This window comes from Pelecanus crispus, chromosome 8 (genome assembly GCF_030463565.1).
Source record: "Pelecanus crispus isolate bPelCri1 chromosome 8, bPelCri1.pri, whole genome shotgun sequence".
NCBI classification, from domain to species: domain Eukaryota; kingdom Metazoa; phylum Chordata; class Aves; order Pelecaniformes; family Pelecanidae; genus Pelecanus; species Pelecanus crispus.
Genome location: NC_134650.1, coordinates 48,498,836 through 48,787,193, shown reverse-complemented (window position 1 = coordinate 48,787,193; position 288,358 = coordinate 48,498,836). Strand labels below are relative to the sequence as shown.

The following is a 288,358-nucleotide window of genomic DNA, read 5'->3' as shown; positions in this document are numbered from 1 at the left end:
TGCTCCTGCCAGCTCTCAGCCACCCCCACACCACCCACTACTGTGATTTTTGTGGAGCCAGAAATACTCTTTAGCTTCATCCGCTGCTGTAAAGTCAGAGCTGTAAAGTCAGATCTTTCCCTCCTTTAAATGTGACTAGCTATTTACTCCCTAACAATTCTGCTTCAGAGCTGATTTAGCATTTTTATTGGAATGTGAAGGCTCTTAAAAGAAGAAAAAAATCTAATCAGGCAGAAGAGATAGAAAACTTGCTGAATTTTTTCTCCCCCCTTTGCACCCCTTCAATCCTATCAAAAGCACATCTTCCATTCATTGCTTCCCGATGTCATTATGACAAGCGGCTACAAATCAATAGCAGAAGCAAAGGCAGGCCTAGCCCGCACTCACCAAGTGATAAAGATTCACTCTCAACCCCGATTTGCTAATAGCACATAATAGCAGCCATTGGCGCCCCGCATTAAATCATACATTTCACTCTGCGTTTATTATGGGATTTTTAAAACTCCTCACCAAATTGGATTTTCTCGACGGTCTCTAATTTCCACATTTATCATTTAAAATTAAACTCCTCTGTGGGGAGGGGGTTGGGAAAAGGGGAAGGAAGAGAGAAGCCATGCAATTCTGTATTTTCCTCTTTCTTTTTTATGAAAACCCATAAATAATCCCAGGTATCATTGCCATCAGCCCTGAAGTTTTATATATATAAAATACCAGAACTTAGGATAGAATAGCTTTGGGACTCAGCTTACCTTCATGCAGCCCTGCTAAAGAAGACGAAATTAAAGAGAAAGCCATAAGGAAACAGATTTTAAATAAGAAATCCAATAAACAAAATAGTCAACAAAGTAAAGTGGTATGAAAAGCATTATGGAAAATTACTGTGGATTTCCTTGGCTGGAAGAGCTAAGTAGAAAGGAAAAGATGGACAAAAAAAATTCTAAAAAACCCAACAAAACACACACAAATAAAACCTTATTATCTCTTTTCAGTTCACAGAAAATTCATTTGACAAATGAAGTGAAAACTTAACAGCAAACTCATCTTTGAAAGCAGGTTTTTCTCAGAACTATTTTCCTTGTGATCAGGACCAATGAAGAAAGGCGACGTACCCGAAACCATTGCTCTTTCTTTGAAATTTATCATTTCATCCCATTCATCCTACAGGTGCCACCATGTGTAAGGCTAACTTAAATGATGTTTAACAGCATCTACAGGAGCATACACAAGTTTTTAAGCCATCTGGCACCTGATGACAAGCAGGCGGAAGCATGGACGGCAAGCGGTCTCTGAGGAGTCCTCAGGAGGAGGCGAAGATGACTCGGATTTTGGTAGTCTGTGGCCATGCAGACAGGGCAGTCTAGGCGCCCCAGTTACGAGGCTAGTTGCACGGCTCCAAGAGACTATTTGGAAATGGTCTCTTGCCCACTGGTACTGATAAACTGGGATTTTTATAGTCCAGGTCAGCACAATCCTATGGTATTTCCTAGGAGTGCAGATCCTAGCGATGTCCCAGATGCAGATGCAGACTGGCCACTGCTTTGATCACTGTGAGCAGACAATTGTGCCGAGTGTTGCGTTTTCTTTAGCTGATGCCCCAACTGAAAGGAACCCCTTGTTCAGAGGACCTTTGCCTAGGCAGCAGAACAGGAGAGCGATTTTGCAGGTGTACAGAAAGAGAATGCAACAGGCTGGTTCTGAGACCAGGAAACATAGAGATCATCAGTGAACTGGTGCTTTGGTTCCAAAGTATAAAGCCAGTTTTCAACTGCACATGCAAGTAAGCCCATGTGCTGAACTCCAGAAAAGAAAATATACAATTACCTACATCCGTCTACTGCAGAGGAGCCAAAGGAAAACAGTATGAGAGAGACGGAGGACCACCCTGCTCCAGAGGGAGAGTGGAAGGATGCAGATGTGCCTGCAACCCGAGCGGATGCCGCTGCTTACGGCTGCAGAGCAACGGGCGCAAGCAGCACACACAGCGTCGGAACCCTTGGCAGGCAGACCCTCACAGAACTCCCTGCTTTATGGGTGGATATGAATGATACATCCTGTGATCTGAGTGACCAGAGGGCCGTATCAGGAGAGAAGTGACCCAGGAACACTCTCTACCTCCTCCCTGGTCCACTGCCAGTGCGAGACACTCGTTCAGAGAACACGCGTGACAGTTTCTGCTCTTACACCAAGCAGAGCTCTGCTCAGCTTGCGAGCATCCAGGTCCAGACCCCTCCATCTGTCTCGGCCTTGAAAGATCCCAGATCCCAGGCTATTCGAAGCACTCTACGTTAAGACATGGATTTAAGTCTAATGCGAACAAAGGCCAGTGACTTCTGAAACAGAAGGTGATGTGGAAACAGCGTGTTGAATTAAGCTTTCACTGCTCGTGATTTCCAACCATGAGATGTGAACTCAATCAGCTGTCTAACATCCAATTAGTACAATCACCTCAATTCACAAACTACTAAGCAGTTTAACTAGGACTCTGCTTAAAAGGACTTGAAGATTTTTATTCTGGTAAGTTTTGGTTTCACTAAAGAGCTCTTAGAGATTAAAATTCCTCATGAGGTCTCGCCAGTTTAGCTGCTACGCATCAACCATATCACAGGCAACACTCGAACAGCTTGTGGCCTTTTTGCAACTGCATCGATGCCATTCTGAATCCCAGCTGAATGCAAGGGCAGCTTCTGTTTTACTCTAAAATTATCTTAAAACTTATGGCTAAAGTCACAAAATTCCGGAGCCTCTCCTTTGAACTGTTATCTGTTACCCTAAGCATCCACAGTGTTAGCAAAGGCTGGGAAGTGTAAATGCTCCTGCGAACTAGTCACCTCTCACAAAGCAAAAGAACACCCTAGCATGGTTTTTCCCTCCTTGAGCGTGCAGGTAACTTTCAAGAAATACAATGGTTACAGGTATTGAACCTGAGTATTGGCCACCGCTCGATTTAATGAGTCACAAATTGGATCTCTAGTGTCTTCACAGGAAGCGATGTATGCTCCTCCATCTACAGCCAGAGCATGCATCTGGCCAATGCAAAACTGAATCACCACTTTCTTTCACTAGAGACATCTGTTTAAAGTTAGAACATCAGTAAGAGTTAATCTAGGAACAGAGCAGAGGGAAAGAATGTAATATTTTAGGTTAAGAGCCTTTTTTACTTCAGTCATCCCATACAGTAAAGGGCAAAGCCCCAGCAGAGACAGACATCTCACTTCACAGTAAGTAATTTTAAGGATGTGCTGGGGTCCCATTTCTTTTTCTTCCCCCATGCACTTTTCTGTGGCCTTGCCAATGCAGTCTGAGGCTTTCTGCTACCATTTCTTTACTTTTCAGTTTCATACCTACGTTCAGGCACACGAACAGTCTGCAGGTGCTGGTCTCTTTGGGAGACAGCTGTGAATACTAACCCTGCCAACGCCTCCCACGTATGGTCGCACTGCTTCTTGCTGCTCCAGAATCCGAAACATCCTGTGGTTTATTGATTCACCTAACCACGCTTTGCCACTGATCTTTATCTTTAGCATTCTTCCTGACTAGTGCATCAAAACGGGAAGTGCGTGACACATTACTCTCCAACTGACCTGCAAGGTTTTCATACCACATAGTCAAAACTCCCTGACAGCCACTGTCTCTCCTTCAGCTGCAACTGATGGAAAAGTATCCTGAACTCAGTATCACGAATTATCAGAGTCATTCTGCAGCACTTGAATAGACCAAGCATGGTGATGATGAGGGTGGCGAGACACTGGAAGAGGTTGCCCAGAGAAGTGGTGCATGCCTCATCATTGGAAGTGTTCAAAGTCATGTTGGACGAGGCTTTGAGCAACCTGATCGAGTGAAAGATGTCCCTGCCCATGGCAGAGGGGCTGGACTAAATGATCTCTAAATGTCCCTTCCAACCCAAACCATTCTGTGATTCTACGACTTTAGAAAGTGTTCTTGAAATGGACAGGAGGTCTACGGGATACCCTGGAATAAAAATGATTCAGAAAATGTTTCTTAAGAGAAACACGATTTCAACAGTTCTGATGGTTAGGAAATCACATCCTGGGTTAGCACTTTTGTGGTAAGAATATGACAATAAGAAAGGGATCTCATTTCTGTTATAATTGTCAAAATCTGGACATTCATTTACAGAAAGCAAATCTATCTCTGCATGTGTAAAGAAAAGCACGGATGTGCTCCTCTTTCAGCTTGAAGGGGACTGCTGGTTAACCAGGTCTACACTCTACCTGACCCAGCTTTGCACAGATTTCCACAGCTCCTGCTGGAGTAAGCTTTGATCACGAAGGCCTTTTCTCTGCAGGAATTATTTTCCCCAAGAAACTTCCAAACTACAGTCCGTACAATATGTTGTTTTAAACTCATTTGTTCAGGCATGTCACATTTAAAAATGATAATACGTACTATAGTATTTCATGCATGCTTTGGGGTAATAAAACAGAACAGATCAAGCTTTTAAATGATCTACCTGTGTAAACAAGTAATAATAATAAAAAAAAAGCCCAAAGGTTATGGCATTAATTGCTACTGCAGACAATCCTGCATTATCAAGCCAGTCACAGCTACCATGGGACAGCAAAAGATCTATGTCCAAGCCCTGTACTGCCGTGTTCGTACATCCCCGATGAGCACTCCAAACATCAGGCTGCACAGGGATGTCTTGCACTCTTTCCTGTTGGCGCTACGGCACTTCATAAAAGAAACTGAATAATCACTGGGCTGATGTTATAGCCCAAGGGTCAAAGTAGTACCTGGAACATAAAGCAGTCAAGTTCAAGCCATTACTCCAATGAGCACTGAATGACTTACAGAAATGACACGGCTGCAACGGAGCAGACTGCAAGAGGCCCATTCCCGGAGAGCCAGGACCCCGACAGCCGCAGCACGCGCTCAGGGCGTGACACCAGCCCGGCGGTGAATCGGGCAGGCACAGGCACTGGCATCCCACAGGGGAGGCAGGCCAAGGCAGCACCTCCATTCTTTCACATCTTCTTTGCGTTATGGTTTCCGCCAGCTGCTGCCTCTTTCTCCATGCCCCCCTCCCAAAAGCAGCTCAGCCCCTCTGCTCCTCAGGCGTACACTGAGGCACTCCCTAAGGCTCCTTCAAAGCCTGTGCGGGCCGAGTTTCACGGGCACAACCAGCCAGCAGCCCAGGATCAGCGGAGCTTTTCTTCAGGCTCTGGGTCCTGAAACACACTGGAAACGCAAGACTGTTGTGTAGACACATGGATTGACTTGTAGGTTTACAGCAGAAAACAATAAACTATCCTGCAACTAAAAATATCAGAATCGTATCAGAATCCCACCAGTACCTGCTGGGATCTAAACCAGGCACGTCAGGCCAGCAAAGGGAGACTGACGGCTGGAAACCTCATGGCACGCAGCACTGAGTTTCCTTTTCACACAGTGGCTTGCACCATGATACTCAGTAGCTTCTAATCTCTTTCTGTGAATGATCTCCAGTATTGAAGTTTAACGTATAAATAATCAGCCACCCAGAGGCTGCAAGGATGCTGAGATTCTGCGTCCTCTTCCGTGGAACTAGGACAGCGAGACACTCGAGCTAACACACCTTGGCTCTAGCTAAGCCAAGAATTAGACACAGGGCATTTTCAGCATCATGTCCTCAGCGTTATAATTTGTTTCTTTCATTCTGTCAGTGCTCAAACTTGTTGACCTTCCAATCATACTTGCCCTTTCTATCCTCATCTTCGCTTTCAGGGAGGATAGCAGTTTTATTACAGGGCAATTGGGAGTGTTCTTAGTATAGTCATTTGTCCGAGGCAGTTACTGCATTACTGTTACTGATCAAACAGTAACAGGGAGCCAGGACTCGGGTTAAGTGGCATTCCTACTTTTGGAATGCTGAAGGCCAAACAGCGGCGCATTAGCAGAGCTATGAACAAACGTCTGCAAATTGAAGGCAACTCTGCGCACCGACTGCCTACAGGTTCTGGCTGGGGCGAGCCTCAATGTCAAAGACATTTATACGAAAATGTAAAGAAGCTAAAGCAATGTTTATGCTTTCTGAGAAAGACGAGAAGGCAAACAATGTAAGGAACAGGAGTATCTGCCAACGTGATAGCTTCTGCAGCACATGAGTTTAAATTGATTCACTGCCATCTCCCTAATATAAAGGAGGGGTATTTAGCAGGACAGTCTGTCATAGCTGCTGAAGTTTCGGCACTGGAGGGCAGCTGTTCAATACTCCAAATCAAAGCTGTAAATGCCCTCAAACAGCCTAAAGGCAGGTCTACTTTAAAAACATGCATTTAAATGAGCCAGACCCACTTTTGACCAGTAGAAAACTCAAGATTCTAGCTAGAACGGGTTTTGGGGGTTTTGGTTTTTTGTTTTTAAACATTGTGTGAAAAGGTGCCAGGCAGTAAAGATCACCTGCATTTCCACATTATACATTACAAGCAAAAAGGTATGAAAGGTCTCATCCAAAAGCGTGTCACCATGTTGATGCTATGCCCCAACTAAGAAGCCCTGCCGAGCAGCCGTGTGTCAGCACAGGTTGTGCACTCCTCTCACACCGCTGTGCGGCTTCCGTCACCCCAAAGAGCACGCAGTGTTTGCTCGTGTCCTCCTGCAACACACCAGCTAGACAGGAGTATGCAGGAGCTGGTCTCACAGTGTAATAATGTGAAGATAGAAATGAAGACCTGTACCTTTAAAGTTCTTAAGCATTAAATCACTGATGCAGAGCTGCAATTATATCAAGTTATTCTGCCAACAAGAATCCTGGAGATACATATCCAAACCAGCAAAGCTGATTAGTAGTGTGGGAGCTCCCTACACGCTCCTTCAAAACACAATTAAAAAGTTTTATTCAGAGTAACACAGGGGTTATAGGGTCAGAAGAGTTTCCATTTCAAAAGGCAGCAGGATACAAGCTAGCAGGAAGGGGAAAGTAAATTGCCCAGATTTTGTGCTTGACATATCATGGGTATTTAAGCAGCTGCGTTTCAATTTCTTACCAAAATTTTATCCTACCATTTCTAAGGAAAATAGAAAAATCAGTGCAAGGACACTGTGATCGTGTGGTCTGTGGATGGTGAATAACTATCGTTCCACCTACAGCAAGTACAGATTCTGCCATCTTGCTTCAAACTTTGGGCTTCCCCATCGATTCTTATGTAGAACAGATAACAACCCTTTCGACTTTCCAAATTTTAAAACGTATTATGATTAAAACAGAAAAAAAATGGTTTAAGAAGTGTAGAGGAAGCTCCAGCAAATAGTCTTCTTGCCTAGTATTGCTTTAAGAAGTCAAGAATGCAGTCTTTTAAGACAACAAAAAAAAGAAGTATTTTCCAGTGTTTGGCAGTCAGCAATTCATTACCTTGCCCCACAGTTTTTTTTGTGGTCCAGTCTGGTTGTAGTCAGCTACCTTCCTGTAGGCTTCACAGAAGACAACTGCTTTTACTAGATCATATAAATGTATTTTAAACTGAAGCAATGTGCAGTTTCTGTGAAACGTGGTTCTGCACAGATGACAAAAACTTTGAAGATTTACTTGGATATAGCTTAGAGGAGAAGAGCTGTTGGATCTAACAGAAGCCAGCTAATACCAAATAAAAAAAAATATGCCTAAATGTCAGTCAAAGCAGCATGGAAGTTGACTTCATCTAAACCTGAATGATGGATAGATCTTGCATTGTCAACCTTATTTGAGATTTCCAGAAGCTACTTGGCTTTCCTCAGACCACTGCAACTTTGTCTCCAGCTATCTGAAGATGTCGGAAGGGTAAGATCTTTCCTCAATCGCTGTCAAAACAACAGGCTTCTCCTTTATTTCCTAGCTTTAGTGCTAATACAAATGTAGAAGCAGAGAAAGACTTTTCTCCATAGTTTCTCTCGTATATTTATAGAAATAAACCAATCCTTTTCTGAACAGACCTGTTTCCAAAAGCTGAAAGTCTATCGAAATTAATTTGTTATTGCAGAAGCCCAAAGAAACATTATTGTTAAAAAAAAAAAAGAAATTCCAAGATGAAGCAGATCCCGGGTTTTTAGGAAAAAAGACAAATGAGGCTGGTATCGTACACGCAAGCTTTTGTATTCATCCCCTCTCCCTACACCCACACACCACGTACAAGCTTTATGAGTACAACATGAAGGATGGGGAGCAGGCAGGAAACAAATTCATCTCAACTATTCACTCTTCGTATTTTGGAAGAAAGTAAGTTTTGCAATAGTTTTGAAGCCAAGATGTAAAAATCAGCTCCTACCATACACAGAAGTTTATCTTCATTTACTTACCTCCTCCCCCCATCAAGACAACTAAGTATGTTAGAATCTCACGGAGCACACAATTTCCACATATTTTCAAATACCTTTTCTTTACTATTTCAGATAGCTCCTATTTATGATTGGTTAAGCTACCTGTGCTCATGCGCTTTAATAGTAAATAAAAATGGTTTTATAAATAATCAAGCCTTTTCTACTTCATCAAAAGCCTTTTTTTCCCTTTTATAACTCATAAGAAAAATATAGGCTAGCTAAATATTTGTTTTAGTAATCAGACTTGTCTGTTAAAAAAAGAAGGGGGAAATTATTAAAACCACTACAGAAAATACTGTATGCCTCCATATTAGAAACAATGAGATAGTTTAGCATTATGCGCTTCTGACATTAAGTTTTCTAACAAGATAAAGCCTTTACCAGTAGTTAAATCATTGCTAATTCCTTTGGTTAGTAGCAGGAAGATGAAACCTGAGATTTGTTTCCTCAGAAAAGAGAGGGGTTTTTTTCTTTTTATTACAACCTTAAGTGTATTGTCTTTGTTCCTAAATTACTTAATCTATGTACGCATTCATAAACTATGAATGATTAATTATATATACTTACATATGCAATATTATACATTATATATTCTGTTGCATAACCTTATAGGTGAGTCATTTTTATATTGCAGCATTATCTGACACAATGTTGTCTAGGATTAGCACTGCAAATATTTTAAAAATAAAGCTGAAGTTATGCTAGTGATAGTAAAATGTCCTTACACTTGGCTTATAAACATTTAAACTTAACATATCAATGTAACAGTAATTGCTCATCTTACTCTCTGACTAGAAATCGTATGCCTTTTTACTTTAAGCTAGGATGCTATATACTTAGTTGACTCTGACGTCTAAGGTCTAAATGGTCTCCTGTTTTTTAAAGAAAACAACAGAATTTTAATTGGGCCTCAGAACTCTGACTGTTTTTTGTTTGTATGCCCGATTAGACACTAGCGATAATGAGACTCCAAGCACCTTATTATTAATGCTTCCATAGGACTGGAAACATTCTGAACCTGGAGAGACAAGAAAATATATGAAGTGAAGTCACAGGACTCATGCCCAACTCTCTAAGAATAGCTTCCCCCTGAGCTGCATGCAACTGTTCCCATGCCTGAGCAGCTTCAGCTCTCAGTGTTTTGTTTCTGGTGCTCTGCAGAAGAACCACACGCTTCTTAAGCCAGCTTGCAGCAATTTTTGCAATATGCCACAGACCAGTTTTTACTGCTCTATGAAATCCTAGTTCAAGGAACATTCTACATTCAGAGTAACTTGGTGGATGCTAACTAAGAGAAAACCAGTAATATTGGGCAGGAAGTAATCCTGCAGTGAAAATGCTACTTGGCTTTTATATATACTAATTATTTCATAGCATGCAGAATACGTAAATCTATGTACTAGCTTTTAAAGACCTAGCTTCCTAAAGCAAGGTTTCATTTCAGTAACATTGATAAGCCTGAATTCAAACCACAAAAAGCATGACATTCTCAGAGAGGGCTGCAAACCCCCATCCCTGTGTCTGTCTTCGCAGCCTTGCCGTGTCAGCGTACCAAAACCACACATTCAGATGCTCTACTGCTTCCTGGTGCCTGCATGAGACCTGGCCAAGCTGCGATACAACAGAACAGCTGAGCTTAAGTGACAGCCTTTGTTTGTAATTTCTTGGAATTTGTCAGCCACAGTGAGACAAACCGGGTTTTGTACTTAATTTCACAGACACCCCCCCCCCCCGCCTCCTGTTCTGCAGCCTACAACTATTGCTTTTCCCACGCTAACTTCCTGAGCTCTGGCCCTTGGGAAAGAGAACAAGAGGCAAAATGTTTACAAGATACAGACTTGTCACAAACCGCGCCCTGCCAAAGGTATGGTAGCAATGTTCCTGCTCTCAGTCTAACCAGCATCGAAGATCAGCAGAAGTTTTCATTTTTAATCACACCGAATGAGCTTATTTCTCAGACCAGCTAATCGAGACACCCACATCCAGTGGATGTCAGTAGGGCAACATATTGTTTTTCACCCAGAGAGCAGAGCCCATTATAAATAACACTAAAACCTTTGTGAAGATGACTGTCCTCTCTACAGCTTACAGCCTAGAGGCTTCATTATTGCATTGACCATAATTCAATTCATCCCTTCCTAAAAGGTCTATTTCTGCAACCAACCCCCACCCTTGAAAATACGTTCAACTAATAATTTCCGATTAATGCAGTCAATTACTAACTCTCCCCCAGCCCCTTACTATCACCTGATTGGGCCAGAATGGAAAGGAAGCAGCAACTAACCAGGGAGGAATAGAAGTAGGGGTGAAATAGCAATAAAAAGTAATTACATAAAAATGCTAAACATATTACATCTGTTAGTTTGCTTAGCCCAGTGGGCTTGACAATTCCAGGTTTTTGCCATTGTCCACGCTCAGACAGACAAGAATAAGAGAAACAGGGAAAGGATCTTTCAATAAGATTATTAAATCAGTGCATGAAAAATAAGTTGTCATTACATTGCAAAAGGGAGAGAGAAACTCGCTGAAATTTCTTTCTGCAGATTTGCCTTTGTGATCTGCAAGGTGCTGTTCTCCTGCTTACACTCTGTTGCCCTGGCAACGTACTCCTGTAAAATAAAGATTATTAAAGCGCATATGATTATTTGGCCGCACAGTGAATGAGGCAGCCGCTTCTGAAATTCCTTATCAGAGAAATTCAATTTTAGGCCAAATTGTGTTTTCACTGCCTCTCAGCTTCTCCCTCCCCCCTGCAATACCAATAAAACCATCATCTCCCCAGCTGTACATGATATTTTGTCACTAACTCTTTCATGCCTTTCCTTTCCCATTCCAGGTTTTATTTTTATTCTGTCAAAGCCGAATGCTTTTCCCAATTTGTAGGCGGTTTTCTTCCTCACAGGTTTTTTCCGGCAGCTTCAGCCTTTTCTTCCCTGCGCGTGCAGCTCGCATCAGACAGCGGCCTCCCGGCGCGCCGTGGCAGCGGCGGCGAGGAAGGACGTTCGCTCTCCGGCCCACGCCAGCGGCAGCGCCAGGGCCCTGGCTGGGGGAGCCTGGAGGATGAGGCTGAGCGCGGAGGCTTGCTCGAGATGCCCCAAACACACAACCGCCCTTCACGCCGCCTGCTCCCTCGCGCAGCCCCAGCTGCTTTAGAGGTCTCGTTTGCCTCTGCTTTTGTGGCTCGTATCAAAAGCATCTCTGGGAGCCGGTGGCCAGCCCGCGGGAACTCTGGACTGCGGCCTCTGACGCGCCAGTCGTCAGCATCGCCGCGGCGTGCGGCTGCGGGCCCGGGCCCGGCCCAGGCCCAGGCCCAGGCCCAGGCCCCAGCCCAGGCCCCAGCCCAGGCCCCAGCCCAGGCCCCGGCCCAGGCCCCGGCCGGCTCCGCAGGGAGCGCGCCAGCAGGGCCGCGCAGGCCAGGGAGTCTCCGGCCCCTCAGGGCGGGAGGCATCAAGGTCACGCACCCAAGCATGGAGGCCGCCCTGCCCAGCCACCGCTCGGCCGCTCCGGGCACAGCCGTAGCTCCCCTTCCTGCCCGGCGCCTGCGCTGGCTTTTAACGCAAGCACAACCGGGAACGGCTGAGGTTGCCAGGGCCCCCCGAGCTCGCCAGCCCGCCCGGCACCCCGTGCCCCCACCCCCACCCCCCCCGGCCGCCACCACCGGCCCAGCGCTGCCCCCCCCCCCCCCCCACCTCGCGCCCGGAGCGCCGCGTGCGGGACCGCCCCGGCGCGCGCAACCCCCGCCGCAGCGGCAGGCCCCGGCCGGCTCCGCCTGCGAAGAGCGGGGACGAGCGGCCCGTCCCGAGCGCCGCGGCACCGACGGCCGGGCCCCCGCTCCTCCCCCCCCCCGCTCCCGCCGGCCGCCCCCTCCCCGCGGCCTGCAGCGCCCCGGGACCCCGCGCGTTCGGCTGCCCCGGGGCCGGGCCCGGCCGGCGGGAGCGGGGACCGCGCGGGGGGGGGGGGGGGCCGGCCGCGCGGGGCCGCGGCGGCGCAGCAGGGGGCGCTGCCGTCCCGCCGCCGGCGCGCGCCGCAGGGCGGGCCGCGGAGCAGGGAGCGGGCCCGGGCCCCGGCGGGGCGGGGGCGGCTGCGGGAGCCCCGGGGGGCTGCGGGTGTGGGTGTGGGAGTCCCGGGGGCGGCAGGCGCTGCCCTGCGCTCCGGCGAGGAGCGGCCCGAGCCGTCCCGTCCCGTCCCAGGCCGGCGGGGCGGGAGGCGGCAGCGCTCCGGGAGGGCAGGGGAGGGGAGCGGCCGGAGGCGAGCAGGTGTGCAGCCTTCCGCGCGGGGAGCCGCGCAAACCCACCCCGAGTTACCGGGAGAGGCGGGAGCGGGCCCGGCTGCGGTCTGGGCTGTGCTCCGCGCCGGCCCCCGAGGCGACCCCCCCGCAGCGCCTGCAGCCCCCAGGAGCTCTCCTCCTGTCCCTCCTGCTCCCTCCAGGAGCTCTCCTGTCCCTCCCGCTCCCTCCAGGAGCTCTCCTGTCCCTCCCGCAGCCCCCAGGAGCTCTCCTGTCCCTCCTGCAGCCCCCAGGAGCTCTCCTGTCCCTCCTGCTCCCTCCAGGAGCTCTCCTGTCCCTCCCGCTCCCTCCAGGAGCTCTCCTGTCCCTCCCGCAGCCCCCAGGAGCTCTCCTGTCCCTCCCGCTCCCTCCAGGAGCTCTCCTGTCCCTCCCGCAGCCCCCAGGAGCTCTCCTGTCCCTCCCGCTCCCTCCAGGAGCTCTCCTGTCCCTCCCGCAGCCCCCAGGAGCTCTCCTGTCCCTCCCGCTCCCTCCAGGAGCTCTCCTGTCCCTCCTGCAGCCCCCAGGAGCTCTCCTGTCCCTCCCGCTCCCTCCAGGAGCTCTCCTGTCCCTCCCGCAGCCCCCAGGAGCTCTCCTGTCCCTCCCGCAGCCCCCAGGAGCTCTCCTGTCCCTCCTGCTCCCTCCAGGAGCTCTCCTGTCCCTCCTGCTCCCTCCAGGAGCTCTCCTGTCCCTCCTGCTCCCTCCAGGAGCTCTCCTGTCCCTCCTGCAGCCCCCAGGAGCTCTCCTGTCCCTCCCGCAGCCCCCAGGAGCTCTCCTGTCCCTCCTGCAGTTCAGCAACGCGGGAACCCCTCGGGCAGGCGACCCAAGGGGACGTTGGGGGCGTCAGCCGGCCGAAGCCAGGACCCCCGCGCCCCCCGTGCCTGGGGCTTAAGGGAGACTCGGGGCAGAGGCGCCCGAGTCGCTACGCACAAGGGCTTCGGCTTCTTCAGGTAGTATTAAAAAAATTACATCGGCTCCGGAAAGCAAATGAAATTGCTTCTTTTAATATTAAACTTGTAATTGTTCCTGTTTCTCCCCGATGTTTCGTAACGGTGAGCCTGAGCAACCAACAGCCTTTGTGCAACTGTTAGTGGGCAACTGCAGTGCAGCCAGGATGACTGAAAATTCCTGAAGGCAGTACAGTAAAGATGAAAGTGATTCTTAGAACTAACATACGTGCTGTATTTTTTAAAGATGGAACAGAGAGGAGGCACAATTACCCCAGATTTAGAAGATCTGAGTTCAAGCCCTGACCTACTGAAGCTTCCCATAGCTCAGCTTCTCCTCCCCCTGTCTTAAAATGAGGGGAATAGCTGTTGCCTACCTTGCGGATAATTGCAAGGATAAATACCTCAGAGGTCGAGAGTTGGTTGATACAACAGAAAAAATGCCTAATATTGTCAACACAATGTACCCCAAATCAGGCCTTCGGTTTTCTTATACTCAGCAGAAGATAACTATGATTAATAATAAGAACAGGGTAGGAAAGGAGACCAGAAGGGGATGAGTGGATTTCAACAGAAATAGGATTGGTTCACCAAGGCAACACCTGTAAGGATTTCCTTTTTTTTTGGGGGGTGGGTTGTCATCCAGCATCCCCTTAATAAACACAAACAGATTGCAGGAAAAAACCAAAAAGCAATGGTTATGTCCTACAAGCAGTACTAGACAGTTTTAGAAAATGCTCAGAGAAAGCAGCATTCCCTGTACAAAACAATGCAGCTTTCTGGGTTCGTTAAAGAAGAGCAAGTGGTTCCTGAACTGCGTCCTCCAGTTTGGCCACTCCGCCTCTGTTATCTCTTAAGACTGTTGCCTCAGCTGAAATACCGTTTTGGTCACTTAGATCACTATGGAGGGCTGCAGAAGCCTCTGTTTCCTCTACAAAAATGAATAGGGTCAGTTAAAAAAAAAAAATTATAGCAGTTTCTGAAGGCCCCAAACAAGGCAAGTTGTTCTCATTTTTGAATGTAAAATACACAAAGATCCCAGTTCTAAAAAGCTAATGATTTAAAGTAGTTAATACAAGAGGGCAAAAAAACCGTAAGAGCAGTTGCACAGATCAGAGCAAAGGTCCACGCAGCCCAGCATCTGGGGTCTGGCAGTGGCCAGAAGCAGCAGCCCAGCAGAGTGCAGCGGGACAGCAGACGCGACGCTGCTCATGGGTGCTTTAAGGGCTCCCTCTGCGCTGCTGAGAATTTCCCAAACCTAGCCTGGTATCTCCACACTTAAGGATGGAGAAGGAAAAAACAGTGGTAAACATTAGAAAAGGTGGAGCAATTATACATCATCTGTGTTTAAAAAAAAATGTGAGTGAAAACAGCTGTTCTTCTCCAATACCCACGCAAGAAGCGGGCAGGCCCTCAGCACGAGGTTCAGCGGACGCGCTGGGCAGGCGCCACAAGCAAGGGCTGCAGAGAGCCCTTCTAGGAGCACGCGGTGCTAGCACTGCTGGCGCTCTCAGAAGGAGAAGGCAGTCTTCCAGGCTGAGAGCACTGGACATACAAGGTTGCCGAGTTACACTTCTGGCTTCTTCAAGCTGTTTTCCTCTCTCAGTGACACCTAACACTATTCCTTGGCTAACGTTCTTTCAAAGAGCCAGTAAAAATACCACTTCTCTGTCACAGGCTTTCCAAAAAACTGGAGTTCCAGAATGAGTGATGGAATTAAACAGCTTGCAGTCAAGAAGGAAAGGCACTTTTAACAGGATATTCAGGAAATAAACTTTATCCCTTGTCTTTCTCAGATAAAATAAATTCAAATTACAATTAAAGCTACAATGGGACAAAAATTCTGATAAGGATTACATTTTTTTGGTGGTAGATTACCTGTCTTGGAGCACTTCTGGCTCACCTGGAAATGTGATGTTAGCGGTCATAGTTTAGGAGCTAGGAATACAAAAAGTCTTCTACAGACTGGGGAAACCATGCCACGAAAATAAGAGAACCTAAAGGATTTAGGGAAAATGGACACACAGTTGACTGTAAATTCCCCGAGTGCCTTTGTTTCTGGTGTCCGCATTTTTAAAAGGACACAGGAAAATTGGAGACAGTGCAGAGTCATAAAAATTATTTGAGAACTGGAATAACTGCCTCAGAACGAGAGACTTAAGGAGCTCAATCTGTTTAGTTTATTAAAAAGATCAAGAGATGGCTTGATTACGATGTATAAGTACCTTCAAAGGGAGAAAATACCAGGTCCTAAAGGGCTCTTTAATCTAGCTGAGAAAGGCATAACAAGAACCAATTGCTGGAAGCTGAAGCCAGACCAGTTTAAATTAGAAATAAGGCACAGTTTTATAGTGAGAATGATTAGACATTAAAAAACCCTACCCTATCAAAGGAAGGATGATTCTTCATCTTTTAATATCTTCAAATCAAGACAGGATGCCTCTCAGTAAAGTAAGCTTGAGTTTAAAAAAAAGGCTCAATACAAGGGTACTTGAGTGATATTTAATGACTTACCACAGGTAAGGAAAGCTCTAACATCTTCATTTGGAATGAAGGCTTGAAATCTGGCGGCACAGAGCCTTGGCAACAGGTACACGCCATTTGCACTGTGCAAGAAAAACTGCCTAGATCTGGCTATGCTGTTAGCCTCAGAGAAATGTCAGATTGCAGATGGCAATCAGAGACGCAATAGTTTAAAAACTGATACCACTTCTCCTTACTGAGTACATTCCAGCTGCTGAGAAGGCCTCGTGCTGAGCAGGCCCATGGCAATGGCACTATGAACGAGCCTGCTGAAGCTCAGGGCCGCGAGCATGAAGCCACACTGTTACATACGGTGAATTAATGTTCACAATGATCGGACTGCGGCTGTAGTTACCAGCTGCAGCTGAAGACACGACGCCAGCCCTTGGATGGAACCTGCTGCATCTTATCCCCTTTGCTGGGGATGGATGTTGCAGGACTTACAGCTGCCCGACCGTTCACACTAGGCCTAGATACTCCATGCAAAACCAGGTACATAGAGGAAATTAGGCTGCCAGCAAGCGTAGCAGCACATCCATTGCGAGGAACCGGCAGAGACACAGGAAACCAGGAAGACCAGGCAGGATTTGTTGTATTATTTAACTGCATAGCAGTTGCAGATTTAGGTAAGGTTAAAATACACCCTAAGTGTACACAAGGAAGAGTTCTTGCACTTACATGATGACACAGGGAGTACAGAACTTCTCAGCAGCATTGCCTAGTTTTTTTTTCATTACTTTATATCTTTACACCCCATTCCCTCTTAAAAGGTTAATATCAGTCTTTAGAATGCTCTCTGTGGAAGAACTTCTTTGTGCCATGGCCATCAACCTCATCTTTCTCTGAACATCTAGATCAGCAGTCTCCAAACTTTTTGATCGTGCACCCCATCAGTAAAAAACTTTTGAGCATACACCCCAATAGTTGTATATTTATTTATAAATTATATACATGTACTACTGTATTATATACTTTATAAAATACACAAAAATAGAAATTAAAAAAGGATAAGGATGAAATAAACACTATTTTAAATTTTAAAAATTTATTTATTAACTGTACAAAAAATATTTTCTTCCTGTACCCCAGTGGATTGTCTTGCACACCCCACCTTGGAGACCACTGATCTAGATCCACAAGGGACCTTTCAAGGACAACCATTCTTCTATATTCTTCTAAAAAGTTATGCGCGGTTGTCTCAGATTCCCTGAAGGGAAAGTGGCAAATTACTCAAGGTTGAGCATACAGCCTCGGTAACGTGATAAAGTGAACTGACAGCATTGCTTCATAAAGAGCTACAATGGCACAAAACCCGACTAATCACTACCATACAGAAGGTTTCCAGGAGTTCAACAGTGCAGCCATGTTCTCAGGTGAGAATCTAAATAAAACCTGCTGTTATGACAATAGTACTGACCCAGGAGCCTGTGATGAAGCCAATTGTGGAGGGAGGCTCAATAAATACTCAGAAGTTCTTTTGTGCTGAGCATGATATAAGATGTGGAGGAGTGCCAAAGAAACACTTGGTGCTAGATGCCAAACCATCAGTCTGCTTCAGCTCTGGCAGCAACTGACTCCTGAAAGCAAGTTGCTGAAGGTGAAAGAGAATGGGACCACTTCCAAGTCTACCACTTAGGCTTATCACCAGACAACCAGAGCCAGAGTTTTCTGAAGCAGTGCCAGGCAACCAGACTCAACACTCTTGAGCTCCTGAAGTGAGCCTTAGAGTCTGGGAGGCCTCCATGCAAGCATCTGGGAGTGAGATCAAGATCTTCTGTACCCAGTTTCTCTGCAGATTGGTTCTAGGGGAACTCACTGGGTGAAGGAGCGTATGACCATAGTATTATTTATGAAGACTCATTGCTACAAGATTCAGATGGAACTTCAGTTGAGAGAGAAGCCCATGCTTAGCATGACCAAGGCACGCTCGCTCGGTGGCTGTACACCTGAATTCTTACACCAAGACAGAACCTGTGCATCAGTGAAGTCAAGGGAAAACTTTGAAATACATCTTAGTTGTGCCATGGTTTTACTCTAGTCTGAAATGTTTGTTGGACATACGACAATTTCCTCTTCAGGGCTGAACTGTTCTACATCTTCTAATCCAATTTCAGTTGACTCAGTCAATGGACTTTCCATTATTTCCTTCATACTTCTATCATGATGGGTCTCATAAATCTTGCTAATGGAGGACATTACCTGATATCTGAGATACATTTTCCTTCTTGTATTATGATCACAATACATTTCATTTGCATTCCTTAGGCCCTGTCCAAAGCGATTCTTCTCTTTGGTTTCCGTTTATGTTCTTCATATGTTTGTGGACAAGTACGACACTCTTCATTTATTTTGCCAAGTTAAACATATCTAATTCTTTTCATATTTCTTCATAAATCATTACTTCCAGCCCTTAAATGCAGCTTTACTCAGAAAAATTATTTTAGAAACGGTGTTGCCAGGGATCCACATTTACTAATCTCACAGCAACTGTTCCATCATTTTTCTAACTGCCAGTGCTTTGCACTAATTCCACAGTTTATTTTTTTGTCTGTGCACTCTACATAGCAACATGGGGAAAATATTAGGTTTGTAGTGTCAACCTTACACATTTTCATTCTTCACATTGTTCAGCTGCTTCTAAATTTACTTTTGCTATCTTGCATGCAAAAATTAATACAAAAAAATCATTGAGAAATTTACATACAATTTCAAAGAACTCTGTGACACTGTCACTATTTCTGTCTGATCTGTGCATGTCAAACAACATAATCCTTGATTAGAAGCTATTGGTAAGAACCTTTTATTTATTTTTAGTGTGGCAACTACTATATATCAGGTGTTTAAAAAAATTTTTCCTGTAAGTACAAAACTCATGTTCTTTAATGTAATGCAAGTAACCTGATCGTTTCAGTAGGTTTTACATTATTGTGACTGAGTAGACTTTAATTCTATTGGAGATGCACTAACAGAATAAATCCAACCCGCTTGATCCAAACTTACTGGAACAACAGACCTTAAACAAGAAGCTATTTTACTTCTTTAAGTACCTAAAGTCATCACCATTTACTAAAAAGTACAAACACCCAGGCAGTTCCATCTCAGAAGAGAAGGTATTTCAGTAGAGTTGCACAGATGACAGACACAAGTCAAGGTGTATCCGCTTTCTCCTTTGAGGAGCCCATAATTTTGTGGTGTTCCCAGGTCATCTGTGGAACGCGATTCATTGCGAGGTGTTCTCCAGGAGGCAGCGCAGCGTTCGCAGCCTTTGAGGCACAAAGTGGCTTGGTACCATATGCCCGCCCCCGCCCCCGCGTTGGTTTCTGCACCAGTGGAGTCCCCTGCCTTTGTCAGCGACGCACCTGATGCTGACCTAGGGCGGTGGGTGCTAAGGGACGGGTCCCGGCTAGACACGACGTCCTGCAGTCCTTTCAGCGCTCCTGCCTCCGGCGCTGGCGGAAAAGAGAGTCAGCCTTTGGAAAAGCCTATCTGTGCTCATCTCCTCGCTCCTCTAGTGCTAAAAATATCTTAGAAGATTTGGAGGTTTGAGTTTGGGGTTCTTTTTAGTGAACATGCCTCACAGATAATGAGACAAAATAATTCTCTGACAATATTTTACTACATACTGAGTAATACTAACTCGAATCCCTTTTCTGAGGGGAGGAAAAGGAAATAGAGTAGTGGCTGGCATGGATTCTGCAATCCCTTGCTATATCAGCAGTTTATTATCCTCCAAATTAATTCTCAATGTTTTGCAAAAAACTATAATTAATTTCTTTAACATAAAGGACACATATTATACATAGAACTGGTTTTCTATTTATAGTCTTTTCCAAGTATTCTATTACCATCCCACATTTTGAAATGTCTTCATTACTTATGAATAGGCTATCTGCTGCTGTGTTTTTTTTCCCCTTTGTAAAGGCCCATTTATGAAATCAGTTCAGTAGCTCATCCATTTTAGATTACTGGTTGACTCTCCTTTCAGTAATGATTTCTTTACTCCACCCCCCCTGCACCCCCAATATACACTGTAAGCCATTTCTTATTGCTTTTTAGTTCTCTGCAGAATTTACTCAGCCTTTTTTATTATTGTCCCTCTCTCTACATTGTAAATAATCCTGAATATTCTGATTTTTGCCCTGTTTCCTTTCATCGTTTCAAGTAAAGGCACCTTTGTACCACTGAATCTTTGAGCTACATCAATCACTTCTTGTGTCTTGTATCTTCCTTTATCAGATGAATTAGTTGTGATGTGCTTATGATATATTTAAATCCTTGCCTGTTTTTCTCTCTACTTGTGTTTGTTTTCTTTTTAAATATTTCTTGCACCTACTTTTATTTCACTAGTTGCTTAGTTCCTTGAAATTTATCAGAATTTTTAATAGTCTGATACTTCCTGTTATGTGCAACTTCCCCACATATGCTCAGTATAGTGAATTCAAGAATCCATCGTGTTCAAAGCTAATACACAGCTGCTTTTCCTGTGGTCAGACTCCACACGGCTCAGACACAGAGCCGCAGATCTGACATGCAAATTTTCTCTCTTTTCACTCCCCCTTCGCAAATATCCCAGCAAAGAAGATTAGCGCTAATGTTCTACTTCCATTTTATTATTCTGAGTAATTACTCGAAAGATCCTACTGATAGAGATTTGGAAGAGCAAGAAAACCAAGAAATTCACTTTAATTACCAAGGACAAAATTAATACCAACACTTTACCTAAAACTTAGGATAAAAGTTATTTTATCATTTTCCACCTCAAAGTCCTCATCAGACATTTAGTTTTTCACTAAATTCTAAGGAAATCAGGGCTGAGAAGGGTCTGCCCTGCTTAAGATCATCTTAAACATGGTTTGTCTGTTTCCATGCAGTGAAATGTGTGCAGTGTGCTTTCAGGGATTCTTCAAGAATGTGCTATCATGTTTTATCAACACAGAGTACTTATCAAGTGTTGATGCAAAAAGCCCAAAGGAACCATGTGTAAACTGACTTCTTCAGAAGAAATCACAAGGAAGACCTGAGGGAGTTTAATATAGACACCAGGAGTAAAATTTGGTTATTAGAAACACTCTTCCAATGCTGAACGCATCCAACTGACTAACAAAAACCCCACATGCACTTGGAAAGGAGCAAAAGAACAAAAAAGAAATGCAAGACAGACTATGAAGACAACTATCAGAAGATTCAGCAAGTCAGATAATGAAGTGTCAGATGAATGGGATATCTTCATTTCAGTTTTGTCAGAAATACGGGTACCTCGGTAGGTTGGGATGTAAGAGCAGGTGAGAGAAGAAAATTTTTAAGATAAATGTATTTGACTGAAGTGCCACGCTGCCTCATACTCATGAGCTTATGGTGGCATTTTTATTAACAGATGAATCGGATCTTTTCAGTCACAGACAGGCCTACAGCGTTTATTAACTCATTAAAAGCAAACAAAAAAAGTCTGCAAATTTAAATAAATTACAAAACTTAAAAGAAAAAAAAGTTGAGGTAATTTAAGATGCAAAGTAACCTGCTACCATTCTACTTGCTGCTGCGTACTGTCTAGTGATGGTTTGTAGGCTTCCACAGGCTTCTAACTGGTAATGCTAAAGTACGTGAAAACACAAAAAGCTAGTTAAGGGTTCCAGAGGAATACAGTTTGACTAAGTTTTTCTAAGATTCAAAGAAAAAAAAAAGAAGAAAAAAAAAAATACCAGCTGAAGCTATGATGTATGTGAGAAAAGAGAATAGAATCCTCCAAGAAGTGGGCTATATTATTTCCCACAGTAAAATTTGTGCATTGAAAGCAATGCTATAATGAAAAAGCATCAAAGTTGCAGTTTATTATGCCTCAATGATCTCCAGAGTAAATCTGCTTAGCCTGCAAACCAAAGGAGGATTTTCCCACCTTCTAGCTATGAAAATCTGAAACTAATTCTGTGTTCTCTGGCCGCTCATAATACAGACTCTACAATCAAAACATAATTAACAACATTGCTGCTGCTGCTAATGAATAAGCTACGAAAGAATCTACCTCACTCTTATCTAACATTAATTTACCAAGGAGAAAGGGAGAAAGGCAAGAATGACAAAGTAATATTTTGAGGTCAAAGCAAGCAATTGCAACACCATTCAATAAGGCATTCACTTTCCAAGTATGATTAGCAATGATTAGAAAAAGAACCTCACCACAAAAAAAAAAAAAATAAAGGTCCCTCCACCTTTCAAACTTTCCTGGTTTTAAACTTGACAAATAGATAGCCATTCTCGCTTATTATTATCTCAATCTTATTCCTTAAGCCAAATGTTACGCTCGTGGCAATGAGTTCAGCTTCGACAGCAGTAGTGGCAGAGAATATATTTCAAAACCAGGGTCAAGGCAAAGGGAACTGATGATGCTGTTACCCACATCTGCAAGCTGGCTACAGACCCCTTCACAGCTGGTTCTGTGAACGGATCGGCACAGGCAGACCAACAAGTAGAAACAGCTTAGAAAATATTTCCTATTCATGCTCAGACTTTTTTTTTTTTAAAGTAATAGTGGTTACAGGAAATTATAGAGCCTTCCCCCATTTTTTCCCTGACTACTTCATCAGTTTTGTCTATGAATTCAACCTCTTCTGTCCCCCCAAAATCCAAAAAACAAAGCACAAAAAACCAAAAGCAAAATACATTCCCCTCCTCCTCTCCTTCAGAACAGCACAAGCTATTCTCAACATCAGGTCAATAACAACAAAACTAGGAGAAAGCTTTTCAATATTAATTTTTTAAGTTAGTCCAATTAAAGATAACACCTTCAATCTCCCTTATGCTGCATTTTCCAAACATTTTAAAACATTGGATACAAAATGCTGATCATGAAAGAAGCTGAAAGCTAGCTGCTAAGCTCTGCCAGGAGTAAAAACTTTATCCCTAGGGAACTGGCTAGCAATTGGCCACGTGATTCAGTAAGTTACACCAACCTTTGTCCTATTCCAAGGGCTTCCTTTAATCCAATTGTTTAGATACAGCTTGACATTATTATCCCCGATCTCATTACCACATTGCAGAAGAACAGACCGTAAGTCCTGAATCAAGAATAAAGAACACACTGAAAAATATAGTCAATTCTAATATTGGCTAAACTAAAAAATCCCTGCTAACAAAAATGCATCTTTACTTGGAGCGAAGGGTGGACAAAAGAGTGATGGCAAAAATAATGCCAATATACTATCAAGCAACTACCAAGAAAAGAAAGTCCAAAGCTCCTCTCCTCCTCCAAACTTTTTAGGTGTAGTTTGCACGTTCATGTGAAAGACAGGGCTGGTGTCAAAACCCTCTTCAGAGATCTACCTACTTCTATTGCAGCTGCAGACAATAATGTGTCATGAAACAACTCACTGACAGGTCCTCCCCTTTCAATGCTCTCTCTCAAGCAATTATTCGTTGTCCGCACGGTATTAAATTTACATTTCTAACTGTTAAAGCATTATCTAGATCTATCTTCCATCTCTTGAGTTTGAGGGAGCTCAGTATTTTCTCTTCCTGAATAATTTGAGTTGTAATCAAATTGGTCAGGACAGCAGAAGATAAGATAAAAATCTCAGTGCATTAGTAACTGCGAATACTATTCCTTAGAATTACCATTACATACCATGATTTCTCTTCATCTATCTCACAGGCCACAGAAGGTGTTGCACAAAAACGCATTAATGTTTTTGGCCTTTACCGTGAATTCTATAAATTTTACTACGTGTTGTTAGAAGGTATTTCTTTTTCTTTTTGTCAACCAATTGTTGTCTGTTAGTTCCTGCATTAGAATAAACAGAAACAATTGTTACCCATTCACGTTCATCATATGCCACGATCGAGCACTCGGTAAACCGTGCTCTCACTGCACCACTAAAGCATGCCCGTGCACAGGCACTTCTCCCTGTCCTCAGTGAAAGATTTTATTGAATGGAGTGTATCAAACAACTTTCAGTTCCACTCAGCCAAAAAAACTCTGATAAAAAACTTGGAACTCTGAAGATGAGGAGGAGAAAAGAAGATAAATATACACATGCACAATATAATCTGAAAGCAACCTTCCCCTTACAGCTTTTGCGTGTCTGTACGTTACTCCAGAAATGACTCCAAACAGTATCTTGCTACACACTTTACTTAACAGGAGACGGGTCACGAAGCCTTTAAGAGAGGCAGCAACGACGGGCTCGCTCTGCAAAGCCCGAGCGCTTCTGCACGGGCAGAGTGCTGAGCAAGTGCAGCAGGGGCACCAGGAGCAGAGGCACCCGTTCAGGCAGAGTTCTGAGCAAGTGCAGCAGAGGCACCCTTTCAGGAGGCTGCTGGAGCGGCTCGGGTACGGGCGAGCGCTCTTTCCCCTTGGGGCAGTTCTGCCTTGACAGCCTCGTGAGCATGACGCACAGCCTGTTATCCAGTTTGCATGTTCCTAGGTGAAGCCTTCAATCATTTGGCTATCCAAATAAATAGTGGGTGTAATTATTTGCAAGGCTGCTACTGCTTCTAACTATCTTGATTTTTGAGGGCTACTATTATGATAAACCTTGGTTATAGTCCTCTGGAAAGTGACAGTAGACTCTCATGACATCCAACATGGAAACTGATGTCTCAGCCCTAAAAGTAGAAGTATTGATAAAAAAAGCACACAGATACGTTAATCTTCTGGTGTAGATGAAATTCAAATAAAATGAAGTGAAATGAAAAAAAAAAAAAAGCAAAGGCTTAAGTTGGACCCCAAGACTGCAAAACTTGGTAGAATGTGGAAAGAAGGGAAAGAAGTAGTTAAAAAAAAAAGCAATCTGACTAGTAATTCAGACTAGACTTGGCTATGAAAGGGCGTTTTTCATGGAGACCTAACAGTGAGACGGAAATCATGCTTTTACTAAAAATCTGTTCAGTGAATATGTTTCATGATAACAATGTATAACTTGTTGCATAAAACACTTAAACACTTACTGTAAATAGTAAGAAAGCTATTAAATCTAGAAAAAAAATATACCAAAGGCATGCAGCAGAAGTAAAAGTTCAGTGAAGCTCTTAGAGAGAACTTTCGGATGTTGCATTTGCACCTCAGTGACACAGTGGATGTAAGAGAGGTCTGAAGTTACCCCAGTATAGCAGAGAGACCCCCTGTTACTAAAATTCTCTTTCCTTTAAGTGGAAGTACCAAGACTAGCTCAAGAGAGGAGATGCAGCATAGGCAATTCCATTCCGAACCAAGACAAAACACAGATTCAGCGTGCTCCCAAGGGCTAGCAGCTTGCAGGGAGTCCCGGGTCCTCAAGCTTGCAGACAAAGCAACAGCTAAACTCTCTCACTGCAACTTTGTTCTCCATTTTGTGAAAGAGAACTAAATCAAGGTAGGATATAATCATTTAGTTTGCTAAAATAAACTTGTGGCTTTCCATTTTAAAAGGCATCTAGCATTTAAAGCAAGCCCAGTGACTGACCTGTCTAAAAGTGCTCTCAGCCCTTGATAATGAACCAAAGTAAAGCTACGCTGCAGATGAGCTCTCTGCGTGTCCGCAACCCCACAGAAGTTTAGAAATCTCAGGAACTGGAGTGAACTTATCACTGAGCTTCAAGTTTGGAAGCTGATACCATCAAGTGCCAGGGCAAGTCTCCTGGCAGTCATTAGCCAGCAGCCCTCTGTCTACAGGTAGGAAGCAGAAAGGCAACCTAGAACGTCAGGTGATCCAGTGTCATCACAGCGAGAGACATCATACCAAGGAGGAATACTTTCTTCAAGCCATTGGCCAACAAAGCTTAAGACATAGGAAAAATGTTGGCTATCAAAAAGGATTCTTGAAGGAGATGCTCAGTTGAGTAGGAGATTAAAAGCTCAACCAACCATCCCCTAAAGGCTGCAAGACAGGAAGCAAGTATTCTTCTGAATACCTTTCCAGACTCCAGGTCATGCACCCTGAATCAGAGGGATTTTCTTTTTTTTATTAGTCTTCAATGAATTATTTCTCTATCAGTTTTAGTCACTGTTGAACCCGTGTAAACTTGTAGCATCCACAGCTCTAAGAGTCCTGCAGCTTAATCATACAGCATGAAAGACCACCTCCTTACGTCTGTCACGAACCTGACACCTTCTTTTATTTGACATTCCCTAGGTCTTGTATTAGTGTTCAGTGTGTGTGATCATTTCCTACTCGTCTTCCCCATGCAACTAATGGATTTATGCTTTGCTAGCACACCCTTTTCTACACCCATAGTCACCCATAAAATGTTCTAGTCCCTAAAACGACAAGTCCTCAAATTCAAGGGACCAAATCTGACACAACAGCTCTGAAGCTATGAGTTTGGGGCATAATTACTGATACATATTGATCTCAACGGGAGTGGCATTGATACCAGACTGCAGGGTAGTTCAAGGGTTAAGTACATTCTGCTAATGAATATGTATGATCTAACCCCAAACCAGCATAGAAGTTGCTAGCAAGAGACTGATGAGTCTTAGACTGTTTGCCAACTGAGATTGAAGCAATGTCAAAAAATATGCCTGCTTATCCAATATATCTAAAACAGTTAAGGTCTGGGTTTTTGTTTTGGTTTTTTTTCTTCTTTTTTCTCAAGAAGATGTTCTGGAGTTGTTTCCCTTCCTTGGGGACTGCAGCAAAATTTAAAAGATGCAAAGAATAAGCACAGGAATGTGGAGCTCCTCAGCAGTACCTTAAAAAAAAAAAAAAGAAATCAAAAACCAAAAAACCCCCTAAACTACTTAAAAAAAATTCCCTCGCTAGTGGGATTACAAACTGTAAATGTTTACCAGAAAGGGTGGGATAGCTCCATAATCATGATGTTCATGGAAATGCGCCCTTGGCTGATGAAGGGTGATGATCTTATGAAAGAATTTCTGTAAGGGAGTGTGCAGGAACTACACAATTCTTCCCAGTTGTTCCAAGAAAGACTCAAGTTACCAAACAGCCAGGAACAACTCTGGGAGGAAAGAGAGTGCTGCTGGTTATGAATGTTCCAGGAGCACAAATGATGTGTTTGGAAAGTGACCTAGGAGACATTCCAGTACGACACTTTCAGGGCTGAGGAGATCTGTGGGGCTTGGAAGCCAAGGAGCAGTGTCCATACAGTCAATGATCCCGATGCTCTTAAAGGCTGTGAGCTGATAGCCAGAATAAATAGGGCAATATATAGAATAGCAGCATGATTTTTTTGTGGATGATAAGCAGCAGATTCATTGCATAACTTCAGTTGCTGTACCTGAGAAGAAGCCTGGGTAGAAGTTTTTAATAGCATTCTGTACCAAGAAGTCTCCCCAGCAGGACAGAGCAGGAAAGCAGACTCACTCCAACAGCAAAACTTCATAAGGTTGAAGGTAAGTCAACACAGTGAATCACAAAATAGTTGACACTGGAAGGGATGTCACAAGATCGGTTAGCCTAACACCCTTCCTCAAGCAGGGTCAGCTAGGGCAGGCTGTCCAGAAGCATGCCCAGCTGGGATTTGAATATATGTGTGGATGGAGACTCCACAATGTCTCTGGGCAACCTGTTCCAGTGTTTGACCACCCTTTCAGTAAAAAAACGGTTTTCTTATGTTTAGATGGAATTTCCTGTGTTTCCGTTTGTGCCCATTGCCCTTGGTCCTGTCACTAGGCTCCACTGAAAAGGGTCTGGCTCTGTCTTCTTTACACCGTCCTATCAGACATTTATATACGTTGATAAGATCACCCCAAGCCTTCTCTTCACAAAGCTAAAAAAATCCCACCTCTCTCAGCCTCTCCTGTTAGGAGAGATGCTCCAGTCCCTTAATCATCCTGAGGAGCCCAGAACTGGTGTTCTCTCACCCCTCACCAGAGCCAGTAGAGGGGTAGGATCACCTCCCTGGGCCTCCTGGCAATGCTCCTCCTAATGCAGCCCACGTTGCTGCTGGCCTTTACTGCAAGGGCACATTGCTGGCTCGTGGTCAGCTTGTTGCTCACCAGGATGCCCAGATCCTTCTCCACAAAGCTGCTTTCCAGCTAGTCAGCCCCCCGTGTGTAATGCCTGGGGTTGCTCCTCCCAGGACTTGGCTTTTCACTGTGTTGAACTTCATGGGGTTCCCCTCTGCCCAGTTCTCCAGCCCGCTGGGCTCCCAGTGAACGGCAGCACAACCACGTGGTGACAGAAAACTGCACGGAGTGGTTGGTACGTGTGTGAACTTGCTGACAGGACACTGTCCCATCATCCAGATCATTAATGAAGATGTTAAACGGTACTGGCGCCAACATGGCCCCCTGGGGAACACAGCTAAGGTTTGGGGTGCCTCCAGCTGGACTTGGTGCCACTGATCACAACCCTCGGAGCCTGGCAGTACAGCCAGTTTTCAGTCCACCTCACTGTCCCAGAAAATCAAATTAATAAGAAATCAAGACAGAAGATTTGTGTCCAAGTTATCTTTAGCACCCTTCTCTGAGCTGCCCTAATTTCACAAAAATCATTAGATATTAAGAAAACAATATGCCAGGCTTAGGCATATTATTTAATTAGGTTAATTGATTGTAGGTTAAAAAAATAAAATAAGGGCTCACTAGCTCGATTATTTCAAAAGTTGCATTTAGTAATTTGAATGCTTGGCATCTAAGCAGCTCCAACAATCCAGACTGGTGGCCAGTATTCCTCCATAGCTGAAACAATGATTTAGCTCCCAGTACCATATACTCGGTCAGTTATTTCCTCTAATACATTAAATTTCTTTGTATTTGTTTAAATTCTAGGCAGCAAGAATAAAAAAAATCTTGTCATCTTTCTTCCTGAAAAGCCTTGGATACTTTGCACCACTAAATATTTGGCAAGATAAGTGACAGAGCTGCTCTAAAACAGTAATGCAATTTAGAAAAAAAAAGTTATGTCTTGTCTCTTTGTGAACATGAAAGGCGAGCTAAGTAAAACATGAAGTGGCAAAAAAATACTGAGGAATGAGACAGAAGACATGTCCATGTCACAATTTAGTTGTAAGGTTATCCTATTTCCTCTCATTTCTGAGGATCTGACATGCTTATTTTTTCAGAAAGATACACAGGAGACCAGAGTAAAGGTTTTTGGATCTTGCTGGCCTGAAATAAAGGAAAAAAAAATACCTAACTGTTAACTTTCCACACAGGTATTGTTCAGTTTTCACTATGTTGGTGACTCAGAAGTGACCTGGAAAGGCTCAGACACCTGTCAGTGGCCATCAAAAAAGTTAACCTTTGCAAGCAAATTTATGCAAGTGTGCTACAACACCATTAGCCGTTTGGCCAGTTAAGAGACCATGACTTTCAAATCGCGCCCTTATTTGGGACCGTGCTCCAATAGTGCAGCATAGGTTTCCACAGATGCTCAGAAAAGTGATGCATCAGGAGTGCCAGAACCTGGAACTTTCCACGCCAGCAGTGTCATGCAAGGCTAGGTGAAGACTTTATTCATAAAGATCAAATGGGGATGCCTCCCTCATGGCTGAAATTGTGCTGTGGACCAGATTATCCCATTAGCCCTCCCATGTGGGTAAAAAAAAAAAAGTACTTTTTTCTTCAATAAAAGAACAAAGACCATTGATTTTTCTGTTTATAGAGAGAAGGAAAAAACAACTCAGGCAAAGTCCTAATTCTCTAGTACTTGTTTTAAATATGGTATGTGGGGTTTTTTTTTTTGTTTGGGTTTTTTTTAAATTTCTGAAACAACTGCATCTCAAACTATGAAGCTTGAGTATTCTCTGACTCACACCTGTGTCAGTGCAGGGACTTCAGCAGAGATTTCTCCGAGCTATAGAAACTTCTTTTCTGGAAGAGGAGGAGGATGTCTGGCATCTGACACAACTGGCCTTCTAACCGAAAGGAAGAGAGACTGCAAAGCTTTAATACATTATCTGATTTACACTATTATTCACAGCTACCAAAATATTTAAAGTACAAAACCCCAATGTATTATTTCAGCTCTTCCTTGGAGGCACACAGAGCCATTGTAGCACACTGACTGACAGCAATTACATTTTACCACCCTTGAAGTAACGACTCAGAGCAAATTTTAGGTAAGAAATTGCTGAACAGTTCTCTCAGTTGCTGCACAAGAGACCCGATAAAGCAGCAGATGATTTTGTAAAATGCAGGGTCTCTATCTAAACCTACTAAGTACAACTCCAGCTGAGTAACTTTCCTTCTAGCAGCGCACTCGCTGTTACAAGATTAATTGTCAAAAATCCTTGTGATGGTAGTACATTAGAGACTGGAGGACTGGTCTCTGGAAGCGGACAACAGCAAGCGTACCATGTACCATTGCTGCTCTCCCCTTAATTGGTTTAGAGGTGGACTTGGTACTGTCAGGTTAATGGTTGGACTGGATGATCTTAAAGGTCTTTTCCAACCTAAAAGATTCTGTGATTCTATTCTATGTAGTAGCATTCTGTATTTCTGTAGAAAAAATTCACTGACATTTGCCAATAGTTGCTTTGAGATGAGGACCATATTGCAAAACATTCTGCTACTGAAACAGTTGCGTAGCTCAGTCCATTTCAGGATTACTTATGCTGAAGTTGAATTTAGATTAATTTAATTCCTCATTAATTTGAGGAACTTGATCCCTTTGCAAAGGGTGGCACAGACACTTCATAAATGTTTACTCCAGGATTAAAATATTTTTGGTTTAGTCTGCATATGACTCGCTAGCAGCCTCCTAGATTTATCTGGATTATTTGTTAAATTGATTGAAAAGTACACATACTAAATTAATTTAAAAAAAGAAATCATCATAGAAGACTACTGTTTAGTAAATAGGAATGCCAATATCCTTAATGCTAACAGCCCCAACTGAAGCAGTTTACTTAAACAGGAGGAATTAACTTCAAGGCAGTCAGTCTCCTGAATGTCAATAGAAAGTAGAACCGAAGACTTTTTTTTTTTTCTTTGTGCTGTTGGTTTGGGAAAAGTAATCTCTGAAAGTAGAAGACAGCAAAGAATAAAACCAAACACACTAGTCATTAACAGATGAATTCTAATACCAATTATTAAAGATAATTCTAATATTTGTCTCCCAGAATAAGGACTTTTCACAGAACAGGAAACATACACCAGCTAACAGGTAAGTCTTGACTTTGGTTTGGTTTGTTTTTGTTTTGTTTTTAAATCATCAGCAGAGGAAAGGCAGACAGAGCAACTCCCGATGCCCGGTTACCTACCTCCTATAAAAATAACAAAACCATCCTCATCCCTCCCCATCCCGCGCAGAAGACCCCACATGCACAAATCCAAGAGGCCTCTCCTATCAGTTGAGCTGGGAGAAAGTCGCTTATAAGCCTGAAGAGTATCTTATGGATTAGAGAAACCAGGCAGGAAGAGTACACAGCAAACTTTTCATTGTCAACATACCATCCACCTGGACATTAAAGACTCCAAACCCTCGCAAAAGGTAGTTCTACCCCGCTTTTGCCACCACAAAGTAAAGCAAATACTTTGTGTTAAGTCAGCCTAGTGCCCTGAAATCATAAGCCTACTCCATTTTGAATTTGGAGTATAATGTTAACATTGTATTTTCTACCTTTGTCTCAGTACCAAGGGAAAATTAGAAGATCTCAAGCCAATTGGAACTTTTCAGCCTTTTAGACCTTCCTGGATATTTTCAAATTCAATCTGACATGTCTCAGCACTGTGACAGTAAAAGGGACAAGGACTAGCCCAACAAGCAAGGATGTCTTCAGTCTGCAAGGAAGACCTAGACAGCTCCATCTTTAAAAAAAAAAAAAAACCAAAGCCACACCAGAATAATTTATTTGGCAAGTGATTTTTCTTCTGGGTACCTAAAGTACAGGATGAGCAGCTGTCCCACCATTCTTTCGCAACTGCAGAAGTAAGCTTGAGGTGACACTTGTCCTTGTCCTTTAGGTGTTTGTTTCACCTAGAGAGTTTTATTTAGCCAAAGACAAGTGTTGCTCTACATTGCAACACATTAAAGAGAGATGTTACCTCAATAAATAACACTTACTGAAATTCAAAAACAATTTAAGTTCAAGCAAAACCTGAATGCAGACCAAAAGCTGGGGGGGAAGTCAGAGCACGTAAAAAACCACCTGCTTTCCTGCATGAGATACAGGAGAATAATTTGTGGCTGTTCCACAAACCTCTTAGTGTTGAGATCTCAAGAAATAAGCACAGTTTTGGATAAGTTTAAGAAATTTACTGCCTCTTTCACTGTCCAATAAATTAGGAAACAAACTTGAAGACACACTGCCAAGTAAGTTTGTGTGTAGCTACATCAGCAGTTTAAATAGGAGATCTGAGAAACTTTCAGATATTCAAGACAGTGGGCATTGCCCATGCAGCATGAATAAATACTTCTCCCTGGAGTCATCAGTCAAACCTCTACTATAAAAAGTTCCATTATGCAAATAAGTTAAAAACCAAACAAAACCTAAATAAAAAAAACCCACTGCAGATCAAACATCCTATCACACGCTTGGTGCAATTAATGTGACAAGGGTGTAGTCTTTGGACTGGTCAAGTCTGAACTGATACGGTTTTTCTGTCAACATATCATCCAATGGGAGCACATAAATAGGGGAAGGTATGGGGATGTGGGCACAGGCATTTCCCCCCCTTCAAATTATCTCAGGAATTTCATTTTGCATACATATCAGTGATGAAAATGTTTAGCCTCCAGATTAGGCACTCTGAGTTACAGAAACATTAATGTGATTATGGCCGTCGCATCTGATACTTGCAGTATGCTATCTGTAACAGCCATAAGCACATGAAAAATCTTTGTCAAATGAGAGGCCTAGGGAAAAGGGTTCTTGGTTTCACTGACAACCTTAAGAGGAGGTAGCACAGTATTCCAGTGTACATGGACAAAATAATTATAAACATGAAAGTCCACAGAGTAAAAATATTCTAAACTACTTGGGCTAAATAAGTGAGAGTAAGTGTAACATTTAAAATGCTATACTAAGTTAGAGCTATTGCATGTAGTACTCTGCAGTTTAATGTGTAAATCACTTAAAATTAATATTAATTTCCCATTGAGCTTTAAATCAAATTATGGAACACCACTCCTTTCCCATTAGTATTTTGGTGAAGAATTTTGGAACACGCAACTGCACTATTTAGTTCCATCTGTTGATGCTTCTTTCCTTACCACTTCATCTGATCAAGCTCGCCAGTATTTCTCCCCTGCCAGCACACATTGTTAAGTCAGTCAGCAAACGTCATTGCCATCCCATGTCTGTCCACACTGAAGAAGTGAAGAAACAGGGTCGTGTTTATCTAGGCAGACACACACACGTGGAAACAGCCTTTAAATATTTAGAAGGTTGCAACAAATAATGAAACCTTTCTCCATGTTCATGGAACACAAAAAAAAAGTAGTAGGTATGAATTGTAGTAATGGAGATTTAGATTAAATAAAGGAAAAAAAAAACCCTCTCAAATCGTAAAGATAATTAAGCACCGGAATACATTTCCCATAAGGGTATCAATCATCTCCATTGATGGAGGAACCTTTCATGGTCTTTTCCAGCCCTACATCCAATGACAAATCCTTGATATCCCTTTCAGCCTTTTATCTCCTTGCACAGTTTCACAGACAGTTCTTCACCATTATCTCACTAGATAACCAAGTTTGATTTTTTCATTTAACAAATGGTGTAGGGTTACTAAATCTTTTGGTATAAGAAATTGCTTGTCTGAAAGACACCAGTGATCCATAAAGTCTGACAGCCTGTCTGCAAGAGCTGCCAGCATCAGTTTTGGGAGAAGAAACTTTACCTAAGGGACTTGAAGAGTAATCTCTCTCCTTGTGTCCTCCTGGTCTCCAGCCACTAGAGTCAGTAGAAACTGCATACTTCACAAAACTGTTTTAAAAGTAAATCATCAGAACTTAAGATTTTTTTACTATAGTTCTGAATCTTACCATATTCTTCATCTGCATAAAATAATCCTAAAGGCTAATTTTAAATTAGGTGGGAAAAAGACTTCCATTTATTAGTTTTGGTCTTCAGTTTTGAATTGTATCAGGTGCTCTTCTACTTTTGGATATAACAAAGACTGAATAGGCGTCTCTTTCATATATTGTGTTTTTGTGCACTAACAATCTTTCAAGAAAGCTCCAATTGTTTTGGCAGATTACACACGCTATTTATCTACGCAGAGTATTCTCCCATTAAATGGAACATATATAGGTTCTACTGTAAATTCCTTTAGAGGAATTGCAGAATAAGCATTCATGCCATACTCACAATGGGAGATAAGTATCTGATCTGAAATTTCAGCACTGTGGTGGTTAAAACAGTGAGAGAAAAACAACATTGTTTTGCACTTAGAAACCTGTTTCTAATCAGCTGAGCTGCTCCTATGGGGTCAAATAAAAATGATTAGCTTATTAAAAGCATAGCTTTGCTATTTAATAAGCAAAAATGATTGAAAATTCTGTTCCAGATCCTGATAATTTTAGTGTTTCTAGTTAAGCCTGCAAAATTGCGTTCATTATTAGTGTCTAGATTCATTAACAATTCAATTTATAGATATTAATGCTTATAATGCATGCTTCGCTTGCCAAAACTTGAAGAGAAATTGTTTCAATTAGCTTTCATGGATCATGAATCCTACCGGCTGGGTATTTTTAGACAAAAGATACAAACACATCCCCAAGCAATGCTAATGCACAGCTGGGATTCGTATGTAAGGTCAGCTAACAGTTTAAAAGGAAAAACAGTAAATGAGTTTTACACAGAACAGTTAGACAGGAACAGAACCAATCAAATATTTGCAAGTCACACTATTCCCCTTAAAAAAGCCAGGATTCCCTGGTTTTTGTCCTGTATTTTTAAAAAGCCAAACCGGGAAGATATAAACTAGCGACTAGGTTAAAGTGTATTTTTCAGCATGTGACTAAGCATACTAGGTATATGTACAGGCCCAAGGCAAATCGTTCCGTTCTCATTTTCATTCAAACTGTATAATTAAAATCAGTAAAGATGCACAGATGATGTAACCAAGGACATAATTTTGCTCAACATTTTCTCTTGTTTCCTTAGGTCAGATACAGTCAGAGAGAAGCAGAGAAGCAGCCAAAATCTACACAAACATTTTTGCACTACACATGCAAAATAAAAGAACCGCAAGATCACAGAATAAAGTACTCTGTTGAGCTGACCAGGTGGTAGGTTCAAGCACGTGACGACCAGTGCTAATCAGCACGTGAACAGAAGGCCCGGGAGTGGCAAAACCTTCATCCAGTCTCACAGCGATGCCGCACCAGAAGGAGCCGAACTCCGCCAAACTCCGAGCTCTTACGCGATTGCATGCGCTGTGCACGAACCAAGGAAAGTATGCAGCCTCAGGATAGAGATTAGCGATTTTATCTGAGCACTTAAAGGAAAAGTAACCAGAATTGCTTAGGTCCACAGGCTGGACTTCATTAATATAAAAAAGTTACTGTAAAAAATTGGCTTTTATCATTGCCAGTAATCCATTACCCTTCCTTCTCCTCTTCTGAGCACTGCAAACACCAGTTGGAAAACAGTGAGATTTTAGTGCAGCTACTACACAGAAGGTATCACAAGGTACATCAGATGTCTCTGAAGTCAGTGCAAGTCCCCACAAAGAGCTGACCTGCTCTTCCTGCTCCCTGAATACAGGGTTACGTGGCACGAGGGCTTCAGTCAAGCCAAAGCCTGCGGTCCGTAACTGCTACACAGCACCACCGCTTCTCTCCCATCTGGCACATCTGCCTCAGATTAGAGCGTCTTCCAGTCCTTACAGGTATTAACCCCTCCGTGATTCCACAGAACTTAGAACCTCAATGCAATGAAAAGATGCTAGCTTTGCTTTGATTTTCCTTTTTGGTGGTTTGTTGCTGTTTCTGTGGGCAACATCACTTTAAAAACAGCGGGAGGATTTCCAGTTCAGCCTTTTAACAGTGGAGGGGGGGCGGGGGGGGAAGAAGAAAGGTCTTCAACACATGAACAGTGTAGCTAAGGAACAGTCTGCTTTCAACTCATGTCCATGTTATTTGTCTAGGAGGCAGTTACTATATTCTCTCTGAAACGGACCTAAGGAAGGTGTTTTCAGGAACAGGAAAGATTCAAAGAAAATTAGTGTTTCTGCAAACAGATAACTTTAGTTTGTGGCTCTCCTCTCTGAGGACAAGGTAAACTAAATTCCAAGAATATTGAAGATACCCATACCCAGTATTTTATCCAAGCAGCCTAACCAACCATTCCTCCATAAAGCTGGTCTTTGTTTCAAAAGTGTCTAGACTATACAGATCAATCAAGTTATTTCTTTTGAGTTGGCTTGTTTTTGGAGAGCAGAACTCTGGAGAATACCACCCTAATGGCTGACCACAGAGGTGTTTCACACAGTCATTTCGCTGCTAGGCTTGAGCATATCTATCTCATGTTTATTTGTAGGGCTGAGAGTCAGGCCCACACTAAATTCTTCGCCAGTGACGTGAGAACATGTGCTCAGCTGGAATTTCTCTGCAGAGAAAAGCAATTAAGAAAAAGATTTAGAGGACTAACATCAGCACTGAAGTTAGCTGGAACCCAGTCTAGAGACCAGCAGTGTTAGCAGTTGACCCACTGCCACTCAAGACAGCTTCAGGGACAGCTATCTCAGAAGTAGGTCTTTAACTAAAAATTTTTGTGGAGTTAGGACTTGAGTCAGAGTAACCTTGTTATATCTCAAGAGAAGGCAAACCCAAATGATCCACCTTCCACAGTTTAACTTCACCCTAAATTTGCCAGTGCATTAGTAGACAGTAGACCACATTTCACTTCTAGTTTGAACCACATTACTACTTAAGCACTGCAAGGCCCAAAAAGCTGCTGGGTGTGGGTGGGGTAGAAATAAAGATCTCCTCACAGATTCTCAAAAATCTTCAAATGGCTCAAAATTTTCCAACCCTCATTCCTTAACTCAGATATTCACTCTGTCAGATTCAGATTAGGGCCAAACAACTGGACACAGTGGTGCCAGAGAACAGGTCGCTGCTCCGTTCAGGCTTATATTTTGGCAAAGCAGACAGTATGAAGAAGCACCTAGGCTACTTGCATTTACACCCAGTCTATTTCAGGCCTCAGAATTAATACAGAAAAGTCATCTAAACAACTGTTTTAATGATCTGATGTGTGTCCTCACCAGCACCAAGCAAAAAGGAACATAAGCTCACAGACCTTATCCTGCACTATCCACATTCCCAAATTCATTAATTCAAGATTATAGTTTGAACAGTACATAACAACAGTCAAATAATTTAATAAGCAAAATGACTCAAAAATGTATCAGAAATGAAATGACAATGCTAGCCTTACTGCCAACAGCTGTGGTCAGCAATGAAATCATTAGCAATACTGCATTACTATTCGAGACCATAATTCATTTGGTTTAGAAAGTCCACAGAGGCCTGACTTGCTTTGCCGCGAAAAAGAGAGAGCAAACAGATTCCAATTACGAGAAGATCCTGTTCTTTACCTCCCCCACTTCCTACAAACATGCTTTCATACATCTTCTACCAGCCTCTAAACAGTCTGATTATTCCTTTGACTATGTAGAATCATAGAACAGCCCAGGCTGTAAGGGACCTCAAAAGATCATTTGGTCCAACCTTTCATGGGAAAAGGAGCCTAGATGAGATTATCTGGCACCCTGTTCAGTTGCATTTTGAAAACCTCCAGTGATGGGGACTTCACCACATGCCTGGGGAGGTTGTTCCAGTCATCACTGTAAAAAATTTCTTTCTTATATGAAGATGAAACCTCTCCCAGTACAACTTGTATCTGTTGCCCCTTGTCCTCTCCTTGTGAGGAGAGAGCCTCTCTCCTCTTTGTAGCTGCTTTTTAAGTCCTGGAAAACTATGATGATGTCCCCACTGAGCCTTCTCTTCTCCAGGGAAAAAAACCCGAACTCCCTCCTTTGGTCTTTCCTCATAGGGCAGGTTCTTCAGCCCTTTGATCATCTTTGTGGGCCTCCTTTGGACCCTCTCCAGTCTGCCCACATGTTGAATTGTGGGGACCAGAACTGGACACAGTACTCCAGGTGGGGCCTGACAAGCACCGAGTAGAATGGGATGGTCATATCTCTGTCTCCGCTAGTAATGCCCCTGCAGATGCAGCCCAGGATCCAGCTTGCCTTTGTTGCTGCAGCAGCACATTGCCAACTCACATACAGCTTGCTGTCCACCAGGACCCCCAGGTCCCTTTCAGCAAGGCTGCTCCCCAGCCACACAGATCGCAGCCTGTACTGGGCTCTTTGGTTGTGTCATCCCAGGTGCAGGACTTTGCACTTGTCTTTGGTAAACTGCGTACAGTTCTTGCTAGGTCACTCTTCCAGCCTCTCCAGGTCTCTCTGTAAGATGACTCTCCCTTCTGACACATCCATCTCACCACCCACTTCAGTGTCATCAACAAACTTGGTGAGGGTATTTTTCAGTCCCATCATCCAGATCATTTATGAAGATGTTGAACAGCATGGGACCCAGTATTGATCCCTGGGGGTCCCCACTTGTGACATGCTGCCAGCCTGAATAAAAATCATTGATCACCACCCTCTGAGTGTGGCCTTTGAGCCAGTTTCCCACCCATCTCACAGACCACCCATCCAGTCTGTATTTTGCCAGGAGGAAACTGTGGGAAACAGTGTTGAACACTTCGCTGAAGACCAGGTGAACAATATCCACTGCTCTCCTCAAGGCAACAGAAGGTGTTACCTTGTTGTAGAAGGTGACCAGGTCAGTCTGGCATGATTTGCCTTTGGTAAATCTGTGTTGGCTTTTCCCAATTGCCTGCTTCATTTGGCTTGCAATAGTCTTTAAGACTCTTTCCCTTACTTTTCCCAGGGACTGAAGTAAGACTAACGGGCCTGTAGTTTCCTAGATGCTCTTTTTGGGCCGTTTGTGTTGATGGGTGTGACATTTGCCCTCTTCCAGTCATCAGGGATATCTCCTGATCTCCATCACTCTTCAAAGATTATGGACAGTAGCCTTGCACCAATGTCAGCCACTTCCCTTAATACCCTGGGGTGGATTTCATCCAGGTCCATAGATTGATGTGGGTTGAGCCCTTGCATGAGGCCACAGACCAGCCCTTCCTCCACTAGCAGTGGGTCAACACAAGTACTTCTCTCCTGTGCTCATCCTAAAGTTGCAATCTCCTTTTAAATGCTGTCAGGTTGATAAAGAAGATGGTACAGTTAAATGGATTTGCAGGCTACATTGCTTCTAAATAATTAGGTTGTATTCCGCTGTGGCACAGAGTGGTAGCAAAGGACACCAATCTGCCCAACCTCAGAACATCCTACAGGGTATTAGTCTCACCTAAAAGGCCAATTCTATAAAAAAGAGTCAGCATGCCTAGTTGGCAACAAGACGCAAGCCACTGCTGGAAAACAAAAGCCACTGTTAGAAAGCAGAAGCTTGCAAGGAAACGGCACTCGGGTCTGAATTGGTCCTAAATCAAAAGATGAAGTACCTGTCCCCTATATAGCATTAAGCTACAGTGAATAAAGCAATTAATCTCTTGAGGTCAGTTAGCCAATCTACAGCAAGCATCCACATCTTTAGCGAGATTAAGAATTTTTTAGAGCTGACCTTTGGACCTTCATATGTTGCATATACTGCATGAGCCACTCTGACAGTGTCATCTAGGAACATCTAGTCAAAGCAGAACATCAAGAACGACCCAACTATGTCACAGCTGTGGCCTTTCTGTTCATTCTTCTACAGCATCCAGGACATGAAAACAGCTCTGTAATTGTCCACTGCTGTCCTCTTTGAATCACCCTACAGTGTCAAGAAGTTTTAAAAACATCCTCAGGTTACATATATACATGTAAACAAATATATAAAAAGAAACAGAAGGCATTAGAGCATTTCAGTGTCAGCAGATTATCAACCTGTGATCTCTGGATGATTACTAAAAGGAGGCAGAAAAGTCAGAAAAGCAAGAGTATTAGCAGACTTAACTGGAATAAATAGGGTTTTGCAGATCTCTTTTGTTCCAAAATTTGTAAGGATGCACAATCAGAAAGAGACAGGGTGAAGAGACACTGTTCTCCCTTTTTCAATTAATGCAGATACAATTTTTTTCCCTGCCTTTAGTACTGTATACTTCATAACTTAAAGTTTGGGTTTTGGTGGGGTGGTTTTGGGTTTGTTTGGTTTTTTTTAAAAAAAAAAAAAAAAACAAACACCAAAACAAAAACCCCAACTTTATTTCATAGTTTAAAGAGGATTTCTCCTAAAAAAGAATTAAAAAAAAGATAAATCAGAGCTCTCTCACTCTTTAAATGCAATTTGATTGAAGGGACACACTGCACTGCTCACCGAACATCATTAGATGTTGGGTTATCATCTTCACTCCTCTCATCCTAAAAACCACTATTTGGTCACTACATTACAAGCTTATGCAGACCTTAAGAAAACCAGCAGAACTTGTAGTTCTTGTACTACTCAAAAAACCAAGAAATTGTCACAGTAGATTTGATTAGAAGTGTTTAGAGATTTGTTTAGTTTATCAGTTCATATTCGCTTTTCTCCCCCTCTTACAAGGAAGTTTAATATACAAATGTACATGACACACTACATCCGCAGCCCAAAATTATTTAGAGACATTGAACTCATTGCAGACTGCGACCACCGGTCTCCATGTCTACCTCTTGACAGACTGTAGTATAGATGGACCCTGTGGTCCCATTTTCACAGCTCTAGCCCTAAACTTGGTGATATATCCTACATACATACTAAACCCATCTACACTACAGACTTGCTAGTGCTAACCACACTTCTCTTCTTCACCTGTGCAGGGAGATACCAGGGGCAACAGTACTGCCCACTTTTAGTCTTGATTTTCCTAAACGCAATCAGTTCTGAATTTTTATTTTAAACAAAATGTTAATATATTAAGAACATTTGTTAATATATTAAGAACATTTTAAACTGTATTCTTAAAGATTAGTAGTAACAAAGATGGGACAACACGGTACACCTGCAAGAGGCACTTTGGAAAGATATCTAGAATAGAATCATAGAATTGTTTCGGTTGGAAAAAAGCCTTTAAGATCATCAAGTCCAACCGTTAACCCAGCACTGCCAAGTCCACCACTAAACCATGTCCCTGAAGCCACATCTACATGTCTTTTAAATACCTCCAGGGATGGGGACTCAACCACTTCCCTGGGCAGCCTGTTCCAATGCTTGACAATGCTTTTGGTGAAGAACTTTTTCCTAATATCCAACCTAAACCTCCTCTGACACAACTTGAGGCTGTTTCCTCTCGTCCTATCGCTGGTTAGTTGGGAGAAGAGCCCGACCCCCCTCCCTGCCCCCTCCTGTCAGGAGCTGCAGAGCGATCAGGTCTCCCCTCAGCCTCCTCTTCTCCAGGCTGAACACCCCCAGCTCCCTCAGCCGCTCCCCACCAGCCCTGTGCTCCAGACCCTGCCCCAGCTCCGCTGCCCTTCTCTGAACACGCTCCAGCACCCCAATGTCCTTCTTGTGCTGAGGGGCCCAAAACTGGACACAGTATTCCAGGTGCGGCCTCACCAGCGCCGAGCACAGGGGGCCGATCCCTGCCCTGCTCCTGCTGGCCACACTATTCCTGACACAAGCCAGGATGCTGCTGGCCTTCTTGGCCACCTGGGCACACTGCTGGTAAGTAGCTCCTTTTTTCAGAGGTTTATGCAGAAAAAGTGCAAAGAACAACAACAAACTGCTTTTCATTGGCAAAGACTGAATCTATCAATGATTGAAACTTTCCCAAGTGGTAGTCTGGTTAGTTGGAAGATCCTGTATTATCAGCAAAGTGTTTTCATTTTTAATTTCTTGGAGAGCAATTCAGGGAAAGCATTTGTCATTTTGTTGGGGTTTTTTTTGTTGTTGTTGGGTTTGTTTTTAATTACATCCCTGACACATTGTTACTACATTTCCTACCAAAGGAAACAAACTGAGTCAGTTTCCTAACAAAGGAAGCAAACGGACAAGTTCTCCAATACTCCTCCCTTAACTCTTGTACCAGTTTAGCCATAATTAAGGATCTAAAGTAACCCCATATAGCAACATTTGCATTGCAGGGCCACATCTCACTGGTTTTCCACCCTTACAAAAAGGGAATGATTAGCTGTATTTCCTATCCCTACTCCTAAGCACACCCACATCTGAATTATAATGATGGGCAGATAAAGACCAAAACCCGCCATCTTATGACATATCCCCTATATTTATCATTTTGTATATCAATGACATCATGCTGCAGCCCACCTGGAAGCTAAGTAAATTGATAAATACACTCAGAAAAAGGACTCTGTACTGTTGGATTATGTTTAGGTTCAGCATTTTAACAGTTTTCTAGGTCTTATAAACATACAGTCAGATCAATGCTGAAAACACAGAAAGAGTAGCATAGACAAGGGAGCCAGCTTTTTTTTATTAAAAAAAAAATCAACCCTTTCCCTGAATAAGCCTAGACAAGATTGCTAGAGACAAAGGTGTGTACAAATACTCCCACAAACACTAACGAAGTGTATGGAGCCTTCCCTGGAGTCCTGCATGAAGAAAACCAGGGTGTGTCAAATTCAACTCTTGAATAATTGGGCCATCATGTTCTGAATTCGCTTCAGTTTCCAGATGTTCTTCAGATGGCCTCAAGATGTTGGTTAATCTACAGCTCATTTGAAATGTCTCGTCCTGAAGTGAGCAACTGAACTGTGGTCCACATATGAAAGTAACTATACAATTCCATTTGTCTCATTTTGAGCAGATGGGAAACCAGCACACATGCCATAGCTGTTAAGTACCCAGAAGCAGAACAAAAACTAACAAAAAATAAATTAAGAGCTTATGTTACAAGCAGCTTGTCCCACTCCCTTTGAGATCCTGGTATAAGCTTCTTCCGATCTACCAGCATTATCCCAGGCTTGTCTAGTTCTCATACAATCTCATACTGTCACCAAGTAACACTGCCATTTCACCAGCCAGCTCACAACAGTGAGGCAAAGCTGAATACTATTACTGTGTAAAACACACTGTAAGAGATGCAGTCATGAAAAGGAGCAATACTGCGTGAAATACTGCGCCCCAAACTATTCTGTTTAATGGGTAAGTCATGGAGGGACAACTCCATCTGCTGCAAGTACTGTAGACGCAACAAAACTATCCATCTGCCTGCAGAAGACCTCTGAAATTGCACGCACATTCTTTGATCTATCTTCCCCCATCACTGGGAGGTGATCAGCTAGCACTAACTGCATCCATTCTACATGTCTGAAATTGCCAGGTTTTGCCTGTGAAAACAAACACAAGTCATCACCACTGCCTAGAGGATATAGAACTAGCTTGCAAGCTGCAGCCTAGAAGTCTTCCAGTACCTGCAAAACATCAACAAACTAAAATGTTGTGACACCTGAAGGGAGCGGCCAGAGCTGGAAGGTGTTGCTGTGATGCCTACCCCATACAGAAAGGGTGCCGCAGTCTTGCGCATAGTGGCATCGGGTTTTGGACTGATTGCTGCAGCTTGACACAAGACACTTCGCAAGCCACAAGTCCCCTTTATCTCAGGATGCAAGTTTCTCCTTGGGGTGTCTACAGGTTTATTTGTATTTATTGTCTCCAAAAAGGATACAAGTATCCCAAATTTGTCACTGCTATCTGTACTCATCTCCAACACAAGGTAGCTTAATGGTTAAAAATAAAACACAGATTTATAGAGTCAGGAAGGTCAGATTTCCAATTATAGAGCTAGACACAAGATTAAAAGTAATTAAGAATTGCATATATTATGTTTAAAACAAAAAAATTCTCTCTTCAGTATACCTAGTCTAGAATGCCTCTGTGTTTTGCTAGCCACAACAGTTGTGGACGGAGTCCACAGATTCACCCCGCTTTCCATGTGACCAGATCAGACCACAAGCGTTCAAAGCTGGCTGGGAGAGTGCCAAACCCTGCCCTGTCCATCCCAGACCGCTCCAGACATCTTATCTGCCTTCAACAAATTCTACTTTCTCATGCACTCCCTCATTTTAAATTTAGTTTCCCCACTTGCTTTCTTAATCCAGTAAGAATGTAACTTCCATGATTTACCCTTCCTTATGCCAAGTTTTTTTAAATTATTTTTTATTTTCAACTAATATGAATAGTAAGTATTACACTGAAGACACAGGTGTAATGACCTACCTTCAGTATTCAGAACATTCCTTGGTATTGACTTTCTCCTCCCAGCTCACAATTTAAGGCAGACAGTCTGTTGTATTGCAGCCTTAATCATCTCTTTCTTCCACAGACACCCAGGACATGGTTTAAAAATACTGCTTAGACTTGCAATATTTCAGATTAATTTAATATTTTTCTTATTTTCCTTTCTTATGGAAGGCAGGCATAGGTTTTAGATGTACCATAGCATAGATGACACAGTTGGTACCAAGAAGTTTATGCTTATAACTTTTCCATTATCAACACCACATTTGTCAATTTTAGGTGCGTCTGGCATCAAAACATCATGTTCCAGCTGGGGTAGAAAACAGCAGACTTCCCGCTGACTGATAGTCATTGTTTGGTGCATCTCAAACAGCCTTTACGTCATACACTGGCACACCTCAAATATCCTTCAGGTCTTTCACAAGCACTTCAGCAAGTGCTATTTAGGCAAAATTAGCTATAGCCTGTATCAGAAGCCAGATAGAAATGCAGCAAGCAGAAGACTTACTTAACTATGCACATCTGTAGACTCTTCACCAGATCCATGCGCTTCACCATCCTATCTTGCAGTTGCTAGGCCACACTACTTTGTTCACCACAGAGAAAACAAATGAGTCAATTCCAGACATTCTCCAGTTTTATAACAATGGCCATTTAAAATAGAAGAGTCTTTCACATTCACTTCTTCATCTTTATCTCACTGTGGCTGCTCTGCAGAGAGGATGAACTGTACATTTTTACATTTAGTTGTACCTACGAGCTCAGTCAGAAAAGGCCTGTGTTAAATTCTATTCATGACCCTTAATGGGCTAAACACAGCTGGAGTAGGGGGAGAATGACAAAACCTTAAATTTCTGATTTTCACTTGAAAAATGAGCAGCAACCCACATTAAGAGGTCAATAAGGTTGCAAAGTCAAACATTTAAAGTTCAGAAACACTTCAAGGTTCCCTATCCTACGCCAATTCATTTTCTTTGGTCATATACATGGCATTGTTGTGCAAGACTTCTATTAATTCAGCTTACAGCACTAAGATGAAAGGTTTTTCTAATACATAAAGCATTGGGCTAGAAACATCAAAAAACCATGTTTCATCTCTGCTGTCACAAACCCCTTGTAAAAAAAAAACTAGCTGAAGCCATACTATAATATCTATAAAGGAATAAATTAAGACATTACCAATAAACTCAATATTGTGCTAAGAAATTATCCATTGTTTGAGTAAAACTGCATATTAGGTTTAAAATTTCAGCTCAGGACACCAAAAAAAATGAACACTGAAAAAACCAAACCTAAACCAACTGCTTTTTGACAATTGAAATAAGCTTTGATTGTTAAATAATTGTTTATACAGAAATGCTTCAAAACAAAGTCAAATTCTTTTTTCAAAAACAGAGCTTGGGCATTGATTTCTATAAGTTCTTATTTTTCTGAATTTTTTGACCTCCCAACACATGAATGATTCAATAAAATGAAATTGTTTTTGGCAAAGAACACTTTTCACTGCGAATTATTTACATGCTTTGGTTGAAGTTTCCTTTTGTCTTTTCTAAATTCAGTGATTGGTTTTGCAGCCTTCAAACTTTTGCAGGTCTAATTCTATGGCTACATATTCCCACCCCGTCCCCACTTAAACGCTACCCATTTAACAGTACTAAATACAGCTGACTTCATTAATTTTTGCATTGTATTTTGTGCAGGAGTAGACAGGCCAGTGGTTAGAGTAAGAAGGTTTACATGGCGAGAGGATGATGCAAAAGAAACGGCAGAGATAGGCACAGAGAGAATTTAGTAGGACATAGGCTGGACTGGCAGAAGGAAATGTTAATAGCAAAGATACACACCCTCCCCCTGATTTTCACTTCCACCACCACCAGAGACGTTTGCCTATTTCTTCCCTAGATCCTTTTAGCTTTCATTGTGCTACCCTTCGTGCCAAAGCTTCCTCAAACTGATCTTTACACTATGTCACTTTCTCTTTTCAAGGATCTTCAAGGCGCACTGCTACAATGATGATGACAGGAATCAGCTGAGGGGCAACTAGGAAAAATTGCCGTTTGGTACATTTTCACAAAAGAGCAGCAGCAACGCACAGAAAAGTTAGCAAATACATTAATTCAAGATGTCAGATATTTGGCAAAATGCTCAGCCTCAAGTTTACGGAAAAGGCAGTGGGACTGCAGGCGCCCAAGATCACTCAGGAGTCCCAGACTTACAGCCTGTGAAGCACGCGCTGCCCAAAGGACCATCTTTTGGCACCCCAAACCAGGCACCAGCTGGTAAGCTGGACCAGCCTCACCATAGGGGTGAGCTGCAAATGGCCCAAACATGGCACTCCAAGCCACCGGGAGATGACAAAGTGCCTTCCTCTGCTTATTAACAAAGGCTCAACTGCCTCTCTCCACACCTCCCAACCAAAACCAACCAAAAAAAAAGCTCACAGCAGTTGGTAGCAGTGTGAACAGTCTATAAAGAAAGCGAGTTCATCCCTTCTTGGGCTAATGGAAAACAAGGCTCCAGAACACGAAACAAAACATAGATGATGGAAATAAATGGGAAAAGGAGGAGAAGGATTCTGAAAAAGGTCGAGAGAGTATCAGATAAGCTGTCATCAGAAGGAAGAGTTATTATACTCATGAGCTACTCATAACTTCATATCTAAGCCTCAGGTTTTTTTCCTTCCCTCAAGAGGGAATTCCTGCAGTAAGCTCCGCAGGTCCCGTCCCCATACAGTTATTTTGTGCATTTTGGAAAAAACAGAGCTGGGTGCTCCAAATATCCCCACAGGAAAGGGTCAATTTCAGAATTCCTGAGCAGCCAAATATTACCCCTATGTTTCAATGCGTTGGTTAAAAAAAATTAAAGAAAAAAAATTGGTTTGAAAGATTTCCATCTCAGAAAAGATTTGATTCTGACATGATCAAAAATCCCAAGTTTTACCTTGTTGCAAAGACTGGAAATTTACAGCTTGCAGTTTAAAAAAAAAAAAGTTATTTGTGTGCAGGAATGACTGCCTAGTTTTTTAAAAAAAAAAAACCACCAAACAAAAAACCACCACCCTCTGCCCTTCTACTCTCACACACCCATGTTCAAGAGGCAGGCTCCTTGCTGGTATTTGAACTTAGTAAAAGGAAGCCACTTCCTCATTAAGACATACCCAACTATGGTAATAACATGGAGAGCCAAAAGTAGTAACAGATTTATTATTACCACTGTGTGGAAATAAAATGTTTTTTTTTTTCCTCTGTTACTCAATCCAGTTAATTATCCATGCAAAGTAAAGTTATTCCTGGCAGCCACAGAGGCAAAACTAACTTCAATAATGCTGGGGGTGGAATGGTTGTTATGCAGGAGAAGAAACTAAATAGTTCAGTAAATGAGCCCAAATAGATACACACTGGGATTGGCATCTAGAGATTCAAAATACCAAATTCGATGCTTTTAGGCTTATCATACTTTTATTTAATAGAGAAGTGTCTGATTTGAGACTGCATCATATCCCAAAGAGTCTACAAAGAGGTAATTTTTTCAGAGAGTGCCCTGAGGGTAACAGGAAAAAATTACAGAAAGCTTCAAACCATTCAGCTCCCACAAGTATCCCTGCGTTCTGGACTTTCACTTAAGCAGCAAAGCACAGCCAGCAAGGAATTTGTGGTGGTTACTGAATACTTGGATGGGTATTACAAAGCACAACACTAAATGCTTCAATAGCCCAACAGTTTCCTGGAAAAGCATGGTCCGATTTCAGCGAGGGGAGCACCAGGCTAATACTGCAGCGCCTTCTCGATGTTCCTGGCCTCAGCACAATTCAGCCTGACACACCACGCGCCCCCAGCTCCTGGGGCATTCCAGGGGCACCGTGCGTTTGCTCTTGAAGCTTTTTTGTCCTAGAAAATGTCCCCACAGTCAGGTTCTACCTCGGCAGGGGCAAGGGGAAGACAGGTCACACGACAACAACAAAACCACGACAACCAACACACGCACACAAAACACGTAGCTATGACAATTGGAGGATGGAGAAATCAAGCCATAGAGGAAAAACCCCAAACCTACAGAAAGCACACACAAAGCAAGAGCTGAAAGTGAAGAAAACCACAGAATTTATTCAAAGTATTTATTTCAACTGTCCACAGGCACAGTGATTGTATAAACAATGAACGACGGGAACACAAAATGAACACTATGGGAAAAGAAACCCCTCACATTTTTTTTCACTGCAGTAAAGTACAGACCACCAAGAACAGTTTGACTCAAATACCCAGCACCAGTTCCCACACGAGAGCTGTTATTGTTGGCTTCAACACCCAAGTCCAACAAGAACAGTAAGAACATGCATTCTGCTAATGTTTGAATAACCCTTGCCAACAAATTGATCCCACAGCAGCAAGGCTGTAGGAGATGGGTTCAAATAAATGAGAAAGTAAATAAAGGGAAAAAGACATACAGCACTCCTCCTTTAGCATAAGTGTTCAGTGGGAGCTCTTTTTAGTTCCCTTATTTAAAATGGATTGTTTCTCCCCCGCTTAGGAAAAAAAACAACCCAAAAGGGCATTGGTGAGCATCTGTAATTTACATGCAAGGGAGACACAACTGCCAGAGAAATACAGATTCCACAGATGTTAACCCAGAGGACAGCCCAAATTAAGCAAATCTCTAAATAAGGTCTGGGAGGCACTTTCTGAAGAAAAGCAGCATTTTCCAAAGTCGGCAATTACAGCTGTCAGCTTAACCTCAGTCCAGCAGACAACCTTCCACATTTACCTGGTTACCCTACAATAAATCCATCACTTCCATAAGTAAAGAGGATGAACAGATCATTAAGATAGGGAACAATCCCTAGTGTCTTCTGCATTTGACTTCTGTTCTCTCTACCAGAGATAGTATTTTGAAATATCAAAATGGACTTGACTAGTAAACCTGGAAACCAAGCCCCTATTAATCCACAAAACAGATTCATTGTGGTGGTGAGTGACCAAGGCTCCGACGCACAGGCTAACGGCCCTGCCCAAAGCAGAGTGGAGCTGTACTGTTCCGAGGGCTTGAGCTCGTATTGCTGCGCAGCATCATACTGCACAACTGCTATCCCAGAACCAGCGTAGCTATCTCCTGCACAGTGGAATTGCAGTCTATACCTCCAAACCAGTTTCATCATCACCTCTCAAACTGCCAAGGGAGCAAATCTGCAGAAGACATGAACGGAATTGTAATTCTATTCTTACGTGAACATTTCTTCTCTAGGAAATATAGCTTCCTTCTCCAGAAAAAGGTCATTAGCATCAAGGACAACACTGGCTTTTGACCATTCTTTTCAGGTACCTTCATTCTTTTCCTGCTCCAACATGTTCACTGGTTTGGTACATTAGCTCATCAGAGCATGTATGTACACCGTGCCACAAATGCAAAGAAAACAGAACAGAGTGAATAATTAAAAATACAGTAAATCTATAAATGTTTTAAACTGCCATCCCCCAGTATAGCCTATTTCCTGAAGAGATTTCAGCCTTTCAATCTTTTCAGTCCTTTACAGACTCTTAATATTAAATGGGACTCTGTATCTTTAATTGTGATTTTTCCATCTTGCACAAGTAAACCTTTTCCATAGTACCATTTCTTTTTAAGTTATAAATAAAACACCCAACTATTTTCTTTTTCCCACAGATGAGAACATTAAAACATTGACATTTTAATCTGTTCTGTACAAGAGTGAGTTGTGTCAGCACACTGCTTCCAGCTACAACAACAGAAAAAACCCAAGTTTAATTAAAGACAGAGTAGAGAAGCTGCATTGTGGCATCTGAACCACAAAGATGCGTGGCATAGTCTCTTGCTCGCTCACCATTTTGGGCTCAGTTCCTCTTTGGATAACTGCTTGGCAGATAAAAGATGATTGAAAAGAAGGGGGAGGGAGGACAAGAAACAAATGTATTTTCTCAGACAGGAAATGCGAAAGGTGAGACCATATACCTGAGAGTTATATGCATTAAAAATTTCACCCCGAAAATAGTAAAGCCATAGCACAAACAACCCTGTCACAAACACACAGCAGAAGCCACTCACATCCACATCAGCCTTGCCACTTCAGTGCTAGGGCTTGCACCGATCCCAGCTTTAATGCCGTGAACCAATACCCATCTCCACTGACAAATTCTTTTCCCCAGTAAGTTCCAGTGATGTTCTGTTTTTAACAGTGAAACCACAACATTCTGGGTTTCCGCTTCCAGGTAGGCAAGAAACACAATGCCTGCCAGGCAGCACCTAACGCTTCTAGTCGGAATCTTCCAGCAATTCATCAGCCCAGGCCCCTTCAAAGCACAGGACTGCTGCCGCAGGGCACAGAGGGTGCCCCATCCTGCGAGGAGAGCAGCTGCAGGCAACAGAAGGCCATTCCACACCAGCAGCTCCCTTCATGCACTCCTGCCCATGAGCTAGAAGACAGAGGTTTGCAGATCTCGGGTTATTCCCACCAGCACTTCCTCAGCCGCACAAGCTGCAATGCTTCCAACGCCCTCCTGCCGCCCGTGCTCGCTGCTGCAAAGGAAGGCGATGTGTAAGGAGAGGCCGAGGGAGCGGGGTCTGTTCAGCTTGAAGGAGATGAGGCTAAGGGGCAATCTAATTGCTGTCTGCAGCTGCCTAATGGGCACTTAGAGACGTGTGAGCCAGTCGTCTTAGAGCTGCTCAGAGAAAGGACAAGAGGAAACAGAAGAAAGTTATAGCCAAGGAAATTTCAGCTACAGACAATAAAAAAAAATTTCAGCGAGTGTGGTCAGAGTGGAACAAGTTGCCTAGGGAGGCTGTACAATCTTCAGCTGTGGCGTTACTTCAGAACCATGGGGGTGAAGGTCCTGAGCTGCCTGACATCATCACGTCACAGCTCTGCGTTGAGCAGGGGGTTGCATCATGTGTCCTCCCAAAGGACCTTTCCACCAAAATTACTCTACGATCTATGACAGATCTGCTTCTCACACCCCTGCTACTACACGGAAAATGGGAGCAGGTAGACAACAAAAAAGCAATCTCCAATAACAAATTACATATGACATTACAGACTGAAAAAAGACACACCTTAAATACACACAGGTATATGAGTCTTAAAACTGCACGTTAATAGTTCCCAAATAAACAGTTACGGTAGCATCAGAATTCTTCATGAGAATGACTTCTCACAGATGATAGCCTTAGGCAGCCCTTGGGCACTAATATTTCCAAGTCAGGAACCTAGCTTTTATATTTAAGTCTTAGAAGTAGTATAAAAATTAATGGAGATTTGCTCTGCAGCTGGCACCTTCCAGTAGCCATCAGCTGGATAAGAATTTCTCCTTCCAAACTGCAAATGCGGTCACCCTGCAGTTTTTCCTTGCTCAATAGGAAAGCCACAAACACTGAGCCATTTACTTTGGTTTCATTACACTACCCAAACAGTGGTGCTGTGTGGTATTATTTGTTTAATAATGCACATGTCAAAAACAAACAGGAATGTCAAGGGAGTAAGATAAACCATTTTCTGCACTGTAAGAGAGACTCTTCATTTCTAATGAGGTCATTTTGTTAGCATTTCGCATCCAAATTTCTTCTCCAAGTACCTAGAAGTCTTTTAGTAATTTTTGTTTGGGTTTTTTTTTTTTTTTTTTTAACATGTCAGTTCTTAACATTGTCACTTACTGGCTGAAGAAGAATATTGCTAGTGTTTGATCCTGCTCTCTTACGACTTCACTTCAGTTCCAAAAGTAAAAGGACAACAGTTTAGGCTAGCTGATATCCCTGAAGTAGGAGATAAGTTACAGTGAATTACAAGAGTTGTGTAAATAGCAACAAAAGGGAAAGCTGATATGAAACTGAAAAATAAGCAAAAAAGAGGAGAAAAAAATATAATCAAGAACAGTGTTACTATAAGGATCAGCATCTACTAGTGTTTGCAAAACTCCACACCAGTCTAGTTCCAGTTAAATGAAGCTATGATTATCTAGTCCAAAAATAAAGCTGGAGTGTAATATGCTTAACTCAAACTGTACTATAAGTCACAGGCAAGTTACAATCTATCTTCCAGAATTTGGAAGAAAAGCTTTTCAGCTGGCAGGCAGAATAAACAATGGTATAGATGAGGATGCAAGGGGGGGATATATTTCTATTCTCCTCAAACTTTTACGGGTAGATATGTAAAATTGTTTCCTGCCCTATCTTCCGCACAGAATAGGAACAATATTTATATCAAGAAAAGTATATTTACATTCTTGACCAGTTTCTCAAAAAAAGCCCCAAGACCACAAACCACCCAACAACAAGAACACCCCACACCACCACCAACCCAGCTCTCATTAAGACACGTAAAGAATAGCCAGATTTTCAGACTAACTCAGGATACTGGATGCATGTTGATTGACAAGCTGCTTTGAAAATCCGGCCCAATTCCAGATCCAGAGCCTTTGAAGATGCAGCCATGGGCACTGCATTCCTCTTGGACAGTACCACCTCTTCTGTTTGTACATGTACCAACAACCACAAAAGGTACCTGTAGTATTGTACCTGATAAAAGGAAGTATCTGTTCATGGGGAATCTTTGTGGAGAGCGTGGAAGTTGATTTATACACCTGCTTTCCTCAGCAGATGGGCATGTTTCACTGTATTGCCATTTTCAAGCATGTCTCTAATGTGTGTCAACTTTGCAGCTTTTCCTGTGCAAAAGCACCATGTTCCAAACCTGACATTTGTGAATGTAAATTATGAAGGAATTTCCAAGAGTCCTTTCTCCATCTACTTCTCAAAGAGAAAAAAAATCCTAAGAAAGTCAGTGAATCCAAGCAGAGACTTCAGAAGTCCTTTCAGACAATCAAAAGCAGGATTTTCCAACCAGGCAGCTGTAGTTCATTAGATCCGCCATGGACCGTGAAAGCCACTTGCCAATAGTGTCGAAAGACTATTACTCATTTCAACCTCTCTGAAGAGGACAGCTCTCTGACAAAGCATTAGTGAAAAACACAGAGTTTGGGGCTCTGACTGGAACAGCTAAGCACGCAGACGGAAGTTCAATACTGAACGCGAAGCTGAGTTGCTAAGGCAGATTGATGTCCCAGCTTTTCACCTTCAGAGATCAGAGCTTCTGTCTAGATTATAAAGGCAAAAAATGTTTTGGAAATAAAAATAAGCTGGTCATGTGGATGATAATCATACCATACAACCTGGCAGAAGCTTATTTCTGAATAGTAAGTTTTCTGCAATCCTTTGAGTCTTGCTAAGCTGCAATTGACAGCAAAAAAAAAAAAAAATATCTGGGACTAGTCAAATCAGCTAAGAATCTCTCACAATCCAGCAGTCAAGTTAATCAGAAATACTAAAATGGCTCCCCGAAATAAATACAAGATTAAGGCAGACATAAGGAGGGAGTCTGGAGAATATTAATTTTCTTCCTTTCACAAACTAAACTTCTGCATAAATAACAACAACAATAAGGTCTTTCAGCCATAACACATAACTGGATGGGCTTGGCGCACATAAGCATTTGGTTGGCAGATGTTACAGTTGTGGGTGTCAGAACTCAAACACAATGCCTCCCCCTTTAGTTGGCTGCAATAATCTAAGCCATTCTAATAACTGTTCTCTTCTGCGTTAACTTCCCTCGTCACTTTTAATGCCTACAGCAGCACTCTGGGCACTGTAATAGCAGCCCCCCCAGTTGCAGGCAGTATTATGCTGTGGTCAGACATCACGCAGCAAGTTACACATCTCTCACCGAAGATAAATGTGAGGTACACTGCCGCGTACCGTAACCTGTGAACGCTCCAGTTGCCATCCCCAGGTTCCTCAGCTCTGGTATCCTGCATGCAACAGCAGCTAGGAAGAGCTGTCAGAAATCCAGCAGATGAACTAGAGATAAGGCGATTTCTCCATCAGTGTCTGCTAATCAAACAGACCCCACCACCCCCAAGCCTCCAGATATTAGTATAAAATCTAAAGCAATGAGAAGGACTTAACAGAAAGCATTCTCTCTTTATCCCTGAGAATCAATAATCCACTTTGTACAGTTCACTTGGATTCTATTTTTAAAACTGTGTTTTTACAGATTACCAATCAGAGAGGGACCAAGTAGTTTTCATTCCTAACATACACCTTAGAGAAGACTGTTTGCAGAAGGTTGTAAAAAAGCATGACAAATATACAGCAAATAGCATAAACTAATCAAATTATATACCTAAATATTTTCTTAGTATTCCAGAAGAATAGCAGATTATATTTTACAGAAGAGATGTACTGCAACATAAGCAATATTGTGCTCACAAAAGAGTTGACTTTTCTGTGCTGTTTTGCTCTAATTGAAATATATTCTATGAAAAGGGCTGGCGGCATAGCCACAGAGCCAGTATTCTCACGGCCTAGGTAAGTGTCAATGTCCTCCTTGCATGGAAAAGTATTTTAGGAAAAACCTTTAAGAGTCTGATGTCATGTAAGCCACATTAAATGATCCTATATACACTTTATTAAAAAGCCAAACTCTACAGTACAGAAACACGTAGCAAACAGAATGATTGCTCTTATTGTACAACTGCATATCAAAGAGAATCCTGTCCAAGAGGGTAACAGAAAAAAGACATTCAATAGTAAATTTTATGAGAGAAGGATAAAAAAACCCAGGTAGTTCAACAGATTCCTGAAATCCCAGTAGCGGTCAATAAATCGACTTCTGCTTCACATTATATGAAGAGGCTGTACTTAGCAAATCACTGTGTAAGCTGCCTCAATAACAGCACTCCTGCTATCAAGTTTACTTGCAATGATTCCAACAAAGAAATTAATTTCTTAGATGACAAGAAAAGGTTATCTAGAATGGGAAAAACACAGGAGACAAAAATTTCCACTAATAAAACAAATATCAGGCTCTCAACTGAATTTGAAGCTATCTTTTTCCTCCAAAAGATTTGAAATCCCTATAGCCCAAACACTAGAGCTACAAAGAAAACATCCTACAAACTGCATTTCTAAAAATACAAGGAAAGCATCATGAACTAGATCTTTTTTTCGATACGTGATTCACTAAAACATCCCCATGCACGCTATTCCTCAGGCAAGGCCCATAACAAGAAAATACACTTATACTTCAATCAAAATTCTAGACTTAAAAGCAAACCTTACTTTGAGCTATTGGTTGATTTACTCCTTCTCAAAAACTTTAGTATAGTATAAGAAAGACTCAGCAAGAGCGCTTTCCAGATTTCAGAATATGCCCTTTTCACAAGTATAAAGGTGTTTCTCAACTTCTGCAAGTAATAACATGCATACCACCTTCCTAGTCTCATCTTAATGATTTTATTGATCTGTTTATTCCCTAGAGACATTCAACAGTTATCAATCACCCATCTTATTTTCCAGTTATCAATTTTTTTTTATAAATATTTCCATAAAGGGACACCATTTTACTCTGACACCCTTTATTCCTCTTACTACAATACACAGCCTTCAGTTATTGTTCTCCTTTTATTCTCCTCATACTTGTCTTATGCATATGAAGGGAGCAAAATTACATGTTTTATATACATGCCAACAGCCAGTCAGCCATAAACATAAGACAACACAAGTTGATTTTGAAAGTCATTATACAAAAAAGTGGATTACCTTGCTCTATTGCCCAAAGATCTACTCCCACCAGTTCTCTTAAAGCAATTCAATCAATCTGACATCTAAGAACTACATGATCTAGATATTGGCATCAAACAATTAGCCTCTATGCTAGATGGATTGATTACAATACTTTACTTGCGTGATCAATTTCTATAGATTTGGTTTTAGCTGTAAAAGTTCATTGCAGCTGTGCAATATAGAAATTCAAAGATTAACATCAAAATATTAATCAATTATAAACCAAAGCAATGTAGTTCAACTAAAATAATGACCCAATGAGATTTAGACCTTCAGCTTCTATCCTACCTTCATGTAGCCACAGATGCCAAAAAGAGTGAGAAGGCCTTGAAGGTCAACATCAACCATTTAATGCTGTCGATCTGGCCTATTAAGCAGGGGACCTCTAGGAAACATCGTACTGATAAAGGATTAATGTGAGCTGAAGTCCCACAGGAAGTCATATGACTCTGCTAGGACATTTATAAATTAAGTGAGTAGCTTGAACTAGGTCAAACGGGAAAGAGTTAAGATCTAGGTTTCAATTTCCATGATGATTAGAAGAAAAGAGCTTGTCTTAGGAGCTGTTTGGACCATTAATGCTCATTTTTAGTATCCTTTGGAAAACATGGGATATTTGAGAGGGCAGAGAGAAACAATAACAGTATATTTCTCTTTTTTTCCCCCAAATCTGGTCACTTGAGTAACTATGATCCTGCCTGTCTGACACTGATCTCAAAGCAACAAAATGGCCAATACAGGACTCTAGCTAGAAAGAAATGGAGAAGGTAATATAATATTAGTGACATGAATTTTCAGAAAATATATTATTGGACTAGCTTGATTTTTAATTATTAGTTTATTGCTAATTAATAACACAGATATAGCAGATTTTTGTAAGGCAGTTGACTTGATGCAAAATGACATTTAATTAAGAAACTTAAAATCAACATGACACATCAAGTGGGCTAGAGACTGATAGGCCTCAAACTGTAATTGCAGATGAGGCCAAACACTGGATAAATGTTTCCAGCTTATATCAATTAAATATCAACACAAAAGAGAACGGTTTCTTTTATCCCACTTTCAAGAGCTTGACCCTATGTTATTCAGCAGTTTTGTCTATGCCCTGAAAAAAAGCACAAGATGATTACTGAACAAATTTACAGATTAGAGTGATAAAAACAAGGATCAGTGATAGAAAGCCATTTAGTTTGTCTGGTAAAGAAGAGTCAAGCAAAGATCATAGTTTTTAATATAGCTAAATGTAAGAAAATATGTCTAAGCCACACTTACAGGTTGGAAGCCTATCCTGAAAGCAGGTATTCTAAAAGGTCATTGTAGAAAAACATTTGTAGGGAGCTTCAGCGAGATACTGTGGGTAAATAGGACTACAGAGATAATTTTACTTTCAAATTTTCTCCAAAGCTGAAATTACACAAGTGCGGCTTAGTCGGAAGACAGCAGACAACAGCTGGTGGCAGAGGGCCACATGCTGTACAGAAGGCGAGAGAGGACCTGGGAGGCTGGCACGGGCAATAATCGAGAGCATGAGACTGATGGGCTCCCTGCCTTCTCTCCCTCTTCATCTGAGGACAAGCAAGTATACGGGGGAATGCTTACTCTGAGAGGTCCCAATTTCTTCTACTTTTCCCCATAGCACCCGGATGCAAATTGAAATCTCAGGAGAAAAACCAAAACAAAACACACCATAGGAAACACATAGTTAAAGAATATACTATTCTGTGTGGGCTGGGGGCTGACCTAAACCGTAAAGAGAAAGAATACGGAATGACTGACCTAAAGGCATGAATGCATAGCTTCTCCCAAAGAAGGTGGCAGGACTTCAGAAATAAGCAAATAATCATCTAAGAAGCTACTGCCAGTAGCATATGCAGCATATTTTCCTTTTTAAACACAAAGACTACTAAAGTGCCAATTGCTTCAATCTTGGCCCAAGATGGGAAAATAAGCTGGAACCATTGGTGGGAAATGATATGTTGCAGGATACAATAAACAAAAGGAAAACCCTTGTGTCCTTTCATTTTCAAGCTACTGTTAGCACCTCAGAGTAAATTTCTCAAGTCACCAGGCACCTACCATGTTCAAATTCTCTGCCACGTGTCAGCCTTTGCTCTTGCTTGTATTAACCTTCTTCCCACACCATTATAACAAAACTCGGAGTGGGTAAGACTACTTTGAAATTGCTTGACATCAACTTTAGCAAGTCACAGTTGAACTTCAATATAAACTCACACATTTAAAAACAAACAAAAAAAACCCACCAAAAAACAAAGCCCTCCCCTAGAAAGCTACCAAAAGTTTAATTGAAACAGAGGTAAGGAAGTATTTGGGCTTCTCATGCCTTCTTTGAAGGTTAAATTGGACAAAACTTGACCATCTGAAAGACAATTAGGAAGCAGTTATGATGGTATGCATCTTAACTCTAATCCCAGTTCTCCAAGTAACATCCTCATATGCTAATAACCTATATTCAAGCTCTCCTGCTTCTTTTTGTACCTTGCCTTTGCAGATAATGCAGAGCATTAATATTTCCTTTCCCTGAAGGAAATCTCGTGTCTTGAAAAGCTGTCCTTAAGAGGAGCTACTTACATATGGTACAACTAAACATTTTGCTTTCTTCAGCAATGAAATTCCACCACTAAGTTTCACAGCTTTTTTAGCTGATGTATAGAAATACCACTTAATGCTATGATCTTACTCATGTGTTACAAAATCTACTTAGCAAGCACTCTTACATCCCACCCAGCTGCTGACAATCCCCTGACAGGACACGAAGCATACCAAATACATCCAGAACATCCACTTCTTTGTTTTGATCATAAATATATAGAAAGGAGAGGAAGAAAAACCCTCAGAAAACTTTGCCTAGGATCTCTTTATACCAAAAACCATCCCACCATGCTCTTTCAGCTAATCCCTCCATCTTTATAGAAAGGTATATTTAGTACATTGCAAACAACCGAAGACCTGAAACACAAAAGCCTCAAGGAACACACGAAATGCAAGAGGACATGTAAAGAGCATGCCAAAGCTGAGGAATTACACCCCTGCCTCCTGATTCCCTAACCAGGGCTTTAACACTTGCATTTAAAGCAGTGAGATGTGATGAAGGCTGGGGACAGACGCAGCCTCCCTTGGTGCGCAGGCCCTCCGCCAGGATTCCTCAGGTTCCCCCCTGCCAGCAGCGGTCAGCAGCAGTCGCAGCTGAACCCTGTCGAGCAGTTTAGCTGTAATCCTAGCCACGATCAAGGCAGGAACCATGTTACTCCAGCAGTTGCGATTAAACAATAGCTGCGATGCAAGATCTTTCAGTAGCAGCAAGGTGAGATTCCTGCCACAAGGAGCATTGCCACAACAGAGCACCTAGAGCCCTCCAGAACGCCTTTCTCCCAACGCAGCCCGCCTGCCCCGAGCCAGGATCCAGCTACAAGGAAGACACTTGTGGTTTTCCTACCTGCCACCCGCCTCCCTGCAACATCAGTGCACAGCTCCAGAGTCCAAAGGGACACTCAAACAAAGCTGGAGGGACAGAGAGGAATCAACGGCAAAACAAACCCAAATAGCTTTCAAAGGATTTTGGACTCTTTAAAAATGGGGAGTTCTTATTTTTAGACTGCATACAAGTAGCTCAAGGTGCTTTTTCTTTCGTCCCCATGACAGTAGTTAAGTGAATACACCTGCCTCGCCTCACTCCCTTCTGATGGTAAACAGAAGGTCTTGCATTTAAGTTACAACATGGAATACTTCAGAGCAGCCTGTGCCAAAATAGCACATTTCTGAGGGATGCAAAGGTATTCAATAAAAAGCTTTTAAAGGCATATTTTTAAACTTGCAGCAGGAAAGCTTTTCTGTGTCAAGACAGTAATTCTTTTAACAGCATTGATCAAAATGTCATTCTTTTATGAGTGTACAATACCTTTTAATGGCATACAACAAGCCATTAGGGTTATACACCTCCGTACAGCAGACAGCTTACTGGAAAATCGGGAACACTGGCCAAGACACAGTCACTAGTTTTTATGCTTCTAATAAGGCAGAGTTTCTTCCATTTTTCCCAGCTCTGCTTCACCCTAATACCCACAAGTGTAGTGATCCAAAAATTAAGCCGAACTTCTCATCACTTCCACCAGAGTTATTTTCACTGTAACCCACATATATTCCCCAAGAAATACCTCTTATAAATACAATGAATATTCTGGCTTTCTAAAGTGGGACTCTATAACCAAGGTCAGATCTGCTGCTTTGTTTTCCTCACCAGTGATCATACTTATCCCCAAATCAGCACTGACTGAGGAATCAAAGCTGGTTGCACATAATGGTTTTGATTTTCAGAAGTGGGAAAAAACCCCACCTGCCCTTTCCTAACACTCTGACGCCTGGGACAGAATCTGTCTACAAATCATCCAATTCTTTTCAAGTACTCCAACCCTTCAAAAAGGGTAAGAGCACTGGTGATTGCATTTGCTCTGCTTGAATGGAAGGCAAGCATGGACCCTGGATGCATTCAGCAGCGCTTTGTAGCCTTATTTTAGTTACAAATATCAACAGGAAAGGGAATGATTTCTGTCAACCCACCTTCAAGGGTTTTCACATTAGGGGTACGAGAATATTTATGGGATTTAATCAATGTTAAATGAGCAGTGGCAGCAGTAAAAGAACTTTATTTCACTCTCTGAAATACGTATGGATAATATCCAGATCTTCTGAGCTACTTTTGAAAGGGTATCAAAGCCATCGGTATAAACAAATGAAAAAGCAATTCCCAGTTAAAACACAAGGCAAAAATGTAAATCAAAGAAGGGAAAACTGACTAGAAGGAGGGGACAGAAAAAATCTGAGGCTCTAAAATCAAAAGCTGGAGTGAAATTACTTACGATTAAGGAAAGTTTAAGGGGCTACTTGTCTCTTACCTATTCAGTTCTGTAACACAAAAGCAGCCGTTGTCCATAGGAATTCCAGTTGATATAGTTGCTATAAGTCTTCTCTGTCATAGCAGTCACATCTAGAATTTAAAAATCAAAGTTAATATCTTTTCTTTTACACAATTTTTAAACATTAACTCAATCAAAACAATTTACGCTATAGAAGATGCCATTACCTCAGACAGAATACCACAAAGCCAACTGTGTTTATATCTGCCCTGCATTCATTATTAAACATACAGCCAGATACAAAGAGGTCTCCCCAGAGATTTACCAGGTCACCCACAGAGAGCATGACGTTGCTAGAAGGTTCAACTGGTAAGTCAGACCAAAATCTAGTCAGAATGAGACACAACCCCCACATCCCCCAATCACGAACTTAAGTATGCTGTGTTCAAATAACAAACACATCACATGCTGGCGAATGGTGTTTTAAGAGCCAAGGTGCAAAATCTCAGGTAGCATCTGAAGATGAGGACGGCCCAGGACTGCAGATCTGCAACACAGGGGCTCCGACACTCCAGTGATGGCCACGTAAGAAGGGTAGCAGCGCGGCAGCACGCGTGTGCCGGTAACGGAGCCTCTGCCCGCTCCGCAGGCTTGGGCTCCTCTCAGCGCACTCACCAAGCCTGTCTAATCCGTCACTTTGGGATCTCCTACCTAGTTTTAAGCCACATAACTTATAAAAGCAAGATAAAGACTGGAATATTTTCTGGAAGGCAATAGAACAGGAATATAAATGCTCTCTGAAAGCAAGCTACACAAATTTCATAGTTAATAGGGATTGATTTCTCACTATTACATACCAGAAAGTTGAGAGTTGCTCTTTCATGGTTGTTGTAGTGAAGAGAGTAAATACCTATTCAAGTACATGTTTGGGGGTTTTTTAACAGATGATTTACTAGGTTGTCTGACATATAACAGCTAACAAAAAGAAAAAAAAAAAAAAAAGGCATTTTGCAATGGCAACTGATTTCCTGACCTACACTAAATTCTGTGTAATAAACATTGCGGCAGGATAGGAGAGCTGTTGTTCCTGTCCCCAGGGTGCAAGGAATCAGACCCTGAAGTCGCTCCCCCTGCACCTGGGACCAGGAGCTGCGTTCTGACCTGGCACACAGAGTCCAGGATGGAACGAGCTTTTCATACTTGAACACAAGCATTTCTAAAACACAATTGCATTGTTTCCATTTAGAAACAAAGCCAGTTTATGTTCAACAGCATCCTGATCTACCCAGCGCTAAAGACATACATCTTCCTTCTCATCTCAGTTAAACAGAGCCAGTGCGGCTAGGAGCACTTCCCGGGTACGAGGAATGCGGCTGAAAGTTAGTGAATTGTGCATTTAGTTTCCCGAGTAACAAGTGTAATTTTTTTTCCCCTAGAGCTTGATTCAGTAAAAGCAACTCCCTACTTCTGCATTTCTTCAGTGATGTAAAAATAAACTAAGGTCTTGAATTAAGGAGGTCAAGTATGGCCAACATAAACAGGAACCCATCTCATTTAGCACTTCAGCTTTTAACAGCTTGGTGTTTCAGTTTAAATCTCCATCCCTGAAGGCTTTTAATCACAGGTTTGGCGTACATTTCTTCGAAACTGCAGATACATTTGACCCCACTTTTCGGCAAGGAAGAGACCAGCTCGTGCTTCCTGACATCTCTGCAGCGCAGCCTGCCCCGAGAGCGCTTCGCGCCCCGGCGCCCCGCCCATCCCCGCCGCGCCCCGCCCATCCCCGCCGCGCCCCGCCCATCCCCGCCGCGCCCCGCCCATCCCCGCCGCGCCCCGCCCATCCCCGCCGCGCCCCGCCCCCCCGGCGCTGCGCCCGGGCCCAGCGCTCTGCCCCAGACAGCCCGGGCGCGTCTTGGCTGGACGGAATCCTCCAGCCATGAGCCCGTTACGCAATCTGGCAAGCGCTAGACTTTCCCAGGTCCCTGGCAATGCCAAGGAACCGTGCAATGGCGTAGCCGCCGTCGCGCTTCCCAGAACGGCGACGGGCAAGCCTGAAGGAACAGCACGGCCTGCCCGGGCCGGGAGAGCGGAACCCGGGAACGGAACCCGGGCTCCCTCCAGCCTCCCCGGAGGAGGAAGGCAAGAGGACAGCGTTCCACAGAGCGGCGACCCTGCCCGGCAGCCCTTACCTGGACCGCCCGAGCGGGGCGGGCCCGGCCGCCACACAGCCTCTCCAAGCCGCCCGGAGGGCCGTGCCGGGCCCGCAGCGCGGCTGGAGGAGCCGCCGCCGGTAGGGGTGGGGTGGGGTAGGGTAGGGGTGAGGTGGGGTAGGGGTGGCCCCGGCCCCGGCCCCTCGCGCTCACCGCCGTTCGAACGAGAGCGCCAAGCCTTCCTCCCGCCCCGCCTCTTATTGACAAGGCTCCCGCCCAATCCTGAGGAGGGAGAGGCGAAACCCCGCCTCGAGGCGCCAGCTAGCCAATCAACACTCGCCAAGGGCGGGGACGGTGCGACCCGTGTGAACACCTCCCCGCCTTCCCGCGCGGAAGGGCTCGGGAGCCCGCTGGGCCCCGGGGGCGTTGATTAACGTAAGCGTTGCCCAACAGGAGCTCACCCTTCCGCCCGTGCTTGTTGACGATTGGACAGTAGCGGAAAGGGGCGGGGCTTCCAACAAGCCCGGTGGACGCGGGCGAGCGTCGCGTTGCCATGGGGACGGGCGGGCGGCGAGGCTCCGGCCGCGGGGCCCCGGGGGGGGCCGGGCCGCCCTGCCCAGCCCCGGCCCCGGCCCCGGCCCCCGCCCTGCCCAGCCCCGGCCCCGGCCCCGGCCCCGGCCCCCGCCCTGCCCGGCCCCGGCCCCCGCCCCGCCCCCCGCCCAGCCCCGGCCCCGGCCCCCGCCCCGCCCCGCCCCGGCCCCCGCCCGCTGTGCGTGCAGCACCTGCGAGCGCCGCTCCCCGCCGGCTCCCCTGAAGCCGAGCGGGGCTGCTGCGAGCTCCTGCCCGCTTCTCGGTGGGGCGGGATGCGGCCAGCCGGACCGCTGCCCCGCTTCGGAAACGGCCTTCAGTTTTGGGACGCGTTCTAAATGGCGTGCTGTTGTTTTGAGGGAGAGAGGTAAAAGCTGCCTGCGGCCCCATGCGATGGGTGAAGAAAGTAACTCTTCAAGTCACCGCTCACCTTGGAGCCCGGAGGGAGAGGCAGGGCCAAAGCTGTCCCAAGCTCTGCATCACCGCGATCAAGAAGGGGTGCGATTCTCCCTAAAGAGAGCCACAGGCCCCGCCAGCCTGCTGCAGGCAACTGCTCTGCCTGCCTCCAGTCTTGCCCTGATGAAGAAAAAGCAGGCTCCCCACCGCCCCTCCCCACCCCGTGCTCCTGGGAGCTCACCTCGGCCAGGCACTGAAGCAAGAGGACTGAAGATCTAGGCAGCATGCAAAAGAAACACGCAGCTGAGTATCTGCAACCTGAGAGCCGTCTGGAGAGCAGCACGGCTTGTGTCCTCCTCTGTCACGCAGGGGAGCCACAGAGAGAAAAGACACAATGATCTCGGTGTCTCGGGTCCCAGCAGTGACAGTCCTTCGCTGTCCCACGGCCGTGGCTTTCCTCAGCGTAGCTGCTGAAAGCAGCCCTCCTAGGGCCTGCATCAAATCGCCTCACAAGCATTCATGTCACAAGGTATAAAACAAGCCAGAGCTATCGAGGCAGGCACCTGATTTATGTCTATTACAAGCAGTTGAAGGAGTTACTGCTGCCTCTAAGCCATACACAGATCTAATTCTAGATAGGGGAAAGCATCCAAATCCAGGAGATGCTGAAGTTGGCTTGCTCTCCCTTGTAAGAAAAGCAGCCAGTTTCAGAAACAGAAAGGTGGATGAAAAAGATGGCATTAGCACAGGTGAAGTATAAGCCAAGCTTTGGAGCTGGGAAACCTGCGCGATTCAGACATTTGTTCATGAGACCACATAGAAAACCCAATTGCTTCAGGGGAAAAAAAAAAAATTAAAAAAATTTACAGACAAATGCTAAATCGTAGGAGGCAAGGAACTGCAAGGTTGTCCCAAGAGTCTTGATAGAGAAGCAGGGAATGAATCAAGCTTACTGAAATCCTAAAGGCAGAAATAATGACAACGGAGCTGCAGTTCCTTCCAGCCACAGCTCCTTGTTAGCAGGATGAAGCTTTGCTTGTCCGGGGGATGGCTCACAATGATGGAACTGGGAAACTAAGTCAGACAAAAGCACTGGGCTGTGATCTTAGTACCAAAAAATAGCAATGGAAATTCACTTCCTTTTCCTTCTGTGGAACTGATGTGTGACCGCAAAGCAAGAGAATGCTTGGAACTTTGTCTTCTGTTTGAAGAGGAATGAAGAAAAACAAATATTTTTGTAATAAAAATTTAATATCCTTTTTTTGGACTTTGTAATCAAAGCAGCTTTATAAGCTATGCACGCATGCATAGTAATCCTTCACTAATCCTACTAGCCTCAGGCATACATGATGCTTATGAAATAACAGGGCAATTCCTACTACAGAAGAAACTTCTAATATTTTTCTTTTGTCTAGCTCATCATAAGGCCAAGCAAAAGAACCAAATTCAATGGACCATCACATGAAAAATATAAAGGAGCTCAAATGTAAAATATTCCTGTACCCAAGTATATTGATCAAATACAAGATGGCATGAATGGGGTAACGTTGTGGTATGGTATTGGGAACAGAAGTCCAGTTCCCAGTTCTTTTTCTAGAATAGGATATCATTTTAATGTGTGAAATCCAGTTAGACAGCAAGAAAGCAAGAGTACTGTGGGATTAGAGCACAATTATGGCCACTGCTGGGCACTGGTCATTACAATCACATTTCATAATAATTTCCACTACAACTCTTTTCCCCATCACTCTTAACTTTCTAACAATTTTCTAACCAGAAACTTTCCTATCTTGGAAAATATATTTAGAGCTTTTTTTCTCTTAATATTCCTTCCGCTGAAATGTAGAAGGGTCAAAAATTTGAAATTAGGCACAGCAGTGATCCACACTGAAAAGTAAAACATGCCTTTATGTAATTTGGCTTTGATTTGCCATTCATGAGTGTATGAAATTCAGACTGTTTTTACTAAGCTGATTAAGATAGTCAGGGACATCTGCTGCTAGTTGATGTAGCTAATGCCTCCATCAGGGAAGATGCTTTCCTTTTTTTTCCTTCAAGGGCACAGTAATTCAACCAAGTCTGCAGAAATGCACCATGGGTGTGCCCTGTTCTGTTGTGCCTGATGTCAAACCAGTGCCTGATGTCAAACCTTCGGTGTCCAAGCCAGGGTGTAAGGAAGCCTGCCAGAGGCCAACTCCTAGCTTATTTTATTGCGACTAATAGACTAAGACCCATCATAGTTTGGAATCAAGCCAAGGCCTGAAACTGAAATTGCTTCCTAGTAAGTGATTTTCTCCAGTCAGTGAATCGAGAGAAGACTTCCATTCTCACCCTCCCAGACCTACAGTCTTGGCAATGTTAATAAAATAGACCCTGACCAAGGAGAAGTGGCAGGATGCCAGGACAATGCATCAAAACTATCTTTCCTGGAGAGAGTCATCCAACAGGTTGTCAACAGGAGCTGTGCCTCTACCAGCCTGCCAGCCACTCGTCTGGAAGAGTCCTGCAATAGCTGCAGCAAACTGCCAGATGAATTTGTGAGCTAGCAGTGCAAATCCATGTGCCGGCAATAATCAGATGATACACAATGCTGGCTATTTGCCATGAAGCGCATGACTCCACTGCCACAATGTCCCCTCACTGAGGCATAACGAGCTTGCCGGTGTGGAGACCAGCTGGTCTGACCTCAAGCAGGGCAGAGGTGGTGCTGACAGGCTACGAAAAGCACACCAAGCCGTGTCCATCGCCACTGTCTCCCCAGGCTGGAGGCAGAACCCTCTTTGGACAGTCCCAGGGCTGTACCTGAGGCGCGTGCTGGGAATGCTTGCTAAGCCTGAGCTCTCCAACAGCAGCTCCAGCAGCAAAGCTCCCCCGCTGCTCCTAGTGCCAAAGGAGCCTCACCTACTACGATGCGAGTGAGCCCAACTGCAAGGCTTAGAAGCCATAGCGGCACCTGCGGCCAGGACAGCAGGGAGGTGAGGACAGGGAGCTTCCCGCGAGTGCTGGAGGGAAAACCCTGGCAGTGGCTAGGCTGCCTGCCCGGCTTGTTTCTCCCTTGCGCATACCCTGTGTGCGTCCTCTCCACACTAAAGGGTGCTGGATGTGCACACTCACAGCCGCAAGAAGGTGCCTGGATGTGCTGGTGCTGAGCACAGTCCCTTAAGAGATTACTGGTGGAGCCTGTCTGTGGCATGCGTGCTCACAGCTGTGACACTTTCACCCAGGGACCATATCAGGGTGGGTCCACAGCAGGGACCGTGCAGCCCTGCAAGGTGTGTGGGGGAGCTTGCCTTGCATGGTGGCCAGAAGAGCTGTGAATCTGCAGGCTGGCAGCATGCACACAGGCGGGGGCTAGTGAGCTCTTGACTCATTTATGCAGGACAGGCAGGTTAGGCAGACCTTAAGCCAGCTCAGGAAGGACCATAGAATTGTAGAATGGTTTGGGTTGGAAGGGACCTTTAAAGGCCATCAAACCCCTGCCCCTGCAATGAGCAGGGCATCTTCAACTAGATCAGGTTGCTCAGAGCCCCGTCCAACCTGACCTTGAATGTTTCTAGGGATGGGATATCTACCACCTCTCTGGGCAACCTGTTCCAGTGTTTCATCACTCTCACTGTAAAAAATGTCTTCTTTATATCTAGTCTAAATCTACCCTCTTTTAGTTTAAAACCATTACCCTTTGTCCTATTACAACAGGCCCTGCTAAAAAGTCTGTCCCCATCTTATAAGCCCCCTTCAGGTACTGGAAGGTTGCTATAAGGTCTCCCCAGACCCTTCTCTTCTCCAGGCTAAAGAACCCCAACTCTCTCAGCCTGTCCTCATAGGAGAGGTGCTCCAGCCCTTGGATCATTTTTGTGGCCTCCTCTGGACCCACTCCAACAGGTCCATGCCCTTCTTATATTGGTGACCCCAGTACTGCACGGGGGGTGTCACCAGAGCGGAGTAGAGGGGGAGAATCCCCTCCCTCGACCTGCTGGCCACGCTGCTTTTGATGCAGCCCAGGATATGGTTGGCCTTCTGGGCTGTGAGCGCACATTGTCAGCTCATGTGCAGCTTTTTATCCACCAGTACCCCCAAGTCCTTCTCTGCAAGGCTGGTCTCAATCCCTTTGTCCCCATGCTTTGAGCACTTCTCCCCCTGCCCCACCTGTAGTGCTCCAGCATCTTAATATTTTTCATTTTGAACAAAATCCCCTGAAACCCCATTAGAAAATACTCCATTACAAAAATACCAGGGTCGCACAGTTAAACACTCAAGATGAGAAATGCTATGAAGTCAAGACTGTACACGCAGCCCTTAACTCTGCTCCTTGCATGTCTGCATCGTTACAACATGAGCTATTCCTCCACTCACACAAGAGTTTGTAGTCTTTTCAGTCTTTTCTATAACCTTGTTCATATGACAACTTATAGCACTCTCTACCATTCAATGTAGCCCAGACAGAGTCCATTAAAGTAATTTATGTGAAAAATATGCAGTAAATCACAATTAGACAATATACAACTGGTGAAGTAAAAGAACAGAGTAATAGTGAGGATAGGCTACCACATTCAGGAGTTTAGAATTAGTCTACCACATTAACCACTTCAATGCGAACACCACCACTAGCCCCTATGTTTCAGTGGTACCACCCTCTGAAAGTAAAAGAAAAAAGGAAAAAAAAAGGTAAACCAAACAAAAAACCCCTTAGTAACATTAAATGCTTTGTTTCTGACAATGTACTAGTACTTTATATGTATGCACGGAGATTTTTTTTTTTTTCCCCAGGTGTGACTGTGGCTTGCATTCTGGTGGCACGCAGGGCCCCTGTCACGGGTCAGGCCTCCATTGCATTACATGGGGTGCCAGCATGCGGAGGGTGCTGCCCAGGGCAGTGAGCCCTCATGCTGCGAGCCAGGTGGGATGCCAGGTGTGAAACATGGCTAAAGCAAAGGAAACTCAGAGAGATAGCCACCAAGGTTGCAAGACCCCACGAAGATGGTGTGAATTCAGAGCATGTATTTAAAAGACTCAGATGTTTTCTTAAAAATACATTGATTGCACAGCTAAAGTGATACTTTGACTTGATTAGGCAGTGTAATCAATTTCCCATCACTGGAGTGGTTGCTCCGTGTCAACTGAGCCGGGGTAACCACATGCACACCCTGGCAAGACAAGGCGTTTCTGCTGAGCCCCCAGCAAAGATGCCCACGGCCCATTTCCCTGTGAGCATCTATACAGAGGGTTATCATGGGTTAGTTAACAAGGAGTATTTCAGCACAATAATCCCCGCTGAATCGATATGCCCTCACAAGCCATGGCTCTGAGATGCCTCAGCCCTCTGGCGAGCCCGTCAGCGTCTTCCCTGGAGTAAACACCCCAGCCAGACCCTGTGCTCCAGCTGAGATTTGTCTAGCTTGGACTGGAGGGAAAAAATTAGTCTGAGGACACCAAGAAGTTACAAAGACACCAGCCCTAGAGAGGAAAGTCCTCCCCAGTGAATGTCTCTGGGGTAAGCCCTTTGGCAGTGCCGATGGGCGAGGGCTGCTGGAGCTCCCCTGTTGTGGTGGCCCAGGTCAATGGGGAGCGGTGAGACACCACGTTTGCACGTGTTTGTCCTTCCCAGGGGAAGGGGCTGGATCTGCAAATAGCCCCACAGATAAAGCCTGTTTAAAAACTGGAGGGCTCATGCCAATACTGTGCTTTTATTGCCACTGGGACGCTGTAGAGCTGGATGTGCCGGGTGCACGGGACAGGCAGCCCTGCCCACACACTGCCCTGCAGGGGCAAAGTCCCAGACCTCTGCCAGACCCACGGGAGTTTGATTATGCTACAGGGCCAAAGCACGGCATTTTCATCGTTCTCTCTGACGTAACCCCAAATCCCAAAATGTGTGTCTCTGGAGCTCGGCTCACTCGGCTTTGGCCCGCAGCAATCACAACTCTGGAGCGCAGGTTTAGTGGCTGCTTCTCTCTCAGCCAAGCAGAGACCCTGTCGTATCGCTCCAAGGTACCCGGAGCACCAGTGCAGACGGGGAAGCGCTGGCTGCGGCCAGACACACGCTGAGCCGTCCCTCCCCATGAGAGAGCCCCAGCAAAGGATGGGTCTGCAGGGCCCTCGTGCAGGCACTGGGAGGGCAGCTCTGGTAACTTCCAGACTCTGTGAATCATACGTGAGACCGCTGCTCCAGCCCACCGCTTTCTCACAGGTCCACTTGAACCACGCTGCCTCCAGTGAACCAGCTCATTTTTATTTTGAGGGACTCCACACCATTTTCTTCTTCTAGCCACTTACCTGTTTGTCCTCAGCTGAACTTTCAGCTTTCCTGACCACCCAAAAAAACCCTGGAACATCGCAAGCACCTTCATAAGGGATAGAGAAATGCCACTGCCTTCCCCAGCTGGCTCATACAGCAGCACTGCAGCTCTCCCACCAAGATCCAGCCCGACAGCCCAAACCCACCACCCAGGGTCAGCTGTGATATCAGGTCAGGCCATGATCACAGGTGGGTGCTTGGGGTCAGCTCTCAGCTGATGTAAATCAGAGCAACTCCATCCCCTTCAGTGCTCCTGCATTTGGGGTGAGATTAAAAGTTGTAATGTCAACTATTAAAATATTAAAATGATCTTTTCATTTTCCTTCTGCTTCCTGGGGAGCACTGGCATGTAGAAGAAAGTTAGCTGTGATTCCAATGAGGTGCGAGACAGTAACTAATTACTAGAGAAAATGAGATATAGCCCTGTGATTCCCTGGAATATCTGCTAAACCTCATGACAGTTTGTATATGTTTGAGCTCCTCCTCTACATAGAAAAGATAAACAGAATGAAAGACAGCAATGAAGCAAGCAGCAGCTCTGAATAGCAACTGGTCTCAGAGTTAATCCAGAACCTGGTAAATAAAGCTGCAGACAGTTAATAAATTAGATGAATAAAGCCTAGAAATAATATTTTACAGTAGGATTAGTTCATCTACAGGGTACCTGGTGAACTCGTAGGAAGTACGGGGAGAGAGGTAAAGAAGACACTAAATTACCTTCAGCTCTTTAAATTACTTCTGCAGATCCTATTACAGGAGAGAAAGGAGAAATGGCTGCAGAACAAATCATATGAATTCCTGTATCCAGCGGTCCGACAGTCCCTTTAAAAAAAAAGAGAGAGAAAAAGGCGTATGTGTGGTGGAAGCAATAAAAGATGCATTTGTCCCCCATTCATCACCATGTCATCTTTGGATGCATGCAGATATTGCTTAGCAGGGCTGGGGGTAGGTGAGAATTAACACAGCCCCTGACTCCGGAGCATTTCCCCCGGTGCTCCCCTGCCAGCTCTTTCTCGGGGGAATCGTCAGCCCGGCCGCTTCCCCAGGCCTTGTGGGTGCACAGGACGGTGCCTGGCAGGCGCAGCACAGGGGAACAGGCACAAACCAAGAACGCTCTTGCGTGGTGTCTCTGTTCCTGAGTCCAGGCACCACCACTACCCTGTCTGGGCACAAAAAATTGCAAGTCCCAAGCTACAGCACCCCCTGATTGTCCCATGTGAATGAGCAGACATCGCAGAGGGCAGCTCAGCTACGCACGCTGGCACCAGAAGTGCCGTATGCAAACCAACACAGGTAACAAGGAAGAGGGGGCAGTAAAGGTTTCACGTAAGATCCCCAGAACTAATTGCTTCAGCAAATGCAGGAGAGTTTGGAGACCGTCTTCCTGCTTCTTGTCACTGACATTTCGACTGGCAAGGCTTAGCACCGCTCTGCCTGCCTGGGCCCACGACGGCGTGGCGGGCGTGGATGGACATAACATGCGGTGGATTGCGTGCTGCTCTGGGCTGAGGGTGTTTGAGACCTGAACGCGTTCTCGGGAGTCAGGAGGTTGTTACCTGGGCTTAGGCACAGGAACGAGCACTCCTTGACCTACAGCCGGCCTGATTCAACCGCTCCGAGCACTGAGACTGGCCGATAATTACCGCCAGTGTGGTAGCCCCAGACTGTGAACAATGGCAGTGCACGTGCCTAAACCGTTAGCTAGTACGCTGCTACTCCGACACAGAAGCATGCAATTACTGCATTTTAATCCTGAAATATCAGACACAAAGACTCAGCCACTGCGGATTCAAAGCTGCCTGTGTTGGCTACCAGCCCCTCTGGCTGCCCGCAGGACACTGCTGTCCCATGGAAAGCTGTGGCCGTGGGCACGGGGGGGTGCAAAGCGATCGCCGTAACTTTCAGAAAAAGGAACAGCTGTTGCACCATTTCTTCAAGTCCCCGCCTTTCCAGTCAAGAACTGTGCATATTTCCAGATGCTGCCAGGGCCTCATGGTAAATTTTTTTATAAGAGTAATTTACAGCACCTGGGAATTTTATTATTTCTCAATGTCATGTCCTGCTTCACAGGACATTGATGCTGCTGCATCGTTCCTGCCGTGATCTCTTAGGTCTGCAGCAGTTTAACTGTATGTCCAGTGCAATAGACAAAGTGATCCACCTTCACCTGCATCTCTCACACACACTCACATGCTCACACTCGCCTTTGGAAAATAATTACAGCACGGAAGGCGATCCTGTTAGATTAAGACAAATTAAAAATCTAATATATAGGTTTGCTGTCAGGTTCTCAGGGTCAGGGGTCGATACAGTATATTGCAATGAGGCTATAGGTTACCCCTGCCCCAATATTTTATCATAATAAACCAAATGGGGACGAAACACCCAGCAGTAGCCCATAAATCTATTAGCAGTGAACTGTCAATGTCCCATATACCAGGGTAATTTGTTAATTCAGAGCTGGGTCTCTTTTTTCACTAGACCTTGTAAACTCCTTTCTGAAACATCAATAAACCATCTGCTTTGACTTGTTAATCAAACGACTTTATTCAGTCCAAAGCAATTTTTTCCTAATAAAAACAGAGTATTTATCTCCATGGCTATAAAAGAGGATTGTTTTCAACTGTTCACTTATAGTTAAGAAGCACATTTAGTTTGGATTGATTTCCAATGCTTTGGTCATATCTTGTCACTTCCCATTTCTTACACACAGCATCTCAGTTTAGCTCCTTAGCAGGGAAAGCACAACCTGACCCAGCGCTGGGAGTGGCACTGGGGGAGCGGTAGCCAGCAGCAAAAAAGGTCACGGAAGTCAAACTTTAAAGAGCTGAACACATCCCCTCTGGCTCTCAGGCTGCTCCCAGCTTTCTCCCAGACTCTAAGCAGACTGCCCTGCAGCTGCACCCCTCTGGCTGTCGCTGGGCAGTGACCTTCCCACCTCCTCCCCAGCCAGCCCAGGATTTCACTTGGGACAGCCTCCCCAGGCCGCCTGCGTTCCCTGCAGGTCTTGCCGATGGTCTCCCAGCGAAACAGGCATGAGCCGCTCCGGCCACATCCGTCCGCAGCAGCTGATGGAGAGCGGAGCTGCGCGAGGGCGGGACGCCGGGGGCTGTGGTGGGCTCTTGGTGCCCACCGCCCCGGCAGCAGCCCCGGGCTGCCCTGCACGGCCCGAGGCAGCTGGCATGGTGGCATGCACCCTTCCTTCCCGCTCGCAGAAGCACAGGGGTGGGGGTAGGGGAAATCCATTAGGACAGTATTACTGAAGCATGCAATTCCCTGGTGCAGCGCAGAGGGGGAGATGACGGGCAGAGGACCTGGGGGATGCATTAGAGAAGGAAAGCATGTTTTCAGTCTGGCCGGTTGTTTTCTTTTCTCCAGCAGTATGTCACATCTGCAGCAGGAGCTGATGAGTTCAAGCAGCCCTCCAGCACCCTACAGCACAGCCAGAGCAGCGCATGCAGCAAGATAGGGCCCAGCGCCGGCCCAGCCCCAAGCCCTTCCCCTGCAGCGGGGCAGTGCGGGCTCCCCAGCCCTCCCGGACACCAGCACGACACAGGCCAGCCTCTGCTGTGCCACAGGACTCAGGGAGCCATTTGCAGCAACCCCTTGGGTCCCCCTTGGCTCACGTGGAAGGTGTGTCACAGGCTGGTGTCCATGACACGCAGGCTGTGGCCGGGAACCTCCCAGGGCATCCCTGGGCTCACACTTCAGGGGCGACAGGCAGGAAGGGCAGCCTCGTGCCCTCTCGTGCCCCTGCGGCGTTGCGGGCCGTGGACAGCCGGGAGCTGTGCTGGGGACACGGGTGTTTCTTGGAGATGCCCATCACTCAGGCACATCGCGGAGGGTTGTCCACGGACCACCAAAGCGCTTCAGGCTGGGACACAGCGCCCACCCGTGCAGAGACACCGTGTCCGTGGAGAGCCGCGTGCAGCCCTCACGGCACTGCTGCCGCAAACCCAGCTCTTCTCTGTGGCAGCTTCGAGGAACCAGCGGGAAACCCATTCCCCGACCCAGTCTGATCCTAACCAGATCCCACCCTTGTCAAGTACCTTCCGCTACAGACTGAGGAATCGCAGATCTTCCGCCCGAAGCCTCCCTAACGAATGCCTTTTACTAAACACAAAAGGTGGTTTCTGTGAGCGCGAGATCAGAGCAGCAGCTCCCCGGCTGGGTGCAAACCCTCCCGCCCGCCAGGCGCAGCCTCGCCTCCTCCTGCCGCCGCTCCGCGCTGGGCAGCGCAGCGCCCGGCACCCCCAGCTCGGTGGCCTGCACGCACGGCGCTGCGCTGCGCGGGTGCCCGTGGGACCGTCGAGGCAATCTTGTCTGGCATTTCCCAGGTGTCCTTGCACGGTGCTAGTGCTGCACCGACACGTGGCCGAGGGAGCTGCGGTGGGTCAGCTGTGGCTCTGACCTGCCGAGAGACATCTGCCCAGCGTCACTGGAGTGCCCTTGCCAGGCAGTGCTGCAGCCCAGGGGCCATGGAGGCCACAGTCCCTGCAGCACTGTGTGGTCCTGAGTGTGCCCAGGGCCAGCAGCCGGCACCGGCACCCAGGGCCCCGCCAGCGGCCAGCACCAGCACCCAGGGACCTGCCAGCAGCCAGCACCCAGAGACCCGCCAGCTCCGGCACCCAGGGACCCGCCAGCGGCCAGCACCGGCACCCAGGGATCTGCCAGCAACCAGCATCGGCACCCAGGGACCCGCCAGCACCGGCACCCAGGGACCCACCAGCACCGGCACCCAGGGACCCACCAGCACCAGCACCCAGGGCCCCGCCAGCGGCCAGCACCCAGGCCCCGCCAGCAGCATGGCAGCAGCGCGGGAGGGGCAGCAGGGCGAGGCACGCGGCCCTGCCTCTCTTTGTTCCCCATTGCCGCAGGCGCCCGAGGAAAGGGATGGCAGAGCCTGGGCCCCGCGTGCCTGCGAGGGCTGGGGCTGCCGAAGGGTCTCTGCGGGCCGTGCCCCAGCGCCTGCCCAGCCCCGGCTGCCTCGGCGTCGCAGGACCCGGGCTGGGCCAGGCTGGGCCCCCGGCCCCGGCAGCGCCGGCCGCGTGTGCCGGGCGAGCGGGGCTCCCGGCAGCCGTGCTGTGCCACGACGGCGGCTTTGCACCAGCCGCACGCTCTCCCCGGGATGTGCAAATCAGGAGCCCCCCAGCCTCGTCCAGAGCACCCCGTGGGGGGGAAGGGGCAGAGAAACAAAGTCATTTATATAATGTGTCTCCCTGCTGAGCCCCTAATGGCTGGCGCTTTTGTTCTGCAGTGGCTGGCTGTCTGTGATGGGCAGGAAGCCGCAGTCTCCCTTTGTTCCATGGCCTTATTCAGCAATTTAGATCCATCATAAAAATCAAATATGCATGTTGCAATCGCCTTGCGTACAACAGCTTCAATTTTCGCCTTTCTTTAATTTGAACTCCATGGGAGAAAGAGGCAGGGCCAGGGAGCAAGGGGCAGCAGGAGAAGCGCTTTGTGTTTTTGTTCAGCGGGCTGTGAAAATAGGGAGTAATGAAAATACAGAATTTTTATCTTTGCCTCATTATTAAAAAAAAAAAAGGGACAGAAATCTTTAATAAAGCCTCCTTAGTAGAAGGATAGCCTGTGCAGAGAGCAGCCTTCGTGTCCCCCCATCCTGGGGACGGCGGGCTCAGGGGGCTGGGGGACGAGGGGTGGCCCCGAGGGCTGTGGCGCGGTGGCAGGGGCTGGTGACAAAGCTGGCAGCTGCCTGCTGCCACGACGCACGCAACTGAGTTGACACACCATGGCTTTCTGCTCGCAGACATGTTTTATCCTTCCAGAACACCAAGGTGCTCTTCTGTAGCTCAAAGCAAAAGTATATCCTTAAAAATTTTGCCAGCACCTGCCTGCACTGCTTCCCCGGGGGCTAATGAGTGCAGCTCCGTGGTGCTGGCAGCGGTGGCCGAGTGCCGAGCTGCTCTCCCGGCCCATCCCGGAGAGGTGCAGAGGTATCGCCGCAGCGGCTGAGCCAGGGCTGCTTTGCCTGCGCTTACCCTGCACCCTCCCCGTGGCCTCGTGGGGCGAGGGGGCGACTGCGGAGGGACAGAGCCACCGACACCGAGCGTACGGGGCCACATCCCGGGCTTTGGAGTGCACTGGCGGGTGGCATGTGGACACGGGAGATTTCCGCCTTGCGTCCACCTTTCTGTGAGAAGGGAACACGCTTTCTTGGGAGCAGAGCACCGAGAGCTGCTTTGACTTGCACGGTGCAGCCAGGATGGCTGCTGATGGGATCCAGGGTTTGTGCCAGAGACCTTTCCGTGCCACTGAGACAGAGTTAAAACTCGCAGCACAATGTGGGGCAGACCCAATGTGGGACCCTGTTCTCAGGGCCATTGGAAAGCTGGAAGGGCCCGAAGAAGCCGAGTGAGCCGGGGAGGCGGGCAGCACAGCGGAGGGACGTGCGGGTCCCCAGCAAGGCTGGGCTATGATGTTTCTGCCATCCAGCCTCGTGCACAGCTGTGCTTCCACACGGCAGGGCCAGCGCGCCCCGGTCCAGCACGGCAGGTCCCGAACCAGCTGCGACGGAGCCGTGCTCCTGGGAGCACCGCAGCAGGATGCAGGAGGCAGGGCTCGCCAGCACGGCGAGAGGGGACAAGCTGCGCACAGCTGTGACCTTGACTGCTAGCACCGAAGGTGCAGAGCGAACGCTCACCCCCAGTTCTGGAGCTGTGCTCGGGGCCTGTGCTGCCGTGCATGGTGCTGTCGAGGGCGGCGGGTCCGTGGTGCATCTCCTGGCTGCTCAGCCAGGGCTCCCGTTTGCTGTGCCAGGGTCCCAGGCGTGGCCAGGGCTGGACCGTGAGTCCCTGCAGCGTCAGTGAGCCCTGCTTGCCACCCTGGCCCCGAGCACAGCATCCACATGCATGGCCACCTGCCCTGGCACAGCCCCCCCACTCCACCCCGGCATGGCAAACCTGCCTTGACACGGGGACCTTTGCCGGGCTCCTTCCAGAAGCTGCCTGCAAGCCCAGAAGCTGAATGCCAGTCCCACAAGGCCCTGCAAGGGTGGGGCAAGGCCCCTGATGCACGGCGTCACTCCTGTCTGGGGCACCACTGACCCCCTGCCAGCGCCAGCGTCCCGCCCAACGCGGCGCGGCGCGGGTGCCCGTTGCTGTGAGGTTTGCGACTGTGCTGGGGGCCAGGGGTGCCCCTGGGGAAGGGACCCGTCCCCTGGGCCCTCCCTTGCCACAGGCAGGACCCTTCCAGCTGCCGCTCGCTGGGGCACAGCGGGGCCAAGGGACGCGCGGTGAGGCTGGTCACATCTCCCCTGCCGCGTGCGCTGGTCAAAGGCGCTGCTGGAGCCGGCGGGATACAGCTTCACATAATGGAAACTGGATTTCTGCTTAAAAAAGAAAAGGCGCTGCTTTGCCAAAACACTCAGCATTCCATGCACACATTAACCTGATTAGGGGAGGAAGGGGGGGGCTTTTCCTTGTCTCTGCCCTGCTAATAATTTTCTGTCCATTCTGATTTGGCTTTAACCTCCCTCCAACCCCTGGTGTGCCCGGCTCGCCAGCGCCGTGGCATCAGGAGGAGCCCGGGAGCCGCCCCATGCCTCGGCCGCAGCAGGGTTTCCCCCCGCTGACCTGCTTTCAGCTGAGACCCACCACCTCTGGCAACACGAGCATGTCAGAGGGTGCTCCCAGAAACCTGGGGGGAGCAACTGGGAACACCCTCCCCGGGAAGCCCACCTGTCCCAGGCATGCAGGGTCACATAGCCCAAACCAGCAGAAGTTCAGAAAACACCAGCGAGCACCAAAGCCACGACTTAAATGCACGCAAGCTGCAGGCAATCCGTCGGTCCCTGCCCTGCTCCCTGCCATGGCTGCGGGCTGGCCGGGGAGCAGCAAGGCCCCCAGTGACCCGCAGCCCCTTGCCCCGCGGTGCGTGGCGGGCAGCTGGGGGTCTGCAGCCCGGCCCTGCACGCGGCGAGGACAGACCCCAGCCGCGGGGCAAACGGCTGCTGGCTGCAGCAAACGCCCGGCCGGCCCTGCCGAGGGGCTGCAAGAGCTGCTTCTGGCAGCGCATGTGCCCGGGCAGCCGGGCTGGCAGCCGGCGGTGGCACAGGGCTGGGGGAGCCTCCACCGGTGCCAGCCCAGCAGCAGCCTGAGGGCACGGGCTGCGCTGCCTGCACACATGCAGGAGGGAACCCCATGGACCGGGGACGGTGACACCTGTCAGCGTGGCATCGCTGCGGTCAGCACCAGTGGCTCGGGGAGGCTGGAAGCACGGGCTCAGGAGGGTGTGGGTGCCGTGCCTGTGCGCCTGTGTGCACGTGCGTGCCTGGCCTGGCCGGTAGCAGTTTGGCAGAGAATCCCCTCCCCCATGCTGAGAAAAGGCCCTTTTTCGCTGTGACAATTCAATATAATTGAAAGTTTGCTTAGGAAAGAGAGTCTTTTTAACTGAACATGCTCACAGCTGAATCGATATGAATTATACGGCACAGAAGATGCCTAGGGTATTAAAACATTAATTAAGTAACATCATGCTACCATCTAACCAACAGCACAATACCATTTATAGGTACCGCTATCTTTTCTCTGGGGCGCAGTGTGAAGTCTCTCTTCCATCACCGCAGAGGCCGCAGGAGACCCGGAGCATCGCCGGCTGCAGCTCCTCTGCAGCTCGGGCTGGCCCCTTCCCCTGGGGCGGCTGCAGCTGCTGCGGCTGGGTGCGGTGGCGGCATGGACAGGTGCCCCAGCCCAGTGGTCCTGCTCCTGGCCAGATCGGGTGCGTGGAAGGGCCCACGTGGCCACAGGGCTTTGTCTGTCGATCTGCGGTGCCGCTGACCCGCTGCCACCTGCGCCCGGCCGGTGGGTAGGGGAGGATGAGCCGGGTCCTGCTGAGGGACGAGCTGCTGGAGCCAGCCCCGTGCAGCCCTGCCGAGGAGCCGCGTCCTCGACCCGCAGATGGTGCCGGCACCTCTGCGCTGAGCTGCTGCCTGCGGAGCCGAGCGGAGGCAGTGCCCACGCGGCTGTAGTTGGATTAGCTCACCACATCAGCCCGGGGAACTAATGCACCGATTCTGCAATATACCAAAATAGAAAGTCATTGGAGTGAAATCAGTGTCTTCACCACATCCCCTCTGGCAGAGCGTTAATTAAAATGACTCTCTAGTGCTTTAGATCATCAGGTGTACATTGTTAACGAGCTTGGAGGAGAGAATGGGCTCCACATTTGTAGTTTAAGCACTGATGGAGTTAACCCTTCACCACTGCTGGCACAGCCTGAGCCTGGTGGCAGTTTTTCAGAGCATCCGTCTGCATTAGAGAAGTCGGCTCTCTTAGCAGACTTCAGATGTCATTTAGCAAAGATGTTAACATGGAACCTTGCTCGGTTCAGCAGAGACCTGGCTGCAGAAGACACGTGGCTGCAGGCGCTGCTCTCAGGAGAGGGGGGGTCTGTGCCTGGCCTGAACTCCCCATGGGCTGCGGTGACCACACCGGGCTGCAGGACCAGCTGCCCCATGGACTGAACCTGCCCTGTGCTGCAGCAGGTCTCCTGCAGCAAACCCGCAGCACACAGCAAAACTGGTCTCAGTGGAAGTTGGCAGCTGGCAAGGTTTTCGGGTTTCTTTTGGCCTTGTTTTAGTTGCAATGATCTGCCACTTCATTCCCCGGACACCTTCACAAATGCAGCTCTTCTGTCACTTGGTGGCATTGAAGAATGTGTCCTTGATGTCTCACCTGGATGCTAGAGCGGGCAGCGGGGACCTGGCGGCGCTGGCCACAGCATTGGGCTGGTGGCAAGGGAGCGAAGCGGGTACCCATGGCTGCTGGTGCAGGAGTGGACCCTCTGTAGCACTGACCTGTGTGCCTGCACGCTGGGCTGCGCAGGGGTATTGCCGTGCCTGTCCTGCACCCCTGGCACCCCTGGAGCCAACTGTGCTGCTGGGTCGTGGCGCTGCATGCAGGGCGACGTGGGGCTGGGGCGAAGGGCTCAGCCTCTGCCCGGGCAGCCCAGGAGCAGGGTGGCTCAGCCCTGGCACGGACCAACCCGCAGCTGCTGACCTCCGGCAGGGCTGTGCACGGGGAGCGGGTGCAGGAGGGAGAGCGGCTCCCGAAAGCGTCCTCTGTCTGCAGCCTCCGAATGCCTGTCAGGTGGGATGTGGCTGGCACCGGTGTCCAGCTCCCACACCAGCCCCGCACCCGGGCTGCCGGTAGGGCTCGTGCACCAGGCTGCCCTCCGCTGCACACCTGGGTGGGATCCCCGGCGGAAAAGCAGGCTGGGGGCAATGGGGAGACCAGCGGTGTTTCCTCCTTCGGTGCCAGTGCATGGCAGGTGTCCCGTGGCACCACATGCCGGGCTGTGACGTGGGGACCACCCGGGCCACCCCCCCGGGGCAGCTGAGCGCTGCCCACAGGGGCCAAAGCCCCTGCTCCTGCCGCGTCAACAACAGCAACACACGGGCTGCAGCCAAGGGCCAGCAGCACCCTCCAGCTGGGAACTCTGCTCCAAATCTGTCGGCAAGGTCACTGTCCGTAGTGGACAGCTGATCACTGCTCTGTTTTTATAAACATGTATTTTTTTGGCCTGTAAGAGTGTACTAGTAAGAGCTAAATCTCTTCCTTTTCTTTTAGGTGATGGCAATGAAAGGTTATTAAAAAATCACTCCCAGCCTGCTCTTACCAGAATCACAGCACGGAAAAACCTTTTTATTTCTGTCAGAGGTTTGCACAATTTCCGCTGATGCACTGCTCTGAACAGAGCAGCTCTGGCAGAGGTTTTTAGTTTGCAGCTTGTGCAGCTACTGGAGGCCATTTACACCTTTCTGAGCATTAAAGAGGTGCTTTCTCAAGCGTAGCTGTTTTAAACTGGAATTCAACCCAGGAATAAATAGCAACGTTACATAATAAACTTACAAAACTGCAGGTCTACGAACAACGCTGAAGTCATTAACATGGCACCGTGCAATCCCCGGTGGAAGGGCTGCGCCGGCGACCCCATTACTGCCACAGTCCCATCCGCCTGCAGAAAACGCAGAATGGATTTTTTTCCTATTAAAAAAACCCCAAACCCAGGTAAGAGGCAATCCAGCTCCTCACCTGTTTAGTCTCACGTCAGAAGAGCAATGTCTGAGCCTGGGACAGGGCCGGGCAGGCTGGCCCGCGGGGAGGTTTGGGGTGCTGAGCTGCAGCGCGTGCTGGGGCGCAATGGCCCTCGCCGTCAGTCGCCAGGGGCGCGGCGTCGCCTCTTCCGGGGCTGCGCACCGGGGCCAGGGCCTGGCGGGCTCGGCTCAGTTACGCTGCAGCACCAGGAGTCATCGAGGGCTTGGCAGTTTTGACCCACTTTATTTCATAATTCATGTATTTTTGGAACCTGAATCAGTACAAGTGCTGGGGTTTTTTTCCCTCATGAAGGTGCATCAGCAACCTGCTTATTGAACTTACTGGCTCACAAGTGAATGTCCTGACCCGATTAATTAAAGAACGCTCCTGTGCCCTCGCTAGCTGCAGGATTTCCTCTGCACGACCTCTGCTCCGGCCGGATGACACCGCCGAGCTCAGGCGGGGGCTCCCCAGGGAGGGCGAGGATGCCCCTCGCTGTCGGGGAGGCGGCAGAGCGGCCAAGGACACCCATACTAAACAGGCTGCTCATCCCACCTGCAACGGTGCGTTGTGGGTTGGGGTTTTTTTTTTTCAATTATTTATTGCTGCAGTTATAAATTAGAGATGAATGGTAGCCCCTGGGGCTCTCTTTTGGATGTGGTCCTTATTAATGAATTTCCAGCATTTTCTGCTGCAAGGGGCAAGTTTTGGTAAGAGAACTGTGTATTTAACACTCTGCGGTTCGTCAAGGTTTCCTCCCTGCTCAAGAGGCACTGCGAGCAAAGGGAAGGGCAGCGAGTCGGCCACTTACCTTGCTTACCTTTGTCTCCTTTCGGTTTGGTCAGTAGAAGAAAACAGATGGCGATTTTAGTTCACGTCTAGTTTCCAGGTTTCAAGATGACCTCAACCCGTAAAGGCATCGTGCTTTCCCTTTAACCATTAATTACAGCAGTGTGCCCAGAATTCTTATACAATCATTTAGTAAAATCAAATGCACTTATAATGTCTTTTTCATACACAATGCATCCCGAAGCCATAATATGAATTGCGCTATTTGGCTCATTACTTCCACTTTAACGTTAACTCACAGCATCAGCCCAGGCGCTCTCACGCTGACGGGCACCCAGACGCCCGCGTGCGGGGAGGGACGCGGACACGCGTGCGCACACCAGCGGTGCACGAGGGCGTGTGCGTGCGGACACGCGGCTCCGTGGCAGCGCCCACCCGCTGCGGGATGCGGACGCTCGGGCAGACGCGCGCGTCCCGCCGCGCTGCACGGCACTCACCCACCCCGACACAGACCCTGCACCGCACAAGCGGGGACATCGGAGACGAGAGCTTTTGCTCATTTTTTTTTTAATGTATCACAATGAGCAGGAAACATACGTGATGAAATATTTCCAAAGGAGTATATTCAATTACCATCTACAGTCAACTCAACTATGACAACAAAGTCTTTTGTGACAAATTTTTTTAAAGTTTTGAAAGTTCCATGTGGTTTCTGTTTCTGTTAGTCTCCATGTATTTTGGTACAGTTCGAGATCAGCATTGTTACAGTAACAAAAAAAAGCTAACAAGACTACATTATAGAAAAACACCAAGAACATCATTTTTGGTTTCACTTGCTCTATTTTTTGTACATTGCAAAGGCTGTTCATATCCCTCTTCACCTCATTTATGCTTTCTGTTCTACCCAAACTCGCCCCCCAAAATAAAAACGAAAAAAATAGTCAAAGCTTTGTGTTTCACAGTGGGCAGTATCTCAGCGCCAACAAACCAACCAACCAACCAACCAACCAACCAACCCAATTTCTGCTTCTATTTAAAAGTTTAATTTTTTTTTTTTTTAAAGCAAAATATATTTCCACGAACAGCGAGTGTGCTGGCTTGTGTCAGTGCCCCCCTCGCCTCCCCCGCCTGCCCCCGGGCGCGGGCGGCCCCGACACACCCCTTACGCCTCTCTTTATTCTCAATTGTACGAAACTTTGGCCATCTTCACCACTTAAAAAAGCTTTTTATTAAAAATAAAACAGAAACCTGCTCAATGCTAAGTTTAAAATCTTTCCCTCGTGCCCTGCCCGGCCACGTGTGGGCGCGGGGCGTCGCACCGGGGCTCCCAGGCACCGACATCGCTCCCGCAGTGTCCCGGGGCGGCCGGGCCGGCGGGGCGCGGGCAGCCGCCGACGCGGCGCTGCGGGGTGCGAGGCCGGGGCTGGCAGGGCCGGGGGTCCCCGCGGGGCCGGGGGTCCCAGCCCAGCCCGGTGCGGCCGGCGGGGACGGGTGGCTGGGGCGCGGGTCCCACCGCTGGCCCCGGGGCGGCCGGGCTGCAAGAGGAGGAGGCAACCTCGCACTGAAAGTCTCTAGAAACATTTAGAAAAAATACAAGGAAATGAATTTATAAAACCTTTTAGTGGGTGGGAAGGAGGAGGGGGAAGAAGGAGAGATAAATTGCACTATGACCAAGCAATATAATTAAAAAACCGAAACAAAACAAGACAAAACCGAAAGGATTTCCAAAAGAGACCTTGCGGAATTCGACAGGTAAAGCTAGTGTTAAATTGTTAACTCGTATCACATAGAGAATCAAAACCAAAACAAACAAAAAAACTTCTATATGATACAGACAGAGTAACATACAACAGTTAAATGGCAAAAAATATATATATATATATATTTCATAGAATTACAAACAAGATAAAATAATGGAAAACAAAAACTGTACAACTTTAGAATTTAAAAAATGTTCATCTCAAACACGGGGAGAAATACAAGAATTTCTGTTAAAAGAAAACAGTTTGTTAAAACAGCAAACGCTTTTTGTGTACTTGTTTCCGTTTTTGACACCTTATGCTACAACTGGGTACTGGTAGGAATATTAGATGGTACTCTCTTTAGTATCGTCTACTTAAAAAACAATTAAAAAAGGAATTTGCACTGTGCATTAGCCTAGTTAGAAATATGTACAACAGTTCAGGATCTAGTCTTTCATTGAACTAAAACAAAAAATCCATAAAAATAAAAGCGTCCCGCTAGAAAATGAACCCCACGTTCGTCTCTCGAATGCTCTTGTCTCTCGCAGAGTCGACGAGCGGCTTCAGCACGGGGAGGAGAAGCCCGGAGGCGGCGGGAGGAACCTGTGTTCACAGTCTTCGAAGTTCCCTTTTGAAGCAGGAGGAGGATGAGGATGATGGGGAGAAGGCTCTCGCACTTTCGGGGCAGAGGGACTGGGGGGGGGAAGGAGATTGTTTCTGTTGACATTTGGCTACGGAAGTGAAACAGCAAGCATCTATTTGTCTCCAAACTCTACATTTAGCAGCACAAAGTTTTCCTTTCAAAGTCCGGACCGTAAGAGATGCGTGCGTGCGTGCGCCCGCGCGCTCCCACGGGCAGGGGTGCGGAGCTGGACGGGGCACGGGTGCCTGGCAGGCTCCTCGCCCGCCGCACGCGGCTCTGAGCCGCGGCACTCGCCGCTCCGCCTGCCTGCCACGGGAGAGAACTTGGAAAGAGAAACCTGCCTTCTGGGGCGCTGGCTTTTCGCTAAGAGTTGTCTCTCTGCTTGCAGAAGAAGCACAGATAACAACCTGGGTACTTTTTTTATTCTTTATTTAAACTTAGACTTGTTTGTTTAAATCAGAAACAAATTCTCAAGTAAAAAGAATCCTTTTTGCTCATTCTGCACCAGTGGTGAAAGGGTATGTCTTTGGATTTTATTTAAAGCATGAATTTTCTTTAGAGAAAAAAAAAATGTAACAAAAACTTTTTTTAAAAGAAGGAGCAGAGTGCAGCCTGATTACACAAACAGAAACAAACGCTTATAGTTTAGGAACAGAGTCTTTGAAGCATTTACAAAATGAGGAAAAGAAGAGGGCAAGAAAAAAAGAAAAGAGGAAAAATGGAAAATAAGAAAGAGATAAGTGCACAAGGGTAACAGACATAGGTAAATCGTATGTATATGCCTTAAAAAGTTTCAAACCCCCAACAAAAAATATTCTGCAAGGGATCCTACTGACCCCCCAAAACCCTTTGAACTTCTTTCTTTAGTTTTTATAAAATAATTATGCAACCACCCTCTAAGAAATGAAGGTAGCGACCATAAGTGGAAGATTACAGGATGGGGGAAAGGGGAGTAAAGGTACAAAGGGGAGAAAAGCTTAGGCGAGTCAATGGATTGCAATCTATCTGGCTAGGAATGAACAAGACAACATCAAATGAGAAGCCGTCAGCTGGACCATACAAAAGCTAAATGTACACAAAAGGGTTTTTTTCTTTTAAATCTACCATACTGCTTCAGTTCATTTCCAATGCAACAATCTACTCAACACCAAAAATGGTCATATCTATCATAAATACAGAAAGTCAGTTGTTTTAAAACTTATTTTTTAAGCTCCGAGTCCTCAACACTCTTTGTGTGGGTTTTTTTTTTTTTTTTCTGAAAAGTGGGAGTGCTTAACTTTTCCCCTTGAAATTGGCTTCAGCAGAAAAGCTACCCTTAAAATCCCCGAAAAGCTAAAGCAGTTCACATTGTTTTTCTCTTGAATACTTTCTGCCCATTTTAAATTAACAAAAAAAAAAAAAAAAAAAAAAAGAAAAAAAGAAAAAAAGAAAAAAAAATCCTTTTCTGGAACGAAAACGAAACAAAACAAAACAAAAACCCCAAAACAAACGAAAGAAATTATATATATATATATATAAAACAATGATTCTGAAAACAGAACAAAGTGTGAGCGATTGACCTGAGAATAAAAAGACATTACATTTCTTTTTTCTTTTAGCAAGCCATTGGTATCTGAATGCTAAGATAGCAAGAAATTTAAAACTGTAACAAGGTGGGCTGCTTTCCCATACAGTGCATGCCGGGCTCTGCTGTGCTATCGACGTGGGGCGGTATCGAAAAGGGGCAATATACAAGGGCTCAAGCTCCGAAGACAGTAAGGAGGCAGCACGGGCTTTCGTCTCCCAGACCAACAGTACCTTCGAAAGGACAAATGTAACAGATTTTTTTTTTTTCTTTTTTAAGTTTTATTTTATTAAAAGGAAAGGAAAAAAGAAATGTAAAACCCACCGGCATCGTTATATGGGAAAACAACCCACGCTTTTTCTTTTTTCTTTTTTCTTTTTTTGGTTAGAAGCTTTGGAATTGCAGTTAGTCTATTTTTGAAATTGGTTTGTTATTAACTTTTTTATTTAAATTCATTTTCATTGTTCATCTTCAAAGCTTACAATCTGAAGGTGTCCATTCCTACGCTAGCTAGACCACTGTCCTTAGGGCAGCCGGGGTCCCGGGGCCCCTCCGCCGGGCTCGCCGGTCCATCTGACTTTTGGCTAAGATCCGTGTCAGACTCCTCCGAATAGTCGTCTGTTGGCATCGAGGGCTGAACCCCTGAGGTGCTGCATGAACTTGAGGTAACCGTTGAAGATGAGGAGAGAGGAGGGAAAGGCGGCGGCGGCGGCTTCCCCGGCGGGGCGCGGGGGGCCGCCGGGGGCCAGGGCTTTCTGGAGGCGTGGGGGGAAGCCGGGGGGGGCCGGGGGGGCGGGGGGCTGTCGTTTGAGTGAGCGGCCGACTGCGAGGTAGATGCGGTGCTGGGGTCGGGGGGGCAGGCAGAGTGAGGTAATAGACTGGGGTGCTCTTTGGCGTTTCTTGCTGCTCTTGTGATTGTTCGGTGTTTGTGCGGGGCTGACTCGAGATGCTGACTGAGGGCTTCGTCCCCACACACCGTGCTCTCGCACGCCACGCACTGGTACGAGCCGCTGCCCTGGCCGCTGCCGGTGGGCACGTGAAGCACCATCTCTTGCAGGTTCGCCACGGACTGGCCGAAGAAGCAGAGGGACTTCAGGTGGTTGCTGGCCGCCTCCTGGTCGCCGAAGCCCGCCTGGCACTTGCGGCAAACCAGCTTGTACTGCACCTTGGGAACGATGAAGGGGTCGCAGAGGGAGTCCGCGCCCTTGCCTTCCGCTTCGGGCTCCTCTTGGGGTTTGGGCAGGAGGGGGGACACCTCGCGGGGTGCGTTCTTCTGCTCTTCTTGCTTGGGGGGTTCTTTGGCAGGGTCTTTGTCCGGGGTGGCAGCCCCCGCGGGGACGGGGGTTTGGCTTCCTTTGGGCTGCTGCGGTTTCTGTTGCGGCGGCTGCTGCTGCTGCTGCTGCTGCTGCTGCTGCTGCTGCTGCGCCTGCCGCTGCTGCTGCTGCTGCAATGCCTCCTGCAGACTCTGCTGGTATTGCTGGTACTGCTGCAGCAGGGAGCCGGGGGAGAGCCCCAGCAGCGCCTGCGACAGTGCGGGGCTGTAGGGGAAGAGCCCCTCCATCCCATACATGGGCTGCAGGTACCCGCTCTGCAGGGCGCCGGGGATCTGTGGGGCGTAGTAGGGGGAAAAGCCGGGGACGAAGTAGGGAAGGAACTGGCTCGTCAGCAAGGTGGTGGGGTCCGAATTCAGGGCGGCCTGCAGCGCCTGGAGCTGGGCGGGCTCCACCGCGTACTCCATGGCAGGCAGCGGGGCCGAGAGGGCGCCCGCCGGCGCCTCCCCCTTCTCCTTCTTGGGCCCTGGCAGGGGGTCCCCCTTCCCCTTGGGTGCCTTCTCCTTCTCTTTTGCCTTCTCGCTCTCCTTCTCCTTGCGCTGCGGCGGGGGCGGCTGCTGCGGCTGTGGGGTCGTTGCCGGCGGCTGCTGCGGGGCCACAGCCGCTGTGGCTTGTGCCGGGGTGGGCGAGCTCAGCGCGGCTGGGGGCTGCTTATTTGGTAATCCAGAGGTGGGGAGGCCAGGCGAAGGGACGCTTGTGCTGGGCAGGCCCATCAGGTTGGGTTTGGGAGAAGTTAAAGCTGCAAGAGGGAGGAGAGAGAGGTGAGGAGTCACTCGGTGCTGGGCGGGCAGGAAGCACAAGGCGGGGTGACCCCAGGCCACCCCGCAACCGCCCCTGCACCGCTGTCTCCTCTGCACGCGGGCAGCGACCAGCCCGAGCAGCAGCACAGACCGAGAGCCTGTCTGCCACTCCCGCGTCCTCCGGGACAACCGCTGCTCTCCCCACACCCCGAGGCCCCGTGCCATGGGGATGGGCCTCGTCAGCCCGTCACCCGCAGCCGCCGCGGCCACGCTGCCCGGCGGCACCGAACATGGTGTCTCTGCCGGGGATACCCACCAGCCGCCCGGGACGCTCAGCATGGCTGTTGTTTTACTGACCGCCCTAAAATTCCCCAACGATTAACAGCTGATGTCAGGGACAGGCACTTTTCTGCATCTGCACTAACTGGTCCTTCGGCCAAAGGACTCCAGAAGAAGGAAAGTGCTATGCCAAATGGCCGTAACGCTAGATCTGTCAATCTCATTAAAACCTCCACAGATTAGAAAGCCCCGGTCATGGCAACTGAAGAGGACTGAACAGGCTACATTTAAGTTATGTTGTCCTAATTAGGCTGATGTTACGAATCCACATACCTCTGATGCAAGCCCTTCCTTCCTTCCAATGCAAGAGGCTTTGGGTGCACAGCTTCTGAGTAATTTCAGCATTTATATGGTACTCAGACATCCCCCCAGGGCACGAACATCATGTTTTGGGTGGAATTAAAAGCGTCATGATGCTTCTTCACAAAGGAGCTGGATTAAGGGTGGAATGTGAAATCTGCCCAACTTCCCAACAGCAGGAATAGCCAGTAATAACACAGTCTCCCAGTGCCGATTTCTACTCTCACAACTGATAGTGGTTGGGGGCAAGAGGAGCGTGGCTCCTGGAGTCAAATCCATTAGTCACGTCCACTACAACTGGCGAACGTGCTCCTAAAAAGGAACGTTTCGCTTGGGAAGTCCCTCAATGCCATTTGGGGAAATAAAAATGAAACAAAGCTCTAACATTCTGCTGGCACAGCCCCGTGGCTCTGGAGCCAGGAACCTGCTGCAGGATCCATGCCTGCCGCAAAACCGTTCAACAAAATCTAACCTTTCATTAACAAAGCCCGAGTCCTTACAGCTGTGATAACTGCTCAAAGGCGGTCTGATTATGAACAGTCACAGAACTAGGAATCAGCCATGGAGGCACGGTAACTTTTATTTTACGTTGATACATCCAGTGGGAGAGGAGAGGAGAAACTGCCCCTTTTGGGGATGATTTGGGGCATGGTGACTTAAAGTCTTTTCCAAGGGGAAGCGTGCCAGCAGGGAAATTGCTGTGCACAGGGCAGGCGGTGATTCCTGGCAGGGAAATCCGGCTGCCACGGGGTTCCTTTGCCTTGCGAAGGCAGTAAAAGGGACTCAAACACAGTTAGGGGCTGGAGCCAACAGCTCTGAGCTGCAGCTGCCCCATTTATCCTGGTGAAGTCTTAAGTCATCATAATCGATCCTGAGGAACAAGCTCAGGCATCCTCAACCATCTGATCCCTGCCGCTAGCAGGCAGCCCCGTTCCCAGGTCCTCGGCCAGAGCAGACGGCAGCGCCTGGGGCAGAGGCTCACGGAGGAAGCACAAGATGTAAATTCCGTGCAAAGACGCGCGTGCTCCTCAGGCTTCTGGACACCAAGCCCCAGACTGCTGCCTTCACGGTCGCATCGCAAGAGCCCGTCACTTAACCAGTGCCCTGTAAAGCTGGTGTAGCCCAGAAGGAAGCCATGCTCCTCAACATACAGCACAGGAATGGCTTTCTTGTAGCTTCATGCTCTGCGTAGTAGCTGGCAGCTAAGGGGAGCAAAGCACTCTCCAAAACCAGGCTGCCCTACACCCTGGCATAAACAGCTCATTTGTCTACAGCGCTGCATCCACCCACTGATGCTGGAAACCCGCACGCGGCGCTGGCCGCCCGAGCGAAGGGCAGGAGGCAGAGCTGCCGCGGCTCTGCAGACGCCAGCCTGGCGAAGGAGCCCCGCAGGAGGGCTGGGAGGAGGGCGGCCAAGAGCCGGGAGAATTCAGCGATGGCTGATGCAAAGCCCTTCTGAAACCTGCATCTGCTCCTGATGCGCTATCGAGACAATAGTGATTTGTGAAGGTATGAAGTGTATGAACTGAGCCTCCATGCAGCAGCTTTATAGATTTCAGATAAGGGCATATTATGGATAGATGCCATTGAAACTGATGTTCCCTAGTTGAACAGTCCCTGAGAGGTTCAAGCGCAGGAGCAGTGGCTAATTCATAACATTCCTGGATGCACAGCCTTATCTGCTTCGACAGGCTTTGAGCTGAGATGGCCTGACCTTTGGAGCTTTATCTAAAGGCCACAAATAGTCTGTTTGACTTTCTAAATAGCTTAGTCCTGTCTAGGCAGTCACTGATTGCTTTTAACATTCATAGTACGTAGCCCCATCTCCCCAGGACACGTACTGGTCTTTGGAGAAAAATAAAAGCAACAATATAGATTGAAGTGCAAAAAAGTAATTTTAAATCTTGTTATAAATTTGGGGTACTAGGTAAACAGCACAGAGCTATCTGCGATAGGCTGACAATATAATTTGCCAAAGAGATCCTCTTGGCCTAGTTCTGGCCTCTGAAACGAGATCTTCGGTAAGAACAGAAGTACTGCATGAAAAAGTCCTGGCATGCAGAGATGCCCTTCAGGCATGTAGCTAGGACTAGACTCAAGGAGCAGGAATGGGTGGCAGCCCTGAACAGAAGAATTTCTAACAGCAATTGTTTTTCAAAATGGTTTAATTACAATGACCTATCCTACAACTGTAGTCAAGAACGATTTTACTTTTGCTTTGAGGGTTGTGGGAAGAGTTCTGTAACTGTGCCAAGAAGCCTTGCAGAGGCCCTAACTCCCAGCAGAAAGCTTTTCCAGATTCCAGAAAAGCTTACTCTGATCTTTTCTGCTCTCTGATAGGACCCTGTGACACGGACATCAGCAGCCATGCTACAAGGTAATCCCCTCTGCTGCTGTCATGGAAAAAGGGATCTTGACTCCAAGAGAGTGGATCATCGTTGGAAAGGCCAGAACCCAACAAATACAGCGAGATTTAGCTCTTCTTCATTTGTCAACAGAAGATATTTCAGAGATGAGCAGTAATGGAGAAAAAGGTGAATGCAGCCACTTCCAAGGGGAGGGAAAGATGCCTGTTTTGAGCCATGCGTCTCCAGTGCTCTCTTTATACCCAATGTCACAGCAACCACGCACAAAATTCAGGCGCTAGTGATGTGACTTACAGCGAGCAGCTCTGCAGCCAGTCCCCACTGTGAATGTCAGATGAGCTGTTCAAGTTCCACATAGCTGCTCAAACCAGCTACTATCCTTTTGTCTAAAGCTTTGATTCGCTTATCTAAAGATTTACCTCCTGGATGACAAAAGACGATGGCAATTTTATTAACATGACACAACCATGTTACCTGGCAGCATCTGCACTCAGTTTTTCAATCTGTTGAAAAGGGAACTTCCGAGTCAGCCTGCTGAATAAAAGCATCAGAAAGTCTTTTTGGAGACTGATAGCACTCCGGTTTCCGATTAAGAAGCCAGGAAGATGCTCAGATCCTATTTAGGCTTCACACCATGGATTATAACTCATCATTAGCCAATCAGTTCAGTACAGTAAGTTATCATTTCTGGATACTGTCTAATAGCGGTAGACCTGTATTGCCACAGCATAGAAAACAAAGGTGCACAGTGGCATATGGTGTAACCATACCAGGCGTTACGGTGTCACGGGCTTTCCAGCCTCCGACAGACCCAGCCTGTTGCCAAGACAAGACAATGGAATCAGTTCTTGGGATATCTCTGTAAACACAGAGCAGCCCTGGTGAAAGTCAGCTTGAAGAGGGATCATCAGAAGTAAACAGAGAAGTCTGCCAAGTGAAAGCAAGTCTGCTAGAGAACATCAATTACTCTGTCGTGAGTGGCAATTCAGACACAGGCATATCTCTGGGATGCCACGGATGTAGCAGGGGTGAAATAAGGCCCTTGGATCGAGTTTTCTAGGTCACTGCTACTCTACTGAGCAGTACCTTTCACTGCCAGTGTTTGCTACACATCTTATACTTTCCACCCGTCCACCAGGTACAAGGGAAAGGAGCACCCTCAGAAAGCAAAGTCCAATATCTGGGACTAGGCCACCGAAAGGACTACGCCAAATTTCATTTTTATGTAGTATTGTTAAGAAAAATCTTATTAAAATACAAAGTAGATTTGCCTCACAACTACACTGTTGTTTGTTGAGAAGGTACTTTCAGGTCATGCCCAGCCATTGCTCAAAAACCCATCCACAGCTGCATCGGAATTTCTCCTGGAGGTCACCATAAGGACATTACATAAAGACGCTCCAGGTTTCTGTCACCAGTGCTACCAGGCACAGCACACTTTCCCCTATAAACAGCTCAGAATTATTGAGAACTTGGGATGGCACTACATAAACTGAATTTAATAACAAAAGGAAAGGTATAATGAACAATGCATTCAGCACATCAGTCCTTTTCCTGTTCCATTTGATAAATCCTCTATTTTCCATTTCCTTGAAGGTGCTTCAGAATTTTTAGTCTGTGTTAACAAAACAGAGATATGCAGCATGTCTAGATCTTGCTCTATTTCAGACTTTGCTAGAAAACCCGAGTTCAGGAATTAAAGATAAAATACCTATTGCTTATTCGCTGTCAATTCAACATGCTTGAATAAAGGGCTGGGTATCCTATTATCAGTCATTCTCAAGGGAACATCCGCTTGTGCTAAAGATGCATCAAGTTAAGCTGTGTCTCTGAGCAGTGTGGTGATATCCATACCCACCTGTGTTGGATGGAGTGAAGCCTGGTAAGGATGGACTGTTGAGGCCTGGGAGCAAGACTGGAGGGATGCCCTGTAGTGCTGGGTATGCAGCAGGAAGGTTAAGAGCTTGCAGAGGGGTGTTATCAAACATGCCCTGCTGTTGAGCTGCCAGACCAAGAACCTCATTGGCTTTTTTGATCCGGTCCAGCTCCTGCTGAGCCATCAACTGACGTACAGTAGCTGGGTCAAAATACTCCTTTTCCTTATCCAACTGGCTTCCAATGGTTTCTTTAACTTTGGAGATATGCTGTTGAGAGAAGATATGGTCACGTACAGACAGTCGAGCGCTGTACTTGATGCCACACAAAGTGCACTCTGTTTTGGGTCCCTCGTAACTTGTTTGGTTTATACCAAAATGCTTGGCCATGCTGAGTTTGGACTTCTTCTCCTTTGCCCTAGCATTCTGGAACCAGACCTGAACAACTCTCTTTGGCAGTCCAATGTCATTGCCCAGGACCTCACACTCCAGCATGGTAGGTGTCCTGTAGTCATTAAAGCATGACTTAAGAACTTTTAGCTGGAGATTAGTCATCTGAGTGCGAAAGCGTTTCTGTCCGGGCCGATCCCCGCTCTCTCCAGTCTTGCTGGCTGAACCACTTGCACCAGGGCTGGGTGAGCAGGGGTCTGCAAGGCTGGATGTTTCACTATAGTCCACAGTACCTTCATTATCGTACTCTTTGCTGTAAAAGCTGGGAGCTGGGCTGACCAGGCCAGAAGACAGCCGATCTTCATATTCAGACATTGCTATCATGGCAGCTTTTGTCAGACCTTCACTGGGTCCCGATGCTGATTTGGTTTCGGTTGCAATCCCTGTTGCACTATCGTTGTCTGCGTTCCCTTCATCTCCTGTTGTAGTGTCTGTGATTGCAGTGTTGACAGAAGAGCAGTCATCGTTGTCCAGCTTTGTTTGGTCAAAGCTCAGATTGACTGAGGACATGGAGGGACTCTCGAAGTCTTCTATCCCTTCCACCTTAATGGAGGATGGACTCAGCAGAGTTCGAGGTGACAGCTCCATGCTCTTGTTCACTGGGGAGAGAGGAACACTCTGTCCGTCACTGCTAGTTGGTGGCATGTGGGAAAAGCTTGCTCCATCAAAGATGTCTCCCTTCATTTGGAGTCCCCCATCACAATCTAAGAGCATAGCAGACAACGTCAAGTTGTATCCAGCTCTCTTGGCCTCATGCCAGTGACGGGATCGGATATGAGCTTCAAGAGCTGTCTTTGCTTTAAAGAGAGCTCGGCAGAAGGGACACCGTCTATGGGCTTGGGCAGGCCCTACAGCTCTGAACTGCCCCTTCCTTTCCCGTGCACGGGTGTTCTGAAACCAAACTTGCACCACGCGTTTCTTCAAGCCCACTTCATGTGCAATGTGATCCAACATTTTCCGTGTTGGGTTGGAGTCAAGCAAGTATTTCTGATAAAGAATTTCCAGCTGCTCTGGGGTAATGGTTGTCCTTAGACGTTTATCCCTTTGTGGTTCTTCTCCTCCAGTCCCACTGTCATTTTCTCCAGGGCTTGCACTGGCCTTTTCCTCCAGCTTTCTCTTCAGTGTGTTCATTGTGGATGTTGGAGTTGATGGTGAAGTGGCTGAGCTTGCTGGAATCTGCGGTAATGTTCCAGATAGCAGCTGGCTCGCAAGTAGTGGATTACTGGGATCAAAAAGCATGAACGGCATATCCAGCGTTCTGTCCAGGAACGGGGGGTGGATAAACTGGTTCTGTGCACTCAGAAAATGAAGCTGCTGATGCTCCTGCCAATGCTCAAAGGAAGGAAATGCCAGCTTACACTGGTCACACTGGTATGGGATTAGCTGAGGAGGTAGGTTTGCCAGCTGTTGAGGGGTGGATGTGTGAATAGGTTTGAGGGAGAGATGTGAGAGCTGAGATGGACTTGGGCTTGACTGTGACAAGGAGCACTGAGGGGGCTGAGGAGGGGGAGGTGGCTGTTGCAATGAAGAGGGGGAGGATAACTGTGAAATCTTTTGGTGTGCTGAACTTGTCTTTTGTTCTCCTTGGTCCTGTTGCTGCTGAGACTCTTGCTTTGGTTGCACTTGCTTCTCTTGAGTTTGGTTTTGCTGTGTACTTGGAGGTTCAGACTGCTTTGGTTTCTCATCTGTAGCTTCTACTTTAGAACTATAGGTGGAGGAATCATCTGCCTCTGCTGTGAGCTGCAGAAAAGCTGAGGAGGTTGCATTGGCTGAAGACGTAGGTGTGCTGTAAGCTTGCGAGGGCATTGGTGTGCTGCAGGAGGAACTGGTTGGAGTCAAGAGCTCCATTGCATCCATAGAGTCTTCATTCTGGCTATCATCCTGTCCATCCTCATCCTCATCTTTGTAACAAAGCTTTTTCTGGTGTTTAATGAGATCAAAAATTCGCTGAAAGACTAGACTGCACTTTTTGCATTGGTAGTTCAAGTTGCTTGTTCTAATATACCTGTCATTTGTAAGTTCCCGTCGTTCCCCGTCTTTGCCTTCTCCCTGATTCTCATAGTTTTTCCTAGCTTTTTGACGGGCGTTCTGGAACCACACCACTATAACACGTGTTGGGAGGTTCAGCAAGTTCGAAAGCTGCTCAAATTCATCATCCTTTGGGTAAGCATTGGCATCAAAGAAGTCCTGCAGGACTCTGAGTTGGTAGTCAGTAAAGCGTGTCCGGGAGGACCGCTTGCTTCCCCAGTACTCCTGCTTTTGAGGTTCTGGAGAAGGAGGCCGTGAGTCTATCTTCAGTTCTTCCAGGCTGGTGATGGGAGGATTACTGAAGTTGTATGGGGAATCCTTGTTGCGCTGGCGTTCTTTGAAAAGAGTGTTTCTGAACCAGTGCTTGATCACTTTCTGGGGCAATCCAGATTTGTCCGCCATCTCTTTGATCTGTTCCTCACTTGGGGAATTGTTAATATCAAAATACTGCCGAAGGACTCTGAGTTGGTCATCAGTGATCCGTGTCCGTGGCCTCTTGTTCTGCTGCTGCTGGAGAAGGCTAGGGTTGAGCTGATGCTGGTACAACTGGGCCAAGTCGGCAGGCAGAGGGTCTACGGGACCAAGCTGGGGCGGCAGCTGAGCAGGTAACGTTTGTAGTGGCATGGTTTGCATCATAAGTGGTGAAAAGATGGGGAGCTCCATTGGCATGGAGAGCTGGGTGAGTGGCACAGATGGCTGGGCTGGTGCGATTGTAGGAGAGGTAATCGGTGGGGCAGAAGTAGGAATGGTAGGAGTAGAAGCTGGCTGAGGAGGTGCTGGAGGGAGCGGAGGTGGGGGCGGTGGAGGTGGTGGCGGCGGCTCTGGGGTCTGAGGCCGTAGCGGGTACAGTTTGTCATAGTGTTCTCTGTATTGTTTGGCAAATCTCTCTAACTGCTTAAAGGGAAAGTAATGTTGGTGAACATGCTCTTGGTGGCTCTTCAGGATGAGGATGTTTGAAAAGAACTTGCCGCATGTATCACACTCAAGCTTTTCCAAGTTCTCACCTTGCTCTGTCTTCCCATTTTTCTTCTGCACCTTCTGCTTGTTCTCATTATACTGAATGACAAGCTCAAAGCCAAAGTTTTCCAGCAAGGCTTTTGTGGCATTCCCTCTTGCATCAGAGGCAATACGCGGAGGCAGTAAGGAGGGCTCTGAACTACTGCCTGGTACAAAGTCCTTCTTCTCTTTGGGCTTTAAGTTATCAGGCAGAGCCTCCTTAGATGCTACGTTATTGTCTCCCCTCTCTGCACTTTCCCTTTCCCGTGGGGTTTCTTTTTCTTTCTCCTTCACTACAGATTTAGTCTTCTTCTCAGGGTGCTGGCTCTGCTGTATAAGGACGGAGTGAGGTTGTGACAAGGACAGCTGACCTTGCTGCTGCTGTAAGAGCTGTGGATGGCTCTGCTGAGGGAGCTGAACTTGAGCCTTCAGGTCCTCAAGCAAAGTTGGACCCGTACCAGTCAATGTCAGTGCACCAGTGGTGACAGGCAAACTAACTTCTGGATTGAGCTGGAACTCGGCACTGGGGATGTAGAAAGGAAACAAAAGATGCTGCTGTTGCTGAAGCTGCAGAAGGGTCTCAGTGGTCATCGGAAAGTGCGGCAAAAGTGCTGGGTTGAACAGCTGAGACTGCAGGAGAGCAGCTTGCTGCTGCAGTTCTTGTTGCAGATGGGCCTGGACTTGGGCCTGGGCCTGTGCCAAGGTTTGAGCTTGCTGCTGCTGCTGCTGCTGCTGCTGTTGCTGCTGCTGCTGCTGCCTGGATGCAATCATGTCTGCCAGCTTCTTTCGGTTTACCTCTTTGGGCTCTGAAGGAGAGGAGATATTAGTGCTTACAGGGTTACCTAAAGGCGGAATTCCCACATTGTCGCTGGATACCTGGTTGAGCAGGCTGGGAATGGGAGTTGTGCCCGAATTACTTGTGTTGGTGGTTGTAAAAGTATTACTGTTGCTAGTGCTCACTGGACTTGGCGTGGATGAACCCAACGAGAGACTGCTGCTGCTGCTGTTGCCAGCTCCATTACTACTGCCACTGCCCCCAGCCGCCTCCAGCTTGGCAGCGCGAGCCTTGGTTTGGTGCAGGACCGACCTCATGTGGATCTCCAAGGTTGAGCTCTGACTGTAGGCCACGTTGCAGGTGTTACACTTAAAAGGTTTGTTGTCTGGGCTGCTGGTAGGTTCGGGCTGCCCAGTAGCAGACTCTTGGAGGGCTCTTTTCAGTTTATGCAGATGAGAAACTGAATTGTAATGGACCAGGAGAATGTTCTTTTGCGTGAAAGACTCCTTACAGACTGTGCACTTGTAAGGGCGAGATGGATCTAGGAATTTCTCCATAGTGAAGTTAGGGCCCTTCCTGAAGGGTAAGGCCCTTTTCGGTTCCGAGCCAGAGTCCTCTTGCACCGACCCCGAATCGCTACCTGTCGGGCTCTGCTTATCTTCCAAGTCGCTCTCCTCCTCCTTATCTTCCTCGACTATTATAGTGTGGTCTTCTGCAAGAGAAGGATCGCCCATAGCGAGGAGGTCCCCGTTGACTAAGAGACCACCATACAGCTGCTGAATGTCGGCCTCGCTCAGCTCCAGATGGCTGGTTTCCAGGTGCTTCTTCAGGGCCTGGAAGGTTCGGAAGCTGCGCTGGCAGAGGCAGCACATCGTGGCTGCCCGGATGACGTGGTACTGGGAATGGAGCTGCAGCTTCTCAATGGTTTTGAATGCCAGGCTGCACTGGTTACAACGGTACTTGTAGACGTGGCGATCGGACACTGGCAGTTGAGGCCGCTTTGCGTGAACTTCATTGAAGTGTGTCTGCAGGGCTGCCGAGCTCTTGAACACCTGGTTGCAGCCCTTCTTCCAGCAGAGGAAGCCGGAGTCCTCCCTCGCAGAGCTCTGATCGGCCAGAACGGGCTTGGGATCTCCGCTGTGCTCTGCACTGTCCGATGGCAAAAGACTCTTTCCCGAGTCCTCAGAGATCTCTGTGAAAATAAAATTAAAGCAAACCTGAAAATTACACCAGCACAAAAGGGTGGATCAACACCTTCTTTTTGTCCCTAATGCGTCCATGTTTTTTTCTCTGCAAGATGATAGGTATTTCTAACATTTCTCCTCTGTCTTCATTCATTTATTTTAATACCAGCCCATTACCCTCATCATGGCCCATTGCATAAACCTACACAATTTACTTTCTTACCCACTTTGAGTATCTGGAAATTATTCACACACACACACACACACACACGTTCCCTTAGTGCATTTACCACCTTTAATTCTTCCTTTTAAGTGAAGGCCATTCAGCCACCTGTCTGTCTTTGCTGTTTTTCTTTGATGTCCTGCCTATTTTCCAGTAAGAAGGTTCATCAAACTGGACGTAGTATTTGAGTCTTGGTCCTACCAAAGCTAGAAACAACAGGAATGAAATTCAGGTCCTGCTGGCAGCAGCTCAAAGGGTGCTGTTTGAGGAAGGATGGGAGAAGCAGGAACAAGCACTCACTGCACTGCCACTTTTCCAGGGTCTAAGAGCACAGTCCTGCTGGAAAAGACAGCATGATATGGGGAGAGGCCAAAAAAGAGATCCTGTTGCCCAGGGCATCATTAGCTACCCGGCTGAGCCAGTGCTGCTACCAGCATTGCTGCCTTGGGGCTGTCTGCCTGAAAGGAAACGAAAGCTGTCTTCATTCCCAGATTCTTTACAGACCTTCTAGGAGGGTGCAGAAGGAAGATCGGCGTTGCTTCCCTGCCAGGTTTGCGATCAGACACTTCTTGCCCATGCAGGACGATGTTCTTGGGATGCTCTCACATCACACAACACAGCCAGGACTAAATAGCCATGGATTTACAGCCATGCCTTCAATAACACAGCATGGCAATGAAAAAGGCTGAGGAGATTTGGGCTGGCTAAGGACTGCAGCAGATCAAAGCTCCCCAAACTGTATGCCCAGTGTCCGTACTTGAGCTATGATGGCAGCAGAGCAGGTGCAGCAGAGGTGGTAGCACAGTCTGCGGCCAGCAGCTGCAAACTTTGGCATTTCTCTACCAATCCCCTCAGCCCTCTACCACCCTTGCTTTTCACCGCTCGCATCTGGTCTTCTCCTTTGCAAGGATTCAACACCATTTCCAAGTGAATCACCACGGTGGCGAGCTGTGCTCCTCAGCTCCGAGCTGCCCTGCTTTGCCCTGCCATGGGACACCTGGGGCACCAGCCTGTTTGCGGCACAGATGAAGAGGGACGGCCTTGCTGGGCGCCATACGACTGTGGTTCTCAGCAGACAGCTGGGCACGTGGAGCTCACCCGTGCGGAGATGACCCCAGGCACCGTCCCTGACCCGGGAGCTGGGGGAGTGGTGGGACCCGGGGACCTCATTGACCCGCACTCACCAGGCTGCTTCCCCAGCTCCTCTGTGGCGGGGTTCCCATCTTTCTCTGGAGCGGCTGCTGGGAGAAACATGCTGCTGGGCATCATCACCTCAGGTGTTGTCACCTGGAGACAGGGAGGGAAGGATGTGGGGAGAAGAAAAACACAGGAAAATATTTTAAACATCTTCAGTGGCGAAATTAGACACCAGTATTGTAAAGTCAGACGCATCACTTTTCATAGCTCAGTGAAGACTCATGTTTATTAGACAAAGCTCACATCAGTCAAAAGTGTTTCTACAGTTACATTCTGGACATAATTAGCAGTGCACACTTGAAGAATAATCTTATTATTAATATTTTTCCTTTATGTAGAATTCAGACTTTGATCACTGACAATGTTTTGTCATGGGCTGTGAAACTTCTTGTGCAACCAATTAGGTAGGTAAGTTGAAAGGCCCACCTTAAGCTGCTGAAAACATAATAAGGCCCCTAATTAAATCATACCTCGTAAAGTACACTGTAATCTTGAACTAGGGAGCATTGCGGCACTGTTTTCAAAGTGTATCGATGCAGGAAAAGGAGGGGCATGAGAAAGAAAAGTACAAATAAGGAGAGAGGTGACAAAGGAAAGGAAAGACTAAAAAGACAGCAAATTGTCTGTGAAATGAAAAGCTTCTGGTAACCCCTTCCTTCCTCTGACTGATGTGTTCCCTTTGGCTCTCTTCAAGTGTTTGTCTAGCCCCTGCACCATCATAACCAGTGCAGTGCCTGAACACCAACATTTTTGAAGACCTGGAGAGTTTGCGTGCTTCAACTAGAGATGCTCTTTGAAAGCGTCACATGCATACGCTCATCTTTTTCTGGAAAACTGTTTCTTTGGGTGTATCTGGTCACACACAGAATGTACAAACTACCTTGCTAGCAGTTTGCCCGTGGCTGGCATCAGATGCAGGACAGTGAATACCCTTCTGAACATCCAGAGTCAATATCTCACACCACCTGAAAAGCTGCCCTGCAGCCCTTCTCCCCAGAGCAGAAACTGGAAAGACAGACCCACCACCGTCCATGCCGTACTCCAGCGCACGGCTGCCGGCACTGGTTAGATGCCTGTGGCAAGCGAACACACACCTCTACAGCTCTGAGCAGCTGCATGCTTCACCCTGCTGATGCTCAGGAAGCATTTCCCTCTCACCAGGGCTGTGGTACTTGAAGGAACAGAAACCACCACTGACTTGCAATGCTTGCAGTGCTTCCGCCCCCAGCCTCTGACTGCTGGGAAAGTGAGGCATAAATAAACGCTCCTAGGCAGGTATGTTTCCTAGCAAACCAAGTCTCTCCATCCTTCAGTCAGACACTAAGAGGGGATGTGAGCCTTGGATTTCAGAAGAGTGAGCGAGTGAGTCTGTTACCTGTGTGCAGTGTACCTCGCTTTCTGCAAAGCCAAGGACCACAAGGCTCCAACTGAACCGCATGAGGTATTAGCATATCTGTGGCGAAGCTGAAGGTAAACCTGTGGGCAGGACATGAAATCTTCCTTATCTACACACATGTCAAATCCAAGCAAACACAGACTAGACCTTGGCTTCGCTAAGTGAATGGAAGCAAAAAGAGTCCATGAAAAACCTCAGGAACAGATGTTCGCATACGAGTGGCTGCAGACATCCGAACCGCGCCAGGGAGGGATGCTGAGCTCCCGCCCTTTGCTGGGACGGCCGGCACGTGGAGGTGAGCGCTGGGTCCCACAGACGTCTGCAGGAAAGGCAGCTGATGCTGATAAATCACCAGGAGGGAAGCTGAGCACACCAAATTCATTCCACCTTTTACTCTCAGCGGGAGCATCTGATGGCTGTGGGTGGTGGGTCGGGAGACGTGAAAGGTCACTGGTTAATCCCGGTAGCTGGGCTCAGAGGAGGGGGACGAGCAGGGACGCCGAGGAGGGAAACCATCCCTCTCAGCTTTATCAGCAGGGAGACCGCTTTCCTAGGATCTTTAGGAATTATGAAAAATAAGTCATGAGAAATTAAAAAAAACCCCAACAGAGTAGAAAAAGAATAAAATTATCTAACACCTCAGCTGCACATCATTATAGAAAACTGTGGGCTTTTTATACGCATTACAGTAAGGCAGCCATCCCCACTACCACACTCAGTACGACGGATCAGTAATTGTTTTCATACACTTTAATTAGAAAAACTCAGATGGCTATGAATAATAATGGAAAAGAGAGACTTTTGCACTTGAAAGGTTGAAGTCAATCAAGTGTGAATGACGGCAAAAAAGAAAAAAAAAAGACACCAATTCATCAGGCCTCTGTTGTCTCGCCGCGTCTTTAATCATAATTCCTGATTGGGATTCAAGAAGGCAGTAAGCAGCGGTTCTTTGTCTGCCTTCACCTTCCGTCAATTAACTCTCCCCGAAATATAATCATCAACCTCACATGCTCCTCTGCATCTTAATCTGGGTCTCCAAACCAATAAGTCCTGCCCTATATGTGTTTAAGTAATTACCTTTATCTACCTGCATCTCCATAGCCACAGTTCTCACCCTACTTCTACCCCTCCCTCCACAATAAAAAAAAAAAAAAAGAGAAATGAGAAATGGGGGCAAGAAAAAAAAAAGGCTGTGGTACTAAATTGCTACAGATGCAAAAAGGCAAACAGAAAAAAGCTTGGAAGAAAGTGCAGGAAACTAGAAATTCTGGATATGGATGTAGGGCAATTGCAGGCACTCCAGACAGCAACACAGGGCTGGCCCTGGGAAGCAAAACCTTGAAAATAAGGCACTGGTCTTGCTTCAGCAACTGGACCCACTTTAGTCCTCTACGTGTTTAGCACCCTTCAGGCTTCTGCGGAAAGTGCCGCCCGTTTCCTGTGCCATTTTCCAGGGCAGGACTACTCTGTCTCTTCATCCCCACGGACCACCCCCAAACAGGTAGCAGAGAGAAAAACAGTGAAAACAGGCCGCATGTCTCAAATAATTTTGCATTTACACTGAATTCCAGACTGCCCATTTTGAACTATTTGTCCTTTTACACCGCAAACCCATCCGAGGATATACCATTTCCCTGTACGTGCAGAAAATGCCTCGCGCGTTGCGGCTGCTTTTAATGTAAACAAATAGTGCGAGTACCAAGGGGGCAGAAGGGTTAGTAGGCCACGGCCACCCGACAGATAAACAAGGAGCGGTGCTCTACGAGACAGCATTTTGTACTTCAGATGTATTTAAATGGCATTAACTGTTCTGGTGAGAGAGGAACGTGTTTATCTCCAGCACAGCCCGTGTTAGCGCGTGCGGTTGTTAAACGCCCTCCACCTCCCGCTCACCTGAGCAGGCAGCACCTGGCATCCATCCTCCGCTCTGCTCAATACCTCTACCTCCCTGCTTAAACCTCTCTTCAACACCGACTGCTTCTCAATGGCAACATGTCAGTCAACGTGAACTGTTATTAAAAAACCAACCCTACAGATGTAAGTCCGACAAATGTGATTTGTCTTTTCCCTTTCCTTCTTCTGTACATACTTGTTTCGCTCTGTCTAACATTAAACTGTATCCCCTCTGCAGCTGCAGCTGCGATCTTCTGGCCCACAAGCCACAGCAAAGCCTTCCAGCTGGGAGCCACCACTCTCTGTCACACCAGATCCACCTTCGCGCTGCGCGCGGCTCCCGGAGCGCCCGGCCCCCGGCTGCTCCTGTGTCCGAGGTCTCCTCTAGGTCGCTCTCCCAACGCTACCGCACAGAAGGCACACGGTCCCCTGGACGCGCGTCGCTCTTGACCCTTCTGTCCAAACGAAACCAGGGGGTGGGGAGGGATCGGCAGCTCACTCCTACACGCTCCTTCCGGCAGCCCAGCATTCGGATACCAATACATGGATCAGGTTCTGTCTGCCGGTACTTCAAGGACTAGAGTCAGTGTCTCCACGAAAACCCCTAAGGCTGGGGCAGGCACTCCGGGCGCACCCTTCGCTCCGACCATCCCGTCCCCATCCCTGTCCCGCTCGGTAGGGCAGGGAACTTGCTTGGGCAAAGAGCGAAGGAGGGCGAAGTTCGGGCCGGAGACTGTGGCAGCCCCTCCTGCGCCCCACTTTTTGAAACATCTTCCCTGTGGTCTGTATTGAAGATGGGAACGCCGTCCGGAGAACTTCCCTCTAGAGCAGACTGCAGAGAAGCCAATTATCTGCCTTAGAAGATGGGAAGTTGTTGGAACAAGCCTCTCTTCTTCCAAGGACCCTCCCTTTTGGATGAAATTCAGATCCCCTTAAGCAGATAAAATTTCTTTATGGTGACGAGATCCACTGGCATGCGTGGGCACCCCAATTTGATGGCCATTTCTACAGACAACGTGGTCTAGAGAATGACTGTTACAGAAAACCCAAGGGCTGACGCACCACGTCTCCTGCCTCCCTGCCCCACGAGTATCCTCAGCAGATCACACATGCCCTGACACCTACAGACCTGTCACCGCTCTGGAGAACAACCTGTGGGTCCTCTCCTCACCGGTGACAACCTACAGCAGTGACAAGCGTGGCTCCTGCCACTACCGGATCTACCAGATTTTTCAGATGATGAACTGCAGAGCCGCTTATCAGCATGGGCCGCAGGCTCAGAGCTGCAACACCCCTCCCGCGCTGGCCCTGGCAGCGTGACACAAGCATATTCTTGGCACGTCCAAAAAATTAATCTCGGATAGCGTGAATAGCAAGCTCCCCTTGCGCACTGGATCTGCCCGCTCTGACTTTCCTCCGGACCGAGTGACCGAACGTGTGGACAGTCTAAGCAGTTCCTCCGTAAATGCCCCCAAATGCTGAAATCGTGTGGCTTTGATAAGAAAATCTCTAGAAGGGGTCTGAGGAGATACATTACTATCCCTATGTCCATGCAACCAGGGGGAAATACACATGCAATGCAAGGTTCCCGAACCAGACAAAGGAGGTAATTTCCATTACAAAGAGAGAGAGAGGGTGCTGGAGTGAAAAGCTTCATTAGACTCAGAGAGGCAAAGCGATGGCAGTATACCAAGGTCACTTCTAATTTAGACCATCTAATTGGCAAACATGGCTCCAAATGGCTATCATCTCACAGGGCTCAGAATTAATGAAGCCCGATTATTTTCATTACCTTCATCCGAGATGGAGAATGAGACACAGAGTGAGAGGGAAAGGGGGGAGTGAGAGGGGGCGAGAAGGAGGGAGAGAGAAAAATTGAATGACAGCAGAAGGGAGAGAGCAATAAGAAAAGACAATAGAAAAGAGGGGGAAAATGTAAAGATAGCAAGAGGGCGAAGTGAGGGTGGCAGGGATGGGCAAGAATTACTCTTTAGAGAAAGGGAGAAAAGAAAAAGATGGAAGGACGGCTGGAAACACTGGGAAGACGCCCTAAACTGAGGAAGAGAAAACTGACAACAGAAATGACGGGAGAGGAATGTGCAGAGGGATAAAGCCGTCCGCAGGAGGAGGGAGAGCTCCCCGCTCCCGGAGGCTCTCGGGAAGCCGTCCCTTCTCCCGGCTTGAGCCCATCAGTCTTGTCAATCGACTGTGCAGGCGAACTGCACTTCACCCTCATTAAGGGGCTCTCTGCTGAAGCGGTGCAGGCCCAAGATTAGCAAAGAGGCTGTTGTGTGGAAAGATGGCGATCAGACCCGCTTAGAGCGGCTGAAACGCCACGTAAAATGAACGTGGCCGCATTCGTTCACCAGCCCCACGGAAGGGAAGCCGCAGGAGATGGGGGGGACGGCGGGAACCCCTGCCCCTGCCCCTGCCCATGGGGGCTTCCCTGGCCCCCGTGCCACGTGGGGACGCGGCGCGCGCTGCCCTCCGCCCAGCCCGTGGCTGCCGCCCTGCCAGCCCCCGTCCCAGTGCCCGGGCTGGCGGGGAGGACCCAGGTGTCCCGCGGGACAGCCAGCCCGGCTGCTCGCTGATATGAAAAGGAGGGGGCACGAAGCAGCCAGCTCTGAGATGCTGAGCACAAGCAAGCAGCCGTTACTATGGCAACAGACATATTAGACACTGCAGGTTCCTGAAAGGCGTCTGATAAGGTATTATTAACTGGAGCCTCCTCCAAACGCCGAGCGCAAAGACACTGTGTCGAAAGGGACCTGGCTCCCATTTACTGGACTGCAATTCCCTCGCGGTGGCACCAAGACCCAATTCACGCGTCAGACCGAGACGGGAATCTTAGCTAGAACGAGCAAAATTAGGAACGTTTGATGCTGCCACATTCTGCACAAGTCATACCACTTCTCAAAATATCTGTCATTTAATGCAAAAAAGAACCACCTTGTGAGCCACGTGCTCCTTGACTTGAAGCAGGAGAGGCAGTCTTCCTCGCCAGACATATCTCTGGGTACCAAAGGAAACCCAGGGCCAGTGGCAATTGCAAGGTGGAAAAACCAGAAAGAAGCAGGAGGGTGAGCTTCACGGCTAAGCCAGTCTCCACGGTCCCCAGCAGAAGTCCTGCACTCTGCAGCAGAAGGACAAGGCCCTGCTCCAGCACAGCAGCTCAAGGGACCGTCCTCCGCAGTACTGCGGTTGCTGTGGCCACGTCCCCTGCGGGGTGTCCCCGAGCTCCTTAACGAGTGGCTTCTGCCAGTCTCCCTGTATCCCGGCGGGCACACACCTGCTCAGGCCAGGAGGATGGACCAGCCCAACTGCACCCGTTCCAGATGGCATGTTCTGCCAACAGCCCAGCTCAGGAACGAACCATTTCAGATGCCCTTGGCAAACCGGTTACGCTTGCTGGCCTAAGAAAGGGGCTCAGCTTCTGCTCACTGCTCCTGTACGGTCAAAATGTCTTCCACCAATTTAGTTAGAAGCTAACAAGATTCGTTCAAGTCCTCCGAAGGTGTTTACACATGTAAGCACCACCAATCAAAACGGATGCAGGTTGCAGAGACCGAGGTCTGTGCGACAGGACAGCTCTCTGACCCAGGCGCACCAGTGGCCAGCCGAGCAGAGCTGTGCCCTGCTAGTGCCCGTGGGCACAGCCAGCTTCGCAGGCTTAGCGACCTGCCGGTGCTCTTTTTCCCCGCCTCTCTATATTTTGTTATTCAGAGAGTGCTGGGACCTGTCAGCCTGCCTGCATTTTTTAATGGGTTTTACGATGCGGCGCCTACTTGGGGCAGGCGTGGTTTTCACGGGCGGTCGGGAGCATTGGGCCAGCAGTGGCCGCCGCGAGCCTTCGCAGCCTGCCGGGGCGCGGGACGCACCTTCGGCTCCCGCGGAGCCCAGCGGGGCCAAGAGGGAGGGCAGAACAGCTGGGGAAGCAAAGGGGGAAGAGAAAAAGCATAAAGGTGTGTGAGAAGGAGCCACAGGAGACTGGAAGGGTGACAGAAAGAGAAGATGAGAGAACTGTAAAAGAAAAGCTGGGCGACGCTGCATGTGCTTGGCTCAGGTGATGTCACAGGAGGGGAGCTGATAAAGAACATGAGTATTACAACAAACACCGTAGTATTCGCCTCCATTGTCAGGATCTGGCAAAGAAGGGAGAAAACAAGCAGAAATGGGGTACAAGAAAAAAAAAATCACAAAGAGAAAGAACTGACAGGAATCAAAATAAACACTTATTTTGTATACTTGGCGACAAGTTCTTAAATGCAGACACAACCTTGCCTTGAAGATTATACCAAAGAAATAACGGTGTAGAAATCTGACAATACATCCCATTTGTGAATTTAGAAGGGTTTTTGAAAATATGCCTCATTAATTGTACCTGTATCTTAAACTGACACTAGCAAATGGAAAGGCGCACTCATGTGAAACCTATGAAAAGGGAATTCATGAAAGAAACATTCTGGGACTCAAAATGTTATTTACTGAAGCAAGTGCCTGAGCGCTGGGGTAAGCTTTTATGAGCATTTTTGTGCTGCGACAGCACATACAAGTCCTGCAGAAGAGGTGCAGCAGCTGCACACACGACCACGCGTACACCAGCAGCAGAGAGAGACTCCGGGTCAGCGGCTCTGGCGTAAAGCAAGCCAAAGCACAAACCCAGGTCTCACAAATGAGGACCTGAACGCTGCGCTGTTAATTTCCTACTTCTCACCAAGCACTGGCTCTCGTGTTAGATGAATTTCGATTCCTCGGAGATGGTGTTGGAGGAGAATTCCCATGCTAGGCGCTGACAGGGCAGAACAAGAGCCTGGTGCAAACACGTGTGTGCTGATACACAATTTGCCGTCTGAAGTTTCTGCTCCCCATCAGAATATTGCAATAGCAATCACAACCCATACACAGGCACAATGTCGTTTGACAAAAAGCTTGAGAAGCCGAGTTGTTGCAAATTTTGAGCTCTATGTGAAGACAGTTGACTTTATCTAGCGAACTTTCACTCCACACTTCAGTAGCTAACTTCCTACTTCAGAGAATTTTAACTGCCTATGCTTAAATTTTAATTTAAAACCAGACATTTCAATACATCTTAAAAACAGCACTTGAAACAGTAGCTCTAATATTCAACAATCCCGTAAGGGTTCCACCTCCATTGGGCCAACGGCAGCGTATCCCTTGCTTATTCAGGTTACCCTGAAAAAAGGGAATTGTTGCACAGCAAAAGCATTGTAATTTTGGATGGAGAGACTCCTCACAGAAGTAACAGATCCAACTTATCTCATACAACCACAACAATGATCCTCATTAAGTGAATGAAGCGCAGAACATGGGCAGCACAATAGGACTGTCTCCTCTCCACGAGATGAGACCACCAAGGGAAGTTACTCTATTGGTTCTTAAAATCATATTTTAAGCAGAAACCTGGTATCTAATTTCCTGTAATGTTACCTTAATCACCCTGGCTGTCCTTCTTGGGAAGTGCTCATCAACACATGAGCACTTTCTCTCTGCAACAGGAGCAGCACAGCACATCAGCTACTGCATCTCCCGGAAGCTTCTGTGCAAAATGCGATCCCGTGCAATGACCTCAGTAGTTAAAGGAAATCATATTTATTCTAATCTCTTCACAGGGAAATTACTCAACACCGCAACACTGCTGGTTTCCACAGTGCTCGAGCACGGAGAAGATACTCTCTGTAGACAAAACATGCAGGGATGGGAAAAACCTAAATGACAGAGCCCTGACAGATGAAGGAGCTGCCCACTACAGCAAAGGCAGCCCACGCAGGTCAGGCCATCCCTTTACTCTCCATCTCTGCTAGGAAGGCAGCAGACGTGCTTGACTACGCAGCCACTTACCGTCATGATGAGTTTCTCGACACAGTCAGGTGACACGCTGTGCAGATGGGTGAGGTGCAGCTGCAAATGGATCTTGTTGTTCAGCATGTCCTGGCAGAGTGGGCAGCGGAGCATGGGCTGCACTGAGTGCTGGGTCATGGCGTGCACCCGCAGTCGATTCACGTCTGTGTTACTGTACTTGCAATATGGACACTGATACATCTGCAGAGCAAGACAAATGAATCATGCAATTGTTACAGCTGCTGCTTTCCTCTTTCCTGACAGCTAGACTTTAATAATTCGATGCCTTCTCCTACCACCAGCTATCGCCTTTCATCCTCCTTCTCCTACTTTATTCTTTGCTTTTGGCACATATGAAACAAACTACCTGCTTGTAGATGCACAAAAGCTGGGTTCTTCTTCCTTACCTGCTCTGATTTGGTCTCCTCTGAAGTTTTTGACCATTTAAAGGAGAGAGGCGACTCAGAGCTGCTGGGAAACGATATTCGTTTAGAGGCTGCTGGAGGCTCTGTCAGCTCCTTCTCTGCCTGGCTGGCTGGTGCTGCAACAAAAAGAGACTTATATCAGGACATCCCCAAAGAGGCTTAAGCTGGACAACGACACTATTTCCATTTACTCTGCTGCTGTTTTTGAAACACATACCAAGGCATTGGAGGGGGATGAGTTTGTGGACTAACTTATGTGCTACAAAGCACGCCTGGCCAAAAAAAGCTCATTCTTGGTTCTCTTCTGTAGTAAGGGAACTCTGTCATTTATAGTTAGAAGCAGAGAAATCTCAGCTATCTCTGTGGGCTGCTCACAACCTGTTAGGCGCAGGAGAGTCTTGTCCTGTGTTTGTCAGACACACAAATGCTTGGCCAGACGTGAAGGCCAACGTGTCATCTCCATGAGCAGCTGGACCGACTCGACAAAGCAGAACTCATACTCCTAGCTCACCTAGGATGATTTTTGCACATGAATGCTCTGGAATACGTTTGCCTTGGAGATGGTTGGAAGCGGTGGCCGTCGACCCAAGTGACTTGCACTCTGTGCTGGAAGCAGGGGCACGCTGCCGGGACGGCACGGGCCAGCTCAGGCCGTGTGCCTCAGGGAAGAGCATTTGAGGGCACTTCCCAGCAAGCGGTCCCACCAAAGGCACAATGGCAGACCAGCAGCACGACCCAGCCTACAGCCCCACACTGCAACCAGCCGAGGAAAGGCGATTTTCTATCAGCAAAACAGAAAAAGGCAAATGAGCCCAGAAGTCAACAGCAAAACACTCTGCAAGTTGAGGCACGCCGAGACGCACATCCCTGACCTTTACCCCTCCCCCGAACCCTGGCAGCCTGCAGTACATAATTTGTGGGACATCTATTATTTAAAAACTGTAAGGACAAGTATATTATACACAGCCCCCGTCTCCTCCTCCCCGAACACACATTCATAACAGTACTTTAATCTGTCTCGAATCGACTTCAAACCCATTTCGCCCTTAATGGGAGTTATTCATTTTCACTTGAAAGGTAATATATGACAGCTGGATATTTAATATGATGGATCGGCTGCCGATTAACAAGGCACTGTAGCATTCTTAGACCGGTCCCCCCATACTCTTCCCCTTGTCTCTTATTCTCTTTGCGAACCCGCTGGTATCCGCTCCTTGTTTCAGAAGATGCCATCAGAGTAAGATCCAGGTAAACTGCTTCCTTCTCAAAGATCCTTCCATTCACTGACACGAGCGATATTTCAAAAGGTACCACATCACAGTAAGAAATACAATCCCCATTTCTAACCGCCTTCCCTGCCAAACCCCACCTCGAAGCGTTCAGCTAAATGGAGGCAAAATAACTTCAAAGGAGAAGGAAAATCGGTATTGCAACAGATTACAATACTGCCAGAGGCAGGCAGGGATCAGAAGAGCTCTGGTGCTACTAAATTTCTCCTGGTAGACTTGGCCACACCAAAGCCTGTTTAGAAGCGATTTCCCTCCCCGTAGCGCTGCCCTGCCGCACGCCTGCGATTCCAGCCCTGGCTGGTTATACAGCCCCCATGCACAGATGTAAAGTCCGGGCTGTATCTGAAAGCAAAACCACAGGACCCCACTGTGCTGCCAACTCCATCAAAATGTCCAAACCTGGAGTTTCTTTGTGTAACCAAGTCTGCGGTGTCAGCGCCAACTTACGGACACCAACGCAGATCCCGCTGTGCCCCCTGCGCACAACGATGGGCTGCTTCTCGGGTCGGTGTGCTGGCTGAACCCGAGACTCTCCCTGGGGTTCAGAACTGGAAAGTCATTCGAGATGGCTACAGGGCCAAAGCTACTTACTTAGCCTTGCTTACTGCCTACTAATAAAATGCGCTTGGAGCATGAGAAACGGCACCACCCTGGACCCACCTGCGGTCCCTCCCGGTGGGTTTGGGGAGGCAGAGACCACCACCGAGAACCAGCACCGTGGTGGGCAGAGGATGACCCTGCCTTAAAATGCCCTGCCCGAGCCTTGTGTGATGTGAGTGGCCCTGGTAAGGAGGCTAATTGCTGTTGACATCGTCCACTCTTCGGTGTGACCTCGGACACCAACGCATCAGCCCCAATCAGGCAGTCAGGCGTTGGGACCAGCATCTGGAGACCCCAGGTCTGCCAGCACGGTCATGCGCCCATGCGAGCTCTGCTCCAGCCCTGCACTGGGCTGGGACGACAACGCCAGCCATGACTTTGGGTCCCCTTAGACTTCTCTGCCCTGGACGGCAATTGTGCCTCCTGTGTGGTCCGGGCAGGGTCTCTCCAGGCTCTGTATCTGTCAGCTGGTGCTTCAAACCTTTGGGTGTCATCTGCTCTGCAAAACTACCAACAAGCGCTGCCACGAGCCGTGCTGGCACCGCCAGCCTGCAAGAGGGGCAGGGGACGTGAGGGAGGAAAAGGGATGACTGGAGAAACTTCTGCTCATGGATATGGGTCACCTTTCCAAATAAAGGATGGTGTTTTAGCAACAGAGTGAGAACCATGAAATACCTACAGAATTGCATTAATAAACGCAGGTGAACTCTGGGCACTTACAAAACCCCTGGTGTCCCCACCAGCGGTGGGATCTGCCCCGGCACAGCGAGGCACGAGGAGCTCGGGGAGCCCCTGGTCCTCACCCTCTGCCACCGACTTCACTGTGCACTGCTTCTAGCAGCTCACCGATGTGACGTTTTCAGATGCAGTGACTCAATTCAGCAACCCGACTGTCGACCACCCCGCAGCTGCTGAACACTAGCTGTAACCTCTGGAGTCACGACAGGTACTTTCTTATTTCCCTTCTACTGGGAAGCAGCCTGCTTAAAATTAGGGAAAAGTAAAAGGTGATTAAAATCTACTTTTACTTACCATCTCCAAAGTGCCCAATTTCATCAAAGGCACTTGATCCAACTCATAACTTTAATCCTTCAAAACCAGAATTATGAATAATTGTCCAGACCCCAGAATAACTGGTTTGTGGCAAAGTTCTGAAAAAACGCATACCATACTGAATATTTTTTCTACGTATTATTTTTTGAGTTGACAGCTCAAGGGGGAATTTTAACACTGAGACCGAAGTTTATTGTTGATAAACAGCCAAACACACAGTGTGACACATTCAGTCCACATCACAGATCAGAGGAATTAAGAACTCTCTTCTGCCTGGAGAAATGAGGACACGCAGCTCAGCGCCTGCCTGCAGAGCTCTCCAGCAGCAGCGTGGGACCTTCGCGTCTGTGCGGAGCGGACGGGACAAAAGGTCCTCGGTCAAAAATATCAAAAGTGCCTTGGCCCTGAACGGCAGCTCGGCACCGGAGAAGGTGGAGCACAACGCTTGCGCCCTAACCACGTCCAAGACCATGCTCTAGAGGTACAGGCCTTGCAGAAAATGAAACGGAATCTGGGTCTAAAGTATGATGTACGACTGTGAATCAATTAGTATTTTTATTATTTTGACTCTTCAAAACTGTGTTTCTCAACAAATGTACCCGAAAACCAAGTGCAATGGGACGATGCTGCTGCAGGCATGCTGGCCCGCCACAGCACTTCTCGGAGACCTACTGTCTTCTTGCTCTTCCTTGGCAGCTTCTGCTTTTCAGAGGAGGAGGAGAAATCCTCCCAGGTGATATTTCAGAGGTGAGACGGGACGCTTCCTCGGAAGTGGGGATCCTTTCCTTTGCTAAGTCCAGAGGCGAAACCGGCACGGGTCCCCAAAGCTGCTGCTCTCCATCCTGGTGGGAAGGGAGTCGCCACCCCCGCCTCCCAGCCATCAGGTTCTTTTAGCTAAAGTACCACTGACAGCCCCTTCATCTAAACTTCCATCTCCCAACCCAGCAACATAATGGAGAAGCCAATTAAATGATTATTAATTCATGCTGCTTTCCGTAAGCCAGAGGTTCTCATCTCCCTGCATTCCGTAAACCAGCTTGCCACTTGCCCTAGAAATTTACAGTGGGGTTTCTGCTATCTCCATTGATTTAAGGAACAACACCCTCCCCGCCCCCAGCCTACTGAAAAAAATCCCTTCCTACTAAGCTCAGCAGCCAGCCTGGGAAAAAGTTTTCAGTGGGACCAGGGAACTGTGTTTCCACTGCCCGATGGAAAACAAAATTCCATATTTGGTGGTGCCTCCCTCCTCAAACCTTCCGACGTTTTCTTGGAGCAGTTACTCAGCATCACGAGCCCTCGGACCGGGGCGACCTGCCTGCCGTGCCGCACAGCCCCGCGGTGGGAACGCCCCGGCAGCAGCCCTCACCCTGCGCAGGGCTCGCGAGGAGGATCCTTGTAACGCCTGTGGTTTCCCTCCCAAAATCCTGAGACCGCAGCAGGCTGTTTTATCTGTTTTCATGCTCATGCAGCCTTCACCACGGGTGATGGGCAAGGCCAGGCCCTGTAGTCCAGACCTACCTGCGCAGCGCCATCGAATCGTTGAGGTTGGAGAAGCCCTGTAAGATCATCCAGTCCAACCATGAACCTACACTACCAAGTCCACACTAAACCAGTCAAGGGTAGACTAGTCCGAACCATGTCCCCAAGTGCCACCTCTGCCCGTTTTTTGGGCGCTTCCAGCAGCTCAGGAGCCCAGAATAACGGCGCACAAAGTTTCGGTCCCGGCCTCTCTGGCAGACAGCTGCTACCCTGCAGAAACGCACGATTTGTATTAACACAGCAAGAACAACTCTGAGGAGGTAACTCCGCTGAGAGACTGCGGTGACACGAAAGCAGCCGGAGCCGCGCTCAGGCCTCCCCGAAAGGCGCCCGGGCGCACAACACCGCTACAGCGCTGCCCGTCTGCTGCCTCCTGCCTTAATAACGTAGGGTTGAATGTTTCTTTCTGCAACGCTGTTTACATTCCTTACTCCCTGAAGGCACCGTTCCTTCTAATAAGATGTTGTACCCAGACTAACAGGCCCGTATATTGCCTGTTGCTCTACAGTATTTTTTTCAACTCTGTATTTGATAAATAACGTGATTGCATGATAGACAGAAGTAAATACACAGAGATTTGCAAGCACACTTTTGTACCCAGACCTTTCTTGCTGCCTTTCACAAACGTGGCCCTGAAAATGGTCAAATAATTTGTTTTTCTAATGCTGTGTCATACCTTCCAGCCTGCAGTGAGTATGAACAGCTGAATTACTATTAAATATTCATATTACAGTACCCAGAAGCCCCGGCCGCCACCAGACTTTTCTGCCACGCTCTGTACAAACACAGAGCACCCAGAAAACGTCACGGAGAGACGCCAGGCAGCACAAGGGGCATGTGGAGGCAGCGCTTTGCTTGCCATCACGAGCACCACGGACCTTCCCTGCAGCCCTGCAGATCAGCTCGACCCCCGTCGGCTCCCGCCGGAGGCCCTGGGACCGGCCGGCAGCCGCACTGCTCCCGGCGCAGTGCTCTAACGCGGCGCCGCGCTGCGAACCGAGAGCGAAGGCACCGTGGCGGGGAGAGAACGACCCGTGCTGGGGTGAGAGACACCGGAGCAACGGCGCAAAGTCACGGATCAGTCCCAAAGGTTACAAGAATCCCGACTCCGAGCCAGGGAGCAGGAGAGTCGGTGAGCGACGCGGCCGTAGGTGGCCCTGCCACGCCGGCACGCTGGGACGAGGGTCCAGGAGCTCACAGGCACGTACGTGGCAGCGACTGCAGCAGAAGCTGACCTTGGCACACGAGTAGCAAAACGCTCCGGCAAACGTACCCGAAAGGAAAGGCCGGGACCGAAGCCGGGATGCTTCCCTGCTCTGGGAGCAACAGCTCCCTCTTTGCCCCTCTGAATTAAACCGAGACCTGTGCTGGGCAGGAGGAAAGACGGGGCACGTAGAAAATCATCCCACCTTGCGCCCAGCATGACCCGTGTTTGCGGAGCAGGACCCTAAGGAGCTGCACCTTTTCTTCCAGCAACGGCGTCTAAGACTGTATCCTTAGAACTGTGGGAAATCCTGAGGTTTTATTAAATTACAAAGTGGCTGAAAGGAAACAAGCAATAATCTTTTATATTTACCTATTTCATATGGTTCTTGAGCCAGCTATCAATCTGTGTGACTATTACTGTCAATTCAATTGAATAAATATTTCAACTAACGTACCTCTGAGAGTCCATATCAACTAATTTATTAAATCAATGTCTTGAGCTTGGGAGATCATCTAAACAACAGTAATTCTGCTAACTCCTTAAAACCAGCAAGAAGGGATCCCCACCACCGCCGGGCAGCACACAGCTACCTGGCAAGCAGAAACTACCGGAGAAGAAAGAGCGAACATGGAGAGCGGAGATAGCAGAGACGGCAGAGACCCACTCGTCGAAGAACATGCGTGAAAAGTATCTGAAAACAAAGCAGCCGTCGGACAGGCCCCGCTGCAGCACAGCAGCTTCGGACACCAGCGAAGCAATTCACCCGCAGTGCCACCGAGACGGCCCCTCTGCGCTCCCGGAGCTCCCAGAGAGCAGGGACTGGCGCACGGGCGGGTTTAGTATGCGTTACCACTGCTGGGGAGGGAGCAACCGGGTTTTACCGGGGTGAACATGACACGCACGTGCTGTGCTTCCAAGATCAGCGAGGGGCAAAGGCAGCCGAGAGCTGGCAGGGAGCCGTGCGGGCAGGGAGCCGTGCAGAACCATGCGGGCAGGGAGCCGTGCGGGCAGGGAGCCGTGCGGGCAGGGAGCTGTGGGGCAGGAGCCGTGCGGGCAGGGAGCCGTGCGGGCAGGGAGCTGTGCAGAACCGTGCGGGCAGGGAGCCGTGCGGGCAGGGAGCCGTGCGGGCAGGGAGCCGTGCGGGCAGGGAGCTGTGCAGAACCGTGCGGGCAGGGAGCTGTGCGGGCAGGGAGCTGTGCGGGCAGGGAGCTGTGCAGAACCGTGCGGGCAGGGAGCTGTGCGGGCAGGGAGCTGTGCGGGCAGGGAGCCGTGCAGAACCGTGCGGGCAGGGAGCTGTGCGGGCAGGGAGCCGTGCGGGCAGGGAGCTGTGCGGGCAGGGAGCTGTGCGGGCAGGGAGCCGTGCAGGCAGGGAGCCGTGCAGAACCGTGCGGGCAGGGAGCTGTGGGGCAGGAGCCGTGCGGGCAGGGAGCTGTGCGGGCAGGGAGCCGTGCGGGCAGGGAGCTGTGCGGGCAGGGAGCCGTGCGGGCAGGGAGCCGTGCAGAACCGTGCGGGCAGGGAGCTGTGCGGGCAGGGAGCCGTGCGGGCAGGGAGTTGTGGGGCAGGAGCCGTGCGGGCAGGGAGCTGTGCGGGCAGGGAGCCGTGCAGAACCGTGCGGGCAGGGAGGGCTGGCGCCAGTCTGGGGGCGTGCAGGACCATTTCTCCCAGCTAGACCTCAACAATTGTTCCACTTGGGCCAGATCGGTAATTTTGCTGCTTTTCATTTTTTAAGTAGCCATACTTCGCTAGGTATAAACAGAAAAATAAAGTTCAAAAAGAGCCATAGAAACGATCAAGCTGACCAAGGCCCTGTCAAAGGCCCTGTGCACGTGGCTGTGCTCCGCAGCGCAGCGAGCCAGCGCTGGGCGAGCCCGGCAGAGCCAGGCCAGCACGCCGCGCAGCGGGCGACCGGGGATGCTCCGGGGCTCCCCAGTGAGCCGTGGCATGGAGGCACCCGGCCCGGCTGTTTTCCCGGCACCTGGGAGCCTTTTGTGCTCCGTAGATCCTCAGGAAAACAGCACAATTACAGCCAGCCTTCCCATCCCCTCTCCTAGGTTTCCTTCTCGCAGAAGCCAGCGTTGAGAGCCGCTCCATCGCGCCCCTCGTCCCCTTCCTCCCAGCCCACTCTCGCCCTCGTCTTCGCTCTGGTCCACGGAATATCCCAGCCGTTAAGTGCTCAACAAACGCCATATATTAAAAAAAACAGAAAAAAGCGGCAGCGGGGGGAGGGGCAGTAATAGATTTCCGTCAGGATGTGCCTGACCTGTTTTTTTCAATTTCAGTAATTAGAAAGGCAGTGGGCCTGTAGGAATTATTCATAAACTGCAGGAGCTGTGCAGTATACATTTATGTTAAACATGTCAAATCCGATTGAAATCATGCCTGCCAGCACCATACTCCATAAACACACTTTTCTGCAACAATTTCCCAGCTCTCGGCAGCCCATTAATACCTCCTTTAATAGCAATCTACCATGGATTTGAATCAGGGACGCTCCATTGCACTAATTGCTCTGTGTTAGGTGAGCATCATGGATTAAAAAAAAAAAAAAAAAAAAAAATCATTAAAAAAAATAAAAGCCCTTCAGGCTAGTCCTCTAGAAATATTTCGTTTCAATCTATATTTTAAGTAGAGTTTGTTTCTTGTTTTTGTGGAAAAAAATCTGATATTCTCTATCTATACAACCGACAGTGCATTAAGAAAGTCTCGTTCATAGCTGGGTCACTGCAGATGAAGTGCTTCTCTCTAGTCAGAAAATACAGACAAGCCCCACCCCACATCTCAAAAGTCTCGTACTGATCTACTCTGGTCTGAGGCTTTAGCTGGGAACCAATGTGTTGCATATTAATCATTTACATCCTGCCTTAAAAACGGAGTCGGGAATAGCCATGATTTCGTTCCTCCTTGCTGCTTTGCTTGTGATGAATCTCACGTTAGTCATGATGAGAGAATTCCTAAAGCGCAGCCATCAGGCCAAGAGCATCTCCCTTCTCCAGCACGGAGGCGGACGGCTCTGGAGCAGAAAGGGAAAAAGGCAGGGCAGGGGCAGCTCCGGGGCGAGGGGGCTGCACCCAGCGGCGCTTGGGAGCTGCTTAATCCCACTGCCGGAGAGAGGGGAAAAAGAGACGGCAAACAGGTCCTGTCTAGAGACAGGGACCGCCAGCCCTTGCCTCGCCACGCGCACTTCTGGCGTCACACAGCAGCCCTAGTGCCTGTGAAGCACCGCCGCCCGTTAGGAGTTGAGGGGAACAGAGGCAGCGTGAGCACTGCTGAAAGCAGACGGCACCGCTGCTTTCCAGCAATCTTTTAGGAACCACAAAGATGTATGAGAAAATCAAGGTAAAATGAATCCTTATTTGGGATGGAGTTTTCCACATGTATAGTTTAATGGAAAGTATTAACTAAAAAAATGCTTCTGCTTAATATTATTCTGTTTTAGTATAAATAAAAACCCAAATTGATAAATTTACTTTGCGGCTGAGACATTTTGACAAATTTATAACGAAGCAGAGAGGTTTTTCCTTTCAGCGCTGACACCGGTGCAGCCTGCCACGTGCGGCCACGCGTACCACGGAGCAGTCAAACAACCCTGACTCATCACTCGCGCGTCCGTGCGGAGGGAGCTTGGCAGACATACTCGACATTTCGTTAGAGATCTCACAAATCTTTAAGAAAGTGGAAGAAATAATCACCCAGTGCGCAGTTAAGAAACTGAGGCACAAAAGGTGAGTGAATTGCTAAGGAACGTAATGATCAAATTGCAGCATGATGAACAGAAAACAGGTCTATCAACCTCCACTTCAACACACTATTTATTGGCTTTGAGCCTGCACTTCTTGCTCACCTATCTCCCACTTTCACAGAATTGCAGGGCTCAGAGGCACCTCCGAAGGTCAGCCGGTCCATCCAAAGCAGGATAAACTGTGCCTCCTTCATTCCTGACAGCAGCTTGTCTCATCTTTTTGAAAGATCTCTGAGGAACCTTCCCAGAAAATCTACTCCAGTGCTTCACAAGCGGTACCAGGAGAATTTTTTTTTATTTATTATCTAACCTCAATCTTCTTCCCTTCAATTTAAGCCCATTACTTTTTGTTGTCTATATCCTGAACATGGAGAACAAATTATTTCCTTCCTTTCAGAAGCATTTTATGCACACGAAGACTTATCTTGTCCTCCCCTTTGGTCTTCTCTTTGTGGGTCAAATAAGTCTGTTCATTCCGTTTTCTCCTCACAGCTGACACCATGCAGACCATGCTTTCTTCTGGGCTGTTCGTGCTGTTTGGGCTTTCTGAAATTGCTCCTCATCTTTCTTAACACCCCAAGCTCAGAAATGGACACAACCTTCCAGAGGAAGCTTTCCAGCACTGCAGAAACGCACCCATTCCATAGTATTTTCACCTACACCGTAAAGCTTGAGCTTCGTTTTGAGACTCCTGAAAAGCAGCATCAAAAGTCCTCCTAAGGAGAAGATACGAGATACCGACTGCAAACAAGACCTTCTTCACACAGAAGGAAATTGGGTCGTGTTGACGTGATTTGTTCTTGACAAATCCATGTCGACTGTTACTCGTCTCATTATCTTCCTGTCAGTACTTACAAACAGTTGTTTGGTCAATTCCCAGGAAAATCTGGGGCAAATGGAGCTGGCAGGTGTGCGGTTCCCCAGCTACTCCTTCAGTCAAAGATAAGCACCCCGTCTGTCCCCTCGCGGTACCTCCGTTTTCTGTACACTCACAAGAGAGAGCAGCTGGCAGGTCAGGGTGCTTCAGTCACTTCCTCAAAACAGCCAGGTATGAAGCAGCAGGTCACGGATGCGCCGACATTCAGCCTAACTAAACCCTTTGCAGCCTGCTCCTTCACAGCTGGAGGATGAGCTCTCCCCACAGTGCCGCCGACACGGGCTGCTCTGGTCTCTCACGCAGTCGGTCTGTTTAGTGAAGACGAATGCAAAGAAGGCTTTATGCTCTTCAGCTTTCTTGACATCATGGTTGATAGCCTTCCCACTGAGCTGGGCTGAGCTGCAGATGAGCTCTTTTCTTGCAGTCTGCTCTTACAGCAAGCGAGGGCTTCCTCGATACTGCCCGTTTCCCTCCCTGGTTACACCTCAGTTTGTACCGTGGCGTTCTGATATTCCTGTACATGCGGACACTGCTCTTCTGTGGTTGTCATGAATAACCTCACCTAGTTTCTATTCCTTTCCATATCTGAGGTCCAGAAGGACACGGCAACATAGCCATGTTCCTCAAGGGAGCTTGAAAGCGGAAACAGTACAAGACCGAGATGTGGTACCTGTTTTGCATATCCACTGTACATAAACAGCAGGTAACATTTTTTTTGTTGTTTTAAAGTTCAGAGGTAATGTTGTTAATGTTTGAAAGCAGGACCTGAATTCAACAACAGGTTGAATGCATACAAGCATACATCTTGCTGAGGCTGTACTCTTCAGCCTTGCACTGGCTCTGGACAAGGCTTGTCCAGAGCTCTGTGGGCTTACGTACATAGTCTGCGGTTTCCTTTGTGTGTTTTCCTTTGAAGATTCAACGAAGCTGTCCATTTCTTATCTGCTGTTTGACTGACATACACCAAAAATGGGTTAGGAATTTTACCGGCAGGATGAAGAAATAAAGCCACCCAAATTTAGAGTTTCTAGATAGTAAAGGGTTTAAAAAGTAGGTTCTTCATTTTTCCTTGCACAGTTTAACACATAAAAATAATCTTTTCACATAGATCAGCTTTTGTAAGTGGTTCAGGTTTGGACAAAGGACCCTACTTACCCTTTAAGAGATTTGGTAAATATCCAATACTTACATCTTTTCTGTGACACTTCATGAAGTGTGCTTTTACTTAGGATCACACAATCCCACACAACCAGAGACTAAAAATCACCTACAGCCAAACAAAATCTGCGTCTCTGGGTTGAAGAATGGGTCTGTGATGGGAAATGACATACAGAGCAACCTCAGCGACTGCAGTCTAGACCGAGAACATGAGCTTCAACAAGCATTAAAGCACAGCCTGCCTTCTTCACCAGCTTGGCCACACATCTTCCAATGGTGGAGATTGGGGTGAAAGACCAGATTTGATCCTTTTGAAGACTGTGTAGGCCAAAATACCTCTTTGGCTGTGGCTCACTAAGAGGCAACCGCAAACATGGCAGGAGAAGGCTGCCTGGAAGAAGGGTCTCTGTGCAGACTGAGAGAGGCATCAAACCAAGCAACCATACGTCTGCAAACTGACTAGACTACCGTGCAGAAACAGAAACGGGGAGTCAGAACTGCTCCGTCCTGAGTCAAGGGAAATGAGTACCGCCTCCAGAGTCTCCATGTCCACACCTACGCTGAAGCGGTCAGCAAGCGCCAGCTGAGGAGGGGAATGGCCCTCTCCAGAGGAGGACAACCTTGCAGCTGCTTTCTGCTCAAAGGCAAGGAATATTTAAAAGATTCCTCCCACTCACCTCTGCAAGACAGCAACCATCTTCTGGGAAAGACAGAGTAACCTAATACCTTCATAATTAACCCATCTAAGGATTGTGCAAAGAGAAACCTTTCTGATTCCACTGCAACAACGTACGTGTTGTTGTGCATCTGCAGTTTCTGTTTCAGGATGTCATAGCTCCAGCAGACAGTGAGCAGTTAACAGAGCACAAGCACAGGGTCTGCCTCTCTACTCTGCCTTTCTGCGTCAAAATCTTGCTACCAGAGCCAGGACCATGATCAAAAAGCAGGCTAACAGTCTCTCAAGTCTTAACAACATAGGGTGGAGTTTCACGATATGCCTAATCCACCCTAAGTGCTGGCTGCTGCAGGAAGGGGCAGTCCCCTCCTCCCCTCCCAGCTGCGATTCCTGCTGCCCAGGCAGGTCCAGCACCATGAGCACAGAGGAGCTCTGACCCACTGCCCCAGCACAAGCCCGGCGCTGGGAGCAGGGATGCATGACCGACCACGGCTCAAACTACGCGAGTGTGTCACGAAGCTACGCCAAAAGACTTCACAGAGGGTGACACTTATGTCGTGCTGACAGTGCTGTGTGGCACGGTCATTTAAGGAAAGAGTTTTGCAGACTGCTGCTCTGCAACTTCCCACTTCTGTTTCCTGGATTTAAAGAAAAAGAGGGACCAAAACCCACCTGTCCATTTACTCTGGTCCTTGTCCCCTCCACTCTCTTGCTCCTTGGCAGGCTCTTCAGCATCCCCGGCTGTTTCATTGGGCCCTTCCACATCTTCAATGGATTCTTCTGAAACAAGAGAAGCAGAAAGTGTAACATAAACATGAAAGTCAAAACAGAAGAGCAAGTAACTGCTGTTGAGCAACAGAGCAACAGCCAACGCTGAAGCACCAGTGTTGAGCGGCAAATATCATTGTCACTCAGCGTTCTCCCAATGACTACCTGCTAGCTGGTCAAGAGAGGAACTACAGAGGAAAAAAGTGAGAGATGACGACGAAATGAAGAATCTCACCTACTTCTACCACTTACAGCTACTGACGTCCCCTGTAGTGTAATGTATGGTAAAACATTTGCCTGGTATGAGAACGTTCTACCCAACCACGCCATGGATTAGAGAAGTGTCAGGGACTGACCGGAGCCTCCAGCACCTTCAGCCTCAGCCTTCCTCCTCATCCCCATCTCAAGCTCTTCGGACTGAATGGCACTGCGTGGTACTGACCCCAGTCACCAAGACCCCCAAGTTCACCGCAGAACCACCACTGCTCATTTCTGCTCAGACAAAGCAAGGAGCAGCGCTGTCTTCTGCAGACACAGCCCTGACACAAGGCACAGGAAGAAGCTGCTGGGGGTCCTGCTTTCACCCCAGTCACGGGAAGAGTTTGAGCACACGGGCAGTATCATACAGGTGCAAAAGCATGAAGGAGAAAAATACTCAGTGAAGTGAAGCGCTGAAAGCTCAGAACAAAAAAGTGCCACTGCCCCACCCGTTAACCACAGCACCGGTGTGCCGAGGCCGGTGGCACGGAGCGTGTCGACATGGCGCGGTGCAGCTCCGCGCAGAGGCCCCCTCGTCAGGTGGGACACTGGCAGCGAGATAGCTGCAGCTGCCAGACCTCTTACACCAGGGCGTAACAGCTACATTATCATCTAATATCTTGGGTATTTATGTATAATGCGTGCAGCTCGACAGCTACCATATAATTGACGGGGGCTACATCAACACTGGGAAGAAAGGGTACTTTTAAGCCATTATATCCTCTTTTAGGCAGGATAGTTCATAATTTTAACTCGCATTATCTGGTCATGGTAAATCCTAGGCTATCCTGAGGTTTTATCTGAACCACCTAACCAGTTAAAGCACCACCCCCCATCCTCCCCCTAACAAAGACAGGGCTAGAAATCAGGATTAAAAATATAGATTAGGAGATTGCAGATACTCAGCAGTGCCCTTTGAGAATGTGACAGCTTAAATCAGGGAGGAACTTCTAAAAGCATCCAGAGATCAGCACTGATATTAAAGTGGAAGCACTGTGATTTATTCTCTACCCCTCTTTCACTCTTTTAAAAGCTGGAAACTCTTGAGAGCTGCAGGGATCCCAGTGGTCTCTGCCTGGGAAAACAGGACCCCAGAGAAAGAGGTGCGACGGGTGGCATTGCGAGGCAAAGGCACCTAACACGTGGGAAGACGCGAATCACTGACGCGGGGGTGAGAGGAGCAGCCTGCCTTGCGAGCCGAGCGGTCAAGTTTGCTGGAGAGAAGGGCTGTGAACGCAGCAGCTGGATTCACGTTTCAGAAATTAAAATTCCAAAATTTTTCCCACCCTGGGGAAAAAACAACAAACCACCCCCAGCCCCCAAACCACCTTGCTGCCTCTGAAACGCTGCTGTGCAGGGCAAGGCAGCCAGCAGACTTTAGCCGGTTCGATTAAAAACCTTCATTAAGGGGTTTCTGTTATTTTATTCAAATCGTCATTTTAACCCCTCCCTGGACACCCAGCTTGCTCTGTCGCTCAGGCGCTCCCCGGCCCGGGGGGAGCCGGCACCCACTGCCCCCCGCCCCAGCCGGGCTGGGGAGCCGGCGCTGCTGCGGGCTGGGGGCCCCGGACCCCTCCAGGCTCCCCCCAGCCCGGAGCCACCCCTGGCCCAGAGCTCCCCAACCCGGAGCCCCCCAGCCTGGAGACCACCGGCCCGGAGCCCCCCAGCTCAGAGCCCCTCCCAACCCGGAGCCCCCCTGGCTCGGAGCCCCCCATCCCGGAGCCCCCCAGGCCCGCAGCCCCTCCCAGCCCGGAGCCCCCCCCCAAACCCGGAGCCCCCCCCTCAGCCCAGAGCCCCCCCAGCTCAGACCCCCCCCGACCCGGAGGCCCCCCCAGCTTGGACCCCCCCAGCCCAGAGCCCCCCAGCTCAGAGCCCCCCCGGCTCAGAGCCCCCAGCTCGGAGCCCCCCCAGCTCGGAGCCCCCAGCCTGGAGCCCCTCAGTCCAGAGCCCCCCCCAGCTTGGCCCCCCCCGGCCTCGAGCCCCCATCCCGGAGCCCCCCAGCTCGGAGCCCCCCCCCAGCTCGGACCCCCCCCAGCCCGGAGCCCTCAGCCTGGAGCCCCCCAGCTTGGAGCCCCCCCCCCAGCTCGGACCCCCCCGGCTCGGACCCCCCCCAGCCTGGAGCCCCCAGCCCGGAGCCCCCCCAGCTCGGAGCCCCCAGCCTGGAGCCCCTCAGCCCGGAGCCCCCCGGCCCGGAGCCCCCCCATCCCGGAGCCCCCCAAGCTCGGACCCCCCATCCCGGAGCCCCCCGGCTCGGAGCCCCCCCCCAGGCTCGGAGCCCCCATCCCGGAGCCCCCCAAGCTCGGACCCCCCATCCCGGAGCCCCCCGGCCCGGAGCCCCCCCCCAGGCTCGGAGCCCCCATCCCGGAGCCCCCCCCCCCCCCCCACATCCCGGACCCCCCATCCCGGAGCCCCCATCCCGGAGCCCCCGGCCCGGCCGAACAACAAAGGGTGCCCGGCGCCGGCACTCCCGGCTGCGACCCGGAGGTGTCAGCATCGGCATGGGAGGAAGAGGAAGGGCGAGCCGGCTGCCGGGCTCAGACGCTGTCTGGGCTCTAACCTGAGCATGTGGAAGTAATACACGTCTTCAAGTGCACTGTCTGGTTCGAGGGGAATAAAATAGGACATTCATAAGCAGTTACACCATCTGTCTTTATACCATCATCATCATCAACAAGGGAAAAAATAGCTCTTTAAAATGGATGAAAGCCCAGGCTGACAGTAACCGGAAAAATGTGAGCTATGAATACCAATAACGGTAGAAAATGATTAAAAAACAAGGCTACAAACGGCAAATCCTCCCGCCCCGCCGGGCCTGCGGCCCCTGGCGCTCGCAGGCAGCCCCGTCCCACCGCCGGCCCCGGGCAGCCCCCTGCACCCGGCGCCCACCCAGCCCCGACCCCGCGAAGGGCTTCTCTCCGAGGACAAGATCGGCCTCCTTGGCTCCAACACCTCTGCGCCGGGCAGGCGGTCTGCAGACAGCGTGTGTGTGCGCCAAACCCTTCTCCTCCCCCCGCCGGTCTGAGCTGATTTTTTCTGAAGAGCGTTTTTTTAAGAGCAGGATGGGAAGGGAGCAGAGCACAAGCCGCGTCTGCCCAAGGAGGCTCTGAATCAGCTGGGAAAGCCCCTGGTAGCGTCCTTACTTGGCTCCTTGCTCCCGGGGCCTTTGCCGAGGACAATCCTCCCGCTCCTCGCCCCGGCACACCCTGGGAGCTCCCTGCACCCGCGGACCCCGGGGATGCAGCCGCCTGGCACGGAGACTCGGGGAAGGGGAAGCGTTAACTCCCGGCTGCCTCGTGATCCTCTTCCAGCAGACTTTTTTGGAAGGCTGGACGCAACTCTTGCTCACTACGCTCAGCCTAACTTGTCTCGCAGCCGTCAGTGTTTAAGCCGACCCCAGGGATGGCTGGGAGAGCATCCTCAGCCACACCACTCCTCAGCTGGCTACGTGCACTGCAGAGGGCTTCGAACCGCTGAGAACCAGCCCCCAACAGCCTGCGCGCGGGGCACGGGCGTGTGATCTGACCCAGCTTCTAACGACGAGATCCTCCAACACCGAAAATAAAATGCAGCAGAGCTCTGTTCCCAAAAGATGCGCACCCACGCTCCCCGATGACAGCTCTGCAGCTGCTGAGTTGCAGCGGCAGCTCTGAGGCGCGATGGCAGGTCTGGGTAGCGAACGCGTGTGCGCATGGCACCCAACCACCTAGCCTCCTGCATTTCTTCGGGGCATCCTCCTGAGAGCACAAGGCCAGCATCGCATCTGGTAGGGGAAGGTCTGCTCTTCTCCTCAATCTGGCACACGCACCAAGGAGCTTTTCAGCTTCCATTTTCATTGTCTGTGAATCCTGGTGTCACATTGTTCCCATGCTGCGTTGGAGCAGCGCTGACCACCGTCTTTTACTTAACGTGCGAAGAGCCCCATGGGCCAGACCTGCAGCTGAGTGTGAAGACTACCTCGTGTGACCAGCTCCCAAAGGCTGCATGAGGCCGTGGTCAGCAAGATGTAGGAATTGATTTCCAAACCACCGTGAGCCTTTTGTTACTGTTAGGCCATACCTCCTTGAGGCCATACACAATGCTTGTTAGGACTCTTCACCTAATGGCTTGACTGCATTTTCCGTAAGGAGATTGATAAACTCCACCAGTCGTGTGGTAGTTAAAAAGGTACTCGGCTTAAAACCGTACATCCTAAGAAGTGTCCCAGTCAGGGTTGATATCCAGAGGGTGAGAAGTCCCTGCAGCATTTCAGCAGTATCCTGGGAATCTCTGCAGGGCAAGGACTCTGGGCAGGACTTTTGGAGAGCGTGGCGGGGGCACTGAAGCCAGAGGTGTGGAGATCTGCCACAGAGGATGCTTTGTAAGAGGCGATGGGGTTGACTCCCGACCTGGGGACCTTAGGAAGGGGATCTGCAAGGCCAGAGATGCTACTGCAGCCCACGCCCAGAGGATGCAGGTGCTAGACTGGTGCCTTTGGTTTCCAGAAAATCCAACTACACGGGGTTTATGAGCTCACGATGGGTAAGTGGGCTTCCTCCTCTGCGGGGAGCTCGCCAGGGCAGCTGCAAGAGCTGCTGCTGTGGGATTTGCGTGGAGGGGATCGTGTCCGGTTGAAATACAAACACAACCTGCCCCCGGGTCCTTGTGCCAGAGTGCCATCCACGAGGCCATGATGCTTTATTAATAAATTTTCTTAAGGGAATTTTCCAACCGCTGGGGTTCAGGTCAATACCAAGAGTGAGCAAGCGTAACTGCGGGGCACCTGGAGTCCAAGGAGCCTGCTTTTCCATCGTACAAAATCTGCCCCATGCAAAATCCTAGGAAGAGTCTTTTCTTCCTTCATGAATAAATCATTTTAGACAGTGGCATTTCCTTTTAATTTAAAATTAAAACATTCACTATGGAGGGGGGAGAGAGGGAGAAGAGTCTGGAAAATCATGAGTACTGACATCTGCAGATGTCAGGGAACCTCTGACTCAGTTACACACTGAGAATGTGCCTGAATCCTGCACGCCGTCACAGGACCACGCTGCCACGTTTCTGCCCCTCTCAAAACCCAGAAAGTTTCAGGGCTGGAGAAGTCAGCAAATCCCGACTGGATCCAGGCCAGCTTGAACAGCTCAAGACCTCTCATCTCTCCTCTCAGCTGGATTTTCCTTAACAAACCCAGATCTCTTATCTGAAGGGATAAGGGGCATTTCAAGGGTGGCGGAAATGTAGGCACGGGAGAGAAAGAGCGTGCGCTTGCCTCCCCACCCTCCGGCAGGCTCAAGAGCTGAGAAACATTAGCTGTCATGAACCACAATCAAATCAGGTTTGAAATATTTAGCAGTGGCTTGGAAAATGCGGTGGTGCAGCTCTGACAGGCGAGATGTGCAGACACCCATTTTCCATTATAATGGAAATATCAAGCCTGTTCTGAATATGTATAACCTAGAAAAATGTATTGATTTTTCATTCGGCATTAAAAAAATGAAATACCCTGCAGCTGTCAAAAGCCTTTTGTTAAAAGCTCATCTTTCCTGGAATGAGGTTTACCAGAAACAAGTTTTAATTGTATACAGGGTCTCTCCTTTGAAACAAAAAGAATCCCTAATGCTCCCCTTTTCAGGATAAGGAGCCAAAAAAGCCCGCAGAAAGACAGGACTGAGACCCGGCTGACTTCGGCAAGCTGACACTGTCGGGAGAGGTGACAGCGATGGCCTGTGCGCAGCCAGCTGCACGGCTGCACATGCACAGACACGCGTGCCGGCACCGCCGTGCCGGCTCCCTGCGAGCTGCCAGCTGGCGAGGGGCAGCTTCCCCCGCTGACGCCGGGGCCACACCACTGAGCTGCGGCCCAGCGTGTTTCAGGAGTTCAACTGCTCGGAACTACTTTGAACGGGAGGTCCGAGGGCCCTGGGAGGAGATGTGCCGTGGTCTGGGTCCTTAGGAAGCAGGAGGGGCTTCAGGTGGTCCACGGGGGCCCGATGCCCTCCCAGAGCCCGGGAAGCCCACGAGGAGCTCAGCTGCCCCCGAGCTGTGCCAGGGCCACCGGGCAGCCTGGTGCTGCTTGTCCTAGCGGCGGCTTTTGTTCGACTGTCCCCAAAAGCACGCCCACGTGGGACTACGACGCCGACTCAGAAAGGGTCGCCCACCCGCAGCTCACCCGAAGGAAAATAGGCTTGGGGTGGGTGGGCCCACCTCGCACCGTGCCCGCGGGCCAGGCGCGCTCGGCTGCGGGGACAGAGCACACGCAGAGCCCGGGAAGGAGGTCTGACGTCAACGGGTGCCCCGGTGCAGAAGGACGCGCGCTTCCCCGGAGCCTGGCCGACCTGCTGCTGCTGCTGCAGCGCGGCGCGCAGGGTGGCACCTCCCCGCAGCGGGCATCCCGTGGCAGCTGCAGCGGGAGGCAGGGCACTATCCCCGGCCACAGCCAGCCTCCGCCGCAGCGGCAGCACACCCCTATCCCCGCTCCCACCGGCCGGCTCAAAAGGCTGCAGGGTCTCCCAGCTGCTGGTGATGGTCGGGAGAGCTGCTGGGCTCCAGTCCCACAGCCAGCGGCACGGTTCTTGTTCGGAGCACATGAAGCTTCCCAAGTGGTTTGCCTTTTGTTTTCTTCTCCCCCACTCGCGTTTCTGAACACCCTGCCAGGGGACGCGTTTAGCGCCCACGGCTGCAGGTGAGCAGCCACGTGTGCTGCTGAAGCTGTCGGTGGCCCGCAACGGAACGGAGCGATGGCAAATCCCGCCGCTGCCCGCCCTTCAGCTGGCTGCAATCGGAGAGAGCACAGCCTTGGAACAGTTTTGTGGAAGAAGAGAAGCTGGCAAGGGTCAGGACACAGAGCAACACCCTGGAAACAATTTCACTGGTTTTTTGTTTGTGACCAGCCCAACAGAAAAAAAATGTTTTCCACCCCTCCCTGACTTGCAGACTATCTGCATTTGAAGATGAGACAACCCATCCACACGGAAATGTAGATAAATCCCTTTTCAGAGGTTTTTTTTTGCCATCTTGTATTCCTCACCCAGCTCCAGCTCGTCTGGGGCACGTCTCCTAAGGTAACCTTGGCTACCAGGCAGTCACTGCCCTTGCAGCTCAGATTCAGGATGCACATATATGCACAAATACATTCTGTGCTAGCTCCTAACTGGATTATTCTACATAAACTTGTTTATTCCTGTTGTTTTCCTGAACGGAAAAGCAGGACTTCAAGCAGTGAAAAGAAAGCACCAGGCACAGGTTACGGAGCTCCAGCCCTGAAGTAAAAGCTGGCGGGGAGTCCTATCATCTGACAAAAGGCTGCAGAAAAACAATAATAATCCTACATGTATCTTGGATTAATGACGCTTATTTCCAAGATGGCCCTGTTTCAGAGCATGGTCAGAGCATATCTGTGCTGCTGCTTTCATTGACAAAAAGGAAAATGCTGACCATGAACGTGCCCCCAGCTGATAAAGCCACCCTCAGCTGCCCATCTTCTCAAGGCAGGGGAAGTTTATCTGGCTTTTGTGCAGGTAACTATAGAGGCAAGCGTTCAGATAAATAAAACCAGAAATTCAACAGCAAAAGAACTGTTTGCGAACTTTTAGCTTCTATTCCTTTGCTTTCTGCTCCAAAGACAAAATTCAGAATTTTTGGCCAATTTCCCTGAACAGATCTGAAAAATCCTACAACAGCATCCAGGTCTCTGGTATCTCCCAAACAAGCTTCTTGCTCAATAGAAATGAGATCACACTCTGCTAGATGTTAGCATCTTTTCTTCTTAAATATGAATGCTTTTACTAATAGGGTTATTATTTTTGCATTCGGTCACTCTATCTGGTTTACCAGCTCCAGCCAGAGGCCCCACTTCTGGACACCACGTGGCTGAGAAATGCCCACGGTCAGTGGGTGGGGAGGACTGATAAAATCATGAAACCTTTGGCTCGGTGCTTTTGGTAACAAAATGTAGCAGCACTAGGAAAGAGGATGATGTTATCAAACCCAGATAATTAGAAGAAAAAACAATTTCTATCTTAAAAAAATAGAAGCCAGTGGTGGCGAAACCTGTCACTGTCTTTTTCAAAGGGAGAAGAGTGGGACACCAAGCAGAAAGTCGATGCGCGGCAGCGCGCAGTCACTGCTGTCGGCTTTATGGGTGCAGGAGTCCCATCCGCTTCAGTGGGTCTGGATCTCAGATGTGCAGGGAACGAGCTTGGGACAGGCCCCGGCTGCTCTGGAGACCTTCACCTCCCCGGGAAGTTGGGCAGAGCCTTGCCCCGCAGAAAACAGCATTATCAGAAAACAGCTCTACACGAACAAGCCAGCTACGAGCTGGTCCCATCTCCAGTCGCTGACTGAGGGCCGGGTTTATCCAGCAAAGGAAGACGAAGCCGGGGATTCGGGCAGCACGTTACGTGTGCTCAGGGCTCCTCACGGTGCTGGCTCCTCGTGCACCTTCCAAGGGCTCGGCAGCACCGTGGCCATCACTAGAGATACCTCCGGAGGACGCCGGTATCTCCGCGCAAAAAGACAGAAGTCCAAGAACCCCTTCCCTGAGAGCGCACCGATTTCTCCCTGGCCCTGGGAACAACGCTGCCCGTTTTTTTTTTCTAAACTGGGCTAAATTTTAAGACGATGGAACCCAACAGGGATTTGCCCCCTTGAATTTCAGCAGAACTAGAAAGGTTGCTGTTATTTTCACACATGAAACGTAAAAAAAAGGCGAATTCCTTGAGCATGTTTGTAGTGGAGCGTGATGTGATTGTGTTGTCATTTATGGGAAATAATCGCAAGCCCATCTCTCCCTTTCTCCCCATTTTCCAGTCCAAATAACCATGAAAAATTACACTTCAATGTCAGGAGGACAACAAAGGAGGGGCTTTCTCCTGCGGCTTGACGGCTTTTCAGCCCCCCCTTCTTTGGACAAAAACTACCTTCAATTCTATTTCATTTTAAACGTGATCTAACAAATGCATCTTGACAAGTTCCTTTCTTTTTTTCTTTTAAACAGTATTTTGCACAGTTTAACCTAGCTCCAAACCGGAATCAGCTGGAAAGGAGACTCATGCAAAAACACAAATGCAGATCAAACAGCAAAACAAAAGAAAGCCCATCTCCAGCTTCAGGTCTGCAGGGAGGGGACAGCGTGGTCCCCAACGTGGGGACCCGCAGGAGGAGACAAAGGGGACCAGCGGGGAGGAGGAGGCTGCAGGAGGCTGCAGGAGGCTGCAGGAGGCGGGTGGCAGAGGTGACGAGGCAGGAGCGCAGCAAAGGCCGTCGGGGACGGGGAGCGTGGTGTCCAGCCCAGGTTTTGCGAATGGGCCCTGGCCCAGCGCAGATGACTCTGCACCCACGGGTGTCCTGGGACCAGACACCCTGGGTGCTGCCAGGGAGCCTCGGGACAGCCTCTCCTGTGGCCATCTCCCCAGCCAGCCTGCAGCCGGTACGGCAACACCGCGCTGTTCTCCTCGGTTACCCGCCCCTCTGCAGGGGTCTGCAGCCGTGCCCCGCCGCCCGCTTCTCGTCCTCTACGGTCTCGCCCCTCCTCTGACCTGCTCACCGCCCTCCTCGCCGGCAGCCGCCCCTTCCCCTGGCTCAGCTTCCCTCTGCTAAAAACACAGCGAAAGGGCAGGTTTTGAGACGTGACAGGAGGACGCCAACGGTGCTGACCTGTCCCCGGCTCCCTGCAAACTCAGCGGCGCGGCATCGCCTGGGCCAGGCTCGGCCGCGCCGGGAAGCGCCTTTGGTGATCTGCTGCAAGCGTGCGTTTCCAGAGAGGCCGAGATGCTTCAGGAAATTCACATTCCACCTTTCACAAAATGCACAGGCGCTGCGCATCCGCATGTCCTCAGCTGGCGACACGAGCGGAGCAAGGTGTTCAAAGTAAGAGGTGCTTTGTGCTGAGCATGAACAAGCTCACTCCAGAGAAACGCTTTAGATTCACAAACAAAACCAGCGCTAAAGCCAAGCTGAAGTTAAAGCTAACTTCAGCAACTCTGGGACAAGGTACATCTCGAGAATATTGTAACTGTAACAAAAATGAGCTATAATTAATTGATGCTTAGCCTTAAGGGTTGGATATGCACAGGAGTACTCCCAACAACCTTAACTCCTTAACTCTGCCCTGTAACCTCATCATAAACCATACTTAAACACTAAAATGTCCCTTTTCTGGTTTTTTTTTTTTTTTTTTAATATACAACTCCTATAGCTCCTACTCTGTTCTCACTCTCCATAGTATCGCTCCAAGGAAAAGTTAATTAATGTGCTGCTGACCCTCTTTTCTCCCCCTCCCCAAGCGTTTCCCAACCTCAGCATGTTTGGAGTTCTTTTAAGCTTAGCTAAAAACTTAGGAAAGCCATAATTATAGTGCCCTGGTTTAGGGACAATTAGAATATTCTTGCAACACACTGCACCATAAGGTACAGACACAGACAAAGGGCAGCTCGGGGAGGCTGGTGGGGCTGACACGGCGCTGGGGAGCACGACCAGCTTACAGCCTGGCGGCTGCGGTGGGCGGCTCCGCGGCAGATTGGCATTCCTTCGTCCTGGCGAGGAAAGGTTTTTGTTACAAAGAACGGGAAAAAATAATCAATGGTTCTAAGCAAATGTCTCTGAGGATGGTCTGCACACAGAGCGAGTCCAAAGGGGTCCCAAGCGTGCAGCCTGGTCGGTTCGTTCTTGACTAGATCGCAGTCACGTCAGCTGTGGTGTCGGGCCGCTGGGCTCCTCCTGGAGCTTATTTCTAGGAACTAACAATCACATGAACATGGGACATCATAAATGGCCATAAATAATATGTATAATAAAAAATAAAAGAGGATCACCCCGGGGCATGCTGCTGCCCACGAGGCAGAGCAGGTCGTGGAAGCACGGGAGGGAGTCGGCAGGGCTGCTCGGACCACCGGAGTCAGGGAACAAAATGGGTTACGTTCTGCTGAAGCAGATGAGAAGTGCAACTGTGCTGCAGAGGCGAGACATGCAGCTGGTGCTTGCCAAAGACATTTCTGCAGAGAGCCTCATGGGCTTTTAAGGGGACCTCAAAGCGAACAGTTGAGGAGCATCCCCTGGGACCCCTGAGGAGGACAGAGCAGGCACACCCAGCAGGTCTCGATGGCGACAACACGGACTCCAGCCAGCTGAGGGTTCTCGACACTTGGGTCACCAGAAGTGCGCTACCTCCACAGGTTAACCAGGCATAAAAATCAGCCTGCCAGAAGCTGCAACACCACAGCTTCTTGGTGCGAATGGCTGTGGTCTCACCTCTCTGCTGAAGGACAGGGGCCACGACAGCGGGGCAGCCCCTCAAACACAGAGCTCCGTTTTCAGCCCGGCCAGCTGACGGCCCACAAGCCACCCTCTGCACGCCTTTACCCCTCCACTGTCCCCCTCCACCAGCCCCCATTCAGCCACAGCAAGAGCTCTCTGACACCAAACACAGCTTGGGCTGGCGCAGAAGAGGGAGCAGAGAACGTTTGCAAGCTCTCATACGCGCAGCAAACACGTGCTGACGAGGACAGGCAGCGGGGACCCAGAAAACTCGGAGCTCTACAGCCCCGGGGCTGCCCTTGAGGACACACGTGAGGAGCCCCACAGCACCCGCCCAGGCAGAGACGGCCACGTCCGAGAGCCGAGCTGCCCCTTCCCCGGGTTTGGGTTAGCGGCGCTGGCAGAATGCCAGTAATTGCTTTTCCCCTTGTACTAACAAGCTTTCAGCAGCAGCAGATTTCAGCTTCCTGGAGCCAACAGGCCCTTCTTCTCCACCTCTCTTGGCTTCGAGTAATTGAAAGCGACTGCAATCTCAGCCCTGACTCTCCGGTGTTCAGCTGCACCGGGGAGGTCAGAGAATGTCAAGTGAAGCCTTTCCATTCACCTCCCCACCACCGGCGCTGCATTAACGGAGGCAGCCTGCTCCGCAGCCCAGAGGAATGGGCAAAATTACGGGGGCTGCGGACAGCCCAGGAAATCCGAACACAGCTCCTCCGCAGCAGGGAGGGAGGGCTACCCAGCACGTCTCTGTGCTGCATCCGAACTGCAGAGCCCTGCTGACCCCTGGGCTTCTTTTTTTTCCCCCCTTTTCATTTAAAACAGGAGATGGGTTTCTTTTCAAAGAAACTATATATTAATCCTTAATTCTTTTGCAGCAAGACAAAACGCTTTCCCCTATGGTGCCTATGTCCCCTGTCGTACAGCAGGGAAGGATCTTTCATTCGCCGTCAAATCTAAAATAAAGATGGAGAGCGCTGAATGGCTGCTCTAACTCCTGAGCGAAACGCAGAGGACCAAGGACGAGGGAAGAGCACGGAGCGGCTCCTGAGGAGACTGAAGCTCCTCGTGGCTCACGAGCCGCCCGGCCTGCGGCCAAGCAGTTAGGCAGCACCGCGTCGGTAAATGGCCGGTGGGCTGGAGGACGGAGCCCTTTGGTCACCCTGGGACTCTCCTCGGTGCCTGCCGTCCCCGTGCTCGGCTTCCGCAAACGCTAACGAGGGCGCGCCGGGTGCTCCAGGGATTCAAAACGCTCCTGAAACCTGGACCGAGGCACACGCGCAGGCGGCGGCTCCAGCAGAGGCCTGTGATAAGAATTTATTTCTCTCAATTACGAGCGCTTGTCCCCAGTCTCAGTTCATCAGCTCAGCGCAGCCGAGTCAATGAAAGCTCAGTAATGCGCTAATCAGATGCACAGCGACTTCCCGGAGCTGCCGGCTGCGCGCAAGCGGCCGGCGCTGCTCTGGAAACAAGCGGCAACTTTGGGAAGCGGGTTCCCGGCCCTGCCCGCCCCTCTGCTCCCGAACCGTGGGCGACTCCGGGTTTCTGGCCAATTCAGACGCGGTTTCCCCGCGGGGTCCGAGGTGTTGCCTCTGCTCCACGCCCCCGGCACGTGTTCAGGACGGGCAGACGACGCAGCGCCCATCCATACGCTTTGTCTCTGCTGCCCATGCGAGTCCCTCTTTAAAGAAAGGCTTCCAAGGGTGCTTTACATATTTTCAGATGAAGTTTCTGGGTTTTTATTGGAGTCTGATCTGAAGTATTTGTTCCCTTCCACCCAAGACCATTCTGAAATAACTGTGGATGTCCCAAGTAGACAGAGAAGGAATCTAAATATTGCCCTCAAAAACCAAACATAGGACAAAAATGCCAGAAAAACATCACTGATGAGATCTCTTCCAGTGTCCCCAGAAAAATAACACTCCTGGTTTTGGACGCCCATGTTTAAAATAAGCGCAACAGGCCGCACACCACAGGAGAGGAGGGATGGAGGGACGAAGTCAAACACAGCCGTGGAGTCCCCCAGGCCCGAGAAGCATGGCAGCTTCGCCGTCACTGCGGGGTGCCGCTGCCCTGGGCTTCCTTTGTTTGGTTTAAAATAAGCAAATAAACAAAAGCACTTCCCCTAGCTGCCCTTCCAAAGTGAGCCATAGGCAAAGGCTGTTGATTCGATGCTACGACCCCAGCCCGGCACAAGCTGCCCCCACCCCGGCATCGCCGGCGCGGCTGCCACCGCCACCGCCGGCACGAAGCAGTTACCGAACTTCCCAAGCATTAACCTCTCCCAGAGCGCGGCGCGGGGGGATGCTCTCCCACTGCAGCCTGCTCAAGAGCTCTATTGATCCAACACACACTTGGTGCCTTCGAAGTTGTTTATGATCAATATGCAAATTGCCCATGGCATTGATCTGGTATTAATTTTCAATTAGGGAATCCACAAGGGGTCTCCCAGGGTCAATATCGAACAACGCAAGGTAACTCCACAGCGGAAGAGCGGGACTGATGCTGCCCCGTGCCTCTGGAGCTGCTCCCGCACCTCCTGCCCAGATCCCCCCGGACACCCCGGACACCGCTGCCCGCGCAGCCCCCCGAGGCGCCTCTCCCACCCGCGGCCTCGCAGGCCACGTCCCCCCAGCCACCCTCTGCCGCAGGCGCTTTGCCTCCCTGCACGCAGGTCAGCGCCTCACAGCCTCCGAGCGACCGCAGGCGGCACCGCCGGCGGCACCGCAGGCAGGGCTGCCCTCCAAAAGCCCCGGCCGGAGTTCTGTCTGACGACGACTCGTGCCCCTTCAGCGACGAGGCAGCCCAGCCCCAAATGGCGTGCTGCCCTCCCAGGGCGCTGCTGTGCCCCGGCCGCGGAAGGGGACAGCCCGAGCAGCCGCCGCTGGAACGCCGTGCGCGCCGCCGCACCTCTGCGGGGCACCCTGCCGCAAACCGGGCCGCTCCACAAGCGCCAGTGACACCAGCAGCAATGCGGACAAACAGCTGGCGGTCAAACTTCAGGGAGCCGTTTTAGACAACAGCCGCCAACGCGCACGCTGTGTTTTCTGCGCTAACGCAATTGTTAATACAGATGGTGCGGAGAAAGCGTAACTCAGCAGTGTGCACAACAGCTCCGGCAAGCTGGACGGAAGAGCTGGAGCGTGCAAGCAGCTTTCCAATGACACAGAGCAGGGAACCGAACACTGCGTTCTGCCATCTGAACACAAGCCACGCGAACCTGCACATCTCCGGAAAACATGTTAGAAGTGGAAAAGATCATACGTACTATGCGAAAGAAAGAAATCATTGAAACTGCCTCATAAATCTAGAGAAATGCATCCCTTCCCAGAAGACGGGACCCATCCCATCAGCCACCCCCCAACTTTCCTCCTCTCGGGCAGGCCCAGAGGGAGCCGCTTGTTTCTCGCACGCCACGGTCGCACCGGAGAGGCGATGCCCTCTTCGCACCGGATGGCCGGCCTGCGCACACCCACGGCTCTGCCACTCGCTGTGCTAACCAGCACATTAGCTACCCGGGCTAATTGGTTTATGGATAACATTAATTACCATGTTGCTCATTAATGGATGAAATCTTTATTGGTTCCATTGATCAGCGGGACTTGTTAGCCGGCCTCCTAACCAATGGCGGATGTAACAAGCTCTCTTATTGGCATATCAATTAATGCAATCAATTTCTGGCCAGCGGCTGCCATTCGCTTCCCTGCTTGTTAGACTGTGGAAGACAGAGTCATGTCAAGTAAGCATTTATTTAAAGGGTTTCTAATTCTTCTTGAGCTGACTTCCCAGCAGGCTTTCTGCCACACAAGGGTTTTCTGCCTCCAGAGACCTTCCCCTTTCCTCCCGTCGCAGAATCAGATCTATAATAGTCACTGCAAACTAAATAATTTCTGTAAAAATATTTATTGAGTTACGCAAGTAGGACAGCTAGAGGTGTCAGATTAAGAAGTCAGACTGTACGACCACCCCAATTTAACGCATCGGAGAGACGGGCAGGAGTACGAACCCACGCCCAAAGGACAGGCAGGGGCTCAAGAGCCATGCCAGAAAGCCTCCCTGCACATGGATTAATTTTAATTACAGGGTCAGTTCCCCACAATTAGCATGGTTTTGTCAGAGAACAATAAGCCCTTAAAATTTCTGCTCTACCCCACCTTCCAGAGTGAACCTGGACCATTTTGCACCTTTACGCAGTCCTGTCGCATGCGTCTGCAGGCATCCACATCCCAGCTGGTGCCTGCATCCGTTTTGTCGACCTCAACCTGGAAAAGGAGAGCAGGACTTGTGCTGCTCAAGTGCAGGATGAGCTGATGCTGGGAAATAGATGGAGAATATTACATGGTCTTGCATGAGTTTGGCAGTCTCAGCTGCAATGCTACAGGCAGTACTGGGGGTAATACAACACGCCCCCCCTGCCCAAATCTGTGGGGGAAGAAAGGTGAATAAAGAACCCAGGACCCAAATGTCCCCTGGACAGAAACTGAAGAGATCAGCCCTGCTTTCCTGAGAAAGGTGGCAAAGCGGAGAACCCGATAAAAGAGCACAAAACTGGTAGTGGTCTGAAGAAGACCGAGAGAGATTTTCTGAGCCATTTCTCCCATGAGCAAGAAGAAGGGGCTTTCAGTTAACTTGCCAGGAGGCAAATGATGTTCACAAGGAATAAGAACCCCTACTCTGACTTACAGAGACTTTGTCCTCTCCGTTTTCCATTGGTCTATCGGCCAAACAGATTTCAACAGCAGAACGTGTTCAGAAAGAGCTCAAACCCCATCCTGCTTGGGTTCAGTTTTTTTCCGCCTGTGAGAGGCCATGCTTGGTAGTGATCACAGCTGATTTCAGCATCCAGCTGCTGAATTTCTAGCTGACGCGACTGAACAGCCGGGGGTTATCCCGTATGCCCACCGCATGACGGGATCCCCTAGCCCAGGAGGATGATGGTGCTCTCAGACATCAGCTTGCTGCCAGAGAAAATAACGGGCGGCTCGAAGATGTGCCACATCAACTGCCTTGCTGCAGCACGCTTTGTTTTCCTTTGGAGCAGCATTTGCACTGTAGCAGTAAGCCTCGTAACGTTCCTGCAGCCAGATGGAAATATCAGCATGCCGCTAAATGCTCCTGACCTCCGTCCCTCTCCCCAGCTGCTGACCTCCTTGGTTCTGCCTATGCAGCTGGAAACGCAGGAAACCCAGCAGCTAATGGATCCACAGGACCTCGCAGGTGAAACAAACACTTTTTTCTATAGAATTAGACTGGGTAATTAGATTGCGGAAATCACTGTCACGGGATGTTGCTGTGGCCAAGAATTCAGCGATATTCACAAAAGGGATTAGATAATTAAGATTAACGAGAATATCTAGAGATGTAATTGCTAAATCTAACAGAAGAAATTTGGAAAAAATATAAACCTACAAGCTTTAACAGGGCACACGTGAACTGTGGTCTCGCCACGAGGGTTTACACGGGCACTTGCCCTGCAGCAGGCGAGCTTGCAGCTGACGGCCGGGGGCCCTTCTCGCTCCCTGGCTCTCCCGCGCGCCATCGCCTCCCGGCCTCTCGCGGGCCAGCTGCGCGCACCCCCGACCTGCTCCGGGTGTCCTGCAGCCTCCGCGGCTCCGGGGCCACGGCTGGGCGACAGCCCACAGCATGAGGGGCGAGGCCGCGGCACATCCCTCGCAGCGTCCCCGGCCGCCATGTCGCCGGCAGCCCCGCGCTCCCTGCCGGCGCAGCTCAGCACCCTGCCTGCGCTCCACGGCGGGACCGCGGGAAGCGCGGCACGGGACCCCGGAGACACGGTCACCGTGGTAGGGAAGCAAGAGGATGACAAGCAGCCACAGAGGAGACGTGGCAAGTCAAGAAACAAAACCCGAGCACGCCGCTGCACGAGGGCTGCACAAGACGCGCAGGAGCCGCTCGCTGCGGGTGCGGTGCCGTTCTGCCGCGCGAATGCTATCCACCCGCCACAGCACCCCCAGGAGCCGTGCCGGAGGGCACGAGGGCGTGACGCAGCGTGCCGGGATGGCAGCCCCGCCGAACGCCAGGGCGACCCGCCGGCACGCAGCAGCCCGGCACGCCCATGGCGATCCTTCCCGGACTGGTCCCCGCTCCGGATCTTCACCCAGGTGATTATGTAGGAAGGATCTTCCCCGCCAAACACAATAATAAATCAAACCTTATCAGAGCTGAACTATAAATCTGTGAAGACTCCGATAATTTCTAGCCCTGGGAATAACACCACAAAAGTACTTTTTAAACTAATTACTCAGATTCCGAAGTGCTGCCCTAATGAGCCTTCCTTCTGCCCAGAACTTACTAAGAGAAAAAAATCTACCTTCAGTGCAGTAATTGCTGCTTTCCCCTTCAAACTTCTAACTGGAGATCAATGCTGCATTTTAAGACTCATTGATTTACAATTAGCCTGGCTTTCCTGCTAAAGTGTTTTTAAAGCAGAGTTTACTTTTATTTTATTTTGAAATCTCAAAGATCTGGTTCTTGGATTTTACATCCTCATGAGAGGTGTGCTGGAAACTAAGACGAAGGCAGGCACACATCTGAATGAAGAAAGGAAAACGGGATTTTTTTGTTAGGCTGAGACTGGAAGAAAGAAAAGAGACTCGAATATTTAAGGGATAAATACGAAAAAAAGAAAGATTGAGGGAGAGAACCAAAGCTAAAAGAAAGGAAGAGAAAGTGGAAACAAGGAAATGTAAATGCAAAGAGAAAGAAAAACGAATTGCAGGCTAAGAAAGCAGAGTCACTGTCAGGCGGATCAGAAAGCTCTTACTGCCTCTGCTGTTTATTAGCATCCTTGGGAAAAAAAAGCAGCAGCTTTGTGCATCTTTGCAAAACAAAGCGCTAGTTAAAAATAGTGTGTACAGCAGGGACAGTGCGCTAACATGAGGGTCCTGGCAGCTCTCGCATTTGTACAATCTGTCCCACGAGGAGAGCAGAAGTAAGTGAAGCAATTAAGAATTCCATGCTGATTGCTTCAAACATGTTTTTCTATGCCATAAAGATAATAGCATCACGGATACATCCGCCTCCTCTCTCCTGCCTCTTCCCATCCCAACATCAGCCAGTTCGCATCCCTTCCCCCGGACTCCCGGCTCTTGCGGAGCTGGAACGCTGGAGCGGGCCCGCGGAGGCTGGGGAGTCCCCACCCTCGGGAGACGCTTCGGACGCCGGCGGGGATGGCCCTGGCCAGCCCAGCAGCGGCCCGGCTTTGGGCCACGGCTGGACGAGGGGACCTCCAGAGGTCCCTGCCAACCTGCGCTGCTCTGGGAGCTTCCCCGTTCCAGAGCTTCACAGCACTGCTCGGTTCTGAATCATTTTTGTGCCATTTCTGCAGCAAACGAGCTACGCCAGACAAGCCACTTCAGCGCTCCTCGTCCCTCCTTCGCCTCTTACTTCTTCCTCCAAAATAAACGTTTGGAAGGTCTTCTAGGATTAGCATGAGCAGCGACATGACAGGAGCCAGACTGAGAGGCAGGGAGGCAAAGAAAATTGCCTGCAAGGGTTTACAATTTTGGAGCTGCCATAGTGGTCTAGCCTGCCACTGCGTTTGCTGCTCTCATAAATTTTGTTCTTTACTACTGTTGGGTCCCAGGAGTCAGTGGCAGATGATGATCCTAGAGTGATGAAAGCAAAGAAAGAAAATAGGAAAGCCAGTAACGTCTCTCCTTTTTTATATTTGATTTTACAGAAAGCTGCTTAGCCCCATTTCAAAGACTAATATGAAAAAAGTGCAATTAAATCCTCGAAAAACTGACAGATCAGCAAAACAAAACCACCCGGAGGAGAGCACGATTGAGCCTCATTAAGAAAGAGTTCAGTCTGTTTTTAAAACCTTTCTTAACACTTAGCTGGGTACCTCTCAGCAGCAACCGCTCCCAATGCGCCTGGCATAATTAGTGTCAGAACGGAAAGGAAAAAAATCAACCTAGGAAACAGAAATTAAAACACCAGATTCAAGTGAGAGAAAAAGGTTCAGCTGTAGCGAAACCATCGAAATTCTAACAATAACCCCTCCTCTCAGTCTGCGGCAAAGAGCTACAGTTCCACTCCATGCATAGACAAATACATGCCAATTAAAGAGAAAAGTGGCTGGGGCAAATTTGTGCTGTAAAATTTCTATCACTAACCACTCCCAGTCCCCAAACAATATCTGCATGGCAGTCACATCCACCCGTGAGGTCAGGTTAATGACAGATGGACAGTAAATTACACTGACCTCGACAGCAATTATATCTATCACAGTTGACAATAAGGAAATTGAGATACAGGGACAAATTCTGCGCACTTTCAGTGGCCGGACCCTTTCGCAGGCTGTGCATGCAGATGCTTACATACGTACCCTACATGTGAAATTGCCAGCCTCTAACAGGACACTACACAGCCGAGATCTATTATTTTGCAGTGGGGGTGGGGATGAAACGCATGGGAGATAGAAAAGATGGCAGAGAGATGAAGCCATTTTATTAAATCAGGCAAATTCTAATTTATTCTGGGGAGATGGAGGAGAGAAAATGGATTCACTCTCAGCATGCTCACTCTGTATCGTCTGATCCAATCCCTACTGCCTCGCCGGAGGGGGAGGGGGCCTTGGCGTTCTGCAATTCTCCCACAATCTGAGAAAAAGATTAAAAAATAAGATGATTCTCCTTTCGGGTTTTGCAGCAGCCACAGGGAAAAAGCTTTTCCTGGGAATGCGAGGTGCCAACTCCCGCTGTCAGCCGTGCCGGGCGGCACGCAGGGGTTCGAGGGGTCTGCTTCTCGGGGACGTTAAATCGGCAGCACAAGGTCCAACGCTCACCACGGCGCTTGCACCGTGCGCGCAAACGTGTAGAGATACACGCGTGGGCAGAACACCCTATGGTGGTCCTGCTCTCTGCCATTTTTGGTGTACGCCAAAGCATGCACCCTCAACAGTTTGCAGGATTATCACCATTGTTCTTCTTTGCTGGGGAAGAGACATTTTAATAAAAGTGTCATGTGGGCAGCACTACGGAGGTTGGTGGTACCTCAGTCACCCACGGGCTCGCACGCTGGTGCAGAGCACAACCCTACCACCACCACCGCAACACCACAACCCTACCACCACCACTGCAACACCACAACCCTACCACCACCACCACCGCAACACCACCACCGGCCTCGGCCAGCCAGCGTGGCTGAGCACAGGCACTTTGCGCTTCGTGCCGCAGCGTCAGCGCTGCACTTCCACGGCCCTCAGCAGAAACCAGGGTCTGACCCAACTGCGGCCCTGGGAGCCGAGCCCCTCCGCTGCTCCAGCCGGCGCTTCGGGAGCCGGGGGAGGTCACCAGCACGAACGCGCAGCTGAGCTGGAAGCCATGGGCTTCTGCACCACTTGCGGACGAGCGACTCAGGTTATCTGAAAGGACGCACAGAACCTGGGGGCTGTCACGATGCTCGCACGCTGGGGGAGGCTGTCTGTCGTGACAGCCAGGTGGGGACAGCTCATGCAGAGACATTTCCAGGTGGGGCTCATAGCCGAGCTTTGTGTTTTATGGACGAGGGTGATGTGCACAGCTGCCCGACGTGCAGAACAAAGCCAAAGAAACTCCCCGCTCAAGAGAAGAAATGACACCAATCCACGGAAAAACAGAACGGTCGTTCAACAGATTTTGGAACAGGGGCCAAGTGAAAACACGTAGGTTTGGTTAAACCCCACTAACAGAAAGCAACACAGCTCCTGCTGCAGAAAGCAGCAATCACTCGGACTCACACTCCCCAGCCATCGTCCCAAAAGGAACAGGTGACTGCAACACCCTTACTGCATTCACCCGGGGAGAGGATAATTTGGGAGGGACAATGCAGGTGCACCCTGGAGATATAAAGGTGAGACGTTGTTGCACAAAGTTCTGCAGGCACCAGAACATCTCCCACTTCAGAGTTAACCAGAAGGAAACAAGAACAACATGTAATTAATTACCAGTGGCCAAAGAAGTCCAGAAGAACAAACAGGACTTGAGGTGAATTAGAAGAACGCTAAAACTAGACAGAGCAGAACGTCCTCAGTCGTCACGAGGCTATCTTTCCATGTAGAAATCACTCCAGTTAAGCTTGCAATGATTAAATCAACATTTTATACAAAATCCTTCAGAAAACACCCCCTGCAGCACTCCCGCTCCCCTGAAACCATCAGCATTTGTCCAAGTTCAGAGCAGAGCAAGGACGGCACGAGCCCATCGCGCGGCGTCCTTGCGGGGAGCACGCGGTCCCAGCACCCCAGCGGCTGCGGTAGCTACGCGGGCGCTGCCGCTGCCAAGGCAGTCACAAAGCAGGCTCCGGTCTCCGCTGCGCCCAGGCCCTAAGCTGCGAGGCTGAACCCTCGCCCCCGGCGCCGGCAGGGCCCCTCAGAGCTCCAGCCCCCGTCCCGTCCGTCCGCAGGGCCAGGGCTCGTGGGCAGCCGGCGGCGCAAGCGGAGCGGCAGCCGCTCAGAAACGTCTCTGGGCTGGACGGAATTCCCGCCCTGTGCCACCCGGGAGGCCCCGGCAGCGCCGTGAGGCAGCCCCGGAGCCCGTCCTGCCGCCCCGGGAAGAGGGAGCAGCCGGGCGGGGATGGAGAAGCCGCTTGCACCGGGAAGCGGGGAGAAGCGGGGAGAAGCAGGGCCGGCCGGGGGCTCGGGAGGAAGCAGCTTTGCAGGAGGGAAAAGGCCTAAAGCATGGGGGAGAGGGGCTGAGCAGCAGCACCTGGAGCACAAATTCCTAACAGAAGAAATTCCTGTTTCGCATCCAACTCCAGCGCGGGCAGCGAAGCTGATTTTATGACTTATTTATTTATTTTGTCTTTGATGAACAGAAGGTTAATATAAGAACAACTCCTTGGCAAACCTTTAAGGGTAATTCAAGCGACACTGATGTGAATCAATGTTCCCTTTGTGAACGCATTACTTGGCAGAAACTGGCTTTTTGTAACCCCCTTAAACCTAGCTGGCAAAACAAAAAGAGAAAAAAAAAAAACGTCCTTCAAACAAAAGGATGAGGTGAAAATAAAGAGAGAGTCGACTGCACTTTATTCTCTTTCATAGAAGCAAATGGATTTGGTGCTTTTTATACATTAATCAATCAATATCACTGACTGTACATCAGTGGCGCAGCCAAGTTATGAATGACCTTTCTGGCAAAGAGGACACTTTTAATGCTCATAAGACTGCTCATAGCTTAGCAACTTTCCGAATTTATGCCTGCATGATTACCCCTTGGAGGCAGGCGCCCGTTAGCGCTGCACTAGATATGACAAGGTTAGTCCTTGCCAATTTGTGCAGAAGAAAGGAAACTGTTGACTGTGCGCGCGCACTCCGTTGATGCAGTTAGCTGCTGCCCTCTGCGCGGCGGCGGACTCGCTCGCCCGACGCCAGGCAGCCACCTCGCCCGCCACGCTCCTTCGCACCAGATGCAGGCTCAGCCGGGGTCCAAAGCCGGCTGCGGGCCAGCAGGCAAGAGTCGTCTTGTGCACAAATCTCAGCCAAGAGAGGACGAGAACCGAGCCCAAAGCAGCTCGCCCAAGGGCTGAAAGCAGCCGTGGACCTGGAGAGCATTTCTGCCAGCGCACCGACAGGAGCCCAGAGGCAGCGAGAGGCACGTGGCGCGCGATGGGGCTGGAGGCCAGGCTGTGGAGAACATCCTCCTCTTGTCACTTCGCTGGCCGTATCGAGCTGGAACTGCTGCTGTGCAGGGAAAGCACTGCCTTACACCGTCAACAACAGACCGTGGGCAACGGCTTCCAACTCCTCTATTCTTTTTTACATTATTTAAAAGAAAACAAAAAAGGATCCAGACCTCAGAGCGCCACAGGGTCACCACTTCCCCATGAGCTGTGACCCAACTCCAGCAGGAGCACGGCCGACGTTAGGGTACTGCCACGCATGAGACTTCTATTTCACATTTCTGACTTTCGGGCATTTCCAGATTTGTGCGTGTCCCTAGTCAGCTCCCCAGGCTCTCCAGCGAGATCCAAACTCCCCACCTTGGGTCTGCTGGCCCCAGTGCCACACTCCTCCTCCTCACTACAGCTCCCTGAGAGCGCACGGCTGTCACCCCACCTGCTTTAAGAAATGAAACAGAAACGAATCACCTTGCCCATTTCAGAACCATTCTTCCTATCTTTTGAAAAGCACTGTGCTCTTCCACTTGATTTTAATCTTGCCATTCTTCTTTTCTTGAGTCTTTCCCTCTGCAACATGCACCACTGGGAGCAGCCTTCCATCTGATGGGTGCTTAACATGCCTCTTATTCTGTATTAATTACATTTTGGGGCTAGAAGTAGATCTTCTTCCTTGCCCTACCTCTCTAATGATACCCAGTTTTGGACAGCTTGACGCTCTATACCAGTAAGAGGCACTGCAAAACCCCACTGCACCTTTCAAGCAGCATGTCCTTGACAGATGGACGTTTCCTGCGTTTTCAGCATTTTCCTATTTCTGTTATTTTTAGAAGAATCTTGGTGATTCTGGTGAAACCTCTTTCCCTTCCTTCCTTTCCACCGGCACTGCTCCCTTGTGTGAGACGGTCCAAAACTGGCCCTGGCCCTGCGGCCCTGGGCACTGCACCCCACGCCACTGCTGCTCTCCTTGCACCCGCCGAGCGGCCATGGGGCACGGGGTGGCACGCTGCACCCCTCAGCAGCTGGCACACCAGTAGCACAAGCGTAAAGAGAAAGCTTAACACTGACCAGAAAACTCCAGGGAGGTGAGTCGGTCACTGCCACGTCCTGTTCACGCACCAGGGGCTGGGGTTGTCACCCGCGGGTGCGAGCTGGCTGGCTGGGATTGCTTCCAGCAGGACACCCGCAAGCGGGGAAAGCGCGGGGTCCCCCGTGCTCCCCAAGCGCACAGCTGGGAGGAAGAGGATGGCACGGTGGGGAGCAGGTGCTCGGTGAGCCTGGGGAGCTGCTGCCGTGCTCCTGACCTCGCACAACACGTCCTCCCTCGCCATCAGTCAGTGGGAAAAGCGAAATCCAGAGCGGAGCCAGCAACGGCTGCTCGCTGCCAGGATCCAGCACGAGCGCAGCTGACACCCGGCTGCCCGGCAGCCGTCCCCTTCTTCCAGCACCTTCCTGCGTTTAGGCAAAAGCCACCTGGAAGCGATGCCGGGGGGCACAGGGGCCCGCAGAGCGCTGGCAGGGCGCAGACAGCACCCGGCACCTTGCACCTGGCCCGCGGCCACCCGCAGGGACCCCTCTGAGCCAAGGTGGCCCAGGGCCCCTGCCGCTTTCGGGGGCACGAGAGAGGAGGGCAGCGGGACTGCCTCCCCTGCCGCCGGCCGCGGCCCCGCTCTCCGGCGGCTGACGCTGCTCGGGGCCGCCGCGTGCTCAGGAACCCCCGAGGGGCCCGCGCCAGCACCCCCCGCAGCTCAGCCCGCGCCCCCCTTGGTACAGGGCCTGCCCACAGCCCCCCGTCCCCTCAGCAGGAGCTCTCCATCCTCCCCGTGTCGCTGCCTTCCCACAGCACTGCCCGAGGCCGTGGAAGAGGGACCGCCTGGCGACGGGGTGACAGGGGGACACGACCCACCTCCCGCTCCCCACATCTCATCCGGCCCGCGACGGCCGGCGAGGCGCTGGCTCAGGGAATGAGGCCGAGGGAATGGGGCGCAGCTCGCTCCGTATCGCCCACATGCCTGCTTCCCTTCGCTCGGCATCCAGGCTGCGACCTCTAACCCCTTCCAGACTGGAACAAAATAAACTCCGAGCAATCCTCCACACCACACACACACATATGCATGCACAAAAGGGGAGGAAAAAAAAAGAATAGGAGGAGAAAAGTGAGTAGGTGATGTGGAAAGGAGAGGTGGCTGCACAAGTGAAGTGGAACGGACAGGCACTGTGCGCTGCCAGATTGCCTGCCTGCCTGCAAAGGCCAAAATTAATGCCATTGTTTTGCCACAAAGGAGGCAGCAAAGTAGCAGCGGAGGCCAGAGAACAATCCTAAACACCAAGCCCTAATTCACCCTTCATAACAATAAAAAGGAGGATGGAAAAGGCCAGAACGCTTCAGCTTAATTGGTAACCAAATGAGAGAGTAGTTCCCAGAAAAGGAGCAGAAGCGTCTGCCCTGCATGAATACCAGCAAATCAGAAAAGCAAAGAAAAACGCTCGCAAGTCACGCTCAGTCCATCCCCACTTTCTGTCCCTTTGAGCCTGGGGGTGAGTGATAGCAGGGGCAGCGCAGGGGCCCCACACGCACCATTCCAGAAGAAAGACGAGATTTAAGGGCTCGGGGTCCAGCGCAGGACCAGGGAGGGCATTAAGTGGGGATGTATGCGGTGCATCGTGCCAACTTCGGAAAAGGCCGGGACATCCCTGCAGGCAGACCAAAGGAAACCTGCATCTGACACGCTGTATGGGAAAGAAACAACACGTTAGGACATGTGTGGAACAGGACAAAAAAATTAAACACTGTCATTTATTTAATGAAGTGGCCACAGATGAATGAAACGGCTGAAGAGGGGTAGGAAGAGGTATCTACGCAGAAAAGGAGGAGATGAGGGCTGCTTGGTCTGAAAAGAAATAGGTGGCCTTGACAGAAGCTCCAAATGAAGGTTGGTTCAAGGGAGCTGGACCAATATTGCTCCTCTCATCCTCTAGTCTCTGGAGGACTGACAACGAACATGGAAAAAATGCAAATTTGAAGCAAATATGGATAATACTTTCTCATGCAGCTCCCAATTAACCTTTGGAACTCGTGGCCTCAAGAAATCATTGAGGTCAAAACAAAATATATGGCAAGGGCATCAAGATGTACAACTTAGAAAAGCAAACTGACTATTTGGAAGAAATAGAAACCCTCTTGCTTAAGGGCATGAACTAAATTTTAGTAGGAATAAGGATGAGACCTTTACTTGAGGTAGGTTATTATTTGTTTACAGGTCCCCACATTTCCTTCTGAAGCAGCTAGAGCAAGACATTGGTGTCGGCAGACGTGTTATTAAACAATCTCAAGTTTTTAGTGGAAAAATAAATGCATGTGGTAGCTCCTTCTTCGGCAGTTCTGAGGACTTTAATGCCATCACCAGAGGATCAATAGGCCTTACGGAAGGAAAAGGAAGCAAGTATATTTGAGAAATACAGGCAAATACCGGACCGCTAGCAAGCACACAGGAGAGCGTTCTCCTGACGTGCGAGTCGAAGTACACTTAACGGCAGCGAAAACGCTGGAGTGGGTCAGGCCAGGGGTTACTTCTAGCCCTGTGCCAGCTGCTGTAAAACCCTGTTTCAAAAATCATCCCATTGATAATGTATACAATCTCATTTTGCCTATGGCTCTTAAAGAAAAACAAAATCAATTTCAGAAACCAAGCTCTGTATCTCTTGCAATTAAGTCTATAATCCTAACAAATGAGCTGCAGGATGAGAATACTTTCCGTTTCCATAATGCCTCCTCTGAACAAAGATCTCAAGGCACTTTTTCGTTTAGGTCAGACACTCTTCTCCCATCCTGCCAGTTAGATAAAGACCATCAGACGTGCTCCTGCAGCAGAATGAAGTATGAGAGAATCAGGACATGGAAAAGTCAGAAACAAACAGGAAAGGAATTGATGCTCTGCAGGGATATTCCCTGAGGGGAAGAAGGGTGCAGGAGGTTCTCTTCCAGCATTGAGCGTGACCCTGAAAGACTTCCATCAGCTTTTATAAACAAATGGTTCTCTTGTACAGGGCAATGAAGCCTGCACCGTAACCCAAAATCAGCATGTTCAGTGATGACAAGCTTCAAATTCACCTTCCAAACAGGATGGCACATTAGCGTGCTGATGCTACAGGCCTGAGTGTGCAAGCTCTGGAAAAGCTCTCCGTGCTTGCTTTCTCTCTTTGGCACTGCTTTGGCTGACCAGTTGTGAGGGAAGCCTGCTCTGGTCGCAGCAAGAAGCAGCATGGCTGAGAGCACCCTCCCTGCAGGTTTGGCTCTTGGAAGGATAATTTTCTGTCTCTGAAGACCTGAAAGAAAGACCATGAGAAGGGCCTCTACCTCTCCCTTCCAAGGATTGAAAAGCACATGGCAAATGGCAAGGAATTCAGTTTCACAACCATTTTGAAGAGTAAGCAGATATTCTTGTTCCATGGATGAAACCCTAAATCAAGAAGTGACTTATTTCTATCGATCCATGTCAGAACTGTAATGTTGTCCAGATTTCTGGAGTTTCAGTCCCATTTTTTAACATCTCTCAGAACTGCTGAAACAAATGAGCAACATTTTTATAATCTGTAAGTCAAAAATGTTTAAAACATTGAGGAGAAAGCTAACATGTGCTTAGTGTCTTTGCTAATCCTCTGCAATCCAGAGGTTGCTTCTGGACCCTGATGTACATCCTCCATAGGCTCATGCAGTGACCTTTCCATTACTATTTGCATTAAACATCTCAACAGGAGCTCTCACTGATGGTGAGAAGCGAATATAACTTCGTCAATCTCAGAGAACACATAGGCAGGTTCTGCTACAACCAGTGCTGAAAAAGCACCACAGGAAGAGGAGGTATGAAGGGATCTTGTCCTGCAATTTTCTCTCTGATGAAAAGATGGAGCTGGAGACCAGAAATCCAGTGTAAATGTCCTGTGTGCGGAAAAGAACAGTTCCATAAAAGCATCCTTTGCATCCATCCGAACCACGTGGCTTCCTCTTTTGCAGAAAGTGTGGATTTGCTTTCTCCAGGACGCACTGTCACAGCCCAGGACACCTGGTACTGCCTCAGCCAGTCTCAGGGAGAGCTCGAAGTTTACACTGGCTCAGACATCCTTTTAAAACAACTTTTTCACATAAAAGTGCAACGTTTTCAGGAGAAAGGGAAAAATACAGAATTACTGCTACACTGAGGGAGACTCCATCTAGTCTTTGTATATACCTCTTGAGAAACACAAACCATCCCACAGCCTCTTCTTACACTGCAATAAAACTGTAGAAGGAAAATAAGCTTGGCCTAGGAGCGTCCTGCCAAACTGGACCGTATGAGCTCTCAGTTACAGGGTGAGACCTTCAGAGGCAGGTCTGGGCCCCTTAAGCTGGCAAGCTCTTGCCCACCACCTCCTGATGCCATGCTGATGCTTCCTCCAGAAAGGAAACCGCAGTCCTCGGCCAGGACTGGTGCTATCGCAACACCCTTCTGGCGTTGGCATCAGAGAGGAGTCAACCCGCTCCTGGCCCCGAACAGCAGCAGTCAGGAACATGGTCACAAGCCTGGAGAAGACGCCTGTCTTCCAGCACAACTTTCACTTTTATCCCCCATCACAGAAATCAGCCAGAAAGGCTCATTACTGACGACACATGCAGATGGGCAGGAAACAGCTGAGCGGAAGGGACTCCTGGAAACTCTGCCACCTCACAGAGGTGCTGCCGTGACACAAAACCCAAGCGTGCAGCCAAGGCAAACCCCATCCCAGGGAAACGGTCTCAACCTCTGATGCTCCTTAAGGGTGAGCCTGTACGACCGAGCGGAGACGACCCGGCAGAGCACCGCACTCCCAAGCCTACCAGGACTCTTCTGGAGTCGTTAGGCAAGTCTCCAGGCTGGCCACCACAGAGATACCAAAAGTAAGTGTGGGTGGAGCTCTGTCAGCTGCAGCAAACCCTGAAGTACCAGCTGGCAGACTGGGGTTCTGCTTACATGTCCTACCTCTCCTCCTGGCATGAGCACCCTTCTGCGCTGGGGCTGCACAACCAGGCAAGGTGGCCGGGAAGGGCTGTCTGGTCGCCATGCCCCGCAGGACACCGGGATGCTGCAGGGGGGCACGGCTGCACCTCCACACGAGGAGCAGAGCAAAACCCAGGAAGCATGAGCAGCGCTGACGGACCAGGCTGGAGGTTTGTTCTGTTCCGCGCAGAGTCCATTGAGGCAGTTGGATTGAAGCAGCGTTCTCATTCCGTATCAGTAATTACGCCCAGGAACCAGCGACTGCCAAGCCCAGCTGCTGGACCTTGCCGTACAGCAGCTCCTCAGCAAGGGCTTGAGCATGAAGCCTGGCAGGCAGTGTTCCATCTCATGGCCCCTCCTCACCCTACTCTACTGTTTACTTATAAACAAGTTAAACGTCCTTGTTGCCTTTGGACACAAAGCCTGTGCCCAGTTGAACATGACCGAACTTTTCTTTCTGCTACTGTCCCCACCTAACGTGTTATCGGGCAAATTAGTAGGAAAGAGGGTATCAAGGTATCAGCAATTCTCCGTGCTGGAGCTCCAGCCCCTTTCAGCTCAGGTCAACAGCAGAACAGGAAAAGCTAATACACCAACAAAAGCATGCAAGTGAGGCAACTCTCTAAACTCATTAACCTGTTAACACAGAAGAAGGCATGCTCATTCCACATATATTAAATTTGAAGCCCAGTAGTGTAAAAAGGGAGAAAACAGCAGTGCAGCAATCGCTGGAACAGTCAAACCTGTAGGAAAGATACTAGACCTGAGCTGCTACCTCACAACACTACGGAGAGGAATGTCATAAATCAGGGTTGACAGTGGAGGAACAGTGGCTGGAGCACGTGTGTCTAAGTTTTTGGAAGGTTTCTTTTCCTCCTTACCACCAGAATGTCAAAGCAGGGGGCTCAGTCAGACACAGCACCTGAGCAAGTGCGAGGTTTGGACAGAAGCAGCACGGTTGTGCCGATGAGACTTCAAACATGAGCTGAATTTGCTACTAATATGAGTCCTGTGTCGCTCACACTGACATGGAACCCTTCTCCAACACATGCTGCGACAGGGCTGCAGTATCTACTGCTGTTCAACCTGCAATGTCTTCAAGGCTTTACTGATTTACCCCAGAAAGGGAGAGCCCTTCAGTCTTGAATTTAACCTGCACCACTGCAGCAACCACCCTGAAGTCCTCAAGACAAGAGTTCCGTATTCTAAAACTGGAAGAGAGAGAGAGGGGAAAAGAGAAACAGGGAAGAGAAGCAGAAGGCGCAGCTGGCACCGGCAGCAGAGCTTTTGGTGACCAAAATCAGCACCAAGTGCGAGACCGCAGGGACAGGGATGCAACTCTTCAGTCCCAAAGGAAACAGCAGCTGCTCGAGCTCCGCAGAGACGCTGCGCTCTGACATCCTGGTTTCAGTCTGGCTCCGGAGTTTGTTTTGATGGGGAGAAAAAAGTAGAGTAAGAGAGGGACCAGGAGCTTCCCAGCGTTTTACTACGGCATCTGGTGATGTTTTCCCCTTTACTTTTCTTAAGTGGAAAGGGCTTTAAGATGCAGCTGAACAAGAAAAACATTCTGGAACAAGTCAGCCGTCAGAGCTTCCTCTCTTTCTGCTTAATGAAAGCCATGAGCTCCCAGTGACAAGTGTCTGCTGGAGCTAGATGGGGAGTTTATGAGATTCCTGCCACGTTTCAGTGATATTACAGTGTGCCTTTGGTCTGCCTTCCCCAGCCCAGCTATCTAACCACTTCCTTCCCGCCAGGCGCCTCCCATTAGAGAGTTTCATTAAGCGAGTGCTTGGGGGTTTGTGAAGATTTCTGTTACCCCCTCCGCTTTACCAGGGGCACATGAAAAAAGTCACGATAAACATTAATAAAAACAAAATTAAAATGATTAAACCTTTCATATCCTTTAGAGATTATCTATTCACTGCTGGTTGGTCAAAACAGCTAAGGCACAACTGCTTTTTACTTTAAACTCAAAACCAACCCCAAAAAATAAATAACAAAGGAAATCTGCCTCTGCCAGATATTAAAGGGGAACCAACTTTATCCCTGCGTTCTGTGAAGCCAGACCTCAACAGTCCCATGGCGTCCCGTATGCGCAAAGACAGGAAGATGCTGCTGGGATGGGACTAGAGTTCTCCAAAATTTAGGCGGGGGAAAGGATGCAAGGAGGGAACAGTTACAAATTATGCTACAGAATAATACCGGGACAGAGAAGTCCCCTTACGAGGACTCCCAAGTCCCCCACAGGGACTGCCTTAGAGCGTGCGGCTCTCCTCGTGTCTTCAGACCCTCCAAAGGAGCTAACTGTGTGCAGCAACCCTGACCCATGACATTTGCTGGATTCCGATAACCATTAAAGCAATATGAAACGAAAGCAGAACCAAAAGTTTCCACCTGCCTCTCTGTCCAGCTGCGAAGGAGAGAGCTTGCTATCCACCCAGCCCCTGGACATCCTCCAGAGGACACCCTGCGCAGAAATACCGCGACTCCCATCGGGAACTGGCTGGAAAGGTAAAAGGTCCTTAAGCCATTCTATCCACAAAAAAATGAAAAAATTCCAAGGTTCAGCTGAACAACAAAGGGGAGAGCAACAAGCTGTCCTCCTGCTTAAATGAACACACATGACATGAGATCTTGGAAAACAAGATGATAATCCTGCATGTGGGGGTATTTGGTGGGGTTGGCAGAGAGATCAGAAATGCTGCAGTAAAGGGGAACTGCGAGTTTAATCAGCTTAACATACACATCGCCAAGAGCTGTTTTCCTCTTTGTTGCTCTTTCACGTATGTTATTGCACCGTGGGTGAATGTTTTCTCAAAACAGGACAATAGCTTGTCTTACTGCCTATGCCTGAGGATGAGACGACAGAAACGGATTTCCTCTTCAGACAACAAAGCCGTCGCGCACCCCCAGCTGTAGGAAACAGCCCCCGGCAGAAAGCCGGGTGCACGCGACATGGCACCCGACGGCCTTCCCGGGCCCCCCTCGAGTGCCTGCTGCGGCTGCGCTGCTGCCACGCGCGCCCAGCACCTCTTTTACGATTCACTTGCTGATGATTCGGTTGGATTTACATGCAACACTTTGGAAACAAAGACCGAGCAGGCTGCTGCCTTCAGGGGGTTACAGATAACATATTGGGAAAAGACAATATTGGGTTGCGGGGAGCGAGAGGGGCAAAAAGCCTGAGAGAAGCTAATGAAGCCAGGCAGCATTTGATGTTTGCACACAGAAGCTCCGATCGTCATTTGGGTTGGCAGATTATTAAATGTGTCAATCAAGGACAAGCCTGGAAATGGCAAGGGGAAGCATGTGAAACCAGGTTAGCTGCTAAACACCAGAGGAAGGAATCTCGCTTTGAGGAGGAGAGGGTGATTGGCAGCAGCACAAGACCAGAGGAGCCCCTCCAGCAGTAAGAGGCAGGGGCGGTGGGAGGAGGTGGCATGCAGAACATAATTTTGGAACTCCTGCTTCAACCAGGTGGGAAATTTTACACCAAATCCCTCAGCGTGCACCTCGCACATTGCTCTTCCCTATCCCTCTGCAAGGGCCACACGTTCCAGCCTGATAAATCTGTGCATTGCCAGCAGAGCCAGAGCTGGAGCGTGCTTTTGCTTGATAGATGCTACAGCATAAACTCTGTACGCTGTTCTCCTGCAGACGCTGTACAAGTAATCTGCTCTGGGAAGTTTTTAATTGTTGTGTGCAATTAAGGCCCACGGAAAAGTGGAGAGAGGCTTACAAAAGCAAACTAATTATTCCTTTCTGAAACCCTCCATTACCTCTATCAGAGGTAGGAGAGCAACATGCATGTTTCTCCAGCATTAGCAATGACCACATTTTCTTTAATTGAGACCAAGTGGAGGACATCAGATCTTAATAAATTTGAGTTATTTCAAGCAGGGAGAAATATCATTTGGCATTAGCCATTTTAATTTCAAAAGTCTTAAAGTTCCACTGCAAGTACGGAGCCTGCAATCATGAAAAATCCACTCCAAAGGAACGTCTCCCATCCCTGTTGTAACAAATTACAATAATTACTCCATGCTTGATGACTGTGAATGAGAAATGCCTTGCATGGTTGCCCACTCTTCAAGGTGGGGAAAGTAACGGGACGGTTCCTCTCACGGGAGATTTCTGTGGAAGATGCCCTTCCCCTTTTTCCACCATCTGTTTCACTTCATTTTACAGTTGGGCCGATCTCAATTCCTAAGTCCAGGGCACGGCCACCAAGGGAAGGGAGGAACTGGAGAGCCTGGACAGGAGAGAGGGGAATTCAGAAAGCAACACCTCCGCCTCGAGGAAGAAGGTAACGCATGCTGCGGGACTTCCAAGTCACAAATTTAAACCGACAAATGTGGCTGACACCAAGCCTCCCTTCTGCTAAATAGAAGCTTTTTGTCGAAGAGAAACTTTTTCATACTGCAAACCACATCCCGAGCGTTTCATGAACAAATCTGCTCCCGATCACATGGGAACGTGCTTCTGTTCCCATTTACCATCACCTCTCGCCTGACGGCGATGCCTTCGCATCCCTGGTGCAGCTACAAAACTGCTTTTAAGAAAGAGGAACATTAGCGAAGTGTTTCATATGACTCAGAGTGAAAACAGAGGTGCAAGCACCATATGAGCATCCAGCTGCCTGCAAGCACCACAGGCAGAGCCAAGCTGAGTTTGGTAACTACTATTTTTAAACCACATGGGGTTTTCTCATCTGGCAACTGCTCTAGCTATACCTCAGTTCTGTTTACATACTCGGTTTCATTAAAAATTCACATCCTGATTTCAGTCTACAGTTTGCAGCCCTCCAGAAGTTCGAATACTGAAATACAAGGAAGGCGTGGATGGACAGTGCATCCGCCTCTGCCTGGGGGCAGAGATAGGGGAAAAGCAGCAGCCTCGGAGTATCCCCTCCTCCCTGGGAGCTCTGGGAGCCAGCAGCTTTCAAGGGGTTACCAGAACAGAGCTTTACAGTAAAGGTATTCCTCTAAATAATTATAATCGACCTGTTTGGAGTGGGAAGAGTGGCCGGTCTCTCACTGTTTGCTGGCAGAGCGAGGAGCACGGATGCTCCAGCAAGGCTGGGCACGGGAAGATGGGCAGGCAGCGATCCTCCTGCTGACACCCGCTCCAGCCCCTTTCCTGCCCAAACAAAGGGGCTTTTGACTGCGCTTGGCCGAGTTTAGCAACGGCTTCCAGAGAGCCTGCCCTCGCTCTTCACACGCGAGGGACCCAACAATGACTTTGTGTGTTGGAAGAAGATGGCTGCTAAGGGTTTGGCAGAGATTAGCAGGATTGCTGAAACAGTATGCCCACCATAGGGGACTGGTTCTCTGCGGTGCCATGGGGAGACCGTGGCATCCCCTTGCGGTACGCGTCCAGCAAAATAATTCTTCAAAAACTACGAGCGGTATCTCTGGCTGGCTTAGCCTGGTCTTAGGGGAACACTCCCATCTCCACAAGGACAAAGAGGTTCTCCAGAAGTATATGGTGCTAAGAAAAAGAAATCTAGAGCTGCACTGAATAGAAATATTATTTTACTTTATTTTTAGCCTTTCTACGGCTTTTCACAGTAAGGATACAAAGCTTTGTAAAATAGTCTATAGGATGACTCACAGGGTTGAGAAATGGTCAGCATTTCCCATTAAATATTACATGACTTTTCCACAAGTCATCTTATTCGTCCCACAAAGCTCTGTAATGTCCTCCAGCACAACCGTAAAGATCAACAAATTTGACTTTTTTGGACTCACTTGCCACATTTTTTGTTGTTGTTTTTTCAAAAGCATTCTCAACAGTCCCACAGATTGTGTCCACACTGCGGTACTCAAACTGCCTTGGAAACGGAGGAGGAGAAGGGCGCGCACCTTTTCCTTGCTGTGCTCTGCTCCCTCCTTGGACAACGCGGGGTGTCTCGGCCCCAGCCGCTCGTGCCTCGGGACAGGAACCTCTCCTCCAGCCACAGAGGCACTGCACAGCTTGCTTGTACCAACGCGACTCCTCGGCCGTCCAAATTGTCCTCTGCATTTACATCTGCTAAAATCTCCCCCTTCAAAGATGCCAACAAATTCAGCACTCATAGGAGAGGATGCAAAATGAAACTCCTGGGCATCACAAAACTCTAGGCGGTCTCTTGCTCGGCTCCACCTGACCCTTCTGGATCTAGTTATTCTCCTGCGGAGCCCAAGCATGATGTTTCCGTCTGAGGGACCTCAGCTCAGGTCAAGCTCACCGCAAGCCACAGGCCTTTCTCCTGACTCGAGGAGCCTGGCAGACCCTGACCTGTGCAGCTGCACGAAGCAGCAGTCCCGGGCCAGCGATGCCCAGGGCTCCGCTGCAGGTGAGCAACGCGGACACCTGACGGACACCCGACATTCTGTCCTGCACGGTGGGAAGAGTGGGTAAGCACCCTCTGCTCCTCCCCCAGGAGGACAGCTACGGAAAGGGAGAGCAGAGATGGAAAGCGGAAGAGTCAGGAGAAATAGGTAAGGGAGGAAAGAGATTAATTACGAACAGTGCTTGCCTGAAGAGAATCAGGCTCAGCAGCTGAGGCTGCAACAACTGAAATCGGCACGCGCGCGGATGGCACGCGAAGAGCGATGTGGCAGGGTGAGCGGGGGCTGCGCACGCCCCTGCGCTACAACGCGCTGGCAGTCCCACTCCCGAGCAGCTACTCCGCGCAGGGCTGTCCGAGTTATAAAATGGGCTGCCTGCACTCGATGCCTTCTGGAAGGAAACACTTTCAAAGCCAGAATGAAAATTTGGTGCAGGTTGTTTCACTCTTATTTCTATCATTATGTAATGAGTCATAAGTGCATCCATCCCTACATCTTGAGAACGTTTTGTTTTTTATTATGGGTTTGTTCTTTTTTCTTCTCTAAACCCCCATCATTAAAAATCAATTAGCTTATGGGTAACGTTATACAGATGCTTCTGCAGCAAGGGGCTGACATCTGCAGTGGCAGCAGCCCAGATACTACAGCAATAGATGTCCAAAAATACCCCACAGAGGAAAATAAACCCCCACCCCTAAAGCTGTATTCTTTCTGATCAACAAGCCTGGGCCCACTTCTCTGTCTCCTGCATAATTAGCACACTTCTCAGAGCAAGCAGAAAAGTTTAATTGTCTTTAATTATCCAGTTCAAGGAGGATTGGGTTTCTTGCCTGATGTCCATATAATTTCCCTGCCAACGACTTCATCATCCCTTTACTGGAAGCGGAGTGTAGCTTCTAAAGCGCTCTTCCATAAAAGACACAAAAGTTTCAGTGAAGGCTGTGTTGCTGGCACAAGCAAAGACAAAGGTCCTTGTGTCTACAAGGCTGTTGCTTAGGCTGCAGCATGTGTTTTCTGCGGGGTGGGAGGGAATGAGTTGCAACTAATGTGCAATCAAGAACCATCACAATTACAAATGTAAATGAACAGGCAATTGGCACTGACCTTTGTAGATTGTTAGAGGACTAATTAAGGTATGATCAGACGCTCTCTTCCAACAGATTGAGATGCATCTATACAAGCAAATATCTACGCACCGCCCCAGAGACAGCAATGCTTTTTCCTACATGCTTGCACACACCAGCGAGTCCGTACACACAGACGCGGCGTTTAACCCCGGCACCTGCTCTCTGCCAGAGCAAAGCGGACGGAGCGGGAAGGGGAACGAGGCAACTCCGCTCAGTCCGTGCAGTCCCACCCAACACAAGGGCGCAGCACGAGGGCTGAGCTACCTTTCGTTACTGCAGCCAGCAGTTTTATGTAAAGTTGGGGATGAGGAGATTGGCACAAACTGGATGAAGTTAGAGAAAGAAAAAAGCGATAAAGAATCTTTCAGCATTTCTAGCAAAGCCGCAAAGGTCTCCAGCAGCAGCAGGAGCCATCGCGCTGCCGTGTGCCGGCACCTGGCCTTGGGTCACGGCTGGCCCAGGGCAGCCCTGGAAGCAGCCGCAGCTGGCTGGACCCCACTGTCCCCGGGAAACTCGGGACCCCTTACAGCGTGATCCCTCGTGCCTGCCTGCTCTTGGTCACAGCACACCAAGAGCGAGGAGAGGAACGATGTTTCACACTACTGCCGAGGCAAACCAGCAGCGGGCCAGCCAGACCAGCGAGAAAACAGACCGGCGCAAGAAGGGAAGGGTTTTCAGCCCTGCGCTGAGCACTTGCAGATCCACAGGGAGAGGAGACAGGCGCTAGTCAAGGTTCTGCTCAGGGCCTCGGCCTTGCCCATCGGGTTTCGAGCGTCTCCCAGGATTGGGACTCCACAAACCCCTGGACAGCCAGTCCAGGGCTGGGACACCCTCCCCGGGAGGAGTTTTGCAGAAAGTAGAAAAGCTGTGAGGACTGAAATGTTTTAAGAGTCCTCAGAAAGAGCAGTGATAACAAAAGGGGACTCGCTTTGGAAAACAACGCAAGCTGATATTGTGTTTGTAGGGAAACCGAATTCAAAACAAATATAATTAACTAGAAGGGGAGAGGGAATCACAGTGATGATTACCAGGGAGCAACAGCAGCATCAGAACAAACCACTGCGCTTGTAGCGCAGCAAACCAGCAAAAACGTCACCGTCCCTCTGGGCCCCCTGACGGAGACGTGTCACAGATCAGAAAAGCACTTTCTGCTCGAGGTGGCTGAAGCACGGGGTTCCTGTGTTCTCCGTTATCACCTGAGACTCTCATCAAAAGGCAGCGAGGGAAGTCCACCTAGCTCCTCAGAAAAAAACCAATAAAAACCAAACGGGGATACAGTAGAGGAAACCATCATATCATACAGGAGGAAGAAGTGCAGAGAGCCAGCTGCAAACCCCACGTGCAGCCCTGCCATGAAGGAAGAGCGTTTCCCAGGCTGGCAGCATCGTGCCAGGAAGACCGGTCAGCAAAGCCTCAGTGAGCAACACGCACGGCTCTCCAGAACGGGTGTAACAGCCAAATATACCAGCGAAGCTCAAAACCAAGAAAAAACAAACACGTCAGAAGAGCAAACTTAAGCCTAGGTACGTGCGTATTCCTGCTACACATCTGACACCCAAAACTACAGAAACCTAACAACAGCCAGCTAAATAAGTAACAGCAGCGTTTTATAACACTGAAAGTTTAAAAGTCACGGAAAAAAGGGAAGGATCAGCCTGTTCAAGGCAGATCTTCTTACACATGAAGAAACTGCACTGAATAAATCAAAGCCGAGAAACGAGTTACTATTGTGCCCTGCAAGAGGCCGACCTTGCCCACCGCCGGGACCACCCCGGCGTGCCGGGCCGCACGCCCACCCGCCCTGACGCCCGGGAGCGGAGGCACCAGCCCGGGCACCCCCCAGCACCCGCCTGCGGCACCCCAACGCGCCTTCCCTTGGGATACGTCCCCAGCCCAGCACGGAGCCCAGCCTAGCCGCTGGCCTGTGGCTACGGGGCCACCCCGCGTTATATTCCAGTTGATGTTCTGATACCGTAACGGGATCAAAATAAACGGGCGACGAAAGCACCTGTTCTCCCCCACAGGGGTACTGCAGCTTCTCACCCAAATCCGACTCCCGTCACTGCGGGGAAACCGGGCCAGCGCCTGCGGCCGCACCAGCGAGGTGTGCCTGCTCCGTCTCGCCCAACAATGGGCTGGAAGAGTGTTTGACATGAAGTATCTCGGGTCAAAGCGACATGCAAAACAGGTCACAGGTTCCCCCCCTTTGCATTCTAGAGAGTCTTATTCTTACTTGTATTTTTAATCTTTGAAATAAAATGCAATGAAGAAATTCTTGGTGTCTTGTTTGCTCTCGTTTTTTGTTGAAGAGCCACCAAGCTTGAAGCAAATTATCTCAAGCCATTTGAAAAAGTAAAATACCTTTAAATTGAGATTTCTTTTCAGTGACTTGTCAAGCCTTTTTGTTAAAAAAAATTACATTTTTTTAAATGGTCATCAAATCCTTTTCCCTCTCAGCTAGTCAGCTTCTGCACTCTCACTACCTGCAATGTCATAATCCTGGAGGACGTACAGGGAAAGATAAGGTTTCTAAAGTAAAAGACAAAGTAAACAAAAATTTCTAAAGTAAACAAAGACTTTCAAGATTGTTCTGTGTATCACAAAAGGGCACAGATGGTTTCTCCTCTCTGTTCATTTTGCATTTAAGGAAACTCACAAACCATACAACACTGGTCAACATATCCTTTTGAAATCTGAGTGTTTTCTACAGCAGAGCATCGCAGAGAAGCAGAACAGCCGTAAAAGCTGCTGTCCCCTCTGGGATGGTGCGGCAACCACAGCATGCTTTCACTGTCACTGTGACCTTTGGGAAAGCATATTCCATGCCCTCCACTCCGCTGGGCCGCCGAGTTCACAGATCGGTCACTTTTTTCCATGAGACCGAATTTAACTCTGAATGAAAAAATCTCCCGTTTTACTTTTCAGGTGTTTTGCAAGTATTTCAGATCCTTGTTACTAACGTGCATAACAGCAACATAACCCAGGTCGCAATTCAAGGGACATTTCTAAGGCCCACGCGTATCCTCCAGCTGGTGCTGCTTTCCTTTCTCAACGCCTTTAAGCTAAGATCACTTTCCTTGTCTCTATGTGCATTAATTGCAGAATGCCAGTTCCTCAGAGTGCCTTTCTGTAAGATTTAGTCATTTCAAGAGCAGTCATGAAGGAAAGTCCTGGTTGAAGCTGAGATGAGGGTTGTGAAGGCTTTCGCTGGCATCCCCCCAGCTCCAGCATCTTCACATCCCTGACAGCACGTGTACCAGCCAACTCGGGCAGGCTCTCCTCCTCCTCCCTCCAAAGAAGACTTAATGAAATCTTGCTTTTTCCCAACATAAAAAGCTTCTTAACTTTAATGTTAACTGTTTAAATGATTAAACAAAGTACAATTTCTGTTTTGCCCAGCCTAAATGTCCCCTTTAAGGCACATTTTCGCTTGCTAGATTCACAGCTGCAATCCCTTTCCTATTATCTGTCCCTTCTGTATGAGCAAATGCCCCGTCCCTTCATTTTATCCACCTTGTCAAGAGGAGACATGGAAAACAGACAAACACTCATCCCGTCTCCTGCCCACCCCTCTCAACCAGCTCCTCCTGATCCAGCGTGGCTGAAACTAGCACTAGAGATCAATGACCAAGCTGGGACGGGTTCGTACTGGTGCTCAGGACATCACTCAACACATTGCAAAATATCTACAGAAAGTACAGTACACTAGTTTGTTCGAGTTGTCCAATTGTGACGGTAGCTTTAGATGCTTGCACAATATTCCACTGTTTAAGACACTAGCTGAAACAAACATACACACTTCTACATGTCAAACTTGCATTTAGCCCCACTGGAACAGAGGGGACCGCTTACGAGTACGAAACGAAGCACGTGTGTAAATACCTGGTGCTTCAGAGCCACCACCCACAAGCCCCGCGGGGCAGAGCTATGCTGGACACTGCAGGTACAACAGAGGTCTTGCCCCACCTCGGGGCAGCCGGGACTTCCCTAACGTATCATCGATAAGCGGTAAGCGCCATCCCCACAGCGGAAGAGAAACAAGAAAGTCACCGAGCTTGACCCAAAACTGCACAGAGGGTCTGATGCTGCTAGGCAAATCCTGTGACGCAGAGGAGCCAAGAGCCCGACCCTGTTCATGCAAGGGAGGCTGCACTCACCAGCCTCGGCAGCTGGACACTTCCGGATGGTGAAGATCTGTCCCAGGTCTTCCTCTTCTTCAGGGAGACCTTTCTGGAGGCGCTGCAGCTTACGCAGGCTTTCACTCCGCTGGTGTTTCATGGAGCGCACGTGCTGGATAAGGTTCAGCTTGGCCTTGGTGGAGTAGTTACAGAGGACACAGTGATAATAGCAGCTTTCACCCTCAACCCCGCTCTCGTGATGCTGAAGGTGCTGTGAAGAACAAAGTAGAGAGATGTGAATTTCCTGTATCATCTCCAGTCTCCCTGGGTTAGTCCACTGTAAATTGCTAAAAGCCACCTGGGAATTAAGCAAGAAACCACATTTTGACAAAGACACAGTAAGATCAAGCCTGTTTATTCTCAAGGCACCATGCACTCTCCTGCTTAGAAGCAAGAAAAACATACACGCTGAAAGGAGCACAGAAGCAAAAATCGAGATAAGCAAGATCATCTCCTTCAGTGAAAGAAAATACCAGATCCAACATTAACAACTATTCACGACCTATGCATGGCTAATTCTTTCATATTTAAAGCTTATCCTGGGAGGGGATCCAACTTCATGTCAAACAGATAAAATTAAATTTGATAAATTCTCATTGAAAACTAAGAAGAATATAACCAAAGCAATCCTAGAACACAATGAACCCATTAGTTCGAGAGGTCCTGGAAACAGCGCATGGAAGCAGAGCGCGGAGCGTGTGCCATCCTATCCATCATCCAGCGCTCTGTTCCCTGGCATCTAGGTTTTACTGCCTTGGATCTGGGAGGAAGCAGCAGCCTGGCCTGGAAGACGGCCGTGACAGCGATCCAGACTGAAAAGCCCACAGTGAGCATGCAGCTGGGTATCACTGCAAGAGGTTAGCACTTGGAAAAAAAAAATCTTGTCACCCTCTGAAGCTGTGCTATCGCAGCCAATATAGCTAATTTGAGAGTATTATACCTTGATTATTTCAAAAAAATCTATCAACCATCTGGCACAGAGGTCCATGCCGCTAGGGAAACGCATAGCTATTTTACGTCATGGATCCCAAGGATGCGGCAATTAGTTCTTAAAACCAGAGGGAAGAATTTGCTGCTTACAGCTTTGTCGGCTGCCACGGCACAGCTGCTCTCCGTTCACTTTGGGCAGCGGCAGGGCTGAGAGTTCACAGGAACCTTCCCAATTCCCACAGTGAAGGGCTTATCACAGGTTGAGGAAAAACGGATGCCAAAGTCAAATGATACGAAAGACTCCTCAGCGAAGGCCATTTGGTGTTTCCACCACCCACCTACATTTCAGCTAAGCAATAATCCGTGCCAGCTCTTACCGTCCAACCTCAAGACCTATTTTTGTCTTCTGAGTCATCTCACGAAACTCTTTCCTCACCACACACTTCACCCAAGGCACATAAGTAAGGTGATCTGGACGTGATCTCCAGGTTTGTCAATCAAAAATATTGCCTACGTGCAGCCAGGACCTTCTGGTAAAAATTCTGACGTGTATTATCTCAGTTACAGCTAAGATAAGATTAAAGACACATATTACCCAGTGCTGTGTGCTTAGCTAACACGGAGGAAGGAGAGCCCTCTGAGCCTAGGAATGATTAAAAATAGGATAGGAGCTGATGCTGAGGCTTCTGATTGGAAGGGCGAGGGAAGAGAATAAATGTATTCTAGATCTGGCTAATTAGACTAGCCTCTTTTGGGATCGCAATGTATTTAATTAAATTCACTGTAATATTTGAAGAATCCACTAGGGCACGAATCCCACTGGTGCCCTCAAAAGATTTTTTGCTGTTTTCCCTCATAAGAACTTCTTCTTCCTCTCATTTCTATTGTTTGCATGCATTACCCTCTTCCTGAGCCAGGAAAAGAGAAACGGCTTAAGACATAAAAAGCTGAGGTTAACGAGCCAGTCGCAAGAGCCACGCGACCGGCTCGCATGGCCCAGCTTAACCAGCCTTGCTCTGTCCTGCTTAGATCCGACCTCTGCAACAAAACCTCCCCGCCACCCCACCTCGCTGCAGGCTGGGGGTCTCGCTCCAGCAGGCGCACGGGAAGCCCCTTTTCCCGTCAGTCGAGAGGTGCGTCGGGGCAGCCCCCGTCCTACAAACAGCGCGTTCAAGCTCAGAAAGTGCCAATGGCTCAGCAGCAGCTTCTGCGAGGAGGCAGAGGAAACCCCCAGTGAGCAATTAGAGAAAAATCTGGTCACAGGTTCAAGGAAATATTAAGGACATGGTCTCTGTGGGAACCAGAGGCGGTCTGTACTGCTCTCATTTAGAAGGGGATTTTAGGAAAACGTTTGTTTTAAGCAGTTTAACAAAGTTGTCTTATTTCCTCCTCTTCTTTTGCTCCCACTCCACGCGTGTTCAAATATCCCTTGTGCTTGGGTCAGCTTCAGCTGCCTGTCGTGCTGGAGGAGTCAAGACCCGAGGGTGCCAGCAGCACCCAGACACGGCATGACATCGCACGCCTACCTCTGATTCATGTCAGTCTTCCAACGGAGGGAGGGAGCAGGCCAGAATAAGACAACGTGATGGACGAGCAAGAACTAGCTGTGAGTGGCTGGAAGTGATGAACCACTGGACAAGTGTAGTTATTGTCCATCATACTGTTGAGTTTTCCCCTTGTGAGAATTTATCCGTATCACAGAAAACAAATTCAAAATATTAAACCAGAACCTCGTTAGAAGACAAATCAACTTGAAAATCAAAGGAATATATTGTTCCTAGGAAAACCAACCAAGCTCTGTCAGAGAACATTGATTTCTGCAAGTCATGGGGGGTGCTCGCCCTCTCCCTCCCAATGATAGGAAACTTCCAACATCTGGTTCTTCACGCATGGCATGCAAAATATTGATCAGGTTTAGTCAAAGCTCCACTTTAAATCAGAAACAGACAGAGGAACGCTCTGATGGAAACCATACGGCTCACGAGTCCAGCTTCCCGGGGGACGCAGGCTGTTCCTGTACGTACGCTAACCGCAGCATAACACCGTGCCACTCGCAACACCTACTCCTACACGCAAATCAAACCAAATCTGGCCCATCTTCCATCGGGAAGCGCTCAAGTCTCTGGGCAAAGCTCTGCTCTCGCTCCGCGGCGCAGTGATTAGCGCCGGAGGACCCTGCTCAGAGACCTCGTCTCCTCCATCTGCCGTAACCCCTGCACCGCCTTCCCCGCAGACCTTCCCTGTGGAACACCAGTCCCTCACCAGCTACAAACACCCTGGGGCTGGTAATTTTGTCTCAGCATCAAGAGCCATCCGCTCGCCGGGCAGCCACGCTAACGCCAGCGGCCAGCGTGGATGCAGCGCTGCCCCACAGGACTGCCCGATGAGCCTTTCGGGCCCGTTTCGGGAGCGTTGCGTATCGACCTCCCCTTCCTCTGGGTCTGGCTCGGAGAGGTCGGCACGTTGGGAGGGTCTGAACGTGAAGACAGTTTAAATAAGCAAGAGAAAAATTATAACTCGTGCTTATACGCACCGCAGCGCGCCAGGGGCCAGCAGACAGCAATCAATCCCTCTGGGGCGTGCAGTGCGCATGGCCCCCGGCCCCTCCAAGACGAGAGGAGGGAGAGGGAGGCGTTCGCACCGGCACCGCCCGCAGCCCCTCAGCGCAGCCCCTCAGCGCAGCCCTGAGCGAGGGCAGGGAAGGGGGCACGGCGGGCGCAGCCCGGCGAGGGCTGGAGCGGTGCCCGAGCGAGCACGAGCGAGCATGCGTGCACTGGGACGAGCTGACCCACGCTGGACCGACGGGCTGACTTTCCAGCCCTCGCTCTCTAACATCTGGCTTGGAATTGTTGTTTTCTAATAAATAATAGCATAATAAATGTTCACAGTGTACGACTATGGAAACCTAATTTTTAAACAAGGTAAGGAACGATGCCACATTCAGTTTTTCTTTCTCTCCACCTCCATCCTTCACATACCCCAACCTTTGTTTACGTTACCATCTATCTTCTCCCCATCGAATACTGCCTCACCCACAGTATTTTTCAATAATCATGGAATTTAATGTGACAGCTGTATTAGTCTGTCTGACTGCAGGTAGCCCTCCTCACCCCCATGCCATGTGCTCAGACTACGTTCTTCGGAGATGAGACTGTTCTAACCAGGACTGAGGATCTACGTTGCTACTACTACACAAGTAATGAACTCTCCTGCTGAGTACCTTTGCAGGTGTTACTGTAGTTAATGTTCACCATTCAATCTGATTTCTAAAAACTTTTGTACGTCTCTTAAATTTTAAAAGACATTAAATCCGTATCTGCTCAAAACCTCTTCCGTATTAAGTTTATTACGGCCGCCGTGTAAAGAGCCCGATTCCTACAGTCACATGAGCAGATAACCCTGCCTATAGCGCTCTGTTGCCAGAAGGCACAATGTTATTTTCCAAACCCTATTTGCTATGTTTAGTGGGTCAGGTACTGTTTTGGGGGACATCTGAACTGTAACCCTAGCTCCCTAGGGAGATGCAATAATAACTTTGAATTATCTTGTGCTTTTGATGATTATTATTCATTAGAAAAAAAGGCCCAATTTCTATGCAATCTTAACTTCATCTTGTATAAAGCTTCCCCTTTGGAGGGCCCTAAAAGCTGCTCAGGACGAACCCATGCTGACAGCGGTGGGAGTCTCACAAGCCCTTGGTCTGCAAGCCGTAGGACCAACCACCTCTGCAAGCGGTGAGAGCCCACCTCCACCCTCAGGAAGTCTCGACGGTACAAAAAGCAGTAGACCATGCGAGAAAAGTCTCTACAGGCTCGAGGATGGCCCCCTTCTTCTGCAGACCTCAAAATGACCACAAGCAGCAGAAAGAAATTCTGTACCTGCCCCCAACACCAAGCAGCCCGCGCTCTCCTGCTCCCCTCTCTGGCGTGCGAGGATTTCCTGCACGTATCAAGGTGTCTGTACGTAGGAAAAGCAGGCGGGGAAACTGGCCTGGGGGCCAAAACCCAAAGTGGGAAAATAATCCCATGAACTCTATGCAGCAAACGGAGAACCAACACTAACAAAAAGAAAACCCTTCCTCACTCACCACCAGCTGGCTAACAGGATCACCAGCCACAGCAGCGACCGGGATCCTCAAACAACTGACCTGAGATCCGTGCAAGAACGCTAACGGGGACGGTCAGAGTCCACCGCCCCCTTGTTCACACAAACATCTTTTTTGCTTATATGGATAATTGATAAACAGTCCGGAGAAATCTCTTCCAAATCACTTTTCGTCACTTTCTCCAGCTGGCGCTCACATTACGGGACAATCCTGCCACAACATCAGAGGCCGCTCAACCACTGAGAGCTTCTTTAAGAAAAAGGTTTCAGTCTTGAACGTCTTTGGAGGAGGTTTTTTCCACGTATAACACTCTTCTTACCACTGAACTCAGCACGACATCTGCTCTGTTAGAATGGGTAAAATTAGTAGTGATTTAAAAGAATTGACAGATGCAGCTGAGGAAGAAGGAGCCAAAAAACTGCTAGAGGGTTACGAAAGCCATGGAAGGGAGCACCACTGCAGCTTTGCACCGCTCCGACTTCTTCTTGTGAGCACCTACGGCTGAGCAGCATCAGCGACGAGACCCAGAGCCAGCAGGACGCCTGGTAAGCCTGTGGTGGCACACAGAACCAGGGGAGCACCGCAGAGCTTACGCGAGATTTCGAACCGCACAAGGTTACTGTGAAAGCCAACACCAGCACGCACTCCCGTGTTCAGGAGGAGGTGCTGGAGGCACGCCAGCCCTATGAGCACATCCCCAGCACAGAAGGATGCCCAGGGATTGACTCTTCCTGAGGGTGAAGTCAGACATCGGTAATTAGTAACAGGCTTGGTAGGAAACATTCCACATGCCAGCAAGAACCGCGCCTGTGACAACGCGCTCCCGGGGAGCTAGACGAGACGCGACCCTTATACCAGAGCTGGAGGGGAGGCTACAGGTCGCCGTGGAGAGGGACCAGACCCTGCCGCAGACCTCAGAAGCCTCGTAAGCGTCTCTTGGCCCCCATGTGCCTCTGGATCTGCTGCATGAGATAAATCACACAATCCTGGAAGAGAAGAATCTAAATTTTTAATGAAATTCATGTGGATGCAGCTGTCTGATCCCGGTCTGTTCCAAGTACTCCATAAAAGTCAGAGCTGGCCCATCCATCTTGCTCTCCTTTCACACCTGCAGCCCCGGCTGGAATTTCCTGGAGCTGACGGAGATGCGGGGCGGACATGGCACGCAGGGAGAACACATGCTGGCTATGCGCTAGAAAGGGCCGGTGTGCTTGCAGCCGCCCCCCGGCCCAGATGTTTTGAAAGGAGGAAAAAATTGATTCTCCATGCAGCAGGTTCAAAAGATGAACTTACGCTCTTTTGTATTCCACCAACGTCCTGCAATTGTTTCCTGCTTCTGAAGAAGTAGCGTTACAAAACCCTTCCCACCTTCCAGCCTCTTCGGCTCCTTGCGCAACAGCTCTTTCATGCAGCTCGCAGACCGTGGAGTTCGGACTCATATGCCCACAAGTTTTTGCAGTTCAGCTTGCGGTAACTCGAGCGGCCTAACGGTGAGCATCACTCCCCCGCCTCCAGCTAAAGCTTCCTCAGCATCACCCAGGCCCTTACAAACAGCACAAGATGAGGGCAAGGAGACTTTGTGCAACAAATCTGGATGTTGATTTGGTTTTTGGTTTCTGATCTTTATTTTTCCTTCCAAAAGGCTGGAAACGTGGCACTCTCTCCTGCCAAAGAGGCTGAGATACTTGATGCAAGTCCCCGAGTCACACAGAAAGGCTTGAAGAAGAGCACCAAGCACCGCAGTTAACAGCCAGTCCCTACACCCTCCTTTCTGAATCTGCATGTTTTGCACCCTCCAACCCTGCCTGGCATTAAGGGACCCCCCCGGTACCGTGACAGGGCCAACGCAGACGCTGCGAGCCCCGGGCAGGCAGGCGCGCAGCTGCCGAGCAGAACCGAGCGTGGCTGCACGGAGCCCCCGACCACGGCACCACGAGCCCCCAGCCGCGACGCTGCCGAGCAGGAGGGAAGCAAGACCAAGGACTTTCCTCCATGAGGAGCCCAGCAGCAACACACAGGGCAGCTGAGCAGAGACCTGCCGTACCTGGGGAAAGGTCAGTAATAATGCACGAGGCCCAAAAATTCTCGGCGGCTCCAGGAAGCAGCTGATCGCCCTTGCAGCACGGAAAGGAGCCGTCCCCACGGGGTCCCGCCCAGGCAGGGGCTACGGGCCACAGATGCTGTCCCCGCTGGCCACGAGGCTGGCGCTTGCCGTGCTGAAATGCTTTTGGGTTCCCCCATAAGTGACCCCAAAAGCCACACAGCAAACTGGGTTTGCTCCACCAGCCCTTGAAGTCTCATTAAAAGCCAAATATTGCTCAGCCTAAAGATGGAGAGCTCAGCATGGATTTTACTGAACGTTAAATCAACCAGCAAGCGTAGCCAGCAAACTCTGTGGCACTTTAACTTTAAATAATGCAATAATTATTGAATTTCCTTTTTATAACCGAAGTGCTGGAATGTAAACAATGGGGCTGTAATTGCAGGAAGGGGGGATCAATAGAGGCAATCGTTTTCAGCCATGTTAATTGTAAATACAATTGCTCCAAGATGTCAGCCTCGTTCTTCTCGCTCCCAGAATCATCCTAACGGATGACAGAGTCCAACTTTCCCATTACAGCTGTTCGTTCCTTTAAGAGGTTCTCAATCAGGTCTGATCAATCTGTCAAGATAATGCATGGAGTAAGTAAGACTCTTCCAAACACAAGCTCCCAATCAATAGCCCGGACCTGCTTAATGAGGAGGGGCTAAAGCCCAGAGGGAGGCAACAGTCCCAGCTCCTGCTCGGCTCTGGCAGCTAACTTCTTCATGGGGCCTTGCTAGGCCAACCAGCTCCTAACGAGGACATTGTTTATGCAGACTGTGATGAGCAGCGTCCCCACATATTCACGGTCCCCCAGGGTCAGTGGGCAAAAAACAACAGACATTAACAGAAAACAAGAGCCAAGAAAGGTTGAACTTGTATTCACGCACACGCCCCAATTGCGCAACAGACCTCAAAATACTAATTAATCATTCGTTAGAACAGATTCCTAAAGATGAGAGTCTGCGTGCGGCCACTGAAAGTGTAAGAGCATCACTAAAGTTCTTCCCGTACACTCGCAGAAGAACAAAGTCCACGGTAAAGCCCGTGCTTGCCCAGCTGTGCCGGCCATCCCCTTCCACCCCAGGAGAGGCACCGACAGCCGGAGGAAGCAGGACGGCATGCCAGCTGGGAACCTCCCAGAGAAAGGAGGAGGTGTGGAGGGAGTTAAGGCACCAGTCAGAGATGCCATTCTCCATCCGCATTATTTAATGCCGGTAGCACACGGGTATCCCTTCGTACAGCGGGACGCTACGCTATACACTGGCTGAGCAGCCAAGAAAGGGAGAAAAGAGCAAGGTCTCACTGCATCCAGGCTCCTTCCTGCAGCCATGAAACCCTCCTTTCTCCCCCCGCTGCGTTACAAGAGCTGCAGTCACAACAGATCTACTCTTGGGCAACTGCAACTTTCGAGATTTTTCCAGATCCCTGAAATCTTGACAGCTCTCCCCAGGGAGGCACAGGCATAAGCACTGCTATATGTGGAGATGAATACAGGAGTGTGTGTATTGATCTTGCTAATTATAGTGATAAAAACAAAGCACAATTGAGAGTACATTTCCTATCAGCTGTTCTGAAAAGTGCTGCCCTCAAACTTGCGTGCTCCTGCTCCGGCCGTGGCTCCTGCCGCAGGACCCACGACAGCCCTGCGAGTCTGCACGGACATCTCCTGCTACTCACCTGTGCGCTTCTGACAAACATGAACCCAATAAACTTCCCATGAAGTGTACTCTCCTGTTACAAATAGGGGCGTGAGGGATGTTAACCGTGAGCCGAGCTTCAGACTGCAGTTTCTGCAGAGCAGCGCAGTGATTTGGTGACAGTGGGGTTCCTCTGGAGCCTTGCAAGTTAACCAAAACCTGAACTGATGGTATTTTGCTCCTCAGAAAAACGTACATTTTGTCACTTTGTATTTTCCACGGAGGCTGTCATCTCTGGAGAAATACAACAGAAAAGCTGTCCTTTGTTTTTAAAAGCAGTGCCTGCAAAGTACCTTACGGACAGCAACAGGATGAAGTTATAAAAACAGCAAGAAAATTTTTGCCACGTCTCAGCAATGTCACCAAGGCGGAGGTCAGGTCCTCCAGTCCACTCCTTTCTCAGTGCTGGGGACAGCCAAGAGCCGAGGAATTCAAGGAGCCTTACCTTTCCCAGGGTTAGGAAAAGAAACGGGGAAAGGCTAAACAATCCCGCTACCCAGTCATTTTTCTTTTTCAACATACTTTCTACATATACTTGAAAATAATAACTTCAGTGTGAGTTGTTAAGCTGTGAACACTCAGGTGAACTAAAGCAGCCTGTGAATATGGAAAAACACTGGATAAAAGGCAAATTATATAATAAAAAGGGCTGGGGGGAACCTGAAAAGACTGCAGGATAAAAATCTGTTGTCCATATTGTAATTATATGGCTGTTGAGTGATTGAAAAAGGCTTTCCATAACACAGAACAAGACTAGGACTATCCATACAGGTGATGTATTGTTTCCTCCAGCTGGGATAGGAATGATCCATATGTTTCGCTGCGAAGGATCTCCGAGGAGGCTCCGCGTGTTCGAAGGCACAGCACGTAACGCGCACTTGGTCTTGTGTTGTTAATGCCGCTGTCTTAAAACAACTACCCAAAACCTCTCTGTATGTGTGGAGCCTGCTATAAGAATTTAGATTAAAATGGTATTTTTACCCCCATATTAAGCCTTTTGGAAAAGAAACCACCACTCTCTGAGGGAAAAGGGTGAGGACCATTTCGCACCCGCTGGGCTCCTCACCACAGCCTGGAGCCGAGAGGCGCCCGCGTGTGCTGGGGAGCGGCACAGGGAAACCCCCGCGAAGAGGGAAGCGGCCCTGATGAGAAGTGGCTCCCTTTACGCCGAGGGCGGCCGGCGCTCGGCACGCAGCAGGACGGACGAGAGGCTCCAGTGAGCCCTCCCCAGTCCTTCGACGTTCAGGCTTGGCCCCAGGCGCCCCAGCAGAAGTAGGCGCAGCGAGAACCCGTGCAGCAAGCCGGAGGAACGCCGCAGAAGCGAGGTCCCCTCCGAGGCGCCGCAGGGACAGGAGCGTGCCGCCGCGGCCGGCCCACGGCAGCGCTCCCGTGGACACGCGCGCGGCGAGGGACCGTTGTAATAACGCTCCATAAAACCACGTGGGAAATTGAACCAGCCGCAGAAAACCACACTGAGTTCACGTTATTTAATAAAATACTACAGACACAGATTAACTTCCCTCGCCCGGTATTTATTGTTTCATCTATCTCCAGAGAAGTTACAAGCACTATGATAGACTGAAGATTTCCTTGTTTTCATATAGCTTCTTTATAACTTCCTACAGCAATGTACCACATCGAATCCCAACAGATAACCATACAATAACAACAACAATACACAAGACAATTTTTTAATCCTCTCCATAAATCGAAGAATATAAATATCGAAGAGATGGATGACACAAGCTCCCCTCACAGAAGCCAACAAGGATGCATTTAGGAACAACAGACCAAGCTCATCCTTTGTCCACAGTCCTCACAGAGAAACATTTGTGAGACATGATTTCCACTTTTTCCAATCAGCTAGAGCACTCCGTATAACCTTGGCCAACGGAAGCCCGAACTCTGTCCTCCTGCCTCGCCACAGCACCCCTGCGACACAGAAACACACATCCCTAGACACAAAGCCACCAGCCCTTCCAAAACCCCACCTGCCGTGGCGTACGGTGGCACCTCCTCGGCAGGCAGGCCATCGGGACCGTCACCAGCCTCTGCTCCGCTCCCTGCTCCGGCACCGCACACTGGTACTGGTACCTTCTCTCTTCACCCAACGCGCCTGAGAGAGCTGGGCTCACGGGGTCAGCCCAGGACACAGACGAGTCCTGGACAAAGACAAGGCACCGTCTGCACTCTGGGGCACGTTAAGAGCTGCTACAAGAAAAGGAAAGCTGGACAGCGGCAGCGGTGGTGGCGTAGCTGGGACAGTCGGAAGATGTGGATGATGGGGGATTTTCAAGAGCAGGTGATAAGGGAGCAGGGAGAACCAAAGGAAGGTGCAGCGAGTTAGCACGGCAGAGAACGGAAGTGGAAGGAGGAAATACATAATATTCCAAGAGAGCTGGGTCTTGAAGGTGAAATGAAAACCGGTAGAGCAAGACTAAGCCAGCGACACCCTCCCAGCAGAGCAGCCCTTCTCCAGAGGCGCGGGGCTGGGCACGGAGCCGGGCAGCCAGGATTACCACCTTTGATGCAGTTGTGCCGCAGCATAGCCAAAACACAAGGACAGGAGCACCATCTGATTTCAGACAAGCGCTGTGAAGGTAAGTTCATTAAGCATCTGTGAAACACACAAACAGAACGCAGAGCACCACAGAAATGCCCATGAGAAAATAAATAATTCTTCATTCAGTGAAAGCTTTGGATTGTATTAGACAAAGCCTGGGGCAATGTAATGAAAGAGGAAGATAAAAAGAAACGGAATAATTACTCATTCACAGAATGAGGCAAGAATCCTACTGGAAAAATATGTATGGAAATATTTATAATTAAAAACTATAATAATGCCTGCACACAAAGGGCTGAATTAAGGCAACCCGAAGTCTGATATTTTCTATGTTTAAGATGGTTGTGAGGGCTTCCATGAACTGAATGGATACTAATGTGCCTTAAGAATTGTGTATATAAATTCAGGCAATTGCTCCATGCCCCACACCACTGAGCAACTACTCTGTGAGGAAAGCCACCAAGTTCTTGGTGAGGAGAAGCCTTCCAACTACAGCCTCTTCCAAATCGGAGAGGGAGATTTCCTCAGGCCTTGAACACGCAACGGTTCCTAGCACACGTTCTCAGGCCTGGCTTCCAACAGAAAGGACACGTCAATGACCCACAACAATTTACAGCAGCAGAACTCTTGGCTCGTGTATTACATACACGTCCTCCTAGCAGTTTGCACAGGGGAATGTTTGTCCATAATCCCAACAGACGCTGGTATGGTAAGTGCACACCCGCCCTAAGACACCCCGAGAGGTTGGGGCTGCCCCAGCCTCCTCTGCTTGTTGCAGACTCTTCCAAGCCTCTCAGTGGAAAAGGTCAGCATTCTGCACCAGCAGATCTTCTGCTTTTTATTCCATCACCGTGAGCTGACACCCACACAAGACACCATCCTTATCGGAAGGGCAGAAACTGAACCACCTGCATTTCACTGCCACAAAAATAAGAGCGGGCACAGCTGTCCAGAGCTGGGGAGCAGCCGGGGGATGCTGACAGATCTGGTGGCACCGTTGGCACAACCAACTTAGTACCACGCAAAAGGAAAAATGAACCTGAAACAAAAGGGACAGCCCGAGATACCCGCTGCCCCTTCCCTAGCTGTCAGTCTTCGTTCCTGGGCAATTTAAGCCCCAGGAAAGACGTTGAGGTGTGTGAGGAGAGCAGGAACCGGGGACAGGGGCTCAGGGTCAGAGCATCCCACTCGCTCTTCTGCGCTCGTCCTCGCACCCGCACTGGCTGCAGACCCTGCGCACCGGCTGGGGCTTTGTCTGAAGGACAAAATGGCTTTGTGCAGCTCTGAAAATAGACTGCATTTGCAGCTAAAAACCTTTAACTAGCCAATATGCTCCAGCCTTGATGATGAATATAAAACAACCCAACGTTTCCTTCAAATCACTAGAAATCCCCCACGTGATAGCATTTTCCTTCTCCCATTCTTTTTCCTTATCAGTTTCATGGTAACATGAAAAGACACCACAAAAACTCCCAGCAAAAGCTTTGCCAGTGTAAAGACAAGGTGTAAGGGCTTATTAGACATTAAAACATTGTGCGGATACATTGTGTTTAACCCCGAGATGTGCATCCTGAACTAAAGAATTGCTGAGACAACTAGGAAACACATGGGCAAGGCTTCAAGGCTACCTCAGCCCAGGGATGCAGTGGACCCCAACACGCTGAAAACTTGGGTCTCTGGTTAAATGAACACCACACTTTTATGCGTCATTCCTAGTTTTACAGCCTCAGTACAGGGTAGAGCCAAGTAAGCCTTACAGTGAGATTTCAGTTCAATCTTTTTACCTCATCCATGAGAAACTAAACAACTAATCTGATGGTGGTTGGCAAGTACCTGCACATGAAACTTCCCAGAATACAGGTTTCTTTTATCTTTAGGAAAAGCCAAAGCAAAATCCAGTGCTCACAACCTGTAGCTAAATAAATGCAGACATGAAATGGTGCACGTATTTTGAACAAGGTCAGTAGCTAACTCTTCAAACAAAAGGATACAGCAAATTATCCCTTACCTAGGACTTTCTAATGTGAGATTTTATAACTGAAAGGAGAAGTTCGAGACATAATTCAAAGTACATAGTAAGATACCACAGCTTCTCTGAAGGTCAGGCTGTAATGGTCATTCCTGGTTTTTAAAAACAAAGAACACCTCCCCTCCGCCCTGAATCGTTTTGCTATCCAGCCCATGGCACTCACAGCACTGAGCACGACACAATGAGGAAGGGGCTTCAATGCCTGGACCCATTTAGATTCCTACCGAACGTGAAGCTCCAGCTTCCCACGCTCATATGGTGCTTTTGGTGCAACTGTTAACACTGATGGCAATGTTTGAGTAAAATTTCCTATGTGTATCTAAAACCTATTTCAATTGTAGTGTAATTCTGTAGAGGGATCTACAAGAGACCAGAATTGTTCTGAATATTAGTTGCAGCTATTTCCTCCAAGATAGACTACAAAAATGGAAAATATGGAGCTTGTAGAAGTACACTGAAGCAAAAAGAATAAAACCTGAGATGATGAATGTCTCTGCTCTTTGGTGCTCCCTTTGTTCAAGTGTATCTGCATCCATTGGTATTTGCCGTATACAGGTACAGAAACTCCTGGGAAAAGCCAGGCACAGTATTCATTGGTTTTAGCAATTCTGGATCTGCAATCCACAATGTAAAGTCCACAGAGACGTACACAGGGCAAATGATAAATACTATGAAGGCAGCACTAATCAGCATTAAGAGTACTTACTGACTACTGCAATTCAGAAATAAAATGGAAGCAGCAAAATCTTTTTTGGGAGCAATGTCCACTCACAACAGAGAAGTGTGAAGAGATGACAGATTTCTAAATCCTATTTATGAAATTGCATGTGTAACTCCACTTACTCCAGTAGCCCTAAGATTCTCATTTCTGTGACCCTGTGGGATTAACTTAACTTAAGGATGCTTGCTCAGGGTTAGCGTATGCTATCAAGAGGCCAGTATGCAGGTTTCATGTCTTGCTAATCCACTTGCCCAGCCCAGAGTTAGACATTTTAACAGGTCTATCTGGGCACGGCAGTGCATACACCAGAAAACCCAGCTAAGTCAAAAACAAGGAGGCATGAAAACAGTAAGAGCAAGGCTCCTACTTTGTGGGACTACTGGAAACACGCACAGGCGGGCAGAAACTGTAACACAGACCCCATGACGTGAAAACACCATCTACAGAAGGGCTCCAAAGTCTTTAAATCTCTCCCACCTATGGTCAAAGCATGCTCAAGAACCAGCTCTGGGACAGCCAGTCTTCTCCAAGGGACTTCCAGCAGAGCACATGCATCAGCATCTGCTCCATTTCTAGCAATGCAGCTGGTGGTCAAGAGCCAAAACTATTCAACAGTACCGTCCTTCTTCATGCCTCCTCCTACGGACATCGATCCTGGGTTCATCAGCAGGTGCCACACGCAGGTGTGCTCTGCAACCACCCACCGAAGTGCAAGCACGGTCCTAACGTGACATACCTGCATGCATCACTCCCAGAGTCACAACACGGTCCCACGAACGCTGTGGGCGTTACAATTTAAATCTGCATTCTCAAACTGGGACACCCTCAGGCTTTTTGCTGGAGAGGACGCAAGTCACACCCGAAGGGAGGAAGGCATTAGTCGCCCCAGGAGAGCTCCCAGCTACTCTTCACTCCTCTGCTTACCCTGCCTAGGGATCCTCCTTCCTCTGGCACATATATGAAAACTACAACTCTCTGAGCCAGTTTCAAAAAAAGAAAGGATGGCTGATCCAAAAAGTTGGGACCTGCTCAATCAGGGGTTTCTCTGCAGCACAGGCTGGGGGACAGGAGGACAGCCAGATGGGGACAGGGCTTCAAGGAAAGCCAGCAGGAAGGCAGGCCAGGGGACAGGACCTGCCTGCCTGGAGCGTGACCCAGGTGGCACCCGGGGGCTTTGCCGCAGCGCGAGCCGTCCCCCACAGCCCCGCGGGTATTTGACGTGATCCTGTCTCAGCCTCCTCACCCACACAAGCCCCTCCTGCCTCTTCCTTCCACCCCCTTCACTGTTCTGCTACTTTTAGCTAAACCTACCTTCCAAAAGGTTTTTGGCATGCAGCTCCTCCCCTACCGGCACTCTCTTTTTTGCTCCTGACCAAGGAGCCGATCTGCACCCCGACAGCAATCGCCGGCACAAGCTCAGGCTAGCGCCGAGTCTTTGCACGGCACCAGCACCGCTCTGCTTTCCGCGGCTGGCCCGGAGGCACCAACAACGTGGAGCGGAGAAACCCCTCGGCCCTTGCAGACGCGGGCGGCCCGCACCCCACGGAGGGGCAGGGAAGCAGCCCCGTGCAGAGGGACCCCAGACCGAGGGAGGCCGGAGGACGCACTGGGACCCCACGCGCTGCCAGCGAGCGCCCCGCCGGGGCGTCTCCGGGCTGCCCCAACCCGCAGCGCACGGGGAGCCCCGCCAGACGCGGGTGCTCCGAGGCAGCCGTCGCTGCACGTGCCTGGAGCCCGGGCGGCGGAGCCGCGAGATGCCGTGCCAGGCACGCTCGCCGCCGAGAGACGAGCGCCGCGCTCCTTCCCCACCAAAAACCCCGAGGCCTCCTGTGTGTACGCTAACCACAACCCTTTGAGAGGCTCGTGTATTTACAAACTGAGGCATGTTGAAATCAAAGGGGATACCATATGACATAATTCACATTAAAATGTCAACAGGCTGACAATTTATAGAGTCAATCCACCGAAGGTGGGGAGAACTAAGACGCGGTAATTGTTTAATTCCCGCTTAAACCAACAGCAGCTTTACCTTCAAACGCGGCACAATGCGCAGGGCCTTTCAGGCGCGCTGTCAGCCGAGCGATGCCAGCCGCTGGCGCTCGGCCAGAATTAGATAACTGCCTTAACTATTTATAGGCGCTTCTCGCCAGCGGCGAGCGGGGCTGGGGACGCTGCTGGGAGAAACGCAGCACCAGCCCACCCCACGGCAAATGCTTGCCGTCGGCACCGGGACGACCTGCTTTTCAGGAAGGCAGAGCCCTCTCGTCAGGGCTCTCGAGGCGCAGCCCCCAGCCTCCGCAGCCGCGGGTCCCGCTGCCGCGCCTCGCCGAGACACGGCGCGCCTCGCCTTCTCCTGGGGGGAGACAACGCCGGGCCGGCCGCTCTGGGGGCCGCGGCTGGTGGGCCCGCTCGCACAGCGCAGGGCACCGAGCAGCCCCGAGCCCGGCCGGCACCTGCAAGCACCGTGGCAGCGAAACAATGGAGTATGAAGTGCCCCAGCCATAAATTACTTCAGGCCACACGCGAACTTTTTACCCCAGGTAGAGCGCAGCAGCTTTGCCCGTATCAAATATATCGTGGTGTTTTGTGAGACGTGACATCTGGGCCACCTCGGCTCGCTGACGTCCCCTGCCCACAGACAGGCTGCTGGCGACACGTCTTGTAGCCTGCAATAACGCATAAGGAAGGCATGAGAGAGAAATGTGTACCGCTGGGAAAAATTTTACCTGGATAAACCACAGCCAATAAATTTTCTATAAATGCCAGCTAATGCTGTCCCTTTGAGAGCGATGGGAAGGGACCGCGTGGGCTCCAGAGTCCTCTGCACAGACTTGCTGTCTGTACATAAACAGTAACACCTCATTCTCTCTTCTACCTCATTAACTGAAACGCATTAAAACAAGCGTGCATTGGGAGCAGAAAATGAGACTGTTAAACCAAGCTGATATAATCCTCATCAGCTGTGGGAAATGAGAACGCATCCATTACACTGAATCAAGCGCGCCAACTGTGATTTACCGATAATGTTAAGACCCCAAGAAAGATGCTCTTCCCCCATCGACTGTATCTCTCCTGCTTCCGTCACACCAATCCACCGTCTTCAAGACTGTCTTGCGCGTGACATCCAGAGCACGGGGGGTGCTCCCCCGTTCCAGCAGCCACCCTCCAGGCACGCTGCTGCGGGCCTTGGTCCAGCACTGCAGGCAGCGCTCTGCGAGTCTCCCGTCTCCAGAAGGAATCTGCTCAGTAAGAAGTCCTCTGACTCCGCTAGTATGAAAGTAGAATTAAAGGCCAAACGAGCAGAGCACACACCCAGAAGACGGGAGATTTCAGAATCACGCTCTCAACCCGGGACACTGGCGCGCAGCGAGAGTCTTTGACAACGGCGGGGTTTACCTCGGGCGATGGATGCGCTGCCGAGGCATTCGCACCGTGCCTTAACGTTACCGGCCTGCAGAACAGCACAACGGGGAGAAAACACTGCAGCACCTGCATATAAAACTGCCAGCACTAACAACACCGCATCGTTACGGGTGCCCCCTACTCCCCCCCGCTCAGTTTGGTGATCAGATGCAGCGGGAAACCGAATCGGGGGCGTCTCAGCAGAGGCGACGAGCCGTCACGCAGTGACCACCGACCTTCAGCAGCAAGGGACCAGCTCTGCACAAGGGTAAGGAGCTGCTCCCTTCTCCTGGGGGACACCCAGGACACATCCCTGCCCTTACGAGCGAGGACTTGCTCAAGATGTTGCAGGAACGCTCATTTTTTCTTACCCCAGGGAGCCAGAGTAAGGGAACCCTCCCGATGGCGCTGGAGGTGCTGGCTGCAGGAACCGGACAGACCACATTCACATCGGACAGACAAGTGGCTTCAGGCCCTGCACCAGCCTTGGGTTTGAACTGCTGACCTTACCCGAGCGGCTCAGGTTTCCAAATTCCCTTTTCCTCGCGCCAAGCGGCGCTTCTGGTGCAGCAGGATGGGGTCCCCTCTCCCCGACGCCTCGGCCTTGCCTCCGTACTTAGAGCAAGAATGTAAACAGCCACTTCAATACTCGCATCGGCTATTTCAGAGTTTTCAAACCAAACATAACTATTAAATGGCATTTCTCTCCGAGTGCAATCTGTTTGGAGCGCAGTCCAGACTCAGCTCTCCGGGACTCGTTGCTCCCTACGGACCTCGGGGAGCAAACAGGACACGCCAGGGCCTTAAACCCGCAGCTTCCACGCCTGTGCAAGCATTTTGAACAGGATCCATGAAGTCTGTTTAACCAGCATGATGTGTGCAACAGAATCACAAAGAAACAGGCATTTAAAGTGACATCTGTTGGATTAATTAGCTGTGTAATTAGCCGCCCCTCTGTGGAGATAGGCTTTGTTACTGCTGCCTGAAACTTCCCCAGGTGATTTTCTTTGTAACCACCGTTCCCCAAGCATGAGAAAGGGAGGAGTGGGTGGGACAGGACCGCATTCAGAAAAGGCGGGGATGAAGCCTCGAGGCCCTCAGGCAGCTGAAGGCAAATGAAGGGCAGCAGGTCAGAGGACCTAAACCACCGCCTAGACGTGGCGAGACCCAGACAAGTCACCTGCACCAAGCCTTGCAAATCCTGTAACCGCGGGCAGCCCTGCGCGAGGGACGAAAGGAGGGGATACAATTCGCATTTTTACATTCTCCCCAGGGAGATCACAGCACCCTGGCCTCTGCCTCCTGCTCCAGCTCCCCGCTCTCCCCAGCCGCGCCGGAGCTGCCGAGGCGGGAGTCGAAGCAGGCTCACGCCGCCGTGCGACGAGGCAGCGGCTGCGTTTCTACCTGAGCCACCGCAGCCTGTTCTGTTCTGCTGGGCAGAAAAAACCTGAACTAATGCTTAGGACAAAGAGGAAACCGGGCCCCTGGGATTAACTGCACCCCACTGATGATTCAATGGGCAAATAAAGGTACCTCCTTAGAAAACCACCTCCCTGCTCTAAATGCAGAACAAGAGAGGGAAGGAAGGAATCAGGGCATTCATTTCTGGTGTCAGGAAAAAAGCAATATAACAACGGAGATGTACGGCGACTCCAACATAAATCAAACTAGTGCCTAAGCAAGTATTTGTGCTGCAAGTTGATCCCAGCAGCTTTCCATATCGTGCCGCAACATCCAGACTTAATTCCTCACAGCTCGTGGCAAATGGTATGGTAGCGGGAAGGCAGTTTTTGGAGAACGATGATACAGCGCTGCAAAAAAAATCAACTGACTGCAATACCTGCTTATTATCTTTACTCTGCACAGACACGCCAAGCCCCTGCCAGAGCTGCGTGAGCTGGAGTCTGCTCCTCGTAACACGTCACCAGCGCGCAGGCTTACCGTGTCCCGGCAGAGGGGTCTGCAAACTCCCCGAAGGCAGCAAGGGACAAACCCACATCACTAAGCTTCTAAATAAACATTCACCCCCCGGGCACTGCCGGCACGGCAGAGCACAGCCCGGCAGGCGCAGAGCTCCCTGTGCCGGCGACGGCGCCCACGTGCCCAGCGCACACAGCCGTGCGCTCCCGCAGCACTACGGCATGGCACGCTTGCGCTCTGCCCTGCAGCTCTGCGGCGTGGGTAGCAGTCTTTGGCAGAGAGGCAAAGTAACCCGGAGACAAGTATCTTCAAACAGCCGCAATAAGGTTTACCGGAGCTTGTCCAACTGTACCCAAAGGCACAGCTTTCAGAGAACCTGTTGCACAAGTGCAACTTATTGCCTAATTTGAATTGCAGAACTTGAATGCACACATTACAGTGCAAGGCCAGAATTTTTAGGACTGGCAAGTAGGACCAAAAGAACATTACGGCATTAAGTTATGTATTATGCATACATTATTTATTGTAATTTAATGAATTTCCTAGGAGATAGCAAACACAGAACCTCCCACGCTGCTTCCACAGTAATTTTGGGGACTTAACTGTTACAAAAGTTTATTCAGAAATAGCTCAGTTATCTCAGGAGAGAAGACGACAAAGCGCCTTGTAGCCTGGCTGTACTAGCACAGCATAAGAGAAATCAGCAGTTTATGCCACGTCACACGGAGCAGGTTGGGGAAAGCACCTTATGGCCTCCTTCCCAGCTTGCAAATCAACCCACTGCTAGAGATGGATGTTAATGAATGGCCATCCATTATTTAATAAGCTCGTTGTCAGAGAGCCTGCAGCTGCACTGCTGTTACCTGGCCAGGACTGTTACCCATGGTGCTGAAAGCCTGACTCTACCACAGCCAGGAAAAGCAATTAAGAACATTTCCCAGGTCTTCAAGGCATACTACCTAAAGACAAACACGACCGCACAGACGGGAGCACAGGATCATCAGGGCGGGGGAACCACAGATTTCAGCAGACACCTGCAAGCAGGGGCTTACAAGCCCCGCACTGCAACTCCACTCGCCAGCTCCAGCCTCGTACAAAACCGTCCCCCGTCTCCTCTACCTGCTCGCTCCAGCACTCTTACACCCAGGCTTGTTCCAGTCCTACCTGCTCATCTTCAGCTACATGCATTAGGCGCCTGCAGGAACACTGGGGTAAGACCCCTGACAAATACATCGGGATAAGACCCCAACAAGCAGGTCGGTTACCTGTCTCAGCCAAATCTCATTTCAGCTCTCCTGAGCGGAGCTGCCTGTTGCAGTGCTAAATCTGCAGGCAGGAGAGTAGCGGACACACACACTTCAGTGCCAGCCTGCGCTCGCAGTGCCTGATCACCCAGGAAAAAAGTGCAGGTCTTTCGGGCCCAGACGAGCGTCTCTGACACACGTTCACCCTCCACGCTCTCCTCTGCAGTGGCAACCTCCCACATCAGCACAGGAGGGACGGCAGCGCCCCAACAACTTACACCGCCACAGCAAGGTCTGCTAGAGCTTCTGTCAGCAGCCCTGCATCAGAGCAATGACCGTGACCACCCTGCCCTCGCCCTGAAAGCTGGCACGACAAGCATCATGCGAAACTGGAAAAATACCTGCTTTGAAATTAATATTCATCCATGTGTTTCACAATTACTGGGATGAAAAAAATGAACCACAAACACAGACAAAACTGGCATCACGCACGGGGAAAGGTCGTACAAGATTCACACTGATGCCTCATCAAAATGATGACATCTTGTGAGAGAAGAGCTGAGGTCCAGGACAGCTCTGCAAGAGCCTCCTAGTCCCCAGCGCCCAGCCCCTCCCCGCCAGCCCACCCACCAGGGTGAACCAGGAGAAGCCAAGCCCAGCAGCTACGGCCGCTGCTCACAGCGATTGCTGCCGCTCTGAAAACCTGACAGTTTCTGCAGATTAGGATAAAAGCCTGTCAAGGTGTTTGTCAGTCGTTTGGGTTCTTTTCTTGGCTTTTGTTTGTTTGTTTTAACCCATTCTCACAAATATTTTGGATTCTAAATCCTGTTTGACAGAGAGCTTTTAGCTCTGTGTTCTGGCTAACTCCTAGCTCCTGCTGTGCTGATCACTGCTCCTGTTCCAGTTGCAGTCTCCCTCATTTGTTATTCAACTTGCTTTTACAGGGTGGTTTCTTCACTAAGCTGCTGGTTGCACATGGCTCAGTACTTACTGGAAAACTGTTGAAAGAAAAATCTAAGTGACTGAAGTCCATAAATAAAACATACAGCAAGCAGTGCTGTGTATTCTCAATAGTTTTGATTTCAACCCTTTCAAAAAGCAGTACAGAGAAAGCGTAAAGTCTGTGATCCTATACTAACGTACTTTATTATTAAATACCTAAAGGAAGGTAAAAACCTACTTTAATGCCAGGGCGATGCGATGGAGCAATCTGTCACTCAGAAACGTGCAGTCCCAAGAGGGAGGTTTCTGAAAGGGTTAAATGGATAGCAAGCGGTTTTTGTATTAAAATACTTGGAAATCCCAACAGGACGCGAAAGTAGAACCAGATCTAGGGGTTCACTCCTCCTGTAACTGGCTGTACTGTGAAAACCAGTTTTGTGTAGGAGCAAAGCGCTGACTGAGTTTCTTTAAGCCTGGAAGGCGGCAGGGCGCAGGGAGCTTGCCGAGAGGTGCTGCTGGGGCTGGGGCGACGGATCCCCCGCCCGGGAGCCGAGCCAGGAGCCCAGCCCGCCAGGCACGCGGTCCAGCTCCGAAAGCCCTCTCGGCTCGGATGCACGATGTGTGCAGACCGGGGTGTAGCTCACAAAGTTTGTCCAGCTATGAGTTCAGCAGGGCTCAAAGTTCATTCCAGATTTAAGCACGTGCTAGTCCTCAGAAGCGCTTCAGTTCATAAGCTTATCTTTCATTATGAGTTTATCCAAGACTAGAGGACGGCAGATTTGAATTAAAGGTTTCGGAGACTGGCTTTAAAAACAACTTTGTGGGGAGACTTAAATGGGTATTCACTTGTGAAGCTGCCGTTGGAATTTTAACTTAAGACCTTGTAGGAAATCAGCTGAAAGTCCCTTATGCTCTATAATTTAAACAGGCTTCTGGCACAACTCGTGCTACTCACGAGTGTAATTCAGAGCTCTGATGCTGCATCTGTAGTTCAAAAGATAAACTTGCAAAAAATAAACCCAAAACACACAGAAGGCAGACAGTGAGTAAATCAAAGGTTAATACAGCTCTAAATCCTCTGTAACGAGCACGACAGACTCTTTGTGGGCAACTTCACCCAAAGAACCTTAAAAGGCAGAGATCGAAGGAAGTTTTTGATAAAAATCAAACCCCAAACATGTTTCCTTATGCCTACGTTAAATCATTTGGGTATTTCAAAGCTGAATCACAGCAGCTACTCGCAGCTCCGGAACGCCGAGCCGAGCTCTCGCGCACCCCTGCGGGGTCCGAGGGGAGGCTGCAGCTGGGCTGGCTCCAGGGGCTGACGGCAGAGCCGCTGGCACTGGCCGGGGCAGAGCTCTCTGCCATCCTCGGGCTGACAGAAGACAGACCTCTACAGCAGCTGCAGGAGGATGGACTACGCAGAGTGTTTTCCAAACTTGTGGTGGGCCGATTAAAATGCATCGAGGAGAGAAACGCAAAAAACTTTCCACTTTAGTCTCTTGTATCTTGGAGCCAAAAGCCAAGAACTCCTTTTATTTGCTTCTCACTGATGCCATTAATTTTCTGATTTTTTTTTTTTTCTTTTTAAAGCTTGAAACCCCAAGATACTTCTTTAAAACTCTTTACCCAACAAAACATAGAGCTTTCCTACACTGAAGTCCTACAGGAAGCATCTACTGTCGGCCAAATGGTGGGATGAGGTGAGACTCAGCTCTACCTTACTGCAGAATTACGGCATGCTTAACTCACACTAAGCCAAACAGGAACAGTAACCAGATTTTAATAAACCAACAATTTCCACTAGCAGTGAAATTTGTGAAAAGAAACAGGGAAGATCTAAAACAATCCCAGTACATAATCGAGGCTACCAGCTATTTGAGACTTCACTGAGTTGTCACGATTTACATCATGTCTCAATGACCATCTGAAGAGCACCGGCGTGCCAGCTCCTCACCTATCTGTCCTGCTCCCTTCTCAGTCTATCTGCGTGTCTGCTCTCTACAACATCCCACGGCAATAAGATTCACAGGTAAATGACATGCTGTACAAAAAAAAGTAGTTTTTTTCCATTTTAAACCTGTTGCTAACTGTACCAGCTGCTCCTTACTTTTTGCGCTAGGAGGAAGAGGAGAGCAACTGCTGCCTATTCACCTCCTCTGCTCCATTCTGGATTTGTCTGCCAAGCTAACTCCAAAGTCTATTTACTGTCTTCACACAAGTCATTCCAGCCAGCTACCATCCCTGCCACTTTCTCTGGGCTTCTAGTTTTAAGTCCTTCCTAAAATGAGCTAAACTGAACACAATATTCAATGATCAGGCAAATCAAGGATTTGCACAGTTCCCTGTTTCACCCTTGTCTTTCTGCTTGCCACTGATCATTGAATTAATGTTTTCAAAAAGATTGGGAATCATTCCACATGTTGCTTGCAGGAAGAACAATTTTAACCCTCTATTGCTCTTTTTTTCTTCTTCTTCCTTTTTTGTTTTTGCATGATGGGCGGAACAGGGTGAGAAGCCCAGACATCCCTGTTAGGGCTGTCTGCCCTCCATTCCTCTAACACTCTGTGACACCAAATTTCATCTATCATTTCCTGTGAAAGCACTTAGTGTTGTAAAGTTCTTCTGCAACTGTCATCCAGCTTCACATCTAAGCGGTCTACATATTTTTAAGCTTGCTTTTTACTCCATTTTTGCATCATTTACAGACACAGAAAAACCCCGTGTTATCTTTCTAATCTTTTCTCTCCATTGTGGAAAGCTAGTTTTTATTTTCCTTTTTATTTCTCATCCTTCACCTTGCTATCAGTTCACAGACCTCTTCCCCCAGCGTCAATAACCACACCTTTGCTTAAGAGCTGTTCATGAAGAATCTGGGCAAAGACTCAGGGAAACCCACCGCCCGCATGAACCAGCCCAGCCCTGCCTGTAGGCTGGCCCACTCCTTCCAGAGCCAGCAGCGCTGGGAGAACCTTCTCTTCCGAAAGTCTGTTTTTTCCCCCTTTCTAATCCATATGCCTACTAAGACTCTTTATTAGAGTTTCTATCAATTTGCTGACTTAATGCTGTGTCGTTTCTGGCATACATTGCTGCCAGGAGTCTGCCATTTCACGTGCAGGTTCCTGCAGAACTCTTTAGTCCTGGTAACCCCAGTGACTTCGTCCTTCACCGGTACCTCTGTCTGAGACCACCTCTTGGATTGATCTATGTAAAGAGGCATCCTTCAGTTCTCTGAAACACAGGCAAGAATTCACTCCTCCTTCCCCTCCCCATCCTGTGGTCCTTCTTCCCTTTCCCTTTTTCTACCTCCCCTTGAAATACTTTCCTATTTAATCATGTTGGACTTTCTGTGGACTTTGGCAGGGCTCCCCCCCCCACTCCGTTTTCAACTTTTTCTCATGGGTACTATACATTTAATACGAGCACCTAATGTGGTTTTAAGTAAATCCTCTGTGACCTGCACACATCACACCCTTTTAATTTCTCTAACGGTAGCTCAGCCATTTGCATGTAGTTTTAACTTCAAAGCTAGATACTATTATGGTAAATGCTCTTTTTGTCTGTTTCTATTATGGAAGGATATTGAATTTGAATGCATTACCATTATCATTCAGTAACTACATCTCATACAATATTCCATGCATCATCTGGGATTAAAACCTTTTTTGGGATTTTCCAACAAGTTTCTTCAAGTTGACACTTAGAGGCTCTAGAAGTTTAGTCACTGCATCACATGCTGCCATGACGCTTTACCGCATTTGCAGAGTGCTAGCTAAAAAAAGCGTCTCCTATTGCACTTTCTACATTGCAGGCTGTCAAATTTCCCCTCGCACATCACAGCCACCATCCTGGTCTGGTAGCTGGTGACAGCCTTGTACAGTCTCCTTAATTAGGTGATGTAAATCACTGCTGGGGATTCTATAGTATTTTACTGGAGTCAAGTAAGTTAATGCACACTGCACCCCAACTCTTCTGTCACTCCTACATGTTCTACACTCTCACTCTGCAGTGTCCTTGGGGTTATCTTCTTTTCCACCAGCTTTCTCAATTGCCTATTTGACCAGTGTCTTTTTTGTCCGTTTTGGACAAACGGCCCCAGCATAGCTCTTTGATTAACACTGCATAGAACCTATGCTTTTGGTTTCTGTCTGTCTCATGTATTGTACTTAACTGGAACTGTAAGGCTTGGCTCCCAAACCCCAGCACAGCTCAGCACCTTGCTGCAGTTCCTCCAGCTCAGGCTCTCTGCTCTCAAGGGAGATGCACACACCCCTGCCATGCCTCTGGGAGAGGTGGGACGAGACACACACTGCTCCGCAGTGGAACTGGCAGCTCCCACCACCTTCTGCTGGGTTCGTAGCTGCACCTCCTCTTTGCCTTCTCACAGGTCATCTTCGTTTCAAGTCAGCACAGATCCACAGTTTCATCACCACTAGTATCTTGAGTACTGATACTAAGGGGTCGTTTTCCTGCACACTCTGCTTCTCCTAGTTAACAAAGAACCTCTATACAAGGCATCATGTAACCCCAACCCTCTCCTTCAGACTCCCTATTCCCTAAAAAAGTTAACTCAGCACTTGGAAAGACTGAAAAGGAAGACACTGAATGAACTCATTGAAAGCACTCATTTGGCAGTCTGGCCAGCAGTGTGTTTCTTCAGTAGTTCTTTGTTTAAACTTCTTCTGAGTTGCAGGTTTTGAACTAGAGATTTTCAGGAAGTTGTAGGAAACGTCCAAACTTGGCTCTTACTTGAGCAGATTAATTCCTTCTGGAAATTCCACCTGTGCAATAGATGCCGGGAACTCGTGCCCGACCTCTTCCAGATGCGGGGAACGCTGCTCTGCTTCAAGTCTGGTCTAGTCCTCTGCGGTCATGAGGAGACGAGACTTAGCTTCTGTTACAGTAAGCCTGCACTTGTCAAGGGCTTGCACAGTCTCTGCCTCGGCTTACAACCACCAGTGTAACTCAACCTCAGTCTCACTATATTCATCAGGCTGTCCTAGCTATGAGATGAAGGGTCTTCAAAGCTGGCATCTACCTCAAACCACCAGATCCACCTCAAAAATTTAAGCACACACATTTCCAATGGTACTCATGCTTTCCAGGTAGTTTCTCGGCATGTAAAAACCACCAGCTGCACCAAGGAGATCAGTAGTCACGGTGAGAGGCACAAGTACCACGTTCCCCCAGCAAGTGCAAGATAAATGACAGGATTCAGTCGCAGGATTTTAGGGGGACAGCAGGAATTCCGGGAGAAGATAAGAATAAAGGAAAGATTACCAGACCCTTCCAGTTTCTTCTTGTACACAAGGACCCCACTGCGGCATCCCTGCCCCCTCATCACTGACATGGAAGAGGTCTGATGCAAGCTATTGCAATGTGCAGGACGAAGATGGCAGCAGAAGACCAGACCTTCTCCTCCGGCACTGGAAGCATTGCAGGAGAAGACTAAAAGGTTCACCAGACTACAGGCTAACAGTGTCTCCAGATCACATTTTTTGGCAGCAAGGAGCACTAACAGAAGTGGCTCTTGGGCAACGCAAGTGGCCAATAACATGTGATTTAAGAGAAAAATGGCAAAAAAGCAGAATAAGGAGGATTGTGTGTGATAAGCCTAGTATGCGCTCTCACCCAGCAGCATCTGGAGAGGATTTTCTCCAGCAGGCAGGGAAGAACTCGATTACATCCAGTTAACTGTGCTCTAAACTGATTATGCATGTGCCAGGCTAATGGATTACATTAGCAAGAGGAAAAATAACATCCAATCAATCTCAATTTACTGCAGACCACACCAAGGCCTAAGAGAAACCATTCTGTGAACTACCCCCACTCCCGCTGCATCTTTTCAGCTATCAAAAGAGACATGGCATTACAACCACTCTGAAGACTGGAAGAATTGCACTGAAGCTTGCTTGATCCATAGACAGGTTTTTCCATGAAGTCAAACACCGACTCCAGCTACGCTGGAGCAAGACGCTGTGAATCCAGCCATCCGGTGTCCCCTGCTACAGGCTCTATATAGGCATACTAGAAAGCTAATATATGGACCGTACAACAGACGTCATTACTCTGAATCGTGTTATTCTCTGTCTGGTGTTTCACTGCTTGCACATCAGAAGTGACGCAGGGCTGTAACAGCTCTGAGAACTGCCCAGGCCTCTTACGAACCTGAAAACTGACAATTCCTCTTCGCCTGTCTGAGGAAAGCATTTCAGGAATCTTTATTACAAGCATCTATGGCTGTCCCCCAGCCTGACTTTGGCGGTTTCACCCCCACCACCACCCCAAGTGAGAGATTTCTAGTACCCCAATTGCTTCTTCCCTAGTAGAAACCACTGTAGATCAAGGGTCTAGAAAAAGAACTTTTAAACTTTTGCAATGTATATTTAAGACAACAATATTATGTGTTAAAACTCATGCTAGAGCTTTCAAACAACTCTTTTGTACTCCAAATTGAATTCCACAGACAGAGGAGATTCAATTCCTTGGTCGACTTTTTAAAGTCTCGCTGGGACTCTCCTGCCCCCAGTTTCCAAGCTGATTTTACCCTCTCAGGTCTCTTGTGCATCTAAGAGCAGAGGCATATGTGTAGATCTGACCATTTTTAGAGCCAGACTCTGCTGTGTTACGCTGGATCCCAGCTGATGCTGGTAACAGCAATCATCACAGCAGTCCTGGCCTCAACAGTGAGCTCAGCAGAAATGTGTTCCTCCTCAGAGGAGTTCCACACCAACTCCAGGCAGGTCCAACAACCATAGTTCAAGGCAAACCTATAGTGCTCCTGGTTGTCTCTTTCTTCTCTGAATTTGCTGGAACTGCTCATTCCCAGGGAAAATCCAGGAGGTTTGAAATCTGATGTGTCTGCACCATGACATGCGTGGGCTACCGTACAGTTCAATGTCAAGTTTTACATTCCCATTACATAAAGAAAAATATTCAAAGAAATAATTAAGCAGCACAAAATACAGTCTGTGTGTATATATACTTATATATTGAAAACAAAAAATCTCACCACATTTGGGAGAAAGCAGGAAGAAAAGGATGAGGACAGAAAGAATATAAAAAAAACCTGAGAGAAATGAGAAGACAATGAGTGGGATAGCATGTGTGAATGGAAGGTATGCGGCTGCTTAGATTTATGGCAATTCGTACCTGATTGTTCATACTAAAGCCATTATGGGATGATTAGAGAAAAAGGTGAAGCTTTAAGTCCAGTGAAAATCAATAGAAACGTCTGGAGCAATTCTGCTGCATGAGTGAAAGGACTATTTACTGTATCCGGAGCTCCTCTTGGGTTACAGCCCACAGGGTTCAGGCCAGCGAGGGGAGGGGGTTGTGAATGAGAGAAATAAGTCAGGAAAGAGAAGATGGTTATAAAGAAGACACAAAATGGGAGGGGGAAGAGTAAAGAAAACAAGATGGCAGTCATAGGCTAAATACTGCCGTAGATGAAAACCTGCAGTGTCTCCAAATACAGCCTGTCCATACGCACGGTCAAGCACATGCACGCATATACAGGCTTCTCCTTCGGCCTCCCTTTTCCAGCCTCAGGCAACACTTCGCATACAGATCCCAGCATTAACGTACACAGAAGATAAAAGCACAGAGACAGCGGCCCTCTTCCTCCATCCCTCCCCACTCCAGCCACCCAGCCTTCTCAATGCCAGGATGAACACACACCTCTGACAACAGCGAAAGCCTTCAAGTGCTCATGAAGCATCTCGTATGGGTTAACAAACTGCCTTATGGAAAAGAGCCAACAGAAGTGTGGCAAATACCATCTCGCACAGCGTTTTCAACAGCGCCTGGAATTTTTGTGCAACAGTATCATTTAACACATATGCAGTGCTCTAAGACATGCAAGCCTCCATTAAAGCATCTTGACCCGAACACCCACTGGCCTAAGGCTTTAACAACCACAGCTGCTGTCAGAACGCAGGCTGAAGAGCTGTACTACGCAAGTGAGACTGGGTCCCGCTGGAGAGATCCGAGCGGCTCATCTCCAAAGGATCACAATCCACTGCGGTTCAAAATAGATTTTCCTTTGTTGCAGCACTTGGGCAATGAAGGAAGATGAAGCAAAGCCAACCCTTACCTTATAGAGCTTCAGGCTGGCCTCATGCCTCGAGTTCACCGTGTGAAGACGCAGCTTCTCTAGACTGTTGGTGTAGTAGTCACAAGCATTGCATTTCAGATGTACCGGATTCCCAATGGCCACACACTTCAGCCTCCACTCATTGGCCTTGCCACCCTCCTTGATATGTGCTACCAGCTGGTATTTTTGCACATGCTTGTCCGTCTTACAGTGGAGTTGGAAGTTTGCCTTGAGCTGCGTGTTGTAGCGGCACAACTTGCACTGGTACGAGTCCCCCATCACTGCCTTCCACTCATCTTCAGGGAGGCTACGCTCCACATTCATGTGGAGGCCCAGCATGTCCAAATTATCTGTAGTGAACTTGTTGCACACAGCACACTGGAAGAGCTTCAGCGATGGGTCATTTGTTTGCGTGAAACTCTCACCCAAGTTCATTAGCTCCTCAGACACCAGCTGTCCACCACCTAACCGCATGTCCAGGGGGATCTCTCCACCCACTGCACGAAGGAAAAAGGGGAAAAAGAGGTCAGAAAAGCTGAATTCTTTACTTGCCAAGAGAAACAGAGCAGAAAATACGCTGCTCTCAGTGCAACTCTTGCACCCACCAAATGCACAGCAAAAGCTAGGCACAGCTGTTCCTTCGCTTACTCCTCTGTGCTGCTGCTGAGTACCATATCTAAAGAAAAAAGCAACTGCAGTCGGCGTGTATGGCTGGGAAAGGACCGCAATGGCCCCTGCTACCCACCCTCTGAAAGAGAAGTACCTGCCCTCTGCCCATGAAAGGTGGCAAGAAAAACCCTACAAAGTTTCAGAGGACGAAGAATTCCTTAGTACTGCACCGAAAGTCTCCATGGCCATTTCAAGAACAGCGTAACACTTTATCCTGTTTTTTCTTGCCTACCTGAAGAAGCAAGAAATGTTACCTTGTGCAGTACCTGAGCACAGTCCCTGCCAAATGAAAAAAGGTCAACAGTCACAAGTCCAAGTGATGGGAGCATTACAGTTAGGTCACCGCACTGCTGTCAGAAGTGGGCGATGGTGCAGAATGGGGCAAGTACAAAAACAATCTGAAAAGTGCTGCTCCTGCACTATCAGATCTCATGTCTTGTCCAAGAGTTCAAAATGGTGGACAGTCTTCTAAAACCAGTGTTGACAGACGCTTTGTATGCCCAAGGGAAATACAACCACTATTAATAACAAGAGTGCAAGAGCATGTCAAGGAAAGCCAGCAGGACGCTTACTGTCTTTGTGTCACATCTACCCTTCAAACCAAGAGCTGAACTCTATTCACTTACAGTAAATGAATGCAGCAAGCTCTTATTTACATCAGAGCACTTTGAAGATACGGACAGAGAGGCTTTCTTTTTCTAACGTTAACTTTTTATGCCAAAGCACAGAGACCAACCGCCAGCCTCTTCTTAGGACCTTTGCTCCACCTTGCTCTCCTTTTCCATTTTTAAGACATCTATGCTCCTCCTGCAGCTTTTTGGTATTTTACCTTGATCTTACGTCATAGCTCAGCTTAACAATCTTATTAAAGGAACCTTCAGGTCAACAGTTACTCAGTCAATCAAAAAGAGAGATTTTATTTCCTCAACTTCTAGTTTCCTAGGTTTCAACCTGTTTGCTGAGAAATAGCCAACACTGGGAAGACACTCAAAGTTCAGGCAGAACCGTACTAACCTTCCTGGAAGCATATAACCACAGTTGGTGCAGACCACAGCTTTGGGCAATGCATGTGTTATTATCTTCCCTGCAGAAATGCAATACCAAAATGTTCATTACAGTCCTACGCAGGATGAACTACAGCTTACAAGACAACCTGAATGCTGAGCTTGTCAGAGGAACAGCACCTCATTTTCATCAAGCATATCTCGTGCTCATGCAGAAAAGAACTGGTTGGAGAGGGGAAGTCCCATCCGCATGCGCTGCCAGGAACCTGTCTTTCCATCAAAGCAATCAACAATCTCTTTTCTTGATCCACTCTATCCCTCCCTGCCACGGCAGAATTATACTCTGTACAGCTACCCCTGCATACCTGCTCACTAACTATCTGAAAAGCAGCGAACCCACCACTTGCCTTCTATGGTCCGTATCTCCTAATCGTAGTGATTTTTCTAAGCATCCCTTTCAGGATATATCCTGAAATCCTCACTTTAAATCAGTCTCTCCTGAACACATCATGCAGTAAAAACCCAAAAGCAGACTCTTCTGAATTATTAATATTCTACTCAAATCCAGTTTTGGACTGAAGTGTAAAGATGGGAAAAATCTGCTTCACTTCTAGCAAAGTTCATAGCGTGTGTATATGAGTCTAACGAGCTGAGCTCGTGTCAAGTGCTTATTGACATGGCAATGGCCTCCCTCCATAATCCTCATCTCGAGATTTGCAACCATCAAGTGTACAATTCACAAATCACTCTCCAGGCAAGCTCATATGCATTCAAGGCCTTGTCATGCACTTTAGGATGCTTCAGCTAAAATACTCCCAACTTCTCTCATGCCAGATGCCCTGTGCTTCAGTAAGGAGGGGCTATGAGCTCCAAAAGGGTGCCTTCCAAGAAACCCACCACAGACAACACTAACTTTATACACGACAAGCTATACTACAAATGACTGTCAATTACATCTGTTGGCAACTTGGAGCTATTGAAAATACACTAAAAAAGACTGTGTCCTTGACCTCCCAACGATGCAAGCTGGAACACCGGGGTGGGGAGATAATTACTTTAATTTATAGTCACTTTAGTTCCATCATTTTCTTTTTCTTTTTTATTATCTCATGTTGTTGTTCTCTCATATGACTTTCATGTCCTTCTGGACTAATAATAAACTGTACTATGAATAGCTGAAGGAACGGAGAACATGCATGAGACCAATGAACCAGTAATGGAGCGCATCAGTAATAACAGCATCGATGGATGGACAAGGTTAGGGAGGGCAGAGTGCAGCACGGAAAAATTAGTCCAGAGGAAAGCAGGTAAAGTGGCAGATTGCTCTTCATGTACTTTCTCAAGGCACTGTGAAAAATTCTCAGCAGCAGCAAAACAATGTAACAGCAGTAATTTCCGTCAGCATCTGCCATGCCTGAAGCATGGTGTGGGGCTCCGTTCTGCGCCAGCTCTCACCCTACAGCGCTGCGAACCCCAAACACACCGGGAAGCACATGCACGCTGCCAGCGGCTGCTGCCGGCCCCGGGCGACATAAGCAGCCCGGGGGAGGAACCTAACCGGACCTGACCCTCTATCCCCACTCTAAGTCTAACTCTTGGACTAAACCGTGTGGGGATAGGGTGTGCCCCCCCGCGCCAAGCACAGTGCCAACACGAACACGATGAATGCTCGTTGTCAGGAAAAATGCATTTGGTAGTTGGTTTTTAAGTGGTTTTTGCCATCTGATGAGAGAAAATCTTCTCTCTCTATAGCCATTCCCCTCCAGTTTAATAATTCTCATCTGGTCAAGCCTCAAATCTTCTATTTCACACTGGCATCAGAGGAACGGTTCCAGCTCAGTTTCTTCAGCAGAGGTACACCACCCCTTCCACTGAATTCATCACAACTCTCAAAACTTGCCTACCTTTTCTTCTCAGGGCAACACAGCACATAACAAACCAACTCAACACCTGCCTTTGAGAGTGCCAGCAGCTCATCAGACCCTCTCGCAAAGCCACCTGCCAAACTACTCGCACCCCTTACCAAACCAAGGAAAAATCATTAGGCAACACTGTAGTAAGGATGATTTCCACAATGAGGAGGAACAATTAATGCCTGTCAGCAATAATCCCTATCTACTGTTTTATTAGCTCCCTACTAAAACTCTTTGAAAATGTACCAGAAAAGTAATGTATTCTCCCAGGATGAGAAAAACTGGTCTGGGGGAATGCAGAAGAGAAGTCTCCACTGTGTAGTCTCCATCCTCAACCACCACAAAAAGGCAACTCACTGCACTGCAGCTGCACTGCACAGCGGGCCGCAGAGACAGAAGGAAGGGATTTGGCACGCAGCACCCAGTCCGCACACAAGGGTTTTGCGGTAACTCAAAAACCATCCCTCCCTTACACACAGACACGGTGGAAAACCCTTCAGCCTCACCTAGAGATGGAGCCATCGTTGCCATGGGATTGGTGGGATCGAGCTGGAATCCACCCATCATGAACTGTGCATCTGAGGAAGTGCTGTCCATCTTCAAGTTGGGAAGGTTCATGTTCTGCGCCAGGTAGTACTGGTAGAGCTCGGCCTCGGCGGGGGACGGCAGGCTGCCGAGGCCCAGGTGCCGGTTGTGTTGGATTTGGGACATGTTTTGCTGAAGCAGCATCATGTTGTGCATGTGCTTCTCACTGGTCATGTGAATACGGAGGTTTCTAGCTACGTTGGTCTCATAGTCGCACACCTCGCACCGCCACGTAGGTTTGGTTTTTGGTTTGGTGGGGGAGGGGGCCCCACAGGTGCTACCAATGTTGGCCGCTGCGGCCGCCGCGGCCGCCGCAGCCGCTGCCGCCGCCCCAGCAGTGTGGCTGAAGACTTGCTCTCCCCCTCCGTTCTGCAGGTTTTGCATGTTGTTGAGATGCTTGTCGGACTGCATATGAATACTGAGGTTGCCTTTGGTAGTAGTGGAGTAGTTACAGACCTCGCAGCGGAAGGGCTTGTAACCACAGGTGTAGCTCTCACCCCGTGCCAGCCGCGGGTGTGGCTGTCCACTTTTGCAGTAGACGCAGGAGCCACCCGGCTCGGGATGTTTCTCCTTCATGTGCGCCTCAAGCGTCTGCTGGTACTTGTAGTGCCAATTGCACTTGGGACACTTGAGTGTCTTACATGAGTTGCGAGAATGCATCATAGTCATGTGGCCACCCAGCGACCGCGAGGAGCCCAGGACCGTGTCGCACTTTGGGCACTCCACGCCGCTCCCCGAGGGGCACTCCCCACCCCCAAGTTCACAGAGGGGGCCAGCATGCTGGTGATGGGAGATGTAGCTCCCGTCCTCGCCCTCCGCGCTCTCATTTGGTTCTGGTGCTGTGGCATTGTCTTTATTGGCACTTTCATCGATAAAGTCCAGCCTCCTGCCGCCCTCTGCCACGCTGGCTCCGCCGCCCTCATTGTTAAAGCTTAAGTGATTCCTCCTGTTTGCACCATCAAAGACAAAGGAAGAAGCAGAATTAGAACTAGTAGAAGGTGTGCCCCGCGACAGCGTCTGGAGCACGTTAGGCATTAAGGGAGAGTTAGAAATGCTTTGGTTTGAGAGAGCAAGGTCCTTTTTGCTGCTGCCGCCGCCTGCCACAGCCCCAGCATCCTCCTGGGGCCGGTCCTCCAGTTCGTCCTCCAACTCGCTCGGAAACAGTCCTTTGCAACCCTCATCATCCTCGTCTTCTTCCTCTTCCTCCTCCTCCTCCTCCTCCTCTTCTTCCTCCTCTTCCTCCTCCTCCTCCTCCACCTCCTCGACTGGCTCTGCCTTTTCCGAGAGGCTGTCCTGGTCGCCCCCCTCTTGCTTCTCCCCCTCTGCCACCCCAGGGTCCTTCCCCTCTGAGGATTTGGTGGGACTGGAAGCCAGCGGGCCCAGGGGGACTGAGGTAATGGGAGTCTTCAGAGCCGAGCTGGTCAGCCCGCCCAGGTTGAGGAGCGCGCCGGGGGCCAGGACGCCCGCCGGTGGCGGCTCCGCTCCGCTGGCCGCCCCGGCCTGGAGGGCCTGCTCGCCCTCCATGCGAATGCCACTGAATTTACCATAAAAACTGTGTCCAGGGCCTATGAGGTTAGCTGCGGAAACGAGAGGGTGCTGAAAGGTTTTGTTTTTTGGTTCCAGAAAGCTGACAAGGGGTTCCTTGTCTTTGCCTATCCCTTGGATGATAGCGGAGATGTTCTTATTGCTAAGAATTTTCCGCTCCTCCTCACTCAGAGTCATTCGGTGGTCGTGCACCGCGTGGGTCACGAACGAGCGGACATACCCAAAGGAGAGCTTGCACAAGAAACACATCAGGATGGGCTTCCTCTTCCCATAGAGCACAAAGCCATCGAATTTGGACAGGTCCACATTGTTGGGAACATCTTTGGATACGCAGGAGCTTTTGGCAGAACCGTCGCTGTTCAGGTAATCCTTGTTGCTTTTGTGTCGCACATCGAAGACGCGGAAGCTGTGCAGGACGGGGCTGATGCCCGCCAGGGCTGAGGTATTCGGGAAGGCCTGGTCTGAGCCCTCAAACCACTTCCCGAAGGATGAGGCTATGTGGAAGGTGTTGATGATCTGTGGGTAGACGGGAGCGGCGGCGGAGGGCTCTCCCTGCTTGGGCAGAGAGTTCGGGAGCAGTGAGGGGAGAGCCCCGCTGCCGCTGCCGCAGGTGCCCCCGCTCTGCACCAGCTGGCTGAGGCTCTCCACGATGTAGGCCGAGCCGTCTGGCTGGTAGACGATCTCGCCGGCCAGGTTCTCCACGTCGCTCTCCTCCTCCCCGTCCTCGCTGCTCTCGCTCCCGCTCTCCCCCCTCAGCGGCGGGGGTGGGCGGGCGCCGGCGCAGCGGTGCTCCATGTAGCTCTGCAGGCCGGCGAAGGAGGCGGCGCACTGGCCGCAGCTCACCTCCTTGCCGGCGGGCTCGGCGCCGGGGCCGGCCGCGGCGCTGCTCTCGGGGACGCGCTCGGGGAAAGGGACCCTCAGGCTGTCCAGGGGGCCGCGGCTCTCCGCCACGGGCTGCTCCATGCTGCCGGCCGTGTCGGGGAGGTGGGCGCTGTTGAGATCAGTCCATTGCTGGTGCTGAGGGATGCCGCACCCATTGTCCTTCCCGGGGATGACGGGCGAGTCACAGCCTTCCATGGCAGGGCCGGCACGGAGCGCTCATTGCACCCGGTACGGCTCGGACCTGCAGGCGGGGAGAGAAGGAGAAAGGCAGGTGAGTCAGGGGGGAGAGGCAGTTCCCGTGAAGACCCCCCACCACGAAGGCCGCCGATCCCGCTCTTCCGGACCAAACGGGAGGCTGTGAGAGCTGGCGCCCCAAGATGGGCTCTGGGAACGGGCGGCCTGGCCTTGGGTAACGCACCGCTGGAAACGAGCAATGGAAATACGATGGAAGCAGGAACGCAAGAGACAAATCGAAGGGAACTGGAAGGTGGTGAAAACCTCCGCCCAGCACCTTTCCTGAAGCGGGCAGGAAGACTGTAGGACCTGCGCTGCCACCCCAAAACCTTAGATCTTCAGAAAACAAGCAAAAAACCCGAACAAAAATGTAACAGAAAAGCTTTTGACAGAAACAGAGTTAAGACACTACAACAGGACAGTGCTGGTGCTTTAAAACTTTGTAAAAATTGTACTCCGTGGCTCCCTAAGCCAGAGGCTGTTATTTTCGGGTGATTCCCTTCTGCTAGCAGTTCAGGGAGCACAGAACCAGAGCTACCACATGTGCACCTCTGTGGCAGACCACGAGACCCAGAGCAACTCACAGAGATTTCGGAGTAACAGTGTTTGGTATGCACAGGAGATTTAATTGCTGTGTTCTGGACAGAGTTTAAACAGAGAGACGTCAGGAGAGAAAGCAAACAGGAAATTCCAGATCTGACAAGGGTCCATCCTGGGGACTGGAAAGCGGTCAGCCCACCACGCTCCAGGAAGCTCCCAGAGATCACGCAGGGCAAGCCTCTGTGCACAGACGGCTTCCTATCATCCCCAGAGGCAAACAGCCGATGCAGGTCCTAGAGCAGAAGGAAGGACACCCTTCCCGCTATTTCCATTCCACCAAATACGAGACCTGGAGAACTCCCACTGGCTGCCAGGCAGCCGGCGAGCGTGGGCTGCTGCACAGGGCTGACATCCGCGGCTCCCTGTCACCTCTACCCCGTCTGCTGCACCCCACCAGTGTCTCTTACGCTGTGATCCCAATGGGTCCGTTCGGCAGGACGCGCCTTTCTAGAGCTTACAGACTTGCGAGGTTAGGTAGTGCTACTGTTAGGAGCTGGAGCACGGCAATGCAGACCGCAATCAGCAGGAGATTGCCAGTTCAGTTGCAAGCCCACCAAGAATCCTGTCTGCAAAGAAGCATTTCTATAGTCTGCTGCCTATAGAGAGCTCCTGCGCAAGCCACGTGGGAGGAAACACCAGCAGAAATTAAAGCACTGTTACCTCATCTGTAAAAGTGATTTTTAACCTGTGGTCCACAGATCTCCTTAGGCATACCGATACCAAACATCCATAGAAAACAACTGAGGAAAAACCGTACAAGCAGAGGCCCACTCCTCCATGTTTTTACAATCTGTGAACCAAGAGACAACTCTCTAGATCCACTGACATCAATGGCACACAGGATTTTCTCCACAGTATTTTATCTTCTACCAACTAAACACAAGCGCCACTTTGCTCCTCAGACGATTCCGAAACTGAATACATGCTTGGGGAGAGTTTTTGCCAATACTCAGTATAAGCTTTTGGGGGGCAGGGCAGGTTTTAATTTAACAATATGCTGTTACTCTTAAACTGACTCAGTGGGATTTACTCTAAATAATATATTTAAAGTTACACAAATTATTTTAAGTCTTTCTTTAAACCTCTCTCACTTACCACAGCTTTCTCAACGCTGCTCTTACCTGAGCATCCTCCAAGTAGCTCAGCTCATGAGATACTACAAGCGGTGCCGAGTGCTGGAGCGCTGGCTAGACCAGACCTCGGCCAGGACCCCCCACCCGTTCGCACCCGGCAGACGTGTGTACATGCCAGCTGACACCTCGGGGGCTTAAGGTCTCTCCCTTCAAAGACTCCAGTCACATTAGCAGCCTGCTGCTGCCCTTGGTCTCTTTCAACAGAGACTATTAGTGTTTTGACAACCTACACTGCTATCTAAACATTAAATATTATAATTGTAGTCTGAAAGTGTTTCCAGCACTCTCTAGCTCGATTTGAGCCCATGAGACGGCAGACCCTTGCAAGCTCCTGCAGAGCAGCGCGCCTGCAGCACTGCCAGCAGCCCCTTCCCCTGCCCCGCACGCCACCGTGCTGGTGCCCGCGACTCACCGCTGCACAGACGCGCAACTGGTACTCGAACAACTGGGGAAAGAGAAGAAAAAGCATGAAGAGAACTGAAAATTTGCCAGAGAAGACCCGATCAGTTGCGAAGCAGGTGACACGCCACAGCAGCACTGAATGAAGTACCCGAATTCGTTCAAGCAGAAGAAAATGGAGTAACATTGAACTTTATCTCTTTTTTCCCCGGTTTCATTACCTACCAGTTTATTTTCCATACTTTTTCTGATTTGCCTTATGTGTTCATATTTTCCCTTTATGCTGTTTCCTACGTAATTATGTATATGCAATGACAGATGCACATACTTATATGCATGTCAGATGCACATACGTTTATACGCCTTCACTTTTTCCAAGCGCCTCTTCATCCACAACAATGTAAATTTATAATTTCTGTGATATTATACGCTAACATGAGTAACAGTATGTTAGAACAGATATGATCCCTCTAGGCGAGAAGAGGATCTCTCTCCCCCCTATCCTCCAAATACTGCAGGTCCTTTTGGGGGTTACTCCTGCACGCTCTCTGGGAATATAATCCCTAAATGCTTTTGCCTAGTACAGCTTCTGATGCCCTTTCCCCACCCGGTGAGCCTCTCGCTGCAAAGGAAAGAAAAAGCTCTCCCCGCTAGCACCAGAAAGCACTCCAGCAGTTGGAGGGAGCAGGGGGATGTCTTCTGTCTGTCCTCACCCCTGCACCAGCAGTAACACTCCCCTACACCCAAACATTCCTCCTGGGATGTGAGAAGCAGAAGTGGAAGAGGACAAAAGCAAGTCAACTCTCTCACACTGCTACCACCAGACTGGAATCCTGGGCATGCCTATTTGAAGGTATCTGGGCAGGTTTTTGTCCTATTTTACTTCTGGTGAAGCTTGAGAAAAAGTATTTACAACTACCTGTGAAGGTAGAAAGTAACACCTCTCGAAGCCAGTGTGGCGAGGAAGCCTTTGGAAGGACACGGAGGCGCAATGGCATAATGATCCGACACGTTCACACACAATATTACCTTACAGCATTTCCGATCCCCACCTTCCTTGGAACCTATGCTATACGCACTTGTCTTTGTGGTCGCACTGGGAATAAATAGCAATTTGATCTGCAATAAAAATAACCTGGTGCACTGAGTGGAATAAGAAAGAAGAGTACCATAATCCTGTTGCCAAAAGGCTCAGTCTTCTTAATCAGCCAGTTTTGCTTACCTTAGCTAAAATGACACTTCAACACTGCATTGTAATAACTCTTACTTGCACCAGCTCTCTCCCACAGAACATTTGTCCTTAGCTATGTGTTTTCTCTAAATTGATCCCAGATCCTTCTGCGTTGAGGCTGCATATTCACCTTCCCACAATACGACACGCTCTCTCCCTCTCAATGCTACCTTTTGTATTGACAACTGCAGTCCAAATTAAACAAAAACAAATTCACATCAGGTGAAAAAAAAAGAGTAAAATAACAAACTCCATAAGCCTCGTACTTCTGCCAAGAAGAGTTTGGGGAATATCTATGCAGACTTCAGAAGGCAATGCGGAACAGCAGCACCCCACAAATGCTTTTAGACAAAAAAGCACTGAGTTTGCCAGCACAGCCAGCTCCCCAGGAAACGTGCCTAGATGGGATGCAGCACGAATCTGAGCATCGCCATTATCAAGAACTCTTGACTGGCAGGAAGATGCCTGACTGACAGTTGGGCCAAAAGGGTTAGCAGGGCTGACGGGGCGGGAGGGTTAACAGCCTGATTGTAAAATCAATGTAATAAATGCTTGGTAAGTTACAGGAACATGCGGGAAGAGGAGGCCGCGATTGATAAAGGACTGCGGCTTTGATGCTGCACTGGGGACTTGTTTATTGACAAGAAAGCCAATCTCTTCTCCCGGCCAGGCCAGGCCAGGCAAACCTGCAAGCGCTTACCAATTAATTGGTGGGCTTTTCTGCCTTGGGTTGCTTTAACATCTCTCCCCCCACTCACTCCAAGTTAACCAGCTCAGGAGGTGCTGCTCTGAAGGAATCTTTCCTCCTCTCCCCCTCCTCGACACGAAGGAGCCCTTCCAGGGCAGGTGGAAAAACGCACCGCCGGAACACGGCCTGCCGGAGCCCCTGGACGCAGGCCAAGCCCCTACACAAACCCAAGCTTTTCTTGCCCGTTCAGTTCATCACCAGAGCTACTCCTCAAGAACGATGCTGAGGTAGGAAGAGGCACGGAAATATTTGTTTCTATTCGCACAGGAACTGCAGATATCATCCCCTTAAACCGAAAAGAGCCATGTCCTCGTTAAAGCAAACCAGACTTTAAGCAGGAGTACGATGTAGTTACTAGTTCGCTATTAGAGGCCCCGCATCTTCCTCCATCCCAGGCCACCGCGAAGTGATCCGCACCGGACAAGGAGAGCTGCGAGGACAGACCGAGCGATGCGCGCTCCACACTCCCGTCCTCTCTCCACCCGCCGCCCTCCCTGCTCTGTGTATCAGCCAGTCAATAAGAAAAGGTAGTTCTTACTTAAGGAGGCAGAAGTCAACTCGTCAGGTCGATCAGCACTCTGTCTGTAAACATGGTTTCCCGTAAAATCAATGAACTCCAGTTACAGAGAACAGCCTGAGTGCCGGAGACTCCCTGCGCTCCCACCACCCGAGCGGCGGGGAAGGGCTCTCCCCGGTCCCTTCTCCGGCCTCGCATCCCACAGCTGCTCTATGCGGCTCCTGCTGCTCCCGCCGCCACGCTCGCCGTGCCTCTGGCATATGGCCCACCCAAGCCCCTGCTCCTTCCCTGCAGCATCTCGCAGCCCCTCCAAGCAGATCTGGGGCCTGGCCGGAGGAGCATGGAGCCCGCGGGACAGGGAGCGCTCCGCGAGGGCAGGGGCGGCAGCCATGGCGGTCCAGAGCCGAGCTGCATCTGGACAGCACGGTGCAATCGAAAGCATTGCACTGCGTGCCCCACGCTTTCATCAAGAGCTTCTACTGACCGCGGCCGGCGGTTCGCAGCCACGCTCTGTCCAGAACACAAGTGGAGTCAATCCCCGCGTCTCCCCCCGCCACCTCCTTACAGCCCCCAGCCCCGTCCTCGCAGGGACGGACGTGCCATCTTACAGCAATGCTTCCACTGCCGAGGAGCGGCTGGTCTAAAGCAACACCCTCGCCCCCCCGGCAAGCGGGGGGCTCTGGGGGCAGCCCCCGGCACCAGGCTGCTTCCTCCCCCCGGGACACGCGGCAGCAGCGCGGGCGGCAGGGACAGGAGCGGGAGGGAGGAGGGGGTTCCTGCTGTTGCCCAGGCTTCCCGAGAATTAAATATGAACAGCCGTGCTGTGTAATTTTAAATTGTTAATTAGCACAGGGTTAATTAGGCGGCCCTTTCACAAGAGGCTGTTTGGCAGTAAACCAAGACTCGAAGCAATGAGGAAGGAGGAAAACAAAAGGAGAAAGAGACAGTGAGAAACTGTTCCCTCCGCTAATGACCCACATGGCACCATGAAAAAAAGGGTGCTGAGGACAGGGAAAAGATACAAGCAGATGCATTACATCCACGGCCATTACCCTGGAAGATACCCAGCGCGGCTCCCCTCCCCCTGCCTATTCCCACAGCCGCACGGTGGAGAGAAGCGCTCAGCCCCGTAACGAGCAGGGTCTGCTCCTCCTGAGCATCCTGCCAAGCAGCCGCGGCTCACAAACTCCAGCCAGCTCTTAAGCTTTTTGCCGTGGCTCCACAAAAGACGCAGCTCACACAAACGCTCTCAGTCAGCAACTGAACTTGAGTGGTTCCTGTTGGAGAAAACTGCACAACGGCCTCTAAACTTTGTAAACACACACCTACCTGTTGTGCCAACAGACGCTCTATAAATCAATACCATAAATACAGGCTGAGAGACAGCCCTAGATTAGCTCCAGCACAGGTGCTAGTGATTCAGAGGGGAAGCGGAAAGGGACAGAGGCGCGAGGACAAAGACGGCATAAGGACTAAAGGCGGGCTTAGATGCTCTGGGCACACCCCTCCTTACACGCTTGGCCTCAGGACGGAGCCTGGCAAGTGCTAGTGGCCAGGTCAGCCGAGAAGCTCGTCTCAGGAATGGCACTCGACGACACTTGTGCCAGCCTAAAAACTAGGGATGGACACACCAAAGGTGACCAAGCAGCCAAGTAAACTTCATGATCCCTAGGACCAGGTATGTTCAAAGCTCCCAAGAGCAGGAAGTCTGGGAGGGGGGATGCAAGGCAATTACCGTGTCCGTCCGGAGCGGTGACACAACCAACCCGGAGCATCAAAGCTTTCTGTGTCGCTTCCCCACACCTGGCGTGCTACAAAGCGCTCTCGTAATACTTAGGAGATTGCATATGGAAAGACACGATAAAAATCATTACCTAGGATCGAGAATTCAAAAATTAAGGAAGAACAGAATGCATGTTGCCAAAGCAACTTTAATTTTGCTCCTTTATGCATATGCATTATGATACTGTCTTTAATTACGGGATCACACGCTGCCTCGCTTAGTAAGCGGGATGGTCACATAAGAGCGTCAAAATAAGGTTCCAGGAGCATGTTGTCACTTTATGAGATTTATACAGCAGCTGTTATCACACAAGTATGTGGAAAGTCACTTCCTAGAATACAAAGATCTTTTTAAATTTCCTAAGCAAGAAGGCTGATATTCAAGCTTGGTAGCAATACAGAGACAGCTTCAATTCCCAGTTTCATAAAATGGTTTTATCTTCTAAATTAAACAGAAGATACAGATTCCAGCTCTCTCCCATTCATTAAAGTGCCAGACAGTAGTAAGAATACCTGCCAGCCTAAGGGAAGTGTGAGGATTCTGCAACAGGACTTGAAATATTGGGATAAAATGGTACTTATGAGCCAAAATTTAAGCATAATAGTGAATGCAGATGCACAGCTTGAAGAATGACTTCTAGTTGGGGGTTTCCATCAACATTTTACAATATCAGTGCCTTGGGATTCCTCTTATGCAAATACTGAAAATACTGGTATTTATTTGCCAAGTTCAACATTTTTAAAAAGAAATTATAAACTAATTTTTGTCTTTCACATAGCAAGTCACATCTTGCACCTGTCCAAGCATGACAAGTTGTGTTTTGGCACACAGATGGTCACAGTGGAGTTGCCTCGTCAACAAACGCAGTTTGCTGACTATTCATAGCAAGATACCAGTCTTGCCAAATCCTGAACAAGCTCTACATCTAGCCTTCTTCCTCTTCTGCAGTTAGGCTTTACCAACCAAAAGCCCAAGCTCAGTTTTGGCTTCTCCTAGAGTTTCTCTGCAGACACTGCTCAGTGCCAGACTGTTGTTTCCAGCTGGACACATGGCCATGCCCAATGCCATTGCACCAGGAGCAGAATTGGCAAGCCAGACCTGCCTGCTGCTGGAAGAGGGATCCAACCAACATTGATCCATGGGTTCCAATGCCTGATGACAAGAGTCCTGGGGCTGCACGTCCTTGAGAACCATTTTGTTATCCTGGCAAAGCCAAGAGTTCATAGAAACATAGGAACATAGGAACATTTAGGTTGGAAAAGACCCTTAAGATCATTAACCTAATACCACTAAAGAGTCCACCACTAAACCATGTCCTTAAGTGCCATGTCTACACACCTTTTAAATACCTCCAGGGATGGTGACTCAACCACTTCCCTGGGCAGCCTGTTCCAATACTTGACAACCCTTTCGGTGAATTCACATGCCTCTGTGGAAGCCCTCGTGAACATTGCGGATTTTCCCTTCTGAGGGATTCTAGCCAAGGGGTCTTGAAGGGCATGAGGTCCCAGAAGAGGATGAGGTAGCACACAGTGGTCTACAGAAAGGAAAGATCCATCAGGCACCTCAAAAGGACAGGATGGTCTTTTCCCAGCAGGAAGACAACCACATGGAGGGCTTGCCTTTGGCAGCCGACAGCGCTCCAGAACTGGCACGCTGACAACACAAACAAGCACTGCACTGCGCACGCTCATTAACAGGACAGAAAATGCAAGCGCTCTCTTACACACAGGCTCACATGCATAGGCACAGCCAGTTCCTCAGATCTTCACAGGATCATTAGCATAAACAGCTTTTCAAGCAGCAGGAAGCAAAGGAAATGCTGAACAAAACAGGACTGAAAGCTGTAGGGCTCAAGCACTTGGCATGAAACTAAGAGAAAGGGTCTCCTTGAAAAGGTGAACCTTCTGCATTATCCACATTTTTCCCTCTGTCCTTCACACCAGCTAAAATCGAGCCAATGAGAGTAATGCAAGATTCAGGCAGCTTTTCAGAAAACATTTTGTTATGAACTATTATTCCAAGTTTGCTGATCCCTTTGAGCCAGCTACTGTACTACACACGAAAATATTTATGTAATCATCAACCCACTGCCATTGAGAACAGAGTAATCCAGAGGAGTGCCAGAGGGCTTTAAGCGAGCAGCTGGGGAAAAGAGCGTTTATTCCTCCAGAGAGATTCTTTGCACTGAAAGTATTTTGTAGCAGAGGTAAACCAGCTTAAGTCACATTTCTCTCTACAAAACAAAGTAAAGCACTTGCTTAGTTCATAAGTGACATGGCATTTACGTGATCCCAGGACACGGAGCTTGTTTTCAGGTCCTGCACAAACCTCTCCTCTTGTGTAAGACACTGCAGAACTTTCAGATTTTGTTTCCACATTGGTTTGTTTCAAAACATCGCACATTCCACGATTCTGCAGTTGCGCAATTCACCCCTTTGCTCTGAAAACGCAACATTTCTTGTCAAATGCTGTTTCCAGCCTATGTTGCCGCATAACTAACTACATCTGCATCTGGTGCGCATTTTCAGTGCACTGTTGCTGACCTAACTCCAAAACTAACCAAAGAGCTGTTGAGGACAAACTGCTTCGCTCCGTCACACGCACTCCGCAGTCCCCCAAGTCCCCCCATACCCGAGCGCCTCAGGAAAAGGGCCTTACTGTCCCTCCCTTTCGCCACAGCCTGAAGCCTGCCCTTTCCCACTCCTTCGTTTTTACCCTAGCAGCCTCCCCGGTAGCTTGTACCAGGTAAGAGCTGCCACAGCTCCCTTTGGGCCACCTGGTCCCTACTACAAAGAGCAGTTACATCCGTAAGACCTTGCGCTGGGCAACACCTACGCCCATCTAACCCACAGAGATGCTCGTTAAGAGAGAAGCCCTGAATTGCTCCAAGTTTCAAACATCATAAAGACATATATGAACAAATCAGAGACGGTATTTAAATAATGAGAGTGCTGTTCCTGAACCCGAGAAAGCGCAGCATTTATAGCAAGACTGCAGGACGCAAACCACAGCAGCGACTCCTGAGAGTGAGGGATTCCAGCTGGCTTTTGTGGCTCTGCTGATGGTTCTTCCACCCCCCATCTTCCAGTTACTCGACGCGCTGAGCGGCCCCACTCAGTCAGGAACACTTGAGGCATTCGCACCGCTACTCCGAGAGCCAGCTCTTAATAAACCACCACCGCCAAGCTCCGACCAGCCCTGCAACACGACTTCGGGAGCAGACGCAGCCAACCTTGGATGGCCCAGCCTGAAAAGCTAACGCTGCGCTGCTAGCCTGCGCTCTCCGAGCGACGCGCTTCACATGCAGGCTCACATGCCTAGGGAAGAAGGCCTGCCAACGCTTTTCCTTTCTACTGATCTACCCAAACAACATGTGCGTTCCAGACTAGTGTCAAGGGCCAGGCAGAGGGTAAGAGTTAGATTCATAAGTCATACAGATCTCCTCTGCCAGGGCTCAGATCCAGTCCTTGTTAGGAAACAGACACGCTGCTTGGTCCCGGGCTCAGCCGCTCTTTCCCACCCTTCGGCAAAGCCGATGCTTTGGACAAGGAGAGCAGGCTCAGCGGCTTTATGTCACTCGGTAACCGTTCTGCTTGCTATTTAGACAAACAGCGTGGCTGTCGGATATGTTAGTTCTGAAATACACCCTGGTGTTGCAAACCCCCGTTGCAAAGGTCACCCCGATGCGTGCTCAGAGCGGCTATTAGTGTTTTGGTATGGAGTAAATTTTACCGGTCAGTTTTATCGCTGGAAGATAACCTAAAAAACCCAGAACCCCAAAACAGATAAAGAAACCTGCCAAGTATGGCTGGGAAACCTTCCCATTTGGAGTCATTTTTAGGCAAATTTTAGCAGATCCAAGAGTTCCCATGCTCCTGTAAACAGAGCATCTACACACTCATCTGCTACCAAAACAGTGCCCTGCTCTAGACTTCAGATACAGGCTAAGCATTTTCTGTATCTGGTCAAAATAAACCCTTCCGATTGCAGCAACCAAGAGGAGTCAATAACCACACACTGCTCCACGGCTCAAAGTCTCAAGTTCATGCTCTCCTAGTCCCCAGTACGCAGCCACTCTATCAGCTGCTACATCCCTGACACACTTTAGAACAAACACATCTCTTGTGAAAGTTTAACCACCTCGCAAGGGAGAGCTGACACAGATTCAGATAAATACGGGTTCCAAAGCAGGCGCCTGGTGGGTCTGCACAGGCTGCCGAGCTCAGCAAGGACTGCCCCGTGGCACACCTGGGCGGGACGCAGACGCCTCTGGAGATGGGGAAGGAAGTTGCTACACACGCTTCTCCAGACCTCCAGGACTGAAAGCGTTACTCTGCTGCTTGGCCTCTTGCTAATTGTGGGTTTTATTTTTATTTCCTATTACCCTCTTGCACGCCTGATGAGATTATCTTACCGGAACTGACACAGCTGGAGGCTGTAGCCATACATGGAGCCTCTCAGGAGGCAGTGCAATTTTATTTTCATTGATCAGAAATCAGCAGGGCAGTAAATGATGGGAAATTCCATTAGGAGAAATACTGGGCCATATAAGACCCAACTATCTAGGCATACCCAAATCCCAGAAAGTCCCGTCTTTCCTTGAAGTCCCGTCTGGATGCTGACACAGAGAGTCATCTTTCTTCCTCCCAAAATGGAGTAAGCTACTAACCTGATATCCTTAATCGCTGACTGCTCTGCCGGAAGCGGAGGCAATGCTGTCAAAACACCCCCAAGGGTTCACTTAGCTGAAAGAAAGTCTTTGGTCCAGGCAGCAGCATGCGGCTCCCCCAGCTCAGCCTGGCAGGCTGCAGTGGGCTCATGGAGTTTCACAGCACGTGCCCGATTCCACAGCCACGGCTTTTGCTCTCACAGGCCAGGCAGGTGTGAGAGGTGCCGGCATGGCAGTGCATCAGTCAGTTCTCAGGTAGTCCCAGCAGACCCAAAAGAAGCCAAGGTGTCCAGTGCATGCTCCCATTCCAGTCCCATTTGGAGCCCAGGTCCCCGGGGAAGCGTTACAACTTCGCTGCAGAGGGAGCAGCCTTCCTTCTTCAAGGGCAGGGGTCTTGGGGCATGCACTGCTTGGGGAAACCCCTTCTGACAAAGCACTACACAGCACTGTTACAAGCCCAAACTCGACTGAGCCCAAACTGAGAATCACATTTCAATCCTTCTTTTCTAAAATACACAGAATATGCACTCAATTCCACGTCCCTGGATTAAAATCCTATCATCAAGCCTCTCTGATTAAAAGCTGGGTTTGACCCATCCCGCTGTTAACTTCTGCACATGCCCAGGTTGAAAGCCGAGTCCTTCGCCTCCTGCAGCAGGGTGGACGAGCCCCATCAGTACAGCATGGGTTAACAGAAGCTGACCGCAGCACAGTTGTTAAGGTAATCAATACCAGTGAGATACTAAAGCAGCATAAGCCACATTATTGATTGCCAAGCAGATGATAAAACTGTTTATTATGATAATTGCAGGGTGCCTGCAAGATGCTTCTAGTGCTGTCTTGAGCTTTTTACAAAAATAAGAATTGCCAGGGCGTAATCTTCTGTCTGAAGCCCTTCTGAACCTTGGTGAGAGTCCTCCACACTCTGCTGTGCCAAAGCAGTAACTCCAAGCCACCTTCTCCTCCAGGCTGCTGCTTGGATGCAGGAGGTCATATTACTAGATGTAGTTCAGGGACTATTTACCATGCACACGCCCCATATCGTGGTCTCACTTTTACACACACCCCTACGCTCACCTTTCACTGGAGCATCCCCTTCCAGGGAAGCAAGAGCTCAAACATCAAAACTTGTACCTTCAGTTCTGAATGCTCCTGATCAGCTGAAAATCAAAACTCCCCAACTTCCCACTCCAAAACATTTTCTTCAGTATTGCAATTGCTTTTTTCTCTACTCTGGACTTTTCTACAGTTTTCTACATCCTTTTCAGAAGGTTTAACAGAATTTTTCCCTTCAGGGCATAAATTATTGTGCAGCGCATTAAGAGTTCTTGTTTAGAAGACTGAACTCCAGATATACTTGGTTTGGGAGATCCACCTCTGCATACCACTGGGTATATGTGCACGCAGGCCATACCTCCAAACAGGTGACACGCAGCGGCTTGTCCCCCTGCCACTGGGTGCCTGCAAGATGAGCAGCTGATCTACCAGCATAAAGCCAGACAACATTTTGATTCTAAAGTCATTGCAAATACCAAAAAGTTTCTCTTGAATTAAATGCAGTAATAGGCATCAACTGGCCTTCAGAAGAAAAGCAAAACACAAACTGCCAGATTATATCTACTCTGGCAAAAGCGTCTATTACTTCTCCATCAGCAGGAGCAGAAATGGAAACTATAACATAACCGGGCTCCACGTTGCCACCGCTGCCAAATGACAGCTGAAAATGAGTTTAACAAGGGCTGAAGCTCCAGGGTTCTGTCAGCAGCTCTACGGGCACTAATTACGGAGTATGGGTCCCATTATCTCCCAGTATGGACAAGGCTCTGACAGCTTCATCTCAGTATTAACCCAAAGGACCATATGCTACGGACTGCAGGCAGTACTCGGTGCAAACTCCAGCTTTGGCTGGCTGCTTTCATGCAATTTGGGTCACTTTCTCTAAGTAATCACAGCTGACATTTGCAAAATAAACTTTACACCAGTCAAAGCAATCTTACTATGGGCTGGCCTTGACCTGGATTAGCACAGGTGGTGCTTCTGGCTGATGCCCTTTCTTCCTCTTCCTTCTCCTCTTTGTGCCTCCTCTCATCAGTACCCAAATGACCTCCCTACTCCCTGGTGCCTCCCCTGCTTCAAAAGGCTGCCACTTGCTCCACAAGCATAGTCGGCAAAGGATTCTCAAGCCAAGTTCTTCTTCAGAGTAAAAGGCAAAACCTTACACATCCTCACAACCCTCTCATCCTTCCATTGCTGAACCAACCCCTTTTTTCCAGGCTGGTCCTTCCCAGGCACATCCATATCACAGGAGACTGGTGAGGACGGTGTTTTACCTCTCCAGCTTGCTTGCAGAGCAGTTAAAAGGTCAACGATGGAGTTGACAATGTGATCGAAACCGGCACTCTGATGAGTGAACACGTCACACCACAGAGCCGCTGCCTTAGAGGCTGGAGATTTGGACATGAGCTTCTAAAACTTGTCTGCTCTCACCCCAAAACACTGGTGGTGACGGGCTGCAGAGCCTCATGGAACTCATCACAGAGATCTCAGTGGGCTGGGGCTGCTCTTTCAGACTCTCATCAGTAATTCTGAATATAAGCAAGATGAAAACAATCCTTTCTTATTAAAATCTAGCAAAGGGGAAGAGACCTCCCTCCCTATCACCCTTAGAAAGGACCAGCCTCCGCCTTTCCCTTCCTGCCAGGGCCAGAAGGAGCAGAAGAGTCAACTGCAGCCAGCACCAAGCACCGGTACATCAGGTTCTCCAAGACAAGGGACCCTTTGTTGTTCCTGGAAAATCCGCTGTCACTTACAGCCAGCCCCAGCTCCACATCTGCAATCCTTCTGAAAGCTGACTTCTCCATCTGAAGCACTAACACATGCAGCTCAACTCTACATGTAAGGCTTCTTGGTTTAGGCACGCTTCTCGGCCACGCAGCGAGCAAAGCGCCCGCGTTACATGACGGCTAGCTCACGGCAAGACGCAGTGCACGGAGCCAGAGCCCTGCAGGGTCCTCTCTGGGAGATGAGCCGAGCATCACTGACCATACGCACTAGGGCACAGGGTGGAGGCACTTCCCCAAAGCCTGACTGGGATTTTTTTCCCCTCCTGTTCTAGAACAGTATTCCAGAAAATGATTCAGAGTCTTAAACAATTTTGTTCTACTCCTTCATACAATGGGAGAAAACAGGGGACATTTCAACAACGGACAGAGCAGCTGAACAGCTTACAAAATCAGGGAGGGACAAGTAACAAACGTGAGGCAGTAAATGCTCCAGTCACCTGTGGAAAGCTCCACAGAATACATCAACTTTCTAGCAGTGAGAAAGGCTGTTTCTACAGCAGAAGAGGACAAGTCAAATAATGGTCCTGAAGATGACTACTAAACAGCCAGCCCTTCCTTCAGACACCCACACCTTCCCACTAAGGCCTGGAAAGGTCACCACTTACAGTCAGCAAGACCAGGCAATGGGAGAGACAGATCAATCTTTTAAACACAAAACAAAAAAACCCCTAACGCAGCAGCCAAAAAGGGTCGATGAAATTTCAAGTGGTCTTCTCTGTCTTCTGTGTTGTTAATACCTCTGTGCTCAGAAAGCTACCGCAGAAAGCCTCTTAAGCCAGAGACTAACCTTAGCTGAATAACTCCAAGCTCCCCATGTAAACCGCTTTAGTCCTAGGCATGGTAATTAGTGCCATAACAGTAACGGCAGTTGCTAACCATGGTGGACCTAGATAACAAAGACTCCCCAGAAAGGATTGCTGGCAATTGTAACCTACATGCATAAGGCTCTACTCTTATCAAAAAGAAAAAAAAAAAGGGGGGGGGGGGGAGGGGGGAGACTCAAAACCATTTCAGTTAAATAACTGCATCTTCCCAGTCCTACAGCTGAGAAAAAGGATAAAACAGCTCCAAGAGGTGGATTTTTTTTTTTTAAAAGCGTATTTTTTTTTCCCCTGCAAAACCCATTGCTCCCAGGATGACTGCAGCAGTGATAGAGTCAAGCTGTTGGAAGCCACTGGGACACGCAGGACTGTGAAGTACTCAACTGACTGCTGTGGATCAAGCGATGCTTGCGGCTCACCGCTTTCAGCATTATTATCGTTCGTTCTGTAACAGCCCCTGAAGGCTCCAGCGAAGCTGGACTGCCCCGCCGCCAGCAGCAGCCTGCCTGCCGCTCCGTGTCCCAGGCTTACCACGGTCCCAGCCTCAGTGCACCGACCCAGCTGCACCCTCATGCCCCCACCTCCCGACGCCTGGCACCGAAAGGCAGCACACGTATCGGGTGGCCGCTCTGCCCAGCCGACACAGGCTTCATACTGCACCTCTATGCTTTACCAAGAGCCATCCCCGTTTGTTAAAGCGGAATGAGCCGCCCAGAATCCAGCCCCCTTCCCCAGTCCTCCTGGAGACGCAGCACTGAGGACGCCAGCTTCCACTCCTCCTGCAGAGAAGCCAGGGACAGCAGATTGGTGCCCCAATACCACTTACTTTTCTTGAAAACATCTGTTTTCATTATCACTATTACTTTTAATTAGCACTTTACAGCAGCCTTAAGCCCTCCCAGCTGGAGGAAAGTTCTGCTCCTAAATGAACAATTAGAAGGTGCACTAAGGGAGTTTTTTCTCATCTTCAGAAATTACTGTCTCAGCTGAGCTAGAAGGCAAGCCACCTGGTTAAACAAAACTCACTTGAAGGGGTATCTTCGGGCACTGCTCAAAGCCCGCAGGTCACCCCAGGATTCCTGCTGCATGAGCAGGCTACTGAAGTCAGGAACTTGAAATACTGAACTTCAGCATTACTAATGAAGGGGTCTTAACGCTTCTGCCCTGCATCACTCACTGAACGGCCTCCTCTTCCTCACCTGGTCACAGTAATTGCCCTGAGAAAAATCAAAGATTTTAATGCCCATCTCACTTGTGGAAGGCCCCTGACAATTTAATTTGCTCAAGAGTTCAGGCCAAGTACAAACTGAAAAGACAGAGCCCTATTAAATGCATAAGAAAATAGGTCCACATGAAGCATAATTATCAGAAACACGGTCTCCTAATAAAGCGCTTCTCTGAAAAACCAGCAATGAGAAACATCCACAAAAAAGCCCCAAGAAGCAGCCCCGGCCATCTTCAAAAAAGCAAAGACAGAGAGGTGGAAAGTCAGAAGGACGCCCTGGGACAGGGCTGTCCCACGGGCCACCACCTCCCCAGCACCGGTGCACAGCACAGCATCAACAGGTTCAAGGCTTTAACAGGAAACAAGCCATGCGGCTCCAAAACTTTTCAGTCCACAGTGATCAAAACCACAGCTATTGCCCTCCTCTCTAGTTCCATCAGGGCTGACATCCCGCCATCACGCGGCTCCCAAAGCACCCCCGACTTGGGCAGTCCTCCGGGAACCCGCACCCTCGGCACCCCACTCCCACGCCAGGAGGGCAGAACCCGTAAGGAAAGGTGGCCAAGGCGCTTCGCCCTCATCTTTCCCAAATCCGGTCCTGTCCTCAGATTACGGGACTGAAATTTTACAGGAGTTCACATACATGATAAAATCCAAAAGTCTAATGCACGTAAAAGGAACAGGTGAAGAACTACTGAAGTTACCAAGACCATTAAGAGCTTTCACCGCACGGTTACAATTGCACTGCCTGCTGACTCCAAGAGGCACGTTCGTCCTTTCCCTCGGTTTCTTCCTATCTCGTTAAGCTCCACCAAGGCAGAAGCTGCCCAACAACATTTATCACAAGTCAGATTTGTATTTGGAATACAAGGCTTGTGTTAGAGAGAGTATTCCAGAACCATTTTGACAATTCTAAAGTCTACAGAATGACAGGGCTTAAAGTAACACTAGTACCACCGTTTCCACTCAAATTTGTAATCCTTTAAGTCACTCTGTTTCCCCCGCTCCCCTTCGCATTTTCCTCCTCCTCGCACTTTACAGCAGCTTTCTCTTCTTCCCTCACAGCCCTTTTCTGAGCACTGAGTTAAATTCCACGTCAGTGAAATTCCTTGGTAGATGCCAAGGAATCTTGGCATCACCTTGACCAACACCTTGTGGGTGTTGGTCTCTTCTCCCAAGTAGCTAGCGATAGGACAAGAGGAAATGGGCTTAAGCTGCGCCAGGGGAGGTTTAGACTGGAAATTAGGAAAAATTTCTTTACGGAAAGGGTGGTCAGGCATTGGAACAGGCTGCCCAGAGAGGTGGTGGAGTCACCATCCCTGGAGGCGTTTAAAAAACGGGTAGATGTGGCACTTCGGGATATGGTTTAGTCTGGTCTACCCTTGATTAGTCTAGAGTGGGCTTGGTAGTGTAGGTTAATGGTTGGACTGGATGATCTTAAAGGTCTTTTCCAACCTAGATGATTCTATGATTCTATGCGAAATAAACTTTATTTACTTATTTAACCTTTGTTTACACCTCCTGTCTGGGAAAGTTTACTTAACCTACAAAGGTGGGATATTATCTGCAGTTTGTAGCCTGCGGTAATGGACAGAAAACCAGCACCAGAAGATCCGTGGGCTCGCTGTGAAACCAGAGGAGTGCGGGAGCCTGCAGAGCCCGACCGGGGGAAGCCGAGCCCGCGTCCGTCAGCACCGCACCGGGTCCTGCGCATGTGCTCCACCACCTTGCCCGGACCACTCCGAGCGGCAGCTCCCAGCTCCAAGCCCCTGCCCTCCCCACCTGCGCCGTGGGGTATCTACGCTTGAGAACAGCATTTTTGTCTATCCAGCGCTTGCAGTCCAGTAAGGATACTCATGCCACTATTTTCACTGCCCAAAGCCAGCGAAGGACCCCAAGACTAAGACACTCTAAAGCTGACACCAGTCACTCCATCCTGCTCTGCCAAAGCCCCTGCAGCCTGGCACGTAAGCGTGCATCAGCCATGCCGAGCACCAGCGCTCCGCCCCACGACCCCGCTGCCGCCAACGGCAATGCCGCAGGGAGTCGAGCAAGCCCACAAATGCAAGGATCCCTGCCCGGCTCAGTCCATCCCCTTGCTTTGTATTCAAGCATTTACTCAGCTTTCCAACACCTGTCTCTGGAGAAGGGGAAGCAAACGCTTCCAGTGTCCAATGAGCCCAGATACCGATCAGACCACAACGCAACAAGGGGGAAAAAAGGAAACACAAAACAATTAATTCTTGGCTCCTTGTTTTAGCTCTAGGCAAGGGAAGGTGCATGGCAGAGCGAGAGGAGACTGGAACAGACAGAGGCTGGGACTTGCTCCAAGAGCCCCAGGGGCGACAGCGCTGGCTCCCAACCCCAGAAACACGGGGCTGCTCTCCAGCAGGTGAGGGCTCAGTCGGCTCCCCGGGCAGAGGGAACAAAGAAAGCTTCTCAGGCAAGATTTCTTTTGACTTTTCCATGCCCAGGCCAAATGGCGAGAAGCCCCTTAGAGAGAGAATGGGGCTAAGCTATCAAATCCCACTCCTGCGACCAGGTCTGAACGCAGCCTCCTCCACACCTCCCCTCCAAAAGGGCAGCACTTTGCCGGCGAGTTCACTTACAGAAGAGCCTCACAACTGTAGGCGTTTATTCTGTTCTCGGTGGGGTTTGTGATCCATCCAGTTGGATGTTTTCCCCTCTGACAAGATGACAACTTCAGCTGCCCACACCAAGACCTGCCTGCGCCACATGCCGCCAGGGTCAGAACCGCCACGGTGGCAGCGGGAGCGAGCACAGGCGATCGCCCAAGGCAACACAAAAGACCTGGCTCACCTTTCGAACCGAGTGCCGGCAGTAAATCTGCAGGTTCACTGTCCAATACGGAAATGTCTCTGATCTCACAGACTTCTGCCACTGAAAACACCCAAATCACTGCTTTTACAGCAACACAAAAATCTCTGTAAGATGAATGTTTTAAGGATGAACCATTTAGCAGCTTTCTAAAAGGCAGCCGGGGAACACACACATCCCCAGCAGCCACACCTCAGCTGGGACAACGGGAAGAAAAACTTAAGAAAACAAAAAGAAGGAAAACAAGTACAGAGACGAGCCTGAATCGGCAGAAAGTGAAGTTCAGAGTCCCATAGGAAAGCTACCCCGTATGTGTGGTACAAGGGCAAGCGGATTACCTGCGCTCCCTTGTAAAACCAGCCCCAGTGATGGAAACCGGTTCTATGGGATCTCCAAAGCACCCAGACCAGTGCAGTTTAGATTAGAGCTTGACCTCTCCCAACATGACAGGCAGCCACATAAACAAACCTATGCAACACCGCATGCAAAAACCATTTTTTGGTTGATGAGAAAGTCAACTGAATAACTGAAATTAAAATGAAGTGTCAAAATAGAAATAATTTCTTGCTCTTTAAAGAATTTCTCAAAGAAGAAAAATAAGCAAAACCACAAATAAGTAAAACTGTTTGGTGGAAAAGAAAGAAACCTGTTAAACAACTGAACTAATATATACACTGGTGTCAGCAAAGGAAGGAGCTGGAAGAGAATGACACGAGAAATATCCCACTTCCACATCATAAGCAATCTGAACAGGAGGCTTGAAATCCAGTCTCCACTTCTAAAGGTAGCTTATTTCTTTCTCTTTGTTAAGGTTCAAAATAGAAAAGACATGTGAAACTCTTGCCTAAATCATACTCAACTGCTAGCCATGCCAGTGTGCTCTAGGGAGAATACAAGATCACTACGTACGTACGATGACCATGACGAACACTTCTGAAGGTGGCAGAAGTCAGACCGGTCACCTTTACTAAATGGGAAAGAATAGAAATCTTTCAATCATAACATAGTCTGGAACAATGCGCAGCTTTTTCAAGACTTGTAACTTCACCGGTGACGAGGGGCATTCCTCAGGGGTCGGTAGTGGGACCGGCGCTGCTCAACGTCTTTGTCAGTGACATGGACAGTGGGATTGAGTGTACTCTCAGCAAGTTTGCCAACGACACCAAGCTGTGTGGTGCGGTCAACACACTGGAGGGAAGGGATGCCATCCAGAGGGACCCTGACAGGCTTGAGAGGCGGGTGCATGTGAACCTCATGAAGTTCAACAAGGCCAAGTGCAGGTCCTGTACAGGGGTCGGGGCAATCCCAGGCACAAATACAGGCTGGGCAGAGAATGGATTGAGAGCAGCCCAGAGGAGAAGGACTTGGGTGTGTTGGTTGATGAGCAGCTCAACATGACCTGGCAATGTGCGCTTGCAGGCCAGAAAGCCAACTGTGTCCTGGGCTGCATCAAAAGAAGCAGGACCAGCAGGTCGAGGGAGGTGATTCTCCCCCTCTATCCCACTCCCACGAGGCCCCACCTGGAGCACTGCATTCAGCTCTGGGGCCCCCAACATAAGAGGGACATGGACCTGTTGGAGAGAGTCCAGAGGAGGCCACGAAGATCATCAGAGGGCTGGAGCACCTCTCCTATGAGGACAGGCTGAGGGAGTTAGGGTTGTTCAGCCTGGAGAAAAGGCGGCTCTGGGGCCTACAAGAAAGCTGGAAAGGGACTTTTTACAAGGGCATGTAGTGACAGGACAAGGGGTAATGGCTTTAAACTGAAAAAGGGTTGATTTAGATTAGGTATAAGGAAGAAATTCTTCACTACGAGGGTGATGAGACACTGGAACAGGTTGCCCAGAGAAGTTGTGGATGCCCCCTCCCTGGAAGCATTTAAGGCCAGGTTGGGTGGGGCTTTGAACAACCTGATCTAGGGGAAGGTGTGTCCCTGCCCATGGCAGGGGGTTGGAACTAGATAATCTTTAAGGTCCCTTCCAACCCAAACCAGTTCTACGATTATCACAAGTCAATGAAGATGCATTTACTCTCCAACAGTTTGTTCATGAAAACCAAGGGCATGCTGGTCCAACTTTAACCACATCCTGCCCATGCTGAGAGCAGAATTAGTACTCTACCAGAATTTGCATGTTTGGTTTTATTTCCTCAACCTTGAAATCCCACAGATCATCCGTGGATATTCTGACACACCTGTTCCACACCAGACATATGTATCACCAGCAATTACACAAAAAAGCCTAAATTACCCCTCGAGCCTGCTAAACCTGAGGGCTAGAACAGACTGAGCTTTCTCTTACAGCATCTGTAACAGAAGGGACCTAGAGCATGGAGGAGAGGAGATCCTTCTCCAGGGCCGAGGGCATGCAGCACTACATGGGAGGCAGCAACAAAAAAAGGAGGAAGGGGAAGAAGAGGTCTCTTCCTCCCACCTGGAAGATGGGAGCCACATTGCCGGGAGGCTCAGGACCAGAGCTAGCCTCCAACGGACCTCTTCGCCAAAGTACCTGGGGTCACGTCCAAGGTTCGCATACCCACCTCCAGCTGACCACTGCTGCAGCTCTGGGGGACTGGAGGAGTTTGAAGGCAGGAAACAAGCATGGGAGACTTAGGCCAGTTTCAAGGATGGTCCTAGAGGTGACCATCAATCAGGAGAGCTTCTGTGGAATGTGCTGCTCTGCAATAATTACCCAGGAACACCCCCCTGCTCAGGAACCTTCCTAGGAGCAACAGGGAAGAAATAGGACTTTTCCCAAAAATAAACAGTTCGGTTTTGAAGTGTAAAGACCAAAGAGAACAACTCCAGTACAGAGCCCAGAAGAGCCTTAAGAACAAAAACCACCACAAAATAACTGATTTGTATTTTACCATACAGACAAGATCAGTAGATCCCACTACTTATAAAGCCCAGTTGCTCATCTTGTAGAAAATCCTGGGTTAGCAATAACAATACAGAAAGTAGCAATATGTTTTTTCTGTAGAGAGCAAAAAGGGGGCAATACACAAGACAACACAGGCAGAAGTTTAAGAGAAAATTCAGTAGGGTAAATAGCAAGTGACTTAATAAGAGTCAGAACAGACGTTAAATAGAAAGTTGTTCCTTATTTTTCTTTTCAAATCAAACCCCCAAATGCAAAGCAACTATTCTTTCCAAAGCAAAACCCCAATTGGCAAAGGCTTAATTAAGAAGGCCTTCTTCAAAGGTTTGTAGAAGAGGCAACATGAAAAGAAGGGGGAAGAGAAAAAGCTTAAACTACAGAAAGGTATTGCTCTTCATCACGACGCTCCTCTGGGAGCCCCCCGAGCCCCTCTCACAGCCTGTGGCCACCCAGGGCTGCAGGGGCCGAGGCTGGTCGGCACCGTGCCGAGCCTGCCCGATGCGCCGGTGGGATCCAACCCACTGAGGGAAAGCACTGCGGTCACTCCAGCAGCAGCCTGGTGGGCTCTGCCCTAGGCAGAAATGCCCCCAAACCACCTCAAAATACACTCAGCCCAGAGAAGCCCTGGGCTAGCACTGGCCCCCTGCGGCTGCTCCTCCAGAGCCCTCCGGACCACGGAAAAGCTTTTGTCTGTCACATCTTTTCCTTCTTTTCCTGTTCTCTCCCCCTAAGCAGAGTGGAACTGTCATAGCACTGGATTCAAAGCCAGCATCCCTCAGAACACAACCACCAAGAGGATGATACTTCAGCGAGACCTTCTAGAGACTGGTGGAAGTCCGGGAACATCTAGCAATATTCCTTGATCTTGCAGCTGAGCAAGTCCAAATCCCTAACGTAGAGAGGCTGCCAAGAAACCTGACCCGGGAAGCTTCATCTCATCACCCCGGGTGTCTCCTTTGAACGACATCCTTCTACGGCTCCTTCCTTTCTCCTGCTCTCCCCCCTGCCTAGCCGCAAGGCAGAGGTACCAGCTTCGCAAGTCAGACAAAGAATGAACTAATTTACAAAACAAGTCTCTAATTTACAAACTCTCTTCCTCACCCCCACATCCCTTCCCTACCAGGCAGGGAGAAGCAGCAGGCATCCTGCCATTTGCTTGCAGGCAAGGTTTTAACTACTCGGGTAGATGAGGATAAGGAGGTACCTTCAGGAAGCAAGGCCTAAAGGAATCATTATATCATCCAGCCTGGCCTCCTGCGCATCAAAGGCTGAATGACTGCAGCTCTTCACCAGCTCTATCCAAGAGGATCAGTCCAGAAGGGAGGCTGAGAAGTAGTTTGCACACTTTTCGCAAGCTTGCACACTCCGTTTATCAATAAAAACAAGAAATACACGCTTTTCAAGCCATAGGTTATTACCGATATGTCCCTGTTAAAATGCCAAGGAATTTACAGATATCTTTCCCACTAAAAACAAAAAAAAACCAACCCAAACCCCGAAACCAACTGAGGTGCGTTTTAATATCCTTTTTACATTACTCTATGCATTTAGTTAAAGACTGAACAGGAGTGCTGAAACAGTATGCACGCAGCAGCTAGCGTCCTTCTGCCCCCCTGCAAGCCCGCACCATGCCCGTGCCGTGCCCGTACGAAGCGAGCCCTCGGCAAAGCCAGGGCAGTACGTGCTGCTCGGCCCCGCGAGCCGGGGTCGCAGGTGAGCCCGGGCCAGCTCCGCAGGCGCTGACTGAACGCACTCCTGCCACAGGAGCTCTGCTCCGCTCTGGAGAAGTGGAGGAAGGAAAGGCCAGCCATTTGCTCAAGTCCATTACGAATGTGAAGAAAAGCTGAACTTGAACCCAAGTCTTCAGCACCAACAATGCTTGGCAATGTTTCTCTCTCAGCTGAGCTCCTTTCCCCTCTTGCACGTGTGCTTTGCGACACGCTGGCTGCTTGGGGACGATGTCTCGGGGAAGGTCAAACCCCCCATGCCCTCTACTTACATGCTGGTACCTCCCCCCGCCATACAGACATGGGGTACATCCTGACCCCTGGGCTCATCCTAAACGTCCTTCCCCTTCTCCTCAGTTCGATTCAGGTCCTTCCTTCTCAGTGATACCTTGAGCCAAACCATAGCAGGAGGCAGCTGGAGCCCGGCCAGCCTGCATTCGATCGTTCAGCTGCAAGGGGACATAAAACCAGTCGTCAAATCTTTGAAACCTGTCCAACCCATGACAGCAGCGTTCGGTAGACTAAACAGCTTGTCTCTTGCCACAGATGACGCAAGACCCTTTCCCAGGCTCTCTGCAATCTGGACCTACGTATGCATCAATACACCATCTCTTCAGACCTCAACTGAATCTTTTCATTGCCCCGAACTCTTAAAGGGATGTCATAAGTTAAAGACATTTTACAAATAACATTTACTTAACTCTGCTGCCTAAATAATTTCTTGATGTGGGCCACACATTACCACAGATAATCCTATGGATGACTCCCCATCCTATTTAAAATATCTCTGGTAGCAACAGCAAATGCTAGCATTAAAAGATACAGCCGGGAACAAGATATTCAATTAAAATCCAATTTTAACACACCACAGAAAGTGGGAATGAGAACAAAACTGAAAACTAACCCTGTGCGACTACATTTTTTCCAAGGAGTACAGCTCTGGAAAACGAATCAGCTTATCAGTATTTTGCACTGAGGTGCACGTTATCCGTAAGATACATGCACACCTTGGACCTTCGGGGATCTTCGATCAGCTAGTTATTTGGGTAAAGCAGCATGCCCTTCTCCCCGCCGCTTGCTCCACGCGTGGGTGCATGCCCTCGGTGCTGCCGGGGCTGTAGGAAGTTCCATGAGTTTGCACAGCAAGAAGCAACAAGTATCATCGGCAGACCTCCAGCAACCGTGGAAGAGCTGCTCTATGCAGTGGTCACACAAAATGCAAAGTCTGATGCTCTGAAAGCGAAGCTGCAAACCAGTTCCCTTTTCTAAAGGGGGGAGATGATCTCAGCTGTAGCCACTGTCCTGCTCTTGAATTGCAATACTCAAGGCTGTGGCAGGCAGCCCTAGCCCTGCCCAAAAGCCGACGTGACAGCTCTGAATTCCCCAGAGGACCAAGGACGTACGGGAATTTCCTGAGTGATATCACACAGCAGCAGTAATTGCAGTTCTTACCCTCTGGTCTTCTGAAGCCACACACCGAGGTCCTGAAGACCTGACCAAAAATTGGAATTCGAGAGTCCCCTGGGTCTCGCCGCAGCCTCTTCAGGCAGGGAAGTCGTGTGGCTGGCTGCGCTAGTCGTAAAATAAAACAAGCTTTCTGGTAGCAGCCTGAGTCAGAGGACAACCCTTGGGGCAGTCCTGAGTCTAAGATCCTCTGATGAGGAAGAAGCTGATGTATTGTGGACTGTCAAATCACTGGTACTGGGGTCCAAGATGACAGTGACCAATTTTCTTTTTAATCATAAGCTGCAGTTGCCAGAATGACCGGTCACAGCCACAGCTCAGACTACATATCAAGCACTGCTGGCACTGTGAGCTTCTTGCAGAAATGAGATGTGGTGCAAGTCAGAAGCTGGCACGCATGCACTGCAAGCAACACAAGGCCTATCAGCCAGCTTTAACAGATCAAGGAGGTCCGGACACAAGTAAGCTGCTGGAACCACCTCAGAAAGACGCAAGGCAGAAGGCACCTGAATACACAGCGGGACAGCCATCTGGCGACCCTGTGTACCAGAGATCGCTGACCAGAAATGCAACAAACATTCAGAAAAGTAGTAATAAAAAGTGAAAATGAAGCTAAAAGGAAGAGCGGGACAAACTGTCAGACCAAATCCACCACTGCTGGCCGCGCAGAGGAGCTTCCCACCACCCACCCTACACACACTGCCCTGCCCGCACCGACCAAAACCCTCGGGGTGAAAGTATTTTTGGTCCTGACCTCTTGCGGCTTTCTAGCCACCTCCAGCAGCATGCTTGGGAGATCCTTATAGAGAAAGACGTCTGCTTTAGGAGGATTTGTGTTCTTTCAAACATTTCAATGACAATAATGTATTTAATTTCGGTTTCCATTATTCATTATACTAATTTACTTCTTGTTTGAAGTTTCGTTCAGATTCAAGCATGGAGAAAAGACAAATCTCACTCTCGCTTTCAAGCCCAGGGTGCCGCAGCAGAGCACTGTGCACTTCCCATCTGGCACACCGGCTCTCCTCCTGCTGGCACCCACGGGCCCTGCCAAGCGGGAGGCGGGCAGCGGGACGGCGCAGCGTCCCGGCGCTCTGCCCACGTCCCTCCCGGTCCAGCACGCAGCCTGCGGCTGGCGATGGGGCTAAGCTCTCCGCACTGGAGAGCCGGTGGTGCGGCCGGCGCTTCCCAAACCCGCTCCTAGGCAAAGCTTCCCGAAACGGCATGGGAGGGAGCAGTGCTCTGCGGGGCCAGTGCTGGCGGATGCGGGCTGCCCCTCTGCCAGCTGCGCCGCTGATGCAGGTCCATAAACATCGTGCAATTCTGGCTTTCTAGGGCCGCGTCCAGCCTACGCACGTGACTCTGGCAGGTCCGTAACTGCAGGCCAGTAAGTAAGCCCCAGCGACTTCAGGTTCAACTACTTCTCAGAAATACCAGCCGAGTACGAGCCTTTCCGAACTCAAAACCAGCCCAGGTCCAGGATGCCCCCGCCTTTACACAGGGCGACCGAATGGAAAGCAGGAGCGCAGCGGCACCCCTTGGGGACGCAGACGCCCTCCGCCCCGTACCCGCACAGCAGGGTTATTCATCGGATTCCCCGCTAGCCAACATGATTCACGCCTCCCTCAAAACCAGCAGCTTACCTAAGCCTCGGAACGTGCCTGCCACTAAATCAGTGAACGCGTGTGGCTCCGTTCGCTCCAGGGACAGACCTTTTGCTGTTCAGAAGACAGGAGAGGTACAAAGGAGCCACCCCAAAAGCAGCAATACTCAGCACCACGGAGCTATGGCTCAGACAACTGAAAACAGCCTCAGAATTGAGCCAAAATTCCTCCTTTCACATTCACTGGCCTCACGGCAAGGCCCACAGTGAAACACGTATTTCGTCTGGAGTTTGACTGCAAAGGGAGGAAAGATGTCCCACCCGATCAGGCAACTATTAATAACGAGAACCTGCTATTTAGCAAGGGAGATATTAAAGCAAATACATGCGCCACAGACGCTGGATCTTTAGCCTCTTCTCCCGAACGACAGAGAAGCTCCCACGCTCAGATCTCACCGTTCAAACCAGATCATAGTACGGGATTTATCGCGGGCTCAGAGGAACGTCTGGGGCCCTGCTGCAGCTTGCTGGGAGAGAAGAGCGGCTTAGGACAGACTGGAAAGCTTCTACCGAAGGATACGAGGAACTACACCTGAACTACCCACCCATCCATGCTCCTTGGGCCCGTGAGTTCCCAAAGGCTTTGTTTTCCAGGAGACTCCAGAAGATTCAAAAGTAATGAAATGTGGGCAAAGACAAACCCCGACAACTTGCAACAGATCTCAAAAATGTCCTTTCCTAGCATATACCTCAGGGTAACCCCAGTGCACCGAGCAGCTCTACTTCTGCTGGGTACGAACAAGCCAGTTAACTTCACCTGGCACCTTCGCAAAGCACGCAAAAAAATAAATACCTAAATCAGAGAATGAATTATCTGCCTGTACTTGATCTCGGGTCGCTCGGCTCCACGGCACTTGAATCTAGTCGAAGATGTCCCTGCTCACTGCAGGAGGGTTGGACTAGGTGACCTTTCTTTCCAACCCAAACCATTCTGTGGTTCTAGGAACGCACAACCGGAGAGTCGCCCTGCTCCGGTACAGACCTCCCTCTCCAGGGGGCTCGAACCCGAACCGCCGCTCGCAGGGAGTATTTCTTTTCAAACCAGATTGCGCCAGGCCCAGCACAGATGGAAACCCTTTCTCGGCAGTCTTCATCTGTCAGATACGGCCCTTCCCAAGGCACTTACACTGCCCTGCACTTGGCCTTTTCCACCTGCCCCCCAGCAGAGCCAGCACCGAGCCCCCGCCTTTCCAGCACAGGGCTGACCCAAGCAAGAACAAGCCCAGCCCGCTCACCAGAAGCCACCGCTCTCCAGACTCTCGTCCTCTACCCCTCGGCATCTCTAGGCACTCAAAGGCACATCAGCAAACCAGAACTTCCCTGCCTTTGCCCAGACTGCCGGGAGCCGCGTGGCACAGGCTGGCACCGATCGGGCACTGGTTTCGGAGGCAGGAAGTTTTGGCCAGAGGGAGAAGGACCACTGGGATGTCTCCCCTCCACTTCCACCCACCCAGCAGAGAAAGGTGCTGCAGGGAGCACCCAGCACATGCAGAAATGCTGTTGGCAGGGTAAGTCCGACACCGATGGGGCCGGGCTGTTCCCAGCATTTGCCCTGGAGCATCTCCCCAGCACCATCACCGCTCCTCTCTGCTCAGCCAGATCCTTCCCCACACAACCCCATGCCAGGATTTAAACAAGGGAAAAGCGACTCTGCATGAACACGCGCCCGCCCACCTCCCCTGCCCTCCTCTCCCGTCCCACAAAACGATCACATCTACAGAGGCAAAAAAGCATCCTGTATTTGACAAACATTTTTCATGACTGGGGCTGTAACTACTTTCACAATGAACAGTGCAAGAGTTTCCAGATTACACTAAAATACTTTCTTCTGAGAAGACACACTGTACAAACGGCAGAGCCTGGCAACCTCTCGCCACTATTAACCATTAATAGCCGAGCGTGCTCCATTTACCAAAATCCTGTGAAAACCTGACCTTCCCCTCCACTGCCCCTCACTCCCAGGTGGAGACCATTCACCTCAACTTCCAAGATACCTTCCCCCTTCATGTTTTCTCTTAATGTTTCATGATTTGAGCTAGTAATTACAGCTGTCATCACCTCCCTGAGGAACTGGAGCAAGACAATTAGGCTCAGACTTCCCAGAGTTCTCAGATGCATCCAGAGCTATGCATCCAGGCTTCTCCTGTTCAAGCACATGGTGTGTGTAAACAAAAAACTTAACCAAGACCCCAAGACTAAATACCTCCATTTTCACCTAAGATAGAAATGCTAGGGAAAAAAAAGTGTAAAAGCCAGAACAACTAATGAGAAAGAGGTACAGTAATAGAGCTGGCATAACTAAGGAAGAAGCAAAACTTGAAAATTTAATGCATGAATATAAAAAACTAGCAATTAGTTCACAATTAAGAATAGCGAGTTCATCTTAGGTTCAGCATCAGATATTCCTAACCATCCATCAGTTCCTGGACTGTGTCGGGTACAGAACAGCAAATACAGCACCTGTATTAAAAAGAGGCGGGGAGACACTGCTGGGGGGTTTATTAGCTTTATCTCGTAACAGACAAAGCTGTAAGTATTGTGAAGGGAAGAATAATTAAAGAGACAGCAATAAACGGAAACCAGGATAAAACATAAGGCAGGTTTATCAAAGACACATTGTGCAAATTAACCCAGTATCTTTCTTTACTAAAATAACCACCCCTTCTTCAATACTGTACCACAGGTAATTCAGCTGGAGAAGATGGGGACTAGCTAAGATTTTAAAGAGGCAGAAAACTAGGCCAAGAGAAGATGACACCAAAATGATTTAAAGAAAATACTGCCCTGGTTGGAGGTTATTTGGAAAGGCCTTGGGAGTCATCTCGTTAACTAACTTCACTGATGGCCTTGCTGCAAATCAGCAGAGACTGCTGATACTTGATGAAATTAAATTGGGAAGCACATCCAACACAAGCAAAGACCAGAATAATGCACAGGAAAAAGTTATGATTTGAGGACTCGAATAACAAGAAAGGAACTAAATCCAGAAATACAGGAAAACTCTGATTTTTTGCAGTAAATTCAGGGTTTACCGATCAGGAATTATAAAGGAGAAGACAGACTGATGTACTAGTCAGGATGGCAGAACCAAAGGGATGCAGCTGTGAAAGTAGCAAACATGGTCTTAATATGTTGTTCAGGGCGTTTGTAGAGATAAGGAAGTAATAAACAGCATGCTAATAGCACTGCAAGACCTCAGCTGGAATTGCATGTACAACTGCGACCGCATTACAGAAGAAATAACTTAGCTGTGAACAGATGGAGGCGGCAGCTAGCAGAGCGACCGCAGGAACGGATGTTCTCCAGCACAATACAGCACAAAACCAAATGGCTTTAACCAAGCCTTACATGTTCTGCCTGGGAGCCGGCGCGCACACAAGCGCGTGCGCACAGGACGCGTGCGCACAGGACGCGTGCACCAGCACAGCGGCAGAACGCAGGAACTCATCCCATGGGTTTGCACGGCTGCAAACCGTGTCCTGGTGAGGAAGCTGTCACATCAGCATTTAGACAGCAACGCCTGCACAGCAGTAGAGGAGAGGCAGTCTTAATGACCCAGCGTTAGCATTTCTAACAAGAGGTAACTCGGGCAACCCTAAACATACATAAGATCTGCTCTGGCAGATTTACGTTTCCAGTCTGGATACCTTACAGTAAACACTGACAGAGCAGCTTTCAACCTCAGACACTTCTGCTCAAGAAAATTACTAGGTTCCTGTGGAAAGAGCCAGGCGAGGCTTAAAAACTGCTCTATAAAGTGTTCTGAGGAAAACAGGCAATGAAGAGATTGCATACCACTGGAATCGGCTGCATGCATGTTACACCACAGCGCCTAAAGCAATCATGTCGTCCTGTATATTTAACAAGTAAATAGTTCTCTGTTTCCTCCAAGTTGAGCTTCTGGGAGACATCAGTCTAGCAGTCATCGTGCAAGCCTCAAGCCGCACTAACGCAAGTGCAGTAACAGTTTATTGGTTTATAAGTTAACTTTCCTACTTTTCCCTGTTTATTTCTTTTGCTGGAAGATAAGTCAAGAGGCCAGAGTGATTGTGCCGTTTATTATGCAACTGTTTGTCAGTTAATATTTGTGTTCCAGCGAGGCAAGGACCAGATAAGTGATGCCTCAGCAGCTGCCCTCCCTGCTAGAGACCGGAGCAGAGGGGCTGCAGAGGCCCCGCGAGCAGGTCACAGCGCGGCCACAACGCCCTCAAGACTCTGCCAGTCTCCAGATCCCGGCTGAACCGTTCCAGCCTCGCCCCTGCCTCTGCACTCCTACTGTCCACGACTGGTCCCTGCCACCGTACGCTTGTCTACAGCTACGGACAGCACACACGTGCAACACAGGCTAAGTTTAGTCCTGCTTCTCCTTGCCTCCACCTCTCCTTCCACAGCACGAGAATAATGGTGGCAATCTCTTCTGGCAGCAAGCAGAACTAAAAGGATTAATCTGCTGCATCTCTGTAGAAGTACTTCAGTAATTAAGAGGAGCAACTGCTGAACAAGATTAGCAATGGACTAGACCAAAATATAATAAGCAATAGGGACCTCTACAAAAGCACGCACCAAGGTGTTGCACCTGCCGCCCCGGCCATCCAGCACCCCAGAGTACAGGCCCGCCGCTTCGCCCCCCACTGCTGCTCAAAAGGCATCAGATCTTGGTATTTCTCATTCCTTCCGCTCTCTCCTCTGTCGCATGCCACCGCTGCTCTTCCTCACACTCTCACCAAATACATTTTTGTATTGGTTTTTGCTAGACACCTTGCTTTTGACATGCATGAAGGAAGCCAGCACTGCCGAAGGGCTTCACTGACGCTGAGCGGCCAGGTCCCCGGAGGTCCCCAGACAGGCTTCCTGGCCACATCACCTCCCAGCTCCGCCTACAGCCGCCGCACAGAGCGGCCAGTCTCCGCAACAGGCACCCGCCGCTTGTTCTGGCTCGGGACCACAACCGGGACCATCTGCCTCAGGACAAGAGCTGGGCAGGGCAGGGGGAACAGGCACACCATGCCTGGAGCTTCCTGGCAGGGAAGGCACGTTGCACGGACAGCAGGTCAATATCTGACCGGCAGCCAGCGAAGCCACACGATCCACCACGCGCTGGGACCACAGGCAGCCGCGCTGCGCGGCAGGAAACCCAGGACAGACGCGGGGCACCCGGAGCGCCTTACCTACCCCCGCTCCAGACTGAGCCCTGCTTTAGCAGGAGTCTGAAGACAGCGCGACGCATTCCCATCGCATCCCATCGTGTCCCTGTGTGCCAGCAGCTGCCCACGCCCCCCTCCTCGGGGCAGCTACAGGACAGCCGAACACCGACTGCTTTGTGCCAGCTATTTCACAAGCGTTTGGGAACAGCTTCCTCTCCTTAGGAGCAGACAGCCCAGCGCAGCGCGGTGCCCTCCTGCGCGGCTGGAAACAGATGCTGCCCGGGCTCCGGAGCACAACGGTTCCTCTCCTCCACACCCTGCAGAGCCGAGACAGCTGCGCACAGGCTACACAAACTGCAAGCACAGAGCAACAGATATATTTAAAACACAACCTGCAATATGACCTAAATTTTACTTCTGCAAAATGAAAATAGTAGCTCCAAGTGTATTCCTCATGCATCACATTTTCTTTGTTTCCTCTCATATTTAGGACGCAGGTTTTCTACCCCGCCCAGGAGGTTCAGGCACACAAGGGAAACACAAAGGGAACAGCGCACCAAAAAGCAACACCACAGCTAATGGGAGGAGATTTTCTTCGGAGTGTTTAAAATTGTTTGCCAGGCAACATACTGAAAGAGCTGCAATTAAAAACCTGTGGGAGTTTCATTGCCCCACCACATTAGGGGCTGAGAAGACTGTCCACTTGGGTCTTCCAAGTCCTCAGGACTCCTGCAGAGCCAGCACCTGATGCTCCTGCCTGAGCACATCATTGGGACACAGATTCCCTGCTTTCTCCTTCCCCTCCCCAGTCATCTTGTAGCAGTACGCCAGCTCTGCTCTCATCCCATCCTCACTCCTTCATGTGTTAGACCCCATCTTAGGGAGTTAGGTCCTCAAAGAAATATCCTGGATGTTATTTTTCTCAAAAGTATTTGGCAGCAGACGATCTTAAGTTTTTCTTAAAAGGTATGTGTGGATGCAGGAAGGGCCACTGGAGCTCAGCTGTGCTCAGCCAAGGAAAACAAAAACGCAGAACAGGAGGAACCTCGCTGCTCTGGCTCAGAGGTCCCCGGCTCTTCAAGCTTTCAGGATGCAGGATGGAAGGACCAGAGCACCCACACTCCTCCTTCTTCACTGAATACATGCAAGACAAGGAAATGTATCTGCACAAAGTTAATCCCAGGAGACCAGCTCTCTGGAGTGAAGGATTCCCGCTGTCCCAAGCAGGCTGGTCCCTACCTGCCAGTCCCAGCAGAGCAAGGCCTGGCAGCGGGGCTGGCACCCGGCCCTGCTCCCCCTCCCGCGGGTGGGAGCGTTCGGAGGAGCATCGGCATCACCACACCTGCAGCTCCGAGGCCCAGGGAAGGCGCAGGTGTGAAGGAGAGCCCAACAGTGGTTTAGCAGGAGCTGCACCTCTGGGAATGGATTCAATGTCAAGTGTCAGCAAGTAAATTGCTATTGGCTTCTCAATAAGCAGCAGTAGTGAGCTAAGTGTTTCCCTGTGTTGTGCAGGCTCTCTCCAACTCAATACAGCAGTATTGACAGCACAATCACAGGGTAATCCAGGCTCCACTAATATCTCAGCACTTCCTCATTGAAAATACACTTTCCACTTGGACATCAGCCCATTAGCGCAGGCTCCCATCGCACGCGTCCCCCCAACCCGCCAGGACATGCAGCGGCACAGCCCCCGGCCGCTCCCCAGGGCACGGCCCAGAGGATCTCAGAAAAGGGGCTCTTTTTGCAATGAGAAATCACCAGTGGAAAAGGATGAAAGGTAATCAAAAAGTCTTTATAACTCAAGTCTCTGTAGGTTCTGAAAACAATTGGTATTTCCTTGCTAGAGAACAGAAGTTCATTCGGGGAATTAACTCTCCTCTTGCCCCTTACCCTCCGTCTGTCATCCTTCCTTGCTATCTTATCTCTAAACTTAGACCGCAGATTCCTCCAGGCAGAAGCCTCTCCTTTCATTCACTGAAAACCAGAGACCTGCTCCTGCACCGCAGAAACACCCACATCCTACTCCCGTACTACAGGGAGGGGTGCTCCGGCGGGTCATCAACACTCCTCCGCTGGCAAGCACAGCCTCCGACAGACGCCGCGCTGAAGTCCCCAGGCACTTGGTTGCCTTCACCTGGAGGAAGCCTCCAGAGCTCTCTGGCAGCCACCGTCACAGCACAATGCAGCTCATGTTAAACAGCTCTGTCATCATGCACATGCGTGCTCTTGTACACGCTGATGTACACGCTGATCTTGACTGCAATGATTGCATGAAGGACTCTCACTGGAAATTAGGTTGTTCATTTGTTCTGGATAGTATAATAAAAATCAGCAAGTCCCAAATACATGGGAGTATTTTGTTTTGTCCTAATATAGCACTGTCACACATAAACCTCAAAACACAGGGACAAGCGTCCCTATTTTTACACATGGTAACTGTGTTCCAAGTTCAATGTCATTGAAGAAGCAGGGCTGAAAGTACCACAAGGTCTCAGTCAAGGTAGCGCTTCATCTGCGACATCTGGATGGAAGCTTGCATCACAGCTCCCAGAGTGAAGCATCACCTCACACGGACTGTTTCCAAAAAGGTTATGCTCTTTTTCCGAGAGTACAAGCCATAATAAGAACTCATAATTAGACACAAGCAGAGGTTGGTTCCAAGGTAGAAGTCTTAAGGAGTAGCACCAGAAAATACAACTTTTCCCTAAAACAGCTGCTCTAGAGCTGTGAGCGACACACAGGGCCCCAGGGGTTCGCCACGAAGCTTTCGGGACAGTTGGGCGTAAGCAACCACTGCCATGTGCATGGGAGGTCCCAGTGCTTTCACTGGGGAACAAGAGCCTTCACGTCACTTCAAACCCGCTGGCAGGGGAAAGTCATCCATGCCTCTTGGATATTTGGATGAGTGGGAGGTAGAGGGAGGCAGGCAGAAGATGACAGACCAAGGTATGTTTAAAAGCAGCAGACTTTAATACAATTAAAACACATATACATCAAGAATGCACAAAATATCTTGACCATTGATGCTTTAGCTTCTTGCTTAACTTACTACAAACGTACTAGTTAGCCTAGCAATGCAGAGCGCCTTGAACTAAATAACAAAAGTGACAGTTTGCTCATTTGCAGGTGTCTAATGTTAGCAACGATGTGAAGACAACATCAGAAAGTGAAAAGCAATAAAAAAAAGCCTACTGGAGCCTCTTGGGTTGGACCAACCACCTTGTGTGCTGCTAAGGCAGGTTTCCAGAGGCCCGCGGAGCCGCTCATGTCGGCAGCGCACAGGACTCACCCACAACTCCCTGCTCTAAATTTAGCCGGCACAGGCACGCGGCTCCACGTTCTCCACATTCAGAAGTTGCATTCATGTGGAAAGCTGGTGCCTCACAGCATGCAGCAAAGAAACAGGACGGCAGAGTGGGCTGATACCTTCAATTTAGCTTTAATCTATTTTGGTAACAATAACAGCAAACCCAGGAGGACAGACACTTCGAGGAAGGCCAGCCACACAGCAGCACGCCCAGGGCCTCCTGCCACCCGGTACAACTTCTCCTAAAGACCGTGCCACAGTGATTGTGCTGCCATAGAAAACAAGTTAATCTAAGGATGCCTTTTATGTTTTGCAACCACATCCCGAGACGCCTGGCACAATGCCAGGCCCTTACCAAAACAACTAACTTCTGTTGTGTCCTAGCACTGGCAAGTAGCATCTTCCACCTCACCAAGGCCCTAACAGCATCAAGTAAGAGGAGAAGAGCAGATAAACATCGAGCACTTCCAACAGCGGTGCATCCCACAACCCAGTTCCCAGCCGGCACAGTGCCGTGCTGTCCCACTGGACACGGTATCCCGCAGCAAGCAGAAGCGTTCGGAGGAGAACCCCTCCGGCACAGCCACGCTAAGGTTAAATTCCCAGGATTATGAAGGCAAGGTCAGGGAGCCTTCTGCTGCAGATAGGGAAGGTTATTCGGTCTGGAGTCAGGTATCTGGTTAGGAAGAGGTTAACGCTGCTTCAGCCTGCAATCTGATAAATGGCTCTGCAGAAAGCAGGTTCTCTCACTTTGAGATATGATGTCACTAACCTTTATTGATCCACAATCAGAGAACTTTGCTTATCTCTCTCCTGTGATATGCTGCCCTCCTGTACTCAACTAGTGTTTAATACACTGCTGGGCATCCTGCACTCTTTATAGCTCACACCACACCTCCGCCAGGCCACCGGGGACAATATTTTACAGGCTGCGCCAGCCCAGCTAGCTTGAGAGACAAAGCACAGGCGTGCATCCCTCCCACCCCACCATCTTCTGCACTGGGAACGTGCATTTCAGAGAAATATTACACACCTATACTGGAGTACCTTGCGAAAAGAGGGGGCAAATGGTGCAGCTGTGGTCCAACGCGATCCTACAGCCTCATGCATGGCAGCAGGGCTTCAGTCCGAACCCAAGGTGAGCACGGGCCCTCTGCAGCTACTGTTCCTGTGGGAGTGTTTATTTTTACCCAACTTTTACTATTTTGCAAAAACAACACTTCTAGCCTCAACTTCTTTTTCAATATTTGAGGTGAAACATGAAGTTAGGTGACTAATACAAGAACTAGAAATTAAACATTTATTCCTACGTGGCAGCAAAGCATTTGCTATTCACTGTATGCACCAAATCCAGTGGTTTTTGTTTCAAATGTCCTAGTGATGCCAGAGAACAGCTGAATAGCCAGATAGCAAAATCTGTACCTTAAACACTTAGATCAGCCATGCATAGAGACGACCGGAGAGGAGCTTCAGAGAGCCTCAACACCAGCAGGCAACCCTACATGCTGCTCTTCTGCTCGATAATACACAAAGGCGGCGCCTATGAACTACTCGCATGCATTCTGGATTTTTATTTAGCTGTATCCTTACAGGAGAAAAGCCTACGCATCAGTGGGGACAGACCCGTGAAAAGCTCCCTCCACACAGCGCGCGGCTGGGGCAGGACGGCAGAGCCCCCGGGAGCAGCGCCCGCGCCCCAGAACCAGCCGTGCCCCTGGCCCGGGCTGGAGAGGGATCGGACACCGCGGCAAAGCGCGGGAAGACCTTTACACAGTAAGAATGCAAAAATCCTGAGGTTACAAGAAATGAGAGCGCAAGGCGGAAAAAAGGCCAAGAGTTAAGATAGAAGTATTTTAAAGCAACAAATGGTAGAAAGAAGTAAATCGGGTGCTCCCGCCTTATACTGCCAAAACCAAAATGACACTCGCTTGCACTGCAAGGCAACTCTCGTGATGGAAAGCTCTGTGCTGCCAGCCACCCCTGAAGCCAAGAGATTACACAGGCCCAAAACCACACTGGAGGTACTGGAGAGGCAGAGTAATACATCTCAGGATTTGTTTTGAAGGTTACGTGAACCTGTCTCTTTCAATGGATAGTTGCTCTTGTAAAGCTTTGGAAAAGAAGAGACAGAGCGGTAAATTTTCCAACATACAGATAATTGTTATAAAATAGCTGTGACCTATTTTACTCACTATCCACCGAACCAAAAAAAAACGTGCTCTTGTACCACTGCAGGACAAGTTTTAGGTTAGGAGTCAAGGTTTTCCCTCTGTTAACTACAAGGGATGAAGCACTGGCACAGGCTGCCTCGTGCGATCTAGGGCCAGCCAGCCCTGGTCTCGGCAACATCGCTCCCGTGGTACAGCGAGAGTCCCCTTCCAGACCTGCGCTTCTGCCACTCTATAAATACACTGCTATGCAGACAGGTCAGAGAAGAAGAAAATTAGGAAGAAATGTCCACTTTGCACAGGTCAAATTACTACAAATTACTGTTCTGATGCAGTCTAGCGATTCTTATAGTTTCAGAGACACACTGAACTTTCTTTCTTTAATTAAAGGTCTTTTGTACCACGTGTTTCTTAAAATAGTAAATTACACCCTTCTCCAATTTGTGGAAATAAATTAGGAACACTGTCCGAATTACCAACCTGGGCAGACAGCATAAAAATCCCAAACTTAGATTTCCTGCAGGTCAAGAGACATTTGAATTAGAGGTTTTGGACTGTAACCCATTAATAATCCTGCTCAGTCGTGAAGTTCACATACAGAGCGCTAAATATTCTGGGATCCAAAGAAGGAGAAACACAAGGGCCGATGGCCGACTCATGCTCTGTCCCTTTGACAGCGGGAGAGAAATCGCCACCGACCCACCAGGAAAATGCTTCAGCTGATCCCGATCCTAAAAGCAAACCTGGAAAGACACGGAGGTGCTGCTAATGGAGGGCTTTCATCCCGGTGCTGTCTCTCCCTGTCAAGTGCCATGCAATATTTATGACGGAAGTCACCTCGGGTGACTCCCCGCTCCGCAGAGAGCTGCGGACAGCAGCTCCAGCCTCAGCCAACAGAAACATGCGGAAAAACAAGCTGAATCCCCCATCTGTTATCTGCACCAGCTAAAACGAGTGAGGAATGATCTGCCATCCACAAAGTCTCACAAACCCTTTAGTCCAACCCTGGACCACGGGACCCCGAGCTGCGGCCGCGAGGGAGTGCAGGGAACTGGGGCCCCGCAAAGCAGCAGGAGGCTGGGGAGATGCTCCCGCCCAGGCCGGGGAGATGCTCCCAGCGTCGCACTGCATGGGGCTGCTGGCCTGGGCACAGGACCGCCCGAGCACCACCCAAGGGCCGGAGCCAGCACAGGTGTCCTGCAGGGTCCTCCCTGGGCACCGGCGCCTTTCGGCCGCACCACCCTGCAGCCCAAGGACCGGGGATTAGCACTGCTGAGGCAGGCCTAGCAGGCGCTACCTTCAATTACATCAAGTAATTACCTTGGAGCAATTACATCAGCACTCGGGGTGCTGAAATGCCCTTTCCTGTACTGACCACAAGAAGAAGAGTCAGCAGCGCACCGCTTCCGGAGAACCCCTTTGCTGCTTCAGGCCAGCCGCTACGGAGGTAACAGAACGGTCACAAGCTGCCGGAACAAAGTTCGCGTCTTCAGTTGGAGACAGAGCAAAAAACCCCAAGCAAACCCTGAAAACTTATTTAGAAACAGTAGAGAAACCTTGTTCCAACCTGCCCTTGCCTCAGGCGTTGGCATCATCAGGTGTGAACAGGATTCAAATATCTCAAATAATACACAAAGGACTGAGTCGGCTTCAACCTTTTTAACTTCTTTTTTGAGGATCTGGTCAACGCTGAAGATTTTCTTCAGCCTTCCCACTGCTGCTATTTCAGTAATGCCTACATCTCTTCTAACCAGGGGAGGCAACCTGGTGCCCGAGAGGCTGCTCCTCTTTACCTTCACCATCGCTACTCACACTGTATGTTGAGCTACCAGAAATCTAAAGCAAGCGTTCAGACAGTTTGACTGCTCAGGTATTTCATCCATGAAAAAGCTTTTGGTGTAAATATACCCTGCTGCAGCTCAGCATCTCCACTCCATTATGGATGGATCATGAGACTCAGCAAATCCCTGCCAAAACACTAGTACTTGGAACAGTTACAACTTTTAATGTACATCCTATACGCTAACTTCACAACATCAGGGAAAATACAATTCAATACAGCTAGCACAGAGGTGGCCAGATAAATAACTTAATTTCTGGAGGATACGTCTTTTAGACATAAGCATGTTCCAGGGCAGTCTGAAGGAGCTGTCTCGTACCAGTCTCGGCTACTAATTCCTACCAAGGTATTTCTGGAAACTGGATCTGCCTCGAAACAGATGCTGCCGGACGCCCAGGAGAAGAGACGTCACTGCCCAGAGCACTCTGCACAAGCTTAGGATAAAAAAAAAAATTATAATCCTATGGACACATCTTCACCTGCCTAGCAGTTTTATAACAGCGAGTACCTTTGCTCCACTGGATTTAACAAAAGGAGGAGTTTTGGTTTGGTTTGGTTTTAAATCCCTTCACCACAAGGCCCCGGGCCTCTGCTCCAGCAACTGGGCCACTCTGTACGTGAATTCCTGGAAACATCCCTGCTTCGAGCCCTGCAAATCCCTGCAAATCTGCTGTGCTTGCAGCCTCTCCTCCACCCCAGTAAAAGCCCGAATTGAACCAAAGGGGGCTGACAGAAACCTTCCGTCCGACCACGCCGCTCTGCATGCCGGGATGATTCCGCAGGAGCCTGGGCTGTGCCCCAAGAGGCAGAGTAGGAAGGGGAGGGCTTTTTCTTTTCTTTATTTAAAAGGTGCTGCTGGAGGTAGAAACACATGAAAGTCTGTGTAGGACAAGGGAAGGAATTATCCCTCCCATTGATTTTCGCTCTGGGGTATTAGAAAGAACACAGCATTTATCTGGAGATTTCTTCCCAAAGCTAACTACGGACTTTCAAACGTAAATGAGACTTGAAAGGGGCTTATCGGGCAAGGATCTGCTGGAACGTCACCAGAAAGTGGGAGCCCCGGCGGGAGCTCGCTGATCCGTGTCCCCCTCGAACAGCCGAAAGCCCCGCTCTCGCCCCAGCCCCAGCCAGGCAGCTGAGGGGGCACAGCCCAGGGAAGGCAGCGGGGCAAGAGCTGCAGGACAGCGGCGTTCCCCACATCCCTCCTCTCCAGCAAGCATCCCTTCAGACCTGCCCGCCTCTGCCGCAGGGACCCGCGAGTCCCCTTCTGCAGGGCCGGGACCCTGACAGCATCGGGACAGGCACCGGGACCTTACGGCGTCAGCCGCGCTGTGCTGTGAAAGGCAGAGGGCTGGGGGCCGCGCGTCCCGGCTACGGCTGGATGCAGCCCAGGGACACCGGCTGGCTGCCCCTCTAAACCGTCTCCGTCCTCCAGCAGCCACAGCTACGCCCCGGGAACTGCGGCAGGATAAACCCCGACCTGGAGAAATCCTTCTGCAGGACTCCCAAACACGCGAACACCTTGCTGCTGCCCCAAAAGCTGTTCCCGGAGCACCCTCTGCCCCGCGCTGGCTCTGGCTGCCACGACGCAGCCCGGCTCGCTGGGAAAAACCTCTGAATCCTCGTCTCCCATCCGCTGTCTTTCCCAGGTTGTAATTGGTGAGGCAGGAGATTAGAAATATCGGCAGCCTCTAAGTAAGACTTTAATTTACTGGCAGATCAATAGCGCTAGGGTTATATTGGCAAAGTGTCTACAACTCTATTGACTCACGCAATTCCTCTTATCAATTTATCAGAAATCTGGAAGCCAGAAGATATTGTTTGAAGAAAAAAGGCAGCAGGAGTTTGAACACTTAGCATGGGCTGCCCAATCAGGCTCTCAGCACTAAGCATTTTACAGCAGATGTATCTACTGCAAAGGATGCTAATATATGATATGATTAAGAGCTAACTTGCTTCCTCACACGCCACGCAGCCTTTTCAAGTTGCTTCTCACCTCAGACCTTTGCACCGAGAGAGTCACTAGGACAGACACAGTCCCATCAGCCCAAGCGGAAGAAGAAAAACCCGTATTTCACACCACAAGATCCTAAATTCAGACCCTCCTGCCTGGACCCTAGCCAGGCTGACCTCGGTTTCCTATCAAATCTTAGCTTTACGATGTTAAAAGCCCACCGCAGCGCTGGGAATCTGCTCACAAGGATTTCACAAAAATCAGCATTTCTGCACTTACACAGAAAATGAGAAAGGGTAACGTTTGTCTCCCAAACCTTATTTCCCACCCTCAAATGAACAGGTCAAAGCACACGGACCATTTCCTTTCCCCGTTACAGCCAGACGGCCGTAACAAGATGTACCTGTTCTGGGGGGAGCAAGGGGGAGAGCAGGGGATACAACCACCCCACCTCACCCCCCGCTGTGCCTGCCCCCAAACCCCAGCTGCTTAATCCTTAGTCCCCATGCTGAGGGTCTGCCCCTCCACGGGGTACCCAGGCAGAGGCGCTCGGTGGGACAGCGGGCGGCAGGGACAGCGGCACGGCACGACGGCCGCCCCTCGCCAGGCCGGGGGCGGCTCCGGGAATTCCGTGAGTTCGACCTGCTGGCCACAGCCCAGCTCCCCCCACTGCAGTCACACCACATGAGATGCCCCTCTCGAAAAGCACTAGATAGCAGCAGCCTCCTAACAGCTCAGAGGTGAGACTGCACTTGTGCCGCCTTCGAAAAGAAACCCTCAGCAGCAGCGGGTGGGAGTACATCCCACCCCATCGCCTTGCTGAGGCACTAAAGCAGACGAAGCGAGCACGTGGAGACCCCACGGACCCCTTGCTCTCCCGGCCTCACCCCAACCACAGGTCACAAACCCCATCTCCCCGCAGCGAGGCGGGGCGGTGGGCAGGGTCCTGGAGCCCGAGCAGCGGCCCTTGCTCCCAGCAGCTTACACACCTCCTCCTCAGCATCAGCACGGAGCAGGAACCGCATGAAACCCCGGGGCTCCTCACCTCCATCCACCCCGGGGCTCCTCACCTCCACCCAGGCCACTCGGTCTGTAATGGGCAGCCTGATGCCACGAGGAGAGGAGTTGAACTGCCGACACTGATCGCTCCTGTAAGCAAACAAAAGCTGCTCGGTGCTACCCAGCGCCTCTGCAGAGCTCTGCGCGCTGCTGGGAAGACACAGCCCCGGCCCTCTGCCCCAGCTCTGCATCGCGCCCCGGCCAAGGCTGCGCGCTGCCCGGGCAGCACACCCGAGCTGGGCTCCCTCTTCGGAAGAGACCAACTCAGCTGTAAATAAAAAAGTTTCAACTAGATTGGAGGCATCCCAACTGCTTAATGGCTCTCCTCCTTTTAAATGCAGATTTGAACTTTTCACCCAGGGTCGGGCAGCTGGAGCCCAGCCCAGCCCCAGCGGGGACCAGGCGCCGGAGCCTGCTCGGCTCTGCAGCGTGGACCACAGCATCCCTGACCCCCAGCAGCGCAGACCCCCGCGACCCTGACCCCAGCAGCCCTGGCCCGCAAGGTGCGGCAAAGCCCCGAAAAGCTGCCGACACTGCCCGGCTGCGCAGACCCCCCTCTGCCCACGGCTCCGCTGGGGGAGACGATGCCGAGGGCGACGCAGGGTTTGAGCGCGCTGGTGACTCAGCCTGCCGGTCCCAGCTTTAACTTAGCTGGGAGGTCCTGAGCAGAAGTCAGAGTTAGAGAAAACCTCACGGGAGTCCTGCCCTGGAGGAAAAACCGGATCTTTCACTGCAGGCTTTGCAGCAGGCTCTCTCACGGCCGAGTTAAACAAGACCACTGCAACCCAGAGCATGAATTCAACGTTTCCAGCCAATGCTTACAAAGACGCCAGCCCCCGGACCGCTGATGTTCAAAGCTGCTGCTCAGGGAAGCGCATTACCTGCTCCTCTGGGGAGAAGTCTGAGATGTTCAGCTGCTCATTAACGTAAACAGGTATTTGGGTTTTTCTTCCAACAGGAAAGTATTTTGGAAAGGAAAAACAAGAGAGCAATCTGGTTACAGTGACAGAATCTAAACTCTGCTCCCTGGGGTGCCATCAGGCAAGTCACTTATCCACACCGTCCGGGTGCGAGTGCTGCCCCGCGTACCGCCTCTCCCATGGGTATCGGTGCTGACAGCTCAGCCCGTCTCCTACCCACACGGGAGCCTCTGTCCCCACCCTGTCTCCAAAACGTCACCCTTCTCGGCAGAGCTCGGGCAGTGGCGCACCCCTCCAGGCGAACCCCAGCGTCCCCCGGCCCCACGCACAATCGTGACCCCTGCGCGGGGCGCGCTGACGGGCGTCCCCCCGTACGGCTTCCATCGGCTGCCAGAGCCCGCATCCGCCGCGCACGCTGCAGAAGTCTTGAGCAAGTCAACCAGAAAGGAGAGATCAAAGAAGGGCAAGCCCTGGGAAGGCAGGCAGGGGGAGGAGCAGCGGGGAGCACCAGTAAGCTCTGGAATAAGCACCTTCAGCATTTGTTATGGATGCTCAGAGGGACAAAATCTCTCTCTGAACTTTTAAGGGAAAGCCCGTCTACGAGCTGGATTAAAGGATGCCTTCTCTGTCGTCGTGGGAACCCCCCGAGACCACAGGACAGCCGGCCGGGGCCAGCGACTCCCACCTGGCACTCGGCACATCCAGCCGCAAACCACGGCCGGCATCAACGGGCTGCGCGGTGCCGCTCTGCGGCTGCGCCGAGCCAGCTCCTCACCGAAACCCCGAGGCTCAGAGGCCTCCAACAGAAACTTCCCGCTTTTATTATTCCCGATCTAGAACACCTCCAGGCAGGGGCCCTCGAGTGCCAGAGCCGGCACAGGGGAAGGTCGGAGGCAGCGGCTGGGGCGGGGGCAGAGCGGGGGCCGGGCTCCTCCTGCAAAGCTCGGGGCGGGCGGGCGCTGCCCCTGCCACCTCCCGAAAACCCTGCCCGAGGCGGGCAGCTGCCTGCGGGACAGGGGAGGCTGCCAGCTCCCCGCCGGCCGGCGCAGGCCCCATCCTGCGGCACGGGGCTTGCGCTGTTCGCGTCCTCGTGCTAATCCTCCCGCAGGAGGGCATCTTCTGCGCAGAAAAGTCTAGAAGCAGAAGGGCCGGGCGGGGGAAGGCACCTGCCTGTCCAACCCCTCTGAGTGCCACTACGAACAGCAGCGGCGACTCGCCACAGTGGATGAGCTTTAGAAAACCACCCGTGACAAGTGTGGTAGAGTTTCGTACACCAGGAATAATTGCCTCTCCTGGAGCTTTAATCATCGGGGTTGCTATGAGAAACTGACTTTTCTCCCCTTGGATTAATCAAAACCATGTTACTCAGCATGGCAGCAGGACAGGTCTGCAATTCCACGTCCCTTTGGCTTGCAGGATGTGAAATGGAAGAGTAAAAGAAGGGGAAAAACACATCTCCCAGGTCTAAAATCCAACAGTGACAAACACCGATGGGTACGAGAAAAGTTTCTTCAACTCAGAGGGGCACTGGAGTAGGAAACAAAATACTCCAAACCCCCTCCACTTCACTAGCCATCAGATGATAGTGAAAATATGCAGCAATCAGGGCTCCAGAAGCTGGCAAAAGCCTCCTGACCAGCCAGCTACCAATTCCAGCTGCTTTCACATCAGGATGCGGAGCTCCGTACTGACTTGGGTACATCCCATCTTCCAGCTGGACGCAGCGCTGCAGGAGTTACACCATTCCACCTCAAATTCACTCCTCCACCGTCACGCAACAGGGCACCAAGGCTGTAAATATGAGCAAGGCGGAGTGGGGTGGAAGAGTCGGTCTAGGGGCAAAGGGTTCCAGCTTCCCCTTGGGACTTGCCAGTCCCTGGCCTCACACTCTACGTTGTTTCCTTCCCATGAGCTAGGTGGTACCTCAACGTCTCATATTCCATTTATTTTGTTGCCCAAAGAACTTGCAAGCTAAACAGCGTCAAGTAAAAGATATGGAAGTAAATAAAGTAAGAGCCCAAAATCCAAACTTTTGAAGTACCTGGCACAAGGGGAGCGAGAACCACCACCTCTCCTGAGGAGAGCCCCCCTGCCCCGAACACTAGCTGGCACTTCGGTGAGCACCGCTCACACCCTCCCAGGACACTCAGCCCCCACCTCGAGCCACCCGAAGGCACCTGTACGCCGGCTCCCGGTGCACGGAGCCCACGGAGACCTACCCCGGCGCCAAGGGAGGGCTGCGCCGTGCAGCTCCCTTCCTCCACGCAGGGCAGCAGCGGGAGCCCGGGCAGGGATCTGAGGCTGGAGCAGAAGCCACAGCCCTACCTTCCAGGGTAAAAACAAAGGGCTTAAAAGGGGGGGGAAAAAAAAAAAAAAAGTTCTGACTCAGTAACTGTGAAAAAGCCTTGGCTCGAGGGCAGAAAGGAGGAAGGGTGGGACAAGCACGCAGAGCGCAGAGCGGTGATAGCGCGAGACGCTCGCGGAACGGCCCAGGCTTCTAACGCTGGCGGGGAACCACAGCCCGGGCATCGCCGTGGCACCCGGAGCTGCGCCCGCCTGGCGCTGCCCGCGGTCTCCTACTGCAGCCCCCGCCTGCGCCCCTGCCCCAAAGCAGGGCAAGCAACTTATCCAGCCTGCCGCTCCTGCAGCTCCGGCAAAAGCGAACACCTGCAGGGACCACGGAAACAAGATGGAATGAGAGATCAAAACGAGTAAAATCCTTGAGCCCAATCGAGGACACAAAGACGCCGTTCCCGGGAGAAGAGGAAATGCCTGCCTTCCCCTCCGCAAAAGCAAAAAATCAAACTCCCAGCTGATGTCAAAGGCCAGCAATTCCCTCTCCATCCCTGTCATGTCCAGGTCACCAGACAGGCCCTCGGAGCCTCTCCTCTGGTGAGAATCATTCATCTGATTGCATCCAACGCCCTCAATCTCGACATTAGAAAGCAAACACTCCACATTTCCAGGACATAAGAAGTGGGTTTGGTTCTCCTCCTCTGCAAAGCAGCAACTACCAGAGCCAGGCAGCAAAACGCTCACCCGGACGCCCAAAGCATCCAGCTGTGGCAGCCACCCGGACCAGCTCCTGAAGGCACACGGGACAGCCAGCCTTCCCCCGAGGTCCTCGGCGGTCTCCGGCCAGTTCATGCAACCAGGCCTGAACTCCCCAAAGGAAACCGGGAGCAGAGCACAGCCTGTCTCCCACACGCGCGCTGCTCCCACAGAGAGCCCGGTGACTGTCCTTCCCGCACCTCGGCATCACCCACGCAGCAGGGAGACGGGGACCCGGCCCCCTCGGCGCAGGCAGCGGGGACGTGGCTGGGGGAGTGGGTGGTGCAGGTCAGACAACCGAAATGGGGAGAATAAAGAGCTTTTGCTAAAGCTCCAGGAAGCAAAGAGAAAAAACACTAATTAACTCAGCAGCAAGTTGTTAGTATTTGCATATAAATGCAGCCACAAATCATTACAAACAAGCCAGGACAAGCCAGGCCCATTAGCATACGCAGATCCAGCCCGGACGGCCGCTCGCTGGGGTGGGTCACTGAGCGGAGGCAGGCTGCCAGCCGCTCCTGGGGGAGCGCAGGGAAGGGGCCTTATCTCCGCAAACACTCCTGCTACCAGCAGCAACAGAAGCCACAGGGATAAGGTTTCTTTCCATATGAAACAAAGGAACGGGATAAATCCTTCAGTCCCACTCGAGCAAAGTAAGAGCCGGCAAGAGAAAACCCAAAGCGGTGACTCCCCGCCACGGCAGCCGCGCTCCTCCTCGCCCGGGCCGAGGGCAGAGCGGGTGCTGCGGCCAGGGGAGCACGAGCCCCGCGGCAGCGATGTCGAGTACCAGGGGGTCGCAGCAGCCGCCCAGCACCCCCCGCCTCTCCCCTCCTGCTGCAGCGGCCGTCGCAGGTCCCTGGGCACCCGCCACCCACGGACGGGCCACGGGTGAAGCACCTGGCTCGCGTCTGCTGGGTCCAACTGCTGCAACCCCGGCTGGTGCAGCACAAAGGCAAGTGGAAGAGGCGAGCGTTTAGGAGAGCCTGGAGACAGAGAGGTTTGACTCCTCGAGACACCGTACAGCCACAGGAGCCTTCACCTCAGAGCTCTCCCTCCAGGGAGGATGCAGTAGGCAGCGCACATCATAAATAACAAATCGCACACCTGATGCACCAAAAGAACATGCCCAAAAGCCTGAAACGGTAAAAACGACCTGAACAGAACAAAATCCAGGGCTATTACTGCAATTCAACAAGTTCACCCTTCCAAAAGCCAGAACTAGAGCAGTTTGCTTCATCGCACTGTATTTCATTTGGGCTTGCCTCCTTGCTGCTGAGATTTTTGGCACTTTCTCCGGCGTCAGCAGAGGCTGCAGGTGCGCTCAGCAGCGCAGCCCGACCAGCTCCGTCCCTCCCCAGCACGCATGGCAAGGACCGGATGGAATCGGATCTCTTTGCATTTGCCTAATGAGGCCACTTATTACCATGGAGAAGAGGACTCAGTATTACACAAAATTTACTATTTTTCCTCTCGGAAAAAGCCAAAATATGCCATTCCACTGTTTTGGGGTTCTGCTTGTCCGTCCCCCCAACCCCGACTGGCACCTTAGGATTTAAAAGAAAACTCTAGCAATTACCAGTTTACATCAAGGCTTTAAAAAAAAAAAACAAACCAACCCACTTTCTAATTTTAAACAGGAAACTCTCCCTGGCAAGATACCAAGAACCCTTCCACGCTGACTTTTATTAAATGCAAGTTTCTCGTCACTGCAACTCTGAGCACAGACCGTCAGCTCCGCAGAAAGCAAACCGACACAGCCCTGACTCTGCAGACCGTCCTGGAGCTGCTCGCCTCTCCCCCACGAGACACACGAAGCCCCTCTGTAAATGGGACACATCCATTACACTACACCCAGGCAGGCGTTTTCAAAACAGAGTTTAGAAATACATTACCTCCTTATCTGCAGTCAGTGAGCATGCCTGGTTTCTTAGAGAGGCCGCAGCATGACACATCTAAACAGGAGCCAAGTTTGAACGATCAAGCAAGATAGAAAGGATGAGCTTCCCCACCACAACAGATAATACATAACTAAACTGTTCTGCAAGAGTACTGAAGTTGAAATATTCTAGACTAGATTTTTCCCCTAAACACAAAGTTTCCAAACAGATATTATCAAAGAAATCACAACAGCTGCTAACAGCAATTCCCATTCTCATGTCCTGCATCATCCAATTTAGAAACCATCCCCCTCGTTCAAGCTCTCGAGTGCGTGTTTGCTGGAGTAATCACTTTTATTTGTCCTGACTCGGAGGCCAGTTGTTAAGCTTACTTGTTCTCTCTGGGGTATTAAGTTCTTCACTAATGACTTTGTACAGAATAAACCACTAAGAAATCATCATTCTGTAGAAACAATCGGGATCTGGGGGCTTTATACAGGAATTGCTCTTTAACGAGCAGGAAAATGGGCCCCTGTACAAAGATGTCCACAACTGCTGGAGGAGAAGGCTGAAGCGATGGGAAACGGAGCTAAAGGTTGTATCGATGCAGCTAAATCACTATAGCAACTGATGGAGGTAACCGAGTGTGACACCCTACCCGGACAACCGGTGCCAGCCGAAGGAGAGGTGACACAGCACCGCACACAAGCAAGCGTGTCCGCGCAACGGAGCTGGATCGCTTCAGCCCCATCTGAAACGTTTCAGCAAACCTGGCAAAGTTTTCACACTTGGGTCAGCCTTATCACACGGGTTCAGCTTTGAGTCGGTAAAAAACCCATGCTTCGCTACGGATAGCGGGGCAGGGGCAGCGGTGCCGACGGTCCCACCTCCCCGCCACGTTCGCACAAGCGGTGAGCAACGTGGCTGAGCGCGCGGCACCGCGCCGGAGCGGCGCAGGCCAGCGGCTGGGCAGAGCCGAGCCCCCACCGCCCTGACGCGGACGTACAGACTGAGCGTACCTTGCCGTGGAGTCTAAACACGCTTGACTTACGAGCGCAACAAGAATACTATGCAAACACAGCTGACATCCAGGAGCAAAATCCAAGCCCAGCACAACCTGCCGTCAGGGAAAGCACACTGCGTGTGCTCGGCCAGCCCTCACCCTTCACTCGTGGCCTGTGCAGCTCTCCGCCACCCCCCCGCTACCGCCTGTTACGTTCCAGCCCTTTACAGCGTTAGAGGCATGAAAGAGAGTCCTTTTAAATGTTATTATGCATTTGCTTAAATAAAAACAAAATCAGTTTTAAAACCTGCAGCAAATATTTGTTTTAGAACTGCAGAGAACACTAAACAGAAGACAGGAGAGAGGAGATGCAGATACCCAGGGTACGCATGAACCCCTTGCAGAACAGGACAGTTCCTTCGGAGTAACGCTGGCCAGTGCTGCCGCAGAGGACCGGGGGGAAGCAAGGATATTTATTTATTTATTTATTTAAGCAGGTGAAAATACAACCAGCAGTAATCCAAGCTAAACAATCGCTCCGCGGGCCTGCCCCGGCAGGGGTGGGAGGCAGCGGCAGAAGTCACCAGGGCTCAACGCCCGCAGCAGAGGCTGGAGCCACGCAGACGCAGCGCCCAGCAATGCCCAAGGACGCGGCCCCGGGCTGCGGCAGCCCCGGCTGCTCTTGCCGGCAGCCCTCGGGCAGCGTTGAGCAATTGCCACCCTCAGCCCCAAGCAGAAGCACCAGCTCCCCGTGCCGGGGCTCCCGAAAACAGACGGACACTCAGAAGGAACCCAGGGCACTGCGGGGACCAGCTCCTCCTTCCACAGCTGCCGCACAGCCAGTCCTGGAAGGCTACAACGGGGATCCTTTAACTTTATCCATACTGTACTCCCGAAAGGAGAAAATACTAATAAAAATAAATAAATAAATAAAATCACTAGAAGCAGTGCCTTCCTCTACAGCAGCCCTACACCAAACGCGCGCTTAGGCCCTAACTCAACACCCGCTTCAAGCTGGCACGGCAGCGAAACAAGCGGTCCTCCTGCCGTCGCTCCGTCGGGAAGGGCACTCATTCCTGCCTCGGCGCTCCCCCCTCTCTGCTTCAGCACAGTGATTTCTGCAGCAACATCCCATAACACATGATTATTTCAAATTAAAGGGAAGCTGGCAAAACAACAAAAAAAGGTTTTGAGGAAGCTTCCCCCCGCTCCTTTGGCAGAGTTTTTCTAACCCAGGTCCCTTCCCTAAACTACTTCCCCATGCCACTGCACCAAAGCCCTGTGCCAGCAAAAAGAAAAAGCATGCAAGGCAGGACCAGCCTTAGCAGCTGTATCAGCTTCAAACGCATGCAAAACGACAGCCTCTGCAACACCACTCCAGCTCCTGACTCCTCTCACCCTGCACGGCACCACAGGCAGCGCCGAGCCCTCCCCGAGCTTTCCTTGCCAGGAGTCCACATACATGAGTAAACAACAGAAATTCAACGTACGGCATGCGAATGCAGCACGATTTGCTCACCACGGTGGAAACCTGCTTGTGGACATTCTTGTTTTGGTTCGAAATCAACTAGCTTTGGTACAGCTTGCAACTGTTTCCAATTCAATTAAGCCAAACTAAAATAAACCATTCTTGAACTGAAAATAATGTCCGCAGGGCATTCTAATGTGTAAGTAAATCCTTTGGAAAAATAATAATAAATCAATGCAAACTTTTCTAAGTAGGAAGGGTTGCTGGTAAGCAGAGGGTATTTGTTATGAAAATCTTTGAAACAGTCAGAATTAGAAACTGAGCACAGCTTTTTACAAGACACTTTTCAGAGCTGAATTGCATTGTTTACTTAAGACAGTTAAAAGGATATCACCAGCGTGAAATGAAGTCAACTTCAAAGTCACACAGTTTCAAGTCCTAAGCATGCCACAGCAATCTCATTTTAGGAAAACACATGCTCTATTTTTGTTAAGTGTTTCTCTTCCTCTGCTGTGCAAGAGGCTCATACAAGGAAGAAGGAACCTTAAAAAGAAAAGAAAAAAAAAAATCAAACACACACACTTTTACACTCAACACACAATGCAAACATTAAAGAACAAACCCTCTACCCTTTCTGCTACAGTATCCAAAGTAGCTGTTTCTACCAAAAGAAGCCTTATTTCATCATTATCTTGTCCTTTTGTAAACGATCTGTACCATAAGACTCTCGGTCCTTTCACTTCTAGCCGTCAGGAAGGCAGGGGCAGTTACAAACACCATCTCCGCAGCTAAGAACTGCCCTGGGGCGCTCGCGCTGCGCCCCTCACGTCCTCTGAAGGTGCCCTGGGCAGCAGAAGCGGGAGGAAGGCTGCCCCTTCCCAAATCGCACCCTTCCCTCGCCCGCTTTGCTGACTCCAGGACCCCTTCCTCTCCTCTCCCGAGGGCCGTCCGGGCCAGGCACAGCTCAGAGCATCGCTCCGTACCGTTTGCAGGGACTGAACCGTTCAACATCCCGGTAACAGCAATAACAAAGAGAGTGGAGTCTTAACAAAGGTAAATGAAAATAAAAGTCGAGAAAGCATGCACTCCTGCTCCATAATCCAGCAAGGCCTCCAACAAGACACAGAAACCGCTTTTAATAGCCCCAATATTTTGAATGGGGAAAATTGTGACAAAAATACCATCTTCTACCTCTTGGCATGCTACGTTTAAATGGAAAGCTTTAGCTTTGGTTCCCCATCTTTTTTTGATTTTTAAAATGCAGAAGACCCACTGGGCACCATCAGTAGTAAAAAACCCGAAGCTCTGCGTGACGCCTCTCCACCCACCCCTGGGCCCAGTGGTGGGGAACTTCAGTGGGGGGACCCAACCACGGAGGCGGTGCCAGCAGCCTCCCCCCACTCCCACCACCCTCGCCAGCGCCAGCTGAAGAAGGCAGAGCACAAATTCAGCAGCGGATGAGAACTTTGCTCCCAAACATCCTGCTGGCCCGTTCATTTCTGCTTAGGTAGCACCTAAACCTCTGAAGGTCCAAATCCCCTGCAAAGCTCTGTGAGGCACCCAGCTCCTCCTGCGTGCACCGGGGTGGGCAGTAAGGAGGGAGCTGGTTCGCTCGTGCTCTTTGCTTTCCGTAATAAACCGCACTTGGGTATTTCTTGTTTGGCCCCAGCAATTCAGAAGACTGTGTCACCGCACCGTCCCTGCCTTGGCACACCAGAAGAGGCCCAGCTGCGCTTTCAGCGGAGGATGGAGCTCAGCAGACAGGTCTATCATGCTGCAGACCAGTGGCAGGGACACCGCGTAATCCACAATCTCCAGACGATGGGCAGTGCTCCTTGCCAAATCTCATCAAAAGCATCCCGCTAATCATTGTTACTTCACGGGCTTTGCACCCAGAAGCAAGAAGGGGCTGAGAAAAAGATGGCTGAAGGAAGAAAAACCAGAGTCCCGACATCCAGCTCCTGCCTGAAGTAACCAGACAGTTTCACAGCCCAGCGCCACTCGGACTAAATGGAAGGAAATCTCAACGCCAAAGAGCGAGCACCTGTCACTTCAGAGACGCAAAGCGATGCTACTCAGACAAGCATTGATGGAGGAGTGGTTGGTCGGACACTTCCAATCGCATTGCCAACAGCAGGAAGACCTTGCAGGGAGCTTCTGGCAAGTAGGTCGACAGCCCCCGGCACAGCTGGGAGGTTTCAAGCAAGAAGCCAGTTGTGCCACCCCTGCTGTTAGGCTGACCCTGGCCAGCCAGTGCTGCGCAGAGCAGAGCTCAACCCTCCTCCACAGCGAGCTTTGAGCAATCCCCCGGGCGCTTCCAGAGCTTGGCTGAGTGGCTCAAACATCTGCAGTTCCAGGTGAACCCATTGCAAGCCCACCATGAAGGGAGCTTTTCACGCAGGTCTGCGCTGGCACCCGACCCACCACCTGAGGAATTTCCAGGCTCTCATGCAAACCTCCAGGACTTCCATGCCGCTCAAAATAAAGAGGAAACAGTGGAGAAGCTCATTAAAATAAGACAACTAAGGAAAAAATCTGTGGCAGCTCCTTCAGACAGACACCGCTGTTGGCCAAGTGGTTTCCGCAACAGCAGAGGGGCACGAGGTGTTGCCCACCCTCCCAGGGGCTGGGCAGCCCACGCCAGCACACAGCACACATCCTGCTCCACGCACAACAGTGCGGCAAGCAAAGGGCACAGGCTGGGAGCAACACCTGGTGCAACACATCCTCTCCCTTCTGCAAGCCACGCAGTATCACCACAAAACTCATCCCACTGGTCCTCCTCCAGCACCAGCCTGTCACGGGGCAGCGCACACTTCTCGTCCACCGTCCTTACTCCTTGGCCAATAACGCAACACAACTCCTTGGCCAGTAACGCAACCCAACCGCTGGCACGCTCCTCCACGCCACCTCTCCCTCCGACTGCGCTGCAGAACCAACACGATGCCTGCAGGAGCTCGTCCTGAGGAACAGGATGGAGTTCAAAATGTACGTGTGCCTACACCTGCATATGTGGCTCTGCTTAGACTTGGACTCTCTAACCCTAGCCGACACGACCAGGCCTCCTCCACACCAGTGCTCTGTGCTCCAGAAAGCAGCAAGAACAGGAAGGATGAAAAGACGTTACAAAACGAAGACCAACCAGCCCCGTTCCTCCAGCACCAGAGCACAGGCCTCCAGTACAGCCCACCTGCTCTGGGTGACCCCTCCGCTCCCCGGCTGCCCCCAGCCCACCCGCATGGCAGGTACCCCCCTCCCCGTCCTCACAGCAGGGCTGGCACTCAGCACACGTGTTACCCCAGCGACAAACCCGGCTCAGACAAGGAGATTCACCTCTCCCCTCCTCCCCCATCCTAATAAAGGTCAGATGAAGCAGGATGCTGGGCATCTGCAGCGATCCTGCAGAACAAGGCCTGCGACCAACGCAAGCGGTAACTGCAGCGATGCAGAGGGAACAGGACCCTGCTGCGCCGTCTGGAAGCGCATCGCTCACATGATGCACAGGTACTGCACGATGCTCGGCCACTGGCCGCAGCCCGGCTGGGTTCAGACCTGCCACGTTACTACAAATGCATGACCCCAGCTGCCTCCCTCCTCTCCAAGGTGCCAGAACAAAATTCACCGGCACATGCAAAGCACTGGGAAAACAAGCAAGGCCTACAGCATGAATTAATCCTCTGTCTACAAGGTGGATAGAGGAGGACACCCTTCTCTAAGGACTCCAGTGCAATCATGGCTAGAGCACTGCAGCCCCAGGTGGGAAGGCATTTATGTACCAGAAAGTAGTGGGAACAAAGTGTAACAGCTTGTGAATTATCTGGAAGGGGCGGGGGGGGGGGGGAGGAGAAAGTAACAAAGAAGAAAATTTAAGGATGTAACAATGCTCTGGGAGCTTAAGACACGTTATGATTTTTCATAATTAACCCCCACTTACAGTCTCTGCATGAGAACTATGTATTATCCCATTTCATACTCCAGCTGAGGCAAACATTTGGTGGCTTGCCCAAAGTCAGCATCAGAGCTAAAATGGATCTTTTGACTTCCAAACAAGCTCACAGTGTTAAGCTGCTTTTAACTGTTTCTATGGAAGATGAAAAACAGCAAGAAGAAAGGAACTGGGGAAGGAAGTATATAAGACTAAGAGGGACAAAATTAACAGGAGAAAATTAAAGAGGAGAAATTTAGGCTCTGACTTCTGAAGGAGCTTTCGAGGAGCAAACGCCTGGGTGCTGCAGACCCATCTCTGAGGAAAGGCCGGAGCCCCCGTTCCCCAAAGCCAGAGGTGAAAGCACTGACCGCAGCACCCCGGGGGACACGGCTGGCGGGACCCACCGGGCACCTTCGCCTCCAGCGGCCGGGCCCAACGCCGCCCCGGGCACCTGCCGTGCCCCCGGCCCCAGCACCGCTGGGGAGGGGAGCCCCGCTGCCGGCCCCAGCACCGGAGGTGCCGGCTCAGCCCCAGCAGGCGGCTGCTGCGCCGCTCCTCCACGTAGCTGCACGTAAATCACGCCGGCTCTCGGTCCACGGCGCGCGTTACGCTGGGGGGCCGGGGGCACCTCGCATTAGACACCAACAAAGCAGAAGGTTAATTTGAAACTCTCAGCCCCGCTGCTGCGCGCTTGTCTCTCCCTCGCCCTCCCTCCTGGCTCTCCTTTCTGTGCAAAGCCTGACATCTACAGTTCTGTCTGGCACAGTCAGGGGCTGCCGATGGGAACCGCGCGCAAGGACAGCGGCCAGCCGCGCTCGCTCCCCCGGGCAGCCCGCGGCCGCTCGGCAGGGCTTCGCTCGCTCGCACGCTGCCAGGCACGAAGCAACCTGGGCCTGGCTAGGGGACACACACTGGGAGCAAAGACCACCGCGGCAATGCTGCCCGGCGGGTACCGCTTCTCGGCGGGCTCCGAAGCACCAGCAGCCACTGCACACCACTGAAGCTCATCCGAGACCAGCTCCCGCCGCTGCGCAGTCACATCTAACGCTGTCAAACACAGCAAACCTAAGGAGAACTACGGCCTCGTGGCATCACCCCTGCAGCCGTAACTGGGGGAACTTACTGCACCCCAGCGCTTCAGGGGCAGCCTTTCTGCTCTGCTTCCGGAGGTGTCCGAGGGTCTGCAACACAAGAGGTACAAGTGAAACGCACAAGCTGGCATGCACAGCCCGAATGCGGAACATCTTCGCACCACAGGAGCAGCTCTGCTTAGCAGATCCCGCAACTCACAAACGTGTGCCTAACACACCAGGCAGCTCTGTGCTTCATGCGCTCCCCCTGCTCGGTCTTCTGAACTAACCTCCAGGCCTGCTAGCACCTTCCTCCACCACACGGTATCTCACCCAAAATACCTTGGTGAAGAATGCCCAGGTTCTGCATTATCCCAAACAACCTGCACCTGACTGCAACTCTGAGCCCAACAAACCTGCACCTGGCTGCAAGTCTCAGCCCAAACAACGTGCACCTGGCTGCAAGTCAGCTGGCTGTGCCTCTGCACCCCCCTCGCCTCCCCCTCCTTCACTAAACTCTCTTACAACAAGAAGGAAAGACCAAAAACCTACAAGCCCGTCACCAGACGTCACAGACCTTCAGGAAACCCAGCAATCCAACCTAGCAGGATCAAGCACATCATTGTGATGTTACTATCAACACTGAAGTACGTGCTCTGAATTCTGCGGTGAGCATCAGTCTGTGTGCACAAGGCAGTCAGCGGCAGTGTGGCAAAAGGAGGGTTAAAACTCCTGCTACCAAACCAAGCCCACCAGCCATTTTGGAGCTAGGCTACCACCGGCCAGGGAAGCATGGCCGAGAGCCCGAGGCAAACGCGAGGCAGAACACAGGGTGCTTCGCTGCCGGGGACCTGAGGGGTCGGGAGCAGCTCCCGGAGCACGTCTGCTCCCATCCTCCCCGAGGAGGGACCAACTCTCCGGCAGGCATGCTTGGGCCATCAAAATAAACATTTACTGAGAGCTAACGTGTTACAGGCCCTGCAGGCTCCACTTTCCCAGATACCGGAGCGGGGGGAGGACGGGAGAAAACCTTTTACCAGAACTGCCATGCCCATCGTCTACTCCAGCACCGCCAGCGAGCGAAGGGACCCACGCAGCTCAGCCCTCAGCAGATTTAAGACCCGAAAGCCCGGGCAGTACAGGGCCAGCACCCTCCTGCTCCCCAGCAACGTGCACCACACAACTCAAAACACTGGGAAGTGTTTGTTTTCGGGGGGGGGGGGGGGGGAATAAAATATATTGCTGCTCTGCTTTGCCTTTTATTAGCAAGAGGCATGTTTGGCACTTGCGACATAATGAAATTACAATCAACAGCTAAGTGTCTTTCTCCCAGCAGCAAACTCAAGGGCAAAGCAGGGTGGCTGCAGCCTGCCAGCGGCGGGGCTCCTCAGCACCCACACCGTCCCACCACCCTTCCACCTCGCCGGCCAGCCGGGCTCAGCCCCGCACAGCCAGGAGCCTGGGACCCTCCTCGGCGGCGCCCGGGACGCGCCGGGAGCCACCCGTCAGCTGCGGCCTGCGCGGCTGCCGGCGCACGTCTCCCTTCCCGACGCCCCCAACCGAAAAATAATTTCAGATGGGAAAGAACTTTAAGCTGTGTTTACAGTCCGCCTCTGGAAACACACCGAGCGCACACCTGACGCAGAATGCCACCGCTCTCCAGGTGGCATTGCTGTGGAGATGAACACCCACCTCCCGCACCGACAGATGGACACGTCTGTCCGGCACGGACAGCAAGGCAGCGCTGGAAAGCGCTCGCTCCTCGCCGGCGCAGCGGGGCCCGAGCGAGACCCACGGCATCTACGGGGGGAAGGAAGAACGCCGACACGGGCAGGCTGGCGCAACCCGCTCCCCCGCCGGCGGCCGAGGGGCAGGAGCACGCCGAGGCTCCCCGGGCCGGTGGGGTCGGTGGGATCCCTGACCCAGCGGCGAGGGCTGCCGCCTCCCTGGCAGCGAGGGAAGCCCGACTCATCCACCCTTGCTTTTTTTTTTTTTCTTCTTTCCTTTTTTTTTTTTTTTTTTTCAAACTAGCTGGAATTTATCTATTTCTCCAATCCCTGCCTACACACAAACCCAACCTCAGGAGCAAACAAAAAATGCATGAATCGCAGATCAGAGACAAAGCAGGAGGCGGGACGGGCGGCCCTGCTCCCTCCTGCCCTCACCTCACCCCACGGCGCGAGGCGGTTATATTTAGGTACCGCCACGGTCTGCGGTGCCGCGGCCCCCCTCGGGCACGGCGCAGAATGCAGATTTTCCAGACAACAGACCACAACAGCTCCGTCAAAACCATTAGAGGCTGCAGCGCCCAGGCCTGCGCACAGATGTTTTGATTCCCACTCTCCTGCCACGACAGCCCTCGACAGCCCCGTCGCCGCCGCGCCGCCACGCGCTGGCCACCCGGCCCCAATTTTGGCTGGCGAGGGAGGGCGGGCGGGCGGGAAGGGCAGCCCCCCCCAGGGACGGCAGGGCCAGCCTCCCCAGGAGGGAAAGAGAAGCAGCGCGGAGGGGGGGCGGCCCCCGCGGGCGCCCCGCGCCAGCCCCGGGGGGCTCTCCCAGGCTGAAGCCCCCGCGGGCGGGCGGGCGCCGCAGAGCGCAGGACGGGCGCAGCCCCGCGAGCGGGCAGGGGTCCCGCACGTGGCCGGGCCGGGGGGAGCAGGCGGGACCCGGCTTTGTTCGCGGCCCACCTCTCCTGCCGGCCGGACGCCCCGCACGCGGCCCCCGAAGCCACACAAAGGCCGAAGCTCGGCCGCGCTCTGCTGAAGGGAAGCGGGGAGCCGTGAAACGCTCGGCCTCTTCCCAGCCCGTCCCTCCCGAACCGCACCGATCTCTCCGGCGCAAACGCACCTCCGGCTCCGGTACCGCGGCAGGGGCCGGCGCGCGCGCCGCCGCCGCCAGCACCTACGAGAAGATGGTTGCCGAAAACTCTCCCACCGCAGACGAGCGAGCCTGGCACCGGCGGGGGAGACGCTCGCGCGAGGGAGTCGAGCCCCAGCAGAACGCAGCGTGTGAATAAAGTTGATGCAAAAGCCCGCTAGTCGTTTTGCAGCTTCTCCATACAACATTTTTAAAATTATTATTATTATTCCCGCTATTATTATTTTGGGAAGCAGAAGGAAGCGTTAACGGGGAGGCTCACGCAGCCAGCCATATGCCCATCAGTCCGGGATTTAGCGATCCCCGCTGAAGCCGTTCAACCGCTGGCCTGGCCCAAAGTAAATCTGCTGCTCCGCGCCGCTCCCGGCCTCCGGCACGACACCGACGGGAACCGGGGCGGAGGGTCAAAACAGAGAGATGAAAGAGGGACACGCGCCTCTGCTTTTGTCAAAGCGGCCGCCGCCGGGCCCTGGTTTGACAGCAGCCACAACAAGGCCGGGCGAATGTGCCAGGCGTGCGGGGCCGCCCGCGCCGCCTCCGCCCGCCCGAGCAGCACCTTGGCTCGGTCCTGCGGGAACAAAAGGCAGCGGCAGGGCGGGAGGGAGGGTACGGGGGCTCCGGCGGCCGAGGGCCAGCGCTGCCGCGAGCCGACGCGCGGGAGAGGGGCTGGAGCGAACTTCCTGCTGCCCACTCCTCCCAAAATGACCGTGTTTAAAAAGAAAAGGATGGGGGGGGGAAAGAAACCCCATACAAATACAGCAGAGCAACCTCTGCGTCCAGACGCGGAGTTTCTCTCGCCTCTAATATGCCTTTTGTTTGCTTTTGTTTCTGGCCGAAGGCGGCCTACGGAGCGGGACCCAGGCGGGAGGGCGGCTCGGGAAGGAGGAAAAGCCCTGGGCCGGGAGGCAGAGCGGGAGCCCCGGCGAGCCCCGGGCCTGGCCGCGGGGGCCGGCGCTGCGTGGCGGTGGGGAGCCCGGCACGGCCCGCGTGCCGCCCGCGGGGGCTGCAGGGGGCCCGGGACGCCCCGCTCCGTGGCCGCCCCCCTCCCGGCCGCCCCCCAGCCTCTGCCGGCGCCGCAGCCGACAAGCCACGCTCCGTCTTGCGCTTAATGCCGGACCAGACAGCGCTCCCTAATGAGGGAGCATTACAATCGGCTTGTAATGCTGAATTTTTAATGCTGCCAAGGGCTCCGTTACATAATAAAGGGGGAGCGGGAGCGGAGCGCGGCTGGCGGGGCGTCCCGCTCCCCCCCGGCACGGCGCAGGTGGCGGCCCCGGCCCACCGGCCGCCCCTCGCGCCCCCTGAGCCGCCGCTTACCGCCAGCGCCGCGGGACGGGTCGCGCGCTGCACCCATCGGAGCTCCTGCCCTGCCGGGAGGGTCGCGCAAACTTTCCTCAAGTGCGTGGACGGGTGATGCCAAAACGCTCGCTCTCCTCTCCGCCAGAGCTCGGCCGGGAAACGATTTAAAAGCAAAGTTCACGAGCATGTTCGCCGCATGCTCTCGTATGTTCCCGCACATACAGTCTGCGCTGCTCCTCTCAGTCATACCCTAAGACTGTAAATCTATAACCACTGCAATGATTTAGTGATTAAAAACATGATAACATATTGTGTAACTGCAAACCACAGAATCCCTGCCAACTCTCCTCCAAGATACAGGAACAAAAATACAGAAAATGTGTTGCTCGCAGCAGTCTTCCTAAACTCAACGGAAAGATTTTAATAATAATAATAATAATGAAAAAAAGCCTAGACATCAGAAAAAGGCTGGATACAATGCAAGGCTGGAAAAAAAAAAATAAAAGACAGAGTTTTAAATACGATTCTTGCTCTAACAAATTACAATCTAAACATGCCTCTCTTTTTTCTCTTTTTAAGTTTGTCGTAACTGGAATAACTGGTCTTGTGTGATGTCTTGCATATTCAAAGTGCTTTGTAATAGGATACGGAGACCAAACCTTATTTGCCTAAACTCAATGGGTTTTATTTTTTCCCCCTCTCGCCCCCCCCCCCCCCATTTCTTTTCCTTTTATTTTCCCTCCTCCCCCCCCTTCTCCCCTAACAGGGGGGGCGTGGGGGGGGGGGGGGGGGGGGGAGGCAAAAGGAAGAGAGGGCTTTAAGCTGCGAAGAAAATACCTGAAAGGGGAGGCTGCGATTTGTAATATGGCGAGGAAAGCCAAATACTATATATGTATTTTTAAAGGCAGCTGTGTGAGTTTTGGCCTCTAAGCAGCCAACTTGACCCCGTTCTCTCTATTCTCTATTTCCCCCCTTGCAGGATTCCTGCACCTTCAGTCGGATTCGAACTCAATGTGACCCTAAGGGGGGAGTCACCGAGCCTCCAGAAAATTGCTCCATATTAAACAGGAGCGAGAAGAGGAGAAAGACAGACGGCCGGCCGAGGAAGGGACGTGTGTACATTGCATATCCGCACCAAGTACAGGACATACCCGAGAGCAGCTTCAAGCACAGCTTGAAAGGGAAACAGACCTTTCTCCGAATCAAAAAAAAAAAAAAATATATATTTTTTTTAACAAGAGTGGGGGGAGGGAGTTTATCAATTTTAAAAAAAAAAACAAAACAAAAAACCAAACCCCAAAGCACAGAGCCCCCGCGGCCCGCCTGCTGAACAACTCGCTCCAGGGGAGCGGCGCGGCGTGCTGCCCGCACCGCACCCGCGCTGTCTCCGCGGGCGGCTCGGGCGCGCGGGTCGCCTCCCTGCGCGGGCGCGGAGCGCGCCGCCCTCAGCGCAGCCCGGAGGAGAGAGCATTTGCAAATATTTAGATAAGCGCCGTGCGATCCGGCATTAAGTAATTAAAAACTGAAACTGAGACGGGGGGATCGGCCTGCAGTGGCGTTTGCTGCCTTCGCCCGCCCCATCCCCCCGCCGCATTCTTCCCCCTGCGAGCCTGCCCGCGGAAAACAAAAATCATCGCCGCTCCGGCTGCCAGGCCGCCGCGGGGCCGCTCCGCCGCCCGGCCCGGGCGCTCCGGGGCACTTCCTCGCCCCTTTGTCTGCCCGCGCCCCGCGGGCACCCCCGCGCCGCCCCGCGCCGCCCCGCGCAGCCCCGCACCCCGCGGGGCCGGGCCGCGGGCCGGGCCCCCGCCGCTGCGCGCACAAAGCCGGGCAGCGCCGCTCCGCGCCCCGCGGCCGGCGGGCGGGGCGGGGGGCTCCGCGGGCGCGCAGCGGCCCCCGCGGCGCCGGCACCTGCGCGTCCCCGGCGGCGGCGGCGGCGGCGGGGGCTCCGGGACGGCGAGCGGCACAAAGTTTGCTGGGGGATCCGGGGCGGTGGGTGGGAGCGGGCGGGAGGGGGGGCCGGACCAGCCCCATGCAAAGCAGCCCGGGCGCCCCGAGCAGGAGGAGCCCGAGCGGGGGGACAGGGCAGAAAAGTTGCCACTTACGCGGTCGCTGCTCCGGCGGCGGCGGCGCTTTTAATCCCGGGCGGCGGCGCGGGGGCTACAGATCCCATGCAGGCTGCGGCGGCTGCGGCGGCAGGAGCGCGCTCCGCGGAGGGGCCCGGGGCAGCAGCAGCGGGAGCCGGGGGCAGCAGCCGGAGCCGAGCGGGAGCCGCCGCCGCCGCCGCCGCTGCCCAGCAGCAGCATCGTTGTCGGGGAGTTTGCAGCCCCCCGGAGAGAGGGGGGCCGCGGGCGGCGGCAGCAGCAGCGGCGGCGGCGGTCGGGGCGGAGCGGAGCGGCGCGGCGCGGAGCGGCGCGGAGCGGCGCGGGCGGCGGGGCTGGCGGTCGCCGGAGCAGGAAGCGCCCGGACTCAGATCTGATGATTGGGAAGAAAAAAAACTCTTTGGATCTTTATTCTGCTAATTAGTTTCCTGCAAAAAATGGCTGATTAGTGCAGTGCGCATGTGCCTCATTACCCAGGCACGACGGGAAGGGCTAATTAGCCACCTTCTGGATCAATAAGATTCAGCCCAGGCGGCGGGGGAGGGAGCGAGCGAGCAGGAGCGGGCGGGGGGGAGCGCGGCGGCGGCGGCGGCGCCGCACCGAAACTTGGGGCAAGCGGCCGGCCCCCAGCCCGCGGCGGGGGGGCTCCGCTCCGCTCCGCGCCGCTCCGCGCCCTGCCGCGCAGCGCCGCGCCGGGGAGGGGGCGTGCGGCCGCGGGCGGCTCCGCTCCGCACCGCTCCGCTCCGCACCGCTCCGCTCCGCACCGCACCGGCGGGCGCTCCGCGGGGCCACCTGCCCCCCGCGCCCCGGGCGGGGCCGCGCCGCCCCGCGCAGGGCAGGGCCGGGCCGGGCCGGGACGACCCCCGCCGCCGCCGCCGCCGAAGTTTCCCCGGGAGCAGCCGGGAAAGTTGCGGCCGGCAGCGAGCGCAACTTTGTGCCGCGCCGCCCCGGCCCCGGCGGCGGCCCCCAGCGCGGGGCGGGCCGGGCCGCGGGCGCGGAGGGCGGCGGAGCGGCCCCGCAGCACCCCCGCGGCACCCCCGCCGCGGCCCCGCGCACCCCCACGGCACCCCCGCGCACCCCCGCGCACCCCCGCCGCGCTCGGCGGCACCTCTCCGCGCGGGACAGCGGGTCGATGCCGCCGCCTCCAGCCTCGCTGGGAGCCGGGCTACAGGTTTCACCAGCCATCGCTGGCAACAGCTTTGTCATTTTCTAAAAATAAGAAGCTAAAAGTTATTGTAGAAGAAGGGGCTTTTTTTGTCCCCCGCACAATATGCCTTTTGTGAGTTTAATGCCATTCTGGGGCTCTCTATAGCCCCGGACAATGGGGAACTCCAGGAGGCGGCTGTGCCTCTGCCTTTTTTCTTTCTTGCTTTCTCTTTTCTCCCCCCCACCCCCTCCTCTTTTTTTTTTTTTTTTCCTTCCCCCCCCCCCCCCTTTTTTTTTTTCTTTTTTAGGAAAGGATGCAACATTCCTCCAGTCCCAACAGAACCTCTGGTTTGATTAAATAAATATTTCTCTAGCCTGACGGTAACATTTTTCACTTGCTGTTCGGGTCCATCTGCGATTATTATTTAAAATTTTTCTTTCCAGCAGCTTTTCCCTCCCCATTCCAGCCCTGGCGAAAAATTTAGACGATCGCTGGGAACGTGGGATTTGAATTTTAGGAGGAGGTGAACCAGTAAAGAGCTTCTATCCAGGCTTCAGGAATATGTTTTCTTCATCTCTCTGTAAGAGACTATTTTATTACTGGCAGAAATGCAGCTGAATTAAATCATCTCTCTTGAAAATCTAAAGAAGCTTTTCAAATTGCCTTTTTTTTTCTTTTTCTTTTTTTATTTTTAATTTTTATTTTTAATAGTAACCCAAATAATTAACTTCCCGGTTTGTTTCATAGCATGAACAAGGAATGCAGTTGCGGTCAGTTTTTCCATTTGGGAGAACCTTTAATGTAGATGTATTTTATACTGAAAGGTAATAAACTGCATGTTTGTAAGTATTTTTAATGAAATGTATCAAGCTTTCCATATTTCTTAACGTGGGGGTAGTCATTTGAAATTTTGACAAGTCCCTTTAGTGGGAGGGAGGGGATGAAAGAAGAGGGCAGATTATTAGAAATGTGAAGAAGGGCTGTACGAGTTGATACGTTATTGGAAGTGTCTTGCATTTGGAAGATATTCACAGGTCTTAAGAATTGAGGTTTAATATGTACCATAGTTATTTGAATATTGTAAATGCAGCACTGATGTGTACTGTTACGATGCGCATGCTGTGTATGAGTTCTTACGGTCTGTTAAATGGAGAGACTCCAGCACATTGCCAGTTTGCCTTTAAAAGCTGCCCTTAAAAATTTGTCAGACCCTGCTCAAAATATGTTTGTCTAGCTTTATGGAAGAATAATTGTTAACATTACTTGCCCTTCAAAAAAAAAAAAAAAAACCAAACCACCAAACCAAACCCCACCTCAACCAAAAAAAGAAAAAAAAAAAAAAAGGAAAAAAAACCCCAAACCAACAAGCCCTGGGGCAAGTAGGATTTTTCAGGGCTGCTTGGTGTGTGCTATCTGTAAAGGTGCATGTAATTTGTAACTGTTGTTCTTGCTGAATATGAAACATTTTGATGATGAAGTTGAGGCGAGAATAAAGTAACCCTTGTCTCTTAGTACTTGGTGTAACTTGGAAGAAGTGCATATTTTCACCAGGGGCTATAGCTCCGGTGGACCGGTCTGAGAAGGGGTGCTGCCTATGTACACACTTTCTGCAGAGCAAAGAAAAAGTAAACATGTGGCGAAGGTGGCAAGCAAATCTAGTAACTCTGTCGATATTCCAGAGATAGGCACCTTCGCAGGAACATGTGCAAACGCAGAGTCTGGTAGCCACGTACGTTTTCTTTGCGTTTGCATCACAAAATCTAGTTTTGTGTTGCTGTCCTCTAATTTCCCATGACAACATATGGATTCCATAAATGCAAACATGCCGAAGTGCATCTGTCTGGGTAGTTAACACAAACCAAACATCCCCCTTTTCAGCGATTCTGCTGTTCCTCCGGCCGCGCCGCGCTGTGCCCTCCTGCGACAGCCTCTCGCTGCTCCGACATTCTTGTCCTTTCACGCTCCCGGGGTGATCCCGAGTGCCCCGAAGGGGAGGAGGGCAGCGGGCGGCAGGGTCAGAGGTGCAGAGACCGCGGCCGCGCCCAGGAGCGGCAGGGGTTAAGCGGGGAGCGGGGAGCGCGCCCTGCGGCCCCCCACCCTCCTGGGAGCTGGGTCCAGCCTGAGCAGGCTCTAGGCTGGGGTCAAGTCCTAGGACATCTTCCCTCCCCTCCTGGCAAGGGCAGGAGACGAGGCTGGGAAGGGAAGCGGCCGGACTGAGCGGATGGCAGAGGTTTGCCCCTCGTCCTGAACGCAGCTGTCCAGAGCCTGGGGAATGGAAGAGGTCCCATTTCTACCAGGGTGCAAAAAGAGACAGCGAGGGGGGGGGGGTGTGCGTGCGAAAAGACTGCAGGACCAGCCGGATAAACCACTGTGCAAATACCAAAACACATCTAAGGAATTAAGGAATAATTTGTACAGTAATCGTTAGGTACGATTACACATACATGCACGCGTTTCTCCTCTAGAAAATTTACTTCCATTAAGATTTCTTTGTTCTAGGCAAAAAGACAATCCAGTTGCTAAAATACAAGAAGGGACTACCCTTGCTTTAATTAGAAATCTCGGTACAGCCTCATCTGTAGTAATACGGATGCCTCTTGTTTCTATATATGTATCTCTACACGCGCATAGATAGGATTTTTGGTTCAAATAGCTTTTAATGTGCTTAGTAGAAAGAAGCTCTCAGTATCAGATCTGCAGGGAAAATAAGACTGATTTTTCCCATAGGAAACTTGTTAAGGATGCAGTTGAATTATTACATTAACCCTATTTTTTTGTCCTGCAGCATATCCGATACATTTGCGCATACAATTCTATAGTTTCATTTATACGTTATTTTGAACAGATGGAACTAATACCAGCGTTTTAAAGGAAAGTTGTTATTTGTAAAAATGTATACAGATTAAGGGGAATAACTTTGAAGCAAAATGTTTTTCTGAGGCAGCGCATATGGCTTTCTGGACATAACTTTCAGGAAAGAGGGTTGTAATCTTTGACGTGTAAAACGGGGGTTCTGCAAGGAGCCCAAGTCCTCTCGTAGAAACACGACGTGGTCGCCGCGCGGCTTAGGAGCAGCTCTGTCCTGAGGCAGGAGCGGGCCAGATTTGCTCCGGCTGTGGTGAAAGCAGTTGACTGGGGTGAATTTTTAGGGAGCCACAAGCATACAACGTTGCTCGGGCACGGGCTGGCCGCACGCTGCCTCCCTCCGCCTGGCGCTGGCGGGGACAGGGCCAAAGCTTTGAGGGGGAAGAAAGAGGCCAACTGGACAGGAGGGACCAATGCATGGCTGTAGTGAGAAAAGTTCCAGCCTATCTTTTTAAATTCAGGCTTTAAAAATCATTGGGGGGGGGGGGGGGGGAATCCCCCTTAGAAAAAAAAAATGTCCATAATATCATCCTCTTATGTAGCTCTGTGCTTCTTGGAAATATGTCTGAAGAATTAGAACAAAGCGTAGAAGGCCGGAGTCCTTGAAGGAGCTCCAAATGATAAAGTCTGCCATTCATTTTAAACACAGCGTGCATTGTGAAAACACAGGTCAATTTGAAGGCATTTGTCAGATTTCCAGTTCCCTCCACTCCTTTGCAATGGAAATTTGCAATCAAATCCCTGTACTAGAGTTGGGATGTCTGGCTTTATCAGGTTTTATTACTTTATACTCCAAGCATTGTCCAGGTAAGCTATCTTTTCATTTAGAAAGTTTGTTTGCATGAAGTTGCATACAAGAAGGGGGAAGGCTGACATGCATTAGACTGGAGCAGATGCATTTATTTAGGGGTTTGGAAAGGGGGGAAAGGGCAGGCGATCAGCAGCGCCTGATTGCAAAGGGCTGTCTAAGCTGCAGAAGCGATCTGATACCATTTAAAGACGCCCAGCAAGAGGCATGGAAGGGGATATTCCAACAGCAGCGCGTTCATTGTTGGGATGCAGAAATGCGGCAGGGCTTAGAGGGAGCAGGCTGGAGAGACGCACTGCTGAGCAATTCCAGCCAGACAGCGTGAGTTTCTTCTGGAGGCACGTACGTGGTGGTAATGGGCAGGGGCTGCCACCCTTATTGCCCGAGAGACGTGTGGGTATGCTTGAGGGGGCGTAGGTATTTCTCCAGAAGAAATACATGCTGTAGGATTTGGGAGGGATTTGGGCTGGGGGGGGGGGGGGGGGGGGAATATTCAGAGGAACATTTGTTCTCTTCTTTTGTCTTCAATATATTTCTGGTATTTTTACCCGATTATTCAATCTGTCCATCCATTTTGTAATCACTGGCCTTACTACAGCCACTGGGAGCGATGGGAGATCAGTGGGCTACTCCGGCTACCTCCAAACCTCTGGCTAGGTTGCTGTAGTAAACACCCCTTAAGTCAACCAGCAGATTTTTAATGGGAATTTGCTTTTTTCTGCAGGCCTTAACACAAGATGAGTAGATGCGTTTGCGATGGAAATAAACACTTGGAATACGTCTATATGTTTCTTTGCTTTTTTAGAGGAATGAAGAAAAAAGTCTTGGCATTTAATTAGGACTCACTAACCTGATAAATATTGAACATCATTTCTTTGTGAGCTGTTCTGTGTGCTCAGAGTGCTCTATGGATGTATTCCACAATTGCACTTGTTTAATGCCTGTATCACCTCATGCCTATTGTATTTATGTTGTCATCAATGTCAGATTTTAATTAAACAATTAAATCACTGTCACAGTAATTTCCCTAGAAAACTATTTTAAATGAAAAATCCCACAATAAATGTTTGGGAACCATCTTAAAAGGAAAAAAGAGGGAAATAAGTTAGAAAATAAAATTACAGTTCCCACAGAATTAGAAAGAAAAAACCCATTGTTTTCAGCACTGAGAAGAAGTCTGGTTTACAGGGTAGTTTCCACAAAATTCAGAGCATGTCAATACGGTGACTAGAACAACCTGGCTTGTCTCGGGGCTAGTCTGGGTCTTTCAGGCTGAGCCAGAGGCAGAGGGACCCTGGCCCAGGGCTCGTGCAGTGCTGTAGTCGTCCCCCACTATGGGCCAGGAACAAGCGACAGCATCGCAAATCTTTCATCTTCTGGCGCAAGTCAGGTACCAAACACTCCTCGGAAAACAGTCCATCCGCCTTCTTCCCCTCCAAATTATTTTAGAATTAAGACAGAGATTTGCAGAAAAGCCTGCATTGAATTACTCAGTAAGTTAAGCACCAATACCAGCTGTACTTAGTGTATAGTAACCACGTACTCAAAACCTAAGTTGTAAGCAGTGCGAAATCTGATCTGGCACAGCATCTTTGCTACAGCTAATCGAACAGTTCATCTTTACCTCTTTACAAATCTATGCTCTTTTTCCTCTTAAACCTGTACTTCTTTGCATGGAAAAATCACAAATACAAGATGCAAAATTCATCAGACAAGATATCTGAAAGAATCATGCTCTCAAACGTACATTCAGGATATTACCTGTATTTAACATAAGCACATTTGACATTTGCAGCACAGCCTCCGATGTGAGGCATGCTTATTGAAATTTGGATTCCAGCCTGTGATTTCAGTCGGCGATGTACCCTGCAGCTAACCCCGACCCTCCCCTATTAGCCGGCGTAGCGGCTTTGATTTGTGCCCTGGGAGGGCTGGGACAGGGAGCTGAGTGCCGGGGAGCCGCAGCGATGGCTGGGGGCTGCGCTCCTCCCTCCGCGCCCCAGCAGGCACCCAGCCCAGCCCTGCACCCGGCCGGGGCCGGGGGGCACAGCCAGGGCCGAGGGGGTGCCTCCCACCCCAGCACCCAGCCCGGGGCGGGGATCCCGGGCAGTATTTCTTTTATGTCCGTGCCGCATTTTTATTGGAATGCAGCTTTGCAGATTGGGTTGTGCCTGGGATGCGTGTGGTTTCTATCAGCCCTGAAGTGTTTTACAGCTGGAGATGATTTGGGGGGGGGCGCATCTAGCCTGTCCATTTGCAGCCAGGTCTGATGTTTGTCTGCCGCTGTCGCTCTAATTTTTTTCTACGTTGCCTCCATCAAAAGGTGAGATTAGCACTGGGGGGGGGCGATGACGACGACGACGACACCAGACCCATCCCTCCCTCCTCCTCATTTTAGTTTGCTTCTCGCAAAAGCAATTTGCCAGCAGATCCTCTTTCTTCTGGTGGCCAAAGCAAGCCGGCAGGAATGGCAGCGATACCTGGTGCCGGCCGCTGCCGAGCTGGGCACCCCAAGGCCCTGGACGCAGAGGCCAGCCGTGGGTAGCTGCTTTGGGGGGACCCCCTGCCCTGGCCAGCTGGCTCCACTTGTGAGTCTGGGGCGCAAAATCTTTGTCCAGCATTCAGCCAGCCATCACTAGTCAGGCAAAGCACTCGCTTTATCAGGCCATAGCTGCAGCAGAGCTGCCACCGGCCACCTCAGCAGCTGCCAGGACGGGGCAGACCCTCCCTTGGACCCATCCAGGGCTTTGTCAAGCGAGGCACTGCCACGAAAAGTAACTCTGATGAGCATATGCAGACAGAAATACATATTTTTATACTCGGTAAAGGAAAGGGGAAAACTGATGAGGTTGCACAGAACCCTCCTCCAGGCAGGAGAGGCTGTGCTGGAGGAAAGTATTGCTCATAATGACACTCAAGCCCAGACACTTGAATGCTAAAGGTTAAACTTACATTCTTCAAGAAAGGGCTCCTTGCCAGCTTGAACTGTGTTGTGTGTTCACTATTGCCTCCTCCTCCTCTTCATCCACTCTCAATCCACTTTTGGTATTTGTTGAAATAACTGAGGTTGTGGGGTGGGTTTTTTTTTTCTCCCCTAAGGTATGTTCTCTGTGCCAGTCCTCAGCCTTATGTCTGTCACAGGGTTAAAAAAAAAAAAACAAATCAGTCTAACACCAGTACAAAAGTGAAGATTTTTTTTCTCTTAGCTGCAAACTACTATAGCTTCAATCCAGAAAAGACCAGCCTCAGCACATTTTCTGTCCTCCAGTGACACACAGTCCATAGAACACCATCCTCTAATTCCTGTCCTCAGCTGAATAACCAGAATGTATTTTCTGATAGTAAGTCTAAAAAGTTACTACGGAATTAAAACACAAATTGAAAGGCTGATATAAATATAGTAAACAATAGGGTGAAGAAATAGCTTTTGGAGACAAACATCACCAGGGCTGGGGATGAAAACGGTGGCAACGCTTCCAAATGTTCAAGCCAAAGAAGGAGAAACAGGAAAATGCCCACCCGGTAGCAGCGCTTTAAGATGAATTTCAGCATAATATGAAGAAACAGAGATGCTGTTTGGATGCTGCATTTCGATCTTAATGATCAAAGAGCACCTTCGTCATATACTTTCATGCTTCTCCCCAGAGGTATTTCCCATTAAAAAAAGAATGGAAATAACATTACGGTTGTGCATGCGTTCTAAAGCAGCCCCTTTTACACAGCATCACGTAGGCTTTCCGCAGAGAATCAGTCTTAGGTGAAAGCAAGAAACAAGGATCCCTATGTCTCAGCAGCAGCAGGTAGAGGAGACCCAGACTGGAAGGCTGGATCAAACACTTTGAGGAGGAGCATGGAAAAGAGCCAGAGTGAGCTTCAGAAGTCAAACGCAATTTTTATTTGGGTTTAGCGATGATAAAGGGCTAGTGATGTTCATTTTTCCTACTTCCTGCAGCAAGGGAATGGGGGGCTGCAGTGCTCCGCTTCCCTTTAAACAACAGCTCACTGCAGTGTATTTCTTGGCACAGCCCTAATTGTATCTTCTGGTCCCAGTGGAAGTTCACACTTTTTAATATCTCTTATTGCTTCTGCAACTGCTGCCACTAGTCAGCAATCACAAACAGGAAGCCGTGACTCAGCAGAGCCGTAACCTGCGGGCTGACAGTGGCCGGAGAAGGGCCGGGGCCGGCCAGGCACCACTGCGGGCTGCACGGCGGGACTGGTGTACGGTCTGACCCGTGAAGGTATCTGGCGACTCGGTTCGTAATTCAGCACTTCAGCTCGCACCGAAACCCGGGAGATAAGGGCCCCGGTGCCGCTCCAGGCCCAGGCGCAGTAGGAGAGGTTTCCCGAAGCTGGTCCCCAAAGCACGGGGCCGTCACGGCAGGGCGAGAGAGGACAAGGGCACCAGGACCAGCCCCAGGTTCGGTTGCCCATCCATGCTCCAAAAAGCAGGGTTTTGTCCCCTGTTAGAGAGAGGCACGGCAGAGGAGGCAGCCGGCAACCCCTCGGCCAGGAGACGCCAGCACGACCCCGTTTTCACGCCAGCGGCGCCCAGGGCTCGGCCACACCACGTCTCACGTAGCACAGGGAGCCGATGACCTATTCCGAGCCTGGTTTCGTCTGTTTTCTAACTGTATTTAGCAGCGAGTTTACTCCAGACTGAGCCTGCGTGAGTAAGTGTGTATGTAAGGGTTGAGGATTGGCTGCGGCAGGCAGAGGGTTTGCTGAAAGGCTTGTTAAGGAAGCACTACTGACCATGCAATCCAATTACATAATGCTTCAAAAAATAACCGTGCTGGGAGTCATGGCTGGGCAGCGCATTTCGGCAACAGAAAGAGGTATCAAATGTCTGTCTTCCAACCCAAAGGCTGATAGTATATTTGTGCCACAATCTGACACTGCGCCTCGGCCGTAAACTGCTCTAAAGAGGAAACTTGCTTCCAGGGGAAATGTCTGCTGTTCCCTTTCAAGGCAGTGCTGCACCCTGCAGACCAACGTTATTTGAGTCCTTGTAAAATTACCACTAATCTCTGCACTCAGGATGCCTTGCATTTTATGGGTACTTGCTATGACAGCAGCTTTGTTTTCTGGGGGTAAAGGAAAGTGCTGAGCAGGGAGAACCAGGCACCTGGCCGTCAGCAGCGGCTGTGAGGGTGTTTTCCCCAGCTTTCTATCCTTGCAGTTTCTCTCTGCCGCTCCAGACAGGACAAACATACGGGTGACGCATGGTATCGTACTATCACGCCTGGAAAACGCCTGAAAAAAATACCGTATCCCGCCTGGAAAAAAAATGCGGTCCCTGTCCCAGGCAGGAGCCTGCACGGTGCTGTGTGTTTCTTCTGCTGAGAGCAGGGACGAGGGAGGGGGCTGGAGGGCCAGGCTCCCAGCCACAGCAGGCGGCTCAGTCCACGCGTTATGTTTGGGAAGGCTGGGGATTTAGAAAACCCCGTCTCCAAGCAGCGCAGGTAGTTTTTATCATAGTTACTAATTTAACTGCTAGGCTGCTCTGAAAGGCATCACAGAAAAGGCACATTTCCAGTGAATGAGGAAAGAGCAAACTAAGAATATTCTTGGCACGTTGCGGAGCTTTCTGTACCTGAACTCGTGCTGTTCGGTTGCTGGGAATGCTTCACGCGACGTAAGCCAGCTTCTACGCTTGCAACGAGCGCCTGCATTTTAACCTGTTCCCAGCCCCAGGAGCAGCAGAACGCCCCGCTCCGCCAGCCTGGCCGGCAGCGAGGGCCCCTCTGCCGCAGAGCACCCCGCGGTGCCTCCACCCAGGGCTCTCACCGGCCTCACCTGGGCTCTTCCAGCAAGGGAGGGGGTGAAGCAGGTCTGCTGCAACCACCGCCAGGAAAATCCACAAACTCTGCCTCCTTTCATCTGCCAGCACCGTCTTCCAGAGCGGGCACCGCGCCTTAGAGCTGTGACACGGCAGAGACGTGGGTTTGCTCTACGCCTCTGCGCTCGCCGCCTCCGCGCCCCGCGCCCCGCTGAAGGCAGGGGAAGCCGCCTGCGAGGACGGCAGCGGGGAGGAAAGGGTGAAGGCAGAGCTCCTCCAGCCCGGCTGCACGCTCCATCCGCTGCCTTCCTCCCATCTATTTCTAGACTGTTTACCTGGCAAGCGCACATGACCGATCCAGAAGGAAACGCTGACATCACCCGCCGCCGTGCCCCCTCCCCGCGGCCCGCCGCGCTTGGCCCCTCTCCCCGCCGCCCTCGTCCCCCTGCCCCGCCAGGCCCACGCCTGCAAAGCCTCTCCCGCGCGCCGCGGGGCTGCCGCCGGCGCCGCAGCACAGCTGCTGCTTCCTGAGGCAGCTCACAGACATGTTGTCCTGTCCACCGCAACAGTGCGGCCTGGCACGCCGCTTCCCTCCACGTCCCGGGGCGCGACGCCGGCCGCGCTCGACCCCGTGCCGACGGCCAGCAGCCACGCTGCCGACGGCGGGTGAGGCGCACGTCTCAACGCCAGCGTATCGCTCGCCGGGCGCGACAAGGCTTAAACGCACGGTTGCCTTTGCTCCCCAGCCAAAGCAGCTTCCCCACCCCCTTTACACCTAGGACTCAAACCCGCCGGGCCCACGGCACCGCACGAACTTCGCCGCCATAGAGCAGCCGCCTCCCCACCCACCTCGCTGCCACGTCGCGTCTGTGTGCCGGAGAGCGGAGCCAGGCAAACCGCGCAGCCGGCTCCTCGCCTCCTTCGCTCTCCTCCGCAGGGCCGCTGCCGGGCGCCGTCGGTGTGGGGAGTCCAGCCGTCTGCATCAGCCGCTCCTGGCAGGCCCGGGGGAGCCGGCAGCCCCGGGGACGGCTTGGGCCGCAGCCGGCGGCGCAGGTGCTCGCTCCTCCGAGGGTTATTTATCCCGGGAAGCCCGCCGCGGAGCTCCAGACTCGAGCTGCTCTGTGGAAGCTTTCTTGGTGCATTTGGGCAGGGAGCCAAAGTATGCAGTTTAAAGGAAATGTTTAATAAAGACACAGGAGCCTCAAACTGTTTATTTTTCCTCACAGAAAGGTGGAGAGACGATGTCCCTGGAAACTGGCTGCCAGGCCAGGCGCAGGCCGGGAGGCCGGAGGCCGAGCCGGGGCGCGGGCTGAGCACGGCCGCCCGCCTCTCCCTCCCCTGACAGCTCCGGCCCGCAGGGCCATAAACCGTGGGGGGAAAAGGCAGCCTATTAGTAACTCTATTAAGTCTCCATTAGTTAGGTGTGAACTCATTACCCTAATATACTTGGAGGTAGGATTCCACTTGCAGGACATTAGCGCCGTAATAAGCACGTTTACCACCAGAGCTGGACGGAGCGAGGCAGAGGAGCCCCTCGACGCCCGGAGCAGGCCCGCAGCCTCCGCAGCGCGGCCGCGGGGAGCCCTCTCCCACCCGCTCCTGTCCCGGGGAGGCCCAGGACTCGGGTCCACACGGGTCCCGCACGGGGCTCCCCGTCCCCCGCAGCGGCCGCCCCCAGCCGCCCTCTCACCAGCCCCCCGCAAGCCCCCCTTGAGACCCTCTCTTCCTGCGGTAGCGACATGGGAGTCACTAACAACCCTCCGCTCATCCCTTCATCCGACGGGCGCCCGTCCACGGGCAGCAGCGTGGGCTGGACGTGGCCACAGGCGTCTGGGATGGGCAGAACGGGTGACTGGGGACCAGGGACGGAGGGTGCCCAGCGACAGCTGTCGGGACCTTGGGGCGTGTCACCAGAAGGAGAAGGATCAGCCGGGCACGGCGTGCCGCGGCCTGGCCGCTCGCTGCTTTGCTGCTTGCGCTGCTCTCCTGCCTTTGCCTGGCTCGGCCTTTTCGATGCGCTTGCACTTTGTGACAGGAACTGTCTTCCGCTGTCTGCAAAGCCGCGCGCGCTGTGAGGAAGTCACAGCGAACTAAATAATGAGCTTATAGGAAATCAATTAATTAATAATAGATAGGATGCAGGAGCAGGGCTTGAACCGGGTTTGCCGAGTTAGCACAATAAAAACATGATCGCGTGTAGAAATCTTCTCTGCGCCTTTTCAGTCAGCTTCAACACGCCCGTGCGAGCTGCCCGCGCAAGGGCCGCACCTCTGCGGCTGGAGAAGCTCCGGCGTGTTGCAGGCCTGCTGTCCTCGGGGCTGCTGCGTGCCCCGTGTGTCCTAGCGTCATTCTAACCAAAGTGCTGGTGAACAATGGTCTTGCTGTATTTTAAATGTAAAAGATTCCGTGTTTGAGAGAAGGAAGTTGCATCCAAAATAAAGAGGATACAGAAGCACAGAATGTTGCCTTTCAGAGACAGCAAAAAAGGAACCTGAAGCGTACGGCCATTAAACGAAGCCCTCCCTTCCCCTCTGCCAAAGCCCCTCTCAACCTGTTTGCCTGGCAGACAAACGCTCTGCACCGTCTCCTCTGTATCCTTAGTCATTCTCTGAGGCCGCACAAAAGCACAGTCCACGCACAACTCTTCCCAAAACTAATTTTGAAGCCCATTTGTTCCTAAATAGGCCTAAACTGTACACGATCCCTGGAAAAAAACTGTCCTAGAGCACACAAGTATGATTTTAAAAATTATTTCAGGAGGAAGCACTGTTTCTGAGATCCTTGGCCAAAAAGAGTATGAAATTAATGGTATTAAGCACCTAAAAATACTCTTGAGGATCTGGGACTTGGAACAAGGGCCTGGCTTCTATTCCTAGCTCTGCCACAGACTTGCTGTCTGCACTGAGGGACCGGCCAGAGCAGCACACAGGGTACGCTAGAAGTGCCCGAAGATGAAGGCCTCTAGGGGTGGACTTCAAAGCTCACTCCTCTGCTTTTTGTCCTGCTTTCCTGGCCTGCAGAACGGGAATAATACGAATTCACCGTGAGGGAGCAGAGCACAGAAGGCGTGGCGCTGGCGTAAATTCTCCTGATGTGTTTCCAGACGCGCAGACGACGGCGGCATGGAGTACCACGAAACGATGCCCATTTACAGTGCACCACTGACCACACTCACGTGCCCATTTCTTCCTTTCCTACTTCCGTGGAATTAATTCTAACAACTCAAAACATCAGCAGGTCCAAACAATTATGATTAAAAAATAAAATAACTGCTATATAAAAGTGCTTTCTCCCTCCCAGCAAATGCAGCACCTCCTTGCACTGGCCTCCTGGTCAGTGGCAACTTTTCTAATGTTAAAGTCCAATATCCCACAAAATTCAGGATTAAATATATATCTTTATCCCACTGAACAGGAGAGATAGGCATCCTTAAAATACAACACTTGCTTTTAGCTCTGGAAAATCCCGACATATTCATCTTTTCATCTGTTATATTTTATCTAGGAAAAACGATTTTGTCATTTAAAGATGATTTTATGGGTCTCTCTCACCCTGTTTTACTGTTATCGTATTAACTAAGGTACCTGTTTCTACGTGAAATGCAATACAAAAATGGATTAAAAAAATGCGTAAGTTTCTAAAATTTGGACAACTTATAGTTACAGGATGCACCATGATAAAATGAGAGCCCTTCAGCAAGACCTGAGCTGAACTTGCTGGTGGCTTTTCTACTTACGAAAAAGGGACATCCCAAAGCTAATTTGATAGGATCTCAAATCCCTGTAATTCCCTATGTGTCTCAGCCATGAAATAACTTTTGGCACAGTAATTTAAACTGTTAAAGAGAAGATTCAAAATAGCACACTTCAGTGATAAATGGGAAAGGTTATGCCCCAGAGTTGCTCTTAAGACAGCACGGGGCAATGAGATGGGACAAAATCCTGCAGAATGAGTTCTGTACAGCTCCCAGACCCTGCCAGGTTTTTTCGTCAGTAACAATACTCCAACAGACATGAAAAGACAGGCAGTGAAAACCTCTGCTCACGCGGCAAAAGGGACGTTTTCGTGTGTGACTCTGTCTGATGAAATCAAGTATTCAAATGACTTCTGTTTACATAGTATTTTGAGAAATAATGCTAATTTGCAGAATTGGCATCTGGGGTACAAGAATACATACCCTGGGAGAGCACTTACAGAGCCTTTGTGAAGCTAAGTAATAAACGCTTTGTCTTCACCACACTATTTATGGGTTGCTTGGGGGCATCCTGCTCTCTTTCTGCCCCTACCTGGGCATAAAATTATTGCAGAACTAGGTTTTAATAAGACCAACAGTAAATCTGAATGACCACACATGCACAGCTATTCCTGCTCCCCTGATCTCCAGCATTAATTATAAAGTGGAACTGTTTATACAGTACATACCACTTTCCTGACTCCTTTCTTGTTTATGTGTAAACCTTTATGGACATAAAACTTTGGAATTTGCTTTTGGAATAAAACTACAATTGAAGTGGCAATAACTGTGTTAGAAAACAACGTTGCTCTTGCTCCCCTGGTTCCGTGGTCACGGCGGGTTTGCGTCTGCACTGGAACCCCCTCCTGTTGGAGCGTGTTGTTTCAGGCCATCTCCTTGCTGTCCCGTCTGGATGGCTCATTAGAAACTCCAGCTCTAGGTGGCTCAGAGCAAACGCTCCAGTCTTTCCTCCCGAGTCCTTTTCTTTCCTCTCTACTCTGCACCACGTCTTGGCCCGCTACGAGCGTCCCCGCACGCTGCTCGGGGGGATTTGCAGTGCTCCCTCACGCCTCTGCTGCCAGGCTGTGATTCAGGTTGTCACTCCTTTCACAGTCTACTGAAATGGCAGCCTCTTTGCTCCTCCAGATAAAAGAGTCGCCCGTGCCCTCAGACACCCCCACCCCCTCAGAACTTCCCTGAAAGAGAAATTTTTCTTCTACAGTAAGTTATTACAAAACCAAGAGACTTCCATCTGATGGCATACACATGTGCGGATACCAAAGCAAAGTAACTCATGCTCCACAAGCACTAAATTATTCTTCGTCGCACTGGCCTGACTACTTGTTTCGTCAGGCTGTCACATTATAAATGAATATGTTGGCTGTTTGGGGCTGAGAACTCTTTTTTCCATTTGTTCAGTAAAACAGATACTGTACACCCTGGGCACCATATAAAAATAATAAATTACTGTAGTACACAGGCAAGGTATTATTCTTGTCTTTCCTTCCCTTTATTTTATCCCCTCCATCCTTTGCCTTTCCTCTGATCAATTCATCTTCCATTTACTTTCTATTTCTGTCGGCAGGTTTTACTCTAATACATACTGCTCCAATATTCCAACCGTGCCACCTGCTCCAGAAGTACAAGTACAGAAGCTTTACTAATGTGAAGAAGAGGGAATCAGCAAAAACTCAAGGGGAGGAGAAGACATAATTACTGTAAAAAAATGAAGAAAAAAGAATTGAGCCTCTACCTGGTGTTGTCTCTTACGCTGACTTGAACACCTTCTAATTTCTGCCAGACTCCTTCTTTACTCTTCACATCCAACGCAGAAACGTGGAGACTTGCTAGCCAGAGGAACCAAACAGGCTGCTTTATGCAGACAGGTCGGGGTGGATTCGTAAGTGTTTGACCAAATCTCCCTTGTAGGTTAAAACGTCTTTTAATTCTGGTGGTCTGTGTCGGGATGAGAATGAATAAACTCTCTCTTCATTTTAGTGTCCAGCTAGTGGAAGCTGCGCAGGCTGTATGTTAAGTCTGCCCAAATTCCTTTCCTCCTTGGCAAGGTTATCCTACCTAGAAAAAGAAGAATTAAAAATAAGACTGTGTTTGGCTTCTTACAACTTCGGTTCTTCCCCCTTATTTGTACATTCCACTTTCCAGGGCACACTTCTGACCTGAGTTTTAACACATAGCCCCCCAAAAGCACCTTCGTAATAATGGTGAGTAATTACTTATGGTAATACTTAGTGCATCATATTTAAATTTTTTTTTAACTAATTAAAAAATCAACAGAATTTACTGTTTGTTCTTTTAAAAAATAAATAAGCAAAGAGGTAAAAAATAAATATTTATTGAAAAACTAAATATTGTAGCCTTGTGCAGTTATTGGCAAGAGATGCTGTGCAAATAAAACCACCATGAGCTGTTGCTTCCTACATATCCGAGCGCTGGCCGGCGGGACGCCCCGCTGCCCCAGATGCTGCCGGTGCCTCTGCCCGCTGCCGCTCCAGCCCTCTCCCTGGCAAAGCTCCTCTTTTTCTGGCCCATTCACTGCTCAGGTGGATGTTGGGCCCTCACTTTTCTCCCTTTTCCTCTCACAGTAAGGTCTCTGACCTAACCAGGACGCAACTCTAATGAGAGTTTACAAACATCAACCAAATGCCTTGGCAGGAGAAGTGGCCCTAAGGACTCGGGAGAAAACAAGGTGTATTTTCCTCGGACTCCTGAACTCTCTGCAACGTTCCGTGCGGTCGGCATGGCAGGCAGCGCCTTTTCGGGGTCCGGGGATCGGCTTGGTTGAGACCCAGGAGGACATCAGCAGAGCCAGGCGTGCGGATGAGCCTTCGGACCTGCCACGGATTTCAGAGCGTCGGCATCCCGGGCAGGCCCGGGAGGTGAGGTTAGGCTGCGTGGAAGTGGAAGGGCTCCTGCTTCTGGCATCTTATTTCCAGCCCTCCTATTCCACATGGCCGTGCATTAGTGATGGGCAGTGCTAGCAGATGGCAAAGTTCGGGCCGGGCTAATTAAACATACTGAGCTAATAACCTTCCATTTTGGGACTGGTATAATTCATAATTTAATGTATTGCTGCTGAGACATTAACCTTTCAACAACTGGCACGGTGCCCGCAGCAGCCTGAGTGCTGACCATCTTTCAGGAAAATGAGTATTATTGTTAAAACAGGTATAAATCATTCATGGCTTCAGCTTTTGTGTCAAACTGTACATGAAAATAAGTAGTAGGCTGGGTAATTTATTTACCTTTTGGTGGTTATTCTTATGATTTCATGATCGTATTCTATGATTCATAAACATTGGCCAAATGCCATTTTGTTCTCATTTTACCTTTTCAATATTGCAGTGGTTATTCTGATTTTTATCTTTAACAAGTTCAAGACTGGTGCAGAACTGCTTGATCCAGGCACAAATATAATCTCATTTCAAGGAGGAAAAACTTATTTTAAGCTAATTCCACAGTACTCAACACAATTATTGAGACTGCCAACTTGTTATGTTTTTGTATTTTGCTAAAAGAAAAGTTTCTTTGAAAAGTGGTGTATAAACACACAGATTCAAAGATTTTTCAAAAATAAAGTGTATAGTATATACAACTATATGAATAGTTTCTGGTTGAAAACAACATGGGATACTGGAAAGAGGAGACTGTAAAAGTTGGAAGTTTCTCAACAGTCCTGCAAAGCAAGGAGTCTAACTCCAAACAGCTGGTTACTGGAATGATATTACAGACCCAGGAGACCCTTACATTGACTTTTGGGACCCGGCTGGCTGATCACATCGTATTTTGTATCCCAAACTACCTCTGCATTGAATTTTCTTTTCCAGTGAAAAGAGAATAAGAGCTAACAGGTCACCAGACACCCGTACTGCGAAGCTTGCCTGTTGATACACTAGTGTTAAATGCTTTTCTTAAAGCTCCATCAATTCCAACTCTTGCTGTTATGGTCAACGAGTAGGAGTTGCTGAGATAAACTTACTACAGACTCATTATCTGCACCCTATACAGCAAAAGTTTTCAGACATTTTGGACTAAAAGACTACTTTCAGTTCTCAATATCTATCACATACTGGCACATACGCTTATCAAACAGTAACAGAAAACATTACAAAGCTAAAATAAATGAGTAAAGTAAATGAGAATAAAGACCTAAACTCTGTATTTCAGGTACAGATTGACCACAAATTGAGATGAAAAGAGTGCCAAGCGAGACCAACTCACTTCTAGATCGTGATACATCTGAAGAGGTCCCAACTGTACAGTCTGTTCTAGCCACCGTCACTAGGCAGACACACTGGAAGCAAATCCAGTCTAATTTATGCAGCAAACTTTGTCATAGTACACAGATACAGGATAGGGAAGATCAGATCCAGACAAACACAACTGTTTATTGTGTATAATGATTACATCAAGATTTCACCCCCCCCCCCCCCCCCATATCTCTGGGAAATTATCATTTATCTCTTGAAGGTATGAAACAGCAACCTGAGAGCTAAGACTCACAACAACATTCGCTTGCCCTCAGGTATCAAATATAGTACTCAATTGGCAGAAAAAATTACTTCCCTTCGTTCTTCTTAATCTTAATTGGAGGAGTGAGTACTTAACACTTTTTGAAAGGAAACTTTCTGAAAATATCCAGGCTGGGGATGATTTTCAGAAAAACACACTTCCAAGAGATGCTTCACCAATCTTCTGTTTATTTGGCTAGGGGTTGGTTTTTTTTTTCTTTTTTTCCCCCTAGCTACAATTTCTCTCATTTGCAGTATCATCGAAACAACAACAACAACAAATCTCAATGCAACAACCTACATTATGCCTGACTAACATTTGAACAGCAGGTTCAAGTCATACTGGCATACTCAAACTGGAACTTCCCACTGGATGGACAACAGCAAGCGAAGCCTCCTCACTATATAAAATGAAGTGAGTCCCCTCAAACTCCTTTGATTGTTCACATAAATGTAACGTTTTCCCACGTTTTATTTGGCCATCCACTCTGAATCAGATTGGCCGCTCAGTCTGTGCTTCCCTCTGCTCTGCTGTGCCATAATCTGTGCAGCAGGCAGCGGCCGGGCAGCAAACCTGCTGGGGTTAGAGCTGTGCTGCAAAATTCACACCACTAGTCCTAGGGCGAAGAGCACAGGCCTTGAGTGAATCCATGGCTGTAGAATTTGCATTTTATTGCATTACTGTCCAGAAATTTCAGCTTGAGTAAAAAATAATAATACAACCTCTTTTTTGTGTTGTTCTTTACAGCTACAAATACAACCTTGATTGCATCAGTGGTGCATAAACTGGAGTCTGCAGAGGCCCTGGAAGAATAATTCTAAAATGAGTGTGTTGTGCCTCTCAGTCCAAGTCCCACAGTGGTCTCTGACCACTAAAGTTGGCATTTTCCTGCCAGTTCGCCTTCAAAAGTAGCTAGGAGGAAGCTCACACATTATAAACGGTTTAATAAAGATCACTTCCTATCTCTCCTAATCAAATGGTGAACAAAGATGGCCAATGCTCAATCAAAAGAGGAAATTGTATTTCTGTCTTGGAGACACATTGAAGTTGAGTCTAAAAAAAAATCCTAAGTGGATGCTGAAGAACTAATCCATTTGCAAAAATCCTATTTTTTAACAAGTTAAATCAGAAATCAGCAAGAAGCTATTTGTAAGCATGTCTATCCACATTTAGTGCTCAGGATAGTGCCAAGACCAGGACATTTAGGAGGCATAAGAGAATAAGGGAGCAACATCAGCATGCTTAGTTTTAGGCTTCTCCTCAGTATTTTACATGGTCACTCACAGGACCATGTGAACAGTGACAGAACAACTGAAACGTAAAGCATTTGAACCTACGTACAGCAACAGCACTCAGAACCCCCTCAGAACAGGAATTATTTGAGAAGTTAAGGTTCCTCTGGTTACCTTCTTCATACTGGAAACATACAGCGTTAGCCCCAAAAATGTCTATTCTTACATTGATAACGATAGAGTAGACAACATCTCACTCCTATAAGTGATAACCTGCCTCTATTAATCCATACCCGCATTACCTGTGGCCCTGGACCGAGCCGGTGTACCCGCACCATGGGATTTGAGAAGTGTCATGGAACCAGCTGCACCTGGATCACAACCCCAGCAGCTCCTTTTTCCATGGACAGTATAGCGTCCCTGCATTTCACTCCCTCTGCTGGCTCCATTTCATACATCAAATGAAGTTTTTGAAGACCTTAAATTTGTTTAAGGCTGGAATAGCTAAAAGTTCACCTTGATCTTCAGGCTCCTGGGTCTGCTCAGCCCTGCCCTCTCCCCTGGCACCGCGGCTGGCAGGGACAGAGCCCTCCTGGCTCCTGTGCCGGGCCGTGGCATCCCGGGCTCGCCACAGGACCGTGGAGGCACCACCAGCACGCCCAGTTGCAAGTCTGAGTGGGAAGCATGCAGCTCTGCTCTAGCTTCAGTGCTCCCACCTCCAAAAGAGAGCAGGACCCCACCTTGACAGCGCTGTAACTGTTGGCTGCAAAAGCCTCATGTCCCTACGCGTAGCGGCAGTCAGGCGAGTGCCATGACAAACCATATGCGTGCTGCCAGGGCCTGTTGGCTTTAGGTACCTGCCAGAGAAAACTAGAGTATATTCAAGTGTCTCCCCTGGACGCTGCTCTACAGCATGCTGCCAGAGTTTTATCCCATTTCCATGTGATATTGATCATTCCTGAGAACATGACACTCACTTCAGTGAGGGGATATTCCTGCTCTCTCTCCTAGGAACAATTAAGCAATACTTCTGCTTTGTCCTTGCAGCGATATCTCTCCTGGTTCTCGCTGTTTACTCAGTATTATTTTTACTTCTGCATTGACAACGAAACAACAGGAAAAATACTAGTTCTGAGTCGGTCAGAAGAGGCAGTGTTGGAAGACACGCACTGTCCTTGTCAGCAGAGCAGCAGACATGGCCACTGCCAGCTTCTTCAGCTGTTTCTCCTAGCCAGCCAGCATCGGGTTCATCCAGTTTGGTTTAAGCTTCCACCAAGCAGGGCCACTTCTGGTGGACACGCAATGGAGGTGTGTGCCATAGGCTTGCTGAGGATGCGCACTGCAGCAGGCTTAGTTATCCCTAACCCCACGCTCACTGGGAAGGGAGGACCTGCAATAGCCAATAATGTGAAAAAAACCTGTGCACCATATACTCATCTCACATGGCACCGACTACCACTACACAGAGGTCAGTCTGCTCATCCTGCTGGGATCTAGAAACCCACTAAGGCTGCTGAAGAGCCAAGAAATTCAACATGGACAACCAATCTTACAGGTGCATGAGAAATTTTTTCTTCTTAGCTTCCTGTATTGCAATAGTATTTGCTTTCTCCCTATAGTTCCAGTTGAAAAGGAAGTCTACAACAATCACAGCTCTTGTCTCTACATACAGACACGCGTTCTGCCAGGGGAAATGGCCTTCAAATATGGTATTTGGAAAAAAAAAGTTTGAAAAAAAATACTTTAACTCCATAACATTTTTTAGGAACACACCTCTTATGTTTCAAATAACATGAACGTTAACATCTGTGGGTGCATGTTAGCGTTGCCATGGCTCTGCGTAAAGACCTGCAAAGTCCAGTGCTTCCTCCATACTGCCAGGCAGGCAGCAAGGAATATTAGCCCTCTTGGGCAATATTCACTGATGCAGCCGTGCTACGCAGATGTATTCTTATGCAATTTTTTTGCTTTCCAGTAGCCATGTGACTTTCCATGGCAAGAATTACTCAATGTGCAGTTCCTGTCTGAAATGTCCTATCCAAAGCATTCAAAACAAGTTTCAAACAAACCAAGCATCTCAAGCTTCTGCATTTAGGCAGATATTATTGTTACTTTACAAGTGGGAAAACTGAGTTGTTTTTTTTTTAAAGAGTGGCAAATGCTGCAGCTATGCAGGCACTGAACATCCTCGGTGATTGTCTAAAGCTAGGAAGAAGCATTGAAAAAACCAGGTACGATAGAGGCTGTATATTTGGATGTGAATCTCCCCAAACCATTAGTGCTTTTTGCCAGGCACACATTCACCCTGCCATAGAAACTAAGCTTGTACCTCATTACCTCATTGTTCAAATTCAAATACTTGTCTGCAATTATTTTATATTTAAGACTTCCAGTCTTTCTTCCTCAGCAACATACCAGGCTGCAGACACAAAAACCAAAGCAAAAGTTGCTTTCTACACTGTGGCTATGAGGGAGTTAAAGTTCAGGTTTCTAATTGCTCTCTTGAGGCCTTATTACTTGTTGATTAGGTCCTTTTGGGAACAGCATCAAACCTATAATAATAAACACTCATTTCACTGGAAAGTTTGTAGCTGCCGTAGCAGCCCTGCGGCCCTTCTGCCTCCATAAGAGGCACAGGTATAAACTAACCAGAAAAGGTGTTTGCAACTTCTCCAAGAGGCTTGCCGGGCTGGATGTGTCTGATCTCCGGGCTTTTTAGCAGTCGGGTTAAGAACTGCATCTTCACCTTTGGCAAAAGCACTTGCTTTTGTGTGTGCTCCTATCTCCAAGCCTACAAATCAAAGCTGCAAAGCGGGGTCTGGTTCAGGAGAGTGTATGTGAAGTGAGCGTGCCTGTGCAAAGACATCTGTTAGGATTCCTTCAAAACGGTTGCTACATTCCTAAATGCTGGCAGTTTTGGGGACAGCAGCAAGCATAGGAGAAGTAAGATTGCCAGCACAGTGCTGCTTGCCGGTCAGTTTTGCGGAGATTCCCCCTATCGATGTTCAGAGTGCTTTATCTCTGTGTTATGTTGTGGCATCTGAACAGGACAGATGGCCCAAAGGTGATATCCTGCAGCCTGTGTGCCTTATGCTTCAGCAAAATAATCTGATTTATCAGGATGCTGAATGTTTGCTAGTACTGATGTAGTTTCTAGGCGATACCCCTTTGTGCAGTGAGCCTCCTCCCGCAGGTGCCCCATCTCCCAGCCAGCCCCGTGGGAGCTGCGGGCTGGTGCCCGGGTGCTGGGTCGGGGCTGGCTCTGCCGGAGGCCGGGGATGCTGCGTCCCGCTGGAGCACACAGGGCTCGCGGGGACACGGCCCCGGAGACCAAACTGCAACAGAAGAGCGTGTGCTGGTGAGAAGCTGTGACGGGACCATCACGAGACACCTACTGCCCAGCTGGTCGTCCCATCCCTGTTTCTAATCAGCACTCATGTTCTTAATTTTCCAAACCACCGAGTTCCCCTAACTAGAATAGATTGAGGTGTAATTTTCAGCCTAGGTCCTTTGAAAGTATTTGGATAGCATCGCTTTTGCAGTCTGGATTTCAGAAGGGATGGGGAAAATAACATGGTCTCTTATAATCTCGGGCAGGAGAGACGTTGCTGTGAGTCTCTGATCTCTGCAAGTCTCTGAAGTAGGGCACCGGGTCTCCTTGAAACCCCTCCATAATGAATTAGCCTGAAGTAAAAGTAGGTGTTTATCTCAAGTCGTTGCCTCAGATAGCTGGCTACCTGTTGGAAGAAGGGTCTGATCGATGCAAACTAAGGCAGCCATGCGTGAGCTGTTACACAGTGGTTAGTATTGATCAGAGCTAACGGCTGCCGATAGGAATGTGGAGCGGACTGACAGGCAGAGAAGAGGGAAGGAGGAAACGGCCTTCGCTGGTGGCAGATGTACAGAGGAAAGCCGATAAAAAGTCAATTCCACTTAACTGAATGGCTGCTAACTAAATATTTTTGGGGCCAGAGCCTTCCCAGATAGCAGCTGGAGTGTCTCTGCTCCGGAACTGAGACATCAAGCGAGCGTGGCATCTATGGCTGAGATAAGAGACGCTCGTGATGGCTGGCGGAGCAGGAGAGCCTGACGAGCCTGCATGCTGACCCTGCACGCCAAGCCCGCACGCCGAGCCTGCATGCCGAGCCCGCGCATCGGCCCCACACGCTGGCCCTGCTGCCAGCACCACCAGCTCTTCATGATGGAAAATGGGAACGGTGTGGGAAGAGTTCATGGAGCAAACATGGCCAGTACTTAAATACCTACTTCACAGAGAGAAAGCAATGATTTGATTTCAGCCCCTTTCCCCTGAGATCCCACTAAGGACTGGTGCAAGAGTTACTTGCTTGGCATGGAGAAGCAGCACAGATTTTCCAGCCCAGTCTCTGCCGGCTGGAGACACTTCTCATGCCCGTGTGGGACCAGCGACCGCCACAGAACCTGTCTCAAATCTTGAGTGTACGGAAAGTTTTAAGAGTTATGGCTCACCAAAAGTAGTTTCAAAAAGTTGGCGAGATGCTGTGTGGGCTCGTTTGGGTGGCAGTGCTCTTTCTGCCTGAAACTGCCAGCTGACGCCATCATGTTCATGCCCCCATTTTCCAGTCCAGAGGTGTCTCTGCATTGGGAAGGACTTCAGAATTCAAAATACGTATGTAATGGTTCTGTAAAGGATGCACCACGCTATGAAATTTTACTGTATGAAAGGTGCTCAGAAACACAGTGGCATCACCCTGTGTCAGGAGGAGACCGAGGAGCTGCCCTATAACTGTCTGCTTCCTCCTCAGCACATCAGGACAGCTTTTGGTTGTCTTCCTCTCGGAACTGCTCACACTAGTGCTGCTTTGGGGTCTGTTACACTGTATGGTCATACACTGTAAGAGAACACAAAGCAATCAAGAATTGCTTTTCCTGGGCCCAATACTCAGTATTTAGACTGTTTCAGGCCATCTTTTAGTGGACTGGATCAGTGCGTAAGGCACCTAATATAAAGTAATTCTCTAACAGTTTGATTAATAGGGTCATAGTCATAGCTTCAGTTCAGGTTCAACCTTTTTAACATTTTATTATTTTACAGAGTAATAAATCAGGACAGCAGGAAAAGACAGATGTAGGAATGTCCCTGTCTACCCATCTGTTCATGAAGACAATGGGTCACAGGATAATGGTTTCCACGGTTGGGGCAGCTGATATTAGAAAATCTACTGGAGAGGGGTTTGTAATAGAGCCAGCAACGCCCCGAGGAAGGAGGAGGAAGCTGGAAGCCGGTTCATGTGTCCTACAGAGCTGGAGTATTGACAAGGGGACGAGCAGGTCAGGGGTCCCAGGGAGCTAACTGGGATGAGATGTCTCCTTGCAGACTGCAAGAGCAAAGGCAGCCGTGTGACACTGCCAGCCATCCCAGAGTGAAGTGGGATGCTGCCCTTTCTCATGGAGCAAATGAGTCTGTTCCTAAACTTTCGGCACCAGCGGTGGCCAAATCAAGCTCACCACGTAGGTCCTTAATGAGCTCAGTATTATGGTGATGGAATACAGCTCCAATATCGTCATGGGAGACTACAGCTTAAAGAAAGAAAAACCAAGATGTGTGGGTCCAGTGCAGACTTCAAAGAGGAGAAAGCAGAAGCTTTGCAGTTCAGTTTGTGGGAAGTGATATAGATGATACAGATGGAAGAAAGTACAGAGATGTTTTTATGAGATTAAAGGAATGAAAGAAATAAGTGTAGAGGTTCAATCTCTGATGAAGCTGAGGGAGAGACTACAGGAACATGAACTTAAACAGGAAGGGGAAGGACTGGAGGTGGTGAACTTGAAGCTTGACTTGTTAGGAAGGAGGGATGGAGAAAGAACAAGAGATCTGAAGGGATAAAACGGACAAATCAAATACTAAGGAAGACTGTTATGGCCGTGTATTTTATATGGACTGAAACGTGTGGGATGACAAAAAGAAGTGGCTGTGGTAATCCGAGCAAGAGATGACGGAGCCTTGTAAAAGAGGTTTTGTTTGAACAGAGAATGATCAAATCATTCAGAAATGGTGAAGGGTAAGGAAAAAAGTGGAATTCTGGTTTGGTCATATTAAGTTAAAAACTCCATGGAAAAGTAGCAAAAATCTAATGAATATACTTTGCTTCTCATATCAACTGGTTTGTTATGTGCAATGCAAATTTAGGGATAGCACATATAGATGCAAATAAATTCATGTGTAACATAGCGAGAACAAGTCAGACTAATGTTTGAAATTTCTGCCCTATATTTATAGCTTGCTTCTTACATTGCAGAGCAAAGCAAGTTTTATATAGAACAAACATTTCACTGTTTTCCATCTTACTTTAACAGGATTTAATTTTACTTTTAAATTTTAATTAGTTCCATGAAGGGGCCTGGCAGTCCTAATGCATAGGCATTACAACTTACAAATTATTTGTCACTGTAACTTAAAGACTGTTAAAAGAGGTATAAGTCACAAATCAGGGACCTGATTATCAAAATATTGTCAGCAGCTGGACTCTTCATATGAATGTATCTGTGTATGTTGATATTTTAGGTGTTTATAATACAAAGCTCTAAGTCCTCATTTCTATCATTGGCTTGCTTACACTACTAAAGGTATTTGGCTTTCATGCAGCTTTTGCAAGCTGAACTGCCTGGGCCACAAACATAAACAGTGCACATCTACATTCAGAAATCCTACAGTTTTTATATACATGCTTTTTAAAGATCAATGCTTTGAAACCGTATACTTACTTTTATACTAAAAGTTAAATGTGAGATTTAGGCCACTTCCTGACAGTGGACCTTTAATTACATACTGAAGGCATCGGCACAGCCTGAAAACTCTCTTCAGCATGCACATACCACTTGCTGGACAAACAGTAAGATGATTTAATGAAGAAATCAGTTCTATATTTCAGTATGTTTTTCTGCTAAATACTATGCAATTCAAAACCGGATTGAAATCCACATGTTAAGGCTCAGCCTATTTTATTCTGCTTTCTTACCAGGCTGCATCCCTATGCTGTGTTATATTGTTATGTTTTAAAGCTGACACAGTACAGGAAAAACTAATGAAATCTATTAGACTCACAGTACAAAAGAGGAGAGATTTCGAAGAAATACTGCACAAAAAAGCACAGATTAAAAAATGGAAGCAGCGGAGAACAGCAACTA

The 288,358-nt window shown here is 49.7% G+C and overlaps 1 protein-coding gene across 1 annotated transcript; it reads right to left on the bottom strand.

The window, feature by feature from the left end:
- Positions 1-86,360: 86,360 nt before the first annotated feature.
- ZFHX3 (zinc finger homeobox 3) lies at positions 86,361-199,448 on the bottom strand. The gene is made up of 10 exons (XM_075715384.1): positions 196,748-199,448; positions 192,656-193,152; positions 162,901-163,132; positions 122,102-122,176; positions 113,065-113,070; positions 109,241-109,374; positions 108,834-109,034; positions 99,673-99,775; positions 92,817-98,273; positions 86,361-87,952 (listed from the first exon to the last, which is right to left on the bottom strand). Exons 1-10 carry the CDS (start codon positions 199,446-199,448, stop codon positions 86,361-86,363), a joined length of 10,998 nt encoding a protein of 3,665 aa, XP_075571499.1.
- Between the last annotated feature and the right edge of the window lie 88,910 nt (positions 199,449-288,358).

Excerpts from the sequence above, each read along its gene's own strand:
- ZFHX3 (XM_075715384.1), bottom strand. The coding sequence starts at position 199,448 with ATGGAAGGCTGTGACTCGCCCGTCATCCCCGGGAAGGACAATGGGTGC. Across the intron at positions 193,153-196,747 it reads AACGATGGCTCCATCTCTAG|TGGGTGGAGAGATCCCCCTG; the intron begins GTGAGGCTGAAG and ends TCCTTCGTGCAG. Across the intron at positions 87,953-92,816 it reads CTTCACTCCATCCAACACAG|CTTTAACTTCTCCCAAACCC; the intron begins GTGGGTATGGAT and ends TCCCTCTTGCAG.